This window comes from Prunus avium, chromosome 2 (assembly GCF_965620075.1).
Source record: "Prunus avium chromosome 2, drPruAviu1.hap1.1, whole genome shotgun sequence".
In the NCBI taxonomy this organism is placed as follows: Eukaryota; Viridiplantae; Streptophyta; class Magnoliopsida; order Rosales; family Rosaceae; genus Prunus; species Prunus avium.
In genome coordinates this window covers 6,578,681-6,838,516 of record NC_142285.1, presented here as the reverse complement: position 1 = coordinate 6,838,516, position 259,836 = coordinate 6,578,681, and the positions used below count along the sequence as shown (strand labels likewise).

Below are 259,836 nucleotides of genomic sequence, written 5' to 3'. Positions count from 1 at the left end.
TTATTTATTTATGTGTTGTAGGCTGTAACTCGAGTGAAGCCATACATCTGCACCATGCCACTGAGGATGGATGAGGGCTGGAATCAAATCCAGTTTAATCTATCCGATTTTACCAGGAGAGCCTATGGAACAAACTATGTGGAGACATTGCGAGTTCAGGTTCATGCGAATTGCCGCCTGAGGAGGATATATTTCTCTGACCGCTTGTACTCCAAAGAGGAACTTCCGCCTGAGTTTAAGTTGTACCTTCCAATGCAGGTAAAGATAGATCTATTCTCTTAACGAAAATAATTATGCTTCTGTACCTTCTCGTTTCGTGTCCACTCACTCACATGCTAATAATGTATTTGATGCACAGAAAGCATGACATGAAGCAACAAAGGAGGGATCAAACCCATTGGAGCTGGATTTTGAGTGTTCAGATGGCAATCTTTGCTAGTGCCAGTTTTACATAAATTAGAAAGAAAAAATAACACCATCAGTTGTACTAGGGCATGTTTGTATGTCTGTCACACATAGTAAAAATATTTACGAACTCTATTTGTGGAGACTGGAGAGTTAGTGTCGGGATCAGAAAGTGTCTAAGCATGAAGTAGAACTAAACACAATATTTGTTCAATTAATCCTTCCAGTATATCTTTCCCTTAATCCCCCCCCTTCCTGCATATCTTCCCCCCACCCCCAATCTGCAATTATGGTGATTGTTGATTGCTTAGCAGAAACTGGACTTCTGCTGCGGTTAAATGATGCATTTCTCTAACAATGTCAAATTTTAGGAGTTTAGTTTCTATGATCTTTCAAATGTTTGTCCGAAAAACCAAAAAATTTCAAAAATGTGTTTGGCTGGCTGTCAGTTTTGACACAAATTCATGTACACTGAGTGTTTTGACACAAGCAATTATCTGTTGTTCTCAGACATGACATCTCCTTTTCATCAAAATACTCTCTTACATTTGCAAACAATAAATTTGGCTCATTTGGGTTTCTTTCAACCAGAAGTAATGCCTCTCAATCACTTTCTCAGGGCAGCTTTCAGAACAATGATCAAATGGGCTCGAACAAGAAATAACATCCATTTCACCATTAAACATCCCTGTCTCAACCCGAGCTTTGCTCCCGGAAATCAAGAACCAGGCTAGAAAAACAGGTTAACTGATTCTAATTGATTTTGTTTCGAAAGAAAAAAAAGGAAAGTTAGAAACATACAAGGGTACAGCGACAGAAGACAAGGTGTAGCTAACATACATGCAGTCCCTGGCAAAGTCCGAAGATTAATTAATGGCAACAAATGTGCACTGCAACAATATGAATGATAAATATCATGCTCAAATCTTCAAGAAGAGAATAACAATAATATAGTGTTAGTTTTATCTTACAACTTAAGCTCACAGGTTATCTATCGGCATTGATCCTTCAATTTAAACTGGATCATACAATTTAATAATGTTGTACTCCTTCCAGCTTCTGACAGAACAGAGAACTATCGTCTGCCACGAATCTGAGCCTCAGACACCAACGAATTACTATGTTTGAAAGAGAAGTGAGGTATTTATCAGTCCTTGTCCTGGCAGGGATTGAAGACAAGGACACCATTCAATTTGTAGGTAACACATTAACAACAGGGCTACACCAGAAGATAAAGACTACAACAGAAGTCCACTTGAAATGGTAAAAAATTCACTACTTGCACCCTATAACTCTGCCATTTGATGCAAGGAGTAACTGGATGTATAGGATCAGTTCTGACTTGTGGAATCACAAATGGATATGCATTTACATGGTTCCTGTTAAATTATGGCCAGTACAAAGTCCAGGAAAACACAGATAACTGCCCATGCCAAACAACTTGAAGTACAAAGAATATTACAAAGAAGGTTCAAGCTCCAATTTAGGTTGGCTTCCAAGTCAACAAAGATGTTTAATCAGTTGATAGAATCCACACAAAAATTTGCTGAGATAGAATCTGAATTCCTCCACAGACAAGAGATTGTTGGAGCTTCCTTCACGTTAGACCTAATACACGATATAAATTTTATTAGCTAAGGTGCTCAAAAGTATTACTGAAAGGCCATGCAGAGTTTAAGACCACTCCATATCGCAATTTCAGAACTTGGACTTAAACAATTTACCCTTCAACTCTCAAAGTCTAATATCAACAAACAGCAGCAGGGTTTAGAGGCCCCCAACATTGATATATGCCCATAAAACAAGACAGAATTCAAAGAACGGTATGGCCAAACTCTTGCATAAAAGTACTAAAAGGAAACCATTATTCCAACTGCTAACGGTACGGTCAAGTCTACTTCTTCTAATAGCTATTCAATATGGATGTTAACTCGAGTGCTTTGCCACCTTTCCCATGGATACCACAGCTCAACAAGATACTCCTAAATGCATAGATGTTATCTGATAGATTGATCTCAGAAAATGAGCACATTAATTCTGATGGCTTCAATTAAATTGAATTATCGCAGCTTCGCAAAATGAAATTACCTCTAACAAGTCGTAATCCAATTATTATACAAGATAAGCAGGGAACAGTGACAAGAGACCTTGATATGCAAGCTACATAAAGGGCTTAGAGCGAAAGGGGGCTGAAAGATGTACATTCGGTTATCAAATGTGAAAATGAAACACAAGATCTTCTGTATAATTCCTCATTGATTGACATTAAGATCATCAATCATCAAATATGATCTCTCTCTCTGTGCCCCTCTCTCTCTGATAAATCCTCTAAGTCTCCCAGTTCTTGTACAAATATGACAATGGTAAAAACAAAAACAAAATACAAATGTGAGAGTGAAAGAATGAAATATGAGGGGACAGAGGTGATGTTACATACCTGACTCAGACCTGAGAGTGAAATGCCAAATAGCAAAAACGCGGTGTGAGAGAGAGCTCATATCATATGATGACTTCATCATTTATCCGGAGGCAAGGAATGTGAGATATCTTGGCCCAATCTTCTCCCGTCTTACTTTCATACCTTTACTCCAGGGCAAACAATTGGAGATGCTCAGAAAAGAAAGAGTCTTCTGGCAGGAATTGGAGACTCAAACAGCCATAAATATATATATCAGTTGAAGAGAAGTGAGGTGTCGAAGTCCCTCTCCTTGCAGGCATTCCAAACTGTCACATCGGAGAATATGCAGTGCTTGAAGAGAAGTGAGCTGTCCGAGTTCCTTTTTGGTGGCAAACCCCCTTCTGCCAATGACACAAGATTTGGAAGACAAGGTATCAGTAAACGTCTAAGGGCAGTGCGCATATGGTGTGGTAATGACTTCAAATTCTCGCATCCCCTGACTCTAAAGTCATTACAGTCATTCAAAAAATTGTCAGTTGCCGCAAAATAATGTGTGATGTAGGGGATAAGGATAAGGCATAAGACTTAACAAAGAAAAGGAGAGAGATGATAAACAAACTTAAACAAGGTTAATTCCCTAAGAAAATTTTGTAATTGCTGAATGATCTCTCTCCTCAACCAAAGACCACCGGTTGAAACTAAGACAATATACATTAGTAAGGATACAGCGTTTATAACATAGATGCAGTACCTGGGAAATTCCAATGATAAATTAATGGCATGAACCTATTAAAATTCCCAATGAATGTGCCCCTCTAGCACTGGAACAATATGAATGCTAAATATCATGCTCACATCTTCAAAAAGATGACAACAATAATATATTGCCGGTTTTTTCTTACAACTTATGCTCACAGGTTATCCATAGACATTGAATACATTTTTATTATGAAAGAGTACCTAAAAATGTGGGACATTTGATGCCTGTCTGTAGGAATGTGTCAATCCAGATATTCCAGGTGAACCTTTCCATCTCCCCTCGTTGTGACAATTGTTTTTGTAGAAAAACAAAAGTCTATATACAATGGTGCTACCCTGGTAATGAGACGTCAAGAAACCTTGCAAATGAAAAGCTTTCCAAGAGAAGGTGCTGTCCTGCAAAAAGAAAGAGTATTAATTATTCAGCATTTGAGACTTAAATAGGATATAAGTTGTGATCAGCAGAACAACGCCAATGAGAAATAGAGTAAATAGAAGGGGAGAATTTACTGAGCAAAATAATATTAGAAATCAGATTGAGTTTTTGTATGTTTTTGTGGAAAATGATTTTGATCAGAAAATAGCATGAGACCTTTCGATGAGAAAATAGCATGAGACCAGTGAGCAACAGTGACAATGTAATTGACAGAAAGCTGTGATTATAAGAAATGCATTATTAATTTGTGAATTTCGGTTTTTGTATTGAATTAGAAGAAAACCAGTTAAAGCATGTACCTGGCCTGAGTTTGATTTGAGAGTTGAGAGAGTGAGGTCATATCATATAATGAGTTGGCCATTTATCTCGATGCAAGGAATGTGATCAGATATGCTGGCCCAATGATCTTGCCCTGTCTTATTCTGATACCTTTTCTCCAGGCCAGAACATTTTTCGATGCCCAGACGAGAAAGAGATGGCGGCAGACCCTCTTCTGGCAGGAATTGGATACTGTCACACCCACTAATAAATAGTTGTTGAAGAGAAGTGAGGTGTTGAAGTGCCTCTTCTGGCAGGAATTCCAGACTTCCACACCGACCAATAGATAGACTTCGAAGAGAAGTAAGGTGTATAAGTCCCTTTCCATCCAAAGATTTCAGACTTGAAAGTGCCTCGATCCAGAGACTGCGAAGACTGGTAGGGAGCAGCTGTTGCTTGAGCAACGTCTCCAAGATATCGTCGCTTCCCCTGCCAGCAATTCTAAATGATTCAAGGCCCACAAGTCCTCGCAAATTCCAGTACTCTCCCACTGAAGCCCTCAGTCTCCCACAATTAATAATTTTCAAGGATCGGAGGTTGGGAGGCAAACCCCCATCTTCTGCTAATGACTCCAGATTTGGAAGATCCCTTATCGCCAAATGTTCAAGGGCTGTGAGGGTGTGGATGTGTTCAGGTAATGACTTCAACTTGTCGCATATAAGGACCATAAAGAAATTCAAGTTGGGAGCGGGTAATCCTCCCTGGGGAAAACACACCAGATTTGGACAGCGTGAGATACACAAGTAATTGAGATGACTGAGATTCACATCAACTCCATCCTCTCCAATGAAGGAAAGGGATTCCAGATTCTCAGAATTCCTAATGTTAAGCCTCGTCAATTTAGGAAAAATGCCCAACGGGAAGGACCTCATTGAATCACAGCTCTTCTCTATCCCCAAAGAGTTGAGCGATGTTAATTTGGCCAACATCTCATGAGGTAGGAATTCTAATCTCCTACAGTTGTATATATACAGTGATGTCAATGTAGTGGGTAGGCCATCTTTAGGAAACGACGACAGGGTTGAACAATTCGAGAGACTCAAACTTTGAAGATGATTGATGTTGGGCAAGCAATGTATGTCATCAACATTTCGAATCAGAAGTTGGGACATGAACTTTTTATCTGATAATGATAACAAACTTTTGTGGCATCCATCTTCGATGTCCAGTTCTTTAAGAGATGTGCAGGAGTCCATGTTAAGACTAGTGGCCCTTTGATCATGTAAAAGTAAAACCCCACACCCTTTCAAGCGAAGCTTCTTCAAGCAAGGCAAATCACAAGATAAAGGCAAGCTTCTTGTCAGTTTTGGACACTCGTTTAGAATCAGCTCCTGCAGACGAGGAAAGTCTGGACCTCCACTTCCACTTGATACCCATTCCTCCCACTCTGGCATCCCATGAAACTGCAGCTTCTCCAGAGATTGAAATGGCTGAATTAGAGAAGATCCAGTGTTGCCATAAAACTCAACACCAATCGTCTGAACACATTTCATCCTTTCTACACGAAGCTCTTTGAGAGCAGGTAGCCCCCCAACTGATGGCAGCGACCAACAATTACTACAGTCAATGAGATGCATGAACTGTATGTTAGAAAAGGACAAGTCTCCTAACCAATTCGGGAAGTTGGTTCCACCATAGAATCTGATGGTTAGTTCCTCCAAATTCACGCAAGGTTGGAGATTGTCAAATACATCTTTCTCCTTTTGAGAATCATCGGCATCCTCTGCACCCCATGCCAACTCTAACACTTTGAGAGCTTTCTTATCCTTCAAATTGGCTTGCAAGGCTTCCCTAGCATCAACCACATTTTGCAGCTTCTGAATTGAAAGTTTTCCTCGAAGATGCGATAGCTCCATCAATTCTCCAATAGTCGACCCAGCAGATTTCCCCACAACAAAAGCACTCAATGTTCTCAAACTTTTTAGTCTACCCATTTGCACCGGTATTTCTTCAATTTCAGTTCTACTAAAGTCAAGATGCCTCAAGTTAACCAATTTTCTCATGTCTGCAGGCAATTTAGTAAGAGACTTACAATTTGTCAACATTAATTTCTGTAAATTTATCAATTTTGTCATATCTGTAGGCAGTTCAACGAGAGACAAACAATGTGACAATAGTAACGTTTGCAAATTGCAAAGATTGCAAAGAACACCAGGTAACCTTTTAATTGAAGTATAGGAGAGATCCAAGTACCGCAAGTGAATGAGATTTTCAATGGAATTAGGTAATACATTGACATTCTTATAAAGTGACAATGATAACACACGTAAACGTCTTAGTGATGGCACCAAATCTTGTAGAACCTGTTTACTTAGATAACCCTTTTTTGAATTTAAAGGGGTAGGCAAGAAGGTCCGCAAACACTTAGCCCCATTCAATGGCTTAAATTTAAGAGCAACATCAAATTCTTCCTTAGCATATGATAAAGGGCGAACTCTTTCTACTTCAAGTGATTCCCACCCTTCCAACCTGGAACAAAACCCCTTAGACATGAAAACAGCCAAGTCATTGATGAGATCATGCATAGTGAAACTTGATTTCCCCGACTTTTGAAACAACGATCGGGATAACAATTCATCAAAATATTCCTTCGCTGCGTTTTCCATTCTTTCCCCATTCTCAGCTTGGGGAATTAAACATTCTCCCATCCAAAGAAAAACCACATCTTCTAGCTTGAATTCATAGTCTTTTGGAAAAATTGAACAATAAACAAAGCAGTGTTTTAACTTAGCAGGAAGATAATGGTAACTCAATTCTAAAGCGGGAAGAATATCACTTTTTTCATAAGGTAACTCCCAAATGCTGCTATTTAATACTCTATTCCATACCTCCGAGTCTAGTTTGGAACGTAACACACCGCCAAGTGTTTGTGCAGCCAGAGGCAACCCATTGCACTTGCGTGCAATTTGCTTGCCAATTTCTTCCAAGTTTGGATGTGCACTACAATTTTCATTTCCAAATGCATGTTTTGCAAGTAACAGCCAGCAATTTTCATGCGACAATGGTTGTAGGTACTGAATAGGAACATTTTGCATGACAGATGCTACATTTTTGTTTCGAGTTGTTACGATGACTTTACTTCCCCTTGCCCCTGAAGTAAAAGGAGTTTGGAGGCACTTCCAATCAAAATATTTCTCATTCCATAAGTCATCCAACACAAATAAAAATTTCTTTCCCTTAAGTTGTTCTCTTAGTTCAACTTGAAGCAAATTTAGATCCGCCGTACTACATGGTTTTGAAGTGATTGACTCAAGAAGAGTTTTAGTGACCCTAATAGCATCATAGTCTTCTGAAACACAAGCCCAAGCTTTATATGTAAAATACCCTTTCACCTTATCGTCATTGTAAAGCAGTCGAGCAAGGGTTGTCTTGCCAACTCCACCCATTCCAACAATGGTTATGACAGACACATCATCCTTGCTTGCATCATCAGATAACAACACTTCTGATAAACTTTCTCTGACTTCATCTCTACCATATACATAAGGTTCATGAGTCAAGGAAGTTGTTGGAGTTCTTTGTGAAACCTTCCTCCCAACATCTTCTCTCAAACCAAGAGCAGTTTTCAGTTTTACAAAGTCTTCTAATCTTTGTAACAAGTTTTGTATCTTAGCATTCATGCTCTGATAAAAATGATTACGAGAAGTAGAGAGGAAGTTCCACACCTTATTGGTTAATTTGTGGGTTTGATCTTCGCCTTCGAGCTTGCATCGCAAAGCTTCATAGTTGATCTCATCCAGTAAGTCCTCCGCATCAAAGACAGCATGTTTGAGCTCGTCAAGCCACTCTCTTACAGCAGGGTTCTCAGTCTGCTTCTTCTCTGCATCATTGAGCACTACGTACAAGGTCAACAGTGTCATCTTCAGTTTCATGAGGAGTGGTTGATCGAGTTTCTTCTGTCGAAATAAGTCGATGAACTCAGGTGAAGTGATTCTGTCACACAACACCTGGATGGAACCAGAGATAAAAGCCTCTCCGATCAAAGCTCCAGCCATTTCTCTCTGCTCTGCAAACGATTCGAGTGAAGCAAAGGAACACAGGTATGGAAGTATGAAAACTTTTTGATATTGGAAATACAGGTAAGGATGATGAAAAGAAAACAAAGAAACACTACGTATTGTAACCGAAAAAGAAACACTACGTACTCTATTATTGTTTTTATGTTTGTTTATTTCAATTTGTGTTCTTATAGTCTAGGGTGGGTGGGTGAGACCCACACGGCCAATATAGCACTCTAGTCTGAAACGATAGGATTAGGTAGGACTTATGTATAAACTTTTTAATTTAAAAAAAGATAATGGGTAGTTGTATTCCATAAAAATATGCCATTATTTGATTTTTCTTTTAATTTTAATTTTTTTAAATATGAAAAAGTGTGAATTTACCATATTATCCCTATTTAATTAATTTTTTTTTTTAATATTTTTAATCCTTAATGTTTGCATTAACCAAGGGCATTTTTTGGTATTTTGAATGTTTCACCATTCTCTGCCTTTTGCTTTATATATATATATTTAAAAGGAAATTGACTACTTTCACTACCAATGACAAGGCAGAGAGGACTTTACTTCCCCGCCCCTGAAGTAAAGCAAAAGAAAAAGAAAGGATGAAAGAACAACTTTACCCCGAACAATTCAAACATTATCAAAGTTAACCGGATATTTTTGTATTATCCGCTAAGGTCTATTGACATTCATTACTTTTTTCTATGTCTATCTTGCCCTTGAGATAAATAATAGAAATTGTTCACTAGTAAGACCAATGGTCAACGTAAACATTGACCCTAGAGGCGTGCAAGGTAGCAAAGGAAGTGTGTGAGTTGAGTGGAGATGTGTAAGAACACTGAAGAAGATGGGAACCCTTATTATTTGGCATTGACAAGAAACCTTGCAAATGAAAAGCTCACCAAGAAAAGTCATGTTGTCCTGCAAAAAGACTACTAAGTTAGCATTTGTTGAGACTTAAAAACGACATGAGTTGTGATCAGTATAACAACCCTAAGAAACAAAGCAAAATAATAACAGAAATCAGATTAAGTTTTTCTTTTGGACGTTCAACCTATTTTCTTTCTTATTTTAAATATATATTTTTCTATGTATTTTTCATTTTAAAATAAAGTCGTTGTGTTTTGAATTTTTTTTTAAGTGAGGGCAAATTTGAGTTATTAGAAAATTAACAATAAAAGTTTTTTGCTTTATATATATCCTAGGAGTTATTTACACTAACACCCCTCTCAGGTTTTCCTATTTTTGACAAAACCCCCTGTGGTTTTGGAAATTACATGAACACCTCCTTAGGTTTTAAATTGTTTTCACAAAACCCCTTTTCGTTGATTTTTCATCCAAATATTGATGATTTTATATAATAAAAAATTCTACAAATGACAATGTTAGCATTTGAGATTAAATTGCACATACATTTATTGAGGTTGATTTTGTCAATTGCACACGTTTTTTTTTAAATAAACCATTAAATTTTAGACGAGCAATCAATGAAAAGGGAATTTTTTAAAAACAATTTGAAATCTTGGAGGGTGTTCGTGTAATTTACAAAACCTTAGAGGGTTTTGTAAAAAGTCAAAAACTTGAGGGAGTATTAGTGTAAATGACTCTATGGCTTAGTTTGGTATTGCTGTGCTTTTTAAAAAAACTGCTTCTGCTGTGCTGCGAGAATAAACAGCTGTGAAGTGAAGCAGCTAGGTGTTTGGTAATTCGTATTTGTAAAAGTGCTGTGAGTAAAAAAAGCAGTGTCATAGCGTTTGGTAAACTTTTTTTTAGAAGTGCTGTGAGAGTGTATAATGACCAAAAAGGGCATAATACAAAAGTGTTATTTATTTATTTATTTATTTTTTAAAACACAAGGAAGTTCAATACACTTACAATTTTTTTTTAAAGAATCTTAATTATAATTTACACTTTTCCCACACAAAAACAAAAACAAATTATTAAAAATAATAAATAAATAAAAATTAAAAACTCAAAACCAGCCGACACCTTTCTTTTTGCCTTTTTCTCATTTTTATTTGTTTCTTCCTCTTCACTTCCTTTCTTTATTCTTCTTCCCTTCCTGTTTTCTTTTCTTCCTCTTTTCCTCTTCCTTCCCAGGCCCCCCACCTCTCGCCCTTTTTTCCTTTCCTCTTCTCCTCCTTTCTCTTTTCTTCTTCCTTCCAAGACTTCTTCCCTTCCCATGTTTTTTTTTTAATTCTTCCTCTTTTCTTCTACCTTCCCAGGCCTCTTTTCTTCCTCTCTGGTTCTTTCTTCCCAGCCTCCCCCGCCACTCCATCGCCATCTATCTTCACTCTTTTTTTCCCCTTTCTTTCTTCCTCTTCCTCTTCTTCTTCTCTCCCTCCCCATCCGCCACTGCCAGGCCCCCTCCCCCCCCCCCCCCCCTTTTTTTTTCCTCTGTTTCTTCCTTTCTTCTTCCTTTCCAGGCTCCATTCCCCTTTTTTTTTCTTTCTCCCTCCTCTGCTTTCTCTTTTCTTCTTCCTTCACGGGCCCCAATTTTTTTTTCCTCTGTTTCTTCCTTTCTTCTTCCTTTCCAGGCTCCATTCCCCTTTTTTTCTTCTTTCTCCCTCCTCTGCTTTCTCTTTTCTTCTTCCTTCACGGGCCCCAATTTTTTTTTTCCCTCTCCCTCTTCTCTCCTTTCTTCTTCCTTCCCACCCCCCCCCCCCCCTTTTTTTTTCTTTCGTCATCTTCCTCATCCAAAATATTCAAGACAAAACTTGTTTTTGCTGTGATTTCACACAGTTGCTTTCTCTCCCTAGTTCTCTATCCTTGTCTCTCTCTCCCTTCCGATCTCTCTTTATTTTCCCCATCAAAGTTGCATATCTTCATTCCCTTCCAAGTCGCAGATCTTCTAGGTTTGTAAAATAGGAAGCTGGGTTGGTGGGGTTTTGGGTTGAGTTTGTAGCTTTGAGGGATTGAGGAAGGGAAAAAGTTGCAGAGAGAGGATGAGGTGAGCAAGTTGCAGAGAGAAAACAAAACAACTACAAAAAATCCAAGAGGAACAACTACTGGGAGGCTCGAACCGGGATAACGAGGATAAAAGTCTGTAATTGTTTGAAACAAATAAGGGCAATATGGGTAATATGAAAATTTCATTAAACCTTCCGCATGCTTCTCCTCGCAGCAGTTTTCAGAAGCAGCTCCCACCTGCTTCTGTTTTTCAGCTTTGAATGACAGCAACTTATTAAATAAGCAGCTTATTTTTGTTTTACCAAACACCCAAATCTTCAAAACTTTTTTTTAAAGCTGCTTATTTTTTAAGTTAAGCAACCCCAAACCAGCCCTATATCTTAGCCTATATTGGCTTTCTTTTACTGCCAAATTCTCTTTATATAGAATTTGGTTGTGTGTTTTTGGCTTAACAGTGTACCTAATGTTATCTTCTTTTTTTTCCCCTGTTTTCAAATTTTATTTATTCATAAGATTGTCAATTTATTATATAATCCGCACTTAATAAATTATTTTCTTTCTTAATATTTTTATCAACTGGAGGCATTTGTGATATTATGAAAGGCATTTTCCCAACAATAGGGTTTTAATTAGATTGAATAAGGCATTTAACGTGCCTCTTGATATGCTTCCAAGTAATCTTGAGTTCAAGTCCCCATAATATCCACATGTGTAAAAATAATAATAATAATAATCCCCGTGACAAAACAATTACTCTCTAATAAGTATGGATATGAATTTTTATAGCATTAGCATGAAAAGTTTAAAAACAATATCCTTCTTGATGATATCCTTGGGATCAATATCCTTTGAACCATGCGACAAGTATAAATTCCCCTGTTGTTGAAGAAGAATGGGATGAATGCACACTTTAGAAAAATTGTATGAAATAAGATGGCTCCCATCCGTAGTTTTTTATTCTGTGTGGCTTTCTCCTTTTAACAGTAGTAAAACAATACGAGAATAATTACTTACATCGTACAGTCATAAAGGTCCCAGCTGATATGAAAACTACCATTAATCTAAAGAATCATATACAGGCGTTTACTTTTTCTTTTTTCATTATTTCCATGGTCGTGCCTTGTGGCACAGCAGCAATTCAAGGCCAATTTTCTGTCTGAAATGCTGATGCCGTAACGCATGTAATGTATGAATCTGCTTGGTCTGATCCCACCAATCCAAATTGGAATAAAAAAAAATTGAAGGTAATAGGATTCTAAATGAACAAGCAACAAAAAAAACTGAGCCACATTAAATCTCGCTAAAAAATTAATCTGTGCAGACCCTTACAGAAGAAAGCAGAGAAAGGTGTTTACAGTGAAGTAAGCAGCTAAGATGACATCTATGATTACACCATCAGCATCGACTCTGAGATCATTCATGGTTGCCTTCACACGTTGCTTTGACCTCCAAAAATGGGAAAACTTCTCAAGTCTGCAAGTATACATACAATATCTTAAGTCTCATTGAATAGAACTTTGCAGCTCAAGGAATGATTTGAAGTACATACCTGACTTTGATTTCAGAGTTGAGAGTGAAATATCCAAAAACAGTACTTCGTCTGTGTGAGAGAGAGTTGAGAGCTCATATCATATAGTGACCTCATCATTTATCCTGATGCAAGGAATGTGAGATATCTTGGCCCAATCTTCTCCAGCCTTATTCTGATACCTTTTCTCCAGGGCAGAACATTGGGAGATTCTCAGGAAAGAAAGAGATGGAGGCAAACCCTCTTCTGGCAGGAATTGGATACTGTCACACCCACTAATATGTAGGCTTTGAAGAGAAGTGAGGTGTCCAAGTCCCTTACCATCCAAAGATTTCATACTTGAAAGTCCCCAGATGCGGAGAGTGCGAAGAGTAGTAGGGAGCAGCTGTTCCAGAAGCAACGTCTCCAAGATATCCCCACTTCCCCTACCACCAATGCTAAATTCTTCAAGGGAGACGAGTCCTTGCAAACCCCAGTACTCTCCCACTGATGAAGGCCTCAGTCTCTCACAATTCTCAAGGCGAAAAACTCGGAGATTGGGAGGCAAACCCCCATCTTCTGCAAATGACTCAAGATTTGGAAGACCCCTTATCCCCAAATGTTGAAGACCTGTGAGGGTGTGAATGCGTTCGGGCAATGACTGCAAATTCTGGCATTCACGGACTGTAAAGTCATTCAAGTTGGGAGCGGGCAATTCTCCCGGAAAACACACCAACTTTGGACAGCCTGTGATATACAAAGTTCTGAGATGACTGAGATTCTCAACAACTCCTTCTTCAACGGAAAGGGATTCCAGATTCTCACACTCCCAAATGTAAAGCGACGTCAATTTGGGAAAAATGCCCAACGGAAAGGACCTCATTGAATCACAGCTATAATATATCTGCAAATTGTCTAGCGAGGTCAACTTGGCCATCATCTGATGAGGTAGGAATTCTAATCTCCTACAATTGACTATCTCAAGCGATGCCAGCGTAGTGGGTAGACCATCTTCAGGGAACGACAACAGGTTTGGACAATCACAGAGACTCAAATGTTGAAGACGATTGAGGTTGGGCAATAGTATCTCTGGGAATGGTAACAGACCTGTTTCGTATACATCACCGATAAACAATTCTTCAAGAGATTTGTAGGAGTCCATTTTAAAACTAGAAGTAGTAGTGGTGGTGGCCCTTTGATCATGTAAAACCCCACACCCAGTCACCCAAAGCTTCTTCAAGCAAGGCATATGACAAGCCAAGGGCAAGCTTCCTCTAAGCTTCGGACAATCTTTTAGAATCAGCTCCTGGAGACGAGGAAAGTCTGGACCATATTCACCTCCACTTCCACTTCCACTTGGTACCCATTCCTCCCACTCTGCCATTTCCCCAAAATGCAGCTTCTCCAGAGATTGAAATGGCTGAATTGGGGAACCTTCATTTCTTCCATAGAACTCAACACCAATCGTCTTAACAAGTTTCATCCTTTTTATCTTGAGCTTCTTGAGAGCAGGTAGCCGCCCAATTGGTGGCATCAACCAACAGTAACTACAATCTTTGAGACACATGACTTGTATGTTAGAGAAGGACGAGTCTCCTAACCAATTAGGGAACTGGGTTCCACCATAGGATCTAATAGTTAGTTTCTCCAAATTCACGCAAGGTTGGAGCTTGTCAAGTACATCTTTCTCCTTTAGGGAATCATCTGCATCCTCATCACTCCATTTCAACTTTAACTCTTTTAGATCTTTCTTATCCTTCAAATTGCCTTGCAAGGCATCCCTAGCATCAACTACATTTTGCAGTTTCAATATTGAAAGCTTTCCTCGAAGCTGTGGGAGCTCCCTCAATTCTCCAATGCTCGGCCCAGTAGATTTCCCAACTACAAAAGCAGCCAATGTTCTCAAACTTTTTAGTCTACCCATTTGCACTGGCATCTCTACAATCTTAGTTCCACTGACATCAAGATGATGCAAATTAATCAATTTTCTCATATCTACGGGCAATTTAGTAAGAGACTTGCAACCTGTTAACATTAATTTCTGTAAATTTATCAATTTTCTCATATATGTAGGCAATTCGACAAGAGAGGAACAATGTGACAATAGTAACGTCTGCAAATTGTAAAGACCGCAAAGAACATCAGGTAACCTTTCAAGTGCAGTATAGGAGAGATCCAAGTATCGCAAGTGAATGAGATTTTCAATAGAATCAGGTAATACAGTGACATTCTTATAACGTGACAATGATAAGACCCGTAAACATCTTAGTGATGGCAACAAAACTTGTAGAACCTGTTTACTTAGATAACACTTTTCGTATGGATTCAAAGAGGTAGGCAAGAAGGTCCGCAAACACTTAGCTCCCTTTAATGGGTCAAATTTATGAGCAACATCAAATTCTTCCCTTGCATATGACAAATAGCGAACTCTTTCTATTTCATGTGATTCTCTCACGTCCAACCTGGAAAAAAATCCCTTAGCCATGAACATAGCTAAGTCACTGATGAGATCATGCATTGTGAAACTTGATTTCCCCGACGGTTGAAACAAAGATCGGGATAACAATTCATCAAAATGTTCCTTAGCAACCTCTTCGAGGCTTTTTCCATCCTCAACTTGGTGAATTAAACCTTCTCCCATCCAAAGAAAAACCACATCTTCTATATTGAATTCATAGTCCTTTTGAAAAATTGAACAATAAACAAAGCATCGTTTTAACTTGGCTGGAAGATAATGGTAACTCAATCCTAGAGCGGGAAGAATATCACTTTTCTCGTAAGGTAACTCCCAAATGCTACTATTTAATACTCTGTTCCATGCCTCGAAATCTAGTTTGCACCGTAACACACCGCCAAGTGTTTGTGCAGCTAAAGGCAACCCATTGCACTTGCGTGCAATTTGCTTGCCAATTTCTTCCAAGTTTGGATGTGCACTAGAGTTTTCATTTCCAAAAGAATGTTTTGCAAGTAACAACCAGCAATCTTCATGGGATAATGGTTCCAGGGATTGAATAGGAACATTTTGCATTTTTGATGCTACATTTTTGTTCCTTGTTGTTACAATGACTTTACTTCCCCTTGCCCCTGAAGTAAAAGGAGTTTGGAGGCACTTCCAATCAGTATATTTCTCATTCCATATGTCATCCAACACAAATAAAAATTTTCTTCCCTTCAGTTGTTCTCTTAGTTGAACTTGAAGCAAATTCAGATCTGTCGTTGTACAAGGCTTTAAGGTGACTGACTCAAGAAGAGTTTTAGTTACCCTAATAGCATCATAGTCTTCTGAAACACAAGCCCAAGCTTTAAGTGTAAAATGTTCTTCCACCTTATGGTCATTGTAAAGCATTCGAGCAAGGGTTGTCTTGCCGACTCCACCCATTCCAACAATGGTAATCACAGCCACATCATCCTTACTTGCGTCATCGGATAACAACAATTTTGACAAATTTTCTTTGACTTCATCTCTACCATACACACAAGGTTCATGAACCAAGGAAGTTGTTGGAGTTTTTTGTGAAACCTTCCTCCCAACATCTTCCCTCAGACCAAGGGCACTTTTCAACTGTACAAAGTCTTCTAATCTTTGTAATAACTCTTGTATCTTAACATTCATGCTCTGATAAAAATGGTTATGAGAAGTAGATAGGAAGTTCCACACCTTATTGGTTAAATTGTCGATTTGACCTTCACCTTCGAGCTTGCATCGCAAAGCTTCATAGTTGATCTCATCCAGTAAGTCCTCCGCATCAAAGACAGCATGCTTGAGCTCGTTAAGCCACTCTCTCACAGCCGGGTTCTCTATTTGCTTCTCCTCTGCATCATTGAGCACTGCGTTCAAGGTCAACAGTGTCACCTTCAGTTTCATGAGGAGAGGTTGATCCAATTTCTTCTGCCGAAATAAGTCGATGAACTCGCGTGAAGTAATTCTGTCACACAACACCTGGATGGAACCAGAGATAAAAGCCTCTCCGATCAAAGCTCCAGCCATCTCTCTGGTCTGCAAAAGATTCGGGTGATGCAAAGCAACACAGGTCTGGAAGTATGAAAGCTTTTTTATATTGGAAATACAGGTAAGGATGAAAACAAAGAAACACTAAGTACTGTATTATTGTTTTTATGTTTGTTTATTTCAATTTGTGTTATTATAGTTTCATATCAACTAATGCGTACGACCAATAAGATTTGTGGGTTGACCGACCACACGGCCAATAAAGCACTATAGTCTGAAACGATATAGAATTAGATAGGACTTTCTCTTTTATTTCTTTTTTATTTATATATAAAAGTTTTAGTGGAGACTGGCTACTCTCACTACCTAAGCCAAAGCAGATCCACAACCTCGAGCCGAATATTTATTTATATATTTATGTCAAGTTGTGCGATTATATTTTCACAAGCAGGAACTTGACTAGTAGCTAACGTCTTACTAAAGAAGACAACATGGGACCACTTGCACTCAAGCTGGAAGAGTCCCCTATTTGGCTTATGGATGAGTCTATCCGATAATGATTCCAAGGTTTGAATAGGAGCAATTTGCATGAGAGATGCTAATTTTTGTTCGGTGTTACGAGGACTTTACTTCCCCTTGCTAATGAAGTAAAGCAAAAGAAAAAGAAAAATAAAATAAAAAACAACTTTACCTAAAAAAAGAAAAAGAGAAAGAACAAAGAAGGTGACGTTACTTTGCTTCATTCATTTTAATCGTAATCACAAACCCTGGAAGAAGCATGAAATATCAAGAGTTATTTACAAAAGAAACTTTTAGAATCAAGCCCAGACAATTCAAATATTATCAGATTTAACCGGATATTTTTGTATCATCCACTTAGGTCAATTGACGTTCATCTCTTTCTTTATTTTTTTTATTTTTTAATTTATGTCTATATTGCCCTTGAGATAAATAATAGAAATTGTTGACTAGTAAGACTAGTGGTCAACGTAAACATTGACCCTAGAGGGGGTGCAAGGTAGCGAAGGATTAAAGTGTGTGAGTTGAGTGGAGATGCGAAAGAATCAGATGGGAGCCTGCAAAAAGACTACCAAGTTAGCATTTGTTGTGACTTTAAAAGGACATAAGTTGTGATCAGTTCAGTATAATAACAACCCTAAGAAATAAAGCAAAATAACAGAAATCAGATTAAGTTTTTTCTTGGACGTTTAACCTATTTTCTTTCTTATTTTAAATATGTATATTGTTCTATGTATTTGTCATTTTAAAATAAAGTAGTTGTGTTTTGAATTTTTTTTAAGTGAGGGCAAATTTTAGTTATTAAAAAATTAACAATAAAAGTTTTTTGCTTTATATATATCCCAAGAGTTATTTACACTAACACCCCTCTCAGATTTCGGATTTTTGACAACACTCTCTGCGGTTTTGGAAATTACACGAACACCTCCTAATTAGGTTTTAAATTGTTTTTACAAAACCTCTTTTCTTTGATTTTTCATCCAAATATTGATGATTTTATATATAAAAATTCTCAAAATGACAAAGTTAGCCTTTGAGATTAAATTGCACATACATTTATTGAGGTTGATTTAGTCATTTGCACACATTTTTTTTAAATGAAACCATCAAGTTTTGGATGAACAATTAAAAAAAAAAGGATTTTATAAAAACAATTTAAACATTAGATCGGAGGGTGTTCGTGTAATTTCTGAAATGTTAGGGGGTTTTGTGAAAAGTCAAAAACTTGAGAGAGTGTTAGTGTAAATAACTCTATATCCCAACCTATATTGACTTTCTTTTACTGTGAAATTCTCTTTATATAGAATTTGGTTGTGTTTTTCTTGCTTAACAGTGTAACTAATGTTATCTTCTTCTTTTTCTTTTTTTCCTTGTTTTCAAATTTTATTTATTCATAAGATTGTCAATTTATTATATAATCCTCACTTAATCAATTCTTTTCTTTCTTAATATTTTTATCAACTAGAGGCATTTGTGATATTATGAAAGGCATTTTTCCAACAATGAGGTGTTAGTTGGATTGAATAAGGCATTTAGCATGCTCCTTTGACGTGCTTCCAAGCAGTGGCGGTTCTAGGATTCGAAAGCCGATCGGGGAAAACTTATATACTAAACTCGACTGTATAAGTGAATTTCATTAATAAACATAAAAAGATACACTTAGTGAGGGTGACGTAATGAGCCGGCCTACTCTCAAATGCATCTATATCTACAAATACAAAAACTAATTTCTGAAATTTCTGAAATTTCTGAAACAATTGTCTTTGTGCGAGACAAAAAAAATTATAGGCGGGCTTGGGGTTTGTGTGAGACAAAAAAAAAATATCATAAGTAGTGTAAGTAATATTTTTTAACTAAAAGAGAGAAGGAATAGGAAGAAAAAAGAAAGAGAGAGAGGAGTGAAGATAGAAGGAAAATAATGAAAAAAGAGAGATGATAGATGAGAGAAGGAAAAAAAAAAAAAAAAGAGAGGGAGAGAGAGAGAGAGAAAAAAATGGTTTGTACAGGTTTGTATATGCTTAATTTAAGTGGGGGACATATGTAGTGTAGTGTAGTGTAGGTAAGAATTTTTTAACAAAAATTTGGGCCGGGCATGAGCCTGCCATAGGCTAGAAATGCCCATGCTTCCAAGTGGTCCTAAGTTCAAGTCTCCATAATACCCACGTGTATAAAAAAATAATAATAAAACATTTTCCCCCTCACGAGACAAATACTTTCTAATGAGTATGGATACAAATTTTATAGCATTAGCATGAAAAGTTTAAAAACAATATTTAATTTGCCAAGAAATTTGAAGCTTCCTTACAGCAGTTAATAATTTTCATTAGTCATACAATTTTTTATTTCTCTTTCTCATTTTTCTTCATTAATCATATAATTTTCATTTTTCTTCATTTTTCTAATTTTTTTTATTTCTCTTTCTCAATCTTCATATATAGAGAGAGAGAGAGAGGCAAAATGTAATCACTATTTCATATTTTTTAAAAATAACTTGATTAAATTATAAAAATTCAGTTTTTTTTTTTTTTTTTGATGACCTTGTGAATTTGAGATGTGGGTCTTTGTTGTATTTTTAGTTCTTTTTTTATTTGTCTTTAGCAATTTACACATGTATCTTCGTGCATCATAACCAATTCTCACATTATTGTGATCATGAAAAAATTCTTTGAATTATCATCTCCTTCTCTACATTTTTTGTTTTTGGTCTACATATTTACCTTGCTAGTTACTAATAGTCTACCACTTATCAGGTCAATCCAATACACAACTCGAAACCCGCACAGAAAATTAGCGGCTCAACCCAACACGTTTATTAAATAGGTCGGATTTGGATTGAGTATTCTTGACATGTATATGATCCGGACACGACACAATACGATTCATTGTCATTCCTAGATAAGAACCCCTAAAGATAAAGTAGAACTTCTCAAAAAGTCAACTTGTTTTCTTGAAATAAAAAGAAAATTAAATAGTGCATAATAAAATTGTAGGTTACCAAGGTGAGTAGATAAAAAGACTTTCTAGAAAATTACTTTAACCCTTTAACATTTTATTTATAGAAAAATAAGGTGATGGGCTACAGGTTAAAAAAAAAATTGAAGAGGAAAAGCCAAATGTAGAGCTCCCTTAATTAAAAAGTTAAAAACCAAAAAACAAAAGTTTGGAAAAAAGAAAAGAAAAGGAAATGACTCCCCCCTACCCCTGCAAAACATTGAATAAACATCGTAACATTACATGAAAGGAATCTAAAATACAGCACTACTCCAATCATAACATGAATGAGATTTAAAAACAGAGAAAAGGAGAGAGATGATAAACAAAGCTTAAACAAGCTTAATTCAGTTATAAAATTTTATAATTGCTGAATGATCTCTCTCCTCAACCAAGGATCACCTGTTGATACTAAGACAATATACATTTGTAACGTAGCGCAACATTAATAACATACATGTAGTACTTGGGAAAGTCCAAAGACTAATTAATGGCATGAACCCATTAAAAGTCCCTCTCCCAATGAATGGGAGTCCAGATTTTCTTTTCACTTAAACCTAACCTAACAGTGTTAAACTTTAATAAAATTAAAAATAAGGTTAGGGTTAAGTGAGAAGACACATGTCAAAAAGTTAGATAGGAGACAGGGAGGAGAAAGACAAAATTGGAACAGAAGATCTGGAGCGTGATGAGTGTGGCCCTGGTGAATGATAAAAACTTACAACTTGAGCTCAAAGATTATCTATAGGCATCGAATACAATTTAAACTAGCTCAAATGTACCTAAAAATGTTGTACAATGATAAACCCTTCCCCAGAAATGACACGTAAAGTAACATTGCAGATGAAAAGCTCTCCAAGAGAAGGTATCCTGTCCTGCAAAAAGACCACTAATATTCAGCGTTGTAAAACTTAATAGGATATAAGTTGTGATCAGCAGAACAACCCCAATCAGAAAGAAAGTAAATAGAACGAGAATTCACTGAGCAAAGTAATAATAGAAATCAGATTTGAGTTTTTGTGTAAAGCACACAAATTTGTCTTTCTGGAAAATGATTTGCCAAAAAGCATGAGACCAGTAAACAGCAGTGACAATGTATTTGACAAAAAGCAGTGATTATAAGTTAAGTACAACATGGTTTTTGATCAAATGCCCGAAATTATTTAACCAATATGGGAATGCGAGCTTAAGTCTAAATCTCCTGAATACGTACAATTAGAAATACCCATGGAGAACAAAAAAAAAAAGTTGTGTATTTTGGTTTATTTGGATATTGAATTGGGGCAATCCAATATTTATTTCAGTTTTTGAACTGAAAAAGAGTATTTATTTTTGGTTTTGTACTGAATAAGAGAAAACCAGTTAAAGCAATTATTAGTACCTGACTTGTCTGTGTCCGTGAAAGAGAGAGATATATCATATAATGACATAGGCGATTTATGTTGATGCAAGGAATGTGAGATATTTTGGCCCAATCTTGTCCCGTCTTATTCTCATACCTTTTCTCCAGGGCATAACAATCGGAGATGCTCAGTAAAGAAAGAGATGGCGGCAAACCCTCTTCTGGCAGGAATCCGAGACTCGGACAGCTATAAATATGAATCAGTTGAAGACAAGGGAGGTGTCGAAGACGAGGGAGGAATTCGAGACCGTCACACCCACTAATATGTAGTTGTTGAAGAGAAGTGACGTGTCCAAGTCCGTTTCTGTCCAAAGATTTCAGACTTGAGAGTCTATTGATGTGGAGAGTGTGAAGATTGGGAGGGAGCAGATGTTCCTTGAACAACTTCTCCAAGATATCATCACTTCCCCTGCCACCAATTGAAAAATCTTCAAGGGAGAAAAGTCCTTGCAAACCCCAGTACTCTCCCACTGATGAAGGCCTTAGTCTCTCACAACAATTATGAATGCTAAAATCTCGGAGGTTGGGAGGCAAGCCACATTCCGCAAATGACACAAGATTTGGAAGATCATGTATAACCAAACCTCGAAGGGCTGTGAGGGTGTGAATGCGTTCAGGCAATGACTTCAAATTGTTGCATCCATTGATCATAAAGTGAATCAAGTTGGGAGCAGGCAATCCTCCCAGGGGAAAACACACCAGATTTGGACAGTCTGAGATATACAAGTCTCTGAGATTCTTATCAACTCCTTCTTCAATCGAAAAGGATTCCAGATTCTCACACTTCAGAAAACTAAGATACCAGAGTTTGGGAAAAATACCCAAAGGGAAAGTCCTCAGTGAATCACAGCTCTCTAGTATGCCCAGTCTCTCGAGCGATGTCAGTTTGGCCAACATCTCATGAGGTAGGAATTCTAATCTCCTACAACCGTATATATGAAGTGATGTCAACGTAGTGGGCAGGCCATCTTTTGGGAACGACGACAGGGTTGGACAATCATAAAGAGCCAAATATTGAAGACGATTGATGTTGGGCAAGCATTGTATGTCAACAAAATTTCGAATGTCAAGTTCGGACAGGAACTTTGTCTCTAGTACTGATAACAGACTTGTTTGGCTTCCATCTTCTATTTTCAATTCTTCTAGAGATTTGTAGGAGTACATGTTAAGGCTACTAATGGTAGTAGTAGTGGCCCTTTGATCATGTAAAACCCCACATCCAGACACGCTAAGCTTCTCCAAGTAAGGCATATGACAAGGCAAGGTTCCTCTTAACTTCGGACACTTTTTTAGAATCAGCTCCATAAGACAAGGAAAGTCTGGACGATATTGACCTCCACTTCCACTTGGAATCCATTCCTCCCATTCTGGCATCTCCTCAAACTCCAGCTTCTCCAGTGATTGAAATGGCTGAATAAGAGAACCCCCATTTCTTCCATAGAACTCAACACCAATCCTCTTAATAAATTTCATCCTTTTTATACAGAGCTCTTTAAGAGCGGGCAACTCCCCAACTGGTGGCATCGACCAACAATAACTGCAATCACTGAGATGCATGACTTGTATGTTAGAGAAGGACGAGTCTCCTAACCAATCTGGGAAGTTGGTTCCACCATAGAATTTGATGGTTAGTTGCTCCAAATTCACGCAAGGCTGGAGCTTGTCAAGTACATCTTTCTCCTTCTGAGAATCATCTACGTCCTCTGCACCCCATGCCAACTCTAACTCCTTGAGATCTTTCTTATGCTTCAAATTGGCTTGCAAGGCATCCCTCACATCAACTACATTTTGTAGCTTCAGAATTGAAAGTTTTCCTCCAAGATGCTTCAACTCCCTCAATTCTCCGATGCCTGACCCATAAGATTTGCCCACAACAAAAGCTGTCAATGTTCTCAAACTTTTTAGTCTACCCATTTCCACTGGCATCTCTGCAATTTTTGTTTCATTGACATCAAGATGATGTAAATTACTCAATTCCCTCATGTCTACAGGCAATTTAGTGAGAGACTTGCAACCTGCCAACATTAATTTCTGTAAGTTTATCAATTTTCTCATGTCTGCGGGCAATTCAACGAGAAATGAACAATCTGACAATAGTAATGTCTGTAAATTGTAGAGATTGCAAAGTACACCAGGTAACCTTCGAATTGCAGTATGGGAGAGATCCAAATAGTGCAAGTGAATGAGATTTTCAATAGTATCAGGTAACTCAGTGACATTTTGATATTGTGACAATGATAACACTCGTAAGCATCTGAGTGATGGCACCAAATCTTGTAGAACTTTTTTACTTACATAATACCTATTATAAAATCGATAAGGGTTTAAAGAGGTAGGTAGGAAGGTCCGCAAACACTTAGCCCCATTTAATGGCTCAAATTTAAGAGCGATATCAAATTCTCCCCTAACATATGACAAATAGCGAACTCTTTCTACTTCATGTGATTCCCTCCCTTCCAACCTATAAGAAACTCCCTTAGACATGAACACAGCCAAGTCATTGATGAGATCATGCATGGTGAAACTTGATTTCCATGACTTTTGAAACAGTGATCGGGATAATAGTTCATCAAAATATTCCTTAGCCACCTCTTCCATTCTTTCGCCATTCTCAGCTTGAGGAATTAAACCTTCTCCCATCCAGAGGAAAACTACATCTTCTATCTTGAAACTATAGTCCTTTGGAAAAATTGAGCAATAAACAAAGCATCTCTTTAACTTAGCTGGAAGATAATGGTAACTCAATCCTAGAGCTGGAAGAATATCACTTTTCTCATAAGGTAACTCCCAAATGTTGTTGTTTAATACTCTATTCCATGCCTCAGAATCTATCTTGCAACGTAACACACCACCAAGTGTTTGTGCAGCTAAAGGCAACCCATTGCACTTGCGTGCAATTTGCTTGCCGATTTCTTCCAAGCTTGGATGTGCACTAGAGCTTTCATTTCCAAATGCATGTTTTGCAAGTAACAACCAGCAGTCTTCATGCGACAATGGTTCCAAGTATTGAATAGGAACATTTTGCATGACAGATGCTACATTTTTGTTACGTGTTGTTACGATGAGTTTACTTCCCCTTGCCCCTAAAGTAAAAGGAGTTTGGAGGCACTTCCAATCAGTATATTTCTCATTCCATATGTCATCCAACACAAATAAAAATTTTCTTCCCTTCAGTTGTTCTCTTAGTTGAACTTGAAGCAAATTCAGATCTGTCGTTGTACAAGGCTTTAAGGTGACTGACTCAAGAAGAGTTTTAGTTACCCTAATAGCATCATAGTCTTCTGAAACACAAGCCCAAGCTTTAAGTGTAAAATGTTCTTCCACCTTATGGTCATTGTAAAGCATTCGAGCAAGGGTTGTCTTGCCAACTCCACCCATTCCAACAATGGTAATCACAGCCACATCATCCTTACTTGCGTCATCAGATAACAACAATTTTGATAAATTTTCTTTGACTTCATCTCTACCATAAACACAAGGTTCATGAACCAAGGAAGTTGTTGGAGTTTTTTGTGGAACCTTCCTCCCAACATATTCTCTCAGACCAAGAGCACTTTTCAGCTGTACAAAGTCTTCTAATCTTTGTAATAACTCTTGTATCTTAACATTCATTCTCTGATAAAAATGGTTATGAGAAGTAGATAGGAAGTTCCACACCTTATTGGTTAAATTGTCGATTTGACCTTCACCTTCGAGCTTGCATCGCAAAGCTTCATAGTTGATCTCATCCAGTAAGTCCTCCGCATCAAAGACAGCATGCTTGAGCTCGCCAAGCCACTTTCTCACAGCCGGGTTCTCTATTTGCTTCTCCTCTGCATCATTGAGCACTGCGTTCAAGGTCAACAGTGTCACCTTCAGTTTCATGAGGAGAGGTTGATCCAGTTTCTTCTGCCGAAATAAGTCGATGAACTCGCGTGAAGTAATTCTGTCACACAACACCTGGATGGAAGCAGAGATAAAAGCCTCTCCGATCAAAGCTCCAACCATCTCTCTGGTCTGCAAACGATTCGGGTGATGCAAAGCAACACAGGTCTGGAAGTGTGAAAGCTTTTTGATATTTTTTATGTTTGTTTATTTCAATTTGTGTTATTATAGTTTCATATTCTACTAATGAATACGACCAATAAGCTTTGTGGGTGAGACCACACGGCCAATAAAGCACTATAGTCTGAAACGATATAGGATTAGGTAGGACTTTCTATCTTTTTTATTTTTAGAAGTTTTGGAAGAGATTGACCCCTCTCACTATCTACGCCAAAGCAGACCCATTATTTATATGTTTATATCAAGTTGTGTTATTATATTTTCACCTGACCAGTAGCTAACGTCTTACTAAAGAAGACAACAGGGGACCACTTGCACTCAAGCTGGAAGAGTCCTTTGTTTGGCTTCTGGAAGAGCCTATCTGATAATGATTCCAAGGTTTTAATAGGAGCAATTTGCATGAAAGATGCTATATTTTTGTTCCGTGTTGTTACAAGGACTTTACTTCCCTTGCTTCTTAAGTAAAGCAAAAAAAAAAAAAAGAAAGAAAAAACAACTTTACCCAAAAAAGAGAGAGAGAGAACAAAGAAGGTGACTAATACTGAAGGGGCTTTTAGAATCAAGCCCAAACAATTCAAATATTATCAAAGTTTACCAGATATTTTTGTATCATCCATTTAGGTCTATTGATATTCGTTACTTTTTTTTTATGTCTATCTTGCCCTTGAGATAAATAATAGAAATTGTTCACTAGTAAGACCAGTGGTCAACGTAAACATTGTGCAAGGTAAGGTAGCAAAGGAAGTGTATGAGTTGAGTGGAGATGTGTAAGAACACTACTAGACCCTAATTTGGCATTGACAAGAAACCTTGCAAATGAAAAGCTCTCTAAGAAAAGTCATGTTGTCTTGCAAAAAGACTACTAAGTTAGCATTTGAGACTTAAAAGGACATAAGTTGTGATCGGTATAACAATCCTTACCCTAAGAAATAAAGCAAAATAATAACAGAAATTAGATTAAGTTTTTTTTGGACGTGCATCCTATTTTCTTTCTTATTTTAAATATATATTGTTCTATGTATTTGTCATTTTAAAATAAAGTAGTTGTGTTTTGATTTTTTTTTTTTTTAAAGTGAGGGCAAATTTGAGTTAATAGAAAATTAACAATAAAAGTCTTTTGCTTTATATATATCCCATGAGTTATTTACACTATCACCCCTCTCAGATTTTCAAATTTTTGACAAAATTGCGATTTTGGAAATTACACAAACACCTCATGAGGTTTTAAATTATTTTCACAAAACTCATTTTCGTTGATTTTCATCCAAATATTGATGATTTTATATATATAAAAAAATTCTCCAAATGACAAAGTTAGCCTTTGAGATTAAATTGCACATACATTTACTGAGATTGCTTTTGTCATTTGCACACGTTTTTTTAAATGAAACCATCAAGTTTTGGATGAACAATCAACGAAAAGGAATTTTATAAAAACAATTTGAAACTCGGAGAGTGTTCGTGTAATTTCCGAAATCTTAGGGGGTTTTGTGAAAAGTCAAACACTTAAGGGAGTGTTAGTGTAAATAACTCTATATCCCAGTCTATATTGACTTTCTTTTACTGTGAAATTCTCTTTATAGAATTTGGTTGTATGTTTTTTGCTTAACAATATAACTAATGTTATCTTCTTCTTCTTCTTTTTTCCCTGTTTTCAAATTTTGTCAATTTATTATATAATCCTCACTTAATAAATTCTTCTTTCTTAATATTTTTATCAACTAGTCATTTGTGATATTATGAAAGGCATTTTCCCAATAATAGGGTGTTAGTTGGATTGAATAAGGCATTGAGAGTGTCCTCTTGATGTGCTTTCAAGTGGTCATAAGTTCAAGTCCTCATAATACTCACGTGTGTGGAAAAAAAATAATTTATCCCGTCACAAAACAATTACTCTCCAATGAGTATGGATACGAATTTTATAGCATTAGCATGAAAAGATTAAAAACAATATTTAATTTGCCAAGAAATTTGAAGCTTCCTTACAGCAGTTAATAATTTTCATTAATCATACAATCTTTTTCTTATTTCTGTGTTTTCACCTGTACGTTTACCTTATTTATGTAAAATTATAACAAAATATAATTAAAAACGGGTTTTTCGTTTGCGCAAATTTTTATAGAAAGGGGAAACAAAACGAAAAAACCTTTCCAAATTCTCAATCCTATCTTCTACCTAGACGACGAAGTCCTAGTTAATTACGGAATTGCCCCTTCCCCATTTCATTCAGGAGGCTCCACTTTCCAACTTCTTTGCGGAGTTGTATAGAATCCGCCTTCAATTATCAAGGCTCTTTAACAATACAAAACCTTTTGCAATTTCTCCACCGACTCAATCTTTGCATCCCTTCTCAATTTGATACTCAAAATATCAAATTCAATCTGTTTTATTTTCTCCGTTCAAAAACCCTAAGATCCTCCTCTCTCAGGTCTTCAACCACCGAATTAGGGTTTCCGTTCTCCAATCCCAGAGGCACACAGAGAGCGAACGATAGCCATGGATGATAGCTGCGCTGTGTGTGCCGATACTCTCGAATGGGTCGCGTACGGGGCTTGTGGACATCGCGAGGTGTGCTCCACCTGCGTCGTTCGTCTCCGCTTCATCTGCCAGGATCGCCGATGCTGCATCTGCAAGACCGAGTCCGACGTCGTTTTCGTCACCAAGGTAAGGGCTTTTCCTTTATCTCAAGTTTTGATTCTTGTTTCGATTTACGATTTTGTGTTGAAATTTCAAATAATAATTGAAATTTACGATTTTAGCACACGTAGCAGCTCGTAAGTAATTGAATTTTTGTGTTTTGGAGAATCTGAATGTTCTTTCTTCTGGCTTTGAGGATGTTCTTTTAAATGTTACCCCTTTCCGCCGTTCCATTGATGTTTTACACTGTCTTCTTCTCTGCTTCTGGTTTCTTTATGATAGATTGTTTATATGGTGTGCTTTTTCTATCTTTGCAGGCTCTAGGAGATTATACAAGGATGATTAGTGACTTCTCAGTCTTGCCATCTGAAGTAAGGGAGGGTCGTGTGGGATCATATTGGTACCATGAGGACACACAAGCGTTTTTTGATGACGTGGACCACTACAAGATGATCAAGGCAATGTGCAAGCTTTCATGCAGCGAATGTGACAGGACGGAGGAGCAATCAAATGACGGCCCGAAGCGTCGGGGGAAGATTCGGAACGTTGAACAGCTGAAGGGCCATTTATTTCACAAACATAGGTTGTTCATGTGCTCATTATGTTTGGAAGGGAGGAAGGTAGAATCCATATACATGATTGCTATGATACTTGAGATTTATCGTATATTTACACTTTAAGCAGAGCTTTAGTTCTATTGTATCCTTTCGGTCTTCTTTATTAACCTTTTTCTTGTGTGTAATCCATTGGCTTCTTATGCACTACACAGGTGTTTATTTGTGAACAAAAATTGTATACTAGAGCACAATTGAATCAGCATATAAATTCGGGTGACTCTGAAGTGGATGGAACTGAGAGTGAAAGAGGTGGCTTCATGGGACATCCTGTGTGTGAGTTTTGCCGAACCCCATTCTATGGGGATAATGAACTGTACTCCCACATGTCTACCGAACACTATACTTGTCATATATGCCAAAGGTAAGTAAGCCGTCTTTTACTGAAAAGAATGCTATGTTTTGATTGTAATGTAGAATAAGTTTAAGCTCATATGAGATCCTATGCTGATCAATGCAGGCAGCATCCTGGACAGTATGAATATTATAAGAATTACGATGACCTGGAGGCAAGTTATTGGTGATTTTGTTATTTATTTATTATTTATTTTATTTGTGGTGCCTTGTATGAGTTTTGAATATTTTTTTTCATGTCATAGATGCACTTCCGCCATGGTCATTTCCTATGTGAAGATGAGTCCTGCCTTGCCAAAAAGTTTGTTGTCTTTCAATCTGAGGCAGAAATGAAGGTGAATTTTTAGAACGTGAGATATTTTCTGTGTTCCTGCATCTTGTAGCATTTAATTATTTTGACTTTGCTTTGTTTTTTATTTTTCAGAGGCATAATACGATTGAACATGGAGGGCGTTTGTCTCGTTCTAAGCGTAATGCTGCTTTGCAGGTAAGTATAAGTATTCTTTTTTTTTTTTCTTGTCTTGCATTTTCCATTTTACAGCTAGGCTGAGTACTTCTCTCATCTTTTTTATTTATATATTTGTTTTGTTTTGTGAATTTTCTTTTATCTCATATAATTATTATTTTTATTTTGTAACAGATACCAACCAGCTTCCGGTATCAACGAACAAGTGAGCAAGATCATCGACGTGGAAGAGGTGGAAGAGGTCGTACTTTTCGTCGTGATTCTTCTGAAAACCAACTTTCTATGGCTATTCAAGCAAGTTTGGAGACAGCTCATGCTGAAAATACATTCCATGATCCTTCATCCTCCAGTGGGCAAGTTGCTCCACATCTTGGAGATATAAGCGATATTGATCCAATTGTTGACCCATTTGAATCATTAACTACAACGGATATCGAAACATCTTCAAGGTATCGTCAAGCCTTGGGGCATAGTTCTAGTAATGCACCTTTGGAGGAATCTTCCTTTCCTCCCCTCTCAGTGGCACCTAGCAGCAGTCAATCAAACCCCAGATCTGACTCGGATGGTTTGCCTAATAACACCATGGCAGCACATCTTCGGCGCAAGAGCAACCGCAAGGTGGCTGTTAATAGCTCTGGTCAGGCTTGGCCAGCAGCAAGGCGTGGGCCTGTAGTACAACCTACTAGTTCAGCTCAGGCTTGGCCTACAACAAATGTTTCACCTATAATATCTGGTGGTTCTGGTCAGAACAATGGGCCCAGACCATCTAGTTATGCAATTTCTGCTCAGGCTCAAGTCGAGACTAGACAGACAACAGTTTTGCGCGGTTCTGGTCAGAACAATGGATCCAGACCATCAAGTTATGCAAGTTCCGCTCAGGCTCAAGTTGAGACGAGACAGACAACAGTTTTGCGCGGTTCTGGTCAGAACAATGGATCCAGACCATCAAGTTATGCAAGTTCCGCTCAGGCTCAAGTTGAGACGAGACAGACAACAGTACATGGGTTATCATCATCTGGTTCTTTGTGGGATTCAAGCAAAACCAAGTCTGGTAGGATCAGCCACTCTACATCAGCTCCGAATTTGGTTGAAAATGGATCTGTACAACCTTCGGTTTCAGATTTTCCTCCAGTTTCTGCAGCACAAGTGCGTAAGTTTCCCACAACTAGCCAGGCTGTATTGAAAGTGGGGGATGTTCAAACTGCTAATAAGTCTTTGGTGGAAAAGATTCGTGCCGCTCTTGAATTTGACGAAGACAAATACACTACCTTTAAAGACATATCTGGACAGTATCGTCAAGGTTTAGTCGCCACAGAAATATATTTAGATTTTGTGCGGCAGTTTGGCTTGTTGCATCTTGTCCTTGACTTGGCTAGACTCTGCCCTGATGGTCAGAAGCAGAAAGAGCTGATCGATGCCTACAATGCTAGTATTCGAAACAATATTGCACAAGGCGATGGATGGTCTCAGGGCAGTGTCCGCTTGAAAGAGGGTAATAGTTCTAAGAAAGGTAAAGGGAAGATTTCAGAGGCTGAAAACAGCATTTCTAAGAACACACTAGCAGATAGCTTTCTTAGCTCTGTACGGGAACTTCAATCAAACTACAGGCCTTCTGAAGAAGCAGTGGAGGTGTTGCCAAAGGATGGGTACCGTGCTGCCAAAGAAAAATCAAAGCTGTTAGTTAATGAGCACCAAGAGGAATTAAACTCCCGCAGTCAACCTCTAGTGCAACTAAGGGGCGTAAAGGATTCCCAGACAACTGGTAGTGGATCTAATCCAAATTTAGGGGATGGCGGTGGAGGGAGTAAGCAGCGTAAGAAATCCTCAAAATTTCATAGGGTCCGATTGGGTGATGGCTCTGCTGCAGTGCTTTTAGATCTCAGAAATTCTGATCCGCAGCCAGATGCTGGTAATGAGCGATTAGATGGGAGCAGTAACTCAGCTGGAGGATTGCCTGTTCAAGGTGTCTGGCGAAAGGGAACTCAGAAACTCTTTAGTTAGAGGAAAGAGCTAAGTTATCAGATTTTTTGTTAAAGTGTCCTGCGTTTACAAATGGAACCAGTAGTGCATGGAAAAGAGTTCAGAGGTGGTCCTTGTGTTTAACCGACTGGGTTTGCTTGTCGTGGCAATTTTGAGGTTTTTCTTGTTCTTTTGAAGGATCTTGCCTGATTGGGCTTATATGCGTTCACATGATCACATCTTCATATTTGTCATCATTATGCAAGTGTTCATATATACTCTTCGGAATGAGAATGCAGAGGTTTGAGACTTGATACAGTTTTGGTTAACGTTTGTGTCCTTGAAATTGGCGTGATTTGTGTTATTTATATGCAAAGGTCCCAAAACTATAATTAACCGAAAGTGCAATGGGTTGATTTTATGGAAGTGCTTTTGTAATATGGGAAGGCAAAATAAATAAATTTAAGAATTTTTTTTATGTGAATTTTTTTTATGGAAAGCCTCTCCAACCACTTGTTTCTGTACTTTGCAAATACCTTAAGTGTGGTTGAAACTGTGAAACTTTTAAGATTTGTTGCCTAATAAAGCGATTTGCAGAATGTCCTACGGCTACCAAATTACGTGATCCGAATTCGATGTGGTAGACACAGGATGAAAGTGTTGTGTTATTTCCTCATCTAAGAGGGTCACTAACTGAAGATTGCAATATCTAGAATATTAGAAATAATAATGATAGCAAGATAAAAGGGCATGAGAAACTAATCAAAGCCCTTAAGCAAGAATTTTTAGCCTAAAATTATAATTATGGAAGAGCGAAACAACAACTTTTTTTTTTTTTTTTTTTCGCAGGCAAAATATGACGAGTTAAAGCATGAGTAGGAGGCAATAGTAAGAAATTTTAGAATTATTAATTTAAGATGTCAAGATCTAAACATGAAATTATAGGAAAAAGAAAAAGAGGCTAACGAGCCCAATAAAAAAAAATTATACTCAAGAAAAAAGAGGGGCGACAATTACAAAAACTTTTGTCTTATGAAATGAATACACCCTCGGTATGGGCTGAACCAATAATGTCCCGAAAAAAATTAAAGCAATGCGGCTTTTGAGTGGGCCCTGAAGGGAAGAAAACGACATTCAGATGCTGGAAGACGACAAAACCCAGTGGGCGGCGCCTCTCCCCACATGTGGGCCGTGGGCCGTTTCGTTTTAACCGAGAGGACAATACCTCAATGTATCTAACAGTAAACGCTTCCGTCGCCGTGCCGTAACGGCAGAGGAAAGGTTTCAACTACATTCCGCGCAGCGAATCTCGTCAGTCGTAACGGTGAGAAATTTTGGCGGTAAAAAACACCTAACTCGGATTACGTGGCCGAATGCCATTGGCTGCAGATGTATGTATGTATGTGATTCATGATGGCATGGCATGTTGTTTTTCCCGCGCGACCGCATGCAGGTTTTCCCCCAAAAAGAGGCCTAAAACCAAAACCAATTAGAGAGAGAAAGGAAGAGAAGATAGATAGGGTTCGAAATCACAGAGAGAAGAGAGAGAGAGAGAGAGAGGGCTCTGCTTTGGAACGCCGTCGTTTTGTGTGTTACATTGACAGATCTACTGCTGTCTCAGAGCTCAGGGTAAGAGATCAGATAGATAGATCTCCACGGGTTTCACCTCGAAAGCAACTTCGTATGCTTTTTCTTTTTTCTTTTTTATTTATTTTTAAAGATGCAATTTTTGGGTCTCGTTTTCTTTTTGTCATGCTTTTTGTGCTTGTTGATGGTTGTTGGGCTGTTTATTCTTTTAAATGTTACTTTTTTTTTGCTTTTTGGAGTATAAACTTGGCTTGAATTTTTCTGAAGAGAGAGATCAACAAAATCACTTGCTAAACGGGTCGGGCACAGTGAGAATTTGGGTTTGGGTTTTGGAAATTTGCGTTTTTTTCTTGGCATGGATGTGGGGATTTTGGGTGGTTTTTAATAGTGGGGTTTTGCAATTCATTTACTTGCATCCTGTAATTCACGTAAAAACCTTTCAATTTTCTTTTGTTTTTATAAGAAATTGTCGCTTGAAATGAACTTCTTTTTTTTGGTAATTTTAATTTTTGGCTTGGTTCAGCTAGGGTTTAGATGAGTCCACCTGCTATGGTGAAGATGGAAGATACTGAAGTTTCAGCTTCCAACAGCTCAAATTCCGAAAGCAGAGATTCAGACCCCGTCCGAGCTCGATTTACTGATTTGTGCAAGGTTGCCACTTTTTACTGTAATCGAATTTATCCTTTTGTTGTTTCTTATTATAAATGTCATTTTGTTTGTAACGTTTAGTTTATAAACTATACTTTCGTTTACTTTTAGAATTTCTTTCTTTGTTTCCATTGTCATTTCTTGACTTTAGTTCCTGTGAATATATGGTTTCTAATTTCAGAATGGATTGTCGCTGGATGAGAATCCTTACACACAAGCTATGAAGTTGTTCAAAGAAACGAAACATCTATTAATAACAAATGCTTCGGCTATTGGAAATGGAACAGTACGTGTTTTCATCATTTTCCCATTGTATAGCCATTATCTGTATTATGTTGAAATAAGGTCTGAGGTGATATCTTTTTGGATAGTTTTGCTGGAAGACTTGCTTAAATCTGAATTCGTTGTAACTTAAATGCATTTTTCTGTACAGCCTGAAGAAGCAGAAAGGTTCTGGTTTGCCTTTGTTTTGTACTCCGTGAAAACATTGAGTGAGAAGAATTCAGACAATTCTCAGCTGAGCTCTGATGATAATGGTTTTTCTCTCTTCCAAATTTTGAGAGCTGTGAAGCTGAAGTATGTTGTTTGCCAATCTGTTTTTTTGCTTTAGCTTACAATTAGCTTCTCGTCAATTCTTGTCATCTTATCTTCTTTTTTTTTGGGTGTTTTACAGCATTGTAGATTTTTTCAAGGAGCTTCCTCAGTTTGTTGTTAAGGCCGGCCCAATTTTGAGTAATCTTTATGGCATAGATTGGGAAAACAAACTTGAGGTATTGACTTGTCAGAGAGTTAGCTTATGCTTGTAAAGACTGTGTTGTTATTTCTTTGGACTTTCTGTTTCCATGAAGTTACTTGATCCCTTGCTCATGAGTTTGACTTCTTAATTTATTAGGCAAAAGAGTTGCAGGCAAATTTTGTGTACTTGAGCCTGTTAAGCAAGTGAGTGTCCTTTCATCTGCACCATTGTGCCTGATGTATTATTATGTCTGATGGTTTAAGAATTTCTCCTCTCTTAAAATTTTGCATTATCGTGTGTAAGATCTCTATACTTAGGATGAAACTAATAAAGTGGTATTGCATGTGTGGTAATGTCAGATATGGAAATTATGGTAGTGGCTTGACATGGCAAAAATTAGAATTAATGTTAATTACAAAAGGGACGAGAAAAGAAATATGTAATGCAACTTCTTTGATATCTTCACTTAATTCTTTAAGGTTGACTAATAGCCCCAGAACTAATTTGTTGATCTCATCCTTATATATATAAAGAAAATCCTAAGTATGTGGTGTTAAAAACAACCTGGTTTTTATGTTATGTTGTGAAACACTACGCTTCCAGTTTAGTGATGAGCTTTATGAATTAATTCATGCTACCATTAACTGTTGTCACTGAATGCTATAGGTACATGAAATTAATTTGAATAGTGAAGATTTAACTTGATGCTAGGAATGCTGCTTTAGTGGTTTATTAAGCTTTCTTCTTTATTTCTAGAAAACACATTGAGTTGTGACTGGTGAGCAGTATGGACTTCTTATACTTTTAAAAACTTAGGGTTTAGGGTTTTCCTGAGCATATTATGATTTTTCTGCTCAGTAACGTGATGATTACATATATTTAGAAATCTGGGTTGCATCAAACTTACTGTCTACCCTTCAATCTATTTTCCTGTCCTATGGATTCATTTTCATGCTTCTATGTTTTTCATGACCTAGCGAAAAAAAGAGTTAAAACAATAGGAAATGAATAAAAGAAAAGTACGCTAAAGTGATGTGGTTTGATCTTTAGGATAGTTGACTACATGGTTGAAACCTGTTGTACATCATGCAACACCCCTATGGAGGACTCCTTTTGATCTTCTGTCTATCTAATTGCAGTTTCATGAACATTTAATAGATATGCTGAAATCACTAAGAACCTACAGGGGTGTGTTTCCCATGCAGTCTGGCAATCCATGTTTTTGCATGCTCCACACTGACATTTAGCACAAATTTAACATTATATGGACGAAAACTTACCATTAGTTTGATTTCCATTTAATTCAGACTGGATTACTAATCGCATTGAGATGATCCAAGGGACATGCAGAATAATTTCATTCATATATTTTGCGAACTATGTATGGTGCTGCATCATTTTAGGCAGAGGTCATGTTGATGTTTCGTTGTATGTGTAATAAATGAGTTTCATTGCACTTTGTTTAGTATGAATTGCTTTTGTTATGTGAGAGGTTTTAAGCTGATAGAGTCATATCATAAATTTTTAATGCTTCAAGGTACTACAAACGTGCATACCGAGAATTCTTCTTGACAAGTGATGCAAATGCCGATAAGCAGTCAGCTGTTGCCAGTGGAACTGGTTATGTGTCGGAGTATCATCGTTTTGGATGGTTGCTGTTTTTGGCCCTTCGTGTACACGTATTCAGCCGATTTAAAGACCTGTTGACTTGTGCAAACGGATTGGTTGCCATATTGGTCAGTTGCATTACTGTATTACTTCTATTAGTTAGTGATATTAGGATGGCAGTCAGTTACTTGAAATGTCAAACATAATATTAATTTCAATTTTACAGTAAACAAGAGATAGGTTGCTTAAGAAGTGTGAAAACATTACATTATATTATGTATGTATTTATGTACATACATATATGCTTTTTGGCTTCCTACATGAACATGTATTTTCTCTTACGGCTTGGTTTTCCCTTTTACAGGCAATTTTAATTATTCATGTTCCTGTTCGCTTCAGGAAATTCAGCATCCATGATTCACCACACTTTGGTAATACTTTCACTTGGTGTATTTAGCACTTTGTATTGTATGTTTTTCATTTCATTTTTAAGGAGGGATGTTTAATTTTTCAAATTTGCTTTGGCTTTTGTTCATCTCCCCCATGCTTTTTCCCTTTATCTTTTGGGGTGGGTTTCCGTTTTGGCATTCTTCGTCAGAGCTGATTTGGTTAATGTCCAATTCAGCGAAGAAAGGCGACAATGGTGTGGACCTGCTTGCATCCCTTTGCAACATTTATGACACCTCAGAAGATGAGTTGAGAAATGCAATGGAAATGGCTAATGCTTTAATAGCAGACATTCTGAAGAAGAAGCCCTGTTCAGCATCTGAGTGTAAACATGAAAATCTAGAGAATATGGATCCAGGTTTGTTTGACAATTTTCTCCTATGTACAGTGATTTATACAAATCACAGGTTTCTTTGTCATATATCAATGATTCCGAGATCTGTTCCTGTTTAATGCAGATGGTTTGACCTACTTTGAAGGTCTTATGGAGGAGCCATCATTGTCATCCAGTTTAGAAATTCTAGAAAAAGATTATGATGATGCAATTCGGAGTAAGGGTGAACTTGATGAGAGAGTCTTCATCAACGAAGAAGATAGCTTACTTGGTTCAAGGAGCTTTTCTGGAGGATCCATGAATTTATCTGGTGTGAAGGTATGCTTTTAATAAATTGCACTATTCAGGTACATGCGTTTTTTATTTTGACTGTTCTTCTTTGTTTCTTCCATTGCTTACATTTTGATTAGAGCGAATTTGTTGATAGTTTCATATATTCTGTTATGTTAGAGGAAATTTGATTCCATGGCCTCCCCAACAAAGACAATTACAAGTCCACTCTCTCCCCATCGCTCTCCTGCATCTCATGTTAATGGTGGTGCTAATTCAAAGATGGTAGCTACCCCTGTGAGCACTGCAATGACAACTGCAAAGTGGCTTCGGACATTTATTTCTCCACTCCCATCAAAACCCTCAACTGAGCTGGAGGGATTCCTGGCATCGTGTGATAGGGATGTTACCAATGATGTGATACGCAGGGCACAAGTAATATTGGAGGCTATATTTCCAAGTATTTCCTTGGGAGAACGATGTGTAACTGGTAGCCTGCAAGGTGCTAACCTCATGGACAACATCTGGGCAGAACAACGGAGATTGGAAGCACTCAAACTTTATTATAGAGTTTTGGAGGCAATGTGTAGGGCAGAGGCTCAAATACTGCATGCAACGAATTTGACCTCTTTATTAACGAATGAGAGGTTCCATAGATGCATGCTAGCCTGCTCTGCCGAGTTAGTCCTGGCAACACATAAGACTGTCACAATGTTGTTTCCAGCAGTATTGGAGAGGACAGGTATTACAGCTTTTGATCTTAGCAAGGTGATAGAGAGCTTCATTAGACATGAGGAATCTCTCCCAAGAGAATTAAGACGACATTTGAATTCATTGGAAGAACGGCTTTTGGAGAGCATGGTATGGGAAAAGGGTTCCTCGATGTATAATTCTTTGACTGTTGCAAGACCAGCCCTCTCAGCAGAAATAAATCGCCTTATGTTATTAGCAGAACCTATGCCATCTTTGGATGAAATAGCCATGCAAATTAACTTCTCATGTGGAGGGCTGCCTCCAGTACCTTCTTTACAGAAGCATGAGAATTCGCCAGGTATTTACTTTATATATACACATATCTGTATTTATACACCTCTTCTTAAATCTGAAGTTCTAATGGGGGTCCCTCTATTTAATGTGGCCCACGTAAGTCCATGGACGTTGGAAATGGATTTACATCAACTTAGTGGCAGATGATTTAGTAATGTGCCGAAGTGGTGAGTTCATCTATTTATTCTTAATTTTCAGGTCAGAATGGAGATATCAGGTCTCCAAAGAGACTCTGCACGGATTATAGAAGTGTATTACTGGAGCGGAATTCCTTTACATCGCCTGTGAAAGATCGTCTTCTGGCCTCAAGTAACCTTAAGTCAAAGCTGCCACCGCCTCCTTTACAGTCTGCATTTGCCAGGTATCAGTCTCGCTGTCCCAGGAACTAGTAAATCTAATTTCTTTGTAGCAACTTACTGTTGAAGAATGTTAAGTCCCACATTGGAAACTTGACCAAATAAAATAAAATAAATAAGTGAATAGTTCCACCCCTGCATGTGCGTTTGGTTAAGTTGGGGACAATATTGGTGTTAGACCAGTTGGTAGTGGGCCGCTGGTCCATCTATGAAATCTTGACACATACTGCTTCATTCGTTCTCTTATTGGTATTATCTGAAATTCCTGTGTGCAGTCCAACTCGGCCAAATCCAGGAGGTGGAGGGGAAACATGTGCAGAAACTGGAATTAGTATTTTCTTTAGCAAGGTGCGAGGCTCTTTTCCAACAAAATAGTATTCTTTTTATTTATCCTGTAAATAATCAGAGGATCTGCCTGATTGAAGAGGATGTGTGTTGTAGATATTGTTCATATACCAATGAACATCTTTTCGTTTGGCATGTGTAGCCACTTGACCTCATAATTCTGCTTCGTTACAATTTATCCTCTGCTTTATACGTAGTACATTTCTTGTATTTAGATAGTCAAGCTGGCGGCTGTCAGAATCAATGGTATGGTTGAAAGGATGCAACTGTCTCAGCAGATCAGAGAGAATGTTTATCGTCTCTTTCAACAAATTCTTGTTCAGCGGACATCTCTCTTTTTTAACCGCCATATCGACCAGATTATTCTTTGTTGTTTTTATGGAGTTGCAAAGGTGTGATATTACTTCTGACAGTTTTATGGGATTTAAATAATTTTCTTCTTTTCTTACACATCCACTGTTTTCTGGTTGCAGATTTCTCAACTTAGTCTAACATTTAGGGAAATCATACACAACTATAGAAAGCAACCACAATGTAAATCCCTAGTTTTTCGAAGTGTGTATGTTGATTGGCCTCCAGCACGCCGCAATGGGGTATGTTGCCTAAACTTTACTGTATGACTGTTAGTTTTCTGGATAGATCCCAACCCTTCTCATGTTTTGGAAACAGAGGCCAGCACAGGAACACGTCGATGTCATTACATTCTACAATGAAATATTCATTCCTTCTGTGAAATCTCTGCTAGTTGAACTAGGATCTGCTGGTCCAACAACCACAAGAGCTAACGTAGTTCCTGAAGCAAATAATAACAATGATGGTATGCGATTGTTAAAACTTATGTGTAACTGCCACAATTTATTTCCTGTTTCTTTTGGAATATTCATCTCCACCCTTCCCTAATAAGCTCATCTTTGTCTTTTATACTGTCCAATTAGCTCAATGTCCAGGATCACCTAAAGTGTCCACTTTTCCAACTCTCCCTGATATGTCTCCAAAGAAAGTATCTGCAGCACACAATGTTTATGTCTCTCCATTGCGATCATCTAAGGTACTTCTTTAGTTGTTTAGTTCTCTAGAATCATGGCTTTTCCTTTATTTAATTGTTTTGTTTACTTTTACCACTAACATGTTGATTCACATATATGAATTGCCTCTTAGAATCAAAGAAGTCATTTTTAACGCAAAGTTATGGTAAAATATTGACTATGTTTTGGTCACCAATTTATTTAACATTACTAGTTTTCTATTACTTTAATCTTGAATCTCAAGAGTCTTTGATGGGTCAAACATTGCAATTTTGTTACTTGCTATGGGGGTTTAGTGAATCTCAGTGACATGTTATAGGCAATTGTTTAACTCAGGCAAATTTGATATTTTGAACTATCCACAGATGGATGCTTTGATCTCGCATAGCTCAAAAAGCTATTATGCTTGTGTTGGGGAGAGCACCCATGCGTATCAAAGCCCTTCAAAAGATCTCACTGCCATCAACAACCGCTTGAATAGGTATATTATGCAATTATTATTAGTTTATGGATGATATTATTAATATTTAACCAAGGTTTACCAAATGAATGTTTTCCTCTGATGCATTTTGTATTGCATTGTTTTGATTTTTTCAGTACGCGAAAGCTGAGAGGCACTCTCAACTTCGACAATGTCGATGTGGGGTTGGTCAGTGATTCTATGGTGGCCAACAGCCTCTACCTTCAAAATCAAAATGGGTCATTAGAGGCACCAGTGAAAACTGAGCAACCTGACTTATAATCCGACGGCTGTATAGTTATAGCTTTTCTGTGTATGTAAATCCAGTTGTTTTTTATATTCTTCATAGTTGTACACATTTTCTTCTGTTTATGACACGGGGTGCTGAATGATGAGCGGCCAAGTTATGTAGAATGGCCACCACAGGCCCCCTTTCCCATGTTAGGTCGTAGGAGAATGCTTAGCTAATTTAATGAAAATTTTGTTTTTCCCTTTTTCCTTGTCTTTCTATGGTTCAAGTAATTTTATCGCGATTCTCCTAAAGCTTCTCCGAAGGAGAGATGTCAAATTGCCATGTCGACATGAAATGACAAGAAAAAAAAATTATTGGAGTTTCATTTCGCTGTTGAATGAGTTATGTACTGTTTCGTTTAAAAATTAGTAATAAATAATAAGATATGAAGTAAATGTCGTAATTTTGGATATAATTAAACACAAAGGATCTGAATTCATTCTAGTGGGTTTCAATCGATGGTGTTTCCTCAGCTGATCCACCGCTGCCTCCTTGATCAAAATTTTATAAGTTACATTTTGATGGGTTTGGTAAAAGAACTGGACAGAGATTTTGTTATAAGAGATTTGCAAGGTAACGCTACAATTGGTGGAGCTTTTCCTATTGACTATGCATCTGTTATTTAAACTGAAATTGCAGCTTTAAAACATGATTTACTTTGACCAACCAAATTAAACTAAAACAAGTTATTCATAACCTTGTGTCTGATTTTCTAATTTTTCTTCCATTGTGGCAGGTTGTGGCAGGTTAAATTGATATTTGACGTATTGGGAACAGTAGGGATCTTCTTTGAAATTTTGTTTTGTTTCTTTTTAAAAAAAATTAATAATTCAATGCTCGTAATAATGTCAAAAAGAAAAGAGAGAAACCAAACGTAAGTTGCACGGGAATGGGCAAGTTTCTTTGGATTTTACATACAACTATGCCAATCAATCCATGGGCAATTCAAAACCATTCGGAATTAAGAATAGCAACCAAACTGGGCACATCAACTCTACTGATTCCCATTAGAAATTTCATTAAGAAAACCAAGTCTCCCTATTTCATAGTTTATTTAAGATAATTTAGCATGCCTTGACCTCTAAGCATGCAGAAGCACCATCTTCCTAAATGACTACCCAATTCCTCTCACTCCCAAATTGTTCTCCTGTCAACATCAAGTCAGCTTTACAGGTTGAAGCTCTCCCTTCAGTGTACTTAAATGTTTGGCAGACATAATTTAGCAATTGAGCCAACTATTTATATCTATTCTGCGTTGAAACAGAAACCTCACCAAGCAGCTAAAAGCATGTTTGCTTCCGCTAGGAGACAATCCCTACTTCCATCCTCTCTCTTTTTTTCCATTTTCTCTTTTTTACAGAAGATATTTTTAGAAAAAGCTAGGATAAGATCTTGAAAGATCAGGAATCCTTTCTTACTTTCAATCATGGAGAAGACCATTCAAAGTAATGGCAGCGGGCACCTCTAGTGGCGGTCCAGTTCCCACAGCCAAAGAAGAAGCTCCCTTGCTTTGGACCTGGCTTCCGAACCATACCTCTACTGCTCTTCACCCCACAGAAACAGATTGGGTGATGATACTGGAACAGAGGAATACTCATATCCTTCAGTTTCAGGGGGTGATGTGGCGGTGACAGGTGCTCTGGGGATTGCTTCAATGTCAATGGGCGATCAGCAGTCTGCCACACCAAAGAGTTTGTAATGGCGAATCTGAAGCCCCTACGCATAAGAAGAGAGAGTAGGCGAGCAGTGTTTTTCGCATCATCCAGGCCACAGTGAGCACGGCCCTGCCATGCCAAGCCTGCCATTTGAACTGCCTCCTTCAGGTTGCACCTAACACCACCGAAAACCTCACGGAAAGGAACCTTTAAGTTGATCCATCTATCAAGAGAAGATCAAGAGGACAATATGAGAACATATATATGATGCATTTTCCGTATATATTAAATACATTAAAAAAGTAGTATTCTATTTACTACACAATTAACTCCAACGAACAATAGCTTATTTTATCTATGCATTTCTCACCTGTTAAAATAAGGAGGCTTTCGAATTTTCTTGAATCGACACTCAGATTCTAACATGACCCGACAGTCCCAGTTTGACCATGTCACAACAGCAAAGTTGGTGTTCTTTATTCCCTTCTTCTCAAGCCATTTGTCATGCCTAAGAAGGGCCTCGCTTAAGGCAACTCCTCTATCCACCTGCCAGTAATACCCAATTCAGCAACAAATGAATTTAAAGGCTCACAATAAATGAAGAAAGAGCAAAATTCATATTACTGAGAGAAAGAACATCAGAAACCATTCGTAGACACATAGAAAGTGTACATGAACAACACAATCTAATCATGTTCTGTTCTATCACCAAATAAAGTTGCAAATTTTCATAGCATTACATCCAGCATTCAAAGACTAGTGATTAACAAGCCAGTACAACACTTGATTCACTCAGTAATATGTGTTGTACAATTGTGTTGTACTGGCACTACTTTACACACATACTATGCCAGTACAACACACTTGTACAAATGAAAATATAAAACACACTTGTACAAATGAAAATATAAGCCACACTTGTCCTAAACTATTAATAACTAACTATAACTTCATACAAACTTCACTTTCAGAACCAAACCCACAAAATCTCTAGGGTGGAGGGGTATTCCTGCATTTTGCCTTCAGAAGGGAGAAACATAAGAAATCTTCAAAATTAACGTGAAACCATTTATTTATTATTATCTTTAAAATGGAAACCCCCTCATCCTTTAACACTGAAAATGAGAAAATGTGCTTAGTTCCACAGGTCTTAATACCACACAATCTATAATTAACCACCGGTCTTAATACCACATCAACTAACATATCATGTCAAGTTTTTCAGAATGGTCTAAGAAGGAAAATACTTTTTTCCTACCATCCGAACATTTTCCAATCTCATCCAGGACATCACCAATTCACTTTCTGGTATAAGCACCAGTAAAACCATAAGTGCGTGGTGCACCCAAGAAAGAGATAAAGCATGCCTTTTTCACAAAAATTTAATTAAACATGTCACAGTCAAAGAAACATTCTTCTATAAACTGAAAGAACAGCTCCTCCACAAAATTTAAGATCAGAAGCGATGACAAAAAGCTCAAGTCAATGGAGTAATCAAAAGCTGAAAACTCGGGAAATCGAACTACAAAACTACAAATCAACAAAAGAAGAAAGAGGAAGGCAAGTGCACAAGACATTTTCCAGTTTCGTTAGTTAAGAAAAAAAATGTGGCCCAGTTAACGAGACTCCATGCGAACCCTCCATACCCCACTTGTGGAGAGACTATTTCCCTTACAGAACCCAATGGAGCAATTGTACCACTATGTCAAGGCTCACACCATTATGTCAAGGCTCGCACACTGTTGGTTGGGAGAGTAAAAATGATGTATACTTGCACAAAAATTAAAAACTCAAAACCCATAGCCCAATGCTAGACACACCAAAACATGGTCCAAGAAGAGCGATTCAAAATATTAATTAAGCTACAATATACATAAAGAACCAAAAAACAAGACCGGTGCTAGTCAGAGTGAAGTAGGTCTAAAGAGAAGTCATCTGAATCCTTTCTGTAGTATTTTTTTTTTTTTAAAGTGACTAGATGAAGCTAGAGTCCTGTGTTACAATATGCTATTGTACTTTGCACCAACCAATGGACCCCAACCTAAATAAAAATTATACATAGGTTTTTATTGTCATGCTGAATAGAATTACAAGTGACTTCAGAAGAGTAGTCCCAAATCCTTTGAGAAAAAGCAGCTTCCCCTTCCTGTCTTGTCATACTGAAGAGAATAATCTCCAGCTAGAGACAGCAATCAGGGAGCAGAAAGATACAATCCTTCTTACAGGCTGTTTATCACAGCTTTTTGGATAGTAAATCAATTTTTAACCCAATAATAGATTTAAGGTGTTTTGACTGTATATATAAAATATATTAAAAAATTCACTCATTTTGATTTTGAACCATTTACTCCACACGAGCTACTAAAAAAGACACAAATTTACTACTTTTGTTTTTCTAACGTGAATTTTATCAGTAAAATTCAACTTTCCCAGCACCTCTAGAAAGACCACCAATAACAACAAGACAAACCTTAGCCCTTCTAGTTATATTTAAACTCCATTAAGCTGTAGAACATAACGCTCATCACATTTTTTGTAAATCTCCATCTACCCTCCATGCCAGTTACTCTGTTTCAGTCCCTGACCACACAAATTTACTACTTTTGTTTTTCTAACGTGAATTTTATCAGTAAAATTCAACTTTCCGAGCACCTCTAGAAAGACCACCAATAACAACAAGACAACCCTTAGCCCTTCTAGTTATATTTAAACTCCATTAAGCTGTAGAACATAACGCTCATCACATTTTTTGTAAATCTCCATCTACCCTCCATGCCAGTTACTCTGTTTCAGTCCCTGACCACACAGTACCTACAGACACATGTGCTCAAGTCTTATGCAGGTACAAGATGCACATTTCAAAACATTGTTGCATCAAATCTGGCCATGCAGCTATAGTGAGAACTACAATCTATCCTCTATCACAAATTAGATCATCCAACACTTATGCAGTAGATGAACCTAATTGAAACTAGTCATAACCAAATCTGATTTCCTATAGGATTTATCTTCACAATGACTATAAGGTTCAAAGTAATCAGCAATTTGTTATGACCCAACTTTTTCCAGGCTTGAACTTGTATGTGTAGCAAAATCATACAGAACAAAAGAAATTGGCATGAAAACAGGAAAATCCATCTCAACCAATATTTAGCAAAATCATGCTGTGCCCATAGCATATAATATTATAAAGAGCCACCAACCTTCTACATTGTACAACCCACAACATTAAACCAAAAAACTGGTGAAGGATCAAAACTCATGTCATTAACTACCCCAACTGAGGTTGAAATTAAGGACATTAACAGTTCTACCAAGCATAGATGGAACTACGGTTTTACAGTACTTATCGAACGGACAAAAGGCCATAAAAATACTCAACCAACATTTCCATTTGTGACAGTCACAAATGTAGCAACATTGAGTATACTAAGCAGTCTACAAAGTGTTTCCTTCCAAAGGATAAATAAAAGCAAGTCGAGTGTAGGAAGAACCTGAATTTGCTGGATTCCTGTCAGATCCTTGCAGAAATCACTCAGGAGCTGGTTGCAGGTTGGCCGCACATAAGTCTGAAAACATGCTTCCAGTTGGCCTGTCACACTACTCACTATCACAGATGGAAACTCGATTATCTCTTGAGGATGGGGATTTCTATCCTTATCGCAGGTAGCCTCAAAGTCTATTACCACAAAATACTGAAAATCTTGGAACTGGAACTCATTTGGGTAACTTTGAGCAAACATATTGAGTGGGACATAGTTAAATCGATTTTCCACAGGAAAGGGATAAAACTGGCTCTCAAAAGCATTTATCTGGCACTGTTGCACCTTTTGAGAGTCAAAATGGAAGGTTGACCAGTATCCAAAATCATGATGGTAGGTAGGTTTGTTGTGACATTCAGTTGGAGGTTCAAGAAATTCACTGCTCACAGGACGGTCTGGCTCAGCAACATCCCCACCTGGGTGAGTACTAATATCATCTTTATGCTCTGCAAATCCTTCGATGGGATTCCCATTACATTGAAGGTTGTAAGGGAATCCCTTGTTGTGGAGGCATTTTAAGGAAGCCTCGCAGTTCCTTTGCATATTTTCTGCAACAGGAAAGAAATAAAATTAGAAGAAACACAAATACCAAGTTATTGAACATTCCACACTGGCATAAACCATGATAGATCAAACACCAAAGAATAAACAAGAGTTTTTAAGAGTTTCCAGAAGAACATGCATTACTCACAGAATTAAAGCATATATAATGTAAATTAGATATGTTATACATTTTTGTGCACATAAGTGGTAGAAATGATGTATAAGTCCAACACAAAGTGACTCTAGTATTTTTTGTTTTTTTAAATCCCCCCCCCCCCCCCCCCCCCCCACCCAAAAAAAAAAGAGAAATTGCAAATCATGTGTGTGATGCAATAGGTTAATTTGGTGACCAATCACCATCAACAAACCCAAGAACAGAATGTCCAATCTGTTGCAATCAGGCCGTGAGAAACCTATTCTTATGAGTTTTGATCCACTCTATCAAATGCTAAATCTTCAATTAGAACATAGAACATGTTATACCTCATTGCCTCAAACTCCTTTGCCTTTTCATTTTAGACAGAAACTGTACAATTTAGAGCTACCTTTGGCAAATGCCAAGAACAACTTTTACTCATAGCCTGACGAAATGAGAAGAATTCAAACTGCACAAGTTGCAGGAAAAAAGGAGAAAATTAGGTTTTCTAACTTCCAACTTTCAATGTCTGGAAAGCAGATAAGGGAAAGGGAGGGGGGTTGTGTCTGGAAAAAACAACTCAATCTCCCATGAAGTCTACCCTTTACTTTTCTTGCTCCTTGGTATTTCCTATGTTACACCTAGTTTCAGTGTTGAATTTTCTGACCAGGTATACTTCCAAAGAAAAAATTTGCCCATCAAAGGAGTTTGGTTTTCATAGAAACTGGAGTGTTCTACAATGGCAAATTTTGTTTGTTGTGGAGAACTTGAACAAAATCAAAGAGGAAAAATGAAGGAAAAAAAAACACATGAATGCAGAGCATAAAGCAATCTATCGGAGTGATCATATTGGGCAGGACTCAGGGATATACAAAGCTTTCTAAATCCCCAAACCCTGAACCCTAGGTTTCTTATTAAAATAAAGAAAGGGCATAAACATTAATTTTCTTTCATTTCTGTTTATCTTTATTTTTATTTTTATAAATCGTACATCAACTGCATGGTGGAGGGTAGTACCCACACCTGAGGGAAGCAATCCATTGGGGCGATCATATTGGGAGTGGGACTTCTCAGGGCAGTATATTCCATGGTTTCTCTAAATCTCTAAATTGCAGTTCCTGGATTTTTCAAAAAGAGAAAAAAAAAAAGATTAAAAATCAATTTGCATCCATTTCCTTTTGTGTTCCTTTTTCAATTAATAGTAAGCAGCTAAATGATGGAGGCTACCCTTTCCCGTCCTCATGAACCCACCCATAGGATTATCACACCTCTGTTCAATAAAGGGAATAAGCAACATTTGCTATAAGGAGTCTCTCAACCACTTCCTGAGTATTTCGGCTGCAATTCTTTTTTCTGAGTTACTGAACTTTCACTTAACAGGGCTAAAAAAGGACTATGTCAAAACCGATTAGCCCAAACATAGGGAAAAGTTAAATGGTTATTAAAATCTTGAAAGGCAAGGCCTGGGTGGCTACTACACATTGGTTAAGAGAAAGATAAAAGAAAAGTAGTGAGTACTTCCTAAGCTAGATACAAATGTTCAGTAAAATGTATAGATGAAAATAAATGGCCAGGAGAAAATTAATAACATATATAGTAATATTTTCTAGCAAAATATATGGCATACCATGTTACCAAAATGCCAATTTGGACCACACATTTAAACAAGACTCTACCTGATTAATGGTAAAGATTGACAAACATGCCAAAAAGTTTGGCAAGAGAAAATCTCCCTATGCATGGAATATTTCTCCATGTTGCTCTCCACCTTCCCCCACTAATATCATATAACTTAAGATGGTGTAACTAAAAATGGGTGCAAATTTATTACAGAATCTAAGTAAACAACTAATGCACAACAGGACACATGCTAATATTAAGATGCTATCAGGGCCCGTTTGGGACTGCTTCTATAGAAAGAAATCTGCTCATAAGCGTTATTGTTAGAAGAGCTTTTGTTAGAAGAACATCAAAATTTTTGCTAAAAATCCAAGTGCTTCTCCAAAAAGTGCTTTTATAACCCACAATCACTTTTAAATTGTTCTACCAAACGCACTCAGAAGTGGTTTTTGTTTGTCAAAAAGCGCTATAGCCCTTTCAAAGGCACTCCAAAACAGGACCTTAGCTGCAGTTGGTGGGATTTCTAGTCCTAAACAGAAACGGTAATGGCTTGTTTTCCCATTGGCTAGTTGGACAACACATTGCAGCATATAGGACCATGGTTAACTTTCTGCTATTGAAGGACATCAGCTGCTTCTTCTAATGAGCATTAACTGATTGTAATCAGAATTTAGCAATTTCCACCTTATCTTCAAACTTTTCAAAATACTTTCAAAAGAAAGTAGTTCACTTTCAAAATGTACAGGAGCTTTGCTTGTAGAGTCACCAGTTATACTGCTCCTCATTCTTTAATAATCAATCTTAATACACTGAAAATATCAAACAAATAAATGGCAGGTTCCTCTGTAAGATAGTACAGTTACACTTTAATGCATTAAAGGCTTTAACTCAAAAAATTCTCCCCCACATTGGACTTTAAGATAAGACAACTGAATTGTACAATTACAACTGAAATTGAAGAAACCTACACCTAAAGATTTCTTTTTCATATATGAAAGATAAGATGAAAAGTTTCCGTTTTCTTTTATCCTAAAATTTTTTCAAGCACAGCACAGCCTTGGCATCTCAATTCTACCTGCAATCAAAAACCCACATCCCCTACACAATATGCTACCACATTCATCTCCCAATGGATGTAGAGGCTACAATCATCTACAAGGTCCCAACAGATAGCATACCCCATCATCAAAAGACTTCTCCTTTACCCCCTTGCACCCCAATTGCATCTAATCAAGCTAAATTACATTATATAACACCAAACATACTGCTCCCAAACACTCAAAAAATACAAAAAGAATAAAACCCAACATAAAATAAATAACTTATAACATAATTCGCCATCCAAAAGAAACCGAACATAACAAACTTACTGTGAATTGAACCAGTAACTGTGAGATCAAATTTTGCAAAGAGTACAAATTTAATCAATTTTCCCCTTAAAAAAAAATATATCGAACCTGTTTGTTCAAGGGCCATCATGATCTTTTGTATAGTTGAGATCCCCCAGTAGGTACATCAGATCTTCCTCTACAATTCCCACCTGCACACATCACACCCCCAATATACAATTAAAACAACAATTAAAATAACCCAAAAAATATATTCAATCAAACCTAAAAACAAATTCACCCAAAAAATTAAAAAATAAAAAATCGAGAGAGAGAAATAGGACCTGGTTAGATTAGAGAGAGAGAGAGAGAGAGAAGGTGGAGTTGTGAAAAATAAGGTGGTCTTTTATATAATACTTGGGCGCAGTTGTGAAGACGGAAAGCATTGAGGAGAGGATTGGGCCCCACGTAAGTAAGAAACGACTGACAAACGCATTGCATCAGAAGGTGCCACGTGTTATGTGCAGTGGGGGTCGTTAGGAGTTTTGCGCGCCCCTAGATATTTTGTGTGAGTGCACAGCAGAGGAAAAATCTGAGTTGAGTTGGGTTCTCCACCGTGTGATTTGCTTACTTTTCTGAGGCCATGTGGATTGCTTGACAATGACTCAATTGAAAATCTTTGGGTATTTAAGGTGGGACCTCTTTTAGATAAACTAGTTTCTATGTGGCAGTTTTATTTCATCCACCAAAGTTGCATTTAAATAAACTATATTTTACTTCAGCAGAAAAAATAAATAAATAACTAGCTTTCCCAGTCCAAAATTATAAAATAAATCTTGGAATACTCTGCCAAATCTTAAAAGAAAAAACTAGTTCCAAAAACAAAATAGCTTTATCGTGTGTTTGGATGAGGAAATCCCACCTATCCCAAAGTCGTCTCCCACTTGGTTCATAATCATTTGCTGAGAAATTAGATTGGTCAATACATATATAGAGGGAAAAAAAAAAGTAAAAATACTATTAGAATTGTAGAAAAACTATTGTTAGAATCCAATTCTTTTTCTTTAAGAGGCCCATTCATTTGTGGTGTGTGTCCCAAAACTAAGTGTAATGTTTACACAATAATAAGTTTATTTATTTTATTTGTTTTATTAAGTTTTTAATTATACTCAAACGCTCACCTCTTCCCACAACCCACTCTTATTCCAACAACCCACCCACTTGAAAAAATTTATTTTCAAGACATGTTTCTTATATGGGTAAATTACTAAAATGGTTCTCAAACGTATATCCGATTAATATTTCGGTCCCTCAATTAAATTATTCATTCAAATGGTCCATCAACTCTATATTAATCGCTCAATTGATCCTACCGTTACATTCTGTTAATGTTACCGTCAAATGTAAGGGTAAAACCGTCCATAACCGTCCTATATTCCCCAAATAGGTGATAAAGTGGTGATACATAAGTGATGCAGTGGTGATACATAGGTGATACAGTGGTGATAAAGGGGTGATACAAATTGTTGTTTGTAAACCTTTGGGTAATTAACCCAAAAAAAAAAAAAAACCTATTTCCCAACTCCCAGCCCCAACCCCCAACCCGATAACCCCATTGCCCCATCTTCTCTTCCCCACAACCCACCCTATCTTCCCCTTCCTCCATGTCACCTCCTCCATGTAATTTTTTCAATTTTTAATTATTTTGGAAAAAAAAAAAATTGAGAGAGAGAGAGAGAGACTTTTTTTTTATTTTTTTGGGTTACTTTTGGTTGTTTTTTTTTAAAATTCTTTTATGGTTTTTAATTAATTTTAAACATAAAGAAAATTTTGTATCATTTAATTTTTAATCATATATTTTTTTATTTAGTTGTCAAAAGTCTAATTTACCCCCACAAATGTAGCATGTGTTGGTCACATGACTAAATTTAACAGAAAATGTAACGGTAGGACCAAAGCGCCGATTAATAAAGAGTTGGTGGACCATTTGAATGAATAATTTAGTTTAGGGACCAAAATGTAAATTGGGTACAAATTTGAGGACCATTTGAGTAATTTACCATTTCTTCTATATATATAAAGCAAAAGGCAAAGAATGGTGAAACATTCAAAATACTAGAAAATGCCCTTGGTTAATTCAAACAATAAGAATTGAAATTATTAATTAAATGAAGATAATATGGTAAATTCACATTTTTTTATATTAAATAAAATTAAAATTAAAAATAAAATCAGATAATAGGTCCTACTTTTATGGAACATAACTACCTATGTTATCTTTTCTTAATTCTAAAAATAAAATAAAAAATAAAAAAGAAAACCAATTGGCACATAGGGGCTAGTTCTAATTTATACTAGAGCACATAAAAGCCTTTTTATTTTAGGAGTTGTATATTGAAGTCAAGTTTTCTTAAGATTAAAAGTCATTTTTGTCCCTACACTTTACCATTAAGGCTTTTGTAGTTTTCATTTTATCAATTTTTCTGCTTTCAAGTCTCAAAGTTCCTAACTTCCAATCTTGAATTAAGAGCATGTTTACGTATCAGTAATGGGTATGAGAGGAAAGGGAATGATTTCCATTCCTGACTTCCCCTGCGTTTACTTGCAATTAGGAATGAAAAAATAAGTGGGCCCCACCTCAAAATCCGTAATCACATCCCCTCAAAACCAGGTATCAGATAACCTAGTGGGGGGTAGTCGATACGATTCTCATTCCTGTTTTCCCTTATTAACTTCCAAAAATACCCTTACTACTTTACCATAATTCCAAAACACCCCAAACCCTAAAAAAAATAAAAACTCATGCCAAGAATTTCAAAGACACCCCAACTTCTTTTTCAATGCATTCATATATATATATATATAGTCCTCTTCTATTGAGGGACACCCTTTAGGGTACCCAACAAATTTTTTTCCAATGATCCAAACCATCTATTTTTTAGGTGTTCATTCATATGAGGGTCTTCTTTACCATGACTGATGAAGAAAAAAAAGATTACGTATTTAATATGATGGAGCATGGCTTACAGTGATTGTGACTGATGAGTAATGGGTGAATGACTTTTGTGGAGATGATATCTCTTTTTTTTGGTAGTATGAAGATTATGCAGGTTATTACTACTTGATTGTTTACTAGTTACGTAGGTGAAAGATATATTTATTGGAGTTTATTTTTTCGTTTGAAATTGGCTCTGGACAAAGGTGTTATTAACATTACCATTGAACTAGGCTGTTGCTATTCATCTGTTTCAGCATATTAATTCTTCATGTTTACACCGGCTTACTAGTTTGCTGCAGGATTAGTTTGGTCTCCTTAGCCAATTTGAGAATTATACATGTGTTGTGGGGAAAATGTGCAAGGCATTTTAGTAATCAAATTAATTTGGATTTTGATTCATGAAAATTAGTAAACAATAACAATGGGAATCAACCCCATTCCTTTGCTAATTCCATATGTTTAGTAAACAGCTTAATGGGAATGATTCTTCCCATACCGATTCAGTACTTATCCGATTTCTAAATACTATGATTCCTTACTTTCTCCATTACTGATACGTAAACATGCCCTAAAAGTTGTGTGACTTTGAATTAAAAGTTGTGTGACTTTTTAGTCTTAATCTCTTGCCTTTGGTTTTTGGGAATTTGGGTTCATGAGAAGAGGTTTTAGGCAATGCATGGAATTAGGGTAGGAGTTTGATAATAGAAAGAGATAGGGGGAAAGGTGGTTGTGGAGCGAGGGAGCAAAATGTTGGGTTGGGAGGGGGAGGATGGAGGGGAGAAGGTGGTTGGGTGGTGGCTATAGGGTGGGGAGCGTGTTGGGTAGGAAGGGGAAAGAGGGATGGGAGAAGGTGGTTGTGGAGTGGTTGGGAGGGATTGTAAGATTAGACTGAAATGCTCCTCCATGTCAACAGAAATTGGGGAATGTCCTTGACTTGCTTTGAATTCAAACTACTTGGAGGATAAAAGTGGTAAACTACTTGGTGATAAAAGTGGTAAACTACCGAAACAAAAAATGACTTCTTGCCATTTCTTAACTCCCCTCTAAATATTTGCTAAAAAAACTCATTTACAACTCATTAAAGAGGCTCTTAATCATTGGGAACTCCGACCGCAAAGAACTTTCAAGGCTTTTGACTCGAGGTAACTCTTTCCATAAAAGTGTTTGCTAAATTGTTTCATACTTGTTACACTGAAAATAGATTATAGATTATAGATTATAAATCAAGTAATTATCCTAAATATTCTATTTAACTGCTAACGAAGTTCACAACAACATAAAACCAACAGCAAGGCTACAGGCAAGACACACTGAAGCTAATTGAAACCGTATCCCTTTAGAAGAGCTCAAATGTTAAGGCATAACTGATTGTCTGTTTTACACTATTGAACAAGATATGCAAGCCATAATACATACTACAAAAATCTTCAGAAGAAAAATCGAAGTGAAACAATCCAATGATGGAAACCTAATCCACCCTAGCAGCCAAAACGGAAGATTTCAAGTGGGCTGATCATAGGTCTGGATCATTAGACTGATGTTGACTACTATGTTGCACAGGCCAACCGTGTTTCCCACAATCAGGATCAACTCCGGCACGGGCAATCAGGATTCCAAATTTTGATCATTACACTAACCTAGATTAAAAATTTGCACAGGCCAGTTTCGTTTCCGACCATGAGGATCAACTCCAGCAGTTTCTAAGGAAATGTCAATGTTACGATGTTGAGAAGCCCGGGCAATGCTTATACGCAGAGGAATTCTCACAGCAGGACAAGCTTCAGTGCCAACCGCTGCTGATTTGTCAATGTTAGATTTTCCTGATGTCACAGCGATTGGTTCCTTGAATGTCAAGATTGTTTGCAACCAGTGCGTTTTGGGAGTATATGGGGATGTGGACAAAACAGCTGGCATTTCTTTGCAGAACCTGCTGGTAAAACCAGTCTCAAACCACAACACAACTCCAAAACACCAGGTTGTTTCAGATTTCAAATCAGTTAAGCTGCCAGCTGCAGCACCCAAGTTTGGTTCCAACTCAACATTTGCAGTAAAATCGACTTCATCCGGCTTCATTGTCACCAAGTCAAAGCTCTGTGAAACAAAAGTGAGGAAAATCATTGTCCATCTGATTGAGTCACTGGTATGCTTATACAGTCCACACCACATTCTATTTGACATAAAATCTTTAACTTCGTAAATTCCCAAAAATTGAAGCTCAATTTTAAAAAATAATAATAATATCTCAGCCTTGTACATTCATGAGATGATCCAAATTTGGATGCTAAAAAAAATCACAAGAGCAAAGATTTCTCTAGATTAAATATTCAGCATAAATAAAAACTAAATCTTTAGGTGGATTTTTCCCTCTTACCTATGTTTATCCTAAATCTTGTATAAGTTTTGATCCATGCTTATCATCAAGGCTTGGGTGCTAGCCACTGCCATATTCTGCATTTTCTTTCTTCATTTATAGTCATACTAACAATGTGTGACAAGATAAAAGCCAGTGAGTGCACAACTTTAAAACGAAAACTAAGAATGCCAACCAATTGAGAATAATTTGAAATTGCAAAAAAATAATAAATAATTCAGATCCAGAAATTAATCCAAACTTAACCTTAACTTAGAACATGGAGTTCCAATGTGATTTATCAATTATTTAAGGTTGTCTTTGAATAAGTAGTCAGATTCTCTTTCTAGTTTTGGTATCTTATTATAGGCATCGTAACTGTCCTTTCCTTATCAAAAGATGCTTCATCATACAAAAGGCATGAATATAAAGAACAAGACAAAAAAGATGAGCATGAAGAAAAATTGAGTATCATGGAGTGGGTGGAGCACACAAAGAGGGACTGATCCCCATCACAAAGTCATGGTATAAAACCAACAACACCAATTGAAGACCCAATATATTATGTGCATATCTCAAAATTTAATAACAGCATAACACCAACCTGGAGAACAGCAGCACTGGTCACTAAACCATGATCATCCACGGAATCTACAAAAGGGATTTTGGAAGCACCTTCAAAAAGCTCCTTGCCAACACAGGACATGTTGAAACCATACACATTTTCCCAAAATGGAAGACTAGTAGCTCCTTTTCCAAATCCTGCAACAAACTAACACAAAAAAAGGAAAAGATTAAAAGCAATGTAAAGGAAAACAAAAGGAAAAAGCAACCCTAAGAACCACATTTGAAGAAGCATGAGAAGGACCTCAGAGGCAGGAGGCTAGAGAGAACTCACAATAGTTGCTGTGTCAGGGAGAATGGCACCACCAGGTTTCAACCACTGATCCCGTGCAAAAATCACTGAACTGAGCATTGTCTCATAAAGTAGGCAATACCCCATCCATTCACTCACTAACACATCAACGCTATGAGGTTGAATTAGTCTGGATTTATCAAGCTCCTCAACCATACCTTGAACCACTTCTATTACCCCAGTGCCATGGTTAGTACTATCACCAGGGCTCTTACTCCACAAAAGACCATTATCTTTCGCTATCTGCAATTAAATATACCAATGACGTACTTGCAACAAACTCTGATAGGACATGAAGCGGATTTAAGAGGGCAAAATTTACCTGAGTTGCCACAGCAGCCATCTTCTCGCTTGCTTCAACAGCAATTACTTTTGAAGCCCCTGCTTGGGCTGCAAAGAGACTATCATGAGAAGAAGAAAAGAGAATTAGATAAGCATTATATGTTGTCCATTAATGCAACGTTGATAATAATCACCAAAATTACAGCTTTTACAGATTAATATTTGAAGGCTGAAATTAATATCTGTAGGCTGGCTATTGACTGACAGTTGTATTTTTCTTTAGGACAAGTTGGCAATTCTATGCAAGTATGCAAGACAACAAGTGAATGGCTCAACCACATCAATGTTGAATTGATAGATAATACATAGTAACAGTAGCTAGTTAACAAGCCATACAGTCACTAGCATCTTTCAACTACTCAATAATCTGAAATGTTTAAACTGAAACCGTAGTATTCATATACATTAAAATGCAAAAACCTTCTAATAAAATCTGTCTCCGGAGATACTTTAGATTGAATCCTGGGAACATTTAAAACAATCTCTACATCAGCTGCAAGAGCCAAGCCAAGCCAATACAGGGCTCTGCAACCCATTTTCGTTAGATAAACACATACGATAAAAAAAGTCTCCTACAAAGTCAAACTTACATATGTTATTGACAGGGCCACAAAACTTTTTCCTTTTCCAAGGTTTCTGCCCCTTTTCTTCTTTCCTTCACTTTTTAAATGTTGCCTAAGGAGATTATCCTAGCAATTATTATTCCATGTTAAACTTTTTCCTAGAGTACATGTTCAACTGACCAAATCAAAGAAGTTAGCGAAGTTTCCAGTCATTACTAGTGTTCAAATGCAACAAAAAATCATGTCGTTAAAATGATTTATGAGCAATACAGTAAATCAAGAAACATTATCACCTCAATAGAACAAACAAAGACAGAGCATTAATATAAATCCATAACCTCCCTAGTGACAAAACAAGCTTTAATGAAGAATCTCATGTAAATTTTCTTTTTGCTTTTAAATGAATCCAATATAAAATTATAATGTTCTACCAAATTACAGAAGTATTTAACAAATACAAAGACGTGTCTTCCCCTTACAAGGGACAAGGTCCTCATTTTCCATGAATTAATAAGTACCTTCCAACCAAAGTCATCCCTCTTTCTTGCTAACATTCCCACGGTACTCCAATTAATATCATGATGAAATTATCAAAAGGTTTTCACATGATCCGTGCTCACACGAACACACTCACAAAGTGAACATTCCAAGCTCAACAATAACAACAATTTCGAAAAGTAAAACTACTAGAAATGTTACAACATGGACACAGAAAGTGAACAGCAGAGTTTTTTTTCACAATATTGTCATTTGGCACTGGGATCAGATCCATAATAAGTATAGAATCACAAAGAACCAAGTAATTGTTACTTTCATAAGAAAGCAACTAGCATGTGGTCTCACCTTAGTATACCTGTGCCACAACCTACATCCATCACGACAGCACTCTTTAGGAGAGAGGGATTCTTTAAAATAGCTTGTCTATAAGCATCCATTCTTACCTGCACAACGACAATACACGAGTCTAAATAACACCAAAATACCAAAATAGTTAGACCTTTTCAGTTCAAACTTTCTTCTGCCAACAACCTCAAGATTAATTGAATACCTTATCACTGATCATCTCTCTGTGAATGCCAAATGAACTGTAAGCGCCAAAGTAATCATCATTGATATTCTTGACATCCTTCGAACCATGATTTGGAATATATGCTCTTAATTTATTTTCTTTTGTCTTTCTGCCAGCTGACTCAACATGTTCTCCTGAATCCATACCATTGATAGTCACCTTCCCGGGAGAACCCTCATTGTTTGAGTAGCCATTGGATGATGAAGCAACATTGCTTTTCCCACTTTCATAAGAGGTATCAAAATCAATCGCAATCTTTTCCACGTGAATATCATGATCAATGCATATCTCTTCAAAATGCCTCAAATCACTCATAAGTTCCTCCTTGTCAACTACTGCAGTGTAGTCATCTTCACCTTCTTCATCTTCACCAAAACTATACAATACCGAATCATCTTGCAAGAAAGGTTTAAGATATTCATCACTATCCCACAGAGGTGTCATGTCTTTGAAATTGACTGTTTCATGCAAATGATTCTGTAGATCTTGGTTGGACTGACAAGTTAGCCCGCAACTCCAACATCTATTTTCCACAACCTGGAAACAAATTAAACAAGTGGAAAATAAGAAAATAAAAACTCCAAAACTATAACATGAAGGAAAACATTTTGCTCTGCAAATTAACATTCAAATTCCTAAGACAGAACACTAAGCCACACCACATAGCAACAAATGAAAGAAAAATGATAAACTTAAGAAAAGAATAAAAACACAACAATCAATACAAACTCAGCAAACTACTACTATTTGATTTGGGCATTTCGTGTTGCCGATCCTCTTAAGCCATCACTGTAGAGAATAAGGATTCAAAGATTGTTCTTTCTCACCCGTTTTTAATTCATATCCTAACAACCGAAATCATTTAAATTATTTTATTGTAGATAAAGAACCAAATTTTCCATTTTGGACATTTCTTAGCATTTTCAGCCAAAGAAACTATATGATGAAATTGAATTCTAAAAAAACTTTCTGACAAAAAAAGAAAACGAAGGAGAAAAGAGTTACTCAAACAACTCTAATCCCATCACCACTTCCATATGAAATTAGAGTACAAAAAACACTCCATTTTTCTATTAAAATTTTATCTCTTTTTCATTTCCTTTCTTTATATCTCAGCTCAGTCACTGACCTGAGAGCGAACGAAGTTAATGAGCTTGAAGGAGCCGTAGAAATTCAGACCCAGCGCTTTCCGAATGGCGCGAAAATCGAAATGGTGGGTCGAACTGCAGTGGTCGAAGAGGTCATCGCACGAACTGTACCTGGAGTCACAGAAGAAACACAGGAAGTCTGGGCCCTCTTCTTCTTCTTCTTTTGCATCCCAATCGTTCCAGTCTTGGAGCTCTTCGGATTCTTCATCATCGTCATCTGTGAATGTGGGTTCGTATTCGGTACCGTTCTTTGCCATGGAGTAACTTGAGAGAAAGAAGGGACTGAAATGCGTTTCGTCACTTTGAAGCAGCCTTAAACCCTTTAAACCCTAAGAATTATAAAATGGGTTTTTGAATGTTTTTAAATAAAACAATAACCCTAACAATCAAATTTCAGCTGTCCTTTATGATTTACCAATCTTGCGTCACCACACTGCACCACACTTGGGGGAGTCAAACGGACCGGGCTAAAGTAAGGCTCCACACGGTGCGACCCGCATATTTGGACCGGCGGAAATAAGATAATTCAGTCCAATGGGCTAAGGTGGAGAACCGTCGTGGGCCATGCCTGCCCAAAGCCTAATAGGTTGGCCCGTTTTAAGCTTATTAATAAAAGAGTGCTGCTATTTTCACTTACCTGTCCTATTTCCCCACCCACCTTATCTTCCCACCCACTATGTAAATTTGAAAAAACACAATCCTATCTTTCCACCCACCATTATTCCTAAAACACCCTTAAATTATTAATTCAAACAAATTCTCTTTTAAGTTAAAGAGGTCTGTTAACTAGTGATGTCATTTAAATTTAATCTAATAGCTGAAAAGTTGGCATATCATAATTCGATATAAATAAATAAATAAATTGCCTCACACTTATTGTACAATGAATTTGGATTAGTTGTTCTTAATTTCAAATCGTTCTTCCAAGAGTTAAAAACTGAGAACAAATAGTATGAATATGACTTTTAAAACAAATGGTCTGAATCTTTGTGTGTTTATAAACCACCAAAATCTCACTCTTTCTTGCACTTTAATTTCACAAATAATTGAACTTCTCGCTATTTACAGGTGATTTATATTTCTTTTAAAACAATTTTGACGATACAAAAGAATATATCTCCAATAATCTGGTACGAAAATGAGAAAAAATTGGGCAATTGAAGAAACTTTTATTCTTTAATCAAATGCCAATGGGATGAATTAATGCTAGGATATGATTCTTTCATTTTCACGAGTTATGAACATAACTTATGTTGAAAACCAATCAGATCTTGGAATAGAGCATGGTAGAGAAGGTGCAATAATGGGAGATAGGAAATTTGAAGAATCGCCCATAGTTACAAGGTTTGATATTTGTGATTTGGATTTGTTTAACTTTTTTTAATTTTAAGGTTGAGGCAATTGTTTTGGTTTTTAATCCTTTTCTCTAAGTCCTTAGAAGTCTTTTCATAAATGGGTAAATTTATTTTTAAAATTTTAAAGATAAGGTGGGTGGGAAAATAGGACAGGTGGGTGAAAATAACAGCACTCTTATTAAATTATATTTGTTTTAAAGAAAAATAATACATAATATTTTTATACTTATATCTTAAATTCAAGTTTTTTTTTCTCTAATAATGTATACTAGCCCCTTGGCACATGCGTAAGAATAAAGAAAAGATAACATGGGTAGTTATGTTCCATAAACGTAGGACCTATTATCTGATTTTGTTTTTATTTTTATTTTTTTAATATAAAAAATGTGAATTTACTATATTGTCCTCATTTAATTAATAATTTCAATTCTTAATGTTTTAATTAACCAATGTCATTTTCTGGTATTTTGAATGTTTCACCATTCTCTACCTTTTGCTTTATAAATAAAATAATAATTTTTAAAAAAAAGTTTCAATTATATTTAAATCTACTTCAAATAAAGTTATTGACATTTTTTTTCAACAAATAATAAATCTTGTTAGTATATTCACAATTTAACTCTGAGAAAAATTCTACTTCTAAACTTCTCATAAATAGGTGTTACTTCAAATTTCTATTATAATTTAACTAAGTCAAAATTGAAATTATGATCTCGAGTTTGCCACTTGAGCAACAGAGCCCACTTGTTACCCCTCCACCCCTCAATAACTACTAGACTTTCTCACCCTAACACTAAGACATGCATTCATGCTCCCAAGGCCTCAGACTCCGCCATAACCATGAGGCCAAAAGAGTGACACTTTGGGCCAACTTAGTGACCCCCTTATATGACCTAGTGATCACCAGACCCAACTCAAACTTGACCTGATGATCCCTAGGCTTGACCTAATGACCAACAAATCCAACCTTATGACCAGTGAATTTATCAAGCTCAAGGAGAATCACTAAGCACAACAAACATGTGATGGTTCATTCACTGCCAAAGTCGAAGGCTATCCACCACGTGGCACTAATCGTGGTCCTGACGTACTCAAGATCAAGCCGCACTGCCCTTGACCAAATCTCAGATTCCGATTAAAGATCAAGCGGCTTGCCACCCTTGAATCATACACTCTTGGAAATCAAATCAAATCAAATCAAATGGTTTTCTTTGTAACAAATACCCACATAGATTGTAACCTTAAAATTCAATCAATACAAATATTTATTTTATACATGTATTTCGTCTCATTTGTAGCATGAACTTTCGTGTTTACAACATGCATCTCGTAATTTTTTTTAAGAGAGCATATCCCATATTTCAAAGTTCTCATTCTATTCTTACATTCTTTTGCTTTTTTTTAAATTTAAACATTCTAAACATTCGCCTAGCCCTCTATCACCTCCTCAAAAATACATAAAAACAAAAAAACAAGATAAATAAATCCAATAGAATATGAAATGAATTTTGTTACAAGACAAATATATACTATTAGTTCTCTAAATGGGGTTTGGGGTTTCACTAAAACACCCAAAATGGGGGCTGAAATTATAAAAAAACCCAACACCCAAAACACTTTATAAACACACCCAAAACCCATCATTACACACACTCAAAACCCATTTATAAACACACCCAAAAAATATACAATTGTTGATTTTGGGTGTGTTTCTATGTTTAAATAGTGTGTGGGTTTTTTTATAAATACATGCCTAGGATTGAGTTTATTTATAATAATCTAATGTCTGCTCTATGTTGTTTTTTTTTGTTTTTGTTTTTTTTTTTTGCATTCTTTGTGCTAATAAATCAACTCAAAGACTTTTATCACTTTTTTTGGTACTAATATAATAGAAATCATGCTCGATTAGTACCAGAAAGTCTAACATCACCATTAGGTTTTTCCTTCATTGGTGGCCTATAGAGAGAACTTGGAGGTTGTTTATGTACTTCAAGGCCTTTTTTTGTTTACAAGCGATTGAGGGTAGAGTTTACATAAATATTCATTGGGTGCCTAAGGGTTTCAAACCTCTACCCATATGGGTGGAGGTGAGAGCTCAACCAACTAAGTTATACCTCAACAACATGCCTTATTTGAGATACACCTTTGTAGGGCCCACTCACATTGTATTTCAATAATTCAAACTATCTATCTTGTAGATATTCGTTCAAAGATCATTTATGCAAAAAATAACTTAAATTTGAATTCATTTGACCGGTCAATTAATGATTGTCATTTTAGTGCTTTCTTAAAACAATGTGTTCGTCTATTTGGTTGGTCACAATTAGATGTCTTAATGATGTTCGATTTGTTTACAGACTAGAAGAATAGAATGTTCATGTCGTTGAAATAAAATTTGTAGTGGGCTTCAAAGGGTGTCCCTCAAATAAAATTATTTGTGAGATCCCTCAATAGAAGGGAACTTAAACAAAAAATTTATATTTTTAACCAATGTAGAGGAGAGATTCAAATTATAAAATCTTCCAATATTGAGAAGAAAACTATCACTAACTATACTTTTTATGTTAATGGAATATTTAACTTCGATACCAAGGGGGAGTACGTACTTGTGCTACCTGCACATATTGGAAGTTTTTCTAAGGACATTCTTACATTATATTATAGTTTAACAAAGAACAAGTCAAATTTTCCGTTATATACACAAATTTTCGTTAGTCATGAGAACCTCAACAAAGCCATATCGTCCATTGTATTGTTAATTGACACAAATAAATGTGCTAATCATCCAATTAAAAATACCCGCAAGTGCACGAATCTATTGAGGTATAGATTTTGTAACTTGTAAGTACGGGGTCGATCCCACGAGGAACTGTCAGCTTACTACAAATTCTAATTTGAGCACGTAAAGAACACTTATTTAACACAACACAAACGGAAAATACAAATTGGAAGCTAAGAATGAGTAAAGAAAGGTAAAAGAAATGAAATAAAACAAGAAACCAAAGATAAACACAAACATCAAGTTCCATCACCCTTTTATCACCCCTGTATCACCTGTTTATCACCTGTGAACAGTGCCCATGAATAGTGCACGACCGGTCGCATGAACAGTGCGACCGGTCGTTTTTGGCTAGATTCATTTTCTCTGTTTTTCAGCTTCGACCTCTGTCCAGTTTTTGACCTATAACTTTCCAACCGTTTGTCCAAATTTCACGTTCTCTATATGGTTAGATTCAGTACAGAAAAAGGAAGAACTCATAGTAGACCAAATGTCAAAAACAAATATGGAAGTGAACATAATTTAGTGAAGAAAACACACAATGTTTCAAACACACACACCCACACGAATTGGGGGGAGGGGGTTTGATTTGATTCAAGTGACCTAATTCTAATGATTGAAAGTAATCGAACTCTAATTTTAACAAGAATGACAGAGATGAAAATCAAAATGTGAAATTAAAATGTAACAAACACTAGGGTTTCCGGAATCCACCCTAAACAATCCTACCCATGTTCATGGACACTTAAGTGATGAACTTTAAATTTGTTGATGAAGATGTTCGCAATCAAGACCGGGTCTAGTGGCTCAAGACGTATTGATTCTCTTAAATAAAAGTAGAGTGCAGGGCTAGTGCTACAATACTCGTGCCTTCCCTATAATCAATCTAGGTGTGCTTAGTACTTCGATTTAATTATAAGAAAAATCCATTAAGTTTAAAGAGAATATGAACATCACAAGAACCCTAATAGTATGATGTTTACATTAGGCATTCAAGAAACCAATTCACATGCATGATTCTTACTTCATCCATTTGTTGCTTAGGAAGACATGAGGGTACATGTAATCCCAACAACCTCAAGAAGCATGCTTTCAAAGAAAATCATACATCAAGGATATATTATTTTAGTGAATGGGAATTCATCAACAATCTCTAGAAATTCATACACTAAAGCGTAAAAAATAATAGAGTATTCATGTTTAGGGCTTCAACCTAAGCCCTAGCTATGGGGTTTAGTTCCTTATACTTATTTCAAACACAAATTCAAAATAAAACTAGAAAGAGTTTATAGATTTTGTGAAAATGATGGAAGCTCAAGGTCTTCAATGATGGAAATCTTCTTCCACTTCTTGCTTGGCTGCACCTTGTCTTCCTCCTCTAGCTCTCTAGCTCCAAATCTCCCCTCAAATCTCTGCAAAAGGAATAATGTTCAAAGCATGGCTGATGCCTCCTTTCTTCTTTGATCATCCTTCTCTCTCCTCCTTTCCAACTCACACTTCAATATTAAACTCCACCTTTTGCTAAAGCCTTTGGCATTTGTCTTCTCCTTGTCTCCTTGCCATGATGGGATTTCGGTTTTAAATACATTCCAAAGCTCAGAAAATTGCACTCCATCAAAGTAAGTTATTATTACCAAATAGTATGGTAACAAGAAGAATCAAGATGAAATCATGGAGGTAAAAACTGGCCCAAGATAAATCTATAGAGCTATGGTTAACATGCTGGATCAGTTGGATAGGCTATACTTGTTCAATGGAGCTCAAATTCGGATATGTTGTAGTCAACATCTATTGGAACAAGTTTCATGAAGATCTTCACCTCATCCGAGGACCGGAGCATGCTGATCCAAGGCCAAGAAGTTGACCTACGAAAATGAACAAAAACAGAATTTATAACCAATAATGCATTTTAGCTCATTTTCATTCTAATCAAGGTAAAATCTATGAAAACACAAAAAGGAAGTAAAAAGCTATAAAATGTCAAGAACTAACTCAAAATAATGGGTGAATAACATGATAAATCATGTGTAAAAATGAACCCAACATCGTCCTCTTCTCTAAATGTAGATCATTCCTCCATCCTCCACTGCATTTTCAAGAAGGTATCCCTCTATCTCTCATGAAAAAGAAATCAAATCTTTGGATATATACTACCTCAAGTTATATATAACTGCCTATAACCTAATAGCCATCACTTTTATCTTCATGTTTTTCACTTGTTATTAGTTGAACTATACTTTTGTGGTTGATATGTAAAGATGCTTTCTTTTCTTCTTCTCTTCTATTTTATTGGGTACATATAATTTATAAACAGAGGTGATGCAGGTGGTATAAGTTAGATGCTAGTGTGTAGGTCTGTAATGGAGTTAAGTTGATTGAGTTTCAATGTTGTTATTAATGGCATGTTTACTAATCCATAATCAGAGTAAGAGGAATTGAATTCAGGAGGAATTGAATTCAGGAGAGGGCCCGTTCGGTAACGTTTTCTTAGAATATTTTCAGAGAATGAAAACAAGAAAACGAATTTGCATTTTCAGGAAATGAAAATGCATCTGGTAGATTAATTAGAAAACATCTTCAGAAAACAAAAACAATGAAAACGTGTCAGGTACTACAATTTGAAATAGTAATATGTGAATTATTTTTATGAAAACGTTTCCCATGAGAATTAAAACAACTTTTTTCTGTTTTCTACAAGTACACATGAACTTGTTTTCATTTTGTGAAAACATTCTCAGTGTTTTCTGTTTTTGGGCTACCGAACATGTTTTTGCCTCATTTTTGTTCTCTGAAAATAAAAACAACCCCTTAAAACGTTACCAAAAGGGCTAGATTTCGGATTCCTATTGAAGTTATTTACTAAACCATATGGAATTGGGATAAGAGTGGTGCTAATTACTAAAATGTCCTTATTATTGTTGGGTTAAAATAGATGGCAAATTTGGATTATATAGTTAAGCCTTTGGTATTATTATTGTTTTTTTATTTTAATTTGAAACCCAGTTAATACTTTCTCATTAATTTGAAGTAGCAATGGCTCATATCAAAAAGTCTTTTCCTGTTTTCTTTTTTCCTCATATAGTCGATTATCCTTATCCATATCCCATATGTGAAGTTTTGCCTTTAGCACAAGTCCTCCAGTGGGTAGGAAAAAGATGGCCTAATAATATATACACAAAAAATTCCAATAAGAACTAATAAATTTCATCTGCTTATAAATAATTATCATCTTCTCAGTAGCAAATTCTACAAGTATAATATGCAAAACTTTTATATCACATTAGAAATATATCAAAATACATAATGTGGGAACCTATCGATCAATGCAACATCATGTTGTTAACAAAAGGGTCATAATCGCAACAAGAGTCATAATCTCAACTAAATAGTCCTAATCTACCCAAAAATATCATAGTATCTTCAAAAGATTCATGAGCTCAACAAAATGGTCATGATTTGTTCCCAAAAGTATGCTGCCAACAAAGATCTATTTGCTGCGCCCAAGTTTGCAAAAAAGTAGTTACATATTATCTTTTCGATTCATCATGCATGGTGAAAAAAAACTCTTAGCAAATCATGTTCTTTAGCCAAAAAGTGTCACATCCCGGGATCGGCTCTGCCGTAGCACGATATTGTCCGCTTTGGGCCCCCTATCTGCCTTCACGGTTTTGTTTATGGGAACTCAAGAGCAACTTCCCAGTGGGTCACCCATCTTGGGATTGCTCTAGCCCCAACTCGCTTAACTTCGGAGTTTCCATGAATCTAAAGCTAGTGAGCTCCCAAAAGGCCTCGTGCTAGATGGAGGTGGGCATGTACATATAAGGCACATCACCCCTTCTCCGTTAGTCGATGTGGGATGTTACAATCCACCCCCCTTAGGGCCCTGACGTCCTCGTCGGTACACTCGCACCACACGGCAGAGTGGCTCTGATACCAAATTGTCACATCCCGGGATTGGCTCCGCCATAGCACGATATTGTCTGCTTTGGCCCCCCCTCTCTGCCCTCACGGTTTTGTTTCTAGGAACTCACGAGCAACTTCCCAGTGGATCACCCATCCTAGGATTGCTCTAGCCCCAACTCGCTTAACTTCGAAGTTTCCATGAATCCGAAGCCAGTGAGCTCCCAAAAGGCCTCGTGCTAGATAGAGGTGGACATGTATATATAAGGCACATCACTCTCTCTCCGTTGGTCGACGTGGGATGTTACAAAAAGTTTGTCACTTTAAACAATTCGAAGGAAGTAAAAAATTCCATGTTGCTCAACTCACCATGAAGTTTTTCTTGCAATTCAGTCAAATTTATTTCTGTTGAGAGGACATGAACTAGATCATCAAGCTTAGGTCCCACTCCTGCTATAGCTTATGCCACAAAATAAAATTGTTTAGTCATCTCGTCCACAACTTTTGGCCTCTTATTACAACTATTATTAGCAACACTTGATGTACCATGTGTAGGCCTTTATTGTTGGGTATTTGGTTGTGTAAAAGAAGCATCAAAATCATCAAGCCCTCAAATGGTGACCCCGAATCAACATTCATGTTCACATTTTCAACAAAATCATCATCTTCACCTTCATTGGGATTCATAGTTGCATCTTCATGCCTAACTTCTTCTTCATCATCATCCGCATTACCAGCGTTTGCACCTACATCACTATCTTTTCCATATAAATCTCCCAAGAGATAATAGTGTGGAAATGACTTATCATACAAACCACTTGCCTCTTTTTTAGACTACACATACAATAAAAACTTATAAGTATGCATTCCAATGGCATGAAATACAATTGCACATGATAACAAATTTGAACAAATAAAACCATATAAGAAGCGTACACCTACTCTTCATATACACTTTTCTCACACACCAACATCATTTTCTCTTCATTCCATCCAAATCCGCTTATAGATAACATCTCAATTAGGGCAGAATATTTTAACTTCAATGTCTTAGCTCGTGATTCAATATAAGGAGACGCCTTTAATCCACAACCGAGAATTTTGGCTTTTGACATACATTCTAACTTGCTCAAGTAACCATTCTCGAAACCAGTGTCTGCTTGCGACGTCGTGTCATGATATAATTCATTCAATGACTACACCTGCATCCTCACTAGCTATCGAAATTTTTTTTTGTGGGCCTTCGTCCTTTCAAATTGGACCTACACTCCATGCTACATTAGCAACAAACATAAGTATGAAACCCAGCCAACATTATCCATTCCCTTCCTTTTATAAAGTTGTCAATCAAACCATAATCAAAGTAGTTAAACATTCCCTACTACCATGTTAAACTAATGAAATGTAAATCACCACACAAAGATTAAAAAAGAGAAACAATGCTTTAATTAAAAGAAGCATTACAAACTTTATTACAAGAACATTGAGACATACAAATAATGTCTATGTCCTTATCACATTACACGCACATTAAAAATAAAGAAAACATAACTAGTTGCATTAACTTATTAAGATTCCCCAACTTCCCTAGCTGCTCTTCAAGTGTTAAGCATATCTAGTGCAAGGTTTTGCCTGTAACATCCCCGACCCAATTTAATCGATTTAATCCAATTTAATTCTTTCGTGAAATTACAATTTTGCCCTTGGGAGTATGAGTACTTTGGTTACTTTTTAATCCAGAAGGATTTTGGGGAAATGAGTGGCATCGTTGTGTAGAGCTCGCTCTCCCGAGTTCGTAGACACATAGTGTGCCCAAATCGGAGTTTTAACGAAGATGTTGTGGTCAACGGAAGTGCAGTGGCACAACCGTAAATTTTTCAAAGTTGGATTTTAAAAACAAATAAGCTCTCTCTCTCTCTCTCTCTCAAGCTCTCCTCTACGCAATACTCAACTTCAGGTGGCAATTTCATCGCCGTCGAGCTTCCGTTTCAGGCAAAATTGGTTGCAAAAGTTTCGTATCGATGTTCTCTATCTAACCCACCCATTTTCCCAACTCAAAAACCTAAGGAAATTAAACTGGAACGACTGGAAGTTCGGGTGATTTTTGAAGTTTCCGACGCTATTTCCAGTGACTCCGGCTGCCATTTTCGTCGAGTGAGGTATGAAACTTCATATACTCTTCGTGATCTATCTATTTATGTCGGTATTGTAGATCGATTTTGAGTTTTTACAGATCGTTCAATATACCCATATTAGGCCGGTGGTTTGGCCGTGATTTCATCTAGCTCAGGTCACGTTTTGGCCATGGTCCAAGAACAAAAAGTGTTCCCCTAGTTAGTCTAAACATATTGGTATAGGTATTGTATGGTGTTTCGAGAATTTTCCATCGCCATAATTTTCGCATGTGGCTGCGCGTGGGCCATGGTATGGTGGCCCATTGTGTTTTGATTTGACAGTCGAACGGAATTACGCCTATTAGGCGATACCCGAGTTTGATATGTTCGGACTGTTGGATTGGCTCCAATTCCAAGTATGTTGTTCTCTGTACCTCTAGGATCGTTTAGAAACTTACGGATCGAGAATTGGAGTCTCAGATACTCCGAAACAATGATTCTAGGGTTAGGTAAACCGGTGATCGTCCGATCGTGCGATCCGACCTCTCAATCGAGACCAAACTTTGAGAATGTGCTTAGTAGACTTTGTTGAACTCGTAGGAACTTTCGGATTGAAAATCGGAGGTTGTGGGCCCCGCTGGCCCGGTTGACCAATATGGGAAGTTTGACCCCTTGGTTGTCTGTGAGTCTTCCAACGTAGTTTCACCATTTGAGAAGTACTAGAATGACCTTTTAAACGAGTCTTGATTGTTATTTGAGATTATTTTATAGTTTTTTTTATATGGAATTATTGGATATTATTTTGATATTTGAAGTTTATGCAATAATTGAAGTTATGGAATATATGATTATGGGACATTTAATTGTTTTGTTGTGAAAGCGAGTCTTGGAACTCGACTGTGATTATTAGGAAGTGAGTGGGCATTGTTTTAATTGAGTGTTACTTTTCCATTATGGAATTACATGCATAAATGAGATTTGATTTAGAACTTGTCTTATTTGGTTTATTGATGTTTTATATATGTTTTCACTATGATTTTATCTAAATGTGATATGGGGTTTCCAGGAATTTTTATTGTTATTATGATTATCATTAAAATATATGGATTAGGTGATATGGGGTTTGATTATGAAAGTGTTTTATGAATTGTCTTGCATATTTATATAATTTTGATTATTTTGATTATTGAGAGTTTGGGAAATCGAATTAAGAGAGGGTACATTATTTTATATTATATGAATTTGTGAATTGCACCATCATACGTACCTCCCCATGCACTTGGTTACTTGATTACGCTCATCGGAAATGATGGAATTGATTGGTTCATGGTTATGTCCCGGGCACTTTTGGCGAGGTGTTACCAAAGGCCCTTGGTTGGGTAATTTGCACGCGTAGGACTTTTCACAGACGCATGAGTATTGAGGATTCTACTGTGCGGGCTGGTGAGCCTAGTCCCCCAATTGTACGGCTCGTTCCCTAGCCACATGGTTATTGAGGATTCTTCCATGTGATCTAGTCAAACAATCCCCGTGACAGGATTCGTCGCGGATTCCGAATTTTGGAATTTGACGCGTTTCCAGGTTCCTCGCCCAAGCAGAACGCAGGGAACTACCTAATTTTGTTAATTTGGGGGTCTCGTATGCTTGGTGTTTGTTTGAGAGTTGGGTTGGATTGTTGCGTAGCATAATGAGAATCACTCTATTGCTTAATGGGCTTCGTTCTTTTTCTGCATATTGGGCTGGCTTTATAAAATTTTCTATTTATATAACAAAAGCCCAATAAAGACTTTTCTTTTTATTTTGGTTGAAGGTGACTTTTGATCTCTGCTGTTTGTCGGATTTTCACTTTTATCTCTATATTTTTAATTCTGGCAATTTAACCTATGTAGTTTGATTGATATCCCTTGCAAGTTAAGGGCACGTCCAAATTTCCGTCAAATTTCATCACAAATTAAGTATGTATCGATGATACAGAGGGGTATTGTGGACGGAATTTTTGAGAGAATTAAGAGGAATTTGACAAAATTTGTAATGCATTTTTGAATTATGAGGGACTACGAAAATAAAATAGTAATAAAGTGTTAGTTGAATTGACCATTAGTGTGCTCCCAAATAATCATAACTCATGGATTCAAGTTCACATGGTAAACCTGAAGTGAGTATTCTCATTCACTTCCTAACTTTGGAATTTTTATTTTTATAAAAATAAATAAAATTACAGAGCCCAACATGGTAAAATTGGTAATATAACTTTTTGCGTTTCTTTTATTTTTTTTTTTGCCGGCTTTTGCCCTTCTTGTTCTTTATTGGTACGCTCTGCACTTATTTACCGTAAAATCCAATTCTCATCAGAATATCTGGATCCCTAATTTCCTCTCCATCACGCCTGCCGCCTCTGTTCCTCTCTCTCTCTCTCTCTCTCTCTCTCTCTTTGCTCTTTCTCTCATCTGATCAGATTTTACGGGTTCTTTTCGTTGTATGTGTTTGCTGGGTACTTTGATGTTTGGTATATATGCCTCAACCTTTTGTTGTGAGTGGATGGACTTATGTCAATGAACTCGGACAAATGTGCGGTCCGTACATTCAAGAGCAATTATATGAGGGTTTATCAACTGGGTTCTTGCCCGATGAGCTTCCTGTGTACCCTTTGGTCAATGGCTCATTGATCAACCCAGTTCCATTGAAGTACTTCAAGCAGTTCCCTGATCATGTTGCTACTGGGTTTGCATATCTCTCTTTGGGCATCTCAACCACAGCAACCACACCCACAAATTCTTTCAACTCACCCCATGGAGGGGATTTGCCTATGTGTAGCACACCTGCACCTGCACCTGCTCCTGTTTATCCTGATCCCCAGTTCAATTCCACTTTTCATGCCAACAACTACAGCAGTGTTAATCTTTCCAATCAGTCCATGCCAATGGTATTCATACTTATACTTTTCTGGTTGAGCATCTGTATTCCACTGTAATCATTTGTAGTTTTCTAGATACTGTCTGATTATTGTTTTCTTGTTTTGTTTGTTTCTCTATGTATATTTACCAGCCTAATGAAGAGTCTTGTTGGTTGTATGCCGATGGTGAAGGACAGAAACACGGCCCGCATTCTCTCTTTGAATTATATTCGTGGCATCGGTACGGATATCTTCAGGATTCAGTAATGGTAAGATTTGAGATCGTATTGTGATGATGATGGTTGGATATGTAAATTCTTCTTATAAATAAAAAAAATCCAATTGGCATTTTAGTATGATATCACATCTTTCAAGAATTGAGCTTGCTGGTTTAGAATGGATTCTACCGTTTGTACATCATAATCAAAATGATTCCCATTATATGGTCGTTTAATTAAAACAAGTCAGCTCAGATCAGGGACACAGAGACTTTGTAAGCATCGAACTGATAAAAATAAGACATGAAACCTGAACAATAAGTGTGGTGCTTACTCGGAATTGTGATATTCGGTGTTAATTTCCTTTTGTTGGAGCGGACTCTCCTGAAATTGTGCATTTTCTGTAAAGCTCACTTTAAATCATTGGCTTATTGCGTGTATACTGCTTTTTATCTTGTTACCTTTGTGAGAGATTTGGGTCCAATCCACTACAATGTGTTTGAAGATTACTTAATGACGTGCTGGAAGGTTATGTGTCTAGAAGCATGGAGGATCTTTATTGAATTTGCTAGGTCTTTTATGTTTATGTTGCATGGATTCGCTACTCTCTGCTGTCGCTGATGCTTATGATGCTTCTGATTCCGCTAGTAACTTCTTCTTTTTCGCAGATATATCACGTCGAGAATAAGTGTACGCCTTTCACACTATTATCTGTTGTAAATGCATGGAAAACTGATGGACCTGAAACCGTCACCAACTCTGATGCCAAAAGCGATGGGACTTCCTCTTTGGTAAGCTTTATAGCTGAAATTTCGGAGGGAGTTTCTGGTGAACTCCACCATGGGATTCTGAAAGCAGCTCGTAGAGTTGTATTTGATGAGATTATCAGCAATGTAATTAACGAGTTTTTTACCACAAAAAAAGCTCAACGACTTAATCAGACTGTGAAGACTTGCTCGTCAGATAGCAAAACGGTAATGTATACAAATCCCAGAGTAGACTATTAATTATGTTACTTTTAAAGCCTCTTTAGGAGTGCTTCTGAACGAAGTTGTTTCTTTTGATAGCACTTTTATTGTTATGACTCCTGCTTAGTAGCACATAATTTCATTAAAAACCTACGTGCTTCCTTCAAATTCACCTGGAAACACTTTTTTGATCCTAAAACCACCTTTTGTTTATTTTACCAAACACTACAAAAGGTTCTTTTGGTTATGTGAAAGTGCTTTAGGCCTGCCAAAAGTACTCAGAAACACATTTTCTTTGCTTTGTGAGATAAATTATATATAAATATTTTTGTTTCAACAGTCTGAAATTTCTGGAGATTTGAAGGGCTGTGCTGCTCCTTTGTGCGAAGCTGCAGCTTCCTACTATGTTGCTGATGAGACATGTATAAATGAAGATTCCACAGAACCTCCACCAAGCACTAAATCTGTTGGAAGCATTGAAAACTTTTGGGGGTCGTATGCAGCTGTTTGTAGAATGCTTTTTGATTATTGCATGCAAGTCATGTGGAATGCTGTCTTCTATGATTCAGTGGCAGAGTATTCCTCTTCTTGGAGGAGGAGGAAACTTTGGTCTGGTTCTCCAGTGTTGAGGACACCTCCTAGTGAAACTGGTGATTATGCTGTGAAGATTGATAAATTACCTCATGAAACTGTACGTCTTTAACATGCTTTAGTTTCTTATTAAGATGTTATGTTATATTTTGTAATGTTCCATTTGGTCATGCAGTTACCACCCTGGGAAAAAATTAATGCTTGTGATGATGATGATCGCCCACCTGGTTTTGAACTATTGGAAAAGGAATTAGTTGATCCTGCACAGCCATCAAGCATCGCTTCATTAGTTCTTGTGGAAGGAAAGTCATCTAAACAGATAAGCCCCTCATATGAAGACATGAGATGCATCGTAGAATATGTAGAAACAGAGCTCCAGTTGTCTGCAAAGAATGCTATGACTGAGTATGTTGGATCTTTTCTGAATTTGGAAGTCAGGAAACTAGTTAATTCGTCTAAAGGAGAAAATTTAATGAAGGTGATCTGAAGAATTGATTTCTCCCCCCTCCTTTTTTTCTTCTGTAACATTAAACTGATAGTGGACAATTAGTAATTCATGTCTGCACTAGCTCATCTTGTATCCTATTTATTATCTTTCAGTGTGTTGGAGTAACATGGTTGTTGCTGCAGGCCAATGTTGACTCTGCTGTTCAGTGTCCCCTAAGGAGCACTGATGGATCTTCAGACACATGTGATGAATTGGGGATTTCAAGTAAAATGTCTGCAGAAATGATTCTATCTAATGTATCCCCTGAAACTGCATCACAAGTAGCAAAACCTTTTGATCGTTCTGTACGTGAAAATCGGATGTGTAATTTGTTGGAAAATGCTTTTAAGGAGTATTGTTCACATGTAGATGATATGGTTGTCGACCAAGAAATAAATGAGCCATTACCCCCTGGTCTTGTAGACAAAGCTAAAGCTGTTATTTCATCACAAACTTGCAAATTCCGACCTTCAAGATCGGATGAATGTATTCCTAAGATTGGAGAATATATTGCTACAGCAATGTGCCGGAAGAAACTTCACGATTCTGTCATTAATGAATGGAAATCATCATTTATTGATTGTGTTCTTCATCAGTTTCTTGCATCATGGCGTACTTCAAAGAAGACCCATGCTCATAAGGTATGGTGCTCGTACCCTCTGCACTAACCTCTCTCTCTCTCTCTCTCCCTCTATGGATTTAGGATAACTAGAGTTCCCTGACATTTCAGTTGATATTCACTTCTTTTTTCTTCCAGGAAAGAGCATGCAAGACAAATAAAAACCATAAACTTGAGGAAGAATCAAAGCATTGTGACAACTCTGGCACTGCAAAGGTTTCTCCAATCATTGGTAAATATACATATCACCGAAAGAAGTTGTTTCTGAAAAAGTCAGGATCTTCTCGGTCTGTAACCTTAGATGGCACAGAGTTAAAGAATGAAACAGTGGAAAAGTCTAAGAATCTACATGTTTCTGGAGATATGCCCAAGACCACAGAATTTAAAAATGCTACTGTGATTCCTAAGAAGAAGAGAGGACAAAGCAAATCCCAAACCGAATTATCTGCTGGCGCCACGTCTTTGCAAGCCATTGCTAAAGGGTGTGCATCCACAGATAAGAAAGAAGCTAAGAGTTCTAGTAGTCGGAAACTATTGAAGGTTTCCCATGCAGTTAAAAGTATGCCAATTCCCCACATTGATTGACATAGTTTCCTTTTCCTTTTCTTTTTCTTTTTTGCTTCAATCTTGTATTCTGCCTGTGCACTTGGTTTATCACTCAGAATGGAATGCATCTAATGATAGGGGGTATGGACTGTTTTATCCAGGTAGTGAGCCCATGGAATGCACTCCTAAACCTAGTAAAAAGATGGCTTCGGCTCATGGAGCCAACAACCGCGATGTTCAGAAAGTTGTAAATATCAATGGTCCTGATTTTGGGCTTAAACAAGAGCCTTGTAAGTATACTTTTCATTCATTCACTCATGCATTAAGTTTTTCTTTAAATATTATTTTGTAATTTGACACTTCATTCTGTTGTTTCATTTTCGGTATTTTGCTGTTCTTCGTACAGCAACTAAGGCATCAAAGCTGAAAAGGGAGTGTGTAATGGATGATTTGAAATTGGCACGTCCCAAGAAGGTCCTGAAAGTAACCAGTGGGACTCCTAAGCAAGCAGCATGTAAGCCAATTCCAGTAAGAAAGATGCAGTCCAGTAAATCCAGGAAACTAAATCCTTGCCCTAAATCATGTGGATGTGCCCGTGTTTCAATTAATGGCTGGGAATGGCATAGATGGTCACTAAATGCAAGTCCTGTTGAAAGAGCCCGTGTTAGGGGAGTTAAATATGTTAATGCTGAGCATCGAGGTTCTGATATTAATGCATCACAGTGGTCAAATGGAAAGGGTCTTTCTGCGAGAACTAATAGGGTGAAGATGCGCAATCTTGCTGCTGCTGCTGAGGGTGCTGACCTTATGAAAGCTACTCAATTAAAGGTGATTTTTGAATAAAATCTTGTCTGCGAATATATTTAAATTCCCTTTTGAACATTACATTGATATACTATTACATGGTAGGCAAGGAAAAAGCTTCTACGCTTCCAGCGGAGCAAGATACATGATTGGGGTCTTGTCGCATTGGAGCCAATTGAGGCAGAAGACTTTGTTATTGAATATGTTGGAGAACTGATTCGTCCCCGGGTATGTTTTACTATACTCTTGTTGCTTTATCACTTGGATGATTTTGTGGTTGTGTGTGCATGTGTTTCTTTTTTGGTTGGGGAGGGAGTGCCTCTTTTCTTTTTCTATTCATTACTTAGTATTCTGACTTTGCAGATATCTGATATACGTGAGCGACATTATGAGAAGATGGGAATTGGCAGCAGTTATCTCTTTAGGCTTGATGATGGTTATGTGGTTAGTAAACCAACGCTATGATGAATTTAGTTTTAATGATGCTTTTTTCTTGTTTTATATTTGATTTATATTTTTTATTTAGGCCCTTATTTTAGAAATTTGTAATATTTGTACAGAAACATTTTACGTGTAGTATTTCTCTTATTTAATACTTTATAGACTAGTCTCTGGTCAGGCAACGTTTGGCTGCTTTGTTCCATTTTCTATACCACCGAATTTGGCGTTTTCATCCAGATTCACTAATAATACATATATCTTTGGTTCCCATGCATGGATGGATCTTTTACTCCTTTTTCTGCTGTTGTATTCTTTTAAAGTTATTTGTGCACAACTAGAGTAAAGTTGCTATTTTTAGTGGCTAATATTTTCTTTCTGAAATATGTGTAGGTTGATGCTACAAAACGCGGAGGGGTTGCTAGATTTATAAACCATTCTTGTGAGGTAGCTATATTAGATTATAATGCAAATGTGTTATATCTCGTTCAGTTATATTGATTTTGGACCTCATAATATGATTAATTGTGTTGCAGCCTAACTGCTACACCAAGGTTATCAGTGTTGAGGGTCAAAAACGAATTTTCATTTACGCAAAAAGGCATATAGCTGTGGGTGAAGAAATTACGTACAATTACAAGTTCCCTTTGGAGGAGAAAAAGATTCCTTGCAACTGTGGTTCGAAAAAGTAAGTCGTTGACATTCATGCATGCTCGGGATGTTGTGGTGTTATTCATGATTTTACTTTATGTTTATACAAAGGAAGAATTTACTCTTTCATGATATCGTCATAAAGTCTATTTACAAAAGGCAGGCTGCTTCAGAGAGCCTAGACAACAACTTATGATTATGTATGCTACTAATATTGATATATTTTATTCAGGTGCCGTGGATCATTGAATTAGGAAGTGATTTGAGTTGCCCTGATGAGTAACATACACAATTTTTCGAAGAAATGGAGTTTTGTAGTTGGATTCTTGCTCAGGCGATATTTATCATTCAAGGTTTTTGCAGCCCATTCATTGAGTTAGGTGTTACATGTCGTTGGGGTTGAAGTATACTATCCCAGAGGTATAGTTTTGTATTTCTCAATCGTTAATTCCTTGTCCGTGATTACGGCTCTTGTCATGCATAAGGTGCTGCTGCACTAAGTTTCGGTTTTCTGGCTCTCATCTTTTATGGTCTTATTACATCTGCAATTCATCCATTTTATTTCTCCCCATTGTTTGGTGTATCTGTACATGTGGAGCATGTAATGTACTTGAGGATTGTTCAATAACTACTGATAATTCGAGGCTGCAGGAGGGTATTTTAAATTTTCATCTTTGTTGGCAGTCTGCATTCAACATGCCATTATATTGGTTTAATGCTTGTAATTAGAGATTATTAATGAATGCGTTTACTAAAAGTTACTTAATCTTGTGTTGATGCAGTTTTGTATGCTTGGAGCTGGGATGGTTCTTTCTAGATACAGAATATACCCCCTTGGCATGATGTTTGAATCTTAGCTGGATACTGTACATAACAAGACAGATGAGTCACGGCAGAGCCCTTTGGCTGGGGTTAGCAATCAATTGTATGTTTCTGAATCACAAAACTATTCAAATAAAGCTGAACAGTCTATGTTATCAGTTGTTAAATACTGTTTTGTGTATATATAACTTGATTGTACGTACTGTAATGTAAACAAGGTTTTGCTCCAAAATTTTGTGGAAAGTCACTGTATTTACATAAAAGATTTCCCACTTGTCAATTTGTGTGTGTGTTTTTTTTTTGGGGGTTCATAAGTTTAAGAAACTGAATATATATCAGGGTTCATGCCTAATTGGGTTTTAATCAAATTTGGTTTACTGTGCCACTAGCATTTACAACTTTTAATGGGACGAAGTACCAAGTTAGTTCTACCAAGATTTTGAAAATCATTTTCCTGCCAAAAATAGAGAATTTCCAATGTGACTTGTACTAGTCGTTTGTTACAGATGAAGCATGGGTAGCAGGAAATTGATGCAAGTCTGATATTCTTTCAGGTTATGAATCACTGTTGACATCAAAGATTGGATGGATGATGTGAACATCGTGACCACAATTACACACATTGAGAGTTTTGCCTGCTTGTCAAAGATTTTCTGACCCATGTGCATTCTTGTAGATTTCTCTATGTTGCAGATGAGTTTCTCCCCTTTAGAAACTGTAAATTAGTTAGTTAAATGTTTTCCTGCTTACATAACAAATTTTGGAACATCAAAACTCGTGTAAACATGCATTATTTTAATTTCATTCAATTAATAACAAGTTTAATCATCTATACTGGCTCGAATGCTTATGTGGGTAGTTTAGAGTTAATGGTATAAACCTACTTTTGCATTCAAGGAATGTGAAGCATAATTCCAATATGTTGCCCTAATGTTTATTAGGATAAGCTATCCATCGTTTGATGCATGAGATTTGTATCTAGTTTCACCTTATTTGGACTCGAGTACCTTTTGTTGCATGGATTTCAACCTATTTACAAGGTGCTAAACATAAATTTTGAGCAGCCGTGATACGTTCGGGATTTATCTCGAGCAGCTTTGTAAAGGTTTTGCTTTGTTAGATTATCTTCCAACAGTCAAATTTTTATTTGGGTTCCTAATCAAAATTGAAAAAAAAAAGTGTGCTTGTGTTGTATTATTACTCTTCTGGGATGCAGCTTCTAGGATATTGTATGGGTTGCAGAATGGAGAAGTTTTCTTAGAAACTTGGGAAAAGTGGCCATATCGCACTTTTAGTTGCTGGGTAATTTTAGTTGCAACTGTTGGGTTTGAAATTTTTGTAAACTTTTTTGAATACAATGGTTGCATGGTAATTTTTGTTGCAAAAGGTGGTAATTTTTGTTGCAAAAGAGTGAAATTGTTCCACATTGTCGTCAGTAATAATCTGGCCAATTGGTTTGCAACTGCCTTTTTTAACCAATAATTAAGAGACCAAAGGCGGTTGCTTCATATGTGATGTGCTATCTTTTATAAATTTATGCATGAATTGTCCCTCGCTTTAATATTTTTTGCTTTCATTTGGTTTTATTTGTTTTATGGTTGCAGGAGTAGGATCATTTTAAGATAACAAACCACTTTTGCTGCTGGGGCGGATGTCTTTTTGGCCCTCTGGTATGTATCTTCTTTTTCATGTGTTTTCTCTTGGTTTTCAGCACCAATCAATCATCTTGGCTTCTTAGCCTTTAGAGCCAGCGGAGTACAAATTGGTAATTGTCCTATATGGTTTAACGTAATAATAAGATTTGATGAAATGTTTAACAAATCACTTAATTAGAATCATAAACTTGTTGCAAACTTAATATCAGTTAACAACACTTTTGGTCAGTAATTGAAGGGTTAGCTCACATTTCAATGGGTCCATGCCCCTTCAATATGGTTAATTTGATCCATGTGATTTAATCCGTTAACAATCAAATTCCTCTCAAACGGGCCTTAAGTTTACGCGGTAAATTACACATTTGGTTCCTTCAAGGGAGAACGACACTTCCGAGCTCCTGCACGTACGAAAAGACCAAGATTTGTCAATGGATGAACTCCAGGAAAAGAAAAAGAAAAAAAAGAGAGTAGATTGTTAACGGATTATAAAACATGGAAACCAAATTGGCCAAATTTAAGGCGTAAGGACCAAAATTGAAATTCTAGCTAAACAAAAAAAGGACCAAAAATGTCTTCGATCCTTAAATCAAACAGTTGATGCGTGTGGCATCTTCTTGGCGCCCAGCTGGTCAAAGTGGGGAATAATGTAAACTGGTGTACTGTAAAGGCAAATTTCAGTTTCAAGTAATTATGCGTGACTGGTATTTTGTCATTTTGGATCGAGTTGTCAGACTGCCGGTGTAATGTGGACATCCTGGTTCAAGTAATCATATATGAGATAAGTATTACGTGAGTTAGGTAAGTTTATTACGTGAGTTAGGTAAGTTGGCTAGGGCAGTTAACCGTCCCCTTGCACCAAGTTCGAACTCCTTCCTCGAATAGTAGATTAATAGTTAGACTATTGCTCGAATGAAAAAAATTTAGCAAATGAAAGCCAAAAAAAAATTACGGTTACTTCACAAGTGTATATGGGATTTTTTAGTAAATGTTCCATGAATGGGTTCCACATTTGTCAATTTAATTGACGAGATATATGGGTTTTTCTTCTTGTTGCTATTTTAAATGATCTTTTACGTTACCAACAGTGTGTCCTTTCTGGTTACGGATACTAATGAATTCGAGTAGTCTTGGTCAATGGTTATGACAAAAAGGTCAATGCGGTCAAAAAGCACGAGGTTGTACTTGATGCTTTCATGTTGGTTTGGCTTTGCTTTGCTTCTACGTGTTCGCATTTTAAGGCGTGTCCACCGAGTACATTTTCAGTTTCACCATCATTGTGTCACTACTAGTCTTAGTAATTTCATTGATGCTATTATACTTGTATCTATTAATTATTAAGGTGTGTTTGGTGACCATGATTAGATTGGATTGGAAATGATAAGTGTTATTCGTAACACTATGTATCCTACCAATGCCTTGGGTATTGGGTCCAAGGTAAAGGAATTGAAGCAGTGGGATTATGTATTTCACCTTCTTTCGTAGGGTAAATCATCCTACGAAAATGCACATGATGGCTATGTTTTAGTGATTGGGATTGGATTGGGTTATGAGGTAGAGTTGGATTTCATTGGATTAGAAATGATAATACTAATGTGTTTGGTACTACACATGATTAAGGGGTTGGATTAATTGAAATGTGCTATTACGTGGCTTAATAGGATTAGATATAATACAATCCAATTTAGTTCCAATCTTTTAGTAGGATTCATAAGCCTACTACATTTGGCGTTTAGACCATCAAACATTTGACTAGGATTATAAATCCAACTCACCAAACAGGCCCAATGGGATTTTTCTTTTATCCTCTCTACATTCATTTTTGTGCACCAAACATTGTATTGGATAAAGCTAATCCGATCGTATTATTTATCCTACCCACCAAATGATTATACCTTAGGTTCATGACATAATAATTATGTTGTCTACTTATATTATAACATGTAAATTAGTAATATCATGTGGCATTGTGACTATTATATTCAAAAATTTCTCAGAGCAAAGCATTTATATATCACTATGTTTATTATAGTGTGGATTCTATATTGTATGTATATCAATACAGTATGTCAAGATCATGTGGTATATGCTCATGGTACGTTAAAAATCAACACAATTTCCGAAGAATTTGTTGTTTCAATTACTTGAATGAATAGCAACTCCGCCTGTGTCTTAATATGTGTATTTAGGCACAGCCGGTCCCAAGCCCGGATAAAGGAGGAGGGCTATCATAAAGATGCAATGCATAAGAGTTTCGGGTCTTGGTCTTGTTGTCCCTTGTAAATATTATGGTTCTTTCACAAGCTGGTTACTTGCCAGGAGCTTTTTGTTTTGGGCTTAATAACTTGCTAGTCCTTGTGTATTATCAATTCACAAATTTAATTCATGTCTTTTCAATTTAGTGAATTTGCCTACGCATTTGTCTCCACAAGCTAAATGTAGTACATTCCGTCTAGTTGGCACTATGTGTGGCTAGTTCTATTTACGGGTAGACGTTTGGTGGCGAGGACCAGACAAAATTGGGGTTGAGTTTAGTCCAGTCCGGTCTGGTCTGGTCCGACAAAGTTCCATTCTTGGAGAGAGATTTGTTGTCCCTTTTAATCCTCATAAAATGAAAAATCTCTCAACCATAGTTTTATTGAAAAACACCTAGTAAACCATAACTATAAGAGATGTATACCTAAGAAAGAAATTCTCCCAATAGAGTATGGAATATTCATGAACCACATTTTCAAGAATGTATTTAAAATGATGAAATTTTGTATCTTCAAGTGAGAGTGTTAATAAAGAGTGGTAATTCTCTTAAGTGTATTATCCTCTAATGAGCTTGGGGAGCTCTTATATTATCTGCAACCCATTTTTTCAGAATACAAGTTATTTGGAGTTGGTCTTACCGTTTTGAGAAGTTTATAATGAAACTCATTTTTTGCATTGATTTTAGGCTTATTATCACAAAACATCCTTGACGTTTGCAAAATTATCACATTGCATCCCTAACGTTTTTTTGTATCATTAATGGTCCCTAACGTTAATACAGGTACTCTTAAATAGTCCCTCTGTCAACAAAACCGTTAAATCCAAGGGTATAATCGTCAAATCAATCCAAAACTATAAATTTTTTTCCTTCTCTTCTCTTTCTTTTCTTTTCTTCTTCTTTCTTCTTTCTTCTTTCTCTCCGCCTGGCCCTGCTCACTCTTCTTCTTTCTTTCTTTTATAGAAAGAGGCTTATTGTGAATTTGTGATGCAGAAGACCACAACTGGCTCTGTTCTTGTTATTGCTTTCACTTTTAGTCAAAAGATCCATTTTCACCAACCAAAACCCAAAAAATAAAAACCCTTTTGTGTGAATCTGTTGGCTTTTTCTTTTTTGTTGGGGGTGTTGTCGATAAACCCAAAGCAGGCAGGCATTATGAACGAGGCCAAATAACTCACGCAGATTTCAGAACCTTTGTCTTGGGTTTCTCAGTCATTTTCAGCTTCAACCATTTGGCATATAAACCCCATTGAAGGGCAGGAGCTCTCAACAGCACCTCAAATTGTGACATTTTTATTTATTGTAAAATCCAAATCACATCTCTGGATCTCTCTCCCTCCCTCCCTCTCTCTCTCTCTCTCTCTCTCTCTCTCTCTGTCTCCTCTAGCCACCCAAACCAAACCACCACCCCGACCACTCTAGCCACCCAAACCACCACCCCGACCACCAAAGCCACCACCGTGGGATCTTATATCCCTGCCCCTCTCTCTACTCTGTCTGCAACTCTCTCCCTGCCCCCTCCCACAGCCCACCAACCCATCTACTCTAGCCACCCAAACCACCACCTCGACCTCCATAACCACCACCGTGGGATCTTATACCCCTGCCCCTCTATGTACTTTCTCTGCAACTCTCTCCCTGCCCCATTCCACAGCCCACCAACCCAACATTCTAGCCACCCAAATCACCACCCCGAGAGAAGGAAAGAGGAAGAAAAAAGAGAAAAAAGAAAAAAAAAAAAAAAAAGAGAAAGAAGGAAAGAAGAAAAATGAGGAACAAAGAAGGAAAGAAGAAAAAAAAAAGGGAGAGAAAGAAGAAACAGCGAAGGAAAAGAAGAAGAAAAGAGGAGGAAAGAGAGGAGAAAAAAAAAGAGAGAAACAGAGAGAGAGAGAGAAGGGAAGGAAAAAAAAATTATAATTTTGGATTGATTTGACGATTATACCCCTAGATTTAACGGTTTTTTTGACAGAGGGACTATTTAAGAGTACATGTATTAACGTTAGGGACCATTAATGATACAAAAAAACGTTAGGGATGCAGTGTGATAATTTCGCAAACGTCAGTGACGTTTTGTGATAATAAGCCTTGATTTTATATATAAACACTAAAAGCTATAAATTGAAAAGGAAAAAAAAAAAACCAAAAGGACTAGTTGATGTGTGAAATACCATTATTATCCTTAAATTATGATTTTTATGAAGAAAAAAAACTCTGATGGTTGTGTTGTAATTTTTAGGTTTTTTAAGGCTTGTATGGTATATTTGGTCCATTTGAAAAGTCAAAATGGACTTTTTCCTAAAGGTTTGAGTGTTGTAGAGATTTTCTATATTTTGAGCCGCACTTATAGGCTGACATGTGAAAAGCCCTATTGTTTCTCCCATACTCTAAGAATAAATGCATTTCAAATATTTCTTTAAGGCTAAGTTTGGCTAATAACTAGTAAACTCACTAGTGCAATCCATTATATTAGAAGAAAAATTCCTAAGTTTTAAAAGAAAATTGTGACCAAAATAGTGTTAGCTTTTTATTTCTAAGTCAACATCATGCCATTACTTGTGTGAAAATAAAATGGTTTAGAGGTTAGGATATCAAATATTGCACCAAGTAATATCTTCTCATTCCCTAACCAAAGAGGCCAACGAGACTTTGCATCATAGCTCCTCGAGTATGAAGCCTTCAACAAAATCTAGTACATGAAAGAGAGTGTGACATGAGAAAGATTGAAGCAGAGAAAGGAAAAAAAATTGTGCTAGCACTTTTCTTTCACTAGGTAGACATGGAACAATTGTTTACAGCTTGTACGACATGGTGCAAAAATACACCAGGCTTAACATGTCGTATTGAAAATGGGAGGCGAGGAGCTATACTAGGCGCCTATTAAATTAATTAATTGTTTTATGTCAATCCACATAATCCGTTTAAAACCTTTTAAGAAATGCATTTAATTTTTGTATGTAATGTTGAAATATTAGTTCTTTTGACATGTGATATTGTAAGATATGTTTGATATCAGTCTTTTTAGTTTTACTACTCTAGTAAAATTTTAATTTATTTATTTACTTTATTGTATTTGTGAATAAACACTTTGGTGTCACGAATCCGCAAAAACAATATTGATTGCTAGGTTTACTACTAGGCTTGGTCTCTCTAGGAAGAAGATAGCTAAAATCCTTGTAATTTCCTTATATTTAAAGTATTGTTGAAATTTTAACTCAGAACCTCGTTCAACAAGTAGAGTGCCATTTTCAGTTAATTACCTGTTTTTTTTTTTTTTTTTTTTTCCAAATAGAAACTTCATTAGATAAACTTCAACAGTTCAATTAAAGACATCAATAAGACATCTAAAATACCAATCCCAAGAGGGCAACAAACTAACATGCTAAAAGCAGAACTAACATGGACAAAAGCCGCATTAAAACTACTAGCATACATAACCACAATTAACCATAAGCCTAAATAAAGCCCACGAACTCAACATACCCAAAACCCTAAAACAATCCATGAACCTAGACGAACCCTATCATCACCACTTGAAGAAGCGCCATCGCGGCCACACCCACCACCGCATCTGTAACAGATCTAGGGAAAATATGATTTCCAGCAATCTACTTGCGCATAAGAGTGAACAAATAAATGAAAACAACAACCTTGCCAAAGAACAATTGGGTGATTTGCAGCAACCTCCATCAAAGGCGATGTATAATCAATTATAGAGAACATGAGCGGCATTAGGGAGCACGTTTTGAGAGCAAGATTTGATTAAGAACATTGACTAAAAGTGATGATGGGGAACTTCAATCTAACCATGGCTCAAAAGAAACAACCACAATGGACTTTTTATTCAAAACGTCCCAGTAGACTTATTCACTAACCTAAAAGGAAAAGACTAGAAGAGAAGGGGGGAGGAGGGGCAGTAACGCTTCTTCCTCCTACCCCTCTATGAAGTTTTCATTTAGAACTCATAGAGGGAGAGAGTAGCTAGGGTTTTAAGAAAAGACAAAATGTTAATTACATGTTTAGTTACAACCTCTAACCTGATAAACTATGAACTAAAATTTCGTGTTTAATTAGTCTTAATGACATTGGCAATATATGTTGGCCTATTGATTAATATTTATTTAAGTTTAAATCTTTCTTGTATCTATTGTCACGTCTCTTATATTAATGCCTGTGAGATATGAAAATTACATGTAGAATAGTTAACAAATGCCTAGAGGGAGGGTGAATAAGTCAATTTAAAACTACAATCAACAAAAAGAAATAAAGTGTGGTAGCAGGTTTGATATGGTGTATCAATTCTTGAACGTGCAAAGTATAAAATTAAAGGGAACATATTTATGTGGTAAAAGCCCACCTAGAAGGAAAATTAATTCACAAGACTCCTTAGTCCAAAACAAATCCACTATATAACGATGATTACAAAAAGTACACACACACTTATCCCAGACACATTCTAGATAATGTTTATCAACTTCTCCGTAACTCAACTTCTGTCACAGGATGATCTTACGACACTCCTGATGTTGAACACAATACTGGTCACGATTACTTCAAGCTCGCCGGAATTCTCCTAACTCTCTTTATGTTGAATTCGATACTAGTCGCGATTGATTCAAACTCGCCGGAGAAAACCACCACAATGGTCTTAGTGCACTCAATCGTATGAATCACCGATCTATGCAATATGAATGGAAAAAGTGTTTGATAAATCGCCAAGTAAAGATGAAACACTTGATGATTTATCTGAAATAAAAACTCAACTTTCCAAAGTTTATGGACTAAAAATATGATCGTGAAAGCTCACTGAAGAAAGAAGACAAAATTTTAGTTTTATAGGCTTTTTGCTCCACCAAAAACATAACACACGTTTAAAACAGATTTTTAATTTGCAAGACATGAAAGTAATCACAAAGATACTTTCTTATGCTAAAGATGATAACACATGAGGCCCAAAACAATAGAAGAGGAAAATTCCAATCAAAATCAGATTTTGATAATCACACTATGAAAGACTGATTTTTATTCAAAAAGATATTTTCCAATTCAAAGCATAATCACATTTAAGTCCCCAGGAAATACCAACGTAATTATCAATCAAAATATTTGAGAGACTAGTAGGAATTTTTTTTTGTTGTTGTTGAGAAAAGATGTCATTCATAAACCATAATAATGCGTTTGGATGAGGAAATTTAAAAGTACAAAGGAATTCATAAATGACATAATTTAAAATGACGGAAATTAATATTCTAGAATTTGTAAAGTTTCTTGTTTGGGTAACAAATTTAAAATACGAAATTTAACCTTTATTTGTAAAGTTATCTTTTTTTAAAACTCAATCTCCCTTGGAATTTTAGAAATGATGACTTTTAGATAGAATTTTAAGTTGGGATTTATGACCTCCAAATTCCATGTTTTTTCCCATGCAGAATTTCTAAATTTTTATGTTTTTTTTTAATCCAAACACGGGAATGGATCCTGTCAATTTAGAAATTCTGACTTTTGTCAAAATCCCAAGTTTATTTCCCTCATCCAAACACAATTTAAAAGGCATACATAGATCGGCACGAATACAATGGCCTCGTTAAAACCTTCCTAGGAAACCACATGGGACAAACCTCAAGGTAGGAAAGAGTATCACACATGACATGGACTAACAGAAGAGTCCAACTTAGGCCACTTTGGACTGCTACAAAGAACCAGAAAGGAAAACCTACTAGAAACCAACACAGGAGACCCTACAAAAGAGCACACCAACGCATCCCAACTGTCAAAATAAGCCTTCTATAAAAGCTCAACAACACGAGTTGTAAAGCACACCTAGGGTCAGAGACACGAAAAACACACCAAGAAGAGAACACATAGACGACAACAATGAAGAACCTCATAGGAGCACACCAACTCAACACAGAACCTGACAAAGAAAACCTCATATGGCCAAGCATAATTCTTCGGGAGGCGCATAGGTGAGATAATATGTAAAGAGTCAACATAACAGAAGAAAAACACTACAAACAAACCCGAAAAGCAAATGAAGAAAACCCTCAATGAGCACACCACTGCATCCCAAAACTTTCAAGGGAAAACTCCTATGAAAGTGCCATAGTCTTTTAGGCAGCACAAGAATTGAGAAGTATGTAGAGAGGAGATGACAGAAAGAGACACCACACTGAAAAAAAAAACCCAACCTCAACCACTTAACCAATAGAGAATTCAACTAATAGAGCATTCACCGAATGCCAAGCCCACGAATGCTTAAGCTGTGCACTAAGTAGGGACCCCAAGAGACCCCATAAGATCAGTCACCTTAGCCTTATTAGAACGAGCACCATTACAAAATCTTTTAGGACCGATTGAATCCACATCAAGACCCGTTACATCATTGCCAATAGAGACATCCCCTGGATTCTTACGCTTCACATTGATATTTACAAATGCACTCCTTGAACCTACCTCTTATTTTTAGGTTGTGCCATGACCCCTATTCTTTTGAAGATCCTCAGAAAACTAGATAATATGCATCAAATTAAAAGGATCAAATAAAGCCGAGCTCATAATATTCTGAGACGTCATGATTCCACTATTTGCGACTTTCTCCTACAAAACAGTATGGGCACCCAAAGCCGCAAGGGGTTCCTACAAACTCACCTCCCTCTAAGGGATATCCATGGGGAGAACCCCAAACTCCGACACAGACGGGACTAGACTGGTGGAGGTGGTACTAAGGAGTGAACACCATTATTAGATAGCCCACTCTGTCAACATAGAGACTCTATGGCCTTCAACACTTGGTAACGGCGTGGCAGGGTTGAAGTGGAGACAAAATCCTAAAGCTCATTCTTGCCTCGAGAACTAGATCGCCAAGATCAATTATCAGAACTACCCCAATCCCCCGACCTATCTTTGTTCCAGAGACCCTCAAAGCATAGAGAATTACTAGTACCTTATGAGGGGAAATCGCCCCATGGGTGGTTTCATATTTCTTAATACACACATGAGAAGGATGACCAATTCTTCCGTAGGCAAAGCAACATTCAGGAAGGTAATCATATTTGAACTCCACCAATTTCTCCCCGACCTCCAGAAAGGTAATTGGTGTCCAATGAATAAGGGGCATGGTGACATCAAACCGCCCACGAATGCGAATAAAGCAACTTACACAATTAGTGCCATCTCGGTTATCCCCAAAAAATGTCCCTAAATATGGCACCGATGGCTTGGACAATTGCTACTATCATACAAAAACTAGGTACACCATGTAAATGTACCCAAAAATTTCCATTCGTCAATGGCATAGAGTGCATACTACCATCATCCGGGATCTTAGCCAGAAAAATCAAGGAACACCGATACGACCAGGGTTCCATGTCAAGAACCCTTTTCTTATCTTGAGCACTAATAAAGCGCACCCATAACCTGTTAGAATCTACTTCCTTGATTGAGACATGGTTTTGATAAAGCCATCACGGTTGACAGTTTGATCCATAAGGACTTTAGCCACAAGAATAAAACTATTAGGGACTGCCGAAGAACCAATAACCACACTAGCATGTTCCCTTGGCGTGAGAACCAAGCGACTGCCAAAGGAGCGCTCAATGTCGTCAATGGCCACATCCCGAAGTTTGAAGAACACCCACTACAGCAAGAAGGAGACCCATGCGCAGAAGCCATTGATGAAAGCCAACCACACGATCGCACAAAAACCCACAGCCGTCAGACCCCAATTGCACTAAGAGGACGAATGGTGATCGACACAACACAACAGAGGCGGCAATGCTAAGGCAGAGAACTACGAAACCCTAACCGTCAAACCCTAAGTCTCCAAGCGAACCAAGGCTATCGTGAACCAAAACTGAATTGGATGAGATGTGGAGGAAGAGAAAGAGACAACAATGACCACTAGAGAGGGAATAGATCAACACCCTGGATTCTGATTGAGACGTGACGACAACGAACCAGCAAAAGAATAAGAAAACCTAACCCTAATATTTTCGCTCAACTCTCCTCTCATGCGAGAGAGCGACCCGACTTATGACAAGTATGAATTTAATAATATAAGGAAAGAAGGAATAAACAAAATCTATTGAAAAATATGCCTAAATGAGATGCATTTATAAAGAGATTCTAATTGATTAAAATAAAGGAAGATCAAGGAAATAATACCATATTAGATTCCAAAAAACGTTCCTTTCATGAGTGCATGAAAAATGACATGTCTTCCCATTCAAATCATGTTCCTCATACGTGTTAAGTCACAATTCTGGTATTCGAGAATTGCTGAACTATTTCAATCCTGTAGTTTCTAGATATCAAAGATATCAATTTTGCTTCAACCCTACAACTAAATGAGACTTCTAAACCTATACTAAGTTCTAGAAAATGCCAACATAATTTCATACTAACAAGATCCACCTATATGGGAGATATAGTCAGTAAATATGGTATAAGAATTAAGAATTAGATTTTTTTTTTTATTTTAAGAAAGAGACGTGTCCCATAAAAATATGATTCATGTTCTTATTTTGGCTATTATTTTGAATTTTTTTAATATGAAAAATGTTAATTTACTAGATTATCCTTAGTTAATGAAAATTTTCAATGCTTAATAAATTTCTTAACCAAGAGAAATTTTTGGTATTTTGAATGTTCCATCATCCTCTGCCTTTTGCTATATATATATAAATTAAGTATAATGGTAGAAAATTATGTAGTTTTTTTTAATTAAAAAAAATACAATATTTACTTATCATGAATGAGTGAAGTAAGAAATCAGGGAATTGAGGAATGAGGGAAGTAAAAAATTGGTGTGGGAAGACGTCATTCCCATTAAGTTACATACTAACTGCATGAAATCAGCATATGAATGAGAATTCTAAAATTCTAAGGTTATTTTTGGGAGAACATGAATGACACCCCCACTAGTTGATTTGATTTATGATTTTGAAGGTATGTGATTACGGATTTTAAGGTGGGACCTACATGTTTTTTCATTCCTTATGTGTTAGTAAACATGGGGAAAGTAGGGAATTGGAACCAATTTCTTCCCGTACCCATTGCTGGGAAGTAAATATGATTGGAATCAAAATAAGGAGTTGGATTTTGATTACGAATACTCATGTTTTACTTCACATAAAGGAATGAAAATGCAAGTAGGACCCACACATTCTTGATTTTGAAGGAATTTAACTCTTGGATTGGAGGTGGTATTCTAATTCCTGAAGGACTAACCTATCAAAAACCCATATTTTTTTCCCATTATAATGACACTAATAGAATGCCTTTTTCTTTATCTCGGAAAGTTATCATTCTATTTCTATTGGTTACAATAGTTTTTACAGTTAATCATCAACATAACTGCTTTCAGATTCAACTACACAAAGGATCCTTCCCATCACCCTATTTTTCATTCCTAATTTCTCAACCCAAGAACTCGAATCTCAAGTCATAATATGTCTACATTAATAAAATAATATCAATAATATCATTATTTAACAATTTTAAACAATAATACAATATTCATGAATTTTAATTAAATTAATTTCTATAAAGGCTCCCCAAGAACCCTTCACCTCGATTCCATCTAGTTGGGATTAGAGAAGGCATGTGAAGCGTACGTGTGGGTAGTTCCATTTACCATAGACATTTGGTGGCTAGGACAAGGTAAGATTGAGGTTCAGTCTAGTCCCATCCGACAAGGTCCCAAATATGGAGAGGAGATTTGTTATCGCAAATATATGGTTTTCAAACGGACTCTTAATTTTTCCAAGAAAATTGAAAGTGAATGGTGGTTTTTTTATTATTTATATTTCTTAATCTTTTACAAGGTTCATGAATCATATTTCTAACATGAAGTTTGGATCTCTTTGTAAATTTGTAGCCCTATACAAAGGATGAGACCCTAAGGAGTTGGAGGTTGACCTAAATATGAAGAGTAGACTGTTTGGATCGTGAAATGGCTTGGTGTACAATTTCCATACTCAAAGATGAGAATGTAAGATTTACGATGCAATATTTTACCAAAGTTTGCAATTGAACTATAAAATCATTCATAGCTCTCTTTAGCCTATTTTTGTTTGATCCTAGCCCCTGATAAAGTGTGAACCCCCCCACCCCGGTGATGTCTCCCTTCGAACCAAAATCCTAAAATCATTAGGAATTACAATCTTCAATCACTAATAAAATCTGGAGGTTCCTCAAGCGCATAGTGCCAAGACTAAGAGCGACACGAGCAAGATGGCGGACTACTTAATTTGTGGTGCGATGCACATGAGTAAAACCTTCTCTAGTGATCGCAAACGGGCTTATGTGGGACTGCTTCTCTAAGAAATACTTCTGCACATAGTAGGTGCTTCTTTAGAAAGCGCTTCTAAATATTTATGTCAAATGCTGTCAAAAACGCTTTTAGCCTTTCCAAAAGAGCTCCCAAAAGAGAAATTACATTCTTCACACAAAGAAAAAGAAGAATTATATTAAGTATGATATGTGGATAGAGGTGTAAAACAAGCCAAATTGATGGCATGGCAGAACCCACTCTTTAGTGGGAATGGTCAAGCATCCAATCGGGTTAAAAGCTCATCAGGCTTATCATATTGCGTGTGCTATCCCTATCATTTTTTCTTCTACTTTTCTTGCTCGAACTTTAGTTATGCGGAATGTGTTGGCATAGGCATCTCATTTTCATTTACAAAATTTGGAAACGAAAGATGATTCCATGACTTTTATTCGCATCCTCAATCATCATAGCACACCTCCTTGGTTCATTAAAACAATTATTTAAGATATTTGACAATTGGTACAAGGTTTCAATTGGTTCTCCCTAAACATACCTATGGGAAAAGCAATATAGTTGCTAATTCTTTGGCTAAGAAGGGACACTTTCTTTGGATACTGTATTTGGTTAAGTAATTTTTCTTTGGAAGTTTTACATATTTTGTATTTTGTTATGTATGATTTAAAAATCCGTCGTGGATTCTTTGTAATCTATTTTATGTTAAAAGAAACTTATCAAATTTTTAAAAAAATTCATTTTCATCTCGCAAACCTTCAAATATTTTTTCCACAAAAAAGAAAAGATTCAAATAGTTTACAGAAGATTAACTACATAAAATCCCTCAAACTTTGGGATCCATTTGAGTTGGTACGCGATCTTTGAATACCATCAGAATCATGCACATATTCGCAGAAAAGCTTACAAATAAGCCCATATGTTACCTAGACTGTTAGTCTGCCTATTAAATGCTTACATGGCAAAATATGACTTTCCAATTTATGCTGATGTGGAATAATTTCGATTTTGCCGAGAAAACTAAGGGCTTTCACATAGGGTGATTTTATTGGCACCCCATTATTTTCTTTTTGCACCCCACATTCTCTTTACACCTCACTGAATTTTAGTAAAATTTAAAATTACTCACTATACCCCATTTTTCTTCCTAAATTGCCCTCATGAACCTCATTCCCTAATTTACTGTGTAAACCCCACCCCATATCAAACCCCACCCACTGAAAACTCCATACTCTTGTAGACACACCACATCTCATATCAAACTCCACCTCATCCCATATCACCCCATCGAAAATTCCCTCTTCTTACAGACACACTTCATCGCACACTCCCATCAAATTTGCAACAAACTCTATCGCCTTGTGTTAAACGATAACCGTCAGATCGTGAGCGATCCGACCGTTCGATTCGGACCAAACTTTCAGGACATACTTATCAAACCTTGTTGAACCCATAGGAACTTCCGGATTGGAAATCAGAGGTCATGGGCCCATGGGCTTGGTAGACCTATTATGGAAAGTTTGACCGCCCGATTGATCGAGTGTCTTCCGAGGCTATCCCGTCATCTGAAACACGTAATTGAACTTTAGGACGTCTCGTTCTTTGTACACACTTGAATTTCCGGGAAACTATGATTTTATTTAAAGTTCTCGTTCAAAGCGTTTTATATTAATTTCGTACTCGTATTCTGAAATAGGTGCTTCGACCACTCGTACGCATCAAGCGGGACCCTCTCAAGGTCAAGCAGTGTGGGACTATTTGTGAGTGGACTTTGTTTTCATATAATAAGCATGATATTATGATGGAAAAATTATGCGTATTGATTTAATGGTTTATTGAATATATTATATATTCAATGGTTGAACTTAATATTTTTGTAAAGTATTTGCAATATATTTGGGTTTTAGCATATTGGAGTATCTTGATTTTATATATATGGATTTTAGAATTTCTATCTATGTTTGGTTATGTGTGGAGTCCCACGTGTTGATATGAGATTATGGAAAGAAATTTGATTATAGTATGTCAGTTTGAAGTGCTATACGCACTACCCTATGTACCTCCCCGGATATTTGGAATTTGAGATACTTGGATATGTTGGAACCCGGGCACCCTTAATGGGGTGTTTCGTAAACCCTTAGCAAGGTTAGTCTGCGCGCATAGGACTTGTCACAGGCGTACGAGTATTAAGGATTTTGTTGTATGTGCTGGAGAGCTTAGTCCCCGTTGGACGGCTCGTTCCCTAGCCACATTGTCAATTGAGGATTCTTCGATGTGGACTAGTCAAACTATCCCCTGGTTAGATTGTTTCCCCGATACAAACTAGGTGATGTCATACTTATATATTTATTTATATGTTTATATATTTTATATTGTATACATAGATATAACTATTCTTTTATTATTATTTATCGGTGAGGATATTTCCTCGCTCGCCATGCCAACGGGCACGTGTGTCGAGAGAATGGTTTGGGAATAATATGAAAGGCTTGAATGAGATGAGAAACAAATTATCATTTTGGGACTTTGGTTTTCGTTATGGTTTTGACCAAACTTTATATTTATGTATATCCATGATGGTTTGAATGCATTGTTTTCTAAATGGCGGGGTTATATTATGTTGGTTTCAACTATGAATTAAACTTTGTTTTTGTCCACTCACACTTTTCTGTTTTGCGCCCCCAGATAGTAGTTGACTGAGCTGAGCGGCAGAGCCGAGCCGGAACTTCAAAGCCCCGACTTCCCGTAGGGCAATCTTTAGTTATCTTTACGTTTGCTGAATTTGGTTTCGTTTGTAAACTGGATTCTGTTAGATTTGCTCTGTTATCGCCCTTGCTAGGGTTTGATTGTAAGGCCTGAGGCATTTGTTGTAAACTGCTTGATTGTTTTGATGCATGTTGCCTGTTGAGATATTTAAATGTGTTTTTAACAGGTTAAGAAATTTGGGAAATGTCCATTTTTCAGGGGAGACTCTGCCGATATTTCGGCAGAAAGTCTTGGTCATTAGTAAGTGGGCCCGGCATCGAGATGATGCTGGAAATATCACGGGATTCGTCCTGGATTCCAAGGAATTCGGGCGGGTCCTGTCATTGTCGCTTCAACTTTTCATGTGCACTTTCAGCTCTGTTGATAACAATAATAAATTTTCTTGAAGCAAAATAAATTTTCAACTTAACATATCAAAAATGGACTAAAATACTTACTTATTTGAGGTCGTCAATCCAAGATGCATACAAGTGTCTGTCTATGCGGCCACAAACCTATCCTTAAATGGATTTAACCAATTGTCATGTATGTATTCAAGAGCTTTTTGAAATTCACCGAACTTAGACTCAATCTATCGCAAACAATGCCAATATTCCTCCTCCGTTTCTGAACCAACCAAACTATTCTAATCCTCATTAAATTGCTTTCATTGTTTGAGGGTCCCAAATAACTTCTTGCAGTTTGCCAACACTCCTTTGTTAATATGTCATTTACATAATAAATGTTGTGCTTTCGGAAATATAGACGTAATAGAATTCATGAGTGTTAACTCTCGATTGGTGACAATAACACCAAGAAGACAATTATCATCCAACAAACTCCTCAATACAATCAAAGTCTATGTGTAATTGTCTTCCTTATCGGCATTTATATATACATACGCAACAGAGAATGTCATATTAGTAGATGTCACCCTCACAATTTGCAATAGTAGGAAACAATACATATTAGTCTTATAGGTGCAATCCATGATAAGTACATGTGGAAATGCATGCAAAATCTCAATATTAATGGGGTGTGTCCAAAACAAGTCAGTTCCAATATCACAAGATGTCCTATGCCACTAAATATAATTGTATTTGGATAACTTAGTAAGCAATTGTTGCATTTGTGTTCTCCTAGCAAATTCTTTGGTTATATTTCGAATCATAGAATTGTATATTGTCTTCATAATTGAAACATTCATTGCATTTCTATCCTTCTGGATGACCAAAATATCTATGGGTTTCACCAAACTCTTAGACATGTCCACCAACAAGACATTCTCCTCTTCAAAAAGTCGCCTCACAAATGAATGACCTTAAAGATACTCTGAAATAGAATGGTTGTGTACTCCACAAACCACCTCCAACTTCCAATCATCCCCATCACCAATATTGACTCCTTTTAACAAGAATTGACATCCACATTTCTTGGTACCAGTGTCCCTAGCACACTTTTTCGTATCACCATTTGCATCTGACCTTACATCAGTTGTCCCACTAACTTTGCAAGACTTATAGTTACAACTCCTCTCACAAGCAAATATTACTTAAGGTCTCCTCTTACTCTCACCTTCATAATCAGACCTTCTACACCACTGAACACCGTTCCATGTTGGATCTCCACTGCATCTTAAGCTAACGGCTGGTCAAACACAACCAAAATAGGTGTAATGTTTCGGTGGCATCCCACCTAATGTACCTATCGCGTTCGGTACTGGTTTGTTGAACGTAACCAACGACCGTTATGCAATCCTAAACTTGAAGAACACCAAAAAAATAAACTCATACCTCATTCGAAGCCTTTCTAACTTCAGTCTTACCCTTCATGAATAAATACAAGATATTTTTTCACAAATATAAATGTATAATCTTTGTTAGTGTTGTAGGAACATGATAGTTTGAGAAAAAAGTCTAACTAGGGTTGCTAAAACATATGTGGGGTGTAGTGAGCAAATTTAATTTTTATTTTAAATATTTTTGGTCATTAACGGTAATTATGTGCACGGGTAAAATAGGTTATTCATATTTAAAATTAGTATGGGGTGCAAAAAGCAAATAATGGGGTGTCAATAAAATTTTCCTTTCAAATATATTATAGTACTCCTTTGAATAATAGGATTTATAGAATTAGGAAATTGTCGTCTATTAGAATTGGGTTGGAAACCCATGTCCTTTCCATATAATTTCAACATGTGTCAATTCTTGCACCATTGAGCGGTTGGTCCACAGCTTTCGACCGATAGCCGGTTGTGAAACTATCAAATTGGTTACATATATAGGTATTATTTTTATTGGAAGGAAAGAATCTAGTAATTTGTTTTAGGGAAGTAATGTTAACTTATGTGTATGTGGATATAGACAAAAATAATAAAAATTCACAATATGTTAAACTAATTAAAAAGGAAAATTGAATCTAAAACTAAAAAACCAACATAATTTAAAACTAAAACCACATCTAGTCGACGCATTTAAAGCTTTACGCGACACAAATATATTCGGATTGTAATCTATACCGGGCTTAAATTGTAAGATAAATAGGTTGTTCGGACCATTTTACATCTCTATACGAACACCCAACACTCAAATTTTTTATGCGAGAAACTCTCTCTCCCAACATGGCTCTCATTTCCCTCACTTTCTTCTTCAACACATTAAGTTTTTAACTTCATTCTTCTAATCCCAATTACGATTGCTTTTTTGAAATCCCATTTCAGCAATCATAATCACATTTTCAGTATTTCGAGCTTCTACAACTTTGATAAGAAATGTAGTTCCTATCTACAGTGACAAGTCTTAAATATTCGATATACCTCAAGTTCATAACATGGTAATTATGTCGTCTACTCGTGTTATAACTTGTAAATTAGTAATATTATGTGGCGGTATAACTGTGTTATACTAAAAATGTCTTAGAGTGAACAAAGCATTAATATGTCACTACATTTATTATAATATTATAGATTCTATACTATTAAGTATATTTATTTGTTATAGTATACATTGTATACTGTACGTATATCTATATAGTATGTTAAGACCATGTGGTATATATATACTCATGGTACGTCAAAAATCAACACAATTTCCGAAGAATTTGTTGTTTGAATTATTTGAATGAATAGCAACTCCGCCTATCTTAATATGCGTATTAGAAACTTGAGAAAGTCTAGTTTATCATGAACTAATTCAACACAAGCAATATCCAAACAAACATCAAGAAGATGAAGACTAAACGAAACACACATCAATTAACACCAATTAAAGTAGTTTAGTCAGAATGAATCAACACCAAGCACAGCAAACGAAGAGCAACCTATTTGCACCCTTTCAAGTGATTCCAATAATCACTTTCAGTAGTAAACTTCTTCTTACATTTAGGCTTCATGCACACCATGTGAAATCAACCCCGATGATGCTTCTAGTGGTTGAACAAATCAGTAACGTCGGTAAACTTCTTTGTGCACAAATTGCAAGCCTTATCTTTATCAGCTTTTTTCTTTCCTTTCTCATTCTTAGAAGAAGTTTGTATCTCCGGGTGGAATTGCATATAATGCTCTTGTTTCTGAGTTACATTTCGAAATGTGATCGAACCTTCCTCTACCATGGCAAGGCACACTTGAAGTGTGTGTTCTTTCTGGTTTTCAGATTGTTAGTCTTAAAACCTCTCTCTCTTTCTCTCTCTCTCTCTCTCTCTCTCTCTCTCTATTTTTAGGTAACCTTTTCATTTTGGGTAATTAGCTTCCTATCCTCCTAGGTGCCCTAATTAGTTCTTGTTTGTATCTCATATGTTGTTTTAAGGTTGTTGGTGAATTATAAGAGGAGATGTTTCAATTTTCGTGATGTTATTACATAGTTCTTCTTGCAGCTTTTTCCTTTTCTATGGATTCTGGTTATTGTTCAGAATTGTATCATTGTTTGTATCCCATATGCAGTCTTCGAAGGGATTAAGTCGATGGCGGGCTAAGCTTTAATGAAGGAGTCACTTAAGTGGTTGCTCTTACAATTGTGGAGAACGTGTGTGTATGACACAATGTTTGACACTAAGGATTGTTCCAAAAGTGGATCCCGGACTCTTACTCATGAAGATGGTTTCTAAGGACATGGAGTGTGTCCGCACTTGATAGCAGACAAAGTTGGAGTAACTTAGGTGTTGGCATTTTACTTGTTTCCGTGTGGACCCTATGAAAGTGGTTTTTCCGAATCCGAGTTTGGGTGTGGGTAGTTAGATGATTTTACTCGTAGTAGGGATGATGTTTAATCTTGTTGAACTATGATGGCCTAAGTGTTGTGGAACTTTGCTTGGGACGCACATGGATGTGAGGGTGTGTCGACGAGATAAGTAGGGGAAACCTGTTCGGTTCATTTTTACACATGATTTATCAAGTTATTCACTCATTATTTTGAGTTAGTTCTTGACATTTTCTAGCTTTTTACTTCCTTTTTGTGTTTTCATAGGTTTTACCTTGGTTAGAATGAAAATGAGCTAAAAGTGCATTATTGGTTATAAATTCTGATTTTTGTTCATTTTCGTAGGTCAACTTCTTGGCATTGGATCAGCATGCTCTGGTGCTCGGATGAGGTAAAGATCTTCATGAAACTTATTCCAATGGATGTTAACTACAACATATCCGAAATTTGAGCTCCATTGGACAAGTGTAGCCTATCCAACTGATCTAACAATTGATGCTGGCTCTGGAAATCTGTTTTGGGCCAGTTTTACTTTCACTTGGTGTTACCTCTTTCTACTTGTTACCATGCCATTTGGTAACAAGAAATTACTTTGGTTAAGAGATATTTTTTGAAGCAATGAGCATCTTTGTGAAGACAAGACCAAAAACAACCCATCATGGCAAAGGGACAAAGGCTAAGACTTTGGCAAAAGAATGAGTTTTATATTAAAGGATAAGCTGGAAAGTAAGGGAAATGATGGGCAAAGGAGAATAAATGTGCAATCTACAATTCATTCTATCATTCCATAACATTTTGCAGAGATTTTGGGAGCTAGGGAGCAAGAAGGAGGAGAGCAATGAGCAATCAAGGGAAGGGGAGAATGGCATAACAATTAGAGAGAACCTTGGGGAGCCTTGAGGCAAGGATCCAAGGAGTTGAAGATGCATTCTCTTTCTCCTCTTTGTTCTTAGTTTCTTTCATTTTATTAGTTTCTTGTATTTTCTTAGTTTCAATGTAACTTCTTATTTTTATAGGGCTTTGGTTGAAACCCTAAACATGATTACTCCATTGTTTTGATGTTTTGAGTTTATGAAATTTTAGATGTTGTTGATGGATCCCTTTCACTAATTGAATCCTATGATATGTCTTGCTTCCTTTGATTGATCACCTTAGGTTGTATGCATGTAGCTAAAGTTGAGAAGTTGTGTAAGATACCCAAGAACATAATTTCTAATTAGCAACAAATGATAGAACTTGTAGGAAAAGTGAACATCATGTGAATTGGTTTCTTGACAACAATTGATGAATTTCAATTCACTAAAATAATCTATCCTTGATGTATGTTCTTCTTTGATTGATCACCTTTGAAAGCATGCTTCTTGAGGTTGTTGGGATTGTGTGTATCTTCATATTTTCCTAAGCAATAAATGGATGGAGTAAGAACCATCCATGTGAATTGGTTTCTTGAATGCCTAATGTAAACCCCATGCTATTAGGATTCTTGTGATGTTCATATTCTCTTTGAACTTAATGGGTTTTCCTTGTAATTGAATCGAAGTATGAACCATACCTAGGTTCGGTTATGGGGAGGGCACGAGTATTGTAGCACGAACCATGCACTCTACTTATTTTAGAGAGAATCATGCATCTTGAGCCACTAAACCCAGTCTTGATTGCGAACATCTTCATCAATATGTTTAGAGTTCATTACTTGAGTGTCTATGAACATGGGTGGAATTGTTTAGGGTAGATTCTGAAACCCTAGTGTTTGTTATATTTTACTTTCACATTTGATTTTCATTCTTGTCATTCTTGTTAAATTTAGAGTTCAATTACATTCAAGCATTAGAATTAGGTCACTCAAATCAAATCAAACCCCCTCCCCCCCAAGTGTGTTGTGTGTGTGTGTTTTCTTTATTGAATTATATTTATTTCCGTAACTGTTTTTGACTTTTGGTTTGCGATGTGTTCATCGTTTTTCTTTTCTGAATCCAACCGTATAAATAACTTGAAATTTGGACAAACGGTTGGAAAGTTATATGTCAAAAATTGGACAAAGGTCGAAATTGGAAAAACAGAGAAATGAATCTGCCTAAAAACGACCTGTCGCCACTGTTTAGCGACCGGCCGCTTTGTATTTTTCACTATTTTTGGACGTTGGTCTGCCCTGAATTCTTTTTTTTTCTGTGTTGAATCCAACCGTATAAAGAATGTGAAATTTGGACAAACGGTTGGAAAATTATAGGCCAAACACTGGACAGAGGTCGAAACGTGTTTTTGTTTGTGTTTTTCTTTGATTTCTTGTTTTGTTTCATTCCTTTTACATTTCTTTACTCATTTTCAGTTCCCATTTTGCATTTGTGCATGTGTGGTGTGTTAAATTAGTGTTCTTTACGTACTCAAATTAGAACTTATAGGAAGCCGATAGTTCCTCGTGGGATCGACCCCAATAGATTCGTGCACTTGCGGGTATTTTTAATTGGTTGTTTGCACGTTAATTTGTGACGGTTAACAAATACAACAAAACCCACGAATGCCATTGAGGTATGGCCGTGTAGATGCATAAACAAATGGAGGTGTCGTGGAAGACATGCGATTGGCTTACGAGTCACACTCAGGCAATGTGCATCTCTTTCAACGTGGAAAATGTGCAAGTACCTGACCAGCGAGCTATGTGTTTGTTCAATGGTTGAGTGCAACAAGAGACAGAGGTCTCGGCCCAAAGAGGGAAAGACGTGGAACTTCAAGAGAAGTTGAAAATGGTGAACACAATGGTGCATTATGGTCCACAGAGCAAGGAGAAGAGAATATTCCTATATGGTGTTGTTATGCGACAGTGCAGTGGGCACGTCAATGAGGACGTTGCCACTATTAGTGGGGAAGAATATCACGGATCGCACATAAGCGAGTGCTATCATGACTCCATATGAGGCAGTGTAGTGGGCACGTCGATGAGGACGTCGACACTATTAGTGGGGGAGAATGTCACGGATCGCACATAAGCGAGTGCTATTGTGACTCAATTGGGATATTTATGGGCTTACAAGGTAGTCTAAAGTGTGGAAGGGCGAGGGCGCTAGAATGGTTTGTGTTGGCCGAGTTGCACTCGTGAACGGTATTTTGGGTATTTCTGAAGGTTATGGGAGAAATCTGAGGAAGCTAGGAATACTGGGACGTTCGTGATGTTGAGATACATTCAACGCAACTGAATGTTCGCCATTTGGAGTTCGTATGAATTAGTTATGCCTAATTTTGACTCCTCATGCATAGGTGATATTTCCTCCTGACATAAGGCTAAATGCATACAATGCTATATAATGGGTGACATGGTGTCTGATCGGTGCATATTTATATATTATTTTGTACCATTCTAGCTTATGATTTGGTTATGTTTTTTAGTTAAACTTGTGCTTTTAATCCTTTTTGTGTTTATGTTTCAGTTCATTGAGCTTTAGGTAACAATGATGACTTTGGATAGGAAATGATGCAATCCATGCATGTTAAGGCCTTATTTGGGTGAATGGAAAAAGAGCTTAAAGACAAACTCATTTTGGCTACAACTCCTTGCCAGCCCAGTTTGGTAGGTCAACTTCTTGGCCTTGGATGAGCATTCTATGGGGCTCGAATGAGGTGATGATCTTCATGAAACTTGTTCCAATGGGTGTCTAGTACAACATATCCAAATTTCAGCCCAATTGGACATATGTGGAGTGCTTAGCCCATCCAATACTCAACCTTGCTCAGCAGGATTTGCAGCTGCCAGCTTTTAGCCATGTGCCTCACCCCAACTATAACTGACTTTGTACCCAACATAATGAGTGAAGTAGGGAGGCATTCCAGCTATGAAATTATAAAGGAGCAAGTTGGTACATGATGGAGCTATTAAAGAGAAAGCATGTGCATGCATGTGAACCAAAAGAAAGAAAAGAAATGAAATGAAGTCAATTCCAGTCCCTGTTTCGGCAGCCAACTTGCAGTGGCCAAAACGTACACTTCTACTGCTCCAATGGGAATACTTTCTTCATAGAAGTTGTTCCAATGGGTGTCTAGTATAACATATCCAAATTTCAGCCCCATTGGATACGTTTGGAAACCTCTGGCCTTCCTACACCAAGCTTAGTTCAGAAAACTCGTTTTTGTTCAACAACCAAAAGAAGACCACATGGGTTGGCAGCAAAAGGCAGCCACAATTGAACACCTTTGAACACCCATGTGAAGAAAGCTTGAGGTGCAGCAAAAGAAGTATGGGATGTAGTTGATTCCAACCACACTAACATAGACAAGATGAAGTGTGAGTTATGGGTTGTATTAAAAGAGGAATGGTGGTGTTGGATTTCATCATGATGTTCCTCCCTCTTAGCCCTATAAATAGAGAGTCTTCAAGCTTCATAAATCACACCCCAAGGGGGGGAGCTCTCAAACACTTCTCTAGAGCTCCCTTCCCTTCTCTCCCTCAAATTCTCTTAGTTTCCTTTCAAGTTGTCAATTGTTGTAATAAAATGATTTTACTAAATTTTCCTTCAAGTTTTCTTAGTTCCACTTTACTTTTATTTGTAATGTACATTCTTTCTTAAGTATTCAAGTTTAATTAGTTTCCAAGTTTCAATTATGGTTTTTGTTCTTATTCATTATGCTTATAAGTTAATATGCTAGTTTGAATGATTGATCACCATTTAGGCTTGCATGTTAGCTATCTTGGTTTGAATTAAGAGTAGACACCATGCTTTAATTCGAATTGAACTATGAATAGGAAGAGTATGTATGGACATTCGACAACAGGGATTAGATACATGCTTGGTTGTTTAAATTGTTCTTCTATGCTTAATGGGTTCCTAATGCTTAATTTTAGGTTAGACAACAAATGATCAAATTAGGGAATTAGGAAAACAAGGTTAGGACCAAACACCATGGCTTAATCATACTTTAGCTAGAATCAATCCATTAATCTAAATTGAACTTGGGAACTTATTTGCTTGAGTTATTTCCTTTTTCTTGTTTTATTATTTTCTTTTTCATTTCTGTTTTGTGTAGGAGAAATGAATTGAATCATTCAATCACCAATCCTCGTGGGATCGACCTCGCACTTACATATGCTATACTACCAAACGGCTCGTGCACTTGCGAGTATCACAAGTTGAGGATGCAGCTGAATCTATTTTGGTGCAGCTGAATCGAAGCAACAGTGTCACGCTCTCCACCATCCTTGGTGCTTACACCCTTGTGGTACTAAGCGAGCATCTTTATGACATTGGAGATAGTCATAGGGGCGGGCATGAGATTGTTGAAGGACAATCTATGTCTCTGAGGGAATGGACTTCCCAAGGACAGTAAGAACACGCAGGGCAATTCGTATTGCGCATCGTTGTGAAGAGTGAGGTCAATGTATGACATTCGTTATGTCGTCGGCAAGCGAGGCATTTGACAATACTTGATGGACTTAGCTTAAGGTTCGATCTTGTCTAATATGGAAGGAAAATACTCGGATGCTGGTACGCCTGGGTCGCGATCCCATGCAATGCATAGATGATTATGTGGGACATTTGGAATACATATGTCGTCAAGGCTTGGGCGACATGCGAGTGTGATAACTTGAGGATGTAAGCTATCTTGGTTGCTAACAAAATGACCGATAGAAGTGTGGGTAAAACGATGGTGTGTTGAATCGTTATGTCTTGACTTGGACATGAGCGAGCCACGAGTAGGGCCTACAACGTGGTCGATGCAGTTGATGTGTCTTATGCAACGCTTGATGTATGAGCATCAATGGTTCATTGCCGGATGTGGAGTGATTGTATTGTCACAAGGTAGTGTGACTCGTTGTCTAGTTATGGGGCATGGCGCCTTTGGGAGACGACACTTGATGGTGAACCTCTCGCGGAGTTGTGAGAGTCATAAATATCATGAAGATGGGAGAAGGCTGACTGGGATCCAAAAGGATCATGAGCCTCACGGGACGTACTTGGAGCGAGCGAAATGTATGTTTCACTTATGCCGTGACACAAGGCACACTTAAAGTGTGTGTTATTTCTAGTTTTCAGATTTTCAGTCTCAAAACCTCTCTCTCTCTCTCTCTCAAGTGGTCTTGCCATTGCAAACAACTTTCAGATTTGGTGTTGCAAGCGAAGAGGAGCTGCTTCAATTTTTGGGTAACCTTTTTGTTTTAGGTAATTAGCTTCCTATCCTCCTAGGTGCTCCAATTAGTTATTAATTGTATCCTATATGCTGTTTTGAGGTTGTTGGTGAATTGTAAGAGGAGATGTTTTAATTTTTGTGATGTTAGTGTTATGCTATTATTACATAGTTCTTCTTGCAGCCTTTTCCTTTTCTATGAATTCTGGTTACTGTTCAGAATTGCATCTTTTTTAGTTTTTTTAATTTTTTTTATTATTGTAAATGTGCCAATTTGATCCTATAAAATGTTGCCCAGTCATTAAATACATCTTATGGACACAAAAATTGGCCCTAAAATTTTTATAAATAGATGGCTCTCAAAACAAAGTCTAAACTAAAATATGGTGAATCACTAGTTTTTCTTTGGGGCTTTTACTTGTTATATAGTTGCACATGCATGGACACACGCATAATATGTAATTTCTTCTTTTCGAACTTCAATTTGATTGCTTATATGATAAGTTTGGTGTTCTTAGAATTAGAAATATTTTTTTTCAATTATAAGTGTTGTGATGGAAGAAGGTGCAGGAGAAGCTACCATCTTTAAAGAAAGATCCTGCCGGAGAACTCCATGATATACTTATGCAGATAATGAAACAAGAAGAGCTGTGTTGTTGCATTTTGAATTTGTGTGCTGTCATTCCTCTTATCATTTTTGATCATTTCTAACAGAGGAAGCTTACCTATGTCTAAACTTTCCAAGGTGGCGTTTGGCCCCGCTGAAATTTTTTAAAAAGCAGCTTTAATAAAAATTTGGCACAACCATGGTGTTTGGTAAACATAAGAAATCAGCTTTTTTTAAAAATCGCGGTCAATGATCGCTGTTTTTCCAAAACAGGCATAGCCCAGCTTTTAAAAGTTGCTTTAAAAAAAATTTAACCGGTGGTTTTAATGAATGTTTTACTTTCCCATAATGCCCTCACTTATTTTTCAAATAGACAGTCCTTGTCCCTCCAATACAATCAAGCAACGCAAACTCCTCTTCTTCCCCATTCTACAGACTCTCATTTTCTTCTTCATTCCTTTTTGCTATTCGTCGTCTGCAACAAATCCCACCCAAGCTCCCGCCACAACCACAACCTCTCTTTTTCTATTCGTCGTCAGCAACAAACCCCCCCCAATCTCCAACCACAACCACAACCTCCGACCATGGGCTGTAGACGACGACGATGACAGACAAGCACTGATGGCAGATGACGATGACAGCGATGACAGACGACGAAGACTCCACAGCTTGGATTATAGACGATGATGACGACCGTGCAAGGAGGACGACTTCTCTGGGCAGAGGGAGAAAAATAGAACAAGAAGGAGTAGAAGAGAAAATTTTTGAAAAAAAAATGTGCAGAGAGAAAGGAGAAGAAGAAGCAGATGACAGGAGAAATGAGAAGAAGAAGATGAAAATGGAGTAGCAGAAAGAGATGCAGAGATCTGCAAACCAAAAAAGGGGTTCCCAATAAAAAGAAGAGATGCAAAGAGACGAAATTTTTTTGACTCAAAAAGTGTAAATTAAAAAAAGAAAAAAAATGTAGCGTAAATGGTTTTTATTTTTTTATTTTTAAAGTAGAAAAAGAAATAAGAAAACAACAAATAATTTCATCATGATTCATGTCCTTTTTTGTCATTATACACACTAAAAGCAATTCTAATAAAAATTTACCAAACACTTTGATTACTCACAACACTTTTTCAAATATAGTTTACCAAACGCCTAACTGATTTTTTTCACAGCTAATTATTTTTGCAGCACAGCAGAAGCAGTTTTTTTTAAAAGCACAGCAATGCCAAACTAGCCCTAAGAGTACTTATCCCAATGGTTCAAGTTTTATGTTCGAAATCTGGCATGTAAACAAACAAGTTAAAAATCTGTAGCAAGTAGCATAAAGTCTATTGGAATTAGGAAACCCGTGTCCCTTCCTTATAATTTTGACACGTTCCTTCTTGCACTATGGCGTGGTTTTTTTTTTGGTCATATTGCACTATGGCGTGGTGCGTCTAGCTTTCTACCGAGTAGTAATTTTCACTGATATTTTTTTTTTGGGACCAGTAAAATTCCCAAATAGTTACTTTTCCCACAAATAATTTTAAAATGATTTTTAGATCCAAATCTCGTCGACTGGGATTTCCTCTCTCTATCTCTTTCAGGAGTTCAGATCTGCTGTCCCTAAATTACCTGTCTCCTCCCTATCTCCTATCTAAAATTTTGACACTTGTCTTTACCTTTAACAGTACACAAACACCGTCAACTCGTACAGAAAATATTGTAAAATATCAATAGGCTTCGCCTTCTCCCTCAACCATGGCAGTATGAGATTCTCCTCCCTCCAACCTCGCAGCGGAAGTAAAATCTGACACCCATCTCTCTTACCTTCAACCTCGCAGCGGAGAAATTTGGAACCATGGCATGACTGCTCCAGATCTGGCGAAAACCTTGCTATAGGGAACTCTTTGGGCGTGGGTTTCCGATATTCAAAAACTAACAAATAGATGTCAGGGAGGGTTTATTTATCCTCCGAAGAATACAGAGAAGAGAAAAAAATATACTCTGAACTGGAATCTGTTGAAATTGTTATTATAATAAAATAGTGTCTTTAATCTTTTGAGAGGAAGTTGTGGTGAGATTTGGTTTTCCTTCGTCGTGCGATTTTGAAGAGAGAGAGTGATGGTGCCTCTGCAACTGCCATATCTTCTATATGAGTTAACGGTGTCTGTGTACTGTTTAAGGTAGAGACGTGGGGACAGGGAGGAGACAGGGTATTTGGGGACAGCAGATCTTAACTCCTCTTTCAGAACCCGTTGCCGGGGCTTCCGATTGAAGCTACCAAACCCAACTCAACTCAGCAGCGGTCAAAACTCGCCGTTTCACTTGCTTTCCTCCTCTACATTTTTTAGTCCCGCGATTCTCTCTACCACTCATTTAAGCTCAATCCTCTGTTCGGTCGCTGAGAAAAACTGAGGTAAACAATTCGGACATGCTTCTTCTGATTCTCCAGTTTCATTTTCTTCTCTGAAATCATAGCCACCAAACGGAAACGGATCTTCTCTTGTGCTTCTAAGAAATGGAGCCCCATCTTTAAGTTTCATTTTCTTTTCTTACCCACAGAGCAAGCTATGCCACTTTGCGAAGCTTGAGTTTTCCTGTTTTGGGGTATTTGTCAGGGGAATAATTTTCAGATGGAAGAGTAAGTCTTGCTTTTTATTTTGAAAGAATTTTGCTTTGCTGAAACAACAAAAAGAAAACTTCAATTTGGTAATGGAATGTAGGGAGAATGCGGTGGAGCTTTTGCAACGGTATCGTCGGGACAGGCGAATGCTTCTGGATTTTATACTTGCCGGTAGCTTAATAAAGAAGGTGATAATGCCTCCTGGTGCGGTTACCCTAGATGATGTGGATCTGGACCAAGTCAGTGTTGATTATGTGCTCAATTGTGCTAAGAAAGGTGGTTTATCTGGTTTGTTTATTGTTGATTTCGACTTGTTGGTTTTGTTAGGTTTCTTTCTTTATATATATGGACACTATTTTTGTTATGTAGGTGGAATGCTTGAACTCTCGGAAGCTATTAGAGACTACCATGACCATACTGGGTTACCCCAGATGGTAAGTGCAATTTAAGACATGATTTAGTGAATTATTCTTATGTTGATTAGTGAAAACTTTTGTCAGCTTTGGAGTTCAAATCTGGTTGGAGATTTAGTGTTGTTATTACCCCTTTTGTTTTTAATAATGTGGATCCAAATTAGGACCAATCAAGGAAATAAAATTCCCAATTAATAGTCTTTCCTTCTGCAGCTCCTGTGCTCATTATTTATGCTCATCTTTTCTGGGTTTTGGTTGATTTATTATTATTTTTTTCTTTTGTAATTTGGATTAGGATAATCACAAAAAAAATTATTTTCTAATTAGTTATCTTTTGCGTATTATCAAGGTTCATTTCCTCTTGTTCCTGTTAATTTGTTTTCTTAAATTATATCCATTCTGTTCATTTTTCCACTTTACCAGAATAGTACAGGTTCTGCTGGTGAATTCTTTTTGGTTACGAATCCTGAGTTTTCTGGTTCTCCTCCAAAACGGGCACCACCAACTGTTCCGGACTTCGTGCCACTTCCTGTTCTAACTCCACCTCCAGGTGTCTTATCATCTATCCCTGACCTTGACTCATCTCCGGTTGCATCAAGTGTGTCAAAGTCAGAATCTTTTAACTACACACAAGCTCAAGAACTGACTGTAGATGATATTGAAGATTTCGAGGATGATGATATTGATGAGGCTGACAGTCTCCGGATTTCACGAAGGATTCGAAACGATGCTACTGATCTTTCGCTTGGATTGCCTTCTTTTAAGACAGGTAATAGATTTTAAAGCCATTGAAATTGTATCAAAACTAAATTATGTAAAATTTCCCTTGCATGAAACTAGTCTAATTAGTGACCTACACTTTCCACATGATGGCCCTTGGGTGCAGGCTCATGTGATAAAGAGGTAGGTGCAGGTACATTAAATTTTGGCCTTAACTTATCTACCAAGAAAGGAAAGAAAAAAAAAAATCTAGAGAGAGTTAGCTCTCAAATAAAAAGTTGTGTATTTTTATATCATCATTCCTACTATCTTAACCGATACCAGCTTATATGCATACCATATAAATCTTGTCAAACTACATTATACTTAACCATGAAAAACTACACTATGAATTCAGTAGAAGTACCAGATTCAGATAGTACAATAAGCTTTGAATTTATGGTCATTGGTTGACTTTTCAATTCTAAACTAACTGGTTATGATATGCATTATACTATTTTTTATATAAATATTGTGATAAGAAACACAGTTTCATTAAAATGAAAAAAATACAAAACAGGGGACAAGTTGTCCAGTGGTCTAGCTGGTAGTTGCTAGCTAGACTACTTGACGACGACTCGACAAGCAATGCAAAACAGAGCTATGCATCAATAGGATTTCCCACATCATTTTTTTTCTAAAACCTTAGCTACTCTACTTGACATTCGAAAGAGAGACATGAAAAAGGAATACTAATTAAAGACCAACATAGTTAGGGCAATGGTCCCACCTCTAGATAGACACCCTATCCTCTACCGAGCTAACACACTTTAAATTCTGTATCATTAACCACATCTTGCATAAGATTCTGATGATATTAATGGAATAATGGATTTGAAGATATTGGGTTTTGGAGATTTTCATGATGAGTATTGATATTAATGGTCTGTTTCTTTTGCACAAGGAAGTTGGATATGGATGTTGGATACGTTGAAATGTAAATATTCTGGAAAGAGTAGACTGCATTATCGCCACAATGCTAAATGCACATACATGTAGATCAATGTATATATATTTACATAATTTTTTTTCAAAGTTCTCCAAGATTGTTATACTCATATGGTGTGGTAGATTCATCATACAAGCATTCTTAATTTATGTATAACTCAAAGAGTAAAGCATATCTCATATGACCCTTTGCTATGTTTCAGTCAATAACAACTGCCCAATTTGAGACCATGATTTTATTTTTAATTATTATTTATGTTTGGATACATTTTTTTAAAAAATATTTGGCACATTAGGAAGTATTAAAGAGGTATAGAGTAACCTACAGGTATCCTATACAGATGCATCTGTCTGCTTTTTCCACATATTTGGCAATCAGTAGCAAAGACTGCATTCCCAGCCCCTAGGATGATTGATGAAAGTTGACACTAAAAAGCATGGGATGGTTGTCATAATTTTTTTTTCCTCCTTTTCTTGTTTAGGTATCACAGAAGATGATCTCCGTGAAACTGCATATGAAGTCCTTTTGGCATGTGCTGGTGCTGCAGGGTATACTTTCATTTTCTTATTGGGTCTGCAAATATTTTTTGTTTTCTTGTAAATCAAGGAAATGCTGTTGTGATTGCAGCTCTATTTGTGTACTTAGTTTAGTTCTGACATGACACCATCCATGTTTGCACTCTCTCTGTCTGAACAGGGGTCTGATTGTGCCGTCAAAAGAGAAAAAGAAAGACAAAAGGTCCAAGCTGATGAGGAAACTTGGACGTAGTAGAAACGAAAATCCTTTGAGTCAGTCTCAACGAGCACCTGGATTGGTTGGTTTGTTGGAGACCATGCGTGTCCAGATGGAGGTATTTAGTAGTCATTTGCTTTTCAAATGGAGGCATTACTACTCTATTTCTTCTCCCTTTTCCTCTCCTTTTATGGCATGCTTACTTACCTGGGAATGGTGTTCGAATTATTCTGATTCCAGACTTCCCCTGGGTTTACTAACACATGAGAAATCAAAATTTATGTGAGTTTTACATTAAAATTCGCAATCCAATAATTGAAAAACCATGAATTAGATTGATTAGGGGTGAATAGTTTATCCCATACCCATTCCTTCTCTCCCCTATTCTCGACTTCCCTGATACATTAATGTTCAATTAATTTGTGTTATTAAAAATGGAAGACCGAGGGGTTGGAACTCCTCCATCATCCCGAATGGGTGTATTGATTTTGAGGAGTAGTTTGTTAAACTTTCAAATAAGCGGTGTTTGATAAACATTGGAGATGAATGATATTTATAAATGATAGTTACAAATATGATATAAGGCATATTTAAGTTTCCTAAATAAGATTATTTTTAGAAATTATTTAATCATTGTTTAGTCCTGTTGGTTCCCTTATACAGTACAATACATAACACGGTACAGATTATCCGGCGTCTTAGTCCTGACAGTACCAAACCCATGATAGTAGTGAGGTTAATACAATAGGAAGAAGTACATTACAATCAAATTGAAATAGTACAGTTCAGTCCAGCATACTAAATGAGCCCATATGGTAGAATACTTAAGAACTATGCGAGCACAAAGGACTGCATAGCATGTTTTTCTTTTGAAACCGGAGGGTTAATTACTAAGACTAAAAGGCTGAGCATCATGTATAAGCTTATTAGTTCACTGGAGAATGGCCCATATTGTAAACAATCATCTGGTTGTGGTAGTTCCGAGCACATGTGCTGTTGCATAATTTTTCTTTATCGTAGCCCAGCAATACAAGATTTGGTACATGCATATGTTAATCTTGTATGCATTATTAGCTGTCACTTCAAGCTGCTATGCACTGTAAAATTTTATAAGTGGGTCAGTTGTTTCTTTCCTTGTTCAGGTCCCCACTGAATGTATTCGTCTTAATGTGATCCTCTCTGTACCTCATTATTGGTTTGTAATTGACGTGGCGTCAGCCAGAGGGGTTCTGAAATCATTGCTGTCTTCAAATATGATTTTTTATGCAGTTTTGGTGAACTGTATTTCTTTGGATTCATATTGATTTAATGATTTCTTTTCTCATACTCGTAAATGCAGATATCTGAGGCAATGGACATCAGAACTAGACAAGGGCTGCTTAATGCCCTAGCTGGAAAAGTGGGAAAAAGAATGGATGCCCTACTGGTTCCTCTGGAACTTCTCTGTTGTATTTCACGAACAGAATTTTCTGACAAGAAGGCGTATATACGGTGGCAGAAAAGGCAGGTAAGTTCTGTTCCTTACAATCTATCTTTCATTTTGTGTTGATACGTTTTATTGGCCATGTAAATTTCCTATTTGGTGAAATTGGAGGGGTGACCATATATGCACATGCGATCCAAATTGAGAAATTCTGATTTGTTTTCACAGTTGAATATGTTGGAGGAAGGGCTTCTTAATTTCCCTGCTGTCGGATTTGGGGAGTCTGGACGGAAGGCGAGTGAGTTTAGGATTCTTTTAGCAAAAATTGAAGAATCTGAGGTATGTCTTCTGTTCATCTAAATGGCTGGAATGCTCTCTATCACAATAATAGACAATTAAAATTTCCCTGACCCAATCATTTATTCTCTTAACTAACACTCGAAAACCATTTGTTCTACTTTATATAATTATAAGATTATAATGGAAATATTTGGGTCTTAAACCTTTTTTTTGCTTTGGAAACACCAGAAATAGGGGTAGTTGGGTGTTCAACATTAGTGTAACTTGTGTTTTTCTTTGAGGGTGTATGTGGAATATGATGGAATTTTTGTGCATTTCTCTTGTATTTTTATCTCTTATTAAAAAGAATTCTACTGATCTTGTTTGGGTGTTAAAAACTTTTCTCTCTCTCTCTCTCTCTCTGTGTTTTTGGTAAACAAGAAAAGAAGAAAAAGAAGAAAATGACCTAAAAGCTACCCAGTCCCACTCACTGTTTTACCACGTCAACTATGGCTCATGTGGCATATAGTTGGGCGTTAGGTGTTCTTTTGTTATAAACTAACAAATTAGCACCCATTTCCTGTTTTACCACCATGTGAGCTCTGGCCCATAATTTTTGATAATAATGATTTATTTTATAACTTGGTGGTTTCAATAAATTTTGTACTACTTAATATTTGGTCTACATTTCCAGCATGGTTCCATCTCAATTTTTTGCATGTTGCTTTTGGTATAATTATATTTGTTTTGTTTTTCATTTCACCCCCTTTCCTTTCTCGTTTGATTGTAGTTTCTTCCACCTTCCACGGGTGAACTCCAACGAACAGAATGCTTAAGATCTCTTCGAGAGATTGCCACTCCACTTGCTGAGAGGCCTGCTCGTGGTGACTTAACTGGTGAAGTATGTCACTGGGCAGATGGTTATCACTTGAACGTTAGACTGTATGAGAAACTGCTTCTCAGTGTCTTTGATATGTTAGATGAGGGAAAGTTGACTGAGGTTAGTACTTTTGGTTCTTGGCCATGACAACACGGCTCTGTCAAAATCTACAGAAGAACTGTATTCATTTACATTGCCAAGTCACTTTCTGCTTGATTGGTTGGGTTTTAAAAGCATTCTGGAGTTAGGATCTCCATTCTGTTTTATAAGCTCTCAGATTTCAGAATTTGTTCTGTAAAATAAAATGTAGTTTTGCTTTACTGCATAGTGATGTATGGTAGTTTAGGAAACTTAACCTTGGTTTTATGTGGTGGGCGCTAGGGTTGAAAGAATTATCCAGTTAAAAAAACCTACGTCTCAAACACACGGACTTATTTCATACCCAGGGCTCCTAGGAAGTCCTGAACTCAACACGATTGGTAAATAATACATACAAATTTCTACATAGGTACCCCTGTGAGGCAAAAAAGTTTATAACTCAGCTCTTAATTAAAGGCTGAATTCGAAAACTGATTTAACCTGAGGATCTTTAGGGCACAAACATCAAAACCATTAACAGTCACTGTTGTCTATTTTGCATGTGGGCTACAGGTGTGGATACCCCAAGTTGTCAAATATGAATTTACAAAGAAAGCAGCAGCTGGGCTTTTTTTCTTTGTCTCTCAGAGTCTCTAGCTTATCTTTATTTTCAGGAAGTGGAAGAAATACTCGAGCTTGTGAAGTCAACGTGGCGTGTTTTAGGAATCACGGAGACCATGCATTACACCTGCTATGCATGGGTCTTATTCCGACAGGTATAATAGGCATAAAAGTAATTTACTTTTCGCATTGTTCTGCAGCCGCTAAAGTGATGTTTTTGTTCTTTTATGGGGAAAGCTATAATGTCATTGTTTATATGTGATGGAGAGTATGGTTCACATGTGTCTTATATTGTTACATTTACAATATGTATTCTAAAAAAGATATTTGTTTTTCATATAATTACTGGAAGATATGGACTTAACAGACATAAAGGACTCTCTCTCTCTCTCTCTCTCTCACACACACACACACACACACACACACACAAACAACATGTACCTCCGATTGTGCAAACCCTTGTAGAGTTTTGTACCTTGTTGTTTATAATTTTGTTTTAGTCTGAGGCCTATAGGCCTATAAGTTATACAATCGGAGGTACTCCTCTCCCATCCCATGAACCTCTCATTCTTATTGAAGGCATTCCGTATCTTTGGAAACATCAATGTTTTTCCAACATTTTAAAAATTTCTATGTACAGCATCTTGGATAATTGAAGTTGCATTGAATGACACTAATAATAGATTCTAACATGTGATAGATGTCTACAAAAGCTTGGTTCAATCGACTTTGGTTTTGAACAATTTGACGTTTCATCTTATACTTTTCAACTAGCAAATCTTTTCACTGGGAATTGAAGCCCACCACAAGTACACACACACACACACACATGCTCTACAGTGATAAAAATTCGTACATGCATATTTTTAGGAGGTTTCAAGTATAAAGATACTGAGAGTGGAATGTCTTTCATGGGTGGCTCCTTGTCAGCATGATATCATGTCAATTATGTACTGTCTCATTTTCTTTGTCCATTCTACAACAATTGCTTTATTTGTTCAATTCTTTGAGTTTCTTTTCAGCTAGATTAGTTCTTTCTAATTCTTTTGTTTCATTTTTGTCTGTTCTCGTGAATGTCTGTTCTTGGCAGTTCCATTAGTAAATTTTTTCTACTGATAAGTATCATCGCCATTTACAGTTTGTATTGATTCTGTGATCACAGCATGTTATTACAAGCGAGCAAGGAGTTTTAAAACATGCCATTGAACAGTTAAAGAAAATACCATTGAAGGAACAACGGGGACCACAAGAGAGGTTACACTTGAAGAGTTTGCATTGTAGAGTTGAAGGCGATCAGGGTCACCAAGATTTATCTTTCTTACAGTCCTTCTTGTTGCCCATTCAGAAATGGGCCAATAAGCAGTTAGGAGACTACCATCTGCACTTTTCTGAGGTATGCTAAGGTCCTAGAAGTGTTATACTTGGGTGTGGTCCTCATTCTTAATTTGGTCTGTTGTCAGGCTGATGTTAGCTTTTTTAAACATTATTTTTAATTTGTATATGTTCGTTTTTATACTACCATGGAAATAACTATCATAGGTCTTGTGCCCATTTGCTTGCATGATCTTTCTGTTTTATTATATGCTTGTGTATTTATGCTATGCAGCTTTTTTCACTTCTGGTACTTGTTAATGTTGCATCTTCATGACACCACTCCAGGCTCCAGCGGATTCAGCTAATTAAAAAATTATGCTAATTTTAGTCACTTTTACCAAGGGACCCTCCTGGTTGCAACTCAGTTTTCTTAAACTTCTCATGTACCTTGTAGGTGCCAGTTATGATGGAGAATGTAGTAGCTGTTGCAATGATTGCTCAAAGGCTTCTATTGGAGGAAACTGAAGCAGTATGTGTAGACTCAAAGGAAACTTTGTTCTTGACTAATATTAGAGAATAATGCATGGCTCTTCATCGTTGAGGAAAAACTTTTCTTCTCACTGCTAAGGTGTCAGGTGAATGGTGGGACTCACCACTTTCACCAATTCATTGGTATGAATTGGTGATGTCTCAGCGGTGAGGAGCCAAGCATGGTTCTTGACTTGTGGAAAACAACTAGTATAACTTTCCAACTTTTCTAAGTTATTCTTTCTTGTGATGAACCCTTATTTTTTGCCAACTTTAATATCTGGATTTTTTTTAAAATAACAGATATTCGAATGTGTTTTCAAATTGCAAAAGGTTTAAAGATGATTTCTTTTATTTGTTCCACAGGCAATGATGCAATATACATCCAACACAGATCGAGATCAGATAGAATCATATATATCATCTTCTATTAAGAATGCATTTACAAGGGTAAGTGTTTCAGTGATTTTTTTATAAGATTTTTCACACACAATATATTAGTAAGTCTTACTATTATCAAACAAGCAAAATTTAATATAGGAAAATTAGGCAATGGACTTCTCCTTTGGGAAGAGAGGTGTAAGGAAAAAAAACTATAATTGGCCCATACTTAAAGATTTTGGAACATTAGTAGACCAAAAACATTTGTCATGGTATTAGAACCGGAGTCCAGTGTTGTGTATATGTTAGACCCCAGTCATGAGGAAATTCAAGCCCACATTCTAACATGTTAAACTTTTGAAAGTAGTAGGTAACTAACAAAATTAATCAAAATTTGGCTGTATAGGAATTATTTTTAGGCTCTATCATGTACAAAAAGTTGTAGTAGTTGACCAGAAACTTTGTCCCTAATTTGTTTATCATCATTGAGAACAAGGTGAAGCCTTTGGCTTCTTATTTCAGGGATTTTAAGAGTTGGTACATATTACTCTGAGGTTTGTGAACACTGTACTGGTTTGAGACTTTAAGAGTTACAACTATTTGTTTGTTTGATCTTTCATGTTTTACTAATGTCCTGCTAGGAATAGAGGACTATGAAGTAAGGCAAAACTTTTATTCTTATTACGAAGTAAGGAAAAACTTAAGGTTCTCTTGAAAGTGTTAAAAGTTGTGGATATAACAGACTATTGTGTTTCGTTATTGCCCGATAGCATTGAAGTTATGTCTAAATATCTTTAGGAGTTTGGCGTGAGCTGGGTAGTTCCAAAAGGCTGTTATTCTTTCCTGCATAAAAAAACGCACTGTGATCAATGGTGGAAAGAAAGCAAAGCCCTTGTCCTGTTGTGTGGATGGAAAGAAATAGAAGAATTTTTTAAGATTTAAGCCGAGTAGGGGAGGAGAAGCTTTGGGGAAGGGTTAGATTTTGGTGATCTCTAAGGGATCTTGTGCTACAGAATTTAAGCATGAATGTAAAATACAATAATGATAATAAATATTAATAAAACACTAACTAGAAAAAGACCTACAACTCTAACTAACACTTCCCCTGAATAGTCAATAAAACACTAATCTTATAAATGTTGTGTTGGGACCCTAATCAAAGACAAAGGTGCAGTGATGTCAAGCTAGGCTTACTAGTAACTAGCAAGCTTCAAAATCGAGAAGACACCGAGTGGTAAATTGTTCAGACGAGAGTCCAATACACAATTTATTCAGTGGTCACTCTCCACAGAACTCATGTGTACTCACACACACACTTACATAAACAGATACCGTTGATACGATTAAAGTTTCCATTTAAGACCGCTGAACAATGGATTTGAATTTTTAAATTTTAAAAATGTATTTTCTTGTTGTACAGATCTTACAGTCTGTTGAAAAATCAGACTCAAAGCATGAACATCCTTTGGCATTGCTTGCTGAAGAGACCAAGAAACTCTTAAAAAAAGATACAACCATGTTCATGCCAATTTTATCCCAGAGGCATCCACAAGCAACTTCTGTCTCAGCCTCACTCCTTCATAGGCTTTATGGCAACAAGTTGGTGAGCTTATATGCCCCCCTTTTTTTTAATAATGAGAATTACATTTATCTACATTTTTTCTATGATACAGTAGTTTTTTAGGGTGGAAGTGGAGAACTTAATGCTAATGTGTTATTTCAGAAACCTTTTCTCGGTGTGGCTGAACATCTGACCGAGGATGTAATATCTGTATTTCCAGCAGCTGATAACCTTGAGCAGTACATTATGGAACTTATTACGTCCAATTCTGGAGAGGAAACTGCAGATATATACTGTAGGAAACTAGCTCCATACCAGGTGATAGTTGGATTTTTTTTACATTACATATTTCCTTTTTTTCTTTTTCAGTTTTAATGTAAATTTGTCTTCTAATAGTGTAAAGTCATGGATATGCACAATTGGAAAAAGACTTGGTTCCTCTAAGCTAAAGCTGAAAAATTAGATAGTTGCAAACAATATGTCAGGTTTACTGTTTACCAATATGCTCCATTGCTTTTTATTGTCATTTTATTGAACTTCTTATATCTTCTTAGATTGGATCCATATCTGGAACATTGGTGATGCGTTGGGTCAATTCGCAACTTGGAAGGGTCTTAGGTTGGGTTGAACGGGCTGTTCAACAAGAGGTAAAATTTAAAGTTTATCCTTTTTTTTTATTAATGTTTTAATTTCTTATGTTAGTTTACTTTTTATTGTTCTCATCTTGAAAGCACAAGCCATAAAAGCAGTAAAAAGAAAGGAAGCGAGCACATTTTTGTTTTTATGCTACCTGTTTGAGACTTAGGGGTGAACGTGATATTGACTGGTATTTTATGTCTTTCTTCAGAAATTGTTGTACTTGTTTGATATACTCTAGATTGGTAACTTCTGGTAATCCAGTCAGAATGAAAACTGTTGAGAGTGTTTGTCCCACAATGAAAAGTTCAGGGAGTTGGGCTACTCCTCCCATTGCCAATTGGTTTTGGGGTGGACCCTCAACTTCCTTCATGGTATCACAGCGAGGCTTCATGTGTTGGGCCCAACGGCCACACATGCTTCCACGTCACCTAATATGTGTTGTTCATGTGAACGGCCACACATGTTCAACGTGCGGGGGCGTGTTGAGAGTGTTTGCCCCACATTGAAAAGTTAAGGGACCTAGCCTGAGTTTATAAGGAGTAGGGATACTCCCCCCATTGCCAATTGGTTTTGCGGTGGAATCTCAACTTCCTTCAAAAACTATTGTTGGAATGATGTTTTCTCACCTAATTAGTGGTGGCGTTGGGTACCAGGAAGTTGGTAGCTTTGAGGTAGGTTATATTGAGGAGTCATGGTGACAAATAAATTAAGGGAGAGGCCCCTGCCCCTAAACTGTGGTTAGTAATACTTGTGTAATATTCTGTGGAAGGGTATTATAAAAGAGATAATACTTTTATCTCTTCTTTCTGTCAGTGTGGAAAATGAGAGAAAGGTAGTATATGTGAAGCATCCAGTTATTTCTTATGATTGTATTACTCAAATCCATCATCCATTATCTCATGTAAAATTGTAAGTTTTGTGTATCAACGGCCAAGTCTGCCACTTCATTATGCCATGCAGTAATTCGGATAGTCAGACTCGTTAATACTTTGAACACATGGGGCTTATTCAGTAATTGGGTATTTGTAGGAATGTCTGGCTGTGCTGCCGCTTCAAACATAATTATACTAGTTCCATTTCGTCCTTTGTTTAATTTTCATAACAATTTAGGGAAAGCCGTTGTATCACCATTTGCATGTAGGTTAGTTTTTGTTATAATTTATGAAAACTTTTCACATCTTCATTTTTTGTAACAATATATGGGGCTTCTTTTTTCATCTTGTAAGTTGCTTAATGTTCGTGTGCATCATCTTACAGAGGTGGGACCCAATATCACCTCAACAGCGGCATGGGAGTTCAATAGTTGAAGTATTTAGGATTGTGGAGGAGGTATGACTGTTTGTTCTTTTTGGGTTTTGCATATGGTATTGTATAAACTACATCTTTCATAATGAAAAAAAAATATACTGATCAATTTATATGTATGTGTTAATAACAATAACTTACGTAGTCATAATAAAAATGCATACATAGTTGACAATATGGGTCACACTCTTATAATTGGTGATAAATAAGTTTGTTATATGTTTCCAAAAGTCTGCATCTTCTCAAATAATTGTATCGTTGCCATTGATATCTTTGAAATGCTTTCATTTCTGGGTTTCAAATGATTGTGTTATTTTTTGAACCAAAATATACTTTTATTAAAATAAAAACTCAAAAAGTGTATGCAATGGACAAGGAGTCCTCATCTATAGTACAATCAATAGCAGTCAAATAAGTGTGTTATTCATCAAGAAAGGATGTCTTTATGAAATGAAAAATAAATTGAATTGGATATAATGTGGAACTTTTCTTGGAGGTTGGCTTTAAGGGAAGTGGACTATTAAATGCATTGTCAAGTATCTGTACTTCAATTCTAGAATTTGTCAGTGGTTTCATATGGAATCTTACAATTCTGGATGTACTTGTAGGATTTGGCCTTCAAATATATTATCTGCTTTTGCCACTGACCAACGTTGCTGATGTGTTTCCTTATAAAAAAAATTTCATGCAGACTGTTGACCAATTTTTTGATCTCAAGGTTCCAATGAGGCCTACAGAATTGAGTGGTTTGTTTCGCGGAGTTGACAATGCTTTTCAAGTGTTCGCAAATCATGTCATTGACAAGTTGGGTATGTGCTACTTGTGAGTTGTACAATTCTGAACTGGCCGACATGACATACATGTGTTATCACAGTTGTGGAAAACTTCGTGAGGGTCATTTAAAATTATCTTATCACAAGCTATGTTTCCTTTACTCTACTCTCGTACATATTCCTTGGGCAACAGTTGTTTATCTGGCCTTCTACAGAATTGACCTGTAGATAATTTTATTGATGGATATTAGTGTAGCACTTATTTGCGTAAATGTTGTTTTCTGCTTTTATTTCTTTGGACTCAGGAACTTCTAGTTATAAATAGGTTCATGAATGATGAATACTTATTTTGTGCCCAAAAAGAAAACAAAATTGTTTCTTTATTTGTTTTCTTATTACATTGTTAGATTTGTTAGATTTCCCTTGGACCCCAAAAGCTTAAGCTGTGAAGGAATGGGTCAACACTGTATATCAAACTGAACCCTCCTTCACGTGCAGCCCCATCCTGCACGTGGAGAGACAGAGAAATGCATGCCAATAGGTGCTGCCCCAACCTACACCTTGCAAACCAACAAAGAATTGGGAAATGTGGTTTTGAGGTTTCAACCCAGGAGCTCCTACAACCAAAGCCTTGCTACCAAGTTAGCTTACCAATGAACCCCATAATGTAAACAATGTATATCAAGCTAACAAGATTTTTCATCCTTCTCTACATGCCATACAAATGATTTTAACCTTTTTTTTTTTTTTGTTATCTACCGTTATTGTATCCACACAGACCTTACATTGGGATTTTGGTCATGCAGCTACCAAGGAAGATTTAATTCCACCTGTGCCCATTCTTACAAGATACAAGAAGGAAGTTGGAATAAAGGCTTTTGTAAAGAAGGAACTATTTGACCCTAGGCTGCCTGATGAGAGAAGGTCTACTGAAATTAGTGTTCGAACGACTCCAACGCTTTGTGTTCAGTTAAATACACTTTATGTAAGTTCAGGTTTAGCTTCTCGTTTTCATTATGAGGGGAGGAAATATTTTCGTAATGATTTTTTAATGCTAAACTCAACTAAGCCTTGGTACTCCTAATTTGAATTGGCCGGATGAGTTCTTCTAGGTGCTTGTGATCTTATAATGTTTTTGTTCTGGTATTGTACATGTCCTGGGTGAGAAAATGATGGGTTATATGCATGTGATTCTTTTATAAGAATCATAAGAAAGTGAAAATATGGATATTAATGAGACCTAAGTTTCATAAGAAAATGACGACACTCTGTTATAATTATTTGCTAAAGATCTTTAGTTGCATCTACATTTGATGGTCCTCCGGTTTCTTTTCACCATATCTTTTAGATATAAATTTGTTTGGTTGCCATATACTTTTTTCTAATAGGAATTTGATTGACCAATAAGATTTGAAAAAAATCTGGTATACTTTTTTTGCTATTCACAGTATGCAATCAGTCAGCTGAATAAGTTGGAAGATAGCATGTGGGAGCGATGGACGAGGAAGAAGCCCAGCCAAAACTTTACCAGTAAGTGCAGAAAAGTGGTTTTCTAACTTAATGTTTGTTTGCAATATTTCCAGTTACAGGAATTTAGGTTGAGGAACACATATTAACATCATTTGTTTGCAATCTTTTCAGTGCTTGATATATTGACCTTTGTTTGTAGAGAAATCCATAGATGAGAAGTCGAAAAGTTTCACCCAAAAGGACACGTTTGATGGGAGTAGAAAAGATATAAATGCTGCTATAGATCAAATTTGCGAGTTCACTGGTACAAGATTTGTGTTTTTAGATGATGTCAAATTCGTTGAGAAACTAGACCATTTATTAATTTACCAACTGTTTATTGCAGGAACTAAGATTATCTTCTGGGACTTGAGGGAACCATTTATTAACAACTTATATAAACCAAGTGTTTCTCTTTCTAGGTTCGAAGCAGTGTATGAACCACTTGATACGGTCAGATTTATTCCATTTGGAAGCTACATTCTATTTTTTGTGGTAGTTAAAGCTGCTTAAGCGAGAAATTGACTGATCTGTCAAGATCTCATCTGCCTTTAGCCTCTATTTCCTTGCACAATAAAAGAAACCGAATTATTCTATATTTATTGCCCTCACGTTGTATATAATTTGTGTTCCACATGTTATGAATTGTACCTCTTCTTGATCAACCTTTTAAGTTGCGTATACTTTCACTCCTAATTGTGTTGTCATGTGGATAGTGCTAGCACAAGTTTAGCCATTAAACAAGGGTGTCCTGGGAGTTTGAGTTACATCTCATGAAGTAGAAAGATACATCAACTCGACTAATAGGTTCAGATGGTAGTTGGTAGTTAGGATCTGGCACATCAACCTGATCGTATGACTTTTATGTTGGATTCATGCTCAAAAGGCATCAAAATTGGATGCTACATACGGTCAATTTTGACTTACCTCTATTCATCTTGGTAGAGTTGAATAATTTTTAGCACTTGTTTAGACATATTGTTTATGTTTCAGAAGAACGACAAAAGGAGTGTTCTGTCTGATTTCTCTATCCACCTATTACATGTTCTTCTTCAGTTATTAATTTCCATCTAATCAAAGTTTATGTAACCATGTCATTTTTTAATTTGTATTTGTTTCTTAAAATTGTATTGATATTGAAGACAAAGGGCTGCCTGTCATTATGAACTACTGCAGGAACTTAGTCAACTGTGTGCTATAATTGTGGAACCACTAAGGGATCGCATCGTGACAAGTCTCCTTCAAGCAACGCTGGTCTATTCCTTACCCTTTGCTTCTTTCCACAAATCTGTCAAATTTACTGTAATTTTTATTTCACTGGAATTTTATTTTATTTTATTTTTTATCCAGGATGGTTTACTCCGTGTTGTATTAGATGGAGGGCCATCACGAATTTTCTCTTTGGGCGATGCAAAGCTATTAGAAGAAGATTTGGAGGTCCTCAAGGTACCTGCTTTGTGCCCTTTGAATATTGGAAGTGGTAAATTTTTATTGGTGTATACTCTTGTTTACAAAAGTTTAAGCTGTTAGAATGTGGGTGAACAGTTATTTTAGATCCCAACACTCCTCACATGTGGACATCACCTCACCATTAGAGGACCCAACATTCACTATCCTATTATATTGAGAGATATGAGAGCTGTGTTAAGATAAGCCTACCATTGTCAGTTTTTCCTTGCCTTTCTTAGAGAGGTGTAGATCCAGGGTCTTATTTTGGTTCTTGGTTTCTGTTTTTCAAACAGAGTTTTCTCTTGTTGTTTAGTCGAGGACTACTTGTCCTCTTGATTATCAATACAATCGTCCTTATTCAAAAAAAAAAATTAGAGGACCCAACATATGAGAGTACCTATATTTGGTGGTTGTCATAATTGGGATTTGTACTTGGGTTTGCTTCTTTGATACCATTGAATTTTTTTTTTTCGGGTTTATCACCATACTTTAATTAAAGTTTAGACTGTTAAATACAGGCCAATAATTATTTTTATATCTGACCAAAAAGAGAGAATTTGTTTTGAATCCAGATAGGTAATCCAACAAAGTTGCATATCCCACAAATTTACACTTGTTCCATTTAGGATCCGTTTGATAACCATTTCAATTTTAGTTTTTTGTTTTCATCTTTTGTGCTAGAGTATAGAGGAAAATGAGAGTGAGGATGAGAATGAGATGAGAGGGGAGGATGGGAGGGAGGAGTAACAAAAGTGAAAACAAAAACTTGAAAGTGAAAACAATTTCAAATAGATTTCAGTTTTTAGTTTTTGTTTTCACATTTATAACTCCTCCCTCCCATCCTCCCCTCTCATCTTCACTCTCATTCTCACTTCCATTCCTCTTTTTCCTCTATTCTCTAGCACAAAAAATGAAAAGTGAAAACTAAAAACTAAAATTAAAATGGTTATCAAAAGGGCCCTTAGCGTTGGAAAGAAGGAATTTACTTACAAGTAGGCATTTGGAAGTTGGTTGAACTTAATCTGGCAAAAGAAGACATAAACGGGTGAATTTGTTCATTTAAATTGCTTCACAAGAATTGTCTACTTTGTATGACAGAGCATTTCGTGGAGTTTCAAATTTGAAAACCAAACTTGCACTTATTTTGTGTCATTGTGGTTGTGATTAACAGGAGTTTTTTATCTCTGGAGGAGATGGGCTTCCAAGAGGAGTTGTCGAAAATCAGGTAGCACGTGTTCGAGATGTAATAAAGTTGCACAGCTATGAGGTTAGTCCATCTGGACATTCGTCATGTTCTGATTCTTTTTTATTTATTTTTAGGCATTCCTCTTGCTGTGATTTCAACAAGTTTGTTGAGAGAGAGAGAGAGAGAGAGAGAGAGAGAGAAAGAACCATCTTATTTTACCCTATACCCAAACACAAACGATATTCTTATTGATTCAACAGAAAAAAGATAATACAATGTATGCAAGTGCTCCATCTTATTACTGTGTCTCACACACATGCATATGCACACATAAGCACACAATACACCAAGGTAAAAGATAGCAAAGTTTCTGACCGCTTAAATTTTGAGCTTGCAGAATTCAACGTTTGATTGTTTTAATGTCTCTATGATCTTGTCGACTTAAATTTATGGTACTTTTTCTTTCTACTTTTTTCTGTTCTCAGACTCGAGAACTGATTGAGGACTTGAAGTCTTCCAGTGGCCTGAACGTGCAGGGTGGTAGAAGCAAACTAGGGGCTGATTCTAAGACTCTTTTGAGAATCTTATGTCACAGAGCTGATTCGGAGGCCTCTCTTTTCCTTAAGAAGCAGTACAAGATACCAAAGTCCACAGCTTAGGGATTACCTTAGCTATTCACGAGTCCTCTGGAAATGTAAAGCAGTAAAATTTGTAATTTCTTTTTGTCGCTTAAAAAATTTGTATTCTGCTAGAATGTGATGTTTATGTGTATAATTTCAGTTATTTCAAGTGAAAGGCAATCGAATGTTGTATTTATGTTTGTCCATTCTTTTTAATGTACCCATTTTGTTTGTACCCTTCTCTGCCTCCCTTTCTGTCTCTTGCTTTCTCCTGCACCAGATCCAGTTTTAAGATTTTCTTCAAGTCAATCTTTGATTATGGAGTCGCATGGTTCTCTTTTCTTATTATGTTATAAGTAGAATAATTATATTGTTGAAACTTAATAAATAGGATTAATTGGGGAATTGATATATTGCAGTGTTTCAGAAATATTAGAAATCCAAAGCGGGTGTCCAGAGAATGCTAGAAATATGAAGTGGGTAAAATTTTTGTATGGATTTTTTTTTTCACAAAAATGGAAAACCAAAGCTGCTAAAAGCTATGGATGAGTTTATTAAAATTAATTTTGATAACAAAATCAATATATATACACATACATACAGAGAGCTTCCATTCAGAGATTCCTCAAATTAGCTTATTTGAGGGACATCCTTGTAGGGTCAAATCAGCATTGTATTTTACTAATCCAAACCGTCTATGTTTTAGATAATCATTCAAAGATCATCTCAAAAAAAAAAAATCACTTGAATCTTTTATCGTTTGACCACTCAATTGAATTATTGAAATTTTAGTATTTTCTTGAAGCACCATTTCATTGATTTTGTAGGACACAATTTGATATCAAAATGGTTTCCGATTTGTCTAATTTTTTGCAAGGATGATCTATGAATGTAGACTTAAAAAATAGATAGTTTGGATTATTGAAAAAATATTTGTAGGGAACCCTAAAAGGTGTACCTCAAATAAAATTATTTGAGGGATCACTCAATAAATGGGACTATATATGCCTGCTTTGGCATAAACATAGATGCTTTCGGAAAACTATAGGGAAACTCTTCGAACTTGCGCATAAAAGTAGAATATTGAAGTTTTTAAATCATAAAAGGCATTAAAAATAACTAATATGAGACAGTTCTCCACTTAGAGCACAATGACTTGATCAGATGTTTAGATTATTAGGCCATCTCCAATCCTAGAGGACTCAAACCCAAAATTTCACCCTAAAAAATACAACTATTCATGTACTTTTAGGACTTAAACTATTTTTTCCTCCAACATTGTAGACTCATAATTTGAGTCCACAACTTTATTAAATTGTTAAAGAATGATATAATCCTATTTTGTTTTTGTGGTTATTTTTTTTTAGTTAATTTTTGCATATTACTCTGTGATTTATTTTTTTCGAACATTTTGACGTAAATTTTTTGAAATTTCATGAACATAATTTTATTAACAAATTGATGAGTATTTATAGAGTTTAGAATATGTTTTGAGGTTGCATCCAACTTAGAATAATATATTTACTTATTTTTACCTTTGGATTTAAATTTTAGCTATTGGATTATTTTTTTCCTGTTTATCCAGCCAAATGTTAATATCATCCGTTGATTTCTAGCCTTTAGGTTTGAAAAAAATATATATATATATATATATATTGAAAGTAGCCCGTTTGAAATGCAGCCATTGAAGTGCAATTTTTAAGTTGCCTAGGCTTTGACACGCGGCCAACAACTTGGGGTAGTGGGCAACAGCCCATCATTTTCTTTGAATAAGGCCCCACATGGCTCTTGTTTGCTGCAAATTGGGCCTCAAAAAAAAATTTCATGGACTGGAATCTAGGCCCAAATACCACCCTCCCCCCCCTCCAAGTACATGGGTTGGAGAAGGTTTTGGGCTAAAAATCCCAAATTTTGGGTTTTGCCTCCCATGGTTGGAGAAGGCCTTAAACGTAAATCACTAAAAATCAAATAACATATCAACAAATCTCTTTCTATTGGGCTTCCTCAAGAGAGTGACACGCCTATCAAACAAAGCAATTGGATCACTCTGAGGCATGTTGCTTGGGCCATAATCTAACTCTTCTTCCAACTTTATTCAACATAGGAGAAGGCAGAACACTGCTTATACAGTGTGCCTAGCCCCATTTCTCCTCCTAGGGTGAACACTTTCTCTGAATTTCAGTTTCTAGCATTTGTATTAAATCAGTGGAGTTGAATTGTAGGAGCTTGAACATTATGACCTTATTTCAATTCATGATTTCTTCTAGAGGTTTAAATTTGAAGATTGAAGAGGTTAGCGCGTGAAGCTTTTTTAATTTTTATTCGCTTTTAGACGTTAAGTTTTACGTACCATCACTTTCTCAATTTCAGTTTCTCACATGTCGCAGTGGACCTTGAACAAATTAACACAGAACTTACTTTACAAGTTCATCATCAGTGAGCATGCATTGAAGCTTTTTATACTCTCTCTCTCTCTCTCTCTCTCTCTCTCTCTCTCTCTCTCTCTCTCTCTCTCTCATTTTTAATTTCTTGCGTTTGAATTGAATAGTTTAACTGATTGCATTTCAATTGAATGAGTAGAGTTGAATTATTAGAGGTTCAACTGAGCTCATTTGAAATATGTGATTTCTAGATGTTTAAATTTGAAGTTTGAGAGGTTACTATGCAAACTTGCTTTTTTTTTTTTACATTAAAAAAACTCTCGCTTTTAGATGGTAAGTTAGACTTTAGCTTTCTCAATTTCAATTTATCACAAACTCTAGTGGAGATCCTGAACATTGAGTGAGATGGAGAACCAAGACCTTCAGTGGAATGTCAATGAAATTGTGAAACTACCAGTGAGATAGCTAAGAAACGCCTAGAAGGGGAATGTGAATAGGCCAATCAAAAATTATAAGGAACAAACACGAATAAAACGTTGTCCGACTATAAAACGATGATTACAAGAAGTACTCACACACTTATCCTAAGCACATTCTAAATAATGTTTACCGACTTCTTTGTAACTCAACTTCTCGCAGAATGATCTTCCAACACTCCTTATGTTACACTAGGCACGATTGCTTCAAGCTCGCCGGAATTCTTCCACGGTCTTAGTACTCTCAACCATATGAGACACTGATCAATGCAAATGAACAACGTTCAACGTAAAGCATGACATTCTAGGGGAACAAATTAATCAAGATCAAGATGTAGAGTGAGTAGATCAGATGATGGCTGCTACTGCTGGATATGTCATCCTAAGCTTTACGAATGCCTACTCGGGATACAACCAGATCTGGATGGACCCAACTGATAAGAACACATCTTTCATCATTGATCAGGGCATGTACTGTTACAAAGTGATGCCCTTTGGGTTGAAGAATGCAGGGGCACCTACCATCGCTTGGTCAATCGTATGTTCGTTGACTACATTGGCAAGTTTGGAGAAGTATATGTTGACGATATGCTCGTGAAGAGCGAGCGGAGTGACCAAAACGTTGGTCGGATGACAAAAATGTTCATTATTATGAAGAAGTACAATATGATGTTGAATCCCACCAAGTGTGTGTTCAGTGTTGTCAGGATCGAGGGCATTCTCCATATCGTTATCATGGTCATCATCGGCTAGCTCGTCCTCCACACACTCCCAATTTATGTCCCCCTCACCATCCTAACCCTCTCATCTTGACTTGTAGTGTGCCTAGCCCTATTTCTCCTCTTGGGATGAACACTTACTTTCTCTAAATTTTGATTTCTTGCATTCATATTAAATTAGTTGAGTTGAATTGGAGGAGCTTGAACATTATGACCTTATGTTTTCAATTGGTAATTTTTTCTAGAGGTTTAAATTTGAATTGAAGAGGTTAGCATGCAAAGCTTTTTTTTTTTCTTTAAAAAAAAAAATTTACTGTAAGTTTTACTTATTATCACTTTCTCAATTTCAGTTTCTCACAAGTCGCAGTGTATAGCTTGAAAAACATTAACACGGAACATACTTTACAAGTTCACCATCAGTGAGAATGCATTGGAGCTTTTTATACTCTCCCTCATTTTCAGTTTCTTTTTATTTGAATTGAATAGTTTAACTGATTGCATTTCAATTGAATTGGTAGAGTTGAATTATTGGAGGTTCAACTGAGCTTATTTGCAATTTGTGATTTGTAGAGGTTTTAATTTGAACTTTGAGAGGTTAGTGTTGACGATATATGTTGGTGAAGAGTGAGTGGAGTGACCAAAACATTGGTCGGATGACAGAAATGTTCATTCTTCTGAAGAAGTACAACATGTTGTTAATCCCACCAAGTGTGTGTACAGTGTCGTCATGATCGAGGGCATTCTACATATCTTCTTCATGGTTGTCATCGGCTAGCTCTTCCTCTATCCCCTGTATGGATGTCATATATTGGAAGGAACAAGTTGTTATAAAAATTATGGTTTTCCTCTTTCCATATAAGTCAAATGCAAAATCCTTTATAACAATCTAAAGCCTTTGTATATTAATATTGTTTTATTTCTGTACTAATGTCATAAGTTTTGATGTAAGGCTTTAGATTGTTATAAAAATTATAGTTTTTCTCTATCTGTAAAAACCAAAAGTAAAAACTTTTATAATATAAATAATATATAAATAAATTGGAAAGTATTTTAAGGTAAAGTAAAACTAAATAAACAAATAATAGGTAAATAAAAATAAAATTATGAAAGTAAGCCTGGTATGGTGAAACACGTCAAAGACGCTGTCCTAAAGCCTTTGTAGCCTCCCAATGTGCAAGTACTGATGGTCTACAAGACTCAAAGATATGACCCCCAATACACAGGCTCAAAGTCCGCTATGAGCACGTTCACAGTTGGATATGTTTCCAAGTCACATAACTGTTAAGCTCATAATTTCATACATATACATGCCCTATTTACTTACTTCTTTTGCTTAGTTTCTTAGATTTCTAAGTTATTTGCCTCCCTTTGTGTGTTTTGTAGGCAAATAGAGCAAGAGAGCATAATTGATGCAATCCATGCATGTTAAAGCCTGATTTGGATAAAGGGAAGAAGAGCTTAATTTTAGGTTAGACAACAAATGATCAAATTAGGGAATTAGGAACACAAGGTTATGACCACACACCATAGCTTAATCATACTTTAGCTAGAATCAATCCATTAATCTAATAGAACTTGGGAACTTATTTGCTTGAGTTACTTTCTTATTTTCTTCCTTCTTTCATGTTCTTTGTTTTTGTTTCTGTTTTGTGTAGGGAAAATGAATTGAATCATTCAATCACCAATCCTCGTGGGATCGACCTCGCACTTACATACGCTATGCTACCGAACGGCTCGTGCACTTGCGAGTATCATAAGTTGAGGATGCAGCTTAATCCATTTTGGTGCAGCTGTATCTACACAACAAGTTTTTGGCGCCGTTGCCGGTGGATTAAGCTGCAATAACCGTTGCCCAAAAATACTAATAGAAAGTAAAGAATATATATAAAGGTAGGAGAAGAGATAATTAGATTTTTCTGTGTGGTCTTCCCACTCAAATGTGAAGGAGGAGTGGCATTTTATAGGCATCCAAAATCATGTTACATTCACCGCATTAAACCAGAAAATTAAGTCATTTAATATAGAAATAAAACCTGAAAATAAATATTTATAACCTCCACAATAAATAAAATAAAACAGCCAAATAATTAAGACAAAATTTAAAATTTATAATGTTAAAAGTTTTAAAAACTTTTAGAAATTCCAACACAAGTCTTGTTGCTTTTGATTTCCTCCTTGGAGAAGATCATGACTTGATCTATGAATGATTGAAATAATCATCATATATAGCCAAGCTAACAATCCTTATGTATACGTTGAACTTGACTGAGAATTAATTGGATGCTGAATGCATCTTAGACCTAGAGGCTTAGAGCCATATTGTTTTTATTCCTAGACCATGATCTCTCTTTTCTTTCTTTCTTTCTCTGGTTCCTCCTCCTCACGTGACTGCTCTCACCTACCTTCTACCTTGTGCAATATGCTCCCTCTTTATCCTCGGCTTTAGCTCTCTTATTTTTCGTACGATTTTTATCGCATGCAGACACCTTTACCTTTGATAATTAACGTTACCTTGCATAAATATTTTACATCCACCCAAATACAAATACAAAAATACGGCTGAAATTTATTTTCAAAAGGTGCTTTAATACCATTTTTATTAGTGAAATTCACATCCAACAAAAACAAGCAAACATAAGCAAATCTTGGAAAGTTCAAATTCACTTTTTAAAAAAGACAGCAGTAATGACCAAGCAAAGCAAGCGCCGCCTATTTGCATGATTGTAAGCGAATATGATAATCACTTTCAGTTTGAAACCTCTTCTTACATTTAGGCTTCGTGCACACCTTGTGAAATCAACCTCGGTGATGTTTCTGGTGGTTTTCCACTTCTGCCATAGAGGCAAATTTCTTTGAGCATACATTGCAAGCCTCATTCTTGGCAGGTTTTTGCAGTAGCTCTGGGTGGAATTGCATATCATGCGCTTCTTTCCCAGCTTCACTTTGAAAGGTGACATGATTCTAACTATTTATTGTTGACGATATGTTGATGAAGAGCGAGTGGAGTGACCAAAACGTTGGTCAGATGGCAAAATGTTCATTGTTATGAAGAAGTACAACATGATGCTGAATCCCACCAAGTGTGTGTTCAATGTCATCGTGATCGAGGGCATTCTCCATATTGTCGTCATCGGCTAGCTCTTCCTCCAGCCCCCAATCAATTTCCTCCTCTACTTGTCTGTTGCTCATACCCAATGAATTCTATCATGACACACCTCATAGAATGAACTATCTTCGTGTGACTGCATTCCTCTAGATAATGACCAAGAAAAGCAAAAGCCTCATATTTGCATGATTTCAAGTGAATATGATAATCACTTTCAGTCAAAAACCTCTTCTTACATTTAGGCTTCGTGCACACCATGTGAAATCGACCCCAGTGATGTTTCTAGTGGTTTTCCACATCTACCACAGAGGCAAATGTCTTTGAGCACAAATTGCAAGCCTCATTCTTAGCAGCAGCTCTGGGTGGAATTGCATATCATGCGCTTCTTTCCCAGCTTCACTTTGAAATGTGATAGGATTCTGACAGGTTAGTGTTAACGATATGTTGGTGAAGAGCGAGTGGAGTGACCAAAACGTTGGTTAGATGGCAGCAATATTCGTTGTTCTAAAGAAGTACAACATGATGTTGAGTCCTACCAAGTGTGTGTTCAGTGTCATCGCAATTGAGGGTATTCTCCATATCGTCGTTGTTGCGTAGATACAGCTGCACCAAAATGGATTCAGTTGCATCCTCAACTTGTGATACTCGCAAGTGCACGAGCCGTTTGGTAGTATAGCATATGTAAGTGCGAGGTCGATCCCACGAGGATTGGTGATTGAATGATCCAATTCATTTTCCCTATACAAAACAGAAACAAAAACAAAGAACATGAAAGAAGGAAAAAAGAAAATAAGAAAGTAACTCAAGCAAATAAGTTCCCAAGTTCAATTAGATTAATGGATTGATTCTAGCTAAAGTATGGTTAAGCCATGGTGTGTGGTCATAACCTTGTGTTCCTAATTCCCTAATTTGATCATTTGTTGTCTAACCTAAAATTAAGCATTAGGAACCCATTAAGCATAGAAGAACAATTTAAACAACCAAGCATGTATCTAATCCCTGTTGTCGAATGTCCATACATACTCTTCCTATTCATAGTTCAATTCGAATTAAAGCATGGTGTCTACTCTTAATTCAAACCAAGATAGCTAACATGCAAGCCTAAATGGTGATCAATCATTCAAACTAGCATATTAACTTATAAGCATAATGAATAAGAACAAAAACCATAATTGAAACTTGGAAACTAATCAAACTTGAAACTAAAGAAAAGAATTTACATAATGAAAAGTAAAGTGGAACTAAGAAAAACTTAAGGAGAATTTCAGCACAAATATTTCATTACTACAATTGAAAACTAGAAAATGAAACTAAGAGAATTTGAGGGAGAGAAGGGAAGGGAGCTCTAGAGAAGTGTTTGAGAGCTCCCCCCCTTGGGGTGTGTTTACAAGCTTGGGAAACCTCACTATATATAGGCCTAAGGAAGCTGAAAATCTGAATTAAGTATGGCTAATGCATACAACACTTTGTTTTATAAAATCTGAAATGGTTGATGCACTTCACTAATGCATACAACACTTCCATTATAAAATCTGAAATGGTTGATGCACTTCACTAATAAATCCCACCAGCAGCCCTAGCTCATCTTCATGTCACCATGACCAAGCTTCCAACCAGAAATAATAGCTCATCCTGAGGTCAGCATGACCAGCAACTTCAAGGGCTTACGAATTGGGCTTCCCTTAAGCAAATTAAGACTTTAAGCACTCAAACTTGAAGTTCAGAATGTCTTCTTTCCAGCCATATATCATTTGGGCCAATCCAAGGTCGGAGGAGGAAGTTAAGGCCAAAACAAATTGCTAACTCATTTTGCGCGCTGATAAAATCCATCCTGAGCATGGCTCTGTGTTTGCTAGGTAACAGACTCCATATTTATCCAATGGGGCTGAATTTTGGATATGTTATATTAAACACCCATTGGAACAACTTTCATGAAGAATGTGGCCTCATCCGAGCTATGTAGGTTGCTGAAACAAAGCTTGCAATATGACCTACGAAACTGGGCTGGCAGGGGACTGTAGCCAAAATTGAGTTTGTCTTTAAGCTCTTCATCCATTCATCCAAATTAGGCCCTAACATGCATGGATTGCATCATTTACTATCCAAAGCCCTCATTATTACCTAAAGCTCAATGAACTGAAAGATAAACACAAAAAGGATTAAAAGCACAAGTTTAACTCAAAAACATAACCAAATCATAAGCTAGAAGGGTACAAAATGATATGTAAATATGCACCGATCAAATACCCCCAAACCTAGATTTTGCTAGTCCTCGAGCAAAACAAAAGGAAAACAAAGATAAAAACAAACAAGAAGTTAACTAGACCACTTTCGTAGGTAACTCGATTGCATTGAGCATATGCAACAAGCCTTTAAACCTCTAGGCATCCCTAGTAGGAGGAGTTGTGTCTCCTGAGGGTTTAACAGATACGATACCCACAAACGTTTTACTGACTCTGTAAAACAAGGTAATTAGAAAACTTAAAAGATTGTTAGTCCTTAAGCAAAATAAAAAACAAAAAAAAAAAAAAAAAAAAATTACATTAACAAAAACAGAACAAAACAAAACAAAAAAATTACAAAAATAAAAAGAACTCAAAACAATCTTTCTGAACATTTTCTGAAGAGAAATGACTCATGCACATGACTCAAAAGTTTTAACAATAAAAGCTCAATTTTAAACATTATTCACAAAGCGGCAAAGTTCAAAACATAATATGCTCAAAGTGTGGTAGTGTGATAGCCAAATGCAACAAATTCCCCAATCTTAGTTTTCAGACAATTTCAAAAATCATACAAAGCACAAGTTCAACTTCAAATCTCACCAAAGTTGTCCTCTCACAAATGAATCACTCGGAAGAGGGCTATAATGCAACACTCAGTTATAAACATGAGATTAGAGTTAAACCATAAAGACTTAACTCAAAATAGAAAGATGAAGAACTTGCATTAATATGATCTCAAGAAGGATGCCAAACACTTAAAAGTAGAAAAATGAATGCAATTCAACCACATGACATTTAAGATCAATTTAGGTCTTTAACATAGGTTGTAATGGGGCCAAGGGTGTAAGGTGAGTAAGAAATGAAAGGTATGGATAAAACAAAGTCCAAGGAACTCAAAATATAAGAGCATAAAACAATTGTTTACAAGACTTCGAATCATCACAATGAGAATTTATTTTTCTTTTACATGATCAAAACTCCTTATACCTTCATTTACATTGATTCACTCCTTTCCTGAACAACCACCAATTTATTTTGAAGGCCCAAAAATGAAACCCAAAAATGAAATTTCATTCAACCACCACTTAATCACAACTTTTCTCTTTTCTTTCACCAATTGTGTGATATATATATATATATATATATTTTTTCTTTCAAAATGTAACACCCATTCCCTATGAGTTCCTTAGAAAGGTAAATATTTGTTTTTCGGGCTAAGGCGAGGAAATATAATTGGTAAATGAAAGAAAAGGTTTACATGTAGGCTCAATATGGTTAACAATGGAAAATCATGCTTAAGCATGCATAAGGTTAGCTTGAAAGGCACAAACGATCCAAAGAGGGCCTTAATATCACTTCTTAAATGTCGTGAAGTCAAATTGCATAAGAATAAATGACTTTTAAGTGATCAACCAAATCAATGAATAATGAGATCAAACAACAACTTTGATGACAAGAAAATAAGAGTATGTGTATAACACTCATGAAATGAAGCACAAGGCTCAAAAGCTCACATTATATGGTTATATAAGTCTAATTTATGCTTGATACAATTCTTTGGGTCATGCAAATCCTTTAATTGGAGAATTATGAAACAAATGGCAAGTGCAAAGAAGGTTTCAAGCATATCATGCTAGAACAATGCCAATTTTTTTTTTTTTTATTATTTATTTATATGAAATCCAATTTTCATTTAAGTCATGCAAACATTTATCACAATCTCATCAAATGTGTTCGGAAAGTGACTAAACAAAACAAGATTCAAAATAAGAAAGAAATTTAATTTAATTTTTTTTTTTTTAATTTTAAGAAAAACCAAGTTTACTTGCTAAACTCCAATACCCCCAAACCTAGAAATGAACATTGTCCTCAATGTTTAAAAATTAGGAACAAGCAATGTCATAACAAGAAATGAAAGGTACTAAAGTAAATATAAACCACAAAAAAAAAAAACACAAATAAAATAAAATAATTACAAAAATAAAAATTACAAAACAACACAAACAAATAAACAAAAAAAAGAAACAGTAAAACACTCGAAACAGAAAGCCCTAAACAGACAAAACAGTAAGCCCTAAACAGACAGTCTTACGCAAACCAAAACAATTGAAAGCCCAACCCAAAAGAAAGTTAACCCACCTTGAAACCTAAACAACGGTGAAAACCCGACCCAAAAGAAAGTTAGCCCACCTTGAAACCTAACAACGGTGAAAACCTAACCCACAATGAAATCTGAAGCCCACACGTTTGTTATTATTTTTATTTATTTATTTATTTATTTTAATTTAATTTAATTTTTTTTTTTTTATAAAAAAAACGTGCAATGGGAGCGCAAAGAGTGTGATTTCTGAAAGGGAAGAGCGTGGTCCCTGATGCCTTGGTTCCTGGGAAGTCACGGGTGAAAGGGGTGAGGGACGTGTCGCCGCGCAGAAGCAGCTGTCACATCCCCCAAGCCAGAATTATTGGCTTCTTGGGTGAAGCGGGACGACTTTTCACTAGAAGGTGGTGAAAGGTGAAAATGCAATTAAGGGGGGTTGGGAAACGGGTGCGGCGACATATAGAGATAAGCCGTAAGGGCCGCACAGAACTCAGAACCGCAGCGGCTAGGGTTTAGCAGACTAAGTCTATAAAACGTAAAAAGAAAGGGTAAAAAAAACACAAACTCAGAAACACACAAAAGAGAAAAAAAAGAAAGAAGAAAAGAGAGTGAGAAATCAAATGGCCTCTAACTACCCATTTTCGTTGGATCTCAACCTAGCTCCACCGACTCAGACACGAGGCCAAGCAGCGGCACCAGTATGGATGCCCTACTTTGCTTCCGCACGGGGGCCTGTGACAGTAACTGACTCAATACTCCTGGACAACGATGTTGCCATTGGAGTGGCTAGAAATTTAGTGACTCCTAAAGATATACGTGTTCTGGGGACAAGGGATGACAACCGGGTCGTGAGCGATGCCCTGGCACTGAGCGTGCAGAGTACGGCAACAGTCGCAAGTTTGGGTCATCGCCTACTTGCAAAGTCCCATGAGGTAGAGGTGCTGAAAGGTCAGTTGGCGGCGGAGCGAAGTATGGTTGAGGAGTGTCAGACTGCTATAAAAAGCTTGAAAAGGGAGAGGTCAAGGATAGTGGAGGTGAATCGACACCAGCTAGAAGTATTGCGGGACGAGAATAGAAACCTATCAAAGATGGTAGAGTTGTACTCTCGCGACATGCGAAAACAGCTGGAAGACCTAGATCGACCGGGTAAACGCAAACAAGCAGATCGCGAGAGTAGTTACGCTCAAGCTAAGATTGCGATCTTTGGGAGCTCAAGTGATGAGCCCCAAGAAGCTGTGCGTGAAGCCCCGGAAGAGGACAGCCAGAGGGCCAAACTCAAAGCTCCAATGGCCGAGACACCAAGCACCGAGAAGAAATGATTTCCTACTGCATTATTGTTGTTTTTATTTTATTTTGTTGTTTTTGTATTTTCGTTATTTTGTTTCGGAAATAAAAGAGTAAGGTTGCAGAAAGAAAAAGAAAAAAAGAAAAAGAAAACACACTTCCCAACTAAAATAAAACAAAGACGACAAACGGAAAAGAAAACACATTTCCCTAACTAAAATAAACTAAAGATGATAGCCGAAAGGGAAAAGCAAAAACACAAAGCTCTAGAAAATGAAAGTAACGGGCAAAAATATTAAACACCAGAAAACACGGAGGAAAAAAAGTAAAGTAAAGTAAAGGTGCTCCCCCTTGAAGCGATTAGGTCGAGCATGCCCGGGAAATCCGAAATGGTGTTGGCTCTCTCTCATCAGCATATGTCTATTTAAACCACATTTCTGCAAGCGGATGATACCCAGCATTTCTTCCTGCAAACTCAAGGAAAAACATCAAAAAATTCAGAAGCAAAACAAATGGCATCCTCATGCACTCACCTTGATGATCTCAACCTTGAGCTCTCACTTGCACCACCGAATGCGCAGATAAGGGTTCCTCCAAACCATGTCTTCCCAAACTCCACATATCATCACGGTACGGCCTCAAACTTTGCTGAGATAATACCGAACTTTTCTGAGGCAATGCCGAACAGAGCAGCGCTGCTGGGAGGCATGATTGGTAACAAGCTCACACCGACAGATCATCTGCATGTGGCACAGAGGTCTGACAAGGCAGCGGTGGAGGAGTCCCACAATTTAACTGTACTCCACGCGGTCTCGGCTACCAATTTGGGCATGCGATTGCTGGCGAGAACACGAGAGTGTGCCGCGATGAGCGAGGAAATAGCTTCCTTGAAGGCTATGGTGGCGGACTTGCAGAAGCGGCTCTATTGTGCCAATCAGCACGTGGAAGCACTGCAGAGAAAAAATGAGGACCATGTGGAGCTGCTGCAGATTCTACAAGTGCGAGAAAATAGAGGCAAGCCATGATGATGATGGAGATGAAGAAGATGAAGAAGATGAAGAAGAAGATGATGATGATGTTGTTTTTTTATTTTTATTGTTTTTATTTTTGTTTTGTTTTTGTTTTTGTGTTTCTTTTTTTTTTTTTAATGCAATGTTTGAAATTAAAAAAAAGTGTTTTAACACTCAGAAATAAACTAACTAACCATATCACGTAAATAAATAAACTAACGTAACAAAACAAAAACAAAGACTCAACAGAAAAGAAAACAAAGAAAATAAAGAAAACTTAATTTAAAAACACACAAATATACAAGCAACTCACGGATGACCAGTTAAGGGCCTCAGAAAACACAGCCAGGGGATCCGGGAAGGTTGGAGGGGTCACAATGGTCCCGCTTAAAACCCAAACTTCTTAGACACCGAAGGTGTCGCCTATAGAACTCCTAGACACTGTATTGACGGAAGTGCTCACTGGAGTTACCATAAGTCAGCTCATATGAAAAATCTTTTTAAAATTTTTAAGATAAGAAACAAAAACAAATTAAGATAAAATGGAACAACAAACCATAAACGAAAATGAACTAAGTACTCTAAACAAATTCAAACAAACAACATAAATTGTTGTACTAAAAGAAACAAACCAATAAACCAAAGAAAAACACAAACAACACTTTCTATCACCCGTTTATCACCATTTGGACAGATTCGTTTCTCTGTTTTTCAGCTTCGACATGTGTTCAGTTTTTAGGCTATAACTTTCCAACCGTAAGTCCAAATTTCACGTTGTTTATATGGTTAGATTCAGCATAGAAAAACAAAGAACTCAGCGCGGACCAAAAGGCAAAAACAACTACGGAAATAAACAGAATTCAAAGAAGAGAAAGGATTGAAATGCTCCCCCTTGAAGCGATTAGGTCGAATGTGATGCACTTGGAGGTCGCGACTTCTCCCATTGCTCCACACTTCCCATTCTTATGATTGAGGTTGCCATCTCTCTCCATTTTTATTAAGCTGTCATAAATTGCTTAAAACAAATATAGAAAACTTGAAACAGAGTTAAAAGATTAGGAAATAAAAACTAAAATGAAAAGGAAAATCAACACACATCCAATTTCATGCTTCAAAGTAACAAGCACCAATGGGTTGTGTAAGCTGGGACTTAAACCCAGTTCTCTTGCTTGTTGGGCAATTGTCCTTTTCTGTTGGACTACAAACACAACTTGTCCATTAACGTCATTAACTTTAAAACAAGAAATTGTCTAATTAAGAAAAACAAATAAAATAAAGTAGGAAAGCCAAATAGAATCAAACAATGTTACCGATCCCCGGCAACGGCGCCAAAAACTTGTTGCGTAGATACAGCTGCACCAAAATGGATTCAGTTGCATCCTCAACTTGTGATACTCGCAAGTGCACGAGCCGTTTGGTAGTATAGCATATGTAAGTGCGAGGTCGATCCCACGAGGATTGGTGATTGAATGATCCAATTCATTTTCCCTATACAAAACAGAAACAAAAACAAAGAACATGAAAGAAGGAAAAAAGAAAATAAGAAAGTAACTCAAGCAAATAAGTTCCCAAGTTCAATTAGATTAATGGATTGATTCTAGCTAAAGTATGGTTAAGCCATGGTGTGTGGTCATAACCTTGTGTTCCTAATTCCCTAATTTGATCATTTGTTGTCTAACCTAAAATTAAGCATTAGGAACCCATTAAGCATAGAAGAACAATTTAAACAACCAAGCATGTATCTAATCCCTGTTGTCGAATGTCCATACATACTCTTCCTATTCATAGTTCAATTCGAATTAAAGCATGGTGTCTACTCTTAATTCAAACCAAGATAGCTAACATGCAAGCCTAAATGGTGATCAATCATTCAAACTAGCATATTAACTTATAAGCATAATGAATAAGAACAAAAACCATAATTGAAACTTGGAAACTAATCAAACTTGAAACTAAAGAAAAGAATTTACATAATGAAAAGTAAAGTGGAACTAAGAAAAACTTAAGGAGAATTTCAGCACAAATATTTCATTACTACAATTGAAAACTAGAAAATGAAACTAAGAGAATTTGAGGGAGAGAAGGGAAGGGAGCTCTAGAGAAGTGTTTGAGAGCTCCCCCCCTTGGGGTGTGTTTACAAGCTTGGGAAACCTCACTATATATAGGCCTAAGGAAGCTGAAAATCTGAATTAAGTATGGCTAATGCATACAACACTTTGTTTTATAAAATCTGAAATGGTTGATGCACTTCACTAATGCATACAACACTTCCATTATAAAATCTGAAATGGTTGATGCACTTCACTAATAAATCCCACCAGCAGCCCTAGCTCATCTTCATGTCACCATGACCAAGCTTCCAACCAGAAATAATAGCTCATCCTGAGGTCAGCATGACCAGCAACTTCAAGGGCTTACGAATTGGGCTTCCCTTAAGCAAATTAAGACTTTAAGCACTCAAACTTGAAGTTCAGAATGTCTTCTTTCCAGCCATATATCATTTGGGCCAATCCAAGGTCGGAGGAGGAAGTTAAGGCCAAAACAAATTGCTAACTCATTTTGCGCGCTGATAAAATCCATCCTGAGCATGGCTCTGTGTTTGCTAGGTAACAGACTCCATATTTATCCAATGGGGCTGAATTTTGGATATGTTATATTAAACACCCATTGGAACAACTTTCATGAAGAATGTGGCCTCATCCGAGCTATGTAGGTTGCTGAAACAAAGCTTGCAATATGACCTACGAAACTGGGCTGGCAGGGGACTGTAGCCAAAATTGAGTTTGTCTTTAAGCTCTTCATCCATTCATCCAAATTAGGCCCTAACATGCATGGATTGCATCATTTACTATCCAAAGCCCTCATTATTACCTAAAGCTCAATGAACTGAAAGATAAACACAAAAAGGATTAAAAGCACAAGTTTAACTCAAAAACATAACCAAATCATAAGCTAGAAGGGTACAAAATGATATGTAAATATGCACCGATCAGTCGTCATGGTCGTCATCGGCTACCTCTTCCTTCAACCCCTAATCAATTTCCTCATCTACTTGTCCGCCGCTCGGACCCAACGAATTCTATCATCACTTACCTTATCGAACGAACTATCATCGCACACCCAATTTATTTCCCCCTCTCCATCCTAGCCCTCTCATCTTGACCTACGCAGCTCGGTCATACTTTTACTACGCCTTAGAATACAACTATTAAGGAAATTAACAACAAGCACTAGTAAATTAATAACAAGAAAACAAAGATTTATTTTATGTACATGTGTCACTCCCATTTTGCAACGCAGGTGAGCCGCCTATTTGCATGAATTCATAAATGATTTAAATGTTTACGAGATGAAAATGAAATCTCCCTTATAATTTAAGTTAATTAAAGTAGTGTTTGGATTTGTCATTTCATTACATAGGCAAAAAAAAAAAAAATCATTTATATTTTAACAGAAAATAGATTACAAAGAAGATCCACCTTTAAACCATACATATCAATATACAAACAAAACTTCCAAAGGCAAATTACTTGACTAAATACAAGTGTCCAAACAAAAGTGTCCTTTCTTAGCCAAAGAATTGGCGATCATATTGATTTCCACTTTGGTATGTTTTAGGGACTAGGGAGAACCAATTGAAACCTTGTAGTAGCTGCCAAATATCTTGAATAATTTTTTTAATGTTCCATGGAGGTGAGATTTGATGATTGAGGATTTGAATAAAACTCTTAGAATCACCTTCCATATCCAAATTTTATAAATGAAGATGAGATGTCTATGACAACGCATTCTGTATGACTAAAGCTTCACCCTACAAAGTAGAAGAAAAAACAATAGGGATTGAACATGCAATACCAACAAACGGGCTATGCCAAACTATCTTTAAACGAGCTATATGCCATATATGGACCGGTCTGACTCGTTTTACACCTCTATATAATTCCCCTCTTCTTGGGGGCCATTTTCATCTCTTTTCTGGTATGAGCCTCTCCTTTAAGAGCTCAAATTTAATATGGGTATCGCATGCTTATTGGAGACCCGACCCAATGTTAATTGGGAATACCCATATCAAGTATGAATTGTAACTAAGAGCAAGCCCAATGGAGGTTCTAAATAGGGCTCAACTACCATTGGGTTGCAAAAGGTAGGAACTCGGCAAAGTCACTCTCTAAGTTTGACTACAACTTTTTACTCTCCCTATGAACCCTCCATATTCTAACTATTTGCCATCAAATGGATTTATTTTTTAGTTGAAAGGCCATTTAATGGATTACTTCTGAACAACATAAAATATTATTTTCTTTAAAAATAATGGTAAATTTTGACTTGATTTTCATTTAAAATAAAATTAAAACATGGATGCAACGGCTAGCTATATGCATCTAATCAATGCAACGGCTATAATGTTAAAAAAAGAAGAAGAGATATTTAGTCAAATACCCATTTTTAGTACTAAAACTATAAATAAACCCTACACCATTTAATTTCTATAAACAAACCCAAAAAAAAACCCAAAAAATGACAGTTGGCGATATTGAATTCAATTTTGATTACTAAATTACTTTGACGCCCTATTGGGTGTTTTGGGTTTTTTATTTATGAGGTTTTGGAGTTGGGTTTGTTTTAAGAAATCAATGACAGTTTTATAATTTAAAATAAGTTAAAAGTCTTTTTGTTATGTTGTAAATGGGCTTTTGGTGTGTTTCTAAAGTCCATTTCATATAGGGTTTTTTTTATATATAATTTGGGCTCCTATATTGGGTATAATAGTGAATCTCCCAAAAAAAAATCAATTCATGTATAACAGCTAATGACTAATTTATTTATAAACTATAAATAACCAAATTTCATCTCAAATTTTTCACACCAATATTCTTCAAGTTTATCAAACTTTTCACTCACAAAATTTCCTTATTTGTTCATATTTTTTGCTTAATCTCTCTTCCACAAATGGCTGAAGGTTCAAAATAAAAGGGTGCTAATTACGTTGTCAATGAAGACATAGCTCTCTTTCGAGCTTGGATTGTCATTAGTGAATATCCAATTATTGGAAATTCACAATCAAGTGGAACCATGAGGAATCGGATCAAAGATCAATTTTTACAGTTTCACTCTAGGGGCAAGAAAGTGAAGACATCAAAGATCTTGAAATCTCGTTGCACGAACATCAGTGCTTCGTGCACCAAATTCTCATAGTGTGTTCCTAATGTGGGAAGGCTAAACAGGAGTGGGTAAAACGAAGTTGACAATGTGAGTTTTATAATTTTGGAATTTATATTATTTACCATATTAGATTTTTTTGCCAACTATTTTAAATTCTTATTCATCACATCTATAGCTACAAGATCCAAAACGGATGTATTTTGAGAGGGAACAAAAACCATTCCTCCTTGACCACTACTAGAATGTTGTCCAGCATGCCCATAAGTGACAACCATTTGAAGGATACCAATCCTCCCCCTATGTGAACACATCTCCAATAGGTGCCTCAACTTCACAAGACGAAGATTCGTCGATGGAGACCATTCTTGAAACTCAAGAGTTCATGCAAACCTCGAACCCACGTCGAAGGGCAATTGGAACCAAAAGAGCTAATAGAAGCAAGCACTCAAGAAGGTAGAGAGCTTAATGAAGTCATGAAGTCTTACAAATATGAAATTCTCGAGAGAAAAGAGCTTAAGTGGGCATCAGTCTCACCATTGGAAGAGTCGTTATCGGACATTGTAGTAGTATGAGAGAAAGGAATTGTGAAAATAGAAGGAGTTGGATGTGGTGTATTCAAGTATTGAGCGCTTGAAATTTATAGGGGAACAGATTCATCTACCCCCATTATTATCTAGCAAAGTGGATGAGATATGGATGAAAGCAATAAAGATAAGGAGTTGCATCCATCTACTCTTACAAAGTAGATGAGGTATATATGAAAGCCATAAAGATGAGGAGTTACATCAATCTACCCTCCCTTATTATTTGCTTAAGTGCTACAGTGCCCCCTGAAACATTGGTCAATTCTCACTATACCCCCTTAAAGTTAAAGTGACCCACTTTGCCTCTTTGACTGATGTTTTGTGTCTCATTTTGCCCATCACCGTCAAGTCTGTTAAAAATTTCGTTAAAAATGCTGACGTGGCACCAATGGACCCACTATTTTGCTAAACTAAATGCCATGTGTGAAGAACAAAAATTAAAAATTCCAAGTGTGAGCTCCAAATCATCCAATCCCACCTCATGAATCTTCTCTCCAATCCATGGCTTTACCTTTGGGATCTCACTGTCAGGCAAGTTTTGGTGAGCAACAACAGGCTTTACAAGATTGAAAGTGGGAGAGGCTGGCATTACTGACAGAGAAGGAGCAAATCTCTGGAAGCAAACCCATTGCCCAGAATCAAAAGTGGAAGTATCAGACACGTCACATTCGGGAATGGTACCAGCTAGAAAATGGAGCTGGTGACGGGTCAGGCTAGCTGAAACAGAGACAGCATAAAACGAGTAATCGAAAAAGGCCATGGACTGTTTAGCAATGGAGTCCCAGTTTGGAATTGGGTTGGGGTTTCTGGAGGTTGGGGATGAGAGCGGTGGGGTTACAGGGGCACCATTGGAAATTCGCAGAGGAGGGAGAGACAAAGGAATTGCAGAGCACGGATAGTGACTGGGATTGGATGAATTAGTGCTGGGATCGAAACGGCTTGGGCTTGGATAGGAAGACAACGAAGGACTGGCTTGGTAGGATGGGATTGGACTAGGATTTAGAGAAGAGTAATGGCTGATCATGGTTGATGTGCCTGGTGTATCAATTTGGGTTGGCTTCAATCCCTGTACAACACCACCACCATCACATTATTAGAATTCATGAGTATATTAATTTTCAGGTGGATTTTTCCTTTGGATCTGAGCTATGACAATTATGGGAAAATAATTAGAAATTTAAAAAAGAAATTGAAGAATTGGGACAATTAAGTGAATTGAAGAAGAGAAGGGAAGTGGGACCTTGCAATAGGTGGTGCCATCGTCTTCGACGGTCCAGCCAGCCTGGAGGCAGAGAGCTTTCAATACCTCGTTGTTGTCGCTGTGCTTGGGAAAATTGAAGTTGCCCTGAGCTCGGAGCCTTGCGAATATCTTCGCAGCTATGGCTCTCCTACTCCTCTCTCTCCCTCCACAATGGCTTCCTTCGCGCCACCGTCACAGCAGACGTGGCTCCATCCGACGGCATTCTCTGATCAATTATCTTCCCTCTCTTTTCTCTCTCAGTATCAGGCGCTGTGCAATTAAGTTTTTTAAAGTATTATTAATTTTTTTAATAGTTAAATTAAGTTTTTTAAAAGACAATTTTTAATTTTTAATTATTTTTTCTTCACACATGGCATTTAGTTTAGCAAAATAGTGGGTCCCATTAGTGCCACGTCAGCATTTTTAACGGAATTTTTAACAGACTTGACGATGAGGGGCAAAGTGGGACACAAAACATCGGTCAATGGGGCAAAGTGAGTCACTTTAACTTTAAGAGGGTTTAGTGAGAATTGACCAATGTTTCAGGGGGCACTGTAGCAATTAAGCCATTATTATTTGACAAAATAGATGAGGTATGGATAAAAACCATAAAGATGAGGAGTTGCATCAATCTACTCCCCATAATTATATCACAAAGAAAATGAGGTATGGATGAAAGTCATAAAGATGAGGAGTTGCATCCATCTACATCCGTTATTATTTGACATTCGATCAAAACCGTATGTTTCATCTCAGTATGAAATAAAATTTTATTTTCAGAATTTTGTCCAAATTTTTAATTTTTTTAGTTGAAATGTTCCTTAAAAAAAAACTAATATAACACATACATTAGCACAAAATAAGTACATAACAAAAAAAATTTAGCACGTAAACTGAATTACATTATAAAAAATATAAAGCTTGGAATATAGAGCTCCGGGTATAGAGCCCACCATTATGGACTAGATATCTTTTGGGCAAGCCCAATGGTATTGAAAACAGGCTGCGTCCGATTTCTGAGTCATCCCTGCTAAAACCCAAGATAAAACCTAGCTTAAGCTTTTTACTTACAGCGAAGTGAAATAAATCTCTCAGACTCGGCAGTGTTCGCGTTCTCTGAGCTCATTTCTGTGACTCTGTGTGTGTGGGTTTGTCGTATCAATTCAATGGCATCAGGTGGAGGGAACGCAGGAGGAGGAGGAGGAGGAGGAGTGGAGTGGCACGTGCGGCCTCCGAACCCTAAGAACCCAGTCGTCTTCTTCGACATTACCATCGGTACCATTCCCGCTGGTCGCATCAAGATGGAGCTCTTCGCTGATATTGCCCCTAAAACCGCGGAAAATTTCAGGCATTGCCACTCTCGCGTTCTGCTTTATTGTTGCTCTCTTTTGTGATCCACTTTTTGCCGTCGTTTCATTCCTAATTGAGTTCTTTTGTGTCTTCTTTTACTTGTTTCAGGCAGTTCTGCACTGGCGAGTACAGGTAGAGCTTCATTTTCACTATTTTTTTTTTTCTTTTTGTACTATTGGGGGGTTTTTTTTTTTTTTTTTTTTGGGGGGGTATATTGTAAAAATTGGATTTGTGAATTGGCAGAAAAGCTGGATTGCCAGTTGGGTACAAGGGGTGCCAGTTCCACAGGGTCATTAAGGATTTTATGATTCAAGCTGGTGATTTTCTCAAGGTCTTTGCTCTTTCTTCTATTATTATCTATGCTTTCAAATATAATTTGGGTTTCAATTCTTCGAAAGAAAAAAAGTAAGGTGTACAGTTGCCATGCTGGGTTTGTTACCATTTTCTAAATATGAATATGTAAACTTATGTATCAGCTAGGAAACTTATAATTTTTCTTGTAAACATATTCAATGTGCTCTGCCCTGATCATATCTAGTCAGTACACAACACTGCTTACAATCATCATCTTTTTTTTTTCTTCTCTTTATTAAACAATTTCTTTGTGGATAAAGAAAAGAAAATGCTATTTCCAGCAAAAAATGTTACGGCTAGAAAGACCACATATAAAGGACGCTGTACCCATTCGTGAGGGTTCTGCAATGCCCTGGCCATAACAATTGTTCATCTAGAATTAACATTATCCTATTAAGAAAAAAAAACCATTTTAGTTAATTACGATCATTTCAGCTATGACAGTTTTCCTTTTCTTTTCTCTTGTTGTTATAAGACGCGTATAATGAAGTTCTTGCTTTGCAGGGTGATGGTAGTGGATGTGTTTCCATTTATGGACATCAGTTCGATGATGAGACTTTTGATGCCAAACACACTGGTCCTGGCCTTTTGTCGATGGTATGCATTTTCCATTGTACATTTAGTATTGAATAACTCTTACTATGTTTTCCCCATAGTTTTGGAAGATATCTTTCCAGGTTCTTGGTTTTTTTATCTTGCCTTATTTTACACACTTATCATGTGCAATAATTTTTTATTTTTTTTTTCATGTTGAGAATTTAGAATTGGTTAAACTTTACATTCAATCCTTTAATAAAAAATTTGTACATTGAGAGGCAATAGTCTAAGTTCTAATTTGATTTGGGTTTTTTCAATCACTCATTTGTATCTCATATATTGTACAATAGGTATAAGCTGCGAAATTGTTAGGCTATAGTTTATAGTGATGGTGATGATTAGTCCTTCAATTTAAGATCCCCATTGGCATTGATTTACTTATAGGTGATTGAGTTTGCAGTTTAAAGTCTTAACAGAATTTTCTTTTAGGTGGAATTTGGGTCAGTCTTTTAAAATAGGACTTCTTACTTTGGGATAGTGTAATTAATTTGTGAAAGTCTTTTGATATTTCTGTGTGGCAGACCTTTTTGTCTATGAAAGAAAAAAGGCTTTTTGTCCTGCTTTTCTTTTCCCCTCCTTCATGGGTTGAATATTTTCATACTCATTACTTGCTTCTAAACGCATTTAAGATGTGTGTAAGAGATTTAACGTTGTACTGTGTATATATGTCCGCAGTAGCTGTAATCTCACTTAGTTTTTGTGCCAAACCTCAATCGTTTTTTGGGTTACTGAGTTATTCATTTAGAACATGGAAACAACACTGGGATTGATGGGAATTGGGATGTCCCAATAATCTATTGTTAGTATTTTCCCAAGCATTTTGTTTACTTTATTTTGTCTTACTGGGGTTTTATTACTTTTATTATTTGCTTCTCCTTGTGGGATTTTATTTTAAATTGCTTATAGAATTAGGCCACTCTTTTTAATAGAATTCTAGTTTTTCATGTTCAAATTGATAATACAAGATTAAATTTGAAGCTATCATACTTTTTTGTCTTTCATTTGTGTTCCCATATGAGTTACTTTTTTATAATGTATATCTATGAGGGGAAGGATCCATGGTACTATTTTTTTTTAATGCAAGTTGAGACAAGTTTTTAACCATTAGATGTAGACACTACTAATCGCTGAGATTAGTAGGATCCATGGCACTCAATCTAATGGTTCACAACTTGTGTAAAAAATAGTGTCATGGATCCTTCCTCATTATATAAATACATTTTATATAGGTTGTTTCTTTGACGGGACCTTGTTTAGAGGGATCACACAGCATACGAACAACACATCTGGCCTTCCAGAACAGCGCTAGTCTGCCAAAGCGCACCCGTTTAGAGCTTATAGTTTAGGTTTCTTAACTCTTGGGTTTTAGGAGTTAGTCAAAACTTAAACGTAAACTGTAAATGGCTTCTATTCCAAGTCATCAACCAATTGACATGCTGTTCAAACAGCCCTTGTTGCCGTGTGAACAGCCAAGGGATCCCACTCCTGAAGGAATTTCTGTGTATTGTGTGTGTGTGTGTTCCAATATGTGTTCATTTTTGTCCTGTGTGTGCGCTCCAATATGAGATTGTTTTATTAAGACTGAATGGATAAAATCGTGTGCTCTTTTTTCAGGCAAATAGTGGACCAAATACCAATGGGTGCCAGGTAATTTCAGCAACTCAAACTCTCTGTCTCCAACCAAAAAAAAAAAAACTCTCTCTCTCTCTCTCACACACACACACACACACACATGCACACATACCTGCACAAAGAGTTGAAAATTTTTGGTTCTATTGATTAATGTTCCTTTTTTCTTTTATCCATTTCAGTTCTTTATCACTTGCTCAAAATGTGACTGGCTTGACAATAAGCATGTTGTGTTCGGGGTAAGCTATGATTCCTTCTTTCTATTCTTCTGATATATAAATTATTTTACTCAAACATACCAGGGGCCTGATTACTTATCAATGATAGAGGGTCATATGATTCACTTACCCAAGAAATAAAAGAGCCATATAGAGGAACAAGTATTACCCTATGGGCTTGTAACGCTGATATTAAACTTGAGGTGACACAAAAGCCTAAGCATTAAGGTGAAAGTCAATCCGGCATGAAAACTGTGATATACTTTGTCCCTAACCATGCCCAAGCCAAGATCTGATATCAGCCTATGGCGTGTTAGATTCCCTTGGGAAATGTTTTACCTAAAAATGAATTTAGGATCCAAAAATTCACACCCCCTTGAGTGTGCAAAACAAACTTTTTGTATAGTTGTAGTTTTCAATTTTGGTAGAGTGGAGTTGCATTATCTTATGTCTATATTTCCAAAGACTGGCAACCTATATGGATTTCCACTGACTATACCCCTCTTGTTGCTCAACCTGAAATTACCTGTTTCCCTTTAAACCTTCCAGTTATATAGTGGTACTGAGAACCTGTTTTCCTTTGTTTTGTTAATTTGTATGCAGAGAGTACTTGGAGATGGCCTTTTGGTGGTTAGGAAGATTGAGAATGTGGCTACAGGACCCAACAATCGCCCCAAACTAGCTTGTGTAATTGCTGAATGTGGGGAGATGTAAATCCTGAGTTTAGAAGCAGTTCTGTTGTGGATTAACTATAAGAACTCCTGTAACCAATAGAATGTTAATTTTCCCAGAAAAAGAAAAAGGTATTCTATTAGTCTCATTCTAATGAAAATATATGAAGATGGTTTTTTGTATGTAACTTTGACAGCCATTGCAACTGTTTTGCGTTCCTGAATAGCCATCTTCTCATTTCCCTTCCCTTTTAGCCAACCGGTATTCAATTTATATCGCGGGGTTTATTTTTTGGGGTTATAAACAAGAAATAGGTACCAACTTCTTGACCTGATTGGTCTCAGTTGTGTGAATATCATTTGCATCCCTGCAAAGAAGAGTTTAATTTCATTTGGGGTATGTGAAGCCTATAAATCAGACCAGAAAGGTGCGTATAGTAAGATCAGAGGAAGAATCTACTTCAATGCGTTTTAGAACAAATATTAGGTCATAACATAACACCAAATCAGACACTTAAACAACAGTACAAAAATGGGATAGGAAAAAACAGGGTCGGAGATGATGTCCAAGGCCATTCGAAAGAGCTTAACAGCACCAACTGTGCAATGATCGGCAACGACGGAGCCATTCTTGTCAGGGTGTGATGCTAGAAAGATGCTTATTTTTTCCTTCAAGGAACTGCAACATTGGCTGAACCTTGATAGTGTCACAAAAACAGTAACCAAATATTTATTTGACTAGTTCCCTAATTATGAAACAAACATAGATGAAACTCTTGTAACCTTCAGAAATTTCTTTTTGTCCTTTATATCACAATCTTTCCAGCTCCATTTGTGCATATATGAATATTATACATTTAAATGCATATGCTAGATTGGTTTTAGCCGGCTTAATGTGAATTTCAATAGATTTATAAAAGCCAGAGCTTTACTTATTCTTTTTTTACTTCGTATTCATTCAAGCAAACAACCGAAGCAGGATGCTTCAAATTCAACTCTGTCTCCTTCATGAAATTCTTGTAACCTTCAAAATTCTTTTTTGTCATCAATCATTTCATTATAGATATCACGATCTTACCAGCTTTCTCCAATTGTGCAAATATGCTCCATTGGCGCTGGCCGGCTTGATGTGAACTTCAATAGATTTATAAAAACTACAGCTTTCTTCATTGGTTCTTCATCTTCATTCAAGATAATTGACAACCAAGTAGAATGGCTCAACTTCAACTCTTTCTCCTTCATGTTGCTGCAGCTGCATTCATGTTTCAGCAATTTTGTGGTATGCAGTCTAACTATTTTCTCTAATTTCTCACTATATACATAGCTTATAAAGAATCCATGATTCCTAGCGCATCGTTGCGTGCTATAGCATCTACGTGAAATTTTAGTTTTTCATTTGTACCACAAATATTTGCTTTCACTATTTATAAGTAGATGCTATTAAGCTAGCTATCTAATCTTTTGTGTTGTGGCTAACTGTTCAAATTATCTATGCATGATTCAGATGGAAAGTTGATGATGGAGTACATTGGAGCCACAGGAATTCCAATAAAATTTGACTCTGTACCGATCGAAGATGAAATTGACTTCAATTTCATACTCAGCTTTGCAATTGATGCAGATGCATCAGGCAATCCACAAAATGGGACATTCTCACCATACTGGCAGACTACATTAACCCCAGAATCTGTTGCAGCCATAAAGAAAAGCCACCCTAACGTAAAAGTCTTGGCAAGCCTCTCAGGTTGGAGCTTAGGTCAAAAAGTCCTTCGTTGGTACAATCCAACAGACCCCAACTTATGGATATCCAATGCTGTCTCATCTCTTGGTTCCATAATCACCACTTACCATCTTGACGGCATTGACATAGACTACGAAAATTTCCCGAACCAGAAGAGCAGTAACTCAGCAAGTTCTTTCGCTTTTTGCATCGGCGAGCTCATCACCCGTTTGAAAAAACAAAGGCTCATCTCTGTAGCTAGCATTGCGCCATTTTATAGTACGGCTGCGCCATATGTTCTACTCTTTGATGGTTATGGAGATGTTATAGACTATGTCAACCACCAGTTCTACACTGACAAGGTTAACACCCCAAAAGGGTATTTAGATGCCTACACATATCGGGCCAAGCAATTTGGAAAGGATAAGTTGTTGCCTAGCTATGAAGTAAATGGAAGAGGGATTCAGGGAAATGCATTTTTTGATGCTTTGAGTCTGTTGGAGAAAAATGGATTTGAAATTAATGGAGTCATGATCTTCTCAGCTGATGCTTCTTCTACCAACAACTTTTACTATGAGAGAAAATCACAAGCTTTCTTGCTCAATTCTACTAATAATAATTAATTATACTGGCAGTCGTGTGATTGTAATAAACTAGCCTCTTAGCATGCGCTCTCATGCATGTGAGAGCGTTTTTTTTTCTGCGCATATGATAAGATTTTTTTTCATTTTGAGTTGTTATGTAAGTAAATTATGTACTTGTGACTTCTGTATTGTATGTATCAGTTTTCTATGTACTATTGCTTGTTCAAAACAGATTGATTTATCTCTCATGGGAAGAACAAAAAAGTAATTAATCCTAACTGTATCTGCTTGTTACAACTCAAAACTGAGATTCTTTTTACGTCTCATCAGAGTTATTTCACAAAGACTTGTCATGGAAAAGGAAGAAAGGAAGGAACAAGCACACTTGGAGAGCAAACCCCATACAAGTCAAATTAATCAAACCCCAACTTTTTGAAGTTCCAGATTGGCCAAATAGGCTCTTGATGCCCCACAATATGAGAGACCCAGGGCAAATTCACCCACAAAGTTTCCTCTTCAGGTTTTGGAAAACTTCAACAGTTATTCCTACTCGCTATTAAGCTAGGCATGGCTGATACTCAGGCAACAATAGGGCATGAATCGATCATGAGGAAGACCTGTCATCTCTAACCATATCAAAAATCTGTTAAGTCTTTTTCAACAGAAACTTGTAACTTTTGAAGAGACTCGTAGCAAATCGCATAGGCATGCTTGGGGTTTTAGGTGGATTTTGGGTTTCAGGTGTTTTTAGATGGTGTAATAAATCTGCCAATTTTGAGTATTAACCAATTGATTTCTACCCCATGCCCTACCCTGGTAATTGGCAGAATCTACTATAGACATGAGAATTAGGTTCAAAATTATTTCAACAAAAGTTGTATTGAATATCAAGTAGTTACATACAACAATAATCACCCTAAAATTCGAGGCAATTTACAAATCAAGTAACATTAAGCCACCCGGCAGACTGATAACATCACAACAGTCGCCCTTTGGCCTGGATTTGATTTTCTTACAATCTTAATGGTTTTCTTGTAGAAACTCCCATCTCCTCCGGTAGAATTAGCATCAGGGCCGGCCCTTTTGCGAGAACAGGCATTGGACCTCTGCTGTTGCGCTGTTTTGCGGTTATTGGAACCACGAGCCCCTTGAGACCTCGGACTTAAAGACTTGTCGTAAGCCTCTCTTTTCGCACGGTCGGAGAGAACATCCCAGGCTGCTTTAACATACTTGAAAGCACCATCGGCAGCAATAGACCCGTTCTTGTCAGGGTGCAAGGCAAGTGCCAATCTCTTGTATTGTTTCTTGATGGCTTCAGAGTCGGCAACAGCAGGGTTGGGGATGCCAAGAACATGGTACCAGTTTTTCTTGTGTGATAGGGCAGAATGAATTTGGTATGCAGCCATGTAGTTGTCCATACCAGGGAAATCTGGATACAACTCTTTGGCTGCCCTTGCCTGCATGATCGCACAGTCGAAGTGTCGAAGCGTGAAGTATGCTTCTGCAGCCTCTCGGGCCTTGACCGCAGCCATTTGTGCGAGATTGATGATGGGATCGGGACACAAAGCTTGAGGGATGGAGTTGCTGGGGATTCTGCTGCGGCCAGTGGCCATCCTATTGCGCTTGAAATTCAAAGAAGAAACCATGGTGTAGAGAGCAGTGAAGGAAATAGTAACAAGGAAACCCTAGTACTTAATAATTATATATCAAAGCAACGAAGAAGGAAACCTAATACTTTGGGGTTTATATCTAGCTTGTAACTTGAGCAACACGCTAAAACCCTAGAAAAATGGGATTAGCTTGTATAGTTTGGACAAAAGTTTTTCTTCCATTTGTAATTGGATTAGGATAGAAAAATTCGTTTCTTTATTATCTACTATTTTTTTGTTGAAAGTGGATTTTCTAATCATTTGTAAATTGAAAATATGGCAAATTATATTTTGTAAATGTTGATGAAATATTACAAATTTTCCAAAGTATTCGTTTTTATATTTCGTATTTTCTTCTCTTGAATTTTTTTTTTTTTTTTTGGCATCATATTTTCTTCTCTTGATTACAAGATTGAGCATCTCTCATGGAAAAACCAAAAATTAAAAAAGTTATGGTATCTTTTACTTATTCCAGTCTACCACTTTGCAACAGAAATTATTATATTTATTTTTAAAGAGATAAATTATTACTTATTCTTATTCCTATTGATTCATAATTTTCTTGCTTGTTTTCTTCTCATCGGAGTTATTTTGGCAATGTTAAGGAAGAAGGAAGGAACAAGCACACTTGGAGAGCAAACCCCATAGCACTACTAAAAAAAACCCTTGCGCGACGAAACAAAATTCGTCGCGCAAAGTCACTTTGCGCGACAAATATTAACCATCGTCGCTCAAAGTCTTACGCGACTCAATTTTGCGCAATGAAAAAAAAATCGTCGCAAAAACTCACTTTGCGCGACGACAAAGCATCGTCACGAAAAGTAACTTTGGGCGACGAATACTAGAATTCGGTGCACGCAGTTTTGCGCGACGAATAGTGATTCGTCTCGCAAAGTATTTACAAAAATAAATAAATAAAAAATTATTTTTAAAAATTTTTGGATGCCTTTGCGCGACGAAATAATAATCTTCGTCTCGCAAAGTCTTTACTAAAATTAAAATTAAAAATTTAAAAAAATTTGGATGACTTTGCGCGACGAAATAATAATCTTCGTCTCGCAAAGTCTATACAAAAATAAATAAAATAAAAAAATTATTTTGTTAGAAAAATATACTATTGTAGTTCGGATTGGGTTTTTGTAGAAAATATATATTTTAAATTGACTATCAAATTGGTTCATTGTATTCATATAGTGTCAAGGAATGTAGCTGTAAAAAATCATCAAAATCGAAATTGAAATAACCGTTAAATCGTGATTTTTCGTTTATAACCGTCGAAAAGTTTTGTCTTATTACTTGATCTCTGAATGTTTATTTTTGGAGGTTTCACTAAAACACCCAAAATGGGGGCTGAAATTATAAAAAAACCCAACACCCAAAATACTTTATAAATACACCCAAAACCCATCATTACACACACTCAAAACCCATTTATAAACACACCCAAAAAATATACAATTGTTGATTTTGAGGTTGATTTTGGGTGTGTTTCTATATTTAAATAGTGTATGGGTTTTTTTATAAATACATGCCTAGGATTGGGTTTAATTATAATAATCTATTTATTTTTTTCAATTTTTGGCGTATATGATCTCGAAGTATAAACAAACAAGTTTGACGGTTGGATCGTTGAAACTAGTTTCGTATAATGCGTATGCCATCAAAACAATATATTCACTAACAATTAAGAGTTTATAAACTTTCATTAAATACAATATAACATTTTGTAGTATCCACTAGTGTAAATATTTTCAATTGAAGATCAAATTGAGTCATTGTATTCATATAGGGTCAAGGAGTGTAGCTATAAAAAATCATCAAAATCGGAGTTAAAATAACCGTTTAATCGTGATTTTTGTTTATAACCATCGAAAAGTTTTGTCCATTACGTGATCTCTGAATGTTTATTTTTTCCGATTTTTGGGGTATAGGATCTCGAAATATAAACAAACAAGTTTGACGGTTGGATCATTGAAACTGGTTTCATAGAATATATATGCCATTAAAACAATATATTCACTAACAATTAAGAGTTTATTTATACTTTTGTTAAATATAACATAAGATTTTGTGGTATCCACTAGTGTAAATATTTTAAATTGACGATCGAAGTGGTTCATTATATTCATATAGGGTCAAGGAGTGTAGCTGTAAAAAATCATCAAAATCAGAGTTGAAATAACCGTTAAATCGTGATTTTTCGTTTATAACCGTCGAAAAGTTTTATCCTATTACTTAATCTCTGAATGTTTATTTTTTCCGATTTTTGGCGTATATGATCTCGAAGTGTAAACAAACAAATTTGACGGTTGGATCGTTGAAACTAGTTTCGTAGAATGCATATGCCATGAAAACAATATATTCACTAACAAATAAGAGTTTATTTATACTTTTATTAAATATAACATAAGATTTTGTGGTATCTACTAGTGTAAATATTTTAAATTGACGATCGAATGCAATCATTGTATTCATATAGGGTCAAGGAGTGTAGCTGTAAAAAATCATCAAAATCAGAGTTGAAATAACCGTTAAATTGTGATTTTTTGTTTATAACCGTCGAAAAGTTTTGTCCTATTACTTAATCTCTGAATGTTTATTTTTTCCGATTTTTGGCGTATATGATCTCGAAGTGTAAACAAACAAATTTGACGGTTGGATCGTTGAAACTAGTTTTGTAAAATGCGTATGCCATGAAAACAATATATTCACTAACAAATAAGAGTTTATTTATATTTTTATTAAATATAACATAAGATTTTGTGGTATCTACTAGTGTAAATATTTTAAATTGACGATCGAATGCAGTCATTGTATTCATATAGGGTTAAGGAGTGTAGCTGTAAAAAATCATCAAAATCAGGGTTGAAATAACCGTTAAATCATGATTTTTCGTTTATAACCGTCGAAATGTTTTGTCCAATAAATTGATCTCTTAATGTTTATTTTTTCTGAATTTTGGTGTATATGATCTCGAAGTATAAACAAACAAGTTTGAAGGTTGGATCGTTGAGTAGCTTTAAATTTATTTATTTTGTACATATAACACTTAAGAAATTGAATAGTATATGTATTTATTAGTAGCTTTAAATATTTTTTAACACTTTGCGCGACCAATTTAGTATTTCGTCGCGCAAAGTATACTCTCAAAATTTGGGCATGTGCCAAAAATGGGAATTTAAAAAATAAAAAAAAATTCGACTTTGCGCGACCAATATATAATTATTCGTCGCGCAAAGTATATATTTTAAAAATTTTGGCGTGTGCAAAAAATGGGAATTTTTTAAAAAAAAAACAATTTCGACTTTGCGCGACCAATATATAATTTTTCGTCGCGTAAAGTATATATTCTAAAAATTTTGGCGGTTACCAAAAATGGGAATTTAAAAAAAAAAAAAAATTTCGACTTTGCGCGACCAATATATAATTTTTCGTCGCGCAAAGTATATATTCTAAAAATTTTGGCGGTTACCAAAAATGGGAATTTTGAAAATAAAATTTCGACTTTGCGCGACCAATTTATAATTATTCGTCGCGCAAAGTATATACTCTAAAAATTTGGCGGGCACCAAAAATGGGATTTTAAAAAAAAAAATTCGACTTTGCGCGACCAATATATAAATATTCGTCGCGCAAAGTATACTCTAAAAATTCGGCGGGCACCAAAAATGGGACGCGGGAATATTTTGGTCGCGCAAAAGTTTGGGCGACCATAAATTCGTCGCGCAAAACTGAAAAAATTTGGCGGGCACCGAAAATGGGAATTTTTTTTAAAATTTTTTTTAAACACTTTGCGCGACCAATATATTGTTTCGTCGCGCAAAGTGATACGTTCTTTAAAAGCAAAATAACTCCTCCACCATTTTCTCAATGTCTTCTAAATCCTACCATTTCTCTCTTTCCCACTCCCCAAATCCTACCATTTCTCTCACACTCACTCCTCTCACTTAATCTCTCATCTCTCTCTTCACTATCTCTCTCTCTCTCACTCACTCTCTCATCTCTCTTTTCATCATCTCTCACTCTCACTCACTCTCTCATCTCTCTCTCTCACTATCTTCTCTAATTCTCTCACACTCACTCCTCTCACTTAATCTCTCATCTCTCTCTCTCTCTCTCTCTCTCTCTCATCTCTCTTTTCATCATCTCTCACTCTCACTTACACTCACTCTCTCATCTCTCTCTCACTATCTTCTCTAATTCTCTCACACTCACTTCTCTGTAAATTTTAAATTTTTTTCATTAATATGTGTTTTTGGAGTTAGTTTTGAGTTAATGCCAATTATTTGTCATTATTTTATGTTATTGTTTTGTTATTTGACAATATTTGTTTTTTTTTTTTTTTGTAGGGAATTGTTGAGGCTTTGATGGCTAAAGTTGAGGATTTGATATAAGAGGCTTGTAGATTTTATTATTGTACTTTGTTAATTTAAGTGTACATTTTGAATATTATGTATATTGGATAATTTGATCACTATTTTTCTTATGTAATTTTATTTTGAATATGTCAATTTAAATTAAAGTAATGAAGAAAAATAAAATCATACAATTAAATTAAATTTAAAAAAATTAATATAATGAAATTGATATAAGAGAAATAATAATAAAAAAATGTCAAAAACCTTGCGCGACAAAATATTTCGTCGCGCAAACTATTAAATTAGTTTATTTTAGTTTAAAATTTTCAAAAAATGAATATTTCGTCGCGCAAACCTTTGAGCGACGTTAACATTCGTCGCGCAAAATACACTTGCGTGACATTAACTTTCGTTGCGCAAAGGAGATATTATTCGTCGCGCAAAGTAGATAATATTCGTTGCGTAAAGTAATTAATATTCGTCGCGCAAAGTTGTTATTGTCCGTCGCGCAAAGTTTTCAGGATTCGTCACGCGAAGTAATTAATATTCGTCGCGCAAAGTTGTTATTTTCGTCGCGCAAAGTTGTCATGATTCGTCTCGCAAGTTGTTATCCTTCGTCGCGCAAAGTGGCTTTGTGCGACGAAGAATTTTCACCGTCGCGCAAACCCTTTCTCCACGAGTTTTGCGCGACAAAACTTGCGCGACCAAAATTTCGTCGCGCAAACTTTGCGCTACTAAATTTTCCTTTGCGCGACCAAAAATCATTCGTCGCGCAAAGTGTTTTTTGTAGTAGTGATACAAGTCAAATTCATCAAACCCCATATATATATTAACCAACTTTTATTCTACCCCATGCCCTAACCTGTTTTATTGACATATTATATACCATAGACATAAGAAAACGAAGCATTGGGAAGATTCAAAATCAAGTCAACAAAAGGCATAACTAATAACAAGTAATACATTCAACAATAAGCACCCCAAAATTGAAGGAGGCAAATTACAAAGCAAGTAGCACACTAAGCCACCTGGCATACCATAACATCATAAGAGTATTCACAATGGGCTCCCTAAACTACCTCCTTAGCTAAAATTTAGGGAGGAATTGAAAAAAGAGATATTTAGTTATATACCCATTCTTAGCACTAAAACTATAAATAAACCCTACACCTTTTAATTTCTATGAACAAACCCAAAAAATGACAGCTGACCCTATTGAATTTAATTTTAATTATTACTTTAATACCCTATTGAATGTTTTGGGCTTTTTTTTATGAGATTTTGGGATTGGGTTTGTTTTAAGAAATCAATGGCAGCTTTGTAATTTAAAAGAAGTTAAAATCATTTTTGTTATGTTGTAAATGGGCTTTGGGTGTGTTTCTAAAGTCCATTTCATATCTAAGGTTTTTTTATAATTTTGGCTCCTATATTGGGTATAATAGTGAATCTCTCTTGAAAAAACCCACCTCCAATCATGCTCCCTATCCAACTCCTAAAATAGGGAGACCTCTATGAGCTCCTAAATATGAGGAGAGAGAGAGGGCTTCCAGTGGCTCCCTAAAGTTAAATGCTACTACATTTTATTATTATTTTAAACATTTATTTAAAGATGTTTTTAATTTTATTTTTTTCTGCATTTTATATTTTTGAATCACCTTTCCACGTTGCAAAACACAAGCATATATTTTTAACAATTTTATCATTTCTTTTCGCTGTAGTATTTTGCAGCACTTTTTTGGTTTTCAATTCTTTTTGCTGTAGGTGTTTTGCAAAGCACAAGCAATTTTTTTTAAAATTCTTTTCGCTGTAGATATTTTGCAGCACACAAACACCCCTTCTTTTTTAAATTTCTTTTCCCTGTAGGTATTTTGCAAAACACAAACACTTTTTTATATAATTATTTTCACATGATTTATTGTTCTGACAGCCAATTCTTTCAAAGCATAAAACCATAGAATATTAAAATTGAATAACAATCCTTTCAAATTACGTAGTAATAATATAAATTCAAATTACTAGTTTCATATTCTCCTGCATGTTGCCACAAGTGTTCAATAAGATCTAATTGAAGTTGGGAATAGCCGCCATTTCTTTGATGATCGCCATTTAAATTGTTTTGTAGTTTATTATGACAAAAAGAAGTAAAGCATTTATGATTCTCCAAATTAGAGAGTATGGTTGGAGTTGAAATTTTTTAGAGAGCTCCTAAAATAGCTTTTTTGTGTTTGAAGCTAAATTTTAGCTAAAAAAATAGGGAGCATGATTGTGAATGCTCTAACAGTTGCCTTTTGGCCCGGATTTGATTTTTCAATTTAAATAGTTTTCCTATATAAACCCCTATCTCCTTCGATAGTATTAGCATCAGAGTCGGCCCTTTTGTGAGCGGAGGCACTAGATGCTTGCTGCTACACTGGTTTGGGGATGGACAAGTTAGATGACTGTTGGTGGTTAGATGAGTTTAGGGTTGGATAATATTTTGAAGCATAAGTTAGATGATTGTTTTGTGCTGGGGCTTGGATAATATTTTGTGGAGCTTGAAGCATGAATTAGATTATTGTTTTGCTAACTTGGTGAGACTATGCCTTCAATTTTTGGGTTTCTCTTTTTACCACAAGTTGAGCCTTTTGATGGCCAACACATGTACATGATATTAGGCAGGTGTTGTGAATTGCATTTAGATTGTTGACCAGGTTTAGAAGATGAAGATGTACATTGAAGTAGATGTTTTTGGTAGTATGTGTAGGTTTACTTTGTGAATGAATCCAACTGTAATGCTGCAAATTAATGAATTTTTATGTTATACTTATGTACTTGCAACCTATAATGTTAGTATGTGTTTTAATGTTTATAATTTTTGTTTCGCTACAATGTTGGACATTGTTAAAGTGATAATAGTTTATTTCTTTTTATGTACAAACACATATTTATATGATTTTTATGGTATCCAGTGGCTTTATATTGTGGCACTGATAAAGTGCTAAAGGGTAGTTGGATAAAACGCTAAATGTATAGGATTTGGAAATGTTCCAATAGGACTTATTTTTCCTCCTTATTAAATTATTCTTTTTTAATAAAATTATTTATTTTATTTTTAATTTTTGCCAAAATTATTGATTTTTATTGACATCCCCAAAAATGGTAGTTACAGTGGTTTTAATGTTGCACAGTAAGCACACGTGTGCAAGAACAGAGGAAAAGTTAATGAAGTTGGAAACACGCGTTAATATGTTTTCTCTTTTTATTTTATTTTTAAAAAAATTATTGTACTAAGCATGGTTTCAAATTGTACTTAGTTCTTTTTATTTTAAAAAAACCAACTTATAGTATTGAGCATAGTTTCAAATTGTGCTTAGTTTTTTAATGTTGGCGCTAAAACTGAACGGACAGAGATGAGTGCAACTTACAAGAGATGTGGACGATCCAAGAGATCGATTGAGTGTTAGATGGAGATTCTTCCTGTCTTCGGATGCTGATCCTGAATAGAAGATAAGCGAAGCTCGTGAGGTCTATGGAACCGGTGTGGAACCAGCCTAAGACCCTCCGATGCTCAAATAAGATTGTTTCTAAGAGCTCTTGTTGTTGACCATATAAAAGTATAAAAGTCAAGCTGAAAAGTCTTACCCCTGTATTGTAGTGGAGGGGCTTATTTATAGAGGGCATTTTGCATGCTCTTAGTACTCATTTCCGATGTGGGACTCGTGGGAGGGCCCTCTGAGGTTGACACGAGTCCTTAGATATTTTGGGCTGATACTTCGAGGTTGATTTTGTACAATTGGTAAGGGATGCCGATTGTCCAAGGGCTTGGGTACTTGGGCGAGTTCAAGAGATCCACGTGTCGTTGTACAAGTGGAGGGTCAGATATGGTACAAACAGTAGTCCCCCAAGTTTCCAATTGAGAAGCTTCTCAGTTGGGGACTTGAATATGTATTCGGCATTCTGACCCGGACACAATGGTCTCATAGTTGCTGATGGTGGTATGTAGTCCTCCAAGTGCCCGAGCGAGTGAGCTTGGATACGAGACGGCGTGCTCTGCCGATTGTTGCAAGGGATGAGTGAAAACTCATTAAGTTGTGGCTGTCGTTCGGCACGAGAGGTGAGTGAGAACTCATCAATGCGCGTCTGCCGTTCGGCACGAGAGGTGAGTGAGAACTCATCAATGTGCGCCTGCCGTTCGGCACGAGAGGTGAGTGAGAACTCATCCATTTGCGTCTGCCGTTCGGCACGAGAGGTGAGTGAGAACTCATCCATGTGCGCCTGCCGTTCGGCACCAGAGGTGAGTGAGAACTCATCCATGTGCGCCTGCCGTTCGGCACGAGAGGTGAGTGAGAACTCATCCATGTGCGTCTGCCGTTCGGCACGAGAGGTGAGTGAGAACTCATTCATGTGCGCCTGCCGTTCGGCACGAGTGGTGAGTGAGAACTCATCAGTGTGCGGCTGCCGTTCGGCACGAGAGGTGAGTGAGAACTCAATAATGTGCGCCTGCCGTTGGCTAGTGGAGTTGTGCTCGAAGGTGGCTAGAGCCGTCACGTTCGGGAAGTTGAAGCGTCTCTGAGGGTTAGAAGCGTTTCAACTGAACGTTTGGTTTCCCCCGTGCATGCGTGACACGTGTCGGCATGGCTGTGAAGAGTCGCGTCGTTTCGTATCCCGATGCGTCGCTTCGCTTTCCGATGCTAGATAGTTTGTACCATATCTGACCCTCCACTTGTACAACGACACGTGGATCTCTTGAACTCACCCAAGTACCCAAGCCCTTGGACAATCGGCATCGGCCACCGATGGTGTTATCTCAAAGCTACGAACAGCCATTACTGGCCCAGCCCGTCTACAATCGGCATCCCCTACCGATTGTACAGAATCAACCTCGAAGTATCAGCCCAAAATATCTAAGGACTCGTGTCAACCTCAGAGGGCCCTCCCACGAGTCCCACATCGGAAATGAGTACTAAGAGCATGCAAAATGCCCTCTATAAATAAGCCCCTCCACTACAATACAGGGGTAAGACTTTTCAGTTTGACTTTTATACTTTTATATGGTCAACAACAAGAGCTCTTAGAAACAATCTTATTTGAGCATCGGAGGGTCTTAAGCTGGTTCCACACCGGTTCCATAGACCTCACGAGCTTCGCTTATCTTCTATTCAGGATCAGCATCCGAAGACAGGAAGAATCTCCATCTAACACTCAATCGATCTCTTGGATCGTCCACATCTCTTGTAAGTTGCACTCATCTCTGTCCGTTCAGTTTTAGCGCCAACATTTAAAATTATAAATGTAATATATATATATAGGGAGCTTCAGTTGAGGGATCCCTCAAATAAATCCCTCACTCTTGTAGGGCCCACTCCATATTGTATTTCACTAATCCAAATCGTCTATTTTGTAGATACTCATTCAAATATTATCTCTACAAAAGATCACTTGAATCCGATATCATTTGACCACTCAATTGAATTATTGAAATTTTAGTACTTTCTTGAAGCAACGTGATCATTGATTTTGTAAGATACAATTGGATATCGAAACGGCTTCCAATTTGTCTGATTTTTTGCAAGGATGATATATAAATGAAGATTTGAAAAATAGATGGTTTGGAGCGTTGAAATAATTTTATTTGAGTGACACACTTTAGGGTACCGCACAAATTTTTTTTCAATGATCTAAACCGTCTATTTTTCAAGTCTTCATTCATAGATCATCCTTGCAAAACAATCAGACAAATTGAAAATCATTAAGGCATCTATTTGAAACCAACAAAATCAATAAACATAGTGCTTCAAGAAAGTACTTAAATTTCAATAATTTAATTGAATGGTCAAATGATATTGGATTCAAGTGATTTTTTTGTAGAGATGATCTTTGAATGAATATCTACAAAATACAGGTTTAGATTAGTGAAATACAATGCAGAGTGGGCCCTACAAAGATGTCCCTCAAATAAGCTTATTTGAGGAATCCCTCAATAGAAGCTCACTGATATCAGTTTTGCTCACATCAGGATGACTGGATTTTAATTAAAATGCGGACACTAAAGCTGAAACGTTAAATCAATCCAATGGTACTGCAGCTTTGATATGTATTAATTGACAAAACTTAAAGCCACGCACAGCAGCTCTTTAGTGTGTTTTTTTCACACGCAAGTGGCGGCCTCAACTTTATTGATTATTGAAGTAATTTAATATTATATCAAACTGAAAAGGCCACGGGCAGTCCAAGAGGTTTACTTTAATTAATTGTATCAACGCCTCCATCTTATCTGCATCTTTCTGACTTTGGCATCCCCATCACATCAGACCATAACCCTACAACTCAACTCATTCTTCCAAGTTCAAGTGCTATTTTAGTTTTTTTTTAGTTTTTTTTTTTACTCATATTATAATATTTAATATCTTATTTGTGTTTCAGACCAAAAAAATTATCTTAATTGTGCTTGTTATTCCAATTTGCCTATCATGATTTCTTGACCTAAGTTTTTCATTATATAGGCACACAGTTGTTTAGTAATTTTCTTTGTTTTTTTTTCTTTGTTTTTTCTTTTAGAAATATTATTCTCTTATTTTTATGATTTTTTTTATTTATTGTTTTCATTGTAGTCGTTTCATCAAGATGGATTACATGGCCATAGAATTAGATGGTCATTCTGAAGGGGTGGCAACATGGATTAAATTCAGATTCGTGTGACAAAATATACATACCACAACTAAGAGATGACCACAAGCCAAAATCAGGCCAAAGGTTTGAGTCATTAGATGATGCTCATGAGTTCTACAATAATTATGCCAAGGAAGCTGGTTTCATTGTCAGAATCAATTCTAGTAGGAAGAATAAGGAAACTAATGAAATCCTACGAAAGGAGTATGTGTGTTCTAAAGAAGAAGTGCCCGTTAAAGGAGTTGGTGAGAAAAAAAGGCGTAGAGGTATTACTCGAGAGGGTTGTAAGGCAAAGCTTGTTGTGGTGAAGTTGAAATCTGGAACCTATGTAGTCAACCTATTTGTGGAGGGTCACAACCGCCCATTAACAAGTCTTAAAAGAGTACACTTGTTAAGGTCTCATCATACAGTTTCAAATTCTCATAAGTGTATAACCCAACTATTTTCAGCAGCAAATATACCTACACATCAACAATTTAGCCTTCTTGGAATGAACCTTTGGGGGGGGGGGGTTAGAGATAGAAAATGTTGGATGCCTAGAGAAGGATATTTACAATAATGAAAGGAATTTGCGTAATGGGTTAAAGGGACATGATGCAGATATGTTGTATGGGCATTTCCAGCTAGAGCACAAAAAGAATCCGTCCTTCACTTTTAAGATTGAGGCTGATGAAGAAGATAGAATTACTCCTTGTTTTTGGGCTGACACAAAATCTAGGAAGGCATACACGTTTTTTGGCGATGTGGTTCTATTTGATAGTACTTATAACACTAATTGATATGGTATGATATGTGCACCATTTGTAGGGGTCAATAATCATGGTCAAACAACAGTGTTTGCTTGTTCATTCCTAAGTGATGAGACAACTAATTCTTTTCTTTGGCTATTTAAGAAATTTAAGAAAGCCATGCCTGGAGGTTCCCCTAAAATGATTATTACTTATCAAGATCCAGCAATGACAAAAGCCATTGTAGAAGTTTTTCCAAATATAACTCACAAGTATTGCAGTTGGCACATACTAGATAAATTCTAAGGTTAGGTGGGGTCAAATATAGAGATTATTTTGAAGATTTTAGAAAATGCATATGGGAATCAAAAAGCACAGAAGAGTTTGACTCAAAGTGGATGAAGATTGTGGAAAAAAGTGAGTCATAAGATAATGACTGGTTATGGTCATTGTATGAAATTTGTTCAAGTTGGGTTCTTGCATATGTGAATCATGTTTTTTCAGCCAGAATGACAAGTAGCCAACAAGTAGAAAGTTGCCATGCATTCTTCAAGAAATATGTTTTCCAAAAACAAAACAAAAAACCTTTAACCGACTTAATAACACTGTTAAGTAGGGCACTTGTACTACAACGTCATCAGGAGTTAAGTGCTGATCATATTGATAAGAATGAGAAACCTGTGTTGAAATTGCCATTAGAGATGGAAAATAATCAAGGGAGTTTCACTAAAACACCTAAAATGGGGGCTGAAATTATAAAAAAACCCAACACCCAAAACACTTTATAAACACACCCAAAACCCATCATTACACACACTCAAAACCCATCTATAAACACACCCAAAAAATATACAATTGTTGATTTTGGGTGTGCTTCTATGTTTAAATAGTGTGTGGGTTTTTATTATAAATACATGTCTAGGATTGGGTTTATTTATAATAATCAAATGGTTGGGACTTACACATGTAAAATTTTCTATGAATTTCAAGATGAATTATGGCATAGTTTGTTATATATGGTTGAGCTGACAAGTGAGACCGCCAATTATTGTGTGTACAAAGTTAAGAGGAGAAACAATGACCATGGTTCCAGAGTGCGAGAAATTGTTTATGAAAAAGAATTGGATTTAGTTTCATGTAGTTGCAAAAAATTTGAGAGTCAAGGAATCACATGTAGACGCATTTTGGCATTTTTTAATACTATGCGATTCACTTATTTGCCACATCAATACATCTTGAAGAGATGGACTAAAATTGAAAATTTAGATAGAGTTTTTGATGATGACGGTCTAGAATTAAATGATTTTTAGAAAAAAAAATCGTTTCTTGTTAGACGAATTAGATTGTTTCAAGTTGCTTCAGATGTAATTGATAAAGCTATGACAAACGAAGAAGCAAGTGACATCGTAGCAAAAAAATTATAAAATGCGCATGAAGATATCAAACCTATAGTTGATACTACAAGTGGAGTTCCTGAAAAATGTAGTACTACTCGAGCACACAAGTTTAATGAACCACTTCCCGTTAGAGCAAAAGGTTGTGGAAAACGACTAAAAAGAAGAAAAGAGAAAGCAAAGAGTAAGAGTAGGTGTTATCATGGATGCGGAAAAATTGGACAATCACATGATAAAAGAAATTGTCCGATGCTAAATAAATGGGTGAGTATGTGTAATTATTATTCAAATTTCTTATATATGAATATTGCATCAATCCTCTTAATTATTGTTTTCCCATGATGTAGATGCGATGATGCAAATTCAAATTTATTTGATACAGATGAGAGTTCTTTCTCCATGGGTAATATTGATGTTTATATGTGTGTTAATTCATTGACAGGAAAATTGAAGTAACACATTCTGATATTTATTTTTCCTCTAGCAGGCTAAAAATTACTTAGAAGTACAAATGTGGGCTGCATACTGCAGTCATGAATATGGGATATCTTGCACTTGAGTCTAGACTGTGCGAATAAACATGAGGACATGTGAATCTTTTAGTTTTTTTTTTATATATAATTTTTCTTACAAAGATGAATTTGAACCAAGTAATTGAGTCTTTTAACTTGAGTCTTGATTGTGCGAATAAAAATGAGGACATGTGAATCTTTTAGGGTTTTTTATATATAATTTTTCTTACAGAGATGCTGCAAGGACAAGTAATTTGTAGAACTTTTATATTTCATGAGTTCTTTTAACTTTTTCTTAATAATAAGGCATTATTTTCTTAAAGTATTTTTTCTTCCTGGGGCATGTCAATAATAAAGAAAACATAGTTATCAAACAAACAATGACAATTGGTTTCAAAGAGAGAAAAATGACGGAAAAAAAAGGAACATAATGAAAAATTGAGAAAAAGCTAGAGAAGGGAAAGAAAAAAAAAGAGAATGAAAAAATTGTTAGAGAAAAGTATGAGAGTGAGAAATGGTTTCAAAGTGAGAAAAAACAGAAAATAAAACAAAAAACAAAAAGAATGAAAGAAAAGGCAAAAAGGAGATAGAAAAGTATGGTAAGGAGAATATAATATTAAATTAGTTCAATAATCATTAAAGTTGAGGCTGCCACTTGCACGTGAAAAAAAAACAACAAAGAGATGCTGCGTGTGGCTTTAAGTTTTGTCAATTAATACACATCCAAGCTTATTTGAGGGACACCCTTTAGGGTACCCTACGAATTTTTTTCAAACAATCCAAACCATATATTTTTCAAGTCTTCATTCATAAATCATCCCTAGAAAAAAAAATCAGACAAATTAAAAATTATTAAGGCATCTAATTTAGACTAACAAAATCAATGAACACAATGCTTCAAGAAAGTACTTAAATTTTAATAACACAATTGAGTGGTCAAACGATATCAGATTCAAGTGATTTTTTGTAGAGATGATCTTTGAATGATTATCTAAAATATATATGGTTTGGATTAGTGAAATGCAATGCAGAGTGGGCCCTACAAGGGTGTCCCTCAATGGAAGCTCTGTATATATATATATATATCCATTGAGCGCGATTTTGAAATTGTGCTCAAGTCACACCTATCAAATTAGGCCATCTGACACTTTAATCACTTGTCAAAATAGAAGCACAAATGCTTCATTTGTGCTCTAAATATCTTCCATGAAGCAACATATTTGTGCTCTATAATCAATGGAAACTGCTGTACAGCAAACCGACCACTTTAAAGTGGCTGCACCGTGGGCTACTTCACAGAGCACGATTATCCAAGCTATTTTACATAAAGAGCACAAATAGAATTCGTGCTTTTAGCCCAATTTTTTAGTAGTGATGTCATCCGCAAAGAAAAGGTGGCTTACTATAAGAGCTCCCCTGCAAATGGACACTCAAATGGCCCATTCTCTCAACCTTAGCAAGTAAGTCAAACCCTCGCACATAATAAGAAGAAGAGGTATGGTGATAGAGAGTCACCTTGTCTAAAGCCCTTGTCGGCTAACAAATTTCAGTTGGCTCACCATTAGTAAAAAATAATAATAATAAGGAATCCTCACACAATCCATAACCACATATCTACCCATCGCCTAGACCTGTAAATGGGTCGAAGGTGAATAGAATTACCCTATATCTTATTCGATCTGATAAAAAATTATCTCTAAACTAATAGAAAAGTTATTATCCATTTTATTATGGAAAATGCTAGGTTTACCACATTTTTCATATCACATTTGTACCACATCTTTAATAGAGGTGGGCCCTATTGTATTGATGGGCTCCACCTCTATTAGAGATATGATACAAATGTGGTATGAAAAATGTGATAAGCCTAGCATTACCCTTTTATTATTAGCCAACGAGTGGAAATGCTCTTACTAGTGGCAAACTTTAATAGGTCTCATCAATTTTATGACTTCTGCATGTACAACATGTTGTGTCTCAAATACTTCTATATCTCTTTGGCAAAAATTAAAATTAAAAATTAATTTTTTTTTTATAATTATAAAAAAAATAAAATAAAATAAAATAAAAACCTTCTACATCTCCTCTTAATAGTATATAGATCATTGATTCAGGGGCAATCACATGACATTTGAGTATTGATTCGTAATAGTATATGGATCATTAATTTTTATACATACTATTTAACTTTTTTTTTTTGGTTTAGCAGAATAAACTTATTTAATTTACAAATTATAAAAAGGATAGGAAAACAAAAAAGAAAAAAGAAAAAAGGAAAATACATACAAACAAAAAGCAGCTGAAAGTTTGAAACGACACCGTTCGGCTTGTGTTCACCACATGATAACCTTCCCCAATAGCCTGCGTCTCGGAGAGTAGTGCGAGACAGAACTCAGTGAGTGAGTTGAGGAAAAATGTCGTTTATTCAACGCGCCGTGAAGGTGCCGCCCAACTCGGTCTCTCTGGAAGAAGCCAGGCACCGAGTCTTCGACTTCTTCAGGGCCGCCTGCAGATCCATACCCACCGTCATGGAAATCTACAACCTAGACGACGTCGTTGCGCCCTCTCACCTCCGCTCCGTCGTCGCCTCCGAGATCCGCAAGAACTCCTCTGTCACTAACCCTAAGGTCTCCCTCTCTCTCTCTCTCCCCTCAAACTATACGAAACGATGCCGTTTTATAATCCGAGTAAAATGTCTGGAATTTCGTATTTGCCTACAAGAAACCTTCATTTTGCAATCAAATTGGGAATTTTATTATGAAATGGAGCTGTCTGATCTTGTATTCATTCTTCAATTTGTGCCAAGTCTTTGAATGAATTTAGGTTGAAATTCAGGGATCGTGCCCACTATGAGTGATTTTAGATGCAGCATTTCTACTTTGTATCAGAATTTCCGAAAATTTTCACTCAGAAACACATTGTTTTGGCTCATTTTTGTTGCTGTTTGGGAATGCAATAAATTGATGGTTATTGAAGCTGAAGCTTTTTGGTACTTGTGTTTAACTGAAATTTCTTAACATGGTATCATAGCCAGGAGATTGAAGCTCGAATCTTTGCAATTGCAATATTGCAATTTGTATTAAATTTCACTTGTTAGGCCTCTATAGTGGTAGTGGAGGCCACACAATGATGGGAGTTTTGTGTGTCTAAATTACTGTTGTCTTACATCCTAAACAGAGGAGTATTAGTGTTATTAGTTTTTGTCCTACACCCTGGCAGCTTTAATATTCAATTCTTGGGAATAATGGATGACTAAAAACTTTGATTGGTAGAGATCTTTTGAGGGTCCTGTTTCGGTGTCACACACGAGTGCAAGTCTAGGTTTGAATTTCTCCTTGGTACTGGCCCCCAATTTATTTGATCTGTGCTAATATCAGCAGGAATTCATGGGTGAAGACCAGACATTGGGTGTACTATGTATGCATATGTAATTAGGTTCCGATAATTTGTGAAGATAAATCATTCAATGTTAAGAAATCTTTTGTCACCTATCCTTCTTGCGCATATGTTACATTATAATGTTTTTCGGTAGTGTTCTTCAAATGGTTTCTGTCTCTATATGTTTATGGAGTTATGGTAGATTTTTCTCAACTCTTTGAGGATCTCTAATACTGCCTGAAAGTAATATTAGGGAACGCTCAGGCTAAAAGGTCCTTGAATCATTATGATCATGGAGCTTGATTGAGTCAAACAATGGAACGAAATTAATCAGAATTGTGGAAACTATAACCAGGAATTTAGGCACTACCTGCACCTGCTTGCTAAAATGTTATTCTGATTTGTGGCTTATAAACAATTCTCATTTTCTGGATAGTATTAATTTGCAGGTCATCGATATGCTTCTCTTCAAGGCAATGGAAGAGTTAAATAACATCACTGAGCATGCAAAGCAGCGACACCACATCATTGGCCAGTATGTGGTGGGTCACCATGGGCTTGTGCAGGATTTGGGCACCAAGGATCAGGGGGCCTCTGGTTTTCTCAAAGATTTTTATAAGAGCAATTATTTTTGAATTTCCGCTGCTCCCTGGATGTGCTCACATGAGACTTTGCTTTTGGGGCTTCCTAAATAAAGGTGTACTTGACAATGTTTTTTGTATCTCTCAGTTGGATGTAGATTGTTAAGGTCACTGGGTCATAACTGAATTTCGGGTTTTTATGAAGTAATTAATGTTATGAAAAAACAAGAAACTATGTGCAGTAATGTCACATGAGACTTTTATTTTTGCATTCCTCTTATGTGTTGGGATTGAGAAATTTTTGCCATTTTCTCCGGGCCAAACTGGTTAAATGTTGGGTGACCATCATTCTGGGGATTGAAGTTTAGAAATTTATGCAGTCATCGTTAATGGGTTCACACTTTTCTGGTTCCGCATATTCTCTTGTTTTGATACTCTAGCATTGGCCAATTTACCTTGGCGAAAAAGAAGCCTTTTTTACAAGTAATTCCGTAGTGAGTATCTTATCTAAGGCTCTGAGATGAGGTCTTATCTCTTAACCGTTGGGTCAAACTAACCAATTTGATCTAACGACTAACCAATTTAATCCAATGATTAAGAAAGAGGGCCTCATTTAAAGCACTTCCACCCATTTGCCATGGCAAAAGGCAAGGGAAGGCTAGGGCAGTTACTGTTCATGTGAATAGTGATTGTCTTAGCAATTTTTTTGATATATTCTCACCCATTGCCATGTCAACCCAAGGGCAACAACTATTTACATGAGATATGAGAAAAGAAATTTGTATGGAGTTTTGGTGTGGGAAGTAAAGAATATGGCTTGGTATTTATAGAAAGAAAAAAAAGAAGAAATATTTGGTTTTTTTTCTTTTAATTTTTTTGAATTTTTTGGTATTTAAATTAGTTGTTGACATCACAATGATGTCAGCGTGAGATTAGCTTGTCCAGGCAGCAACCCAAGTAAGTCTTGCGCCTTTAGCCTTGACCAAGCTGGTGGAGCCCAGCGCTTGCCTTGGCAAGCCTTGGCCATTGTAAATGGGATTGGAGGGCCTAGAGATCCTCTTGCCCGGAGTAGCAAGGTTTGTCACTATTCTGGCAGCCCTTACCTTTTTTGTTTCCACACCCAAGGGCAAGGGCAAGGGCAATTACTATTTATTTTCTAATTTTTATACTTAAAACATTAATTTTGGCATGGGAAGTGAAAATATGACTAGGTATTTATATATATATAAAAATTCTAAAAATTTTGGTTATTATTTTCTTTTAAAATTTATTTTCGTTGCTAACATCATCGATGACATCAGCAAACCCAGACAACAGCCCAAGTAAGATTTGCTTTTGGGGCTGCCCAGGCGTGTGGACCCCATCAACTGCCCGGTCTTGATGTTGCGTGCTGAAGCCAATTGTTGGGCCTATGCCCCCTCCTGCCCGGGCAAAAGAGCAGGGCTGGAGGTGCTCTAGGCCTTAGATAACAACCTTATTATAGAATTCTTAAACCCCCCCTCATTCACTCATTTTTGGGCTCAGCAAATGAAAACGGCCCTTTGAAAATGCCACCGAACGGTCCTCCTTCGGGAAAAGAGGAGAGTCAGAGGGAGTGGGAATGGCTAGTGGAGACTAGATGCAGAGGATTTTAACTCCTCAACTGGCTGTGAGTTGTAAACGAGATTGGCAGTATTGATGCTGACACAATTTTCAGCAAAGCAAATAAATAAAAGAACAGAAATAGAAAAAGATAAAAAACAATTCATGTCAAAGCACTGAACATTAGAAAAGGCAATTAAAAAATTGAATTGTCCTCGGAAAGTGGACGATTTCTAATTGTTTTTTTCAGAAGGAGACGTCTAGAGATTGCAATAATTTAAATGCAGCACATCTCTTCTCGGCTCTCTCGTAACTTTTTCCATCATCATCACCGAAATCCAAGTGGGTTTGGTTCAAATATTTTTGTGGTATAAAGAAATAAAAGATTATCCACAATGATAGTTTAATGCCACTTTGTAAGGTGATTTTGATTCGAGGTGCTTCAAAAATATCTTTCCTTTTTTGTGTTATTATAACTTTGTTGGTATAAGGCAGTGGCGGACGCAAGATTGTGAGCTCTTGGGGAGTGTCGAAATTTTTTTATAAAGAAAATAACACTAAAAAACATAAAGATAGTATTTTCATTCATAATTCATGGCAAAACTAACAATACAAGCTACAATTTTATCTAATTCATCTAACAATACAAAACTAACAATACAAGTTACGATTTCATCTAGCTTAGGATCTCATCTTGATGATTAATTAAGACTATAATTCGTCATTTGAGTTCTTAGTCCAGGGTCTACTTGAAGATCAACCAATATTTCATCTAAGTCAATAGCTCTTGCTCTTGCACTTGAACTACCCGGTTTAGACTCACCATCCATAGGCACTTTTCTCTTAAAGTATCGTTCCATGATAATTTTTTTCTACACATAATAATTCAATCAATCAATTATAAAGACTACTCTAATCTAATCCAAATAATAATATCAATCAATATAAACTCTAATACAATTATCCAAATAACAAAATCACTCAATATCAAAATATCAAAAAATTCTAATCCAAATAAGAAAATCAATCAATTTCACCATACCAATAAATTATAATTCATGAAAGATATATTAATTTCATTAAAATTATCCAAAGCCCAAAATAATATATGTAAAATTATCACTCACTTGACTTTATGAGAAGCGATCGCAGCGGCAGCAAAAGGCCGTCGGCAACGACGGCAACTTGTATTGGTTGGTGGTGGTGTAGTGGAGGTTGGGGATTAGTTAAGGTTTTAAGAGGAGAGGGAATTTTGAAAAAAAAAATTGGGTCTTTTGGCAATGAATGGCTGTTGGAATCAGGAGGGGAAGATAAACTACTGTTGGCGATTTTTATTTTTATTTTTAATAAAAAACATGGCTTCCAAAATGACGTCATTTTGAAGCCAGGTTTTAAAAAAAATAAAATTAACACACCTAGACCAAAACGGCGTTGTTTTGTCCAAGTGGTTTTTTTTTTAAAAAAAGGCTCGCGTGCACTATGCACAAGCTTCTTCCTCCTCTACTGGGCATTTCATCGAGCACTTGGTGTGCGCCTTGGGGTCGCACAACAACGCGCCATAAGGTCGCACCAGAGCTTGACCACTACTTTTCTCAGCTGTCATAAAGTCGCTTGACCCCATTAGTCCCTATGTGCATCTGCCCCTGGTATAAGGTGATTCAGAAAAATGGTAAAATTATGTATAAAACCATATAAAACAAAGAATTTGTCTATAAAACATGTTGGGGAAAATGTTTTATAATATAATTTTTACTTAGGTAAGATGTATATACATGAACCATACATTTATACAGACAAGAATTAGTGATGTTAATGATATCAAATTTATAGATATGGGCTTACCCAAGTTGGCTGGAGCGGATGTGCTCCCTACTCTTGCTCCCCACTCGGCACCAGAGTTCGAATCCCCATCCCTGTAGTTTAGATTAGTTTAAAGTAGAATATCATTTGTAAAAAATAAAAAGATATATTAAATAGTTGCGATCATTTATTTATAGCCCAGAATAGGATGTCTTTACTATTGAAAACCTCCCCTAACAATTATATGAGTAGCAGCCTTCAGTAATCTGTGAGAAAGAACCTAAAAATTAAACGGTTGCAATCATTTATTTATACCTTGAGTGGTTCCAAGTTGACATTTTGTTTCATGGTAGTAATTCTTTTTTTCATAAAGAAAACAATAACATTTTATTAGATCAATAAGAATAAAGAATAGAAATTTAGTGAAATACCCATTCCTAGACATAAAACTATAAATATACCCTATATCATTCAATATATATAAACACACCCAAAAAAAACCCAAAACTGACAGCTGTTACCTTTTTAGTTTAATTAGATAAATGAAATACCTCTATTACCCATTTAGTATTAAATTAGTTTTTTTGAAAAATTTTGGGATCTCTCTCTCTCGTCTCTCTCCAGCGATCTTGGTGCTTCGGCGACAGCCAGCCGTGAGACCAGTCAGAAAAGGACCGGCCAAGGCCGGTGATCAAGTCTAGGCTAAAGCCCAGCCACATCAGCCACTCACGACTCCATTACGAGCTCGGAAAGGCCTGTGGATTTTGAGTTTTCCGACGTCGTTTCTGGCGACTCCGGCGATTGTTTCCGTCGATCAAGGTATGAAACTTCATTTACTTTTCGTGCTCTAGGTGTTTATGTATGTGGTTAGGATAGATTTTGGAGTTTTGGAAATTAATCAATACACCCTAGATTTTGGTGTTTATGTATGTGCAATTGTAGATCCAATTCTTCTTGATTTTATATGTTTATTTTTGTTATTGCCGATTTGGAGGTACGCTGTTGGATTTTCTAATTTCGTTCTAATTTGTATTTAGATATTCGTTTGAGTTTTAAATTGTGATTTTAGTTTGTTTTTGTTTATAATTTGGATTGATTTCATATTCGGTTTGGTTGTGGATTTGCTGTTTGAGCTGTGGTTAGAAATTTGTGATATTCGATTTGGTTTTCATATTAATTGAGGTATGCTTTTTCAGTTGAATCTGAGTATATTCGTGTTTTTTCTGTTTATCACTGTAAAGTTCCAGTATAGGGTAATAACACTGCTTGTTTGCTATGAAATCCTATTTCTAATGCATGTCTACCACTATAAAGTTCCAGTATGGGGTAATAACACTGCTTGTTTGCTATGAAATCCTATTTCTAATGCATGTCTACCACTGTAAAGTTCCAGTATAGAGTAATAACACTGCTTGTTTGCTATGAAATCGTATTTGTAATGCACGTTTATCACTGTTAAGTTCTAGTCTAGGGTAATAACACTGCTTGTTTGCTATGAAATCCTATTTCTAATGCACGTCTACCACTGTAAAGTTCCAGTCTAGGGTAATAACACTGCTTGTTTGCTATGAAATTGTATTTGTAATGCACGGATACCACTGTAAAGTTCCAGTATAGAGTAATAACACTGCTTGTTTGCTATGAAATCGTATTTGTAATGCACGTCTACCACTGTTAAGTTCCAGTCTAGGGTAATTACACTGCTTGTTTGCTATGAAATTCCATTTCTAATGCACATCTACCACTGTAAAGTTCCAGTCTAGGGTAATAACACTGCTTGTTTGCTATGAAATCGTATTTGTAATGCACGGATACCACTGTAAAGTTCCAGTATAGGGTAATAACACTGCTTGTTTGCTATGAAATCCTATTTCTAATGCACGTTTACTAGTGTTATTACCACATACTGGAACTATACAGTGGTAGACATGCATTACAAATAGGATTTCAGAGGAAACAAGCAGTATTAATACCCTATACTGGAACTTTACAGTGGTAGACATGCATCAAAAATAGAATTTCAGAGGAAACAAGCAGTGTTATTACCCTATATCGGAACTTTACAGCCATTAATCAGAATGACAGTAAACTAGCGACTAAAATACTGGTAGTAAGCAGTCAGTGCAATAGTGAAATCCAATATAGTTTCAAGATTTTGTCCTTGATTCGAATCTAAAATACTGTTCTTACCCTAGACTAGAACTCTATAGCAATTAATCAAAATTATAGTGTAGGTTTGGTTTGTAAATGTCTTACCTTTGAAGCGTTTTCTTGTTGAAATTGTTCTCTGAAATTTTGTCTTGGTTTTGTAGGTGGAGGTCAGTGTGTGGTGTTTGTTTTTGAAAGTAGATCAAGCTTGGTGGTGGTTATGGAGTTTCGGTTTCGAGAGATGAAGAAGACACTTTGATGAAGACGGTGACTGAAGGGACGTTTGGCAGAGATGGTTAATTGAAGTCGCAGGCTGGAAGTTACGTTTTTGTTTTCCATTTTTTTGAACAAAATTATGGTTTTGGAGATGGTAAAATCTTTGGGCTTTTTTATAAGTTTGGGTTAGGGTTGTTTTGGGTGCTTTTTGAGTTATTTTGTTCTGTTAGGCTTGATAGTGGCAGTGCTTGTAATTTATGGGAACTTCAACACTAATTTGTTATTTAATAAATGGGTTTTGGGTGTGTTTATAAAGTGTTTTCCATATGAGGTTTTTTTTTTTTTATAATTTCAGCACCCATTTTGGGTATATTAGTAAAGCTCCCAATAAAGAATTCTAAGACAAGCACTGATGCGTGCACTTAACGGGTGTTTTTTTTAATTTTTAATTTAATTTTTAATTTTTAATTTTTATAATATTTATGTTTATCCAAAGAAAAAATAACAGGTGCTTCGCACAATGGATTATCTTTAATTAAATTATTTTTTTTGCCAAACCTTCTCATAATTGATTATCACAAGCCATTAGTTAGCAATAATTGCCTTTCAACAATTGTCATGGACATTATGATGGAAAGCGGTTTGATTCAGGTCAGGTGGACTATTTGCCAAAGTTGTAAAATTTTCTAAATTGTAAATGTTTACCTTACTAATTTTAAAATTTAAATACACCTCTTTTGTTTTTTCTTTTGTTTGTCCAACCATTTTCAATTTTTTTTTGGTTCAGAAGAACTTCACCAGTATTTCTGGCAAGATACTGGCACTATCAATCATGTAGCAAATAAGGGTTCCCCTCCTAATCCTAAAAGCAGACCCAAGACTTTATTTTTATTTTATATTTTCTTTGTGTCATAATAATTTACGAATTATTATGGTAAAAATTTATATTTCTTTTTTGTCTCTCTGGGAAAGACCAAATTTTGTGCTTAAGTGGAAAGTGGGTGGAGAGCCCCCCTGTCTCCTCCCGATTCCTGAGTCAAAGTTTTTAGGACATGTGTTGATGCAGATACTACTGTGTTGAATTCAACAAACACAACAGGGAGAGAGTAAAGTGGTGGCGAAGCAGCTGCTTATTCTTCTGATCGCCTCCACAGGACACAAGAACTTCTGCTAACATCTCAAAGTTTGTTTCTTTCCTTTTTCTCCTTGGATTTCCTTTCAAGTGATGAAGTTTCCATTTTGGGTTTTTTCGTTTATGGGAGTAGCTTTGCAAGTTTGAATTCTTTGTTTTCTGTGGGTAATTTTTGTTTCTTCATTTCTGCTGATTTGGCCAATCAAAACAGTTCTTCTCATCCGCCGTCAGAGGCTTGCAGTCACTTAAAAGGTCAACCTATCTATCTGGTTCTGTATCAAGTAGTGATATTGAGAACTGGGAAGAGTCCACCATGGCTGATGGCAGTCCCAGGACTGATATTTCTACAGATGTGGATACAGATGATAAGAATCAAAGGGTAATCTTTCTTTTACCTCCTCTCTCTCTCTCTCTCTCTCTCTCTCTCTCTAACCCACTCTTTTTTTATTGAGCGTTGTTTGTTATGCTTGAGTTCAATAACCATTCGCCACTTGTTCTGAGTGGGACATTTTCTGTAGATGTTAACTAATATTTGTTGCCCATCTGACATTTTGATCACTGTGTGTGCAGTTTGATGGAGTGCAATACGCCATTGGTCCTGCGGGTTCTGATTCCAGTGACAAATCAAAAGATCCAAAAGATCAGAAGGTGATGTATAGAAAATCAATTACAAAGTTGCCATATGTGAGTCGAATCTAGCAGGCTAAGATGCTCATTTGTTCGATTGTGTTTTGCAGACTCTTCGTAGGCTTGCTCAAAATCGTGAGGCTGCAAGAAAAAGTCGACTGAGGAAGAAAGTAAGGCCTTCTTCGTACTTTCATTTGATTCATTGTCTCATTTGTTCAGTTATATGTCTGCTGTAATTTGACTTCTTGATGTCTATTTAGCTTTACTTTGTTATTCCTAGGACAGTGAGTACTGCTAAAAAACATGGGCCTGATCTTAATGGCAATGGGATATTTAGGATATAATTCTGATGGACAGTCAATTTATTAACTTATTTAGAAGATTTATATCTTTATTTGTTTGAGGAATAGTAAAAAAGACATTAGGTTTACTCAATAGCATGAGTCAGCTCTAATCTGATTAGTCTATCAACCTGTTCATGGTCCTAATATTTTAGTAAATGATCATAATCAGCTGGCGGTGAAGGAAAGGTCCATGTGGATATTCCTATCTTATTGGCTGTTTTTGTTGGTTTCCTTCTGTGGAATAATTTCCTAAAATTTTAGCAAAAGGTAAAACTTCAATTTTTTTCATCATGAGCAGTTATTGAGATTGTCGATTTCAGCTTTCTCATATGATTGGTCACCCATTCTTCATTTGCAACATACTCGTTGAACTAGTTAGTCTCGCATGCATTGGATGTGATTGTTGGTCGAGAATTAGGATGTGGTTTTCTGGAAGTTACTTGGTATGTAAAAGCTAGCTTCCATGGGGCCTTGCAAATATGGACTTCTGTTCATCAATATTAGATATTTTAGGATAAGGGTGTAGCTTTGCACTAATTTTTGTGAATTGAATCACCTCGTCACGACAATTAAACTGATGGTAAGAAAAAAAAAATAAAGCGGCAAGATGACAAAGAGAGAATAAAACAAAGCACACCAAGAATTAATGTGGTCGGCAAAATACAGCTATGTCCACGGAGAGTTTTCACCTTCATTATATATGAGAAAACAAGTACACGAGAAAAACACTCAAGATTTAATACTAAGCCCGAGCCCTATCCAATAGGATACACCCCTTGTACTAAGGAAACCCAAACAAGTTACCCAAAAGAAAACCTCCTCCGCTAAGGAAGGACCAAACCCAACAATCATCCCTTCCCGACTTGAGTGGAGAGATCCGCATCATCACTTCAATCTCTGAAGTGACCTTTCAAATTGATTTGATTGGCTCAAAGCATATCATTGTGCACATATTACGGTTGACATAAATTATAAGGCTTGGTGATTAATTAAAATTTCCCGTTTGGGTGGTGTAGCATTCCTAACTCTCTTTTCACCTTGATATTTTCTTAAGTTAGTTTCTTTCTTGCCTTATGAATGCCAAATGTCCTTTGTAAGTAGGAGCACTTTCAGTTTGATACTCCCAGAAGTGGACTGCATATAACTTGAGTCTGTCTCTTATGGATAGTTCCTATCTTTTGATTTAAGTAAATATATATTTCTTAAGGGCTGCCCATTATATGCTTCTTAGGGGAATTTTAGTTTGCTGGTTTCTTGCTCCAAGGGAATTTAGTTCCTTCTCTTGTTGGGATGTCATGCCTCCTTGCTGGTCTGCCAATTAGCCTTGATTCGTTGGGTGGCAGACATGGACAGATCTTGCCTGTTTGGGCCTGACTTGTGGACCCATCATGGCTGGTCTCCATCTGGGGGCTTAACAGAGGCTGCATGTGAGTTATCTTGTTTTGGAGCTTATGCAATTTATGTTTCAATTCTTAGCTTTTCTTAAGATGGCTTTCTAGCGTTGGCCTTGGAACCATCAAGCCTTAGATCTGTACTTGGTTGCAGCCCCTACCAATCAATCATAGTGCGGTTTAAGCTCTGCTGTTAGATTAGAAATATTGCCCCATAACCATTCAGAGGAACAACAAAATAGGTGTCGTAGGTAGTTAAGGTATGATGAGTGCATGGCTGGTGTTTGGTTCATACTATTTTATTGTATAAGAGAGTGGAAGCCGCGATCACTGTCTCCTGTTTTATATGCCTTGTCTGAACTTTTTTATTATTGTATCCTCTCTTCGGAGCAGCGTGCTTTCACTTATTAAAAAAATGGAGGAAAAGAATAGATCATTGTGTTTGTCTCCGTTCATTGAGCCCTTATGCTATGTGCCTAGTTTTTGCAAGTCTTTAATGAGTTGAATCTGTGCTTGTTTTACTGTAGGCTTATGTTCAGCAGCTGGAGAGTAGTCGTTTGAAGCTCACTCAACTAGAGCAAGAGCTCCAGCGAGCCAGACAGCAGGTCAAATCAATTAACTTCTTTACTGTTATAAAACCAAATGTGTTTAGAGCCCCTAGAATTCCCAGTAAATGACCTCTGTTAGGTGTGCATTGCTTGCATCTCTCCTAAAGTTTCTATGTTTACTTTGTTCAGGGAATCTTCATATCAAGTTCAGGAGATGCTGCCCATTCTATGAGTGGAAATGGTATTCCTTCTTCCCTGAGGTTTGAATTTTGAAATTTTTCCTGGAAGTAAGGTAGACTAGCTCCTGAAAATGGTGGGAGAACTAATTTAACGAGTAACAAGATATTAATCTTAAGTATTTCATGCAAATGTAGTAAAATTTGGCATGATATCAAATCAATGTTTGTTCTTTGATTCTTATATGGATGAAATAATTATACTTGAGAAAAAGATTGTGTAGAAATAGCATATGCCATGAATAGCTCAACCACATGATCATATGCTAGTGGAAATAGTTAACTGAAACTACTTCTCACTAGGTATGGGATCAGAGTGTATTCTTACGGATGTCATTGTTAAGAAATTATCGGAGTGAGTTCAATTTCTTAACTGAAATTTAGGTCTATGTGTACTCTCTCTCTCTCTCTCTCTCTCTCTCATGTCAATGTTCAGAAAGAGACTATCAGGAGAGTTCTAATAGCAACTCTTAGCTTCTAGAGGCGTACTTGAATGCTTGTGTGCAATACAGAAGTATTGGTTAAGGAATTGTTGAAAATAGACAGTAGCAGTTGTGCATGATTTGGTAGTATTGGGTTAATGGTGGTTATGATGTTGGTTCCACCAGTGAAATGTTAACTGAGTGTAATGGAGCTGGTGCAGTTGCCTGATGGTGATATTTGTCCATGCTCGTAGTTGCTACTTGCTATAGTGACTGGGTGGTTATGGACATTCTGATGCGTGGTTCTTGATTTCCCTGCTAATAAGCTCTTGAATCTGTTAGCAATCAGATTTAGTGTTCTTGGTAGGTTATTATTGTGCTCAGGAAAAGAACCAAATTAATAAAATTATATATATTTTTAATTTTTAATTGCATGAAGAACATAATGAGTGCCTTGAACTACTTAACAATTTGGTGCAAATCTGTCTTGTTGAGTTGGATAATCAAAGCTTATATTTTGTTTATCTAATTTACTATATTGCATGGTAGGACTTGATTATAACAATCTGATGTTAGAGTATTAAATTCCATTAGCTTCTACACTAAATTTTGTTGGCTCATGTAGTAGTAACATTACAGAGCTCTCGCTGAGCTAAATTTTTGCATATGTGTTGGAGTTCGGAATATATGTGTCTCATTACATGTTTATTTTAAGTATGAGGTGGGACACTAGCTAGTTACATCTTACACATGTGCTTTATTAATGAATTTGAATGTGATGGCAAGTATATCACAGCTTTCTGTACATGTTAAGTGCTAACTTTTGTTTTAACAAACAGTTACTACTTAGAGCTGATTAACACAGCATTGTCAAATATGTTGGATTAGATGTACGAGTGATCCCACTCCATTATGAAACAAATATCTGAAATTTTATCATTTGATTTTGTGCAAATTTTGTATCTCTGTTCGTCATAAGTTCATTAGGCTTCTTGTGAGAAACCCAAAGGAGAAAAAAGAGGGAGGGAGGTAAGTGGCTTTGGAGGTTCCCTGTGGAGCAAAACTGGTGGGCATCAGCCATGTGAAGTAAGTATGGAGTCCATGATAATGGGTGGGACTCTTGGGTTGTTGAGAGAGGCTCTGTCTGATGTCCTTGGTCCTTTGGTGAAATTTGTTGTGGGTAATCAAAATAAAGTCAAATTTGGGAAGACATTTGGGAGGGTTAGCTGTCTTTCCAATCCTTATTTTCCTAGTTTGCATTGGATTTCTTTGATCTGCAATACACTGATCTCTTCCTTAGCCTCTTTTTCTTCTATCGATATGATCTATTGGGATTTACAGTTCTGGAGAAATTTGAGTGAGACTGAGTTCCAGGGATGTATGGACTTGTCTTCCTGTGTAAACAGCGTCTCCTTGGAAATCTCTTTGATGAAAGACCATGGTCTGTTCTCTCCTCTGGTAACTTTTTTTGTAAATGTCTTTTCTTTCAATTGGTCAACAATCAATCGGGTTGTCCCTTTAAGCAATTAGGTTGATTTGGAAGGCTGGTGTTCCAGCTCAGGTGCAAATTTTAACATGGCTGGTGGTACATGAGAAAATAGATAGTTGTGACATGATTCAAAGAAGAAGGCCCTATTCATACCGATCACCAGATTGGGTTGTATTGTGCAGAAGGAAGGGTAGAATGCTGACCATATTTCAATACATTGTCTGTTTCCTAGAAAGATTTGGGATCTCTTGTTGGAGGAGTTAAAAAATGATGTGGATGTGTGTGAGGAACTGTTTTTCATTGTTGTCAGTGGGTTTTTTAGTCGAGGCAAAAGATGCACTCTCCTTGGAGATATGCTGTTTTGGCTCTTATGTGGAATGTTTGGCTGGAAAGGAATAGGAGGCTCTTGGAGGGGGCAAGGAAGAAGATGCAGAGTTACTTTGGGACTGGATTAGATATTTAGCTCCTACGGGGTTCTTCGACTAAGCATTTTAAAGGCCACCCATTCATTATTATTGATTGTGCAACCTTGATATTTTGAGTGTTTTATGTGATTTTGTTTCAGATTGTCATATTACGTTGATGGATTTCTTGTCCACCTTACATTGTATTTTCTGGTTGTTTTGTGTTTCTTATTGAAAGAAATATTCAATGGGAATTCTCTACCCTTAACAGAAAAAAAAGAAGGAAAGAACCTCGGGGTATTTGTTAGAAAGTAATTTTTCTACCAACATCTTTGATTAGAAGATCCACCCTATATAAAGTTTCCCGCGAACTGCCCCACCTTCTTCTCCTATCATCTTTTCTCGTATGTAATTTATAAATTTCCACAAAGGAGCAAATTGACGTGTGAGAGGGTATTATTTAAAATTATAAATTTCAGTCTCTAGATATTTTTGGTTAATGGGTCTGTACCAAGTTGAAAATAGTAATTTTCGATCATAACTCTATTCCATACATGAACCTGGCTAATTTACTTTTAGATGCCTTTCAAGTGGAATATGCAATCACTCCAATTTTATATAGAAGTATAAAAATGGCGAGATTGCCATGAAACATTTTTTTATTATTAAAATTTTATCAAAATGTGCATTTTAATGCAATTCAAGTGTTTGTTTGCATGCAAAGAGGCTTAAGACAAAAATATAGTATTATCTTGTTTTTCAATTTGGTCCTCTTCTCTTACTTTAGTTCCAGTGGATGAGGTAGGTTATCTTGTTCACTGTATTCGTTGCAGGGGCCATGGCATTCGATGTAGAATATGGACGGTGGCAGGAAGAGCAAAATCGGCAAATTAATGAACTGAGATCAGCAGTGAATTCTCATGCAAGTGATGCAGAGCTTCGTACTATTGTAGATGGAATCTTGGCGCACTATGATGAGATCTTTAGGCTGAAGGGCACAGCAGCTAAAGCTGATGTATTCCATTTGTTGTCTGGCATGTGGAAAACACCTGCTGAGAGGTGTTTCTTGTGGCTTGGTGGTTTTCGTTCATCTGAGCTCCTGAAGGTGAGGCTCTTTATCATATCTTGATTGCTTCGATATCATAGGTGTAGTTCTGGAATGCTGTTGAATCGAAAGATTACCCATCTCAGTTTAGTCATTTGAACTTGTAATGAGGAATAACAAGGAGAGACATGGAAATGAGAATTAGCTGAAGTGTTCAAAAGATACTGAAAAGTAAAAAAAAAAAATTGCATGTGAATTCAAATAAAATTCTTGAAATTATATACGATTCAAAAGTCTTGTTTGTAGATGAATCCGAGCCTTGTGGTCCGCCCATTTTTCGGGTTTCAATTTTTTTTCTCGGTTTATATACCAATCTGTCACTCATATTAGATATGGAAGAATTCCATCTCATTGTGTTTTTTTAGTTTGGTAGTCACCGTAGATGTATGTTCTGCAAACGGACTCTTTGTTGGACTCATTCATATTAGGATAAATGGTAGGATATTTTTATCCCCATGTTACTAAGGAAGGGATAAAGACTTGGGCATAAGATCCATTGCTTTTCAATATAGGTGCAGTGCTTTGCCAACCCTTGTTTCATATTCTTATTCAGTTACTCCCCTGTTGAGATCAGATATTCATATTAGTTCTCAAATCTCTCTTAACACGCAGTGGAAATCATTTTCTGTATCCCTAACTTCGCTACTTTCTAGGTTGATATTATGTGCTTACAATTTCTATTTGCTAGAAGTTTAAACTTTACTCTGTATTTTTTTTTTCTTTGTAAGTATTCTATGAACCATGACTGTTTTGTATTTGACGTCTTGAATCATTTGTTGGTCTTAATCCGGCTTATAAAATTAAAATGAATGATTATGTGTGCAGCTTCTTGTTAATCAGCTGGAGCCTCTAACAGAGCAGCAGTTGGTGGGGATAACCAACTTGCAGCAATCCTCCCAACAGGCAGAAGATGCCTTATCTCAAGGGATGGATGCATTGCAACAATCTCTAGCAGAGACTTTGTCCAGTGGATCTCTTGGCTCCTCAGGTTCCTCTGGGAATGTGGCAAACTACATGGGTCAAATGGCCATGGCAATGGGAAAGCTAGGGACCCTTGAAGGGTTTATCCGCCAGGTAATTCATTATAGTTCTTTATTTGGTTATTCATTTCTGTAGTCAGTACTATAACATAAAATACACAAATACTAGCCTTAGGAATGAAACTGGTAATCTGCATAAACACATCAAAGAAAAAGATAGGAAAAGAATCAAAAAGTCCATTGACCAGTGCCAGCTTAACTTGTTTCTTGGAAATGTGATAACGTCAGAACAGCTAGATGTTTAGTTGGATTTCTGAAATATGTATTATTTGAAATGCTTATGGTTGTTGTTTTTTTTTTTTTTGGGCAATATTTCTTTTAAATACTTATGGATATTTTGTATTTTGGACGTGACTAAACTGATTGGGTTAATGGAATTAATAATTTTTCTGAAAGGATAGTTTTAGATCAGCCATCAACCTGTCAAAACCTCTTTTGTCATTGTTTTCAGTGTGAAGGGTAAGACATTGGGCATGAATTTATTTTACCCGCCTAAAACCTATAAATCATTTTTCACTGTTGGGTTTTTAAAAAAAATGCTTATTTACTGTTTCACCCCCTGAAATGGACGCTCAGTCTCACTTTACCCCCATAAACTGAAATTTTCTCACTTAATCTCATGAATCTTTAAAAATTGCTGAAATTTTCTCACTTGACCACTTCCGTCCATTTCCATCCACAAAACTGTTAGGTGTACTGACGTGGCATGGACATTCTAGTAATTTTAGCTCCTTATCTTCTCTCTTCTCTCTTCTCTCTCCCTATGTCCCTCTGCCCGTCTCTTCTCTCCCATCCCAAACCCAACCCCATCGCACCCCACCCCCTCCTCACTCCTCTTGTCTCTTTTATCTCTGTCTCATTCTCCTCTTTGCCTATCTCCTCTCCCCTTCCCTCCCTAGACCTAACCCCTAGCACACCTACATCGCATCCCAACCCCTCCCCTCCCTCTACCTCTCTCTTCTCTCACCTCCATCATACCCGACCCTCTCCCTCCTCTTCTTTCTTCTTTATGCCTCTCTCTCTCTCTCTCTCTCTCTCTCTCTCTACCAAGAGAGAAGATGGGGAGCAGTTGTCGAGGAGTTTGTATTTTTATTTTGAGTGCTGGTGGTTTGGGTGTGCTGAGTAATTCCATGGAGGGTTAGGTTTGGGGTGGGGGTTGGGTCTGTCGAGGGGAGGGGAGAGAAGAGAGAGGCATAGAGGAGAAAAAGGCAGAGAGAAGAGAGGAGGGAGGAGGGGGACAGGGTGAGGGTGGGGTGCGATGGAGGTTGGGTCCGAGAGGGGAGAGAAGAGAGAGGCAGAGGGAGAGAGAGAATATAAGGAGTTAAAATTACTAGAATGCCCATGCCACGTCAGCACATTTAACGGTTTTGTGGATGGAAATGGACAGAAGTGGTAAAGTGAGAAAATTTCAGCAATTTTTAGAGATTCGAAGGGTTAAGTGAGAAAATTTCAGTTTAAGGGTGTAAAGTGAGACCGAGCGTCCATTTCAAGGAGTGAAACAGTAAATAAGCCTTAAAAAAATATATTTAATGCTTTTCAATCTCTCTTGTTAAAGTGCCTTATTTATTGACGGGCTAATAACATCAGGCTGACAATTTGCGGCAACAAACACTGCAACAAATGCATCGTATATTGACCACCCGCCAGTCAGCTCGTGCCCTTTTGGCTATAAACGATTATTTCTCGCGGCTACGGGCTCTTAGTTCGCTCTGGCTTGCCCGTCCAAGAGAGTGAAATGCTTTTGCAGTTGCTCCCAAACTGATTGGTAAAACTGTGGTCTGCAAAGCATCTGAATAGTAATTGACTTTCTCTAGTACAGCACTGGTATTACTTGGACATGGTTACAAAATTTTCTTCTATAGATTTTTTAAAAACTTTTTCAGATGCCGTAGCCGCATAAATTGTATCGTTAGTGCTAATCCTGTAATTTTTTACCTTCATTGTAGTCATTATAAGACGCAGTAGTGCCATTGGTAATGATCCACATGTATTTGGTTTATTGTTAATAATAGTTATGATTGTTGATGTAATTCTGACTGAGTTTCGAAATGAATTTTGGATAATGAAATGCATGATGGCTTTGACTGTTTTATTAATCAAATTTTCACATCAAGCAATGTTTGGCACTCAAGTTCTCTCCTATTTACAGCAGTTGATTTCAGAGAGATATACTTATTATGAAAGAAGAGTTTGCCAACTTACCCTGATTCTTGAGCCATTCTTCTTGCCATGCTAGCTCTTTTGCAACAAGAACTAACCAACCAATTGTTTCATGGTCAGCCATTTTCACTTTGCAAAATCTTACACCTATGCTGCAAACCTAAGTCTCTCGGCAAAACAAGAAAAGAAAAAACCTGAACAGCTTATCAGGTGAATTATGGTTTAATGTATGTTGATATACCATATATTTATTTCGTCATATATTTGGTAAGAGAAATTTGCAAGCAACATAAGAATTAGTTGGTTTACCACATCATAACTTTTTATGGTGTGTTTACTAATTAGGAATTGGAGGAATTGAATTCCGCCTATAGAGGATTCCTGCGTTTACTTCACATGAAGGAATTGAAAAGTAAGTGGGGCCCACACAAAATTAGGAATTGAATTCCTGATTTTGGAGGAATTCAATTCTTAGGTAAGAGGTGATATTCTAATTCCTGGAGAACCAACTCATTAAGAATTCATATTTTTTACCCATTATATCCTCATACAATTTTCAAAATTCCAAATTTATCATTCACTTTAACCCAACAATGAGCATATTTTAGTGATTACTACCACTCTTACCCCAATTCTATATGATTTAGTAAACAACTTCAATAGGAATCCGGAATCTAATTCTCCTCAATCCAATTCCTTATCAATTCAATTCCTCCCAATCCAATTACGGATTAGTATACATGCCATTAATGAGAAATGTGGTCATGTGGTATTGTCAATCTATTTATATTTATGTTCAGATCCCCCTCTTCCAATATCGCTTATATAAAAGAAATTATATATATATATATATACAGTCCTCTTCTATTGAGGGATCCCCTACAATTTTTTTTTCACCAATCCAAACCATCTATTTTTTAAGTCTATATTCATAGATCATCCTTGCAAAAAATTAGACAAATCGGAAATCGTTTCGATATCCAATTGTGTCCTACAAAATCAATGAACACTGTACTTCAAGAAAGTACAAAAATTTCAATAACTCAATTGGGTGGTCAAATGATATCGGATTCAAGTATATTTTGTAAAGATTATCTTTGAATGATTATCTAAAAAATAGATGGTTTGGATTAGTGAAATACAATGTTGAGTGGGCCATACAAGGGTGTCTCTCAAATAAGTTATTTGAGATATCCCTTAATGGAAGCTATATATATTTTTTTTTGGTTGAGAAATTCTAGGATTGCATTAATAATTCAGCCACAAAGGGCCAATATAAACTAACCACAAAAGGCCATTACAATAACACAGCAGTCTAATATTAAGATTAAGACAATCTGGTTCGGGATTGAAGAAACTCTGGCATAGGCATCCCAACTAAGATTACAAACTCAGAATAATCAAAAAGAGATAAAGCTTGAAAAAAAACCAAGCCATAACAATACAAATAAAGTTTTATCTCTGAAAATGAGGGGAGAAGAGATGGAGGAAAAGAATAGGGGAGAGGGGAGGAAGAACAGTGGCTTCCTCCCCCTTCAAAGTGAAAACATCTCTAAGAGGATTTTTCGAGAGATAGGAGGCGAGGATTTGGGAGAATCAATTATCAAAGTCACAAGTCTAAGAATTCTTTTTTAAGATACCATAAAGTATAAGCATGTCATTTAATCATATGAGAAATAATAATGAAGCATAATCACGGCTGCAATCTAGCCGGTGTACCCAAGGAGTAGAATAGAGAAGTACAAAGTTTTCTCTTACGATGACCTAAGATTCATGTCTTTTCAGCATTCTATTATTGTATATAATAAATAATAAAATCACTAGTTTTTTTTAAAAGAAAAAAAGACAAAAGGGTTTCTTTGGAAATGGACCCTGTTGAAAATGGTGGGTGACGTGACAGTGGAGTTTTGAGAGATTACTTGCAAGTTGCATATACGATGTATTTCTCGAAGGTCAAGCCACGATGATCTCCAACATGACTTCATTTCACATACAATCATTATAGTACTTGATAAAAATATTGAAATCATCACCCATTTATGATTGAGTGGTTGTGTTATTGCCACGTGGTCTCATGATGTTGCACCTTACGTGTGAACATACGTTCTTAATTAATAGATAAATAAATAAAAAAAGAGTTGAAAAACATCCCTTGAAAGAAATTCAAAAGAAAAAACCATCAGATTCAAAGAGAAATATATGTAAATAAATTAAGAAATTTCTAGAAAGGAAGAAATAAATAGTCTTCTAGATGGGTGGTGTTGGCAACAAAAGTAGGAATGATTTCTTAATGTGATATTGGTTGAATAATATTTTCTCCGTTTTTTCAGAATAAAATAACCAAGTAGGTATGTAATCACCGAGAAATTTTTATATGTTCCGGGTACACCACATGGCTGGTGTACCATCCAATCGACGGAGGATATGTGGAATTATTGTCCAACTTATTGCATTTCTTTTTATGACATGTGGCGGGCTGTATTAGAAATATTACATATGTCCTCCGTCTATTGGATGGTACATCAACCACGTTGTATACCCGAAACACCCAAAAATTACTCGTAATCACCAAAGCAAGAAGAAAAAAACGAAGTAGAAATGATTTCTGAAGGCACGTTTTTCTCTATAAAATAAAACTAAAAAATTTGGTACACTTCATCAAAAGAAAAAAATAGTATTACTACAGTTTTATTATATAAAGTTATAAGTACATTGCTTTAGCAGTTGGCAACTATGAGTCACTAAACTAGGAAGAAGACATCTGACAAGGCGTCCCATTAAAGTGAAAAAACTTACTTGTAAATGTGATAGTCCTGTTTTGTTATTATCGACTAATAATACGATGGCGCGTGAAAAAATTTCGTACGTGTTATTGCGTCATTGGCTGAAAATAGCAAAGAATGTTATTCTCGTTGTAAGAGAGTTTCTCTTCCCATAAAGCCATCTAATAAAGTTGTCCCCTTATGCTTAAATACCACATACTTTTCTTAGTCAAAGTCATGGTTATCAAAACCTACTCATGATATGTCTCCTCTCAATTGAAGATGTCCTATGCACAAATTTTCGTCCCCATTCATAAAAAAAGATGAAAAAAAAGGGTTATCAAAACTTTTATGAAATTTAATCATCAAATGATATAGCAAGTGATATACCAATATGTTTTCCTTATACATATATATACTAATGTCTTGTAGGATACATGACAATATTTTCACCAGTTAGATTTCAAAATTTTGAGATTTGTATTATATGCTTGTGGCATTACTGTGTGTTAGACTACTTGGACTAGAAAATTTTTATTATAACAGAATATCACTGTTTTGCTATTTCGGTCAATAATGTAATGACACATGAAAAAGTTATCTCGCATGCCATTGCTCTATTAGTCGGGAATAGCAAAAAGTGTTATATCCGTTACATAAAAGTCTCTCTCTACTTAAACAAGGTGAAATGCCATCGGAGTTCGCATTTATAATATCTTTGTAAATAAAATAGTAAAACTATATTCATCAGATCTTATCTTGAGGATTAGGAGAAACCCACACCCCATCATCATTTGTATTTTTAACACATGTGATAGATAACCATACCCCAAGTTAATTGGTCAATTCATAAACCACCACAATTCCACAAGCCGACCCTATTATCTTTAACCAATCCCTTACAGCCACGTCTGAGATTCCAAGACTCCACGAAACCAAATTTTCATTCAAGTCATAGGAGGCTGCGCACGTGAGTGTTATCCAGACTTGCGGAGTTGCTTTGTTACGTTGAAACCCTGCCTTAATAAGTCAAGCCTTAAGTTATACTGTATATCTTAAGAAATTATTATGTGGTACTGGAATATCGAGACGTATTGTTATGAATCGACTTGTTATAATATAAATGGACAACATAATTAATATAAAATAGCTGCAACATGTTCATATTTACATAATAATATAAACAAATTCACACACGTCCTAACATGATAAACCTAATAATATAATATGAAGGTATTACTGTCTCACCGAAAAAGAAATTATTATGTGGTACTGGAATACCAACACGTATTGTTATCAATCGACTTGTTATAACATGAATGGACAACATAATTACTATAAAATAGCTGCAACATGTTAATATTTACATAATAATGTAAACAAATTCACACACGTCCTAACATGAAAAACCTAATAATATAATATGAAGGTATTACTGTCTCATTGAATAATTATTTCGTGTATTAAATTATTTATGAAATATGCCAGGTGGCACAAAATATCTAAAAGCATGCGGGTCATGTAAGTATCTCCACAAGAATCTTCTATACTTTCCATTTTTCCAATTCATGAATCAAACCCCTTCATTTTTTCTTCCAACCTCTCCTTCCAAGAAACACCCAGGAGACCCCAAAAGTCTTTATCCGTACCTTATATATGCTTATGCAACCCTAGGGAAAACTGGCCATCACAATTCGCGCCCTACTCTGCCCACACTTTTTTAGACACTTTTTTTTTTTTGTGGTACACATTGAGCTTCAAAGGTGTTTGATAATTTCTGGTAATGGATGTGCTTGGTGAGAACCACATGAAGAGTCCCCGCAAGCAGAGCAAGAGAAGCAGATCAAAGGGTGTGAAGGTTGTGTACATATCAAGCCCTATGAAGGTGAAGACAAGTGCCTCTAAGTTTAGGGCTCTTGTCCAGGAGCTTACTGGTAGAGACTCTGATGCTGAGCGTTTCATGGAGACCAAAGGTGCCCATTCTCAAAATGTTCATGAGTTTACTCATGAGCAACAATTGAAGGGTGTGGATCATGATCATGATCATGTGTTGTTGCCTCAGCTTCCTTTCTCGAACTCGTTTTATGAGTTTCCGAATTGCTCCGATGCTTTGTTCGAACCGTTTTCTGGGCATTTTGAGTTGGATGTGCTCAGAAACTTTGATCAAATTTGAATTTTATAGTTAGTAATATATTTGTAATTACCCATATATAATTTTCTTTTATTAATACTAGTTTATATATGGTTTATTTAATCCCAGAGTTCAAATTTGTGCATGGCTTACTTTGTTATGTTTCTAATGGTATGCTAGCTGCAGCTGCCAAATGCAAGGAGGCAAAATTCAGTTGTGGCAGTTGCAATGTTTTTGTCAATCATACCAAGTGAAACTACCCTACCCAACTGAAAAAAAAAGAAAAAAAAAAAAAAGGAATGTACTTGCGAGTGAAAAGCAAAGCAGTATTTTAGACCCATAAAAAAAAAGACAAAAAAAAAAAAAAACCCAATGTACTATCTACATATATAAGATCGACAGTCGACAGTGGTCAACTTTCATGTGAAAGCTTAATGAGATCATTTGTTCTGACAAGAGATCCGTATTGTAACATTTTGATATTTGTTGAAATAAAAGTTAATTTGGTAAATAAATTTGATAAGATAGGTAGGACTGTGATAAGCTAGTGGTTGTGCAAGTTAGGAAAACATGCTTATGTCTTTTAAGGATTGTAGTGATTTTCACACTCCTCTTTTAGCCGTGCGCGCTCCAAATTGAATATTTTATAATCTTTTTCAGCACTTACGAGAGTACATGAGACTAAAATTGAATGCTGAAATCATTAGCCTAAATTTATCTCTGGAAGGGTGTTATATTTGAAACAATTGTTTAAGGAATTTTTTTTGGGTGTTATAGTTTATGTTTGATGCCCAAAATCGGATCAACAGGTCATAATCTTATCTGGTTCACCCAAATCAATATGACTTTCGTCCAGGGTTGAAGATAATTCGCATTTAGGTATTAGCAAAACCAAATTGATCTTGATCAAGTTGGAATTAAAAGTTAATGCATCAACGAATGACACCATGCCTAAAACTTGTGGAAAGCTCATATTAGGTATTCTACGAGGCAAATGAAGAAAGGTGAATGAAAGTGAACACCTTTATCATGTCTTTGCACATTGCAGGTACATCCTGTCCATGACTAACATGATTCAAGAATACAGCTCATCCCAAACAATTAGTTTAGATTCGATAAAGCTTGAAAATCAATACGTAAATATACGTACATACTCGTTCATACACATTAGGATCTCTATTACCAGTATATAGGTTGAACAGGCTTCATCCAAGCATCCACCAGATGAAGTAAAACTAAACTAAAATAACATCGTATATTCCTCAATCTATTTCAACGACAGACCACCTTAAAGAAAGAGAAAGTTGTCTAGCAAGATGTTACAAAAGTGTGTAATATATGCAGGAAGGAAATAACATCAATTCAAGAAGTCATAAAACCAGTAATCAGGGCATTACATCCATGCCATTGCAAATTTTTAATTTAAAAACATCTGATACCACACAAGTCAGAGTGTTATAAATCTCTTCTTGTGTCTACTAAGGATGATGTCTGCTTCTGACTTATCTATATTCATATGTACAAATGCAAAGATGTCTGCTTTAGGCTGGATGCATAGTGCAGATGGTAGTACATCTCTGTAGACACGCAATAAGAATGCAGCTACGCTTCCAAAGGCGACCTATGTTGCCTTAACCCAACTTCCTCCTCCTCCATGAAGATAATTCAAGTCTCATGAACCCTACCACCACATTACAGCATCTCCAAACTACTCAAAGCAGATAAGAATCGTTGGAGCCACACCTTGTATATGCTACAGGGCCAAGTAGATAGCCTTGTGAAATTACAAGTTCATGGCCCCACAGAAAAGCAAGCTACCTATCAAGAGCAAGTCTCCAGCTGATGATTCATTCACCTTTATTTTAGCTTCAAGACCTTATTTATTCTGATTCAAAATCTTATTCGCATTCTCCAAATTCTGAGCATCGAATGGCAAATCCTCTCCATACAGAAAATTCTCCAAATCCATTCTAGAGAACTTCAATACTACAAGGACTCGATGATAGAAATGTAGTCTACTGATATGCGTAGACAGCAATACTTGAAGAACGTGACAAATTCAAAGAAGGGCATAAGAATACGTGCACCTCCAATTGATATGCAAGGCAAAGAATTCACTGTCCGCCAAATTAGGGGCAAAGTAATGATCTGCATCATGACAAGTCAGCAGTTGCAATGAATTTGTAGATTTATTATAGCAATACGGCACATATTTTCAAATAAGGAACAAAACATGTCTATGACACATTACTGGATCATGACAAGGTGACTTCCGCTGTAAGAAGTATTACAAGGTGCCAACCATTTGAAAATTAATAAGGAGGTGCAGATATACCTGCTGTAATATTTCTCAACTGATTAAAAAAGTTAAGTTGTTGTCTGCGCTCAACATATGTGATCTTAGGAAAAAAACAAAGAAAAGATCATTGCAATGAGACTCAACCTCAGGTTGTCTATTGTCTACGGGAATCAAACCCAGAAATGGGTAAAAGCATTGTACTTTTTCATTTTCTTGGCAGTGTCACTGAACATGTTTACACTTCTGAAATAGGCCAGTACTGACTAATAACATCTGGAAAATCAGATTCAGGCACTTATATCCTCATGGCTTGGAGCACTAAATGAATCTAAATGGCATGCATGCCAAGATGTCGAAAATAAAAAAATGAAGTCATACCACAAAACGATCATCCAACGAACTAACATTCTCTTGAGATCAGCAAACCTCCAGCGGCTTACTGAATAGATTCATCCCCAAAAATACCAATTTCCAAATCACCCTTCATTACACATCCCTCAAAGCCGGGTTTTTAAACTTTAAAAACCCAATCAACCGCCACAAGCACTGACTATATTGTGTTCTTCACCATTAAGTTCTCATCAGAAAAGGCTAACACACCCAGCGTTTTGATGCCTTATTGATCTGGTCTCCTACAAATCAACCAAGTGGAGGGCATTAACAGAGCAGGGAGTAAAGCACTGACAACTGTTGATATCTCATAATTTGATTGAACCACAATGGATGCAAGATATGGCTACCCAAACTCAAGAACACAAAATGCAAGAGATTGGTGACGCCAAAGAGAGCAGGCCAAGTCAAGCAGTTATTCTAATAAGAAAGTACATATAAATTAAAGCAGCTAGGCCAACTCAAGCAGGTCTTCTAATAAGAAAGTACACATAAATGTAAGCAGCTAGAAATTGAGTATGAGAGCCAACAATAAATTTACTTATGGACAACCTTATAATATTGTGCCAAAGCAATCTGATACAAGTGAGTGATGAAGCATCAACTTATCAAGATCATACATCCTCGATTTCAACTTTCCCTTGATACACATTCCACAACTGAGGTACTTCATTTTGATATTTGGTCACAAACCTCTCCACGAAGAGCTTCTCGTCAGGTTGAATCACATATCCCAAACTCAAGTTTTCATCTATCAAACCTTTCAAACACAAAACTTTAACAACCAAACACCTTGGGATTATTCTCTTCTCCAAACTGTGACGCATAACCCACGGGTGTTTGGCAATCATTCCTGACGGCCATCCCATCTTATTCACTAAAAATTCCATTACTCGCATTATTTTCTTCTCCGACATAATCATAAACTCTGGATTTTTCCTGAAAGCAGAGAGAACATCATTCTCAGACCAACCCCACCTCATATAAACTTCTCGACTGCGTTTCCATATTGACTTACTGTTCCTACCACACAATGCGTTTAGTGCAAACACGAAATTCGAACTTTCCAGATTAAATCCCATTTCCTTAACCTCACCCACAACTTCACCGAACTTTTTATGCTCGTGCATCACAACATGAATGTAATGAGCTAGTAACACAGAAATGGAAGATTGAGGCATACCCAGTTCTCTCAGAAGCCCAATATTTGGCACCACATCATTGCAGTGATTGCCCAAGAAAACCCGTGACCGGCGCTTGAAAACAGTAACGACATTTTTCTCAGAAATCATACTCCTAAGGAAATTATAAGTGGGTACAATCCGTTCCCTCAAGCTTACTGTCAAGAGACATGGATTAGCGGTCACAGATATTGCAAGGTCCTCCCTTGAAACTCCAACAGAGCTGAAAAACTGAAGCTTGGGAGAAAGGGTTTTCTCTGGACAGGATGTAAGAACTCTTGGGCAACACTTGAAAACCTTTGAGATTTGGGGTTGAGAGAGGCCATGGCTTCTCAGAAGGGCCAAAACAGAGTCTGCTCTGTCTGTAGATTTCAACTTGACCATCTTGGACGCTGAAATTGCATCTTCTGGGGACAACCCACATGAGTTTATGAGGTAAGTGACTGTGAAATCGTTTTGGGTTGGTGAGATTTCGGTGGTGATGTATCTGTAAAGAAACCGAGGATGAAGAGTGAAATGCGAGGGTTTCAGGTCTCCAACCACAAAGCTTCTAGTTTTGGAAGCAAATGTGCAAGTAAATATAGAACAATCCACTCTGAGGTTCTTCAATTTGAAGAGCAGAACCATGATAGATGTGGCCCTGTTAAACGATGAAGAAGATGAACAATTTGTTTTCTAAAATCCTAGCGGGTCTTCGGTCCAAAAGGTTTATTTTAACTTTTTGAACGAAAAGGGTTTTTTATTTAACTAAAACAGGGGTTCAAAAGGGTTTTAACCATAACTTCCTAGAATGAAGATGTTTATTTTAAGTCACTCACGCGTGTTTATATTTTTCCGACACCTTATTATGGGTTTAAATTTTTTACAAAATAATGTGTGATTAGCTTGAAATACTGCTATAATGACATTCTCATTACGTAGGAGTTATTCTCGATTTGGGAGTTAGCATTCCTCCAACAAATGGGATCATTAAGATTCTAGAGCAGTTTCATTTATTGTACTCATATCCCAAACATATAGCATCATTTGGAAGTGGCTTTAGGTTAAGTGTTGCTTGCATATGAAACAACTACTACTAACATGAATCTCGTTACCATCTCTTCCATATGTTTTGGGACACTAATATTCCCTACTTAGGCCTCATAAGTAACTCAATATGATACGAATAAGAGGCGAAAAACCAAGAAAAGCTCATGAAAATTGGTAGTTTGGGGGTTTATGGAGGAACCCTTAACCCAACATTTCCTCTCCTTGAGAGTGAATTTCGAAGACTCAACCACGATTTCTTCAATGACAATTGATAGAAAATATAAAACGGGTGAGGTTCATCAGATCACCTCAAACATCCTATTGTTAGAAGCCTCCTACGGTCACCGCCACATACCACAAACGTGCCACCACGAGACTCAACTTCCGTGCACGTTCTCAGGTTCGTGAGGCTAGAGGGTTGGCTATAAAAGTTGCCCTTTTGATGCATCACCTCCTCAAGACCAGGGGCTCATGTGAAATGTAAGCCACAAGATATTTGAAATTTTAGTTGAAGCCACCATGTGAAAAAGAATTTCTTTGGCTCAAAGTGGTGATAAGTTGAAAACTTTGGAGATTTTGTAATTTTTGGAATCGTTCAAGTCTATTTTTATTTTATTGGAGAAGTTAGAAGACTTTGGAACATTTTTTTGGAAGCTTTTTTGGGAAATGGAGGTACAGGAAAGTAGCACACACATCTTGCAGAACGTTGGATAGTGATATTGCGTTTGCTTGTTGGATAGTTATACGGTGCTTCCTACATTTGGCAGGTGTATGCCACACACATTAGGGGCAACTCTTTGTGTACAAACCAGCAATTTCAATTTGAACAACATATGAAGAATCTCCGACATAACTCTAAAATATTTGACACATGAATTCATGTTTAGGTCACAATCATCAATTGTAATCGAAAACAAAGGCACAATTGCCACAATACCTAACCAGTTAACACTACATGTGATGGCCCTCTAGCCTCGCTATGTATATACATCATGTCATCGCAAGGAGAAAAACTTGCGTGAACCGGTTGCAGCTAAGTTTTTCTCCATTACAAGCTCATGGCTCCAGCAACCACTTCTCGCTTTTTATCCCAACTTACGGAACTCACCTTCTAGTTTCAGGTTCTAAGGATTTTCCAGATTATGGAAGGCAACTCTACCGCAACAGGAAATTCTCCAATTGTATTCTAGAAAGGGGGGCACAAAAATTCACATCCTCAAGGACAAAGTATAAAACTGAGCTCTAAATATTTATATGCACAGTATATACAAAATGATCAAGCATGGACGCTTGAAACATGAGCGCTCCAAATTCACTATGTGCAATTAAGGTGCGTAAGAAAGAACAATACGTATCACATAATCACATTCAACCTATCAGTTTGGATTTAGGATATCATTTTGAAGCTAATTTGTATTTAGGATTTAGCAAAACAAAATTGATATTGATCAAGTTGGAACACATAATAAAGGTATCAACAACAATTTGTCTTACCACCACACCATACACAAAAACTTGTGCTGGAGAAAGGACTGATGTCCTCCACAATTGCTCCAAAATGCCTCAGCTTCATGAACTAATACAATTTTTGCAATTGCACCAAGTGGAAAAAGCTAAAAAATGGTATGCTAAAAGGAAAAGGAAGAAAAGAAAGAGTCATACATCATTACTGTGTAAGACGCTTTGTGCAGAATGCAGATACACCCTATCCATGACTAGCGTTCCTATTTACAACGTCAATGTTCATGAATCATACCAATCAGAGACTAATCTAATTGAAGTACACACAGCTAATCTCAAATATTACTTCTTCAATCATAACCCCCACCGTGCCGCCCCACCCCTCCCCCCCCAAAACCAAAAAAGAAGAAGAAAGAGAAGAAGAGATAATTGCTTCTTCAAGCTGCTTTTTCTTTCATCAGAGCAAGGGATAAAGTGCTGACAGCTACTATTGATATGTTATAACTTCAAAAATGGGCAAGATTAAACTCCGAATAAAAGCAATATATGTGTCTATTCTATGAAAATTTTCAAGGCTAACCAATGTTAATGTATGAACTGCAGGAGATTGGCAACACCACCGCGGTAAGGCAAACTTTAAGCAAGTCATCTAATAAGAAGGTATATTTAAGTCTAACGAAAAGCAGCCAGGCTATGAAGTAGAAAAGTGAACAAATGAATTTACTTCCAGCGAATTTAATAACACGCTGGGACAAGTTCTAGGGTACAAGACAACCTTCTAATATTGTGCCAAAAGCAAGCTAATACATGTGAGTGATGGTTACAAACCTGGATATTCAGGGGGTTAAATCTATATACAAGCTCAGCCATTTCAAGGTATCAATATCATACATCCTGGATATCCACTTTCCCTTGATACACATCCCACAATTGCGGTACTTCTTTGAGATATCCGGTTACAAACTTCCCCAAGAACTCCTTCTCTGCAGGAAGCAACACAGAACCTAAATTCAAGTTTTCATTTACCAATCCTTTCGACAATAGAACTTTAACAACCGAACACCTTGGAATAAGTCTCCTCTCCAAACTGAGGCTCAGGACCACTGGATATTTGGCAATCATTTCTGATGGCCATCCCATCTTATTCACTAAAAGGTCCATTGCCTGCAGTAGTTTCTTCTCTGACACAATCATAAACTGCGGGTTCTTCCTGAAAGCAGAGAGAACATCATCCTCAGACCAACCCCACCTCCTAAAAACTTCTCGACTTCGATTCCATATCAGCTTATTCTTACCACACAATGCACGCATTGCATTCACTGAAGTCGACTTTTCCAGATTAAATCCCATTTCCTTAACCTCAGCCACAAGTTGACCAAAATTTTCAGGATTTATCATCAAAACGGTAGTGTAGTGAGCTAGCAACATAGAAATGCATGATTGGGGCATACCCAATTCTCTCAAACGTCCAATATTTGCCAACACATTGCAGTTACTTTCCACGAAAATACACGAGTTGTGCTTGAAAATAGCAACAAGCATTTTCTCAGAAACCAGACTCCTAAGGAAATTGTACGTGGGTATGATCTGTTTCTTCAAGCTCCGTGACAAAAGCTTCGGATTAAAAGCCAGAGTTTTTGCAAGGTCCTGCCTTGAAATTCCAAGAGAGCTGAAAAACGCAAGCTTGGGCAAAAGGGTTTTCTCAGGATTGGCTAAAAGAAGTTGGGGACGCGACCTTACAAGCTTGGAGATCTGGGTTTCAGAGAGTCCATGGTTTCTCAGAAGGGCTAAAACAGAGTCTGCTCTTTCTGGGGACTGCAACTCGACCCACTTGGCTGCTGAAATCGCACCTTCCGGCGACAAGCCACATGAGTTTATGAGGTAAGCGACTGTGAAATTGTTTGGATTTTCTGAGATTTCAGTGGTGATGGGTCTGTAAAGTAACTGATTTTGAAGAGAAAATTGCGAGGGTTTTAGCTCTCCAACAATAAATCTTTTAGTTTTGGAAGCAAATGTACAAGAAAATATTGAACAATCCAATCTAAGGCTCTTCAAACTGTAGAGCGGTACCATGTTAGATATCTCAATTTCAATTTGAAGATTTCTTTAGAAAAGAGAACTGAAATCGTCAGCTGAGCTGCTGATGTATCGCAGTCGCAGATAACGTTGGCCCGAAAGAAAAATCTAATAAAAACAGGACCCCTTTTTTCTTTTTTTGGACTGAAAAAAAAAAATAGAAGGAAAAACTTGACATAGGTTCCCCAAAAACTTTCAGCTTTTTAGTGCTGATAATATGGGTACTTTCATTTTTTATTTTTATTTTTATTTAAATAATAATTTAAATTACTCTAAATTAATTTAATATACTAAACTGCGAGCTTACTGCTCTGTTCACCTGGCTTAATCCACATCTACCGAGAAGTTATAGAATAAAGATGGTAAGTTTCATGATAGGTGAGAGATAAAATATATTTGATAGAGATGGTAAGTATAATGATAGGTGAGAGATAAAATTGGGAAAGATGAAGTGTTTATTGTTATGTATTATACGCATAGACAAATGTGTTGAATTAGTTGTGTGCATTATTTTGTATCGACAATCATATTGCGTTTGCGTAATTTGATGTGAACAGTGAATGTGTAAATGTTTGTGCTTTAACAGCGAAGTCCTACAAGCATTTTAGAAGAGAGAAGGGTGATGGCGGAGATAGGCGAGGAGGAGGTGGCCAAGATTTGATTGCGGTGTCTTTGGGTTTTTTTTAATTAGATCTTAATTTTATTTGTTTAGTTCTTATTTATTTATTTTTAAATTGAATTTCTTTTTTTATTAATATTTAATAGTTTTTAAAATTTTCTGAAAGAAATTAACACATTAACTCACATTTATTTGTATTTTGTAAAGGACCCACTAGTGTAATAGTTTGGAACAATTGCTCCTCCAAGTAAGGTCTTGGTTCGGGTCCTAACATTCATGTAGTGTGTGTGAATTTAGTAATAGTATTATTATCGCCCCTTTCAATAGAAAACGTCATTTAAAAAACATTTATTTGCATTTCTTATTCCCATTCTAATGCTTGGTTTGTCCAATTTCCACTAAAACATGTTTTAATGGGGGAGCCGTCACCTCAATAATTCCATGAGAGCTTGAATTCACAAGAGAGGAGATGATCTAAATCTGATTGGACCAATATCACAATCACTTTTCCACTACATTTTCCACGAGCTCAAATAAATACATCAATTATAGGTATTTGTTATAAACTAAATGTAATGGATGCCCACTATGCTTTAGTATACCTAATGTATGTCACATCATATCCAACTATACCTACCATATGACTCACCCTCCCAATTACTCACTATATTATATTTGTAATTGCCAATTCTAGCTGTCTATAAATAGGCACTCAATGAAGATGAAATATACAAGCTTAAGAAGAGAAATTCTATGGTTATTCTCTTCCTCTTTAATTATCTCTTAACTCCCTTAGTTTTATAACACGTTATCAGCACGAGTCTCTAACCACCCCAGGATCTTGGTTGAACTCGGTATAATTCGCTTCTCTCTAAATTCATATTCTGTAATTTAAGTACTATTTTTACTAACCAAGTTTCATTTAGATGTAGCTATACACATATTAATTGAAACAGGAGGAAGCTATGTCAACACATGAATCTTCTATATTATCTAACTTTTGTGCAGGGTATTTATCTAATATATATCCATTTTATATCTAACATTCATGCATGGCATTTATATAACATATACTTATTCCCTTTTGAATATATGCATAAGTTTAATACCTAAAGTTTATATATATATATATATATATATATATATATATATATATATATATATATATATATATATTATTTTTCTGTAATAAAGTTTCCTTATTATACATGAACCCGAAGTTCATAGATCAACACATTTGGAACCCGAAGTTCCAAACCAGAATGATAATTGTAATATCATAAATACTTTATAAGAAATGAATTTGTTGAATGAAAACCTGAAGTTTAAATTCAAAATAATATTAGAACCAGAAGTTCTAAATGATATGATAATCCAAAGAGCCAGAAGTCTTAAAATTTATTAAATTTGATATGTAGCTTCAAATACATAATCTTGAGCATTTATATTATTAATTCATACTGTTATTTTATTGGTACACAACAATGTCAAACCTTGCCAAGATCGATTTTATTGCACTAGATATTTTTGGCAAGAACTATCTAACGTGGGTTCTGGATGCGGAAATCCACTTGCATGCGAATAACCTGGGAAATACCATCAGGGAAGGAAATCAAGCATCCCTGCAGGATCGCGCAAAGGGAATGATTTTCCTTCGTCGGCATCTTCATGAAGGATTAAAAACTGAATATCTTGGGGTGAAGGATCCAGCAATGCTCTAGAAAAATTTGGAAGAAAGATATTACCACCAAAAGAGCATAATACTTCCAAAGGCTCGATGTGATTGGATGCATCTGCGTTTGCATGATTTCAAATATGTAAATGAGTACAATTCAGCACTGTTTAAAATTGTATCTCAATTAACCTTGTGTGGAGACAAAATTACAGATATATGCTGGAAAAGACATTCACTACTTTTCATGCATCCAACATGCTCTTGCAGCAGCAATACAGAGAAAGGGGGTTTAAGAAATATTCCAAACTGATTTAATGTCTTCTTGTTGCAGAACAAAATAATGAACTTTTAATGAAAAATAATGAACAAAATAACAAGAATACACAAAATAACAAGAATAATGAACAAAATAATGAAAGGGGGTTTAAGGCATTACAAGTTCATTATTTTGTTCATTATTTTTCATTCAAAGTTCATTATTTTGTTCAGCAACAAGAATACATGAAATCAGTTGGGAATATTTCTTAAACCCCCTTTCTCTGTATTGCTGCTGTAGGAGCATGTTGGATGCATGAAAAGTAGTGGATGTCTTTTCCAGTATATCTTCATCTGTAATTTTGTCTCCACACAAGGTTAATTGAGATATAATTTTAAACAGTGCTGAATTATACTCATTTACAAATTTGAAATCCTGCAAACACAGATGCATCCAATCATATTGAGCCTTTGGAAGTATTATGCTGTTTTGGTGGTCATATCTTTCTTCCAAATTTTTCCAGGGCATTGCTGGATCCTTCACCCCAAGATATTCAATTTTTAATCCTTCATGAAGATGCCGAGGAAGGAAAATCATTGCCTTTGCCCGATCCTGCAGGGATGGTTGATTTCCTTCCCTGATGGTATTTTCCAGATTATTCGCATGCAAGTGGATTTCCGGATCCAGAACCCACTTTAGATAATTCTTGCCAGAAATATCTAGTACAATAAAATCGATCTTGGCAAGGTTTGACATTGTTGTGTATCTATAAAATAACAGTATGAATTAATAATATAAATGCTCAAGATTATGTATTTGAAGCTACATATCAAATTTAATAAATTTTAAGACTTTTGGCTCTTTGGATTATCATATCATTTAGAACTTCTGGTTCTAATTTATTTTGAATTTAAACTTCAGGTTTTCATTCAACAAATTCATTTCTTATAAAGTATTTATGATATTACAATTATCATTTTGGTTTGGAACTTCGGGTTCCAAATGTGTTGATCTATGAACTTCGGGTTCATGTATAATAAGGAAACTTTATTACAGAAAAATAATATATATATATATATATATAAACTTTAGGTATTAAACTTATGCATATATTCAAAAGGGAATAAGTATTATATATATTAGATAAATACCCTGCACAAAAGTTAGATAATATAGAAGATTCATGTGTTGACATAGCTTCCTCCTGTTTCAATTAATATGTGTATAGCTACATCTAAATGAAACTTGGTTAGTAAAAATAGTACTTAAATTACAGAATATGAATTTAGAGAGAAGCGAATTATACCGAGTTCAACCAAGATCCTGGGGTGGTTAGAGACTCGTGCTGATAACGTGTTATAAAACTAAGGGAGTTAAGAGAGAATTGAAGAGGAAGAGAATAACCATAGAATTTCTCTTCTTAAGCTTGTATATTTCATCTTCATTGAGTGCCTATTTATAGACAGCTAGAATTGGCAATTACAAATATAATATAGTGAGTAATTGGGAGGGTGAGTCATATGGTAGGTATAGTTGGATATGATGTGACATACATTAGGTATACTAAAGCATAGTGGGCATCCATTACATTTAGTTTATAACAAATACCTATAATTGATGTATTTATTTGAGCTCGTGGAAAATGTAGTGGAAAAGTGATTGTGATATTGGTCCAATCAGATTTAGATCATCTCCTCTCTTGTGAATTCAAGCTCTCATGGAATTATTGAGGTGACGGCTCCTCCATTAAAACATGTTTTAGTGGAAATTGGACAAACCAAGCATTAGAATGGGAATAAGAAATGCAAATAAATGTTTTTTAAATGACGTTTTCTATTGAAAGGGGCGATAATAATACTATTACTAAATTCACACACACTACATGAATGTTAGGACCCGAACCAAGACCTTACTTGGAGGAGCAATTGTTCCAAACTATTACACTAGTGGGTCCTTTACAAAATACAAATAAATGTGAGTTAATGTGTTAATTTCTTTCAGAAAATTTTAAAAACTATTAAATATTAATAAAAAAAGAAATTCAATTTAAAAATAAATAAATAAGAACTAAACAAATAAAATTAAGATCTAATTAAAAAAAACCCAAAGACACCGCAATCAAATCTTGGCCACCTCCTCCTCGCCTATCTTAGCCGCCAATGCCATCACCCTTCTCTCTTCTAAAATGCTTGTAGGACTTCGCTGTTAAAGCACAAACATTTACACATTCAGTGTTCACATCAAATTACGCTAACGCAATATGATTGTCAATACAAAATGAAAATAATGCACACAACTCATTCAACACATTTGTCTATGCGTATAATACATAACAATAAACACTTCATCTTTCCCAATTTTATCTCTCACCTATCATTAAACTTACCATCTCTATCCTATATATTTTATCTCCCACCTATCATGAAACTTACCATCTTTATTCTATAACTATCTCCCGGCCAGTTGGACAGAGCAGTAAGCTCACAGTTTAGTATATTACATTAATTTAGAGTAATTTAAATTATTATTTATATTAAAATAAAAACAAAAAATGAAAGTTCTTCCGGAATCGAAGTATCATTCCCACTTTTTTTGAAGAATGAATCAATAGTTTTTCCTCTCTTTGTCAATCTACTATTATCATCATTTGACATTATGTCCAAACAAGAAATAATACTATAAAGATAGAGAAGTAAATAATGCTAACGCAATCAGCAATCCAAAATATGCAATCCAAACTGCACAAAGGAAAAGATGTAATAGTTTTATATTGCATTGCATTTGCATCTACTGCCATACCATCAAGAACTATAGGTAACATACGCCAAAATTTCAATATAAAAAAATCAATAAGATTATTCTACCTGAAGAGTGTATTGCAACCTTTGGTAGAATTCCAATTTCAAATTTCCTTAATTTCTCAATACCTGTAGAAATACATATAAACCTAAATATTAATTTAAAATGACATTTTATCATTTACCAAATGCTCCATAAACACATAGATTGAATTTTGAAATGAAAACTACAATGAAGTTTACCTCTTGAGAGGAAATCAGTATCGGCTCATTCATTATCAAGTTCAAAGAGATTTAATGACAGGTTTTCGATGGCCAAGACCAACCAAGAGAAAACGAAAACAGAGGCTTGATTGATTGATGTTAAGCCAAAGAAGAGAGCTGAAGGTTAATAGGGAAAAGAGAAGAATGTTTGTGCGATGGGAGAAGAGATATACCAATATGTTGTTTTTTATTAGCTTATTATATTAGAGACAACATGGAATGTGATGAGCTTTATTTGTTGTTTTTGTCAAACTAATATTAAACAAGAGAAAAAGCACAAGACAAGGAGACATGTCGGCTGACATTAGCTAGGGATGATGGGCTAATATTTTTGGGAGTGAAAATAACCGTATAAAATCTGTATAAAATCTGCACTCAGTTTAATATTTTACAATTTTTGCACTGGGCTAGAGCCCACCCCAGCCTATACACAGTTCCGTCCTTTTGAGTGAGAATTTAGGAGAGTATAGATAGAGAGAACCATAGCAATGTTCTCTCGGTTTCTTCTTCTAGATTTCTTTGTGCAATTTATATATTGCATGGCACATTAATCTTTTAGGATTTGTTCTTTTGTATTCTTCAGGAAATTGCTTCTGGCGATATGTTTCAGACACTTCGTAATCTTTATAGATTTTTCATCTCAAATTCCTTTATTAAATCAGGGGAAGCCTTTGTAAACTCTTCAAGAGTTCTAACAAAATTCTTCATATATATATATATATACTGCAATGATGGTAAACTCATTTCCAAAATTTGGATTATTTATATATCCTTTTTCTAATAGATATTCATTAAGATGATTATACCATATTCTTTCACAATACTTTAATCAACACAAGGATCATTACAAGCCATCATATTTTTAAATAATTTGCTTTAGGCATTTTGAATTCTTCAGGAATTTTCATACACATGAATTTTTCATAAATATGCATAACATAGCTGCATATGTTTACCATCATAATCCCATGTCTTTTACTGGGAAACATTGTGCCATATCATCCAGTGATTTATTTCACTTCATCTCAAACACCAATTTACAACATATACATTTTCATATCATTTTGGTGTTTTAAACTATAGGTTCAATCATTGCACTTTTTTCGGAAATTTTCAACTTTACTGGACTGCCTCTTCCAGTTGGCCAATCTTTATTTACATTTGTCAGTTACCGAAATCAAGTAAGTTATTTAAATAAGAAAAACACACCACACCACTAGCAGTGGAATAATCATGATGGAAAAGGAAAAGGGAAAGTTATGTATAATTCCCAAAGGAAAAATGATGATGCTTGTTACAGCTGTGGAATGAAAGGACACTGGTCCTGTACATGCCGTACACCAAAACATCTTGTTAATCTATTGTTCGGTTCATTTTTACACATGATTTTTCATGTTATTCACCTATTATTTTGAGTTAGTTCTTGACATTTTATAGCTTTTTACTTCCTTTTTGTGTTTTCTTAGATTTTACCTTGGTTAGAATGAAAATGAGCTAAAAGTGCATTATTGGTTATAAATTCTGTTTTTGTTCATTTTCGTAGGTAAACTTCTTGGCCTGGGATCAACATGCTCTGGTGCTCGGATGAGGTGAAGATCTTCATGAAACTTGTTCCAATGGATGTTGACTACAACATATCCAAATTTGAGCTCCATTGGACAAGTATTGCCTATCCAACCAATCTAGCATGTTACCACAGCTCTGGAAATCCGAAGTAGTCCAGCTTTTACCTCCAATGTGTCACTTGATTCTTCTTGTTACCATAACACTTGGTAGCAAGAATTTACCTTAGTAAATGAGATATTTTCTGAAGCAATTGTCATCTTTGTGAGGACAAGGCTTCATCATGGCAAAGGGGACAAGGGCAAAGGCTTTAACTAAAGCATGAGTTTTATATTATATCTATGAGCTGGAATTGATGGGCAAAAGGCACATGGGTGTGCAATCTGAAGTTGGAGAGGCTTTTGAACGTGGGTAATCTATCCATTCTACTATTCTACACATTGGAAGCAGATTTTGGAGAGCTTAGAGCTAGGGAGGGCAACAAAGCAAGAAGTGGAAGAGATTTCCACCATTGAAGACCTTGAGCTCCCATGTTTACAAAATCTGTAACTTCTTTCTAATTTTGTTTTGAGTTTGTATTTGAAATAAGTATGAGCAACTAAACTCCATAGCTAGGGCTTAGGTTGAAGCCCTAAACATGAAAACCTTATTGTTTTGATGCTTGAGTGTATGAATTTCTAGATATTGTTGATGAATTCCAATTCACCAAATTAATCTATCACTACTACAAAAATCGAAATAGACGACGGTAATCCACCGTCGTGTATTCGGTTTTTCATCCGTCGTAAAATCGAGCGACGTCTTTTCATGCATAAAACCACGACGGTAAATCCCCGTCGTCTATTATTTTTAAAGACGACGGTTTTTTAATAAAAAGGGTAATCTATTATTAAGTAAAGATGACGGTTTTTTATAAAAAGGGTCGTCTATAATATATAAAGACGACGGTTTTTTTATAAAAGGGGTCGTCTATTATATGTAAAGACGACGGTTTTTTTATAAAAAGGGTCGTTTATTATATGTAAAGACGACGGTTTTTTTTATAAAAGGGGTCGTCTATTATATGTAAAGACGACGGTTTTTTTATAAAAAGGGTCGTCTATTATATGTAAAGACGACGGTTTTTTTATGAAAGGGTCGTCTATAATATATAAAGACGACGGTTTTTTTATAAAAGGGGTCGTCTATTATATGTAAAGACGACGGTTTTTTTATAAAATGGGTCGTCTATTATATGTAAAGACGACGGTTTTTTTATAAAAAGGGTCGTCTATTATATGTAAAGACAACCCTTTTTATATGAAAATGGTCGTATATTATGAATTAAAGACGACCCTTTTCATATAAAAAGGGTCGTCTATTATATGTAAAGACGACGGTTTTTTATAAAAAGGGTCGTCTATTATTAAGTAAAGAACTATGTTTTATTATATCCAAAGACGTCGGTTTTGTTAAAAAGCCATCATCTATTAAATGTGAAGACGACGATTTCTTGAAATATTGTCGTCTATTAACTCTAAAACAACGATTTTTTAGTAAAACCGTCGTTGATTGTATATAAAAAGACGTTATGGTGTTAAAAGAGGTCATTGATAATATATACAGATGACGGTTTTTCCAATAAAACCATCGTTTTATTATCTTTAGTTTTTTGAAGAGTCAATAGTTATTACATAGTCAACCAATCTTTATTCTATTACATACATACTTCCTACCTATAATTAGAAATAACGGAGCTCACAAATTTTACTAATTTGATTTTAACTTCATCAATTTGTTCTTGGGTTGACTTAGCTCTGCCTTCTTGCACATTTTCCAAGTTGTTGGTGTCGGAAAAGGAAAGACCTGCACGAAAGAGACCCCAATACTCTTAAACATAAACTTGTTTAGCAGTAACCTAACCTTAGCAAAAAGATCTATGCAGCTCTAGAATGACAACAGAACACAATTGGCATAATTGGCAAAGTACCTGTTCTTGTGGTGGCACCATAACAAATGAAAAATCAGAGATTCAGAAAATTAACAATGAAATTCCAAAATAATTAAAGTAAACAACAAAAACAAAAAGTATTTTGGACCTGATGATGTTGTCGGTCCAAAAACAAACGGATCTAGTGAGGGATGGGTATGTTTTGCCTCATCTTCTTCGTCAGCTTCTTCTTGATTACGAAGGCCTTGTGGGACGGCTGTGCATATTTATAAAAAACCCAAATGAGAAACTCACTTAAATCCCACGAAATTAGCACAATACATGAACAAACATATATATATATATATATATATATATATATATATATATATATATATATATATATATATATATATATAGACCGATTTCCATAAGTCTTTCTAGATCTAGTCGCTGAGTTTGATGAGCGAGTTGAGTGCCTGAGAGCGAGATCTTCTTTGAAGAAAGTGAAGGTCGAGATCTTTCAAATCAAACCTTTCAACCAGCTTCGATTCTCAAATACAGAACCTCCCTCTACATCTTATGGATCTGCGAAGACCTCAATCTCTCAACTCCTTCATTGATATCGATTTTTTGATGATTTTGTAGAGAGTTTCATGAGGGTGTTTTAGAGAGTGCAGGAGGGTTTCAAGGAGGGAGAGATAAGGTTTTCAGAGACGGGGGAAAATCTGAAAATTTGTTGAGCGCGAATTCACTTAAGTAGCCTTTTTTTAGCGTGTTTTAAAAGACGACGCTTGTTAATGAGAGATAAGGTTTTCAAAGACGGGTGAAAATTTGAAAATTTGTCGAGCGCGAATTCACTTAAGCGGCCATTTTTTCGCGTGTTTTAAAAGACGACCCTTTTTATAAAAAAACCGTCGTCTTTACATATAATAGACGACCCTTTTTATAAAAAAAACCGTCGTCTTTATATATAATAGACGACCCTTTCATAAAAAAACCGTCGTCTTTACATATAATAGACGACCCTTTTTATAAAAAAAACCGTCGTCTTTACATATAATAGACGACCCTTTTATAAAAAAAACCGTCGTCTTTACATATAATAGACGACCCTTTTCATAAAAAGGGTCGTCTTTACATATAATAGACGACCTTTTCATAAAAAAACCGTCGTCTTTACATATAATAGACGACCCTTTTATAAAAAAACCGTCGTCTTTACATATAATAGACGACCCTTTTATAAAAAAAACCGTCGTCTTTACATATAATAGACGACCCTTTTCATAAAAAGGGTCGTCTTTACATATAATAGACGACCCTTTTATAAAAAAACCGTCGTCTTTACATATAATAGACGACCCTTTTTATTTATACTTTCATTAAATACAACATAAGATTTTGTGGTATCCACTAGTGTAAATATTTTAAATTGAAGATCAAATTGAGTCATTGTATTCATATAGGGTCAAGGAGTGTAGCTGTAAAAAAATCATCAAAATCGGAGTTAAAATAACCGTTAAATCTTGATTTTTCGTTTATAACCGTCGAAATGTTTTGTCCCATTACTTGATCTCTGATTTATTTTTTTTCCCGATTTTTGGCGTATATGATCACGATGTGTACACAAACAAGTTTGACGGTTGGATCGTTGAAACTAGTTTCGTAGAATGCGTATGCCATCAAAACAATATATTCACTAACAATTAAGAGTTTATTTATACTTTCATTAAATATAACATAAGATTTTGTGGTATCCACTAGTGTAAATATTTTAAATTGATGATCGAATGCAGTCATTGTATTCATATAGGGTCAAGGAGTGTAGCTGTAAAAAATTATCAAAATCAGAATTAAAATAACCGTTAAATCTTGATTTTTCGTTTATAACCGTCGAAATGTTTTGTCCCGTTACTTGATCTTTGATTTTTTTTTTCCCGATTTTTAGCGTATATGATCACGATGTGTAAGCAAACAAGTTTGACGGTTGGATCATTGAAACTAGTTTCATAGAATGCGTATGCCATCAAAACAATATATTCACTAACAATTAAGAGTTTATTTATACTTTCATTAAACATAACATAAGATTTTGTGGTAACCACTAGTGTAAATATTTTAAATTGACGATCGAAATCAGAGTTGAAATAACCGTTAAATCTTGTTTTTAAAAAACCGTTATCTTTACTTCACAATAGATGACCCTTTTTAAAAACAAACCGTCATCTTTACATATAATAGACGACCCTTTTCTAAAAAACCGTCATCTTTACTTCATAATAGACGACCCTTTTCATATAAAAAGGGTCGTCTTTACTTAATAATAGACGACCCTTTTTATAAAAAACCGTCGTCTTTAGATATAATAGACGACCCTTTTATATGAAAAGTGTCGTATTTACTTCATAATAGACGACCCTTTTCATATAAAAAGTGTCGTCTTTACTTAATAATAGACGACCCTTTTTATAAAAAACTGTCGTCTTTACATAATAGACAACCCTTTTTATATGAAAAGGGTCGTCTTTAATTCATAATAGACGACCATTTTCATATAACAAGGGTCGTCTTTACTTAATAATAGACGACCCTTTTTATAAAAAAACCGTCGTCTTTACATATAATAGACGACCCTTTTATAAAAAAACCGTCGTCTTTACTTAATAATAGACGACCCTTTTTATAAAAAAACCGTCGTCTTTACATATAATAGACGACCTATTTTATAAAAAAACCGTCGTCTTTACATATAATAGACGACCCTTTCATAAAAAAACCGTCGTCTTTACATATAATAGAAGACCCTTTTTATAAAAAAACCGTCGTCTTTACATATAATAGACGACCCTTTTATAAAAAAAACCGTCGTCTTTACATATAATAGACGGCAGTTCTTTCAAAACAACCATGTCTTTACCAAAAAAAGGACACTTGATTTTTAAAAGAAGACGCTTGTCATACCTGCTGTCGTTGTTTTTTGGTCAGATTTTAACTATAAAGAAAAGCTTTTTAATAAGACGACGCTTTTTTATTTGTGTGCGTCGTTATAAAAAAATTCTCAATAGTATCTCCATTTTTTAGTTGTTTAAGTCACTTATCCACGACGGTTTTTTGTTACCGTCGTCTTTTTAAAAACAACGACGGTTTTTTGTTCTTCCGTCGTCTTTTTCTGGTCGTCTTTTGCCCTTTTTGTAGTAGTGTATCCTTGATGTGTGTTTTTCCTTGGTTGGCCATCTTTGAAAACATGCTTCTTGAGATTGTTGGGATTATGTGTATCTTCATGTTATCCTAAGCAATAAATTGATGAAGTAAGAATCATCCATGTGAATTGGTTTCTTGAATACCTAATGTAAACACCATGCTATTAGGATTTTTGTGATGTTCATATTCTCTTTTAACTTAATGGGTTTTCCTTGTAATTGAATCGAAGTACGAACCATACCTAGGTTCGATTATGGGGAGGGCACAAGTATTGTAGCACGAACCATGCACCTTACGTATATTAGAGAGAATCAATGCGTCTTGAGCCACGACCCATGGTCTTGATTGCGAACATCTTCATCAACACGTTTAGAGTTCATCACTTGAGTATCCATGAACATGGGTAGAATTGTTTAGGGTGGATTCCGAAACCCTAGTGTTTGGTACTTGGTACTTTCACATTTTGATAACTCATATCTGCCATTCTCATTTAAATTCAAGGTACATTTACTTTCATGCAATAGAAATAGGTCACTTGAACCAAACCAACCACCCCCCCCCCCCCCCCCCCAATGTGTGTGTGTGTGTGTTTGACACTTTGTGTGTCTTATTTACTGAATTTTGTTTGTTTCCGTAATTATTTTTGACTTTTGATTTGCCTTGTGTTCTTGAATTTTATGTGCTGAATCCAACCGTATAAAGAACGTGAAATTTGGATAAACAGTTGGAAAGTTATAGGCAAAACACTGGACATAGGTCGAAACTGGAAAAACAGAGAAACGAATCTGCCAAAAAACGACCGGTCGGCACTGTTCATTTTCACTGTTCACGGAACTGTTCACAGGTGATAAATAGGTGATAAAAGGGTGATAGAAAGTGCTGTTTCTGTTTTTCTTTGGTTTCTTGTTTTGATTCTTTTCTTTTACCTTCCTTTATTCATTTTTAGTTTCCATTTTGCATTTGTGCATTTGTGGTGTGTTAAATAAGTGTTCTTTACGTACTCAAATTAGAACTTATAGGAAGCCGACAAGTTCTTCGTGGGATCGACCCCGTACTTACATAATCTATACCTCAATAGATTCGTGCACTTGCGGGTATTTTTAATTGATTGTTTGCACATTAATTTGTGTCCTTTTAGGAATGCAACATCTATATCAAGAATCAATCAAGGGAAAGGAAAAGGAAACAAACTACACTGATTTCGATAACCTTTTTTATGATGACAACGAGCCTTTAGATATCACCCATTTAGAAGTTTCTGATTTCTTTACAGAAATAAATGGAAACACTGTTCGGTTCATTTTTACACATGATTTTTCATGTTATTCACCCACTATTTTGAGTTAGTTCTTGACATTTTATAGCTTTTTACTTCCTTTTTGTGTTTTCTTAGATTTTACCTTGGTTGGGATGAAAATGAGCTAAAAGTGCATTATTGGTTATAAATTCTGATTTTGTTCATTTTCGTAGGTCAACTTCTTGGCCTGGGATCAACATACTCTGGTGCTCGGATGAGGTCATGATCTTCATGAGACTTGTTCCAATGGATGTTAACTACAACATATCCAAATTTGAGCTCCATTGGACAAGTATTGCCTATCCAACCAATCCAGCATGTTACCACATCTCTGGAAATCCGAAGTGCTCCAGCTTTTACCTCCATAATGTTATCTTGATTCTTCTTGTTACCATAACACATGGTAACAAGAAATTACTTTGGTTGAGAGATATTATCTGAAACAAAGAGCATCTTGATGAAGACAATAACAAAAGAACCCATCATGACAAGGGGACAAAGGCAAAGGCTTTAACAAAAGCAAGACTTTTATATTAAAAGTATGAGCTGGAAATGATGGGCAAGAGAGTGCAATCTGAAATGAAAGGGCTATTGAACGTGGGGGAATGAATTCAATTACATTATTCCATAATTTTGCAGAGATTTTGGAGCTGGAGATGAAGCTTGGAGCTAGGGAGCTCAAGGAGGAAGACAAGGGCAACAAAGCAAGAAGTGGAAGAGATTTCCACCATTGAAGACCTTGAGCTCCCATGTTCACAAAATCTGTAACTTCTTTCTAGTTTTATTTTGAGTTTGTATTTGAAATAAGTATGAGGAACTAAACTCCATAGCTAGGGCTTAGGTTGAAGCCCTAAACATGATTACCTTATTGTTTTGATACTTGAGTGTATGAATTTCTGGATATTGTTGTTGAATTCCAATTCACCAAATTAATCTATCCTTGATGTATGTTCTTCTTTGATTGATCACCTTTGAAAGCATGCTTCTTGAGGTTGTTGGGATTATGTGTATCTTCATGTTAATGGGTTTTTCTTGTAATTGAATCAAAGTACTAAGCACACCTAGATTCGATTATAGGGAAGGCACAAGTATTGTAGCACTCGTACTGCACTTTACGTACATTAGAGAGAATCAATGCGTCTTGAGCCACTCGTACTGGTCTTGATTGCGAACATCTTCAACAACACGTTTAGAGTTTATCACTTGAGTATTCATGAACTTGGGTAGAATTGTTTAGGGTGGATTCCGAAACCCTAGTGTTTGTTACATCTTGATTCCACTCTTTGATAATTCATCTATGCCATTCTCATTTAAATTCAAAGTCCATTTACTTTCATGCAATAGAAATAGGTCACTTGAACCAAACCAAACCCCCCCCCCCCCCCAATGTGTGTGTGAGTTGTGTGTTTGTTACATTGTGTGTCTTGTTTACTGAATTCTGTTTATTTGCATAACTGTTTTGGACTTTTGGTCCACGTTGTGTTCTTGAATTTTCTGTGCTGAATCCAACCGTATAAAGAACGTGAATTTTGGATGTACGGTTGGAAAGTTATAGGCAAAACACTGGACAGAGGTCGAAACTGGAAAAACAGAGAAACGAATCTGCCCAAAAACGACCGGTCGTTACTGTTCAGGCGACCGGTCGTACATGAATCTGTCCAAAAATGACCGGTCGTCACTGTTCACGACCGGTTGTCACTGTTCATTTTCACTGTTCACGGCACTGTTCACAGGTGATAAAAAGGTGATAAAAGGGTGATAGAAAGTGCTGTTTCTGTTTTTCTTTGGTTTCTTGTGTTGTTTCATTTCTTTTACATTTCTTTACTTTTTTTTTAGTTTCCAATTTGCATTTGTGCATTTGTGGTGTGTTAAATTAGTGTTCTTTACGTACTCAAATTAGAACTTATAGGAAGCCGACAAGTTCTTCGTGGGATCGACCCCGTACTTACATAATCTATACTTCATTAGATTCGTGCACTTGCGGGTATTTTTAATTGGTTGTTTGCACATTAATTTGTGTCCTTTTAGGAATGCAACAAACACTGATCCCATAATCAATGAAGAAAATGCCAATGATGATGACAAGAACAACAATGATGCCAATGATGACATGAATGTTGAATGATTCAATGTTGAACTTTGCATTGTACTTTATGTTGTGTGTTTAAATTTCCGCATGTTGTGTATAACGCTTAAAATAAAGGGCTTGTTATAAGCTGAATGTTTTAATTTCTGCATTTTGTGTGTAATGTTTTTAATTTAATAAAATGGATCCATGATCTAATTATCTCTATCATCATATATAGAAATATGGAAAATTTCAATACCTTGAGCAATTCCAAACGATGTGATGGAGATGTATGTCTAGTAGACAGTGCAACAACGCATACGATTCTTCGACATAAGAAGTATTTCACACACTTGAAAATAGCTAAAGCCAATGTAAATACCATTTCGGGTACTGCCAAGTTAATTGAAGGCTCCGGGAGAGCAACAATAATACTACCTGGGGGAACAAATATTTATATAGAAAGTGCTTTGTATTTGGTCAAATCCAGAAGAAATCTACTAAGTTTTAAAGATCTTCGTCTTAATGAATTTCATATTGAAACTATGAATGAGGGGAACAAAGAATATCTTTACATTACTTATATTAACTCATGCCAGAAGCATGTAGTAGAAAAACTTCCAGCTTTCTCATCAGGATTATATTATACTACCATAAGTGCAATAGAATCAAATTATATAAACCGGAAGTTTAACAATCAGAAACACTTTATGCTCTGGCATGATAGACTTGGTCAACCAGGTTCAACAATGATGCGTCGGATAATTGGAAATACATTTGGTCACCCATTGAAGGACCAGAAGATTCTTCCACAGAGTGATTGCTCATGTGTGGCTTGTTCACATTGTTCACAAGGAAAGTTGGTTATTAAACCATCACCGGTGAAAGTTGTTGGTGAATCTCCCATGTTTTTACATCAGATTCAAGGAGACATTTGTAGACCTATTCACCCACCATGTGGACCTTTCCGTTATTTTATGGTATTGATAGATGCCTCTTCCAAATGGTCACATATTTGCTTACTTTCTACAAGTTCTAATGCTTTTGCAAAACTACTTGCTCAAATAATTAAATTAAGGGCACATTTTCCTGACTATCCTATTAAAACTATTCGTCTTGATAATGCTGGTGAATTTACATCTCAAGTTTTTGATGATTATTGCATGTCAATTGGTATTAATGTTGAACACCCTGTTGCACACACTCATACTCAAAATGGTTTAGCAGAAAATTTTATCAAACGCCTTCAAATAATTGCTAGACCCCTACTTTTAAGATCACAATTACCCACTTCGGCCTGGGGACATGCTATATTACATGTTGCATCTTTAGTTCGCATTCGTCCAAGTTCTATTCATCAATATTCTCCATTACAACTTGTTTTTGGACAACAACCTAACATTTCTCATTTAAAGATTTTTGGTTGTGCCGTTTATGTCCCAATTTCTCCACCACAACGAACTAAGATGGGTCACCAACGACGTCTTGGCATTTACATTGGATTTGATTCTCCATCCATCATTAGATATCTTGAACCCTCAACGGGTGATATGTTCTTGGCACGATTTGCAGATTGCCACTTTAATGAGACAGTTTGCCCGCCGTTAGGGGGAGGAAAAATACCGATTCCAGAAGAACGGCGTGAAATTACATGGAATGTACCATCACTATCTCATCTTGATCCACATACAAACCAAAGTGAACATGAAGTTCAAAGGATCATTCATTTGCAGAGCATTGCAAATCAATTACCAGACGCATTTACTGATACAAAGAAAGTGATAAAATCTTATATACCGGCCGTAAATACTCCCGCAAGGATTGATATCCCTGAAGGACAACATGATAATACATCAAAGGCATGCTTGAAGCGTGGGCGTCCCTGTGGGTGCTAAAGATAAAAATCCTCGAAAGAAAAAGACACTAGTGCATATTCCAGAAGTATATAAAATCATAAAATAAATGAGTGCTCCTGAAGAGACAATAACTGATCAGTTTAAAGTTGATAAAAACACAGCCCCTGTAGTGGCATATGCACCCGAAGATATATCTGATGAGATTAGTTTAAATTACATGAGTACAGGAGAAATCTGGAATAGAAAGGAAGTGATTATAGATAATATATTTGCATACAAAGTTGCAATAGATATTGCAAAAGACAATGAGGATCCTAAACCAAAAACGGTTGAAGAATGTCAACATAGAAATGATTGGCCAAAATGGAAAGATGCTATACAAGCAGAGTTAAATTCGTTGGAAAATCGTAAAGTATTTGGACCAATAGTCCGAACACCCGAAGGCATAAAATCGGTTGGACACAAATGGGTGTTTGTACGAAAACGAAATGAGAAAAATGAGATTGTAAGCTACAAAGCACATCTTATAGCACAAGGTTTCTCACAGAAACCCGGGATTGATTATAACGAAACATATTCCCCCGTGATAGACGCAATTACATTGCGCTACTTGATTAGCCTGGTTTTACTGAAAGGCTTGATATGCGACTTATGGATGTTGTTGCAGCATATTTATACGGATCACTTGATACTGATATTTATATGACAATCCCCGATGGTTTTAAAAATCCTGTAACAAATAATCCGAAGCAGTGTGATTTGTATTCAATCAAATTACAACGGTCCCTGTATGGACTAAAGCAATCAGGGAGAATGTAGTACAACCACCTTAGCAAATACCTTTTACAAGAAGGGTATATAAACAATCCCACTTGTCCGTGTGTTTTTATCAAAATATCGGAAAATGGATTTGTTATTATCGCAGTTTATGTGGATGATTTAAATCTTGTAGGGACCCCTGAAGAGCTTACAAAAATTGCTGCATATTTAACAAAAGAATTTGAAATGAAAAATCTTGGGAAGACTAAATTTTGCCTCGGCTTACAAATAGAGCATTTGTCAAATGAAATATTTATCCATCAATCAACATATACAGAAAAATTGTTGAAACGATTCTACATGGAAAAAGCTCATCCATTGAGTAGCCCTAACAAGACATAGCTCTGCACCAACAAAAAGGCACTGGAAGGGTATCAAACATATATTGAGATACCTTCATGGAACAACCGACATGGGTTTATATTATTTAGAGAAATCAAAATCACAAATAGTCGATTATGCAGATGCTGGTTATCTTTCTGATCAACATCAAGGAAAATCTCAAACTAGTTATGTATTCACTTGTGGTGGCGCTGCCATATCATGGAGATCCATAAAGCAGACTTTAGTCGCCACTTCTTCGAACCATTCCAAAATATTAGCACTACATGAAGCAAGTTGTGAATGCATATGGCTGAGAAATATGACTCAACATATACTAGAAACGTGTGGATTGTCTTCAAATAAAAATACTCCAACAATATTATACGAAGACAATACAGCTTGTATTACACAAATCAAGAATGGTTACATCAAGGGTGACAGAACCAAGCACATTTCACTAAAGTTCTTCCACACCCATGAGCTTCAGCAAAAGGGTGAAATACATATCCAACAAATACAATCAAGCGATAACTTTGCAAATTTGTTCACTAAAGCATTACCAACTACAAGGTTTAGAAAGATGGTTCACAATATTGGGATGCGTAAACTCGCAAATCTTTTACCAGCATCAAGGGGAGCGTGTGAGTCATAAAGATATCCATAGACTGTACTCTTTTTCCTTCGTCTAGGTTTTTATCCCACTGGGTTTTTCCTGGCAAGGTTTTAATGAGGCAGTGTCACACGCTCGTCTATGTTATATGGAACATAACACACAATTATATATCACACATGGTTATGTATTCTTTTTCCCTTCGACCAATTTTTGTCTCACTGGGTTTTACTGGCAAGGTTTTTAATGAGACATATTCCATGGTGGACATCCAAGGGGGAATGTTATAAACTATATGTAATGGATGCCCACCATGCTTTAGTATACCTAATGTATGTCACATCATATCCAACTATACCTACCATATGACTCACCCTCCCAATTACTCACTATATTATATTTGTAATAGCCTATTCTAGCTGCCTATAAATAGGCACTCAATGAAGATGAAATATACAAGCTTAAGAAGAGAAATTCTATGGTTATTCTCTTTCTCTTCAATTCTCTCTTAACTCCCTTAGTTTTATAACAATATTGACATATATACAATTGGACTAAAACAAACAGAAAAAAAAAAAAAAAGAAACTTTGACTCTTTGCATGTAAAGAGGAATAACTCTTTGCACGTAAGAAGCCAAAAGAACTTTCCAACCCAAAATAGCGGAACAACTCTACCCGTTACGTTACAACTAAGCCGTTGTAAGAAATTATGTGTGCATCGGTTACATATAACCTCTTTCTCACAACATAGTGCATATGTATATATAGTCACGTTCTCTTCGACAGAAAAGAAAAAATCTCGTTGAGATTGAGGCCTCAATTTCTCCTCGGGAAAATTACGCCATTATTTTCTTAGTCTCTCTGGACAAGGGTTGTTGGTGCTGAACAAAATCATAAGGAAAGAAGAGGAAGACGAAGATCGAAGGCCTGCTTAATTTTGGGAAGACGTACGGCAAGGAGCAGAAAAGCACTTAGATATATAATGGTTAACAATGGTACAGGCGGGGAAACTTATTTTTTAAGGGCTGATACAAAAGATTCAGTGCAGTTATGCTATGTAAGAAAAGTTTCCCCATATGGGCTATGGCGTGCCCAAAACCCCTTGATGCAAGCTCTCCCCGTCCTTATTATGAGAATGATCATCACCATGTTCTTCACTCATCTTTTGGTGCTCGTGTGCAAACCCTTGCACCAACCACGTATTGTTCCTGAGATTCTTGTGAGTACTTCATATCCTTATTACTCTATTACAAATTATTTATAATTCGGCGTAAATATTGTCTGGTGTCGGATATCAATCTACAATACTTGGACGACCACCACCGTAGTTTATATTTGATGACCATGTGTTTAACTGGTAGAAAATTATATATACTAGTCCTCCTACGCCATATTGCCCATATGCTGAAAGGATTGTACCTCTAGATATATGTTTTACATGAATTGACATAACATGCTAATGGTCTTAGCCGTTCTACACGCGTGCCATTTTGGTCATTTTATGTGGTTGTCATAAATTTGAAGAAGAAAAAAAAAATCATTTTTCAAGAAAAATATCAGCCAAATTGAAATCGCAGGGTTACGGTGAGGTGCGTCGAAAAAAATGGTTACTTTGAGCCTGAATTAAGTTCTATATTGTTACTGTATTGTTACTGTGTGCTTGAAAAATTTATGTTTATCACAACAAAATAATTGTCATTAGAGCATTTTCAGTACTAATTTAAAATTTTCAGGGAGGCATGGCATTGGGTGTTGTGATCTTTTTGAAATCAAATATATTTCCTTTGAGTAGCTTGTTGATGTTAGAGACTGCGGGAAACTTTGCCCTTGTTTACCACATGTTCCTGGTGGGTTTAGAGCTTGATTTCAAACCAATACTACGTGCTGGGAAGAAGTCACTCAGCATTGCCCTTGCTGGCATTGTCTTTTGTGTCCTTGTTGGTTTCGGCTTATTTCGCTATTTGCTATACAAAGACTTTGACTACCAAACAAAAGCCAAGGGCACAAAGTACGGCCCATTCTTTTGGGGCATTGCCCTTGCCACCACCAACTTCTCGGACCTCGCCGGAATCCTGGCGGACCTGAAACTTCTCTACTCTGATGTTGGAGGACTCGCCTTATCTGCCTCCGTTATCTCCGACTTGTGCTCATGGTTTCTTCTTTTGACGGGAATGGCCATAGTCAATCATAATCAAATTTTAGCGGTGACGTCCACCTTGGCTTTTGTAGGACTATGCGTTTTCGTTGTACGTCCGGCTCTCTCGCGGATTATTAACCGAATCCGCGAGAGAGCCCTTGAGAGTAACAACATCGACTACCACGGGCTTACATGTTATGTCATGGCTGGGGTTGTGCTTTGTGGGTTAATTACCGATGCAGGTGGATCACACTCCATGGTAGGGCCTTTTGTATTTGGAGCTATTATGCCTAGGGGAGAATTCTCAAACACTCTTATAAAGAAGCTCAGAACTTTTGTGCCTGTGGTGTTGATGCCTATCTACTACTCCGTCAACGGGGTAAGAGTCAGCGTTGACGATATTCTCAATCTTAGAGATCCAGCATCGGAAGCAAAAACTGGGACTAACATATACCGTGTAGTCGCTGTTTTCATCATAGCTTTTGGGGCTAAGATTGTAAGCACTTTCGTTGCCGGCTTACTCAACAAAATGTCACCACGTGATAGTCTAGCTCTTGGATTTCTCATGAACACCAAAGGCTTATTGACAATGATTATACTCAACGCTGCTAGGGACCTAAAGGTACATACATACATACTACAATATATCGATATATATGGCTTCATGCGAGAAATTATATTATGGTACTCGAGTACGACCATGTGGTATAACTTGTACACGTTTTATAATATGAGTGGACAACATGGTTTCTATTTCCCACTTTTAGGGAATAGTATCAATAAATATCCACTTATATTATAATATGTGTGGATAAGTTATACCACGTGACCGTACTACCGTACTACACTATAATGTATGTGGCTAAATTATATTAAAATTTTTTATATATATAATTATACAGCATCATATATATATATATGACATTACTGAATCATATATATATATATATATGACATATTGAACTCTTTACTGGGTATCTTTGAAATCGATCCTTGTTATGTGGTATTTATGTTGCCAGGTCTTGAACAGACAAACTTTTTCACTAATGATGGTGGCGATTTGGATGATGACATTTTTTGTTGGGCCGTTTCTTGCCATTGTTTACAAGTCGACCAGTAGGCCTTCCACGCAATACAGACAGAGGAATATAGGAGGCCTAAGACCGAAAACCGAGCTTCGAATCCTCGCATGCATCCACACCTCACGCGATGTCCCTGGAACAATCAACCTCCTTGATGCTTCTAATCCAACCAAACAATCCCCTATTCATGTCCTTGCCGTCCACCTTGTCGAACTAACTGGGCACACATCGGCGATGTTGCTTTTGCGTGACACTTCCGGAACTAATACTACCAACACCAATGATGTATATATGTCTGAAAACTCCTCTCCCTCAAGTTCCTTTGAACTCTATGCCAAACAAAGAGACAACGTCTTCGTCCAAACACTCACCGCGGTGTCTGCCTATACCACGATGCACCAAGACATATGCAGCATGGCGGAGGAGAATCGTGTTGCCCTTATAATCATCCCATTCCACAAGCAATATTCTACAACTATGGATGGAGGAGGACCACTGCAAGATTCAAATAACTCGCATTTAAAGAGCCTCAACAACAACTTGATTGCAAATGCACGGTGTTCTGTAGGTGTCTTTGTGGATCGTGGCCTTGGTAAATCCACCTACTCCAACTGTCGTCACCACTTTGCCATGTTGTTCATTGGTGGCGTAGATGATCGCGAGGCATTAGCGTATGCGGGGAGGATGGCTGGTCATCCTCAGGTTAGGCTAACCGTTATACGGTTTAACCTTAAACCAAATAAAGAGGGAGCAGAAGTATGCTCCGATGATAATATGAATGTTGGTATTTTGGAGGCAATGGAAAACTTAGGGAGGCAAAAGACACTTGATGACTTGTGCATGGATGAGTTTAAGTTGAGGTCAATGACCGATACCTCCATAGAATTATTAGAGAAGCTGGTGATAAGTTGGGAACAAACCCTTACAGAAATAAACGACATGGAAGGTGACTATGATATGATCATAGTGGGAAGAAGGCATGAAGGCATGTCAGACGACACCGCCACAATGTTTCTGGATTCTAGCAACGACTCTAATGAGATAGGAGTTGTTGGAAATGAATTGGTATCTTCAGCCTCTTTGGCTACTACATCCATTCTTATAGTACAACAAGGTGGAGATTCAAATTATGCTTGAGGGATTGGTTAAGGGAGATCTCGTTGGAACAGTTTGAGCAAATCATATCATCATCACTACTTGGGAGCTTGGTTCATGAAGTACCACTCACTAAATGGTAGCATACCTAGATAGATCATCTTAGTTTTCTCTCCGTCATTAATTTCCTTCCCTTTATTACCTTGTGATCCAAATCAATGTAACATCGCAAATCTTCTATCCTCATTCTTTTGTCTCCTTATGCTATTCTATATTAAGGGTTTTTATCACAATTGGTCCCTGAGGTTCGCGGAATTATCACCTTTCGTCCTTTATATTTTTTTGTGACATGGTTGGTCCTTAACGTTAATAAGCGTACATCAAATTAGTTCATTCCAAGAGATTCCATCAAAAATTCTGTTAAAATGCTGACGTGGCACATATGTGGAGTCCACACATCCAATGCTATTGGGCCACGTGGCTTTAAATAAAAAATATAATATTTTTTAAAACCTAAAATCCATAAAAATGTTTTAAAATTTGAAAAAAAAACATTTAAAAAAAAAAAGAAAAAGTAAGAAACTAGAGAGAGAGAGAGAGAGAGGGGAGCAAGAGAGGCAAAGAGTGAGTTGGGGAGGGGGGATGGACTTTGGATCGCGGGTAAGGACCAAAATATGGATAATATTGACGAAATGTTGCCAATATTATCGTTTTTTCGAGTTTAGGATATTTTGGAACATATCCTATAATTATCAATAATATTGACAATAATATCAGAAAATATCAACATCGATAATTTCTCACACAATTCAACAACATTTGGCCAAAATATCGCGATATGCACATGCATGAAAAAAGGGAAAAAAAACCCAACAAACACGCAAAGGGTGCCATATTTAAGGTAAGTTTACAAACTTATATTTATATTATTGTAATTTATACAAAAATTTGTGTGGACTGGTGCATGTGAGAACAAAATAATACTTGCATGTTAATTCTTTGAACTAATTAAGTAATGTTGTATAATTGTTCATAGGATAATTTTAATATGTTTAATGTTATTTATTATTTTATTACCAAATTGTATTATTATTCATGATTAGGTTTTATTATTCCATATTATTTTCTTAATTACTTGAATTTCCTACCATCATTTTCTCTACGTCCTATTTAATTCTTCCGTAGAATAACTTTATTATTTAGGTTCTCTTGGATATCCGTCACTACTAAATTTTTTGGTAAAAAATAGTTACCTAATTTCCATGACAAATAAATATAGGAATGTTTAAGATGTCTAGTGGAGTTAATAGACGTGATCCAGCTTAAGAACATGAAGACCCAAACATGGCACAGTTTGCAAATATTGTGGTCGGGTAATGAAGAGTGGTGGAGTAACACGACTTACTCTACACATAAAGATAATGAAGATAGGGAAAACTTTGAACCTCATAGGAACTCTATGTTGTACATTTATCTTACCATGCAATGTATAAAGTGTAACATATTGTAGTAAATAATTATAAATAAATGATTATGGTGTGTTTAATCTTCTTTCATTAATTACTATATATTTGCTACACTCACAGTGTTTGTCAGCTCGCTATATAATCAAGTTAAATCAGTTAAGACTCGGAGGTGGGGTAGGTGGGGCTGGGGGTGGGTTGTGGGTGCGGGAGAAATAGAACAGAGAGAGAATGCAGATAGGAGAAAGGGAAAGGGGGAGGTGAGGGATGCTACATGATAATTTTTTTTTTCTAAAATATATATTTTTTAAATGCTTTATGAATTTTAAGTTTTAAAATATTTTAAATATAATAATTTTTTATTTAAAGCCACGTGGCTCTATATCATTGGATGTGTGAGCTCTACATATGTGCCATGTCATCAATTTAACGGAATATTTGAAGGACGGATCAATTTGATGTACGCGTAGTAACGTTAGGGACCAACCATGTCACAAAAAACATAAGGGACTAAAAGTGATAATCTCGTGAACCTTATAGACCATTTTGTGATAAAAAGCCTTGTATATATTCGAACTCATTTTATAAGTGTAAACCATTTCACAAATGTACTAAGTCCCGTAGATCTTCCTCATTATTCAGATTATTGGACGTCTATAATAGAGATCTCGAAACAATAGCGCAGCTGCTAGTGAGGGGATGTTACCATGTATATGTGTTAAGTTAAGGTTTCCTAGTCATCAAGGAAATGACTAACCAACCTAACACGAGATGATGACCGTTCAAGCCCAAATAATTTATGAAGGGAGAATTTCAGTTAGACCCCCTGAGGTTTAGACTCATTCCACTCAGACCCCACATGTTATGTTTATAATACTAACACTCTTCAAATTTAACGGATGTTAACTCTCAATAGGATCCAGAGGCCAATATGGTCATTTGTGCTTTTAAACAATTAAATATAACAAACTATTTTTTCTAAAATAAATCTAAAGCTCTTAAATAAATAGGAAAAGAAAAAAAATGAAGGCACCTCTACTTGAAGCGCCATGGAGGCACCTTGCTTCTCATCGGTGAGTCGGCGAGGTCTCTGCATATCCATTCTTAAGATAGAAATGTAAGATGACTTATGTGAGTTAGCCTAATCACATGTTATGATTATCATATTAGAATGAGATAATGTGATTTATGTTTATCAGTTATTGTTAGACTTTCAGTTTTGACAGACGTTGGTTAGTTTATATTGACTAGGACTCAATCACTTAAGTATATTAGTTTTGTTTAAACTCTTACTCTATCTATAATAGGAGAGATAGTGTTAAGGTTTCTTCAATATAAAAGAATCGGTCCCTCCTCTCACAATACATAAGTTCTGTGGTGTGCTTGACTTATTGATAGCAAGAACATTCTGGTGTTGCAGAGAGAAGAAGAACATTCCCATAGTTGTCATGTCTTCTTCATTGAGTATGAATCAATCGATAAGTATTCTTTATTCATGTTGTAATTCATGTGTTTATTGTATTTAACTTCAGTTTTACTTACATGTGGTATTAGAGCCTAACAATTAAAACCATGATTTCACATGCTTAATTTTGTTTAACTTGCTGCTTGGAAACTGATTGTTTGAAGGGCGTGAATTTTGTTTTCTAATCTTATGTTCTGCATAACTGTCATGCTACTAACCCAATGCAACAGGTCAAGAGCTATTTCGAAGTTTTTTTTTTTTTTTTTAATGTGGAAATTGTTTCTTATTGGAAAATACAGTTGTTGTCTAAGTCATCACCAAATTGTTTCTTGAGTTCAATTCAATTAAGTGATGATTGTTGTGTTTTTTCAATGCATTAACAAACACTAGACACTACTAAAAAAAAACCCTTGCGCGACCAAACTTTGCGCGACGAAACAAAATTGACAAATATTAATCATCGTCGCTCAAAGTCTTACGCGACTCAATTTTGCGCAACGAAAAACAAATCGTCGCACAAAGTCACTTTGCGCGACGAATACTAGAGTTCGGTGCACAGAGTTTTGCGCGACGAATAGTGATTAGTCTCGCAAAGTATTTACAAAAATAAATAAATAAAAAATTATTTGTAAAAATTTTTGGATGCCTTTGCGCAACGAAATAATAATCTTCGTCTCGCAAAGTCTATACGAAAATAAATAAAATAAAAAAATTATTTTGCTAGAAAAATATATTATTGTAGTTCGGATTGGGTTTTTGTTAGAAAATATATATTTTAAATTGACGATCGAATTGGTTCATTGTATTCATATAGGGTCAAGGAATGTAGCTGTAAAAAATCATCAAAATCGAAATTGAAATAACCGTTAAATCGTGATTTTTCGTTTATAACCGTCGAAAAGTTTTGTCCTATTACTTGATCTCTGAATGTTTATTTTTTCCGATTTTTGGCGTATATGTCTTGAAGTATAAACAAACAAGTTTGACAGTTGGATCATTAAAACTAGTTTCGTAGAATGCGTATGCCATCAAAACAATATATTCACTAACAATTAAGAGTTTATAAACTTTCATTAAATACAATATACGATTTTGTGGTATCCACTAGTGTAAATATTTTCAATTGAAGATCAAATTGAGTCATTATATTCATATAGGGTCAAGGAGTGTAGCTGTAAAAAATCATCAAAATCGGAGTTAAAATAACCGTTTAATCGTGATTTTTGTTTATAACCATCGAAAAGTTTTGTCCTATTACTTAATCTCTGAATGTTTATTTTTTCCGATTTTTGGCGTATATGATCTCGAAGTGTAAACAAACAAATTTGACGGTTGGATCGTTGAAACTAGTTTTGTAGAATGCGTATGCCATGAAAACAATATATTCACTAACAAATAAGAGTTTATTTATACTTTTATTAAATATAACATAAGATTTTGTGGTATCTACTAGTGTAAATATTTTAAATTGACGATCGAATGCAATCATTGTATTCATATAGGGTCAAGGAGTGTAGCTGTAAAAAATCATCAAAATCAGGGTTGAAATAACCGTTAAATCATGATTTTTCGTTTATAACCGTCAAAAAGTTTTGTCCTATTACTTAATCTCTGAATGTTTATTTTTTTCGATTTTTGGTATATATGATCTCAAAGTGTAAACAAACAAATTTGACGGTTGGATCGTTGAAACTAGTTTTGTAGAATGCGTATGCCATGAAAACAATATATTCACTAACAAATAAGAGTTTATTTATACGTTTATTAAATATAACATAAGATTTTGTGGTATCTACTAGTGTAAATATTTTAAATTGACGATCGAATGCAGTCATTGTATTCATATAGGGTCAAGGAGTGTAGCTGTAAAAAATCATCAAAATCAGGGTTGAAATAACCGTTAAATCATGATTTTTCATTTATAACCGTCGAAATGTTTTGTCCCATTAATTAATCTCTTAATGTTTATTTTTTCTGAATTTTGGTGTATATGATCTCGAAGTATAAACAAACAAGTTTGACGGTTGGATCGTTGAGTAGCTTTAAATTTATTTATTTTGTACGTATAACACTTAAGAAATTGAATAGTATATGTATTTATTAGTAGCTTTAAATATTTTTTTAAGACTTTGCGCGACCAATTAGTATTTCATCGCGCAAAGTATACTCTCAAAATTTGGGCGTGTGCCAAAAATGGGAATTTTTTTTTAAAAAAATTTCGACTTTGCATGACCAATATATAAATATTCGTCGCGCAAAGTATACTCTAAAAATTTTGGCTGGCACCAAAAATGGGATTTTTTTTTAAAAAAAATTCGACTTTGCGCGACCAATATATAAATATTCGTCGCGCAAAGTATACTCTAAAAATTTGGCGGGCACCAAAAATGGGATTTTTTTAAAAAAAAAAAATTTCGACTTTGCGCAACCAATATATAATTATTCGTCGCGCAAAGTATATATTCTAAAAATTTGGCGGGCACAAAAAATGGGATTTTTAAAAAAAAATTTCGACTTTGCGCGACCAATATATAAATATTCGTCGTGCAAAGTATTCTCTAAAAAATTGGCGGGCACCAAAAATGGGATGCGGGAATCCAGAAATTCGTCACCCAAAACTGAAAAAATTTGGCGGGCACCGAAAATGGGAATTTTTTTTTTAAATTTTTTTAAACACTTTGCGCGACCAATATATTATTTCGTCGCGCAAAGTGATACGTTCTTTAAAAGCAAAATAATTCCTCCACCATTTTCTCAATGTCTTCTAAATCCTACCATTTCTCTCTCTTTCCCACTCCCCAAATCCTACCATTTCTCTCACACTCACTCCTCTCACTTAATCTCTCATCTCTCTCTTCACTATCTCTCTCTCTCTCTCACTCACTCTCTCATATCTCTTTTCATCATCTCTCACTCTCACTCACTCTCTCATCTCTCTCTCACTATCTTCTCTAATTCTCTCACACTCACTTCTCTGTAAATTTTTTTTTTTCATTAATATGTGTTTTTGGAGTTAGTTTTGAGTTTATGCCAATTATTTGTCATTATTTTATGTTATTGTTTTGTTATTTGACAATATTTGTTTTTTTTTTTGTAGGGAATTGCTGAGGCTAAAGTTGAGGATTTGATATAAGATGCTTGTAGATTTTATTATTGTACTTTGTTAATTTAAGTGTACATTTTGAATATTATGTATATTGGATAATTTGACCACTATTTTTCTTATGTAATTTTATTTTGAATATGTCAATTTAAATTAAAGTAATTAAGAAAAATAAAATCATACAATTAAATTAAATTTAAAAAATTAATATAATGAAATTGATATGAGAGTAATAATAATAAAAAATGTCAAAAACCTTGCGCGACAAAATATTTCGTCACGCAAACTATTAAATTAGTTTATTTTAGTTTAAAATTTTCAAAAAATAAACAAAATAAAAAAAATGAATATTTCGTCGCGCAAACCTTTGAGTGACGTTAACATTCGTCGCGCAAAGTAGATAATATTCGTCGCGTAAAGTAATTAATATTCGTCGCGCAAAGTTGTTATTGTCCGTCGCGCAAAGTTGTTATTTTCGTCGCGCAAAGTCGTCATGATTCGTCGCGCAAGTTGCTATCCTTCGTCGCGCAAAGTGGCTTTGTGCGATGAAGAATTTTCGCCGTCGCGCAAACCCTTTCTTTACGAGCTTTGCGCGACCAAAAACCATTCGTCGCGCAAAGTGTTTTTTGTAGTAGTGAGAATTCGATTGACTCATTCGATTGTTTTGGCTAGTGGCTTTATGTTCTTTTAAATTATTAAAGGAAATTATGTTTGTTATACACAAACTTGATCTGTTTTTAAAATTCTTTTGGACCAATTGAATAATCTACCAAAGTGGCTTATTTGATGGAATTATGAAAGAATTACTTAGAAAACTCATATTCGTAGTTTATGGGTTATGACTGGTAGGCTAATTTCCAAAGAAATTGTCTCCTAGGTTCTACTGTAAACTAATGTATAGTGAGTCATGAAGAACTTGAACATTATTTATTTCATCTTGCCTAAAGGTGTTGGAATTTATAATTTTTGATTCTTGTTGATTTATGCTTGGCTATTCAAACACATTTTGATAGAAAGTTTCTTGCCTAAAGGTGAAGCTGATTCAATTTTTTATTATAATAGAAAACCTTGTGTTCTAGTTTTCTGTTGTAATAATATATATATCTTTTCACGTCTAATGAGTCATCAATGCTAGGTGCCAATCCCCTAAACTTCACCAACATTCAGAAACTGAATGGAAGCAACTATAAGAAATGGAAATAGGAGATTGACATTCTGCTAGGACTGTTGGAATATGATGTAGCTTTAAGAGAAGAAAAGCCAGCTGATCTGACTGCAGAAAGCACTAAAGCAGAGAAAAGTCATTTTGCCAATTGGGAAAAGACCAACAGGTTATCACTGCTGATCATTCAGAATGCCATGGAGGAACATGTAAGGGGTGGAATTAAGAAGTGTGACATTGCAAAAGAATATTTGGCTGCGATAAGTGAGAAGTATCAGAAATCCCAAAAGGTAGAAATTGGAAATTTTTTGTCAACATTTACCACTATGAAGCATGATGGTACTGGAAGTGTTCGTGAGCACCTTTTGAAGATGGTTGATGTGGCCAACAAGTTAAATAGCCTGCAGATACCTATTAATGATGAATTTATAGTTCATATGGCACTCAATTCCTTGACTCCTGAGTATGAACAAATTAAAGTTTCATATCATACTCAGAAGGACAAATGGTCAGTCAATGAGCTAATCTCAATTTGCTGTGAGCAAGAAGACAGGCTCAAAAAGGGAAAGACAGTGGCTATTAATTTGGTTGATACAGTCAACGGCAAGAAACCTGGTGGTCCAAAGAGTGTGGAAATCATAAATTTGGTCAAAAGGTGGATCAACCTCTGGTAGGAAATTTTCCAATGATTCTGCTGTACCTGCTAAAAATGCTCAAAATCCTCCTACTTCTGAAAAATTGAAAGTGAACAAAAAGATTGCCAAATGCTACTTTTGTCAAAAATCTAGTCATGTCAGAAAAGATTGTGATGGTTTCAAAGCATGGCTGGTGAAGAAAGGTAATAATACTATTTTCAACAATGATTTTATTAATGTATGTGTTGAGTCAAATCTTGTTTTTATTCCTCAAAATTCTTGGTGGTTTGACACTGGTTGTACAACACATATTACAAATTCTTTGCAGGGATTCAGAAGGGAGAGGATGCAAAGTAAAGAGAACTACAGAGTTTTTGTTGGAAATGGATCTAGATTAGAAGTGGAGTCAGTTGGTAGTATTGAGTTAAAATTGTCTTCTGGTTTTCTTTTGTTTTTAAATAAAGTACTCTATGTACCTTCGATGAGAAGGAACCTAGTGTCAGCATCTAGTCTTGTCAAAGATGTTTTGCTTTCACTGGTGACAGTGAAAGTTTAAAACTTTTTCGAAATAATAAATTAAATGATTTGCTTGGTTATGCTTTCCTGAGTGGTGATTTATGGCAAATTCAATGCACTGAAGTTCAAGAATGTTTCAACATTGAATATTCTGCACCCAAGAGAATGCTCACTAATGAAAACTCTTCTATGCTTTGGCATAGAAGATTGGGGCACATCTCAAAGGATAGAATGACTTGGTTAATAAAATAAAATATTTTACCAAACTTGGATTTAAAAGATTTTGAAGTTTGCATAAATTGTTTCAAGGGTAAAACTACCAATACAAGAAAAACTGGTTCAACCAGAAGCAATGACCTTTTAGAAATCATTCACACAGATGTGTGTGGTCCATTTCCAACAAGAACCATTTGTGCCAACTCTTACTTTGTTACATATATAGATGACCTCTCTCGATATGCCTATTTATACTTAATTTCTGAAAAGTCACAAGTCTTAAACTGTTTTAAAAATTTTAAACTTGAAGTTGAAAAGTAATTGGACAAACACATTAAAATTGTAAGGTCAGATCGTGGAGGAGAGTTTTTTGGCAAGTACAAAGAGGCTGGACAACAGAAAGGACCATTTGCTATCTACTTGCAGGAAAGTGGAATAGTAGCTCAGTACACAACTCCTGGAACTCCACAACAAAATGGCGTGACTGAAATGAGGAACAGAACTCTTAAAGACATGGTAAGAAGTATGCTTACTAGTTCACAACTACCTGATTTTCTGTGGGGAGAGGCACTAAAAACGGCAAATTATATTTTGAATAGAGTTCCTAGTAAATTAGTGCCTAATACACCTTTTGAAATGTGGACTGGAAGAAAACCTAGTCTTGCTCACTTACATGTTTGGGGTTGTCCATTTGAAGCTAGAATCTACAATCCAATTGAAAAGAAACTAGACTCAAGAACAACTAGCTCCTATTTCATTGGATATTCTGAAAAGTCTAAGGGTTATAAATTTTACTGTCCACACTCTTATACTAGAATTGCAGAGAGTCATAATGCAAAGTTCATTGAGCATTCAGTTGCAGGACATACTAATTCTTCGAAGAACTACAACTTTGAAGAGACAGAGTCATCTGCACATGCCTCTACATTAACTGATCACACCCTTATGCTGCCCATTCCTTTTGTCCCTTTCAAAGCTCATGAAAACATTGCACCAGTTTCTGCCAACACTCCTCAACCGCAAGATATTGCTCCACAAAATCTTGTACAACAAATTGACAATCTTTTTCAGGTTGAGTAGCCTACTGCACAACTTGAGTAGCCTACGGCACAACTTGAGCAACATGATGAACCTCATGTAAACAGATCTCAAAGGGAAAGAAAATTTGCAATACCAGCAGATTATATGGTTTATTTGCATGAAGTAGAGTTTGATATTGGTGATGAAGATGATCCCAAGTCATTTGATCAGGCTATGAAGAGTGCTCAAGCTCCTTTATGGCACAATGCAATGTTGGAAGAGCTAAATTCAATCGCCAAAATGGTGTCTGGACCTTGACAGATTCCACTTATTCCAGAAAACCCATAGTATGCAAATGGGTTTTTAAAACCAAAAGGGACTCACAAGGAAGAGTAGAAAGGCTAAAGGCACGACGGTTGCTAAAGGATTCACACGTAGAGAAGGTTTTGATTACACTGACACTTCTTCCCCAGTGTCCTCCAAGGATTCTCTACGTATCATTATGGCCTTGACAGACCATTTTGATTGCATCAAATGGATATCAAAACTGCTTTTCTAAATGGGGATCTTAAGGAGGATATTTTTATGTAGTAACCTCTAGGATTTGCTAAAAGGGGGAAAGAGCATTGTGTGTGCAAGTTGAACAAATCCATTTATGGTCTTAAACAGGCTTCAAGGCAGTGGTATCTCAAGTTTGATGAAGCGGTAACATCTTTTGGTTTTATAAAGAACAGACATGATGATTGCATCTACCTCAAAGTCAACAAATCCAGGTTCATTTTTCCGGTTTTATATGTTGATGATATTTTGCTGGCAAGTTCTGATTTTCAGTTACTACTTAAGTCAAAGACTATGTTATCTAATAGTTTTGATATGAAGGATTTGGGTGAGGCTCATTATGTGTTGGGCATTAAAATTATGAGAAACAGATCAAGAAAGCTTTTGGGGTTGTCTAGCTCAATTACATCAACAAGGTACTTAAAAGATTTAATATGGAGGCTTGTTCTCCTGGAGATCTTCCTATTGGCAAAGGTGATAGGCCTTCAAGGGACCAATGTCCTATGACTGAAAAAGAGCAGGCAAACATGAAGAATAAACCATATGCATCTCTTGTGGGCAGCTTGATGTATGCCCAAGTCTGTACTAGGCCAGACTTGTCATTTTTACTCAGTGTATTAGGAAGGTTTCAAGCAAATCCTGGTGAACCACATTGGGTTTTAGCCAAGAAGGTGCTGAGATATCTAAAGAAGACTAAATCCCCTATGTTAATGTATGGCCATGTTGACAATTTGGAGCTCACATGCTATTCAGATTCAGATTTGGCTGGTTGTGTGGATGACAGAAAATCTACAATTGGATATATTTTTCTTTTGGCTAGAGGTGCAGTCTCTTGGAGAAGCAAAAAACAAAATTCTATATCTACATCCACTATGGAGGCTGAATTTATTGGATGTTTTGAAGCAACTAGGCAAGGATTGTGGATCAAGAATTTTGTAATAGATATGAAACTAGTGGCAAATATTGACAAGCCTTTGAAGATCTGCTGTGATAATAAGGCAGCCATATATTTTGCTAAGAATAACAAACGATCATTTGCTTTGAGAATTATGGATATAAAGTATATGTCACTTCAAGATAAAGTCAAGGAAGGTATTGTTGAAGTAGAGTACATAAATACTCACTCCATGTTAGCAGATCCTTTGACTAAAGCTTTGGTTGTGGGAGTCTTTCAAGATTTTGTGATGCGTATGGGATTGCATGAATCTTTTGACTTGGTTTAAGTGTGGGAGCAAGGTTATTTCTATAACCTATTTTGATTATTTTGGGCTGTTCTTTTCTCTTTTGTTTTGTTAGATAATGAATAAGTTCTATTCCATTTAAGAATGGTTGGCAGTTTATTTTTGTTTAAGTTTCTTCTCAGTTTTGTCTTGCTTAAGCTTGGATTTCCATTAAGGAAATAATTTTGGGAGTCTCTTTCTAGCTCCATTACTTGGACCAGAAATGTGGGAGTTATTTGGTTACCTAACTCTCCACTTATTATCATTATGTCTGCAACAATGTGTTCTAGTGTATGTGTATGTGATTTTAGGGTGCTGACACAGCTGAATTTGTGTCAAGTTTTCTAAGGTCCCGCATATACATTCGTTTGACAGTAGTTTTGGAAGTTACGCTGATGTTTGAATAAATCCAGTGATCACTATTGCCTTGTCTTGGTATGATATGATACAATGTAATTAGGTTGCACTCATGTGGGAGAATGTAAGATGACTTATGTGAGTTAGCCTAATCATGTGTTATGATTATCATATTAGAATGAGATAATGGGATTTATGTTTATTAGTTATTGTTAGTGTCACATCTCGGATTGACTCCGCCGTAGCACGATATTGTCCGCTTTGGGCCCCCCTTTCTGGCCCTCACGGTTTTGTTTCTGGGAGCTCACGACCAACTTCCCAGTGGGTCACCCATCTTGGGATTGCTCTGGCCCCCAACTTGCTTAACTTCGGAGTTCCTACGTTTCCGAAGCCAGTGAGCTCCCAAAAGGCCTCGTGCTATATGGATGCGAGTGTATACATATAAGGCACATCACCCCCTCTCCATTGGTCAATGTGGGATCTTACAATCCACCCCCTTTAGGGGCCAGACGTTCTCATCGGCACACTCGCACCACACGGCAGAGTGGCTCTGATACCAAATTGTCATATCCAGGATCGGCTCCGCCGTAGCACGATATAGTCCGCTTTAGGCCCCCCTTCTCTAGCCCTCACGGTTTTGTTTCTGGGAGCTCACGACCAACTTCCCAGTGGGTCACCCATCCTAGGATTGCTCTGGCCCCCAACTCGCTTAACTTCGGAGTTCCTACGTTTCCGAAGCCAGTGAGCTCCCAAAAGGCCTCGTGCTATATGGATGCGGGTGTATACATATAAGGCACATCACCCCCTCTCCGTTGGTCAATGTGGGATCTTACAATCCACCCCCTTTAGGGGCCAGACGTCCTCGTCGGCACACTCACACCACACGGCAGAGTGGCTCTGATACCAAATTGTCACATCCAGGATCGGCTCCGCCGTAGCACGATATAGTCCGCTTTAGGCCCCCCTTCTATAGCCCTCACGGTTTTGTTTCTGGGAGCTCACGACCAACTTCCCAATGGGTCACCCATCCTAGGATTGCTCTGGCCCCCAACTCGCTTAACTTCGGAGTTCCTACGTTTCCGAAGCCAGTGAGCTCCCAAAAGGCCTCGTGCTATATGGATGCGGGTGTATACATATAAGGCATATCACCCCCTCTCCGTTGGTCAATGTGGGATCTTACAGTTCAGTTTTGACAGACTTTGGTTAGTTTATATTGACTAGGACTCAATCACTTAAGTATATTAGTTTTGTTTAAACTCTTACTCTATCTATAATAGGAGAGATAGTGTTAAGGTTTCTTCAATATAAAAGAATCGGTCCCTCCTCTCACAATACATAAGTTTTGTGGCGTGCTTGACCTATTGATAGCAAGAACATTCTAGTGTTGTAGAGAGAAGAAGATCATTCCCATAGTTGTCACGTCTTCTTCATTGAGTATGAATCAATCGATAAGTATTCCTTATTCATGTTGTAATTCATGTGTTTATTGTATTTAACTTTAGTTACTTACAAGAAAGACCAAAATGATAAACACCATTGATGAATCACCCAAACCCCAAACTCATCTAAGAGTTTGGCTTCTCCTTCAACCCATCAATGCTTTATTTGCAACCTCAGCCAGTCGTAAGCCAAATCTAACTGATGCATCGACAACCCTATCTTATCTCTCAATGGTGGCTACTCAGCTTCTTTTCGAAACCCATCATCCTTCTCCCTACCCTTAGAACATCCTCAACCAAAACTCATTTTACCAAATCCCCGAAGGTATAATACTATCATCAATTGCACTCTGTCACAAGACCACCTATGTACCTCTAAAGCAAGATTTATTTCAAGATTTTGGTGCACTAATGTATGTTTAATGCTGGTGGGTTGTGTTGATGTGCTCCTAGAGGTTTTGAGTTTTGCAGCATTTACGAGATTACTAAATTGGCCTTTAACACCCATCTACCTTTCCTTTCAAAATCAATTTCATCTTTTTTTGTGTTTTATTTAGTTAGATTTAGTTTCCAATAATACTATTGTACCACATTTATTGACCAGTTTGTTGACAATCTCTCTAATAAAGGTAGACCCCATTAATATATGTAGGACCCACTAATATTAGAGAGGTGGACAATGATCGGTGCATAATTACATATCATTTTGTACCCTTTTAACTTATGATTTGGTTATGTTTTTGAGTTAAACTTGTGCTTTTAATAAGTTTTGTGTTTGTTTCAGTGTAATAAGCTTGAGACTCACTAATTGCATTTTGGAGACAAGTTAGCTCAAAATGGTGTCTGCAGATCAGTCAACTTCACGGATTAGACTGTACTTACTCAAGAAGAACCAGATGATGAGCCATACATCATTGGAAAGATACGGAAGTCTAGTTTCTGTAGAATTTTACGGTTCATGATTCCGAGTCTTCTAGAGAAAGTTATACATGTTTTGGCAACTTAAGGTCAAATTCGGCAGCATCTGCGTTATTGGGCTAAAAATCACATTTGAAGGGCTTTCCGATTTTTCCTTGAGCTGGGCTGCATATGCTTGGAAAGATAAGACAAAGAGCTTCAAGATTGATATTTTTCCAGATTTTTCAGATTGAAGCCACAAGCCCAAAACGAGCCCACAAGCTGGCTGCAATGCATTGTCATGCATGACATATGCATGATGAAGTGTTGTTGATTGTGGGAAAGTTTGGTGAAGCATATTCAATACCTATTTTTGAGTGGAATTTTGCAGCAGCCAAAAGATGATGAAGTGGGAGCTGAACACTAAGCCTAAAAGACAAGAGGAATTGTTTTCAAATGCAATTGTGTGTTAGGTTAAGTTGGTGAATTAAGTGTTGTGTGTTAGGTGAAGTTAGTGTGTTTAGAAAATTCAATTGTATAATTCAGATTTTCACTTCCCCTAGGCCTATAAATAGGGAAGTTCTCTAAGCTTGTAAACACACCCCAAGGGGGGGAGCTCTCAAACATTTCTCTAGAGCTCCCTTCCCTTCTCTCCCTCAAATTCTCTTAGTTTCTCTTTCTAGTTTTCAATTGTTATAATGAGATCTTTGTGCTGAAATTCTCCTTAAGTTTTTCCAAGTTCTACTTAATTTTCATTGTTATGTAAATTCTTTTCTTTAGTTTCAAGTTTGATTAGTTTCCAAGTTTCAATTATGATTTTTGTTCTTATTCATTATGCTTATAAGTTAATATGCTAGTTTGAATGATTGATCACCATTTAGGCTTGCATGTTAGCTATCTTGGTTTGAATTAAGAGTAGACACCATGCTTTAATTCGAATTGAACTATGAATAGGAAGAGTATGTATGGACATTCGACAACAGGGATTAGATACATGCTTGGTTGTTTAAATTGTTCTTCTATGCTTAATGGGTTCCTAATGCTTAATTTTAGGTTAGACAACAAATGATCAAATTAGGGAATTAGGAACACAAGGTTATGACCACACACCATGGATTAATCATACTTTAGCTAGAACCAATCCATTAATCTAATTGAACTTGGGAACTTATTTGCTTGAGTTAGTTATTTCTTTCTTCCTTGTTTTATTTATTAACTTTCTTTTTCATTTCTATTTTGTGTAGGGAAACTAAATTGGATCATTCAATCACCAATCCCTGTGGAATCGACCTCGCACTTACATACGCTAAACTACCAACGGTTCGTGCACTTGCGAGTATCACAAGTTGAGGATGCAACTGAATCCATTTTGGTAAAGCTGTATCTACGCAACAAGTTTTTGGCGCCGTTGCCGGAGATCGGTAACATTGTTTGATTCTATTTGGCTTTCCTACTTTTTTTTTTTTTTCTTAACTGGACAATTTCAAGTTTTAAAGTTAATGACGTTAATGGACAAGTTGTGTTTGTAGTCCAACAGAAAAGGACAATTGCCCAACAAGCAAGAGAACTGGGTTTAAGTCCCAGCTTACACAACCCATTGGTGCTTGTTGCTTTGAAGCATGGAATTGGACTTGTGTTGATTTTCCTTTTCATTTTAGTTTTTATTTCCTAATCCTTTAACTCTGTTTCAAGTTTTCTATATTTGTTTTAAGCAATTTATGACAGCTTAATAAAAATGGAGAGAGATGGCAACCTCAATCATAAGAATGGGGAGTGTGGAGTAGTGGGAGAAGTCGCAACCTCCAAATGCATCCATGCTCAACCTAATCGCTTCAAGGGGGAGCATTTCGATCCTTTCTCTTTACTTGTTTTGTTTAGTAATTTTAAGTTTCTGTTTCTTTTTATAAAATAAAAAAAAAATTAACAAAAGATTTTTCATATAAGCTGACTTTTGTGTCACCCATGAGTTGCTTGTATATTTGTGTGTTTAAAAAAAAAAAAATTTGAAATTTGGGTTTTTTATTTATTTATTTTATTTTTCCTTGTAAATTTCAATTTGGAACTTCTTTGTTTTCTTTTATTATTATTATTTTTGGGTTAGTTTATTTATTTTTTTGGTGTGGTTAGTTAGTTTATTTCTGAGTGTTAAAAACATATTTTTATCAAACACTGCATTACAAACAAAGAAAAAAAAACATTCAAGTAAAATAAAATTTTAAAAAAAAAAAAAAAACTTCTTCATCTTCATCTTCATCTTCATCTTCATGGCATGCCTCTATTTTCTCTTACTTGCAGAATCTGCAGCAGCTCGACATGGTCCTCATTTTTCCTCTGCAGTGCTTCCACGTGCTGATTGGCACAGTAGAGCCGCTTCTGCAAGTCCGCCACCATAGCCTTCAAGGAAGCTATTTCCTCGCTCATCACGGCACACTCCCGTGTCCTCGCCAGTAATCGCATGCCCAAATTGGTAGCCGAGACTGTGTGGAGCACAGTTAAATTGTGAGACTCCTCCACCGCTGCCTTGTTAGACCTCTGCGCCACATGCAGATGATCTGTCGGTGTGAGCTTGCTGCCAATCATGCCTCCCAGCAGCGCTGCTCTGTTCGGCATTGCCTCAGAAAAGTTCGGTATTATCTCAGCAAAGTTTGAGGCCGTACCGTGATGATATGTGGAGTTTGGGAAGACATGGTTTGGAGGAGCCCTTATCTGCACATTCGGTGGCGCAAGGGACAATTCAAGGTTAAGATCATCAAGGTGAGTGCATGAGGATGCCGTTGTTTTGTTTTTGGATTTTTTGATGTTTTTCTCTGAATTTGCAGGAAGAAATGCGGGGTGCTCTTCTACTTCACCGAGATGAGTTTAAATAGACTTATACAGACGAGGGAGCCGAAAGCACTTCGGATCTCGAGGGTGCTATCCTGTGCTCTTTTCTCTCGGATCCCTTCATTTCCGGCGCAAATTGCGAGCACGTTTTTTTTTTTAAAAGGGAGCATGCTTACACTTTCACTTACTTTTGCCTCCCTGTTTTCTGATGTTTGTGTTTTTGCTTTTTCAGTTGTTATTATTATTATTTTTTATTTTTAAACTTGTTTTCTTCTTGTTTGACAGGTTTCTTAAGAATTTAGTTGGAAGAAGAGACAAAATTAAAGATGTGTCTTGGACACCTGGTGCAAGAATCCCAACTTTTCTTTTAAATTCTTGTTTGAATTGCGTGTTTATTTCATTTTTTTTTTAATTTTTATTTTGTTTTTATTTAATTAGGTAGTATAATTTAAAACTCATAGGATATTCTTTGAAGGAGCTAAATTTTTGGTAACTCCAGTGAGCAACCGCAGTCTATACAGTGTCTAGGAGTTCTTTAGGCGACACCTTCGGTGTCTAAGAAGTTCGGGTTTTAAGCGGGACCATTGTGACCCCTCCAACCTTCCCGGAACCCCTGGCTGTGTTTTTTGAGGCCCTCAACTGGTCATCCTTAAGTTTTTCTCTTAAAAGAAGAAGCAGTTATTTGTGTGTTTACTTAACTAATAAAAATTTCATGTTTGGGTTTTCGTGTTTTTGTTTGATTGTCATTCTTTAAATTTAGGGTCAATCGTCTCTTTGAGATAGCATAACATTTTTATAAAAAAAAAAACTTTAAAATTAAATAATAAATAAAAAACTGAAATCATTTCTTCTTGGCGCTCGGTGTCTCGACCATAGGAGCTTTTAGTTTGGCCGTCTGGATGTCCACTTCTGGGTCTTCACGCACAGCCTATTGGGGCTCATCACTTGAGCTCCCAAAGATCGCAATCTTAGCTTGAGCATAACTACTCTCGTGATCTGCTTGCTTGCGTTTACCCGGTCGGTCTAGGTCCTCCAACTGCTTTCGCATGTCGCGAGAATACAACTCTACCATCTTTGATAGGTTTTTATTCTCGTCCCGCAATACTTCTAGCTGGTGTCGATTCACCTCCACTATCCTTGACCTTTCCCTTTTCAAGCTTTTTATAGCACTCTGACAATCTTCAACCATACTTCGCTCCGCCGCCAACTGAGCTTTGAGCACCTCCACCTCATGGGACTTCGCAAGTAGGCGATGACCCAAACTTGCGACACATGCTGTACTCTGCACGCTCAGTGCCAGGGCATCACTCGTGACCCGGTTGTCATCCCTTGTCCCGAACACACGTATATCTTTGGGAGTCACTAAATTTCTGCCAACTCCAATAGCAACATCGTTGTCTAGGAGTATTGAGTCATTGACAGACACAGGCTCCCGGGAGGAGCCAAAGTAGGGCATCCATACTGGTGCCGCTGCTTGGCCCAATGTCTGAGTCGGTGGAGCTAGGTTGAGATCCAACGAAAATGGGTAGGAAGAGGCCATTTGATTTCTGATTTTTTTTTTTTCTTCTTTTCTCTTTTGTGTTTCTGAGTTTGTGGTTTTGTTTTTATCCCCTTCTTTTTCCTTCTTATATACATAGTCTTTGACAAACCCTAGCCATTGCAGCGTCTAAGCATTTCTGAATCTCCAGCATTCCTCGAGTACCACAACCTTCTCGCTTTCCAACCATACCCAACTCATTTATCACGACATGTCTTTTCTGAACGGACGCGTTCAGTAAAGCCTTCGCGCCTTTCCATGAGCCCGTAATTTCTGCTTGTGAAATCTGCAGCGCTTCTATCTGTCAACACGTGTCTCGCTCAGTCTGCCCATGACTAACCATGAGACGACATCAGGGACCATATTCCCTCTTTTTAGAAATCCCGCTTTGCGCTCATAATTCACGTTTTATCTTTTTAAGAAAAAATTAAAATTAAAACGTGTGGGCTTTGGATTTCATTGTGGGTCGGGTTTTCACCATTGTTTTGGTTTCAAAATGGGTTAACTTTCTTTGGGGTTGGGCTTTCAAACGTTTGGGTTTTAGTTTGCGTAAGACTGTCTGTTTAGGGCTTACTGTTTTGAGTGTTTTACTGTTTCGTTATTTATTTATTTGTTTGTTTGTTTGTTTTGTAATTTTTATTTTTATTTATTTTATTTTATTTTATTTGTGTATTTTAATTCTTGTGTGTTTTGTGATTTATATTTACTTTAGTACCTTTCATTTCTTGTTATGACATTGTTTGTGGCTAATTTTTAAACATTGAGGACAATGTTCATTTCTAGGTTTGGGGGTATTGGAGTTTAGCATGTAAATTTGGTTTTTCCTTAATTAATTTTATTTATTTATTAAGTCTTGCTTTTATTTTTATTTTTATTTTATTTTGATTTTTTTTAGTCACTTTCCGAAGACATATGATGAGATTGTGATAAATGTTTGCATGACTTAAATGAAAATTGGATTTCATTTTATTTTATTTTATTTTTTTCTTTATTAAAAAAAAATTAAAATTAAAATTTGGCATCGTTCTATCATGATATGCTTGAAATCTTCCTTACACTTGCCATTTGTTTCATAATTTTCCAATTAAAGGATTTGCATGATCTAAAGAATTGTATAAAGCATAAATTAGACTTATATAACCAACCATATAAAGTGAGCTTTTGAGCCTTGTACTTCAATTCATGAGTGTTATACATACTCTTATTTTCTTGTCATCTAAGTTGTTGTTTGATCTCATTATTTATTGATTTGGTTGAACACTTAAAAGTCATTCATTCTTATGCAATGTGACTTCACGACATTTAAGAAGTGATATTAAGGCCCTCTTTGGATCGTTTGTGCCTTTCAAGCTAACCTTATGCATGCTTAAGCATGATTTTCCATTGTTAACCATTTTGAGCCTACATGTAAACCTTTTCTTTCATTTACCAATTATATTTCCTCGCCTTAGCCTGAAAAACAAATATTTACCTTTCTAAGGAACTCATGAGCTTTAATTGGGATGTGTTTTTCATACTAAGTTTGGGAAGAGGTGTTACATTTCGAAAAAAAAATAAAAAAATCACACAATTGGTGAAAGAAAATAGAAAAGTTGTGGTTGAATGAAATTTCATTTTTGGGTTTCATTTTTGGGCCTTCAAAATAAATTGGTGTTTGTTCAATTAAAGGAAAGGAGTATGAATCAATGTAAATGAAGGTATAAGGAGTTTTGATCATGTAAAAGACAAATAAATTCTCATTGTGATGATTCGAAGTCTTGTAAACAATTGTTTTATGCTCTTATATTTTGAGTTCCTTGGACTTTGTTTTATCCATACCTTTCATTTCTTACTCACCTTACACCCTTGGCCCCATTACAACCTATACTAAAGACCTAAATTGATCTTAAATGTCACGTGGTTGAATTGCATCCATTTTCTTACTTTTAAGTGTTTGGAATCCTTCTTGAGATCATATTAATGCAAGTTCTTCATCTTTCGATTTCGAGTTAAGTCTTTATGGTTTAACTCTAATCTCATGTTTATAACTGAGTGTTGCATTATAGCCCTCTTCCGAGTGATTCATTTGTGAGAGGACAACTTTGGTGAGATTTGAAAGTTGAACTTGTGCTTTGTATTATTTTTGAAATTGTGTGAAAACTAAGATTGGGGAATTTGTTGCATTTGGCTATCACACTACTACACTTTGAGCATATTATGTTTTGAACTTTGCCGCCTTGTGAATAATGTCCAAAATTGAGCTTTTATTTTTAAAAAAACTTTTGAGTCATGTGCATGAGTCATTTCTCTTCAGAAAATGTTCGGAAAGATTGTTTTGAGTTCTTTTTATTTTTGTAATTGTTTTTTTGTTTTGTTTTGTTTTGTTTTGTTTTTTTTGTTTTGTTTTTGTTAATGTATTTATGTTTGTTTTTGTTTTTGATTTTGCTTAAGGACTAACAATCTTTTAAGTTTTCTAATTACCTTGTTTTACAGAGTTAGAAAAACGTTTGTGGGTATCGTATCTGTTAAACCCTCAGGAGACACAACTCCTCCTACTAGGGATGCCTAGAGGTTTAAAGGCTTGTTGCATATGCTCAATGCAATCGAGTTACCTACGAAAGTGGTCTAGTTAACTTCTTATTTGTATTTATCTGTGTTTTCCTTTTGTTTTGCTCGAGGACTAGCAAAATCTAGGTTTGGGGGTATTTGATCGGTGCATAATTACATATCATTTTGTACCCTTTTAACTTATGATTTGGTTATGTTTTTGAGTTAAACTTGTGCTTTTAATAAGTTTTGTGTTTGTTTCAGTGTAATAAGCTTGAGACTCACTAATTGCATTTTGGAGACAAGTTAGCTCAAAATGGTGTCTGCAGATCAGTCAACTTCATGGATTAGACTGTACTTACTCAAGAAGAACCAGATGATGAGCCATACATCATTGGAAAGATACGGAAGTCTAGTTTCTGTAGAATTTTACGGTTCATGATTCCGAGTCTTCTAGAGAAAGTTATACATGTTTTGGCAACTTAAGGTCAAATTCGGCAGCATCTGCGTTACTGGGCCAAAAATCACATTTGAAGGGCTTTCCGATTTTTCCTTGAGCTGGGCTGCATATGCTTGGAAAGATAAGACAAAGAGCTTCAAGATTGATATTTTTCCAGATTTTTCAGATTGAAGCCACAAGCCCAAAATGAGCCCACAAGCTGGCTGCAATGCATTGTCATGCATGACATATGCATGATGAAGTGTTGTTGATTGTGGGAAAGTTTGGTGAAGCATATTCAATACCTATTTTTGAGTGGAATTTTGCAGCAGCCAAAAGATGATGAAGTGGGAGCTGAACACTAAGCCTAAAAGACAAGAGGAATTGTTTTCAAATGCAATTGTGTGTTAGGTTAAGTTGGTGAATTAAGTGTTGTGTGTTAGGTGAAGTTAGTGTGTTTAGAAAATTCAATTGTATAATTCAGATTTTCACTTCCCCTAGGCCTATAAATAGGGAAGTTCTCTAAGCTTGTAAACACACCCCAAGGGGGGGAGCTCTCAAACATTTCTCTAGAGCTCCCTTCCCTTCTCTCCCTCAAATTCTCTTAGTTTCTCTTTCTAGTTTTCAATTGTTATAATGAGATCTTTGTGCTGAAATTCTCCTTAAGTTTTTCCAAGTTCTACTTAATTTTCATTGTTATGTAAATTCTTTTCTTTAGTTTCAAGTTTGATTAGTTTCCAAGTTTCAATTATGATTTTTGTTCTTATTCATTATGCTTATAAGTTAATATGCTAGTTTGAATGATTGATCACCATTTAGGCTTGCATGTTAGCTATCTTGGTTTGAATTAAGAGTAGACACCATGCTTTAATTCGAATTGAACTATGAATAGGAAGAGTATGTATGGACATTCGACAACAGGGATTAGATACATGCTTGGTTGTTTAAATTGTTCTTCTATGCTTAATGGGTTCCTAATGCTTAATTTTAGGTTAGACAACAAATGATCAAATTAGGGAATTAGGAACACAAGGTTATGACCACACACCATGGCTTAATCATACTTTAGCTAGAACCAATCCATTAATCTAATTGAACTTGGGAACTTATTTGCTTGAGTTAGTTATTTCTTTCTTCCTTGTTTTATTTATTTCCTTTCTTTTTCATTTCTGTTTTGTGTAGGGAAACTAAATTGGATCATTCAATCACCAATCCCTGTGGAATCGACCTCGCACTTACATACGCTAAACTACCAACGGTTCGTGCACTTGCGAGTATCACAAGTTGAGGATGCAACTGAATCCATTTTGGTAAAGCTGTATCTACGCAACAGACAACAATGTGGCCAATAAATGTGGTACAAATAACAGCACTCTTTAGTTTTTATTGGATCTTAGATTTGATTGTTATGTTATTGAGTGCAATTTTCAATTTTGGAAAACAAAATTGTGTTATAATGTGTTAGAAGGGTAAAATTGGCCTTTTCCAATCAATTCTAGTCAGAAGGAATATCCTGTTCACAGAGACTAATTGAACGGGTGTTAGTGTTATAAATGAAACATGTGTGGTCTGAGTGAAATAAGCCTAAATCTTAGGGGGTGTAACTGAGATTCTCCTAATTAATTTACGAATCCCTAGCGTAATATGACATACGGTCTACCTACTATGTAGTGGTCGACCCACTATCACCTTTCATATTAATGCATCACTGGTTCACCTATAAACTGCACACAACATACTTATATGCTAATAACTTGAGTTAAAAGCTCTTATAACATGTGCCCCTAAGAGCACTTCCACCCCAAAGGGCAAGGGCAAGGTTTGTCACTATTCATAGTGGCAACCTTTTCCTTTTTTGTTTCCACCCCAAAGGGCAAGGGCAATTACTATTCACTTTAATTTATTTTCTATTTTTTTTAATACTTAAACCATTAATTTTGTTAAGCTTTTCGGATAAGATTTTTGGTTGCCACGTGTCACTATTTATTATAAAATTCTCACTAAAATTTCGGATAAAATTTTCAAATTAAATTTTCAGATAAGATTTTCGGTTGCCACGTGTCCATATTTTGTTATAACATTCAGATCTCAAATTTCAAATAAGATTTTCGGATAAGATTCTCGGTTGCCACATGTCGATATTTATTATAAAATTAATCTCAGCTTTCAGATCAGATTTTCACCCTCTAAAATTGCACCACGTGTCATCTATATCTTCTAAATCCCTCTATAAAACTACACCCTCAACTCAGACCTCTCACACCATATCTTCTCTATCCTTTCATTTCTCAGATTTTACAAAACACATTATACTCTCAATGTCTAACCTGAGGAGGGTGTTGGAGAGGTAACATCGAGAAGATAAAGAAATCAGGCGCAGACGTGCTAAAGAAGATTGTGAGCTGGATGAAGAGGAGGAAGAAGTTGTTATAGCGGTGGGTATGCTCAATCAATCAAGGCAACACCACAGTCGTCGTGCCCCGAACGTGGACAGACATAGACACTCTCATGGTAAGAATCTCATGGAAGATTACTTTATCCCAAATTCGTTATATCTTGTTTCTTATTTTCGAGAGAGATATAGAATGCAACCCCATTTGTTCCAAAAAATCATACATGATGTTTGCAATTATGACATATACTTTGTTCAGAAGTACGATGCACTTAAGGTCTTGGGTATTTTTCTAGAGCAAAAACTTACAGCTACTTTGCGACTGCTTACGTATAGGGTATCTGCAGACTAGGTGGATGAGATTGCTAGGATGGGGAAATCAATTATCCTAAAGTGCTTGGTCAGATTTTGTGATGCAATAGAAAATCTCTACATGAGGAAGTACCTCCACAAACCTATGCCTAGGGACCTCCGAAGGCTTCTACGAAAAGCCGAGGCTCGAGGTTTCCCAAGCATGATTAGAAGCATCGACTGCATGTACTGGCAGTGGAAGAATTGCCTAACTGCTTGGCAAGGAGATTATGGGAAGGGCCAAAAAAGCATAATTCTGGAGGCCATTGCATCATTCGATACTTGGGTTTGGCATGCCTTTTTTAGAGTTGCTGAATCTCAAAACGACCTCAATGTGATTGGTCAATCCCTAGTATTCAACAATGTCTTGAGGTCATTCCCCCTAGATCACGTATAAAATCAACAATACCGTATACTCGGGTACGTATTACCTAGCCGATGGAATTTATTCGAGATGGACGACATTCGTCAAAACAATTCTAAATCCCCAATTGGAGAAGGAAAAAAAGCTTTGCTGCCTTTCAAGAGGGTTATAGGAAAGATGTGGAAAGGTGTTTTGGTATCCTGCAAGCTCGTTGGGTAATTATTAGGGGTGCTGCCCGTATGTTTGGTGAGGAGGTGCTTCGAAGCATTATGATGACTTCCATCATCTTTCATAACATGATTGTGGAGAATGAGTATGATTATGATTCCCCAAAGATGTTCGAACCCAATCCCATGAACACGACATTGCAAGAATTTATGAACGACTCATGGGAGCAAATGGACAACCATTGGAGCATGAACCGTTGATTAGGAATGGTCGATTCAATAACCCTATGATTGATCGTTATCAAGAAATGCAATCTTCATATGTTCACGAGAGACGTCAAGTTGACTTGATCGAGCACTTATGGGAGATGAAAGGCAATCACAGTGGATGAAGTCAAGTTTAATGATTTGTTTGGAATTATGCTTTGTTTTGTGTGTGGTTTGTAATGAATTAAGGTTTATTTTGATGTATGAAATGTTTTTAATGAATAGCTATATTATTTAATGCTTTCTTTATTCAATAAAAGAGAAACAATACAACAAATTAATACATATGACAACTCTTTCAATACAACCTAATGGTTTTGATCATTTAACCAATCCATGATGCTAGGTCCATCGTCATGGAAAAGTTTTCTTCTCATAACATCCTTTCGTTTTAGCTTCCAATAGGACTTTGTTTTAGGAGACATATGGCTCGTATCCATGGCCATGATTTTCATCTCCTTGTTGTCCTCCATGTCTTGTTCTTGTCACTATTACAAAAAACGAAATAGACTACGGGAATCCACCGTCGTGTATCATGTTTTACAACCGACGTGAAATCGACTGCCGTCTTTTAACACATGAAATAACGATGGCAAATAACCGACGTGGTTAATATATTACACGTCATAAAAAAAAACTAAAACCGACGTCTATTTCATACATTAAAGTATAAAAAAACAACTTTCGACTATATTAGACGACGGTTTTAGTAAAACACAGACGTTTAAATAATGGTAAATGTAAAAAACAACTACAAACCCGACGTAAATATTTTTATCAACGTCTCTAATTAAAACAAAACCGACGTGTAAAATGTAGAAACCGTCGTGGTTAATAAATACTACATTCACTAAATAAAAAAACTGACGTCTAAAACATATAACATGGTAAATTAGACGTCACTTTTGTCAAAAAAGTGACGTCTTAAATATTTAACATGGCATATATTTACTTGGACTGACGTAAAAAAAAAAATTAACCACGACCCTTTAGGTCACCACAGACGTTGAAAATTATTTTGACGGCTTGAACACAGAAAAAAATGACGTGGATTTAACATTACACGTCGGTTAATTAAAATACCTGTCATGTTTAATCCATTTATTACGGCCTAGGAGTCACATTTTAGGACGTTGTTAGTATTTTACAACGTCGGTGGTTGTAGACTTTGACGTGGTTGGCATTTTAAAAGTCTCTTTTGTGAGCCACTTAGACGTGTGTAATCTCTGAGACGTCATTGCTTTTAGCCTAACCGTCGTTAATAAGTAACGAAATGCCTTGAGTTATGGATTTGACGTCGGTTATTGTAAAATAAAGGTCGTGGTTATACTTTACTATGTCCCAAGAATTCAATTATTCGACGTTGTTATATCCTTACTACGTCGGTTATTTATTTATTCCATGACGTGGCTAGTCTTTGTTAAGTCTCTTTTATAACCTTTTTTGACGTGTGTATTCTCCGAGACGTCAATTGTTTAATTATAACTGACGTGCAACAATGTTTTTACGACGTTAATCATCAATTGATTATATCCGTAAATTCGTCGGTTTGAGCTCTGCCGTCGTGTTATACTTTATTGTTCGTCATTGATTATTTTATTTACCGTCGTTGTTTTAAATATTTATTAACTGTTTGGAAATGAATTTTAATTAACCGACATGTTTTCTTTTTCAAATGGCGGTTTTTATTTCATTTTTGCGTTGTCTTTCCACGTCGGTTGTGAAAACCCGACGTTGGTTGTTTTGTAGACGTCTCTTTTTGCGATTTTTGTAACTTGACCGTCGTATTTTCAGCTTTAACCGATTATTTTTAATTTTTGATTTGTCGTGCCCAAAGCCTGCAGAATGAAAATGTGATCGGAATTAAAATGATATACAGAGCTATGAATTAATGTCATACAATTAACTGCATAACTAATATCATACATTACAACAATCAATCAATCCATATATCTTCACACCCATCTCTAATATTCTCACTCCCAAACTCACCCACTAGGTCATCAAATGTGTCAACATTTGGTATCCCTCTAGTAAATGGCTCACACTCAATTCTAATATCACCTAGCACATCATCACCAATAACATCATTATATTCTCTATTAGGCATTGATAACACTACAGACCAACCACGATGCATTGGGTCGTCAACATAAAATACTTGTTTGACTTGAGAAGCCATAACAAATTGGTCATTCCTATGTCCAATTTTACTCAGATCTACAAGGGTAAATCCAAGTTCATCGACTACAAGGCCTGAAGTGTTATCTATCCAATCACACCTCAAGACTGGGATTCTAAGCTTTTGGTAGTCAAGATCCCAAATTTCTTGAATAACCCCATAAAAACCCATATTGGAGACAATAAGGTTTTTATCCTTGGCACTAGCAACTTGCATAGTATGTGCAAGTAAATAAACTCCACTATTTTGGACAGTTCGCACATCATCTTGTGCCTTGGTGTTAAATTTGACACCATTAATAAGATAGCTCCTATATGATGGCACTGCCATGCTTGGACCAGCTGCTAACCACCTCAAATTTTCTGATATGCCATTATTGTCTTCCCCATTAAATTCACTTTGAACCTGCAAATTAAACATATATCTTAATTCAATCTAACATATATATATATATAAAGAAAGAAAATTAAAATAAGTTCAATATGTCATTCAATAACATATATACCTTAAAGCGTAGCCATTGAATGAAAGTGCTATTTTGCTTATCTTGTAGCCACTTTGTTCTCTTTCTAAATTTTGGATAAGTGGTCTTGATGTGGATCATATATTCCCTACAATTGACACGAAAAAAACACGCATTACGGTCCCTTGTATATAAGATAAATATAAGTAGTAATAATATTTAAAATGGTTACATATGAAAAATTAAATTCATATGTACTCGATATAAGGTAGGACTTCCTCCGTATTCTCCAAGACATATAGATGTGCCTGGTTCAACAAGTCCATATCAACTAAGCTGACTGTGCAACCTGATAATGGCTCTGAAACTCCCATATTCTGGCTTGAAGGCACTCCAACTGTACTAACATCAGATAAATGCTCGGTACAAAACTCTACAGCTTCTTCAGCTATATACCGCTCAGCAATGCAACCTTCGGGACGAGTACGATTCTGAACATACCCCTTTAGCACTTTCATATATCTTTCAAACGGATACATCCATCTAAAATATACTGGCCCACATAGACGAACTTCTCTGACAAGATGTACTACTAGATGAACCATGATATCAAAGAATGAAGGGGGAAAGTACTTCTCAAGCAAACACAAAGTAACTACTACATCTTCTTCCAACTTATCTAGCTTAGAAACATCTACCGTCTTTGCACATATAGCATTGAAGAAGAAGCACAATCGAGTTATTGCATACCTTGCAGGCTTCTCCAAAACAGAACGAATTGCCACATGGAGCAATTGTTGCATCAAGGTATGACAATCATGAGATTTAAGGCCAAGAAATCTTGAATCTTTTAAAGATACAAGATTTTTTATATTTGAAGAATAACCTTCAAGAACCTTCATACCATAAAAAGAATTGCAAACCACTCTCTTCTCTGCTCTTGACAAATTCCAAGGCCCTGGACGCAAGCGAGTACGTCTTTCTCCATACTCGGGTTGCAAATCAATTTTTACCCCCATGTTCAATAAGTCTAACCGAGCAGCAATCCCATCTTTATTTTTTCCAGGGATCTCTAGCAATGTACCAATGATACTATCGCAAACATTCTTCTCAATGTGCATAACATCTAGGGCATGCCTCACAGGGAGGTATTTCCAATACTCGAGATCAAAGAATTTTGATTTCTTCTTCCAACAAACTCTGTCACCATCATTCTCACCAACACTTCCCCCATTTTTCGAGCCCCATATGTAATTAATATCTTCAACCATATGTAGCACTTCTTCTCCGGTTAATGGCTCGGGAGGCATGCCATATTCAGGTTTCCCATTAAAAGTTGCGCGTTGCCTCCTATATGGATGATTGATTGGTAACCACTTTCTATGCCCAATGTAACAAATTTTGTGGCCATTTTTCAACCTGTGACTAGGTGTATCATCGCCGCATATTGGACAAGCTTTATATCCTTTAACGACACAACCAGATAAGTTTCCATATGCAGGAAAATCATTAATTGTCCACAGTAATACACCTCTGAGTGTAAAGTATTCTCCTATGTGGGCATCATACACTCCTCTAATCCCATCCCACAGAGATTTCAAATCATCAATCAAAAGCTTTAAGTAGACGTCTATATCATTTCCGGGCTATTTAGGACCGAAAATCAGTAAGGTCAACATCATGAACTTCCGCTTCATGCATAGCCATGGTGGGAGATTATATGTAACTAACATAACTGGCCAACAACTGTATCTGCTACTTAAAGAACTATGGGGATTGAATCCATCAGATGAGAGAGCCAATCTCAAGTTTCTTGGCTCATTACCAAAGTCGGGCCATTTTTCATCAACAAGTTTCCAAGATGGGGAATCCGCTGGATGAGACTTATAACCGTCAACTGATTTTCTTGCAGCATGCCAAGTCAAACTCTTAGCTATCTTATGTGATTGAAACATCCTTTTAAACCTTGGAATTAGAGGAAAATACCACACCACCTTCGCTGCCACACCCTCTTTCAAGAACCCATCTTTGATTTCCTTCCACCTTGAGATACCACAAGTAGGACAATTAGTTGCATCCTCATACTCCTTCCGATACAAAATGCAGTCATTGGGACATGCGTGGATTTTCTCATAACTCATCCCTAAAGCAGACAAAGTCTTTTTTGCCTCGTACATAGAGGAAGGTAGTGTATTTCCTTCTGGAAGAAATTCTCCTTGAAGTATCAATAATTCTGTAAAGCAAACATCACTCATCCCATGTTTTGCTTTCAAATTATATAACTTCACCAAAGCCGACAACTTCGTGTACTTACTGCAACCAGGGTACAAGGGTTCATCGTCATCCCCAATTACATTGGCAAACTCATAAGGATCAGATCCAATATTGGCAAAATCATTATCATCCATCCCTAATTCTTCAGAAACATAACTAAACCTACTTTGCTCATCTTCTTCCACATTTCTACTAGCATTGGTAGTCCATTCCCAAGGTTCTCCGTGCCATGTCCAAATCTTATAGCTTTGGTCAATTCCATTAAAGTATAAGTGTTCCCTTATAATTCCAACCCCAAACAATCGAATATTCCCACATTTAACACATGGACAACGAATCTCAGTTGTATTTCCAAGATTTTCTGACGCAAAATTTAAAAATCCTTCCACCCCTAACTCATATGCCTTCGATCTTCTATTCGCATGCATCCATGACTTATCCATCTCACACTCTATAAAATTCATATAAATATATATATATATGTTAAAGTGGAAAGACCAGCAATGAAACACTACCTCATTCAAATAGCAGAGAACAAAATGAAAATTAAATATAAAACATGGACAAGATGACGGTTTGAACAAAATAATCGTCGTTTAATATAAATTCAGACGACGGCATCTATAGTCACCGTCGTCATTAAGAGACCCAAATCCAGAAATTTGTACGGGGTTCTGGTAGCCTAAAGACGACGTTTAATGGAGAAACAGTCGTCTTTAGGCTACCAGTTGCGGCTTAAAACTTAGACGACGGGAGTAAATGAACAACCGACGTATAATAAACATTTGGATGACGGTTTGATCCGTCAACCGTCGTCGTAGTTAAAAAAAAAAACAGCTTAAATCTCCCATCCCCATTCCTTTTCCAAGAACCCATGGCCAAAAAACATAAAAGAACCCAAACAGAGAGCAATTATTACAAGAATGCAAACACCAAAACATAAAAGAACCCTAATATAGCTACCAACGAAAACATTTATGGATTTAAGAAGAGATTAGGGTTAAAGGGACTAGGGTTGTACTTACATGGATATTGAGAGAGAGCTGCGAGAATATAACAACTGCTTGAGAGAGAGCTTGGAGAATCTACATACCCAATGCTTTGAGAGAGAGCTGAGAGAATATAACAAAAGCTTGAGAGAGAGCTGAGAGAATTAGGGTTAAAGGGACTAGAGTTGTACTTACATGGATATTGAGAGAGAGCTGGGAGAACATAACAACTGCTTGAGAGAGAGCGAAAACTTTCAGACAAATTTATGTTGAAGAGAGAGAATGAACTATTTGAGGGTTAAAGTGAAATTCTGAAAATTTTAGGTCGCGGTCAAAAATTTTAAAGTACCGCGTTTTTCAACGACGACGGTCAATACTTATATAGACATCTAATTCTTATTTACAACGGCGGTTTCTATACAAGACCGACGTTGTACACATAACGGACGTCGCTATTTAATAACCGACGTCGTAAACTGAATAAAATTAGTCTTGGTTTATGTAGTTGACCAAAAAACAGCGGGAGAAAACCGGCGTTGTTTCAAAAACCCTAAACCCTAAACCCTAAATTGTACAATAATTTAAAAAAAATATACAAGTATGAGAAAAATGAACCGAAAATTGCTATGGACTCCTTACAACAATGCCTTCTACAATAGTAGGCTAAAATATGGATTTCATAATTTTGAATTTACGGGCACCAATGGATCACATAAATTTTAGGGTTATGTTATGTAAAGTATAAGGAGTACCATGCTTTGTCTTTAAATTATTTTGAATTTTGTTATCATTTGAAATTTGAAAACTAAAATTACATTTTTCAGGCCATAACGGGCAAGATATTGTCTCAATCAGTGCATAGAATTTGCCGGTATATTTTTCGGATTTTGCTTTGAATATATTATTAATATTAGTAATTAAATACAATAAAAAAATATTTCTAAAATTATATTTTTTAAAGCTTTAGGATAGAGACAATATTTCAATGCTCGGTAGTTTTCAGTTTAGTTTTTGGATTTAGTTTTGAATTTAATATGGAATTAAATAAAATATAAAAGTCATTAAAAATTAAATGAAAAATGACCTATCCGACGTTGTATCCTTTTACAACGACGTTAAACATCACAAATTGACGTCATAAAATTATTAGACGTCGAAACGAATAGAAAACGACGTCTTTTTTGGATAACTGACGTGGATTATCGTATTACCACTTCATTTTAGTGTATATAACCGACGTTGTTTATTTATACAAAGGCGGATGTTTAAGAATATCCGCCTTTGTATATTATTAAGACGTCGATAAGGTTATACTAACCAACGTAGTATATAAGTACAAAATTCATTTATACATGATGAATTAATTATAAACCGTCGTTTTTATGACTATTACATGTCGTTTTTAAGAATTGCCGTCGATGTTATATTTCCAGTTACAGCAAGACGACCATTGTGTACACGTATGAGACGTGTAAATTAGAATCAGACATTAGTGTTTGGGAACTAAACAAGTTTTAAAACAAAATTTAATTTTTTTGATGTTTGTTCGCTTGATTACAACAAAATATTTATGTACATTTTAAATAAACTAAAATAAACCTAAACATTGTTCATAAATATTTATGTACATCAATTATCCTTCGGTAATAAGTTGTTCACGAATTCTGCCCATTCATGCCTAACTTCGTCAATATCCTCTTGTTTATACTGAACTTTATCTTTTTTCCTCTCAAACTGCAAAATAAACCAAAAAACCAACGTGTTATAAAGATACAAACGACAGTTTTAAACAAAAATCTGACGTAGTAAAATAAAGAAAGTATATCTAAAATTTTGCGTTTTACCTTCTTCTCGAAATTTAGGTCTGGATCATGAATTATATCTCTCATGAATCGCATCACGTAATAGCCACACTCTACACTTGTTGGTTGTTCAGGAGTGCCGTGTAGATTTTTCCAAATAGCCTGCTGTTTACGTGAATTTTTGTTTATATGAATGTTAAACATTTTAAGTCACCTGTTATACAAGAAAACAAAGGGTGTTAAATACAAATAGTAACCGTCGTGGTAAATCAGTCAAAACGACGGAGGTTTTTAAAAAAAGACGTGATATTTTGTTTCAAACGGCGGTAAAAACTTACCGTCGTTGTGTAACATTATAACGTCGGTAAGAGTAAAACGTCGTATAACAAAAAATTGAGCAGAAAAAATTAAAACGTTCTTAAATAAAACCCAAACGATGTGGTAGTTAAATTAAAACGACGTTTTAAAGAAAATACTGACGTAATAAAGTATTTAAAACGTCGATAATAACTTACCGTCGTTATATGTTCATTATAACGTCGGTATTATTAAAAACCATCGTATATTTAAATACTTTAAAGGAAAAAAAAAATTAGATCAGAAGAAATCAACTTACGTATTCACTATATTTTTCATGTCGTCGTCAACCATGCGTTTTGGCAGTGAATTCATGTAATAGGCAGTCTCCGTTGCTGGTCTCACAATTACCATCACCCAATGACCCATGCACATAATGATTCATATAGGTTAAATAGTACTACAAAGAAAAATATTACAAGCTTAGGAAAATACTTTAAATGGTACTAACCCTAAGATTATAAGGGACCAAGAAAAATTGATTCCCATCTGCTGTTTTCAGGCGGTTTGACAAGTTTTTTATTCGGTCTGATATTGATCCAGATTGAGAGCTCACTAGCCCAGGGTCCACGAGGCCAACAAG

General features: G+C 36.3%; 18 protein-coding genes, 1 long non-coding RNA gene and 4 pseudogenes across 34 annotated transcripts; 12 read left to right on the top strand and 11 right to left on the bottom strand.

Moving 5' to 3' along the window:
• Positions 1 to 1,481: 1,481 nt before the first annotated feature.
• Positions 1,482 to 8,380, bottom strand: LOC110772374 (putative disease resistance RPP13-like protein 1). 3 transcript variants are annotated; one of them, XM_088249161.1, is made up of 5 exons: positions 6,392 to 8,380; positions 4,593 to 6,319; positions 4,428 to 4,520; positions 2,843 to 2,986; positions 1,482 to 2,013 (listed from the first exon to the last, which is right to left on the bottom strand). In XM_088249161.1, the coding sequence occupies exons 1-4, from the start codon at positions 8,309 to 8,311 to the stop codon at positions 2,905 to 2,907; spliced, it is 3,822 nt and encodes a 1,273-aa protein (XP_088105287.1). In that variant the 5' UTR covers positions 8,312 to 8,380; the 3' UTR covers positions 1,482 to 2,013; positions 2,843 to 2,904. The 3 variants fall into 3 exon arrangements, with proteins under 3 accessions (XP_088105287.1, XP_088105286.1, XP_088105285.1); XM_088249160.1 differs by lacking the exons at positions 1,482 to 2,013; positions 2,843 to 2,986 and having other exon boundaries at positions 4,340 to 6,319; XM_088249159.1 differs by lacking the exons at positions 1,482 to 2,013; positions 2,843 to 2,986 and having other exon boundaries at positions 4,340 to 6,343; positions 6,410 to 8,380.
• A 4,419-nt stretch (positions 8,381 to 12,799) lies between these two features.
• Positions 12,800 to 16,725, bottom strand: LOC110744638 (putative disease resistance RPP13-like protein 1). Of its 2 annotated transcripts, XM_088249202.1 has the most exons (2): positions 14,821 to 16,725; positions 12,800 to 14,754 (listed from the first exon to the last, which is right to left on the bottom strand). In XM_088249202.1, the coding sequence occupies exons 1-2, from the start codon at positions 16,723 to 16,725 to the stop codon at positions 12,859 to 12,861; spliced, it is 3,801 nt and encodes a 1,266-aa protein (XP_088105328.1). In that variant the 3' UTR covers positions 12,800 to 12,858. The 2 variants fall into 2 exon arrangements, with proteins under 2 accessions (XP_088105328.1, XP_088105327.1); XM_088249201.1 differs by having other exon boundaries at positions 12,800 to 16,725.
• A 4,253-nt stretch (positions 16,726 to 20,978) lies between these two features.
• On the bottom strand, positions 20,979 to 22,495 carry LOC110744632 (putative disease resistance protein At3g14460). The gene is made up of 3 exons (XM_088248497.1): positions 21,887 to 22,495; positions 21,696 to 21,785; positions 20,979 to 21,071 (listed from the first exon to the last, which is right to left on the bottom strand). The coding sequence occupies exons 1-3, from the start codon at positions 22,493 to 22,495 to the stop codon at positions 20,979 to 20,981; spliced, it is 792 nt and encodes a 263-aa protein (XP_088104623.1).
• On the bottom strand, positions 22,415 to 25,585 carry LOC110772391 (putative disease resistance RPP13-like protein 1 pseudogene; annotated as a pseudogene).
• Positions 25,586 to 27,908: 2,323 nt separating this feature from the next.
• On the top strand, positions 27,909 to 32,001 carry LOC110772385 (RING/U-box superfamily protein). The gene is made up of 7 exons (XM_088249030.1): positions 27,909 to 28,306; positions 28,597 to 28,899; positions 29,049 to 29,257; positions 29,354 to 29,402; positions 29,493 to 29,582; positions 29,672 to 29,734; positions 29,888 to 32,001. Exons 1-7 carry the CDS (start codon positions 28,139 to 28,141, stop codon positions 31,712 to 31,714), a joined length of 2,709 nt encoding a protein of 902 aa, XP_088105156.1. The 5' UTR covers positions 27,909 to 28,138; the 3' UTR covers positions 31,715 to 32,001.
• Positions 32,002 to 33,062: 1,061 nt separating this feature from the next.
• Positions 33,063 to 41,033, top strand: RBR1 (retinoblastoma-related 1). Of its 7 annotated transcripts, none has more exons than XM_088249047.1 (19): positions 33,063 to 33,353; positions 33,783 to 33,910; positions 34,089 to 34,193; positions 34,341 to 34,483; positions 34,581 to 34,677; positions 34,800 to 34,846; positions 36,181 to 36,379; positions 36,616 to 36,682; positions 36,850 to 37,056; positions 37,157 to 37,350; positions 37,483 to 38,353; positions 38,548 to 38,710; positions 38,981 to 39,053; positions 39,266 to 39,442; positions 39,524 to 39,643; positions 39,720 to 39,867; positions 39,986 to 40,098; positions 40,441 to 40,556; positions 40,673 to 41,033. In XM_088249047.1, exons 2-19 carry the CDS (start codon positions 33,794 to 33,796, stop codon positions 40,815 to 40,817), a joined length of 3,102 nt encoding a protein of 1,033 aa, XP_088105173.1. In that variant the 5' UTR covers positions 33,063 to 33,353; positions 33,783 to 33,793; the 3' UTR covers positions 40,818 to 41,033. The 7 variants fall into 7 exon arrangements, with proteins under 7 accessions (XP_088105173.1, XP_088105172.1, XP_088105169.1 ...); XM_088249046.1 differs by having other exon boundaries at positions 33,064 to 33,301; positions 33,787 to 33,910; XM_088249043.1 differs by having other exon boundaries at positions 33,064 to 33,301.
• A 762-nt stretch (positions 41,034 to 41,795) lies between these two features.
• On the bottom strand, positions 41,796 to 50,087 carry LOC110744631 (uncharacterized). The gene is made up of 5 exons (XM_021944616.2): positions 49,996 to 50,087; positions 49,781 to 49,863; positions 45,977 to 46,572; positions 42,853 to 43,028; positions 41,796 to 42,705 (listed from the first exon to the last, which is right to left on the bottom strand). The coding sequence occupies exons 2-5, from the start codon at positions 49,800 to 49,802 to the stop codon at positions 42,252 to 42,254; spliced, it is 1,248 nt and encodes a 415-aa protein (XP_021800308.1). The 5' UTR covers positions 49,803 to 49,863; positions 49,996 to 50,087; the 3' UTR covers positions 41,796 to 42,251.
• Positions 50,088 to 53,966: 3,879 nt separating this feature from the next.
• On the bottom strand, positions 53,967 to 59,383 carry PRMT3 (protein arginine methyltransferase 3). Its single transcript, XM_021944628.2, has 7 exons — positions 59,019 to 59,383; positions 57,869 to 58,426; positions 57,664 to 57,761; positions 56,238 to 56,316; positions 55,898 to 56,158; positions 55,604 to 55,771; positions 53,967 to 54,740 (listed from the first exon to the last, which is right to left on the bottom strand). Exons 1-7 carry the CDS (start codon positions 59,292 to 59,294, stop codon positions 54,282 to 54,284), a joined length of 1,899 nt encoding a protein of 632 aa, XP_021800320.2. The 5' UTR covers positions 59,295 to 59,383; the 3' UTR covers positions 53,967 to 54,281.
• A 7,992-nt stretch (positions 59,384 to 67,375) lies between these two features.
• On the bottom strand, positions 67,376 to 68,048 carry LOC148296365 (uncharacterized; annotated as a pseudogene).
• Positions 68,049 to 71,501: 3,453 nt separating this feature from the next.
• On the top strand, positions 71,502 to 79,052 carry SDG25 (SET domain protein 25). Its single transcript, XM_021967967.2, has 16 exons — positions 71,502 to 72,108; positions 72,231 to 72,347; positions 72,965 to 73,270; positions 73,605 to 73,955; positions 74,031 to 74,333; positions 74,486 to 74,983; positions 75,100 to 75,520; positions 75,669 to 75,797; positions 75,914 to 76,335; positions 76,417 to 76,539; positions 76,675 to 76,755; positions 77,143 to 77,196; positions 77,286 to 77,437; positions 77,633 to 77,820; positions 78,183 to 78,325; positions 78,777 to 79,052. Exons 1-14 carry the CDS (start codon positions 71,698 to 71,700, stop codon positions 77,652 to 77,654), a joined length of 3,390 nt encoding a protein of 1,129 aa, XP_021823659.2. The 5' UTR covers positions 71,502 to 71,697; the 3' UTR covers positions 77,655 to 77,820; positions 78,183 to 78,325; positions 78,777 to 79,052.
• A 28,678-nt stretch (positions 79,053 to 107,730) lies between these two features.
• LOC110764914 (plant/protein (DUF810)) lies at positions 107,731 to 126,301 on the top strand. 2 transcript variants are annotated; one of them, XM_021967963.2, is made up of 27 exons: positions 107,731 to 108,458; positions 108,605 to 108,683; positions 108,766 to 108,941; positions 109,035 to 109,099; positions 109,502 to 109,847; positions 111,268 to 111,334; positions 111,483 to 111,636; positions 112,858 to 113,025; positions 113,170 to 113,280; positions 114,011 to 114,220; positions 114,853 to 114,954; positions 115,962 to 116,192; positions 116,568 to 116,642; positions 117,008 to 117,091; positions 118,443 to 118,625; positions 118,746 to 118,901; positions 119,138 to 119,230; positions 120,480 to 120,551; positions 121,219 to 121,336; positions 122,107 to 122,285; positions 122,749 to 122,830; positions 122,970 to 123,074; positions 123,156 to 123,262; positions 123,986 to 124,063; positions 124,160 to 124,255; positions 125,430 to 125,525; positions 125,930 to 126,301. In XM_021967963.2, exons 2-27 carry the CDS (start codon positions 108,676 to 108,678, stop codon positions 126,101 to 126,103), a joined length of 3,336 nt encoding a protein of 1,111 aa, XP_021823655.2. In that variant the 5' UTR covers positions 107,731 to 108,458; positions 108,605 to 108,675; the 3' UTR covers positions 126,104 to 126,301. The 2 variants fall into 2 exon arrangements, with proteins under 2 accessions (XP_021823655.2, XP_088104342.1); XM_088248216.1 differs by lacking the exon at positions 108,605 to 108,683.
• Positions 126,302 to 144,595: 18,294 nt separating this feature from the next.
• Positions 144,596 to 146,613, bottom strand: LOC148296364 (protein BRASSINAZOLE-RESISTANT 1-like; annotated as a pseudogene). The gene is made up of 2 exons (XR_015833931.1): positions 146,351 to 146,613; positions 144,596 to 146,176 (listed from the first exon to the last, which is right to left on the bottom strand). The product of XR_015833931.1 is annotated as a protein BRASSINAZOLE-RESISTANT 1-like (transcript).
• A 758-nt stretch (positions 146,614 to 147,371) lies between these two features.
• LOC110764922 (Cyclophilin-like peptidyl-prolyl cis-trans isomerase family protein) lies at positions 147,372 to 151,357 on the top strand. Its single transcript, XM_021967970.2, has 7 exons — positions 147,372 to 147,698; positions 147,809 to 147,832; positions 147,944 to 148,031; positions 148,559 to 148,651; positions 150,266 to 150,298; positions 150,463 to 150,519; positions 151,102 to 151,357. Exons 1-7 carry the CDS (start codon positions 147,517 to 147,519, stop codon positions 151,210 to 151,212), a joined length of 588 nt encoding a protein of 195 aa, XP_021823662.2. The 5' UTR covers positions 147,372 to 147,516; the 3' UTR covers positions 151,213 to 151,357.
• An 862-nt stretch (positions 151,358 to 152,219) lies between these two features.
• LOC110747518 (chitinase 2-like) lies at positions 152,220 to 153,713 on the top strand. The gene is made up of 2 exons (XM_021947679.2): positions 152,220 to 152,448; positions 152,674 to 153,713. Exons 1-2 carry the CDS (start codon positions 152,382 to 152,384, stop codon positions 153,510 to 153,512), a joined length of 906 nt encoding a protein of 301 aa, XP_021803371.2. The 5' UTR covers positions 152,220 to 152,381; the 3' UTR covers positions 153,513 to 153,713.
• A 14,159-nt stretch (positions 153,714 to 167,872) lies between these two features.
• On the top strand, positions 167,873 to 168,701 carry LOC148296363 (protein FAR1-RELATED SEQUENCE 3-like). Its single transcript, XM_088248496.1, has 3 exons — positions 167,873 to 168,143; positions 168,294 to 168,514; positions 168,693 to 168,701. Exons 1-3 carry the CDS (start codon positions 167,873 to 167,875, stop codon positions 168,699 to 168,701), a joined length of 501 nt encoding a protein of 166 aa, XP_088104622.1.
• A 2,415-nt stretch (positions 168,702 to 171,116) lies between these two features.
• Positions 171,117 to 172,992, top strand: LOC110764920 (LYR family of Fe/S cluster biogenesis protein). Its single transcript, XM_021967969.2, has 2 exons — positions 171,117 to 171,389; positions 172,590 to 172,992. The coding sequence occupies exons 1-2, from the start codon at positions 171,177 to 171,179 to the stop codon at positions 172,773 to 172,775; spliced, it is 399 nt and encodes a 132-aa protein (XP_021823661.1). The 5' UTR covers positions 171,117 to 171,176; the 3' UTR covers positions 172,776 to 172,992.
• A 6,301-nt stretch (positions 172,993 to 179,293) lies between these two features.
• LOC110764919 (transcription factor TGA2.2) lies at positions 179,294 to 189,305 on the top strand. Its single transcript, XM_021967968.2, has 9 exons — positions 179,294 to 179,649; positions 179,810 to 179,977; positions 180,169 to 180,246; positions 180,336 to 180,395; positions 182,488 to 182,565; positions 182,698 to 182,749; positions 185,893 to 186,164; positions 186,990 to 187,238; positions 188,792 to 189,305. Exons 2-9 carry the CDS (start codon positions 179,912 to 179,914, stop codon positions 188,936 to 188,938), a joined length of 1,002 nt encoding a protein of 333 aa, XP_021823660.1. The 5' UTR covers positions 179,294 to 179,649; positions 179,810 to 179,911; the 3' UTR covers positions 188,939 to 189,305.
• A 4,405-nt stretch (positions 189,306 to 193,710) lies between these two features.
• LOC148296362 (uncharacterized) lies at positions 193,711 to 194,380 on the top strand. The gene has a single exon (XM_088248192.1). It carries the CDS (start codon positions 193,910 to 193,912, stop codon positions 194,297 to 194,299), a length of 390 nt encoding a protein of 129 aa, XP_088104318.1. The 5' UTR covers positions 193,711 to 193,909; the 3' UTR covers positions 194,300 to 194,380.
• Positions 194,381 to 195,493: 1,113 nt separating this feature from the next.
• On the bottom strand, positions 195,494 to 198,859 carry LOC110764913 (transcription termination factor MTERF15, mitochondrial-like). 5 transcript variants are annotated; one of them, XM_088247718.1, is made up of 2 exons: positions 196,593 to 198,859; positions 195,494 to 196,405 (listed from the first exon to the last, which is right to left on the bottom strand). In XM_088247718.1, exon 1 carries the CDS (start codon positions 198,752 to 198,754, stop codon positions 197,561 to 197,563), a length of 1,194 nt encoding a protein of 397 aa, XP_088103844.1. In that variant the 5' UTR covers positions 198,755 to 198,859; the 3' UTR covers positions 195,494 to 196,405; positions 196,593 to 197,560. The 5 variants fall into 5 exon arrangements, with proteins under 5 accessions (XP_088103844.1, XP_088103845.1, XP_088103843.1 ...); XM_088247719.1 differs by having other exon boundaries at positions 196,935 to 198,859; XM_088247717.1 differs by having other exon boundaries at positions 195,494 to 197,188; positions 197,499 to 198,859.
• Positions 198,860 to 199,990: 1,131 nt separating this feature from the next.
• LOC148296361 (uncharacterized) lies at positions 199,991 to 200,982 on the bottom strand. Its single transcript, XR_015834124.1, has 2 exons — positions 200,651 to 200,982; positions 199,991 to 200,342 (listed from the first exon to the last, which is right to left on the bottom strand). It is a non-coding gene; the product is annotated as an uncharacterized LOC148296361 (long non-coding RNA).
• Positions 200,983 to 201,316: 334 nt separating this feature from the next.
• Positions 201,317 to 202,768, bottom strand: LOC110764915 (uncharacterized). The gene has a single exon (XM_021967964.2). The coding sequence runs from the start codon at positions 202,688 to 202,690 to the stop codon at positions 201,503 to 201,505; it is 1,188 nt and encodes a 395-aa protein (XP_021823656.2). The 5' UTR covers positions 202,691 to 202,768; the 3' UTR covers positions 201,317 to 201,502.
• Positions 202,769 to 220,308: 17,540 nt separating this feature from the next.
• Positions 220,309 to 226,311, top strand: LOC110750160 (cation/H(+) antiporter 15-like). The gene is made up of 4 exons (XM_021950440.2): positions 220,309 to 220,707; positions 220,821 to 220,934; positions 223,689 to 224,714; positions 225,112 to 226,311. The coding sequence occupies exons 1-4, from the start codon at positions 220,309 to 220,311 to the stop codon at positions 226,309 to 226,311; spliced, it is 2,739 nt and encodes a 912-aa protein (XP_021806132.2).
• A 10,530-nt stretch (positions 226,312 to 236,841) lies between these two features.
• LOC148296360 (secreted RxLR effector protein 161 pseudogene) lies at positions 236,842 to 237,630 on the top strand (annotated as a pseudogene).
• The last annotated feature ends 22,206 nt before the right edge of the window (positions 237,631 to 259,836 follow it).

What these genes read in the sequence shown, in the direction of transcription:
- LOC110772374 (XM_088249159.1), bottom strand. Translation starts at nt 8,311, where the DNA reads ATGGCTGGAGCTTTGATCGGAGAGGCTTTTATCTCTGGTTCCATCCAG. An exon ending in TGTCACATTGTTTGTCTCTC is followed by an intron (nt 6,344 to 6,409) that starts GTTGAACTGCCT and finishes ACAAATTGTAAG; the next exon opens with TCTCTTACTAAATTGCCTGC.
- LOC110744638 (XM_088249201.1), bottom strand. Translation starts at nt 16,725, where the DNA reads ATGGCTGGAGCTTTGATCGGAGAGGCTTTTATCTCTGGTTCCATCCAG.
- LOC110744632 (XM_088248497.1), bottom strand. Translation starts at nt 22,495, where the DNA reads ATGTTGGCCAAACTGACATCGCTCGAGAGACTGGGCATACTAGAGAGC. An exon ending in ACAGAAACGGACTTGGACAC is followed by an intron (nt 21,786 to 21,886) that starts GTCACTTCTCTT and finishes TCATATTTATAG; the next exon opens with CTGTCCGAGTCTCGGATTCC. An exon ending in TGTTATGCCCTGGAGAAAAG is followed by an intron (nt 21,072 to 21,695) that starts GTATGAGAATAA and finishes GTCTTTTTGCAG; the next exon opens with GACAGGATACCTTCTCTTGG.
- LOC110772385 (XM_088249030.1), top strand. Translation starts at nt 28,139, where the DNA reads ATGGATGATAGCTGCGCTGTGTGTGCCGATACTCTCGAATGGGTCGCG. An exon ending in TATGTTTGGAAGGGAGGAAG is followed by an intron (nt 28,900 to 29,048) that starts GTAGAATCCATA and finishes TGCACTACACAG; the next exon opens with GTGTTTATTTGTGAACAAAA. An exon ending in AATCTGAGGCAGAAATGAAG is followed by an intron (nt 29,583 to 29,671) that starts GTGAATTTTTAG and finishes TTTATTTTTCAG; the next exon opens with AGGCATAATACGATTGAACA.
- RBR1 (XM_088249047.1), top strand. Translation starts at nt 33,794, where the DNA reads ATGAGTCCACCTGCTATGGTGAAGATGGAAGATACTGAAGTTTCAGCT. An exon ending in GAAGCATGAGAATTCGCCAG is followed by an intron (nt 38,354 to 38,547) that starts GTATTTACTTTA and finishes CTTAATTTTCAG; the next exon opens with GTCAGAATGGAGATATCAGG. An exon ending in CTCCATTGCGATCATCTAAG is followed by an intron (nt 40,099 to 40,440) that starts GTACTTCTTTAG and finishes AACTATCCACAG; the next exon opens with ATGGATGCTTTGATCTCGCA.
- LOC110744631 (XM_021944616.2), bottom strand. Translation starts at nt 49,802, where the DNA reads ATGATGGCCCTTGAACAAACAG. An exon ending in GATGGCCCTTGAACAAACAG is followed by an intron (nt 46,573 to 49,780) that starts GTTCGATATATT and finishes TTCCTGTTGCAG; the next exon opens with AAAATATGCAAAGGAACTGC. An exon ending in CAGGAATCCAGCAAATTCAG is followed by an intron (nt 43,029 to 45,976) that starts GTTCTTCCTACA and finishes TATTACTGGCAG; the next exon opens with GTGGATAGAGGAGTTGCCTT.
- PRMT3 (XM_021944628.2), bottom strand. Translation starts at nt 59,294, where the DNA reads ATGGCAAAGAACGGTACCGAATACGAACCCACATTCACAGATGACGAT. An exon ending in TTAACTTCGTTCGCTCTCAG is followed by an intron (nt 58,427 to 59,018) that starts GTCAGTGACTGA and finishes ATTTGTTTCCAG; the next exon opens with GTTGTGGAAAATAGATGTTG. An exon ending in GAGAGATGATCAGTGATAAG is followed by an intron (nt 57,762 to 57,868) that starts GTATTCAATTAA and finishes GTCGTTGTGCAG; the next exon opens with GTAAGAATGGATGCTTATAG.
- SDG25 (XM_021967967.2), top strand. Translation starts at nt 71,698, where the DNA reads ATGCCTCAACCTTTTGTTGTGAGTGGATGGACTTATGTCAATGAACTC. An exon ending in GGTTTCCCATGCAGTTAAAA is followed by an intron (nt 75,521 to 75,668) that starts GTATGCCAATTC and finishes TGTTTTATCCAG; the next exon opens with GTAGTGAGCCCATGGAATGC. An exon ending in TGAAAGCTACTCAATTAAAG is followed by an intron (nt 76,336 to 76,416) that starts GTGATTTTTGAA and finishes ATTACATGGTAG; the next exon opens with GCAAGGAAAAAGCTTCTACG.
- LOC110764914 (XM_021967963.2), top strand. An exon ending in GGCTTTATGGCAACAAGTTG is followed by an intron (nt 118,626 to 118,745) that starts GTGAGCTTATAT and finishes GTGTTATTTCAG; the next exon opens with AAACCTTTTCTCGGTGTGGC. An exon ending in AAGATTTGGAGGTCCTCAAG is followed by an intron (nt 124,256 to 125,429) that starts GTACCTGCTTTG and finishes TGTGATTAACAG; the next exon opens with GAGTTTTTTATCTCTGGAGG.
- LOC110764922 (XM_021967970.2), top strand. Translation starts at nt 147,517, where the DNA reads ATGGCATCAGGTGGAGGGAACGCAGGAGGAGGAGGAGGAGGAGGAGTG. An exon ending in GTCCTGGCCTTTTGTCGATG is followed by an intron (nt 148,652 to 150,265) that starts GTATGCATTTTC and finishes CTCTTTTTTCAG; the next exon opens with GCAAATAGTGGACCAAATAC. An exon ending in CAAATACCAATGGGTGCCAG is followed by an intron (nt 150,299 to 150,462) that starts GTAATTTCAGCA and finishes TATCCATTTCAG; the next exon opens with TTCTTTATCACTTGCTCAAA.
- LOC110747518 (XM_021947679.2), top strand. Translation starts at nt 152,382, where the DNA reads ATGGCTCAACTTCAACTCTTTCTCCTTCATGTTGCTGCAGCTGCATTC. An exon ending in CATGTTTCAGCAATTTTGTG is followed by an intron (nt 152,449 to 152,673) that starts GTATGCAGTCTA and finishes TGCATGATTCAG; the next exon opens with ATGGAAAGTTGATGATGGAG.
- LOC148296363 (XM_088248496.1), top strand. Translation starts at nt 167,873, where the DNA reads ATGGTTGAGCTGACAAGTGAGACCGCCAATTATTGTGTGTACAAAGTT. An exon ending in TAGAGTTTTTGATGATGACG is followed by an intron (nt 168,144 to 168,293) that starts GTCTAGAATTAA and finishes ATGCGCATGAAG; the next exon opens with ATATCAAACCTATAGTTGAT.
- LOC110764920 (XM_021967969.2), top strand. Translation starts at nt 171,177, where the DNA reads ATGTCGTTTATTCAACGCGCCGTGAAGGTGCCGCCCAACTCGGTCTCT. An exon ending in CCTCTGTCACTAACCCTAAG is followed by an intron (nt 171,390 to 172,589) that starts GTCTCCCTCTCT and finishes ATTAATTTGCAG; the next exon opens with GTCATCGATATGCTTCTCTT.
- LOC110764919 (XM_021967968.2), top strand. Translation starts at nt 179,912, where the DNA reads ATGGCTGATGGCAGTCCCAGGACTGATATTTCTACAGATGTGGATACA. An exon ending in AAGATCCAAAAGATCAGAAG is followed by an intron (nt 180,247 to 180,335) that starts GTGATGTATAGA and finishes TGTGTTTTGCAG; the next exon opens with ACTCTTCGTAGGCTTGCTCA. An exon ending in TTGAAGGGTTTATCCGCCAG is followed by an intron (nt 187,239 to 188,791) that starts GTAATTCATTAT and finishes TAATAACATCAG; the next exon opens with GCTGACAATTTGCGGCAACA.
- LOC148296362 (XM_088248192.1), top strand. Translation starts at nt 193,910, where the DNA reads ATGGATGTGCTTGGTGAGAACCACATGAAGAGTCCCCGCAAGCAGAGC.
- LOC110764913 (XM_088247718.1), bottom strand. Translation starts at nt 198,754, where the DNA reads ATGGTTCTGCTCTTCAAATTGAAGAACCTCAGAGTGGATTGTTCTATA.
- LOC110764915 (XM_021967964.2), bottom strand. Translation starts at nt 202,690, where the DNA reads ATGGTACCGCTCTACAGTTTGAAGAGCCTTAGATTGGATTGTTCAATA.
- LOC110750160 (XM_021950440.2), top strand. Translation starts at nt 220,309, where the DNA reads ATGAGTGCTCCTGAAGAGACAATAACTGATCAGTTTAAAGTTGATAAA. An exon ending in GAAATGAGAAAAATGAGATT is followed by an intron (nt 220,708 to 220,820) that starts GTAAGCTACAAA and finishes CTACTTGATTAG; the next exon opens with CCTGGTTTTACTGAAAGGCT. An exon ending in CCGATGGTTTTAAAAATCCT is followed by an intron (nt 220,935 to 223,688) that starts GTAACAAATAAT and finishes TAAAATTTTCAG; the next exon opens with GGAGGCATGGCATTGGGTGT.